The following is a 226,678-nucleotide window of genomic DNA, read 5'->3' as shown; positions in this document are numbered from 1 at the left end:
CATGCCCAGACTAGGCCCTGCGCACTGCAGTCAGAGCCGCGGGTTTTCGCACTCACGCGGCTACACTGAAATGGCCGCAGTGGAAACTGTCCTGGGCTGGCTGCTCATCTCTCACTTCTCGCTGCTTTGTCATCATGCGACTCCTGGGCCCAGCCTGTGGCCAGGTGACATCACTTCCCCCCAGTGCCCAAGCCGCTCACACGTTGGGATGGGACACAGGGCATCCTGCCTGCGCGCCCCGGGGCCAACTAGCCCAGCTGCTGCAGCCTCTGCCAAAACCCTCCTGGAAGGGGAGGGGAGCACGGTCCCTGGGGGTTTCCTCGGTGGTCATGGAGGCTTTGCTCACTGCCAGATGGGTTTTTCCCTTGGGGATGTCACACCAGTGATGAGAAATCGCCCTGTGCCCACCTCTGGCTTAATATGCACGACCATTGTCTTACATTCTCACCCCTTTGGTGCCACGCTTACCGCACACACTATGGCCTTTAGGGGGCGCTCCTGAGTCACACAGGTGGGCAGCACCCTCATTCCAGACGCCATTCTGAGTGCCAGGTGGAGCAATGGGTTCTGTGGTAAGGGTTGGCTTGGCGAGCGAGATCCTTGGGGGCTAGCGTGATCCTTGGGGGCTAGCGCAGCACGTGGGTGCAGGGACAGAGGCACCAGCCCATCCAGGCGAGACGCCGCCCTGGCAGGTCCATGGGAACGACAGAGCTCTGAGCATCAACTGAGGGAATCTCCCACGTAGCAGGACAGCCATCGTTCGCCCAGTTCCGCTGACCCGGAGTTGCTTTGCCATCCCCCTGCATGCAGCCGTCCGAGACCTGCACCAACCCGGAAAACGGACCCCTGACCAAGTCAGTGCTGGAACTCAGCCAGCAGCATTTGGGAAGGGAACGTCCTGTTTGCACCATACCTCACTGCCAGCAGCAGCAGTGGGCACCCAGCCCTGGCACTGCATTCAGGGACCGAGTAACCCCATCACTTTGGGTTCTTCATGCCAATGGCCAGGCTGGCTAAGCCACCTACCCAGGCCCTCAGCACAAGGGCACTGCCAGCCAGCCCAAAGCAGTGCAGTGTCCTGCCCTGCCTCTCCGCCTTCCCCTCCCTCCTGCCTGCTAGCTCCCCCAGAAAGACCGGCTGAGTGGGTGGCGGCAGAGGGCACCATACACTAGCGGCGACTGCAAGCAGCCTATTGGCAGGGGCCCAAGAGAAGCGCAGTGGCTGGGGTTCACGCTGCTTTGTCCTTTCCCCCTCTCCCCTCGCAGGACAGCTGCAGCTGCCCCCTTCCGCCTTGCACAGCAGAATATCCCAACGGGGCCATGCAGCAGGTGGGCCCATTGCTAGAGCGCTGGCTTACAAGGGCTTGTTCAAACCTGAGGCCATGCAGGGCTCTGACAGAGGGTAGCTGACCCTCGGAAAGGGGCAGGGGCCCAGCCTACCTCAGACAGGCTCCACAAGGGGAAAGGAGGCAGCTCAGGTTCACCAGGGACTCGTTAACTCACTGAGTTACTGGGGGGCACCTAATTAAACAGGGAGGCACCTGGTCAGGATCAAAAGGAAGCTACGCCTTGGGGGACATGGATCTAAGAGGACAGAGGCTCCTGGGGCAAGGAACAGTCCCCAGGCCACAAAAAGAGAAAGCTCCCAAGGGGAGGGTGTCTCAAGGGGGCTCCCCAGGAAAAGTCCCCAAGGAAGAATGCTGCTGGGGGAGACGAGGGCTCTGAACAGGTGACACTATGAATAGCAAGTCTCAGCGGAGCCTGGCCCCCCTGGAAGGCCTTCACCAGGTAGCAGCAAAAGCCCCAGAGCACAGGAATCAGGGGCTGTCTGGAAGGTCATTGCACTTTAACCTCCGTAGGGACTCTGACCCAAGAGAAGACCCCTCCCCCTCTGATGACAAGAGGGGCCTGCTGGTAAGGGACCTGGACTAAGGTTAACTCAGCCCCCCACCCCTTCCAGCTGGAGCTGCTGTGGGGATGCCTATTTGTACAATGCTCCACCTGGGGGTTAAACAAAGCAGAGCCCCCAAGGGGCACGGTTCAATATAAATAAGCCTCATTGGACTTACTGAGGCCCATAGGGGAAACTGAGGCAGAGATGCAAAGGTGGCACTGCAGTGAGCCATGAGGGGGCACCCCAGGACTGAGGGTCCCCATTAGAGGTTCCCATAGCTGCAGACCCTGCAGCAGCTACCACTGCTACCCCGCAAACAGTATTTTTATTTACAGTAGAGCTTATGGTTAAGACATCTGGAGCAACTTCCTCTTTTGGTGTATTCCCTGCCTGCGCTCCCTCTGCCGGCAGGTCTTTGAATCCCACTGCAGAGAGCAGCATGGGTGTAACGCGTTCAAAGTGCCAGGGAAGCGATTAGACACATGACCTAACAGCACTCGGGGCCCTTTCCCACCTTGGGTCTGAGCAGTGTCATTCTCCTGGCATGCTCCGCGTCCATTCCCACCACAGAGGGAGAAGCCAAGACAGGGAAGCAAGGGGCTGCCTGCCAGACGTGCTGAGGCAGCCGCAATGGGAAGGACAGGCCCCCAGGGACTGCCCATGGAGGGAGGCCCCAGCACTGGGGCTCAGAACCAAGCAGGGGTGAAAGCAAGGTGGCACGGCGGACTGGTAAAAGTGGCCGCCTGTGGCAGCGCTTTAATGTCGTTGCCCCTTTTGCGCTGGGGGAGCCAAAAAAAAAGAGCAGCTGCCGCCAGGGCCAGTGATTTTAAAGGGCCAGGATCTCTGGCCATCACTGCTGCTACTACCATGGAGCCCCGGGCCCTTTTAAATCACCGCTGGAGCCCCAGGCGGTGCGGGCCAGGTAGCACGGATGGGCGATGCTAACCCCACCCTGCCCCCTTCCGCCTGATACCAGACCCCTTCCCGGGGGTGGAGGCAAGCCAGCCCCCATACCGGTAAGAGTTCAATTTTACTTTCACCCCTGGAACCAAGTCCCTCTTTCCGCGACTGCACTCAGTCCATGCTGCTTGCTTGAGGCCCAGCAGCCCGGACCCCAGCGTGGAGAGCGATCACTCCTGTTCACCGAGTGGCCTTCAGCCAGCTGCACCAAAGAACAAATCACATCTCATCAGGATCAGTACTTGCCCATGTAAGGAAACTCTGCAGGCTACATTAGCAGGGGGAGAACTGTAACCACACACAAGTCTGAAATGCAGCCAACGCTGGGAGGAAGAAAGCCACCCTTCTGGGCCAGTTATAGTAGGGCAGGAAGCTGTCCAGAGTGGTGATGGGGAAAGACTTTGGGAGAGCAGGTAGAGAACAAGAAGTGCATTAGCCCATGGCGTGTTACTAAAGCAGCCGGGGACGATGCCACGGCCCATTCCTTGCAGAGCACCCCACAAAGGGAACCGAGAACATCCACTGACTGAGCCCTTCAGGGCTGGAGCTCTGCTCTCAGGAGCACTAAACCTGAATCCCAGTACTCCCTGCTGAGTCAGTGCAGGAAGGTAACTTCCCAGCAGGTGGGCAAGGCGTATCAGATCAGCGGGTGGAGCCCCCACAGTGAAACATCCCTCGGCCCTCCACAGCACAGCAGAACCAGAGGAAATACTTGTAAGACAAACAAGCTCTTTGTGTATCCCCCTCATCTGAGTGCTGAATCCCAGGGCCAGGCACCGCCTCAACGCAGCAGGGCACAGTGGGAGTGGGACCCCAGCACAGTAGCATCGTCTAGAGAGACTGTGGGGCGCTGGTTTTCAGAGCTGCTGAGCACCCACAGCTCCCCTTGGGGTCGTGGATGGTCAGCTATTGGACCCCTCTCTCCAGACCAGCTACCAGGGAGCATTCGCTGATGGCAGCAGGAAAACCCTCCCCGCCTTGGCACAGTTCTGGGGATACTGACTCAGGAAATCAAGAGGGCGGCTGCTAATCCAGGATCACTTTTGTTTATTGAGGTTTGTACAGGGGGTGGGAGGAAAGGGGGTAAGGCAAGGCTGTAGATGCCGCTGCCAAGACCAAAGCTACAGCCCACCTCCCTCCCCACAGGACTCAGCCCCCTTCAATACCCTCCCCCAGGCAGAACAAACTCCCCATGGAGCCACCTTGCAGCGGACCCTGAAGGCTGACACACACACAGGCCACCCTGGATGGGGACAGTTATCGCAGCGCGAAGAGCCCCCTCACGGAAAACGCTGTTGCCGGCCCTCTCAAACTGAGGAGAATCCAGCTCAGGCCCCGCGGCCACTGGCAACCCAGCACAAGGTGCCCTCCCATACAGGAAGCGCCCAGACTGTTGTGGGCTCCATCGGTCACCCCAACCCCTTAACTATCACCGATCAACTCAGCAGGAGGCCAGGCCGGGGAACACTGCAGCTACTAAAGCTTATGCTCAAATAAATTGGTTAGTCTCTAAGGTGTCACAAGTCCTCCTTTTCTTTTTGCCCTCCACCAGCCCCTCTTGCCTATTTTAAGGACAGCAGCAGGTGGCATAGGCTAAGGGCCCTCCTGGAAAGGCTCTGAATGGGAGGGGGGGGGTGGTCTAACCCCAGAGGGGCAGCGTCACAGTAGACCCTCACCGAGAAGAGGCTCAAAGGCGGCCACTCACCATGTGCAAAGGGCTTTAAGAACCACAGATGCTGGCCATGCCCTCCAGAAAGAGCAAGGGCCTTCCCCAATTCTCATCCAACACTATGGAGAAGGTTATGACTAAGCCAGGTGCTTTAAGCAGGGACCTCCCACACCTCAGAGGATCCCCTGGCTGAGGTCACTCCTCCTGGCATCTCACTCACTAGACAGATCCAGGGCCAGCCTGACTGCCAAGGAGAGAGCAGGAACCGTCATCAGACATCTGCAGCTTTGACCAGCATCAGGGTGATCTTAACTCACTGAACAGGAAAGACCAACTCTCCCCCGCTGCTCCAGGCGGCCACCACCAGGCAGGCCAGGACCAGCGCTCCCTCTCACTTTTTGTGTCCATGTGCAGAATTCATTTTGTTTTGTGCACCACTTCCTGTGGGGGGACCGGGACTGAGGGGTCTGGAGTGTGGGAGGGGGCTCAGGGCTGGGGCAGAGGGTTGGGGGCACAAGGGCTCTGGCTAGGGGTGCAGGAGGGGGCTCAGGGCTGGGGCCAGGAATGAGGGGTTTGGTGTGCAGGAGGGGGCTCAGGGCTGGAGCCAAGGATGAGAGGTTTGGGTGCAGGCTGTCCCAGGGCTGCGGCGGGGAAAGAGGATTCCCCACTCCCCTCACTGCAGCAGCTCAGGGACAGGGGACAGGCTGCTCTCCCCGATGGCAGCTCTGTCGGGGCTGGTGGGCAGGAGGGGGGCGGTGGCAGGGGGTGGCTCCTCTCCCTGGCAGCTCCAGTGGGCCTGGGTCAGGGTTTCTCTCCCCTGGCGGAGGCAAGTCCAGGGCAGGTCCACGCTGGAACCTGCAGGGAGGGGCACCTCTGCCCGCCGTGGCACGTCTGCGCTGGGGGAAAGAAAGAGACATCTCCCCGCCGCAGCCCTGAGCCCCTGCGCGGGGCTTAACTGGCAGCTGCGCAGCGGAAACGGAACTGAAGCCAGGATGCCACAGCCTCTCAACGCTGCTCTGGCAACAGGTCAGAGGGGCTGCTACAGCAGGAACAGCTGGTGCTCAGCGGGTGTTCCATCTTCCAGGGGTTGTAGATGACATCAGGTAATCCCCACAACTCCCCAGAAAGGCACTGTTATCCCCAGTGGTTCAGAAAGGGAAACTGAGGCACACTAAGAGGCCTGCCCACAGCCAGCCATGTAGGTGGGATTAAAATTCAGAGGTTCCTGGCGCCTCACCCCAGATCTATACCAGTGTGAGGGAGGGGCTGCCCCCACAACATCGCCCCCCTCAGGAAGCAAGAGACAGGTGATCAAAGGCAGATCTCCTGGACTGCAGGGCAGAGAGCTGGCACCAGCTCAAGCTTCTCAGCAAGCGGCCTGTCGAATTTCTTCCTCAAGGGAAGGGGCAAGCCTAATTACTTCAAGTGGAGGGAACAATTTCCCACTAGATCCCAACTAACCTAGGACCTGGGGCCCAACTGATCTTTGCCATCTCTAACCTGCCCCATCGCTGTCTGGAGCAGGGGTTCTCATAACAAATGCTCTGCGGGCCTCCGAGTGCAGCTCCGATTGCTCTTGCTGGTGGCCACTCTGACAATTTTTCCTAAAATACTTAATTAACTTTAGGAAAAACATGAACATACATACGTCCCAGTCATTGTACATTTATTTAAGAGCGGTTTTTTCCCCTCCTTCTTCAGACTGAATAATAAAAATAATGCAGAGCTGCCTCTATCCTTTACTGGAGCTGAACACAATAGACCACTGATAAGGTGCTTGGGGCGTTCTTTTCTTTTTTGTTGTTGGGACTGTGCTTTTTTGGTAAAAGGTGGATGTTGGTACAACAATTTGGAACCACATTTAAAAATGCTTTTACATAATAAACGACCAGATAATAATGAAAAAAAATCTGCAAGTGTGTCCAAAATTTCTCTTTCACGGACTGCCGCCCCCCAAAAAAGCAACTCAATCTAGCACTAATCATAGTAACAAATGATCCTGTTATATTATGCTTTACCAATATAGGGTGATAAACCCCAGAACTTTAATTTCATTAATACAGCCATTGTGTGGATCAGACTACCTGCAAAAGTTCAGGGGCTCTTGGAATGGAAAGTCTGCAGGATCTCGGGTCTCCTGTTAAACTAGAAGGGAAGCTTCCAGATTAGCATCAGTGAGGCCGTTTTGGTACTTGCTCTTCAGACAATGGAGTGCACTAAATGCCCTCTCACACAGCACAGTACTTGAAAACAGGGACAAGAAAAGCAAAGCAACTTTAGCTTGAGGCTTGTAGGCATCCTCAGACAGGTACACTTTGATCCAGAACTGCTGCACTGTAACACCGGGCTGACTGAAGTAGGTTTTCATTCTTGCATTATTACGCATGTGCACCATGAGATGCTGGAGATTCCTTAAATCCAAAGAGGCAAAGGAAGCTAATCTGTCTTGCAAGGCCGTTAGTTTGTCTGCAGCCAAAAACCCCAAACGGGAATTGCTGAATGGGTCTGTCACAAAAGTGTACTGATGGAAAAAGTTTCCCTCGCTGAAACAATTTTCAAGATCTTCCAAGATGATATGCAGGTATTTGGTTATAGCTAAGCCGACCTTTCGCTGCATGCTCTCATCCTGACAGCTGAGAAACCCACTAAGCTCAGAAAAACAGAAGAGTCCCGTTTCTCTTGTAGCTGCTGGATGATGTCAGTGACGGTCATTCGGAATGTATGAATTACTTCAATGCGGTCAAATATTGTTAGCTGAGGTACCTGAAGCTCCAGGTTCAAGGAAGCAAGCTTTGGTAAAAACTCCTTCAAAAAGAGCAAACAACCATGTACTCCTGGATGCTTTTGGGACAGTTGCGGCGAAACTGTGTTCAAAACCTCAATGAGCTCTCCCCGGAGCTCAAACAGCCACTGTACACTGCCATTCAAACTAAGCCAATGGACCAGGCTGTAATTCAGCAGCACCTTGTGCGTCTCAGAGTCTGTTTCACACAGCGTTGCGAATCTCTCTTTATGGACACGGCTGACGTTCACAGCACTGATACACTTTTCCACTACGGATTCAACCTCATCCATACTTTCCACTGAAGCCTTGCTGGCAAGTACTTCTTGGTGGGCAAACCAGGGAAACAGAAAAAGTTTCTGAGGGCAGCTTTCTTGGAAGTAGTTCAACACCTCTGCTTGAGCACCTTGCATAACTGCTGCCACGTCAGCTGCCAAGCCACACAGATTGTCGAATCTAACCCAGCACTCCTGCATTCTCCCCTGAACACACTGAAAAACCTGTTTGCCAGTTGGCCTATCAGTGAGGCTCACCTGACATAAAACGCCTTCGGTAAAACAGCGAGCACAGTCAAAAAAGTGAACGCATACGATTATCTTTGGATTCTTCACGACGTCAGGGGTCTCAACCAAGCACAGGCTGTAGAAAGGGCTCACTGAGACTTTCGCAGCTATTTCGTTTTGTAGAAAGTTCGCTAGATCTCTTGTGCTTCTCTGTAACATGTCGTTGCTCAGTGGTAGCTCTCTGAAAAGCGGATTTTCTGGTTGAACGGCCAGAACAATTTTCTTCACGAGTTCTCCGTTGTCGAAAGATTTCCTTGCTTGCCCCAAAAGTAGTGCCACTTTGAAAGTAGCCACGTCTATCTGATCCACTTTCTTCAGAAAATCTCTGGGCCGTCACTGTTGTCTTTCGAGCTCGGTTTTTGCATCATTTAACAGCTTGCGCCTCTGAAACTCACCATGATAATTCTGTTCAACTTCCCCTGCATGAGCGTTATAGTGACGTTGCATCGCGTACATTTTAATCTTTCTTACAAACAGCACACACTGCAACTTGCTCAGAAACGGAACTGGATGGCTTCAGAAACACAAGAAACCATGTTTCCCACTGCACCTGAAATTTTCAATTTTCTTCCTTCCACGTTCTGCTTTTCTTAGCAGCAGGTTGCGCCTCTGGGACCATCTCTGCATCACATTCAGGGGCATTTTCTGGCACTGATTGTTTTTGGATATCAGGAAGGTTTTCAATTTGCATTTTTAACTCTTTCGCCATTTGCCACAAACAACCTCAACCTACCCAAACACCTCGCAGTGATCTTGCCGACGAGGACGCTGGTCAATAGCTGCTGATGGAGCTACAGTACTGCGATGTAAACATAGTGATTAGCCAATAAATATGCTTTGTTACTTGAAAGAAAACCACCCCATGTAGTTCAGCGCTCCCTGCACTGTACTGTAATATTTAGAAGGGCATGAGTGTACTTTATGGCATTCACAAGGCAACTTTAATACTTAACATCTCAGTGATTGTTGGGGCTCTTTGGAGGCTGTCATGGCTGCAAAAAAATCCCTGGTGGCCACATTTGAGAAATGGTGTTTTAGAGGATCCTTTCACAAGGAGCCATCATCTAAGGGTTATAACTCCATCAGACAGACTCAATCTGCAGCTTTACAAGCACTCTAAAGAATATCACCCTCCCTTTGCTTTAGGATCTCCACGCTCCTGTGCGCCGGCCTAGGAGTGTCTGAAATTTCTATAACCTCACTCCGAAGGGGGAGCAGAACAAGGCCTCAAACCATCTCAGGTCTGCTCTTGCAAGCTCTACAGGAATGAGCAGGGTCACAATGCAGACCCAGCCATGCTGGAAGGCTTGCGGGAAAGAACTTAACCTGTCAGGCACACAATAGATCCTCTTATTCAAGGAAAACAGCACCATTTAACAATAGAAACAGATGCCGTGGCAAGTGGCATCAGCCAGCCAGACACTCTCACAAGCGGATATATTTATTCATATGGACATTGGTACAGATCAGTGCATACATAACTAAGGCTGCAGTCTTGTGATTCCTACTTCTATTGATCAACAGCATTTATGCTGCATCATCTGAACCCCAAAGACTCAAACATGGGTGTGAATTTTATACAGGGACTACGAGCAGCACTGACATGCAGCAGCTAATTTCCATCAGCAATACAACACTCTGGGGGAAGAATAACTTCATTGAAATTACAGGCAGAGTTACTTTGTGCCTTCCCAGAATTCCCCATGGTGGAATTTGGCCAGCACACTGGGGTTATCACGTACTCCTGAGGGGAGTGCCATAATGGAACCCGTTACTGTATTGTAACCGGTCAAAGCTTCAGATCCACATTTTATATGCAGCAAAGTATCACTCAGTCTGTGGGGCACTGTTCAAAACCAACTCAAGAGTTCTGACTGAGCTGACGCCATTCTGGGGTTTCTTTTGGACATCTCCCATCCAGCTACAGTCCAACCCAGCTATGCGTAACTTGTAAGATGCAGAGATCAGACTTTGACAGTCTGACCAAAGACAATGTGCTGAATAGAAATGCCAGCACCAAACACAATGGCTGGATTTTAGGCCTACTCCTTGCATGGCCTTGCCCTGTTTTCTGGCAGGTATCAACATGCAAGGCTCTGTTTTGTTCAGGGGAATCCAGCTCCCCCAGATGGCCCCATCTCTGCTCATCGAGCTCCAAGGGTTTCTTTTTGTTTTTTTAAAGTGGGGTGTTGGGTTTGGGACACTCTGGTTTCTCCAAGGCAGGTCTGGGAACAGGGTTGGGGTGTGGAGAAGAACAGACATTTCAGCCCAGAACTACTCTGGTTTTTAGCTTACCTAATAATTCCACTTTCCATAGCATGAGCACTTCCATGTGACCAGCACAGAGACAGGGAAGCCACAAGCTGCAGGCAGGAAGACAAGATATGGTAACACCGGAAATGCAGCTTTAGAAATGGAAATGTATTAAATGTGAATGTGGAGCAAAAAATAACCAGCGCAAGGTCCATCCTGTGAATCCTAACACAATAACCCAGAATGAAAGGGTTACGTGAGACTAAAGGAGGGCTTAAAACTATGGAATAAACATTGCTCATGCCTCACGGCTTTTCATACAACTTATGCTCACAGATCCTTAATGGGTGGGGAAGAAACCGGGAAGCCAGGTTAAGGGCTTGTTTTGCATATTTTAGGCAGAGGTAGTCAATAGGTGGACCACAGGTCAAATCTGGACCGCCAGACACTTTTGAACAGACCCAAATATTTCTATTTACTGGTGGTGGTGTGTAGTTGCTGCTGGGATTGTTTCGTTGTTTATTACTTTCCTCTGGAGTCTAGACCTTGACCAAGAATTTTGGACCTTGGCAAAAATAATTAGCTACCCCTGTTTTAGGCTCTGTGTGGTTCTGCCTTCATGCGATTTGGACTCCTGATTCAGCCTGTCTGAAATTTCTATAACCTCACTCTGAAAAGGAGCAGAGCGAAGCCTCAAACCATCTCAGGGCTGCTCTCGCAAGCACTACAGGAATGAACAGGGTCACCGCAGACCCAGCCATGCTGGAAGGCTTGCTCACGTGGGGCAGTCAAAGGAACTGGGGAAGACTGATCTGGGAGGTTTAATTTCTTTGATGCAGTTCAAACCCACAGAAATTTTTACCTTTCTAGCTCAGCAGCATTGTGCACTCCTCAGACCCAGCCACTCCAACCACGGACTGGAGACCATTTCTACAGGCAGGAAAATGAGAAGAGAAAAAAACCAATCAGATTATTTAGTGGAAGACGATGGAGAATCTACTTAACCAGGCAGGTCAGTCATAGGATGCTTCTGGGATATTTATACACATGTCATCTCAAAGTGTTTTATAAGCCACACATGCCTCCTAAGGCAGGCAGCCACCCTAAAGCGAGTGAGACTATGGAACAGGCAACAGTAGAATCAGAGCAGCCCCGACCTGTTACCAGGAGAGGGTTAGTTCTGTGGCACTGTCTGAAGGAGGCACACATTAACCTGCACAGAGATCAGCTGACCTGCGTGAGAGTAGGGAGCGGAACCCGCTCTGCTGGGATTTGCACGGTAACAGCTGAAGTCTGATGCTTAGAACATGATCCCACCCCTTGAGGACATGCCAAGCGGTCAAAGCCTCAGATCCATATTTTATATGCTGCAAAGCATCATTCTGTGGCACTGTTTAAAACCTACTCAAGAGTTCTGACTGAGCTGACACCATTCTGGGGTTTCTTTTGGACATCTCCCATCCAGCCACAGTCCAACCCAGCCATGTTAACTTGTAAGATGCAGAGATCAGACTTTGACAGCCTGGCCAAAGACAACGTGCTGAACAGAAATACCAGCACCAAACGACAGCTGGATTTTAGGCCCACTCCTTGCACTGCCTTGCCCTTTTTTTCTGGCAGGTATCAACGTGCAAGGCTCTGTTTTGTTCAGGGGAGTACAGCTCCATCTCTGCTCATCAAGCTCCAAGGGTTTGTTTAGGTTCTTTTAAAGTGGGTGTTGCGTTTGCGACACTCTGGTTTCTCCAAGACAGGTCTGGGAGTGGGGGTGAGGAGAGAAGATCAGACATTTCAGCCCAGAACTATTTTGGTTTTTAGCTTACCTACCAATTCCACTTTCCAAAGCATGAGCGGTTCCATGTGACCAGCGCAGAGACAGGGAAGCCACAAGCTGCAGGCAGGAAGACAAGATGTGGTAACACCATAAATGCAACTTTAGACATGGAAATTTATTACATGTTATTGTGCAGCAAAAAATTACGAGTGCAAGAATCTGTCCTACAAATCCTCACACAATAATCCAGATTGAAAGGGGCTGCAGGAGACTAAAGGAGGGCACAGAACAGGTTTTGCTATGGAATGTTGGGAATCATTAAGAAAAAGACAGATAATAAAACAGAAAATATCATACTGCTGCTTTATAAATCCATGGCCCGCCCACACCTGGAATACTGCGTGCTGACGCGGTTCCCCCAACTCAAACAAGTTATAGTGGACTCGGAAAAGGTCCAGAAAAGGGCAACAAAAATTATTAGGGGTCTGGAACGGCTGCCTTATGAGGAGAGATTAATAAAACTGGGACTTTTCAGCTTGGAAAAGAGACGACTAAGGGGGGATATGATAGAGGTCTATAAAATCATGACTGGTGTGAAGAAAGTAAAGAAGGAAGTGTTATTTACTCCTTCCCATACAACAAGAACTGGGGGCCACTGAATGAAATTAACAGGCAGCAGGTTTAGAACAAACAAAAGGAAGTATTTCTTCATACAATGCACAGTCAACCCATGGAACTCTTTGCCAGAGGACGTAGTGAAGGCTAAGACTATATCAGAGGGGTACTTGTGTTAGTCTGTATCCACAAAAACAATGAGGAGTCCAGTGGCACCTCAAAGACTAACAGATTTATTTGGGCATAACTTGTGGGTAAACCCCCCCCCCCACTTCTTCAGATGCATGGAGTGAAAATTACAGATACAGGCATAAATATACTGGCACACAAAGAGAATGGAGTTAAGTTGACAAGGTCAATTCAGTCAGGGTGGATGTGGTAGACTGAATTGGCCTTGTCAACACTGGTTCTCCGTTTGTAAGGTAACTCCCTTCTCTGACCTAAGTATGATCATCCTTATGCAATAAACATTGTTCATGCCTCACGGCTTTTCACACTACTTATGCTCACAGATCACCGGGTGGGGCAGACACTGGGAGGCCAGGTTAAGGGCTGGTCATGCATGTTTTAGGTTCTGTGTGGTTCTGCCTTCATGCGATTTGGCTTCCTGATTCGGCCTGTCTGAAATTTCTATAACCTCACTCTGAAAAGGAGCAGAGCGAGGCCTCAAACCATCTCAGGCTGCTCTCGCAAGCACTACAGGAATGAACAGGGTCACCGCAGACCCAGCCATGCTGGAAGGCTTGCTCACGTGGGGCAGTCAAAGGAACTGGGGAAGACTGATCTGGGAGGTTTAATTTCTTTGATGCAGTTCAAACCCAAAGAAATTTTTACCTTTCTAGCTCAGCAGCATTGTGCACTCCTCAGACCCAGCCACTCCAACCATGGACTGGAGATCATTTCTACAGGCAGGAAAATAAGAAGAGAAAAAAAACAATCAGATTATTTAGCGGAAGATGAAATAAATTTGTTAGTCTCTAAGATGCCACAAGTACTCCTTTTCTTTTAACCAGGCAGGTCGGTCATAGGATGCTTCTGAGATATTTATACCCGTGTCGACTCAAAGTGTTTTACAAACCACTCATGCATCACTCACTTCTAAGGCAGGCAGCCACCCTAAAGCGAGTGAGACTATGGAGCAGGCAACAGTGGAATCAGGGCAGCCCCAGCCTGTTACCAGGAGAGGGTTAGTTCTGTGGCACTGTCTGAAGGAGGCACACATTAACCTGCACAGAGATCAGCTGATCTGCCTGGAGAGTAGGGAGCGGAACCCGCTCTGCTGGGATTTGCATCGTGATCGCTGAAGCCTGATGCTTAGACCACGATCCCCCCAGGCTGGGCGATGCTCCCTTATACAGCAGCAAATAGGGCGTGAGGCCCATACAGCTCACGGGCCACGCTGCTCACGGCGGCTGGGGCACCGATCCCAACCACCCGCTGCCCCAGATCCCCCTGCGGGTCCCTCGCCAGCCCCGTGCCCGGGGCCCCCGGCGCAACAAGGCCCATGCTGCACAGCCCGGGGCGTGCCCACCCGGAAGGAAGAGTCAGACCCCACAGAGACGGGCGCGCTGCCCTGCCAGGGGTGCCCTCACCGGCAGCAGCACACGTGTAGCCGCCTCTCCAGGACTACAGCTCCCGACATGCACCGCGCCCCCAGCTGCAGCGACAGCAGGGCTCAGTACGGAACGCTGTCTCCTGGGACTTGTAGTCCCCATATAGCCCCGGGGGTGGGGGGGGGGGGGGTGGCACCGAATCTTCTCTCACCTCCACGTGGGGCTGAACCCCGGGCACAGCCCCCGACTTCCCCACCACCAACGCAGCACAGCGGGCGGCCACAGCCTGCGCCCGCCCGGGGCTCCCAGGGCAGCGCAGGCCCCGGATGGAGGCGGATTAGAAACTCACCAGCGCCGCCGCCGCAGCCGCGACGCCCGACCTCGGCCGCCATGTCTTCTACGTCTGCGCACTAGTCTCCCCGGCGCGTGTGTCGGGTCATCAGCGCGTCCCTCCCCCAACTCCGCCCCCCCGACTTCCTTTGCGGGGCGATGGTGTCACCTAGCGGCGGGGAGGAGGTAGGGCTCGGGCGAGCAGCGAGGCACATAATTGATGCACCTAGTAGACTGGGACTGGCTGGGTCACTACAAAAAATAATTTTCCCTCTGTTTCAGAGGAACAGCCGTGTTAGTCTGTATTTGCAAAAAGAAAAGGAGTACTTGTGGCACCTTAGAGACTAACCAATTTATTTGAGCATGAGCTTTCGTGAGCTACAGGATGAAGTGAGCTGTAGCTCACGAAAGCTCATGCTCAAATAAATTGGTTAGTCTCTAAGGTGCCACAAGTACTCCTTTTCTTTTTCCCTCTGTTGATACTCACCCCTTCTTGTCAACTGCTGGGAATGGGCCACATCCACCCTAACTGAATTGGCCTCGTTAGCACTGACATGAGAGGAAAGTGATCAGGAACAGCCAGCATGGATTCACCAAGGGAAGGTCATGCCTGACTAATCTAATCGCCTTCTATGATGAGATTACTGGTTCTGTGGATGAAGGGAAAGCAGTGGATGTATTGTTTCTTGACTTTAGCAAAGCTTTTGACACGGTCTCCCACAGTATTCTTGTCAGCAAGTTAAGGAAGTATGGGCTGGATGAATGCACTACAAGGTGGGTAGAAAGCTGGCTAGATTGTCGGGCTCAACGGGTAGTGATCAATGGCTCCATGTCTAGTTGGCAGCCGGTATCAAGTGGTGTGCCCCAAGGGTCGGTCCTGGGGCCGGTTTTGTTCAATATCTTCATAAATGATCTGGAGGATGGTGTGGATTGCACTCTCAGCAAATTTGCGGATGATACTAAACTGGGAGGAGTGGTAGATACGCTGGAGGGGAGGGATAGGATACAGAAGGACCTTGACAAATTGGAGGATTGGGCCAAAAGAAATCTGATGAGGTTCAATAAGGATAAGTGCAGGGTCCTGCACTTAGGACGGAAGAACCCAATGCACAGCTACAGACTAGGGACCGAATGGCTAGGCAGCAGTTCTGCGGAAAAGGACCTAGGGGTGACAGTGGACGAGAAGCTGGATATGAGTCAGCAGTGTGCCCTTGTTGCCAAGAAGGCCAATGGCATTTTGGGATGTATAAGTAGGGGCATAGCGAGCAGATCGAGGGACGTGATCGTTCCCCTCTATTCGACATTGGTGAGGCCTCATCTGGAGTACTGTGTCCAGTTTTGGGCCCCACACTTCAAGAAGGATGTGGATAAATTGGAGAGAGTCCAGCGAAGGGCAACAAAAATGATTAGGGGTCTGGAACATATGAGTTATGAGGAGAGGCTGAGGGAGCTGGGATTGTTTAGCCTGCAGAAGAGAAGAATGAGGGGGGATTTGATAGCTGTTTTCAACTACCTGAAAGGGGGTTCCAAAGAGGATGGCTCTAGACTGTTCTCAATGGTATCAGATGACAGAACGAGGAGTAATGGTCTCAAGTTACAGTGGGGGAGGTTTAGATTGGATATTAGGAAAAACTTTTTCACTAAGAGGGTAGTGAAACACTGGAATGCGTTACCTAGGGAGGTGGTAGAATCTCCTTCCTTAGAGGTTTTTAAGGTCAGGCTTGACAAAGCCCTGGCTGGGATGATTTAACTGGGAATTGGTCCTGCTTTGAGCAGGGGGTTGGACTAGATGACCTTCTGGGGTCCCTTCCAACCCTTATATTCTATGATTCTATGATTCTATGACACACCCCGCCCACCACGCACAGTGGTGAAGTTAGGCACCTGACCTGTGCAACTTTTTGCAGGTTTGTGGCTGAATCCTATAGGGTGGCTTGGGTTAAGAAAGAACTAGAAGTTAGGTTTTGAGGTCTAAGTTAGCCCAAGCGTACAGGGGTATGCGAAACTGAAGTTGCTAGTGTGAGAAAAGTTAAAGATAAATTGGGGACAGAGTGTTATGGGAAAGTAAGAGTTAGCAAAGCCATGATCCAGGGTTATGTTTCCACGGTACACATCTGATGAAGTGAGCTGTGGCTCACGAAAGCTCATGCTCAAATAAATTGGTTAGTCTCTAAGGTGCCACAAGTACTCCTTTTCATTTTGTTTTGGTTATAACTGAGTTAAACAAGGTATTTAATCAGTATTTTTGAGAATTGTGAATGTTTCATTAAAATATCTATATTGATAGTATGGGAAGGACATTGGTGCAGATGTTAATTTAAATAATGTGTAATGTAAAGAGCCAATAAGAAGGTGGCAGAAATATAATGATGGTAAAGGGCAGTTTAATGTTAATTAATATTATAATAAAGTATAAAAGGAGTAGTTTTGCTAAATTTCAGGAGAGCTTCAATGAACATGCAAAGGGTATTGTTAAGTTCCTGGATATGGCTGTACATCATTCTGTTGTCAGTGGACGGATCACTCATTGATACACCATTTCATCTTTGAGTGTGAGTATAATCATAGTACTGTGTAAGTAGTAATTGCGTGCTTAATTAATTATTTTTCTTTTTTATAAACTTTGATTGTATCATTCAAAGTGTCGCCTGGTGGTCCTCTATTAAATAAATGTTCTGTAACCAAACTAGAAGCTTAAACCTGAAAACTGTTAGGTTTTATTACACTCTTATCTTTATCAACTTAATCCAGCATTTCAATGTACAGGTTACAAGAGGTCTACAAACCACCTAAGATAGCAAACAGCTACAAAGCTCTGTTTTTTGCCCCTTATACAATATTGCCAAACTTAAGTGAACAAAAATCATGACACTGGTTTGCAAATCGTGAGATTGGCTTAAAATCATGATTTTTTTAACAATGAGGTGTCTTTGGTTTTTTGAGCTTTCAGGGTTCATAGTGGCAAGCTTTTATCTGCTAGACTTTTAAAAACAAAAGCTGAAATTCTCCCATAATCACATGCCATCGAATATCGTAAGACTTGTGATCAAAGTGTGCAAATTGGCAACAGTTCCTATGTGGCTTTGGCTTGGACAGTTGCTGGGCCATGCAACCCATCACATTTACTGAAGGCAAAGGGCAGTACTTCTGTAAACTAACTACCCGGGGTCACAGGGTGGCTGGCTCTGTAACAGGAGCTGGGCCCAGCCTCACCTTGAGAGACAAACTGCCTCTCAGCTGAGATTGAGATCAGTGAGAGAGCAGGTGATTCTAAAAGCCAGCAAGTGGCTCAGTTGGAGAAAGAGATGCAAGGAGGGGGAAGGCCCCTGCAGGAGACCATGGACAGGGAGGATGTGGGGATGTGGACAGCTGGAGCAGGGTGATCCAGGTGAGCAGCCAGTAAAGTAGCTGCCTGTAGGGAATTAATTTGCAAACTGGATACAATTAACTTAGGCTTGAATAAAGACTGGGAATGGATGTGTCATTACACAAAGTAAAACTATTTCTCCTTGTTTCTTTCCCCTCCTACTGTTCTGGTAAAGTGCTGGAAATGGCCCACCTTGATTATCACTAGGAAAGGTCCGTCCCCTCCTGCTGGTAATAGCTCACCTTAAGTGATCACTCTCGTTACAGTGTGTATGGTAACACCCATTGTTTCATGTTCTCTGTGTATTTAAATCTCCCCACTGTATTTCCCACGGCATGCATCCGATGAAGTGAGCTGTAGCTCACGAAAGCTATGCTCAAATAAATTGGTTAGTCTCCAAGGTGCCACAAATCTTCCTGTTCTTTTTTAGAGATCCTTGGGGCAGGGATGCAAGGGGGGGGACTGATGGGCTGCCCTAGTTTTCTGGGGCAGGTATAAAGCTGATGTGCTGAGCCAAGGGCCTGGCTCAGACTCTGGGTTGGCGTTGCGCTGGGCTAGGCCGGGGACCCACGCCCTGCTCTCTGGCTCCAGGCCACCGCACCAGCCCGCAGAGCCTGCGGCTTTACCCAGCCCCCTGGATTCTGTGGGGCCGGGCTAAGGGGCTGCAGTCAGGGGGGGCGGGGGGGCACTGAAGCAGCAGCTTGGGGGGTCTGGATGGGAGTCAGGGGAGAAGGGCCCAGCCCCCAGGTGGGGGGATGGGTGAAGGGCTACGCTGGGCATGGAGGAGGCAGGGCAGGGGTGTGTGTGTGTGTGTGTGCGTTGGGGGGGTGTCAGCCACAACAGCCGCCCCTGCGGGGGCGGGGAGGAGTGAGGATATAGCGCATGCGCATCTCTGTTGACTCCCTCCCTCTCGACGCTCCGCACATGCGCTGTCCCCCCCCTTCCTTTCTTGGAGGACTGACGTCAGCCCTCCGGCCGCAGGGAGGGGAGCGCCGGCCCCGCGCTGAGCACGCCGGGAAGTCGACGCCCAAGATGGCGGCAGGATTGAAAAGTTGTTGCCGCGGCTGCTGAGTCGGCGGCGGTGGCGGCCGGGGCTGGCGGGGCGCGGGCCGTCCATGGCCGCCCGGTGAGGGGGCGCTCGGCCGGCCGCCGACGGGGCGGGGATGCCCCCGGGGGGCCGGGGCCGCAGGAGGCAGCAGGAGCCCGGGGCCGCCCCCGCCCCCCGCCTGAGACATGGAGGATGAGGGCAAGAAGGGCAAGAAGGTGAGAGCGGGGCCGGGCCGCGACCCTCCCCCAGGCCGCTCTAGCCACCCGTCCCGGGCCGCGTCCCCTGCTCCCCGGGGGCTGTGCCCAGGTCCGGAGCCCCCAGGCTGCGCTGACGCTTCCTCCTGGGCTGTGGCTGGACCCGCCCTGGCCCTGTCGCCGGCCCCCGCGCAACCCAGAATGGAGGGGCCGACACTGCTGCCCCTCCCCCTAAGCTGTGATCTTCTCCACGGCGGCGCCCCCCCCCCCCCCACCCCCGGTGGCTCTGACTCGGCCGCCCTCTGCCCCATGGTGGCTGTATTCCCTCCTCTCCCCAGCCTTCCCCAGGCTGGCGCTGCTGAACCCTGGCGCTGCCCTCCCGTATCTCGGGTCTGCTAACCCTCCCCTGACGCTGCCCAACGTTATCCCAAGGCTGCTGTATCTTCCCTCTCCCTAGCCTGAGGCTGCCCCCGCCCCAGTGTTGCTAAACCCTCCCCCCCCCCACCCAGCCCTGCTCCTGTACCTTTCCCCTCCCCATCACTGCCCCTGAGGCAGCAGGGATTAGTGCCTCTTGTGGAGGGTGCACTTCCTTTCTCTCTCTTTCTCCCCCTTAGTCTCTCCAGGCTGTCCCCCCCTTTCTCCAGTGCATGAAGCCTATTTCTCACTGCCCTCATATGCCCCAGGCTGCTCTCAAGCCCGATCTGGCCCTGGCCAGGCTTGCTCCATGGCTGCACTCCCAGCTGGGGCCCTATGAATGACCCACTGGTGGGGATGAGTGACCTAAAGCCCCCCAAACCTGTTCTTGCAAAATGGAAAGAGCTAAAAATCTTCCTTTAAATGAACCTTGCTTGTGGGAGTCTGTCTCCCAGGTGAATGGGACTTGGACAGATGCTTGGACAGAACAAAGCAACAAGTGGATGCATAGCAAAATCACAGCTAAGAGCTGTCATGTGTCTGCAATGGAAGTAATCTGTGATGGCACAGGAGACTGCATGGGACCCTTACCTGTTTAGATTACAATACCTTATATGTTTCAGAGTAACAGCCGTGTTAGTCTGTATTCGCAAAAAGAATACAGTACTCCACAAGTACTCCTTTTCTTTTTGCGAATACCTTATATGTGGCTGAAATGCCATGTGAATGTTACACCTTTCTAATGGGGGGGGGGTGTGGTGTTTTTTTTTCTTTCCCTGTGAAGTGCCTTATGCTCTTGAGACTGGTACTTCCCAAGAGTATGGTGCTAGCTAACGCTTGCAATTAATAATTTTCCTAATTGGGTTTAATGAAAGAGCTGGAAACTATGCCACTATTCTTGCAAGTCTGTATGCTTGAGTTAATGAGGTAGATTGACCTAATTATTGTAAATACCCAATTCAGCATTTTCATAAAACCATGACTGCTCATAGAGGGGAGTGCCTTGTCTATGTAATAGTTTTAGAAGGGTCTTCTTTAGAATACAGCATTAGATTTGTACTATGACTTCCATTTTTCATGGTCTCTCTAGATAAACTCTAGACTCAGACTTGCAGTTCAGTTTCAGAAAAGACATGTTTTCTTTCTTTGTGTGGCTATAGTGCTCGTGAAAGGTGCCAACTTGACAGCCCTGGAGACTGCAATCCTCTAGACCAAGTACAGCAGCAGTACAAGTCTCCACACTGCTTCACCAATGTCACCAAACACCTAGAGACCACTTCTAAGGGTCAGAGGATAGCTTAGTCTTTGTGCCTCTTTGCTGAAACTGCCAACAGGACAGTCAATTAATGCCAAGATGTCTTAAAACTGTATAATCCTACAAGAACACTGTACTTCATCTGTGTTGTAACCTGTTACTGTAACTCCCCATGCCTTTAAAAAAAAAAAACAAACGGGGAAAAAAAACTAAGGGTGTAACTCCCACAAAGGTAGGGTGGCTGTTTAAGTGAAACCTTAAGCAAACCTAACTTAGCACTGACTTGGGATGGAAAGTCTTGGCTTTTAATGCTGTCAAATTAGCCCAGTGTTTTGGGGTGGGAGGGTGAAAGAGATCAAACTTTACTTGTATTTAGCTATGACACTCTTAGTACCTTTCCCAGACCTGAAGAAGAGCTCTGTGTAAGCTGGAACACTGGTCCAATAAAAGGTATTGCCTTACCCATCTTGTCTCTTTAATACTAGCATATGTGCTGTTCAGAGCAATAGTGAAGACCCTGTTGACCATGGCATCTAAGTGACCAGGAAGAGGGAAACAATTATGCCTCAGGCTTGTGATGTTTTTCCACAGTTATGACAAGTTATTGTGTAGATACCTGCAGTAACCATTATTTCAGAAGGTGGCAGCAGAGTTTCCCAATGAAATATGCAGATGCTCCTCATTAGTGACCAGGGTGTTAACGTGTCTAGAAACTAACGTTTCCTGCCAATCTGGAATTCTAAAGTCATTCCAAACTCAAATCAAGTAATATTTCACTTTACATTCTGCACTAATAGGTCATTTCATTCTAATCTAAAAGCATTTTACAAACAAACCTCATGACATCCCTGTAAAATAGAGAGATCTTCCTTTCAGATGGGGAAACTGAGAAACAGGTTAAGTGACTTGCCAAAGGTCCTACAGAAAGTAAGTGGCAGAGCTGGGAACAGAATCTGAGCCCTGTCTCCTATTTTTGTGCTCCTGCCACTTGATTGCTTTCCCTTCATAGTATTCTATATGTAACATTAATACTCAAAGGCTGAATATAAATTATTTTGAGCTTTTCTCCCCCCCCCCCCCCCCAAAAAAAAAAAAAAAAGCTGTTTAAAGCACAGAGAAAACACCTCAATCTGGTCACTTCTGCACTTGTTAAAACTCTTCTGGTGAAGAGGGAGAGTGAGGAAAACCTTTGCAGAAATAATCCTGGAAATGATCAGTGCTAGCGCAAGACTCTTAATGTTACAAGTCATGCTGTCCTTCTAAATGGGGGTACTTGTAGTGTCTGGAAATGCTCTTGAGCTGTATTCAGTATTTTAACCCCCCAAGGTAAGGTTATTTCTTTAGAGATCATAGTGTTGGTTAACAAAACTAGTGTTCTGGTCTATAGGGTGTTGTCCTATGACCATATTGTACCCTTCTGAAGCTACATTCTGTGTGCATTCCATTGCCTTTTATCAGCTTTACTATTGCAAGGTAGCCACTCAAGCCTAGATACAGTAGCGAGGAACTGAGTAGGATCTTAAGGACAAGAGAGGATGCACTATAAAATCTCATTACAGCATATGAAGCAGCTTTAAAATGCCATAAACTAGGGCCCCTGTAAAGTTGAAATGGTACTAGGTGCATATTTGGTTGCTAGAATGGCTTCCTTGACCAGCATAGACAGGCATCTTATGACCTACTACACATCTAGATGGGATTCTCCCCGACAAGAAATTTTAATGACCTTTGCTCAAACACATTATGTGGCAATCTGAATTTCTGGGTTTAAACCATTTAAAGTCTGGTTCGACTTTAAATGGTTTAAACCTAGACATTCAGATTGGTCATTAAAATTTCTTGTTGGGGAGAATCCCATCTGAGTGAAAACAGGCTGTCTTGTAAGCACACAGCATGCAGTTGAAACGTCATACTCATATTCATGGAACAAATGGTACATTTTCAAAATGGAAAGCTTGAAATGCTGTAGAAAAGCTAACACTCCCCAGTTTGACTGGCTAGACCTACAGCTTTTGTTGCTTATTTGCTTTTTTCAACACTTAATTTAATTCTGAATATCATCCACACCCATTTAAATATGATGGATGTTGAGTTGGTTGCATAAGGGTTCGAATCTTGTAAAAAGCTGACACTTGAATGCAACTATCTTGTCTTGAGTGACTTCACAATCTTCCACCATTTGGATGGCAACAAAATGTGACAACCTCCTTGGCGAACAGATTTGGGTAGATATCTGGATCTCCAGTTAAATGCTAGGAGAAGGGATGACCTCAGGCTTGGATTCCAGCAGCTATGTGTCAATGGCCTCTTCCTATTTTGGGCTCATCGGATTATCTTTGTGTTTAGGATCATAGGAGCAACTGGAAGAAAGGTTCTGTTGCTCCTCTCCTGTCCTTGTGGTGGTCCAGTTCTTACTAGGTCGATCTAGATTTTACCAATACCGCAGCAAGTGTTACCAGCCTGTACTCCATTAAGTCTGTTTGAAGCCTTCAGTTGCTTTTACAAACTTCTCTGCAGAGCCCCTCATGCTGAATGTGTGCTGTATTTTGATCAGTCCTCAGTGTAAATATTGATACTTATGGAAGCTTCGAGGATGGAAATGTAGATACTCTGAGAATTCTATAGTCCTTGGGAAGTTCAGGCATCAGTTCTCTTCAGTCCCACAGCAGGTAAGCTCCTGAACTTCCAAAACATGCATTAAAACTGTTCGGTGGTATTATTTAACCCTTCTTGGAAAAATGGCTGAGAACCTGTCTCATGCTCAGGATGATTTTGTTTGAGTAAATTTAAAGACCTTGTGATATGCTCACATCTTCAGAAACTGACACTTTGTAGTTTTGTTTGCTGCTGGAGAAGCAATAGTACAAAATGGGAATGTTTCCTCTCCCCATGTATGTGCTTGTAACATTAACTGTTTCTCATCTATGACCAACCATTTTGCATTAATGCCAGTGTTGATTCTTCTAGCTCTGACTTTTAATATTTCCTCTTTAGTCACTTGCAGCATCTGGTTTTAATAAACCTGCAGGTTGTTGTGTCTGAAGAAATTATATTCCGGAGAAAGTACTTCAATCTTTCCTTATTAAATAACCCATCTTGTGCACCATTTGAAGGTGAGGTTAGGTTAAAAAATTCCAAACTTTCAGTTCAGTTATTTGCCTTTCAGTTGTTCTTATGACACAGTCATTGATCTTTGCACATCTTTTTGACTCCCCAAAAATGCTCTTGATTAAAACTACTGTATAGTTGCAGGAAGGCCTGGGACAGGAGTTTGTTTTTGCAACAACACTGCCCTTGCAGTGATTGAAAAGACCTCTCACTTGCAGGATCAAATTCATGCTCTGATTTCCCACTTCAATAGACAGTATCATTCAATAGCATACGGTGACACTGTAGAATTTACACACATTTTCTGGAGCTGGAGAAGCAGGAATCCTTTTTATCTTGCTACCTAAGTCTTGACAATGTTTACAGTTTAAATGAACTGAAGTAATGAAATGCTTTCCCCTGACTACAACATGAGATGTGTTGATTCAGACATTCATCCTGTCTAATCACTCACTCCCGATATTGATCAGCAGCCTTCACATATATTACATTTTAGATGGAGAAACTAATGGATTCTACACTCCAAGGACTGAAAAATAAGCTAAGCTAATCATTTTTATGTAGAACTGTTTTATATAAATGTCTGTGTGACATGAAAGTTACAATGAAGGTGAAAGTTACTCTGTTTTTGCTAGGAGAAAAAACACATCTTGAAAATGCAACCCTGCTCAAGAAATCAAACCACCATCATGATCACCCTTAAGTACATATAGAAGCATCAGTTAAACTGCAATATGAAATGTATTGACAAGGAAGGAGATGCGAAAACAATTCTAGCAGGCAATCTAACTTAGTCACATGGAAAAATCTCCTGGCTGATATGCAATTTTGTTGTATCAACCAGGAAAGGTACTAACAAGCTTCACCAGGACTTTATTTTCAAAGTGGAAGCCTCTTTACCAAGCTGCTGCTGCACCCTCTGTAGCTCTCTCCCAGCCTCTCAACTCCCTCCCCCTTCCTTCCTGTTTCCTGTCCTTTCAGACTCCCAACAGCCAGTGCTCCCAATTCTAATAATTACAAGCAACATCTAAACACCACATTCCCTCCTCTCAAGAAACTCTCCCAAAATTAAAATAAACATTATTGTTCTAACCACAGGAACAAATATGAAACAAGACACTATACTGTTGGCAGAAATATTACACTGAAAACACTGTAGATACTACATAACAGTCTCTAGTCCAGACAGGTGGTCATCTGGGTCTGACAGGCTGTCTCGCAAGTCCCAGTTCCAGTGCAATGTCTTGTTGTGTTGGTACTATGGTGAAGTCATCCAGTGCAGACTGGGTGTTGGCATAATTTTCTCTTGGTGCATAGGCAGGTGCAAGATAAGAAGCATTCCATACCCACCTATCAGAAAGTTGATAGGTGTAAGGTCCCTTCTTCTCTATGATTTTAAGAGGAGCTGTGAATTTATGGTCCCCTTTGTGTAAAATTCCAGGTTTTTGTATCCTAACAAAGGAACCACACTCAAACTTTGGTTCCTTTGCACCCGCCGCTTGTCTGTGAAAGCCTTAGACTTTGCTTCGTTCTGTTCAACTTTTTTTCTCACATCATCCTTGTTTGGGGCATCAGATCGTGCCTTTGACAATCCAGCAATGTTCAGTTTAGTATTCATCTGTTGCCCATGAAGTAACTCTGTGGGTGATCTTTGTGTTGTGGCACGTCGTGTAGCCCGGTATGCTTGCAAGAAATCGGTAGAGAAGGCTATCCACAATCGCCCTTTCAGTTTAGCTGTTTGCAAACTTCTATTAAACCGTTCGATTTCCCCATTGGCTTGATGGTATTATAGGGATGACCTTCTGTGTAAAATGTTTCTCTGTGCTAGAAAAGTTTCAAACTCCAGGGAAGTAAATTGACTACCACTATCTGAAACCAGTTCTTTGGGGTTATCTTCCCTGCTAAAAACTGAAGAGAGGAACTTAATTACTGTAGCAGAAGAGATTTGCGATGTAAACTCCACCTCAGGCTATTTACTGAAATAGTCTATTAAAGTGATGGCATAATGGCAGTCAATTGGAGCAGTATCAAAGGGTCCTACAATGTCAATCGCCACTTTTTCCCATGCAGATTCAGGAAGAGGAACAGGCTGTAATGGAGGGGTACATGTCACTGCTGTCTTACCATGCATTTGGCAAGTGACGCAGGATTTTGAGTGCTTTGGTTTGAGAGTCCATCCCTGGTCACCAATACAGATCCCATAATCGTTTGGTTTGGACAATTCCTTGAATATCATGTGCCAGGTGTATGAGTTTTGACTGTAATTCTTCTGGCACAAGGAGCCGGTGTGTACCTCGTAGCACACAGCCAACAAACAAAGTTCATCCCAAACTCTAAATTAAGGCAGCAAAACTGGGTCAAGGTTTTTAGGGTGACTGGGCCATCTCTTTTTCATAAATTCCTGTAGTTTTTGTTGAATTGGACATACTGAACAAGCAGCTTGAAATCTGGTTTCTTGTAACTGCAGTGAGAGCGCTTGTAATAAGCGCAACCGCTACATGCTCATCCTCTGGTGGACCATCTGGTGAAGGCAAAGGCAGGCAAGAGGCAATCAGCGACCACGTTCTGGTTTCTAGGCTTATATTCCAGTTCATAACTGAAAGGGAGTAGTCTTGCAGACCATTGAGCAACATGGTATCCTGCTGTTCCCAGTCCTTTCGGGGTGAGCAACATCGTCAAAGGGCTGTGGTCTGTGCACAACTTGAACGTGCGGCCCCACAGGTAAGTGTGTTTTTTTTTTTTCAGTAGCCTAGAGACAAGCAGGTGCTTCTTTTTTGACTGTGTAATATTTTCTCTCAGCATTATTTAGTGTCCTTGAAGCAAATGCAACAGTCCTCTCTGTGTTGTCCTCATATAGTTATGTGAGAACAGCCCCAAGTCCATAATCAGAAGCATAAGTAGTTACACTATTCACTCCTGCATTGCCCACAATTGTAAGTACTGGACTATGTATAATCAAGTCTTTCACCGTTTTGAAACTAGCTTGTGCATCCGTTGTCCACACTAAGGTTGAACTTCTCTGTAGTAATTCCTGTAATGGTTCAATGACAGAAGCATAACTGGGAATGAACTTTGCATACCAGGAGGTAAGACCCAAGAAGGAACGCAAGGTTTGCAAATCTGTTGGAGGAGCATTTGAAATTGCCAAAATATGATCTGGATCAGGTTTTAGTCCAGCCTGTGAAATTGTATTCCCCAGAAAGGAGAGGTCAGTTTGTCTAAAATTGCATTTGCACCTATTGAGCTGGAGGCCTGCTGTGCTGATGCACTTTAGTACAGACTGCAGGTTATTGTCATGCTCCTCAGAAGTATTTCCAAACACGATAATATCATCCAGATAGCACTGAACTCCATGTTGATTCTTCAGAATCAATTACATCTTTTTTGAAAGGCACTTGGGGCAGATGCGAGACCGTATGGAACATGTTTAAAACGAAATAGTCCCTCATGTGTAGTAAATGCTGTGAGGTCTCTGCTATCTTCATGCAACATAACCTGGTAGTATGCGCTCTGCAAATCAAGAGTAGAAAACATCTTTGCTCCACGGTGTTCTGCAAATACTACTTCTATGTGAGGAAGAGGATGGCTGTCAATCACAATAGCTTTATTTGGCTCCCTTAAGTCCATACAAAGGCGAATGCTTCCACCCTTCTTCTGCGTCACTAATGTAGGTGAAACCCATTCTGAGGAGTCGATCTCTTCAATAATGTCCTTTTGAACAAGTTTTCTAAGTTCCTTTGAAACAGCTTCCCTGACTGAAAATGGAAAGCACCATAACTTCTGTTGTACAGGCATCACATTATTCCGCATTTTAACTTTATGCAGAAACCCATAAGCACAGCTGAGTTTCTCCTCAACCTGGTGTTGGGTCCCAGCTGAAAGTGGTGTGTGTACCACAAGAGTGCTTTGCTGAGGAAGAGCAATTCGTCCATTAACTATCCTGAGATTTAAAGCAGCCAATAAATCTCTGCCAAGTATAGGAGTGCCTTTGTGGACAATGTAGAACTCTGCAGTTACACAGCAATCACCAAAAGTAACTATTACTGGCAGGCGGCCATGTACTGGAATATAGTTTTGCAAATAGCACACCAAGTGAAGTTTGGATTCAGTAAGAGGCACATCTTTAAAGTAATGCAAATAGATGGAGTCAGGTAGTATAGCTACTGCTGAGCCAGTGTCTGACATTAGCTGAATAGAGTGTAGTCCGCCTGAGGATATGGCGGAAACATTTACAGTGCACTTTATCTGTTCTGGAATATACGCAGTAGTGATTTTTTTGTCCATGCTCAGCACAGTAACATCTGGTATTGTAACTGCATGCACCTGTTGATTGAACTGGCTGTTGTGACATACTTTAGCAAAATGTCCAATCTTTTTGCAATGATTGCACTGAGCTACTTTTGACGGACATCCTGTGTAGCTTGCAAGGTGTTATGGGGATCCACAGCAAAAGCATGCTTTTACTGTATTTTGAATTTGCTGATTTGGTGGTTTTTCATTAGTTTTCCTCTTGCAGTTGTATGTCTGCAGTGGTAGTGAACTTTTCTGCAAAGGAGTCACAGTCCGGACTGTGCCTCCTGTATCCATGCTCATTATTTTGGCTTCAGCTGTAGCTGACTCAATCTGAGTAGCAATGGTTATTGCTATTTCTAGTGTAAATTGTGGTTCTAGAAGTAAGTGTTCTCTTACATGAAACATGGTTGTTTTCTCAATGAGCTGGTCTCTAATCATCTCATCTGCCATATTCCCAAAGCCACAACTTACAATCAGACTCCTCAGGGAAGCAATATATTGCATTATAGTTTCCCCTGGTTTCTGCTCACACTGGCGAAATCTGTAGCGATTACCTACTACATTCACTTTTGGCACACAAATTCTTTAATGCAGTGATTGCAGTCTTATATTATCTGCAAGGGGAAAAGTGTAAAATATATGCTACCCTTCTGCTCCAAGGCAGTGGATTAGCAGAGTACGCTTTCTTACTTCAGAAATCTCTGTAGCAGTGATTGAGACTTATCTGCTTGCAAACATATGGATCCAGGTAGTAAAAGCAATTGGAGGCTTACCTGGGCTTTGCAGAAAGGGTGCAGGTGGGTTCAGAGGCAGAAGATCCATCCTTGTCGCCAAAATGTTGTATCAACCAGGCAAGGTACTAACAAGCTTCAACAGGGCTTTAATTTCAAAGTGGAAACCTCCTTTACCAAGCTGCTGCTGCACACTCTGTAGCTCTCTGCCAGCCTCTCAACTCCTCCCCCCTCCTTCCTGTTTCCTGTCCTTTCAAACTCCCAACAGCCAGTGCTCCCAATTCTAATAATTACAAGCAACATCTAAACGCCACAAATTTCTTCACTAGAGAACTTGGTTGCAACCTTCTGAACGGGGAAGGAAAAGAGAGGATGAAAATGACATGATTGTGGTACAGAATAATATATGGTATTTGGAAGTTATGTCGTGCACTTGTATGTATTTTCATAATATGTGATATTGAGAGGCATGAATTTTAAAACCAAGAAATGCAATGCATAACCACATGTGGAACTCATTACCACAAGACACTGAAGCTAAGAGTTTAAGGACTTTTTTAAAATTTGCTATTTTGACTACATTAGATTTCTTTGTGATTGGCAAAGATTAAGCTTTTAGGAGCCACTTTGGTTAGAGAACAAAAAATACTCAACTACAAAGTGGACACTAAGGGCAGGTCTACACTTAAAATGTTGCATTGGCTCAGCTGCACCGATGCAGCTGTAAAGCTTAAGTGAAGATGCTCTGACACCGATGGGGGAGAGCACTCCCGTCAGCATAATTAATCCACCTCCCTGAGAGTTGGCAGCTATCCTGACAGGAGAAGCTCTCTTGTCCGCATAGCACTGTCTACACGGAGTTAGGTCAATGTAACTGCAGGCAAATCTACGCTACAAAATTTAGTTGATGTAAGCTGCAGTCTGTACGTCTGTGCAATAATTAAATTGCTTTTGCATGTCCACATCACGCTCTGTGCCAGTGGTGCGCGTCTTCACCAGGAGTGCTTGCACTGATTTAACTGTCCTTGTGGGACGGCTTCTGAAAGGCGGTAACAGTCGATGTAAGCAATGCAGTGTCTACACTAACACTGCATTGACCTAATTGCTATGCATCTTGCAGAGCTGGAGTTAAGTCAGTGTAGTGGATGAGTTACATTGGTGGGAGCTACATTTGAGTGTACTCTTACAGAGTTAGGTCAACATAAGCTGTCTTTTGTTGACCTAATTCAGTAGTGTAGACCATGCCTCAGTTGCTCAGAGGTGTGGATTTTTCATACCCCTGAGCAATGGAGTTATATTATTTTGTCTGTAGCGTCGACCAGATCTAAGGCAGCTGAAACTTGTGTGCAATCTCTGTATGAAGTGTTGTAGCTATGTTGTCCTAGGATATTAGGAAGACAAAGTGGGTGAGGTAATATCTTCTATTGGACCAACTTCTTTTGGTGAGAGAGACAAGCTTTTGAGCTTACACAGAGCTCTTTTTCAGGTCTGGGAAATGGACTCTGTGTCACACAAGGTAGAACAGATTGTTTAGCGTAAGTAGTTAACGTGCATTTCAAGGGACCAATGAAGTTGAAGTAGCCCATTATTACCTCTCCAGTCATGGGTGGAAAGCTGAGGGAGTTTAAGTGGGTTATAGATTGTTGTAATAAACCATAAATCCAGGGTCTCCATTCAGTCCATGACTTTCAGTATCTAGCAAAATTATGAATTTAATCTCCCAGGCTCACCTTTAGAAGGTGTTTGTGAACGTTTCCTTTGAGGATGAGGACTGAGAGGTCGGATATAGAGTGATCGCTTTGAGAAAAGTGTTCACCCACTAGTGATATGGTGGTTTGTCTTTTTTATAATTTTTCTATGCGAGTTCATTTGACAGCATAGTGGTTCTCTGGTTTCACCTGCATAGTTGTTGTTGGGACACTTAGTGCACTGGATGAGGTGTACACTACATGTTGTGATAGACATGTGTAAGAGGATCTTGGAAAGGTGTATTGTGGGGGTGTTGATGACTTAAGAAGGAATAGTAAAATTGCACAAATACAAAATGGGAAATCGTTGCCGAGGAAGGAATATTTCAGAAAAAGATCTGTGGATTGTAGTGGATCACAAACTAAATATGAGTCAGCAATGTAATACTGTTGCAGAAAAGTGATCATCATTCTGGGATGCATTAGCAGGAGCGTTGTGAGACAGAAGAAGAAGAAATCTTCCACTCTGCTCAGCACTGATAAGGTCTCAACTGGAGTATAGTGTCCTGTTCTGGGCACCACATCTTAGGAAAGACATAGACAAATTGGAGAAAATCATTTTTGTTGCTCTCTTCTGGAGTAAAGGTCTAGAAAACATGACCTATGAGGAAGATTGGAAAAAACTGATTTATATAGTCTGGAGAAGACTGAGGGGGGACAAAACAGTCTTCAAGTATGTAAAAGGTTGTTAGAGAATTGTTTTCCGTATTCACTGAGGACAGGACAAGAAATAATCGGCTTAAATTGCAGTAAGGGAGGTTTGTTAGGAAGTTTTTCTAACTCTAAGGGCAATTAAGCACCAGAAAAAATTACTTGGGGAGGTTGTGAAGCCTCCATCACTGGAGGCTTTTAAGAACAGGTTACACACACCTGTCAGGGCTGGTCTAGAGATAATACTTAGCCCCTTGTCTAAGTGCAGGGGACTGGACTAGATGACATGTTGGCGTCCCTTCCAATCCTACATTTCTAGGATTCTGTGCTCCAGCCCAGGGCTGAACAGGACTTTCCCTGCAATTGCAATTCCTTGCTGTTCTGGACTGTGCTGGGTCTGTGCACCAGAACTAATATCTGGGAGCCTGTCTCTCCTGTCCTCTCATTCCCCACCCCCACTGGGCCCAGTTGGCATGGAGGAGGAAACTGCCTGAATCATGTGCAGAAGGGACAGGATCTGGGGAGTTGGGGCAGGAGTAATTTGAGGCAGAGTTGGGAGGGGAAGGGAGAAGAGGATTAGTTGGGCAAAGAATCTGGGATTAGGAGCCAGAGAGGGAAATGGTGGGTGTGGAGAGACCGAAATCCGATGGGGAGCCTGAGTGCAGGAGAGAACTGGGACTGGCTGGGCAAAGAGATTGGGACAAGAAGCTGGGGGAAGGGGAAATGCAGAGGCTATTTGATGGAGTTGGGCAGGGAGTGAGAAGACTGCCTGAGAACTGAGGAATGGGGAGACTGGGAGTCTAGGACTGGATGGACAAAGAGAGTGGGGCAAGAAGCCTGAGGAGTGGAGACTGGGACTGGCTAGGTGAGGGGATTGAGATGAGGAGCCATGGGTAGGGAAGAGGTGGTACAGATTTGTGGGGAAATGGGCAAAAGAATGTGTCCACTAAAGCAAGCACACTCCCCTCCAAAGCTTGGATTGGAACCCAAGAGTCCTGAGTTTCACCATTCCTCTGCTGTCAGGAAATAGCTGTGAAACCTTCTCTAACCCCTGTCCACATACAGGAAGACAATCTGTTACTGCTGTCAGCCACTCCATTAGTTCAAGTGGCAGAGGACTTAAGGGTGAATCTAAATGTTCAGCCCAGCTGATGGTGAAGCATGTGGGTTTTTTCCAGTTTGCTTTTTTTAAAAACCTAGGAAATCATAGACAAATCTACAAGAAGGTTGCTTGTACAACCTGAATTTGGCCCCTTTGTGTGAATGCATTATACTCTCTTTAATTACATGATCAGACTTTTTCCCACAGGATCCTGGGTTCATTCGGTGCACAAGCCTATTTATATCCTGGGAAGATGTGGATTTAGGCTCACCCAAACCCAAAGGCCTGCCTCCTTAACCAAGGAGAGGAACCACTAAGTCCAGAAAACAAGAGTATGTATGGGGTCAATGAATAATGAAAAAACAGGGATGGAAGTGAGACTAATAGGCTTATAAGAAAAATACTGCAGGGAGATACAGGATGAACCTGCTTTGGGGATGAATCAGGGTTGTGTAATGGAGAGAGTGTTGTCTGTAGGACTCCTGCCTCATTTGTTGCAGCAGTCAGAAGGTGTATAGCAAATGAGATGGGACTGCAGGAAGAGAGAAGATGATCTCATGGTTAAGGCTGTTGAATGCTGCCCTGGGGAACTCGATTCTATTCCTACTTCTGCCACTTAGTTCCTATGTGATGCTGGGTATATCACTGAAATCAAACTTTTCACAGCTGGTCACTAATTATTTCTCACTTTTTGGGTGCCTGAGTTGATACCTGGGGGTGTGATTTGCAGAAGTGGTGAGCACTCACAGGTGCAACTGAAGTCACTGGGAGCTGTGCTTTGAACCTGCAAAGTGTTGTATTACGCTAAGTACTCTGAAAAATCAGGTCTTGTGTGTCTCAAATTGGGCACCCAAAAAGCTGAAGAAGAGCTCTGTGTAGCTCAAAAGCATGTCTCTTTCACCAACAGAAGTTGGTCCAATAAAAGATATTACCTCCCCCACCATGACTCTAGTATCCTAGGACTAACATGACTACAGCAACACTGCAAACAAAAGATCACAGTATGTTAGTTGTGGGGCCTAGAAGTGTCTAGGGTATTTGCTCTGATGAAAGTGGGACTTTTCTGTCATTTTTATGAATGATACGCATGGCAGAATGCAGGGCTGAAGAGCTCTGTGTAAGCTTGAATCATAGAATCATAGAATATAAGGGTTGGAAGGGACCCCAGAAGGTCATCTAGTCCAACCCCCTGCTCGAAGCAGGACCAAATCCCAGTTAAATCATCCCAGCCAGGGCTTTGTCAAGCCTGACCTTAAAAACCTCTAAGGAAGGAGATTCTACCACCTCCCTAGGTAACGCATTCCAGTGTTTCACCACCCTCTTAGTGAAAAAGTTTTTCCTAATATCCAATCTAAACCTCCCCCACTGCAACTTGAGACCATTACTCCTCGTTCTGTCATCTGCTACCATTGAGAACAGTCTAGAGCCATCCTCTTTGGAACCCCCTTTCAGGTAGTTGAAAGCAGCTATCAAATCCCCCCTCATTCTTCTCTTCTGCAGGCTAAACAATCCCAGCTCCCTCAGCCTCTCCTCATAACTCATGTGTTCCAGTCCCCTAATCATTTTTGTTGCCCTTCGCTGGACTCTCTCCAATTTATCCACATCCTTCTTGAAGTGTGGGGCCCAAAACTGGACACAGTACTCCAGATGAGGCCTCACCAATGTCGAATAGAGGGGAACGATCACGTCCCTCGATCTGCTCGCTATGCCCCTACTTATACATCCCAAAATGCCATTGGCCTTCTTGGCAACAAGGGCACACTGCTGACTCATATCCAGCTTCTCGTCCACTGTCACCCCTAGGTCCTTTTCCGCAGAACTGCTGCCTAGCCATTCGGTCCCTCTCTTGAAAGCTTGTCTGTCTTGTGATCAGAAGTTGGTCCAATAAAAGATACTACCTCACCCACCTTTTCTCAAGCATGGCACAGACTTACTTGACTTAGGATTGCTACCTATTGAATATAGAAGGGTTAAAATGCTGTCCTGGAGCACAACTGGAGATAATGAAGGGTTTATGTCATGGAACTGTCTGGGGTGGTATAAATGGGTTTTCTAGGACTGGCTTAAACCAACCTGTATCAATGGAGGTTCTGGGAAGACAATTGGAACCCCAAGGTCTGAACAGTTGACACCTATCAACAGGAAACTTGGGCAGGTGGAACATGTGAACTCAGCATGAGCTTGCAGGAGGAAGACAATGGGCTGAGAGGTTACGGGAGGCTAGGGTAAGAGCAGAGCTTGGGAGAGATACAGTAGCTCTGACCTGGGTCTGACTGACGACCGAGGGGCAGAGAGAAAGGAAACCAAGTGATTCCTAGAGAAACGTGGCTCAAGGGGGCTTTAGCCAGCATGGACCATGTCTTTGTGCTAGCCTAAGGAATCCCCAGTATTACGTTCCAGTTGACTAATAAATCCTATGCTGTTTAGAAAAGGCTGCCTGGTGTCACTGCATCTACTTGCTGAGGTGCTTTGATCTCTGAAGAGGGCAAAAATTCTCTGAACAGGAGTCTTTCTCTGTCGGCCTTGCTGGGCAGAGTTCATGGTGTGGAGCCTAGATGCTAAGTCTTAGACGTTGCGGCTGGGTGGTCTCCCCTTGTAGAAGAGTGGGACCTTTTGTGGGTCTAGCACACTGAGGGGGCTCCTCCAAGAGACTGCTGAAAAGCTGGGACACGACACTGATCCTGTGGATGTGAGAGATACATTCACAGCTCTATACTGAAGCTTTCATGTATGTTTTTGGAAGGTATATTAAATCTCATTCTTCACAGCTTAACACAAACCAACCAATCTTCAACCAACCTGTTAAATTAGAATGAGAAGTGTGGTGGGGGTACAGATAATCCCACATCTGCCTACTGCAGGGTTCTTTCACCTTTTTCTGAAGCTTCTGGTTCTGGCCCAGTTAGATAGACCTTGGGTCTGACCAAGAAATGGTAATTCCTATGTTACGTGTATGGTCTTAGCCACATTGCAGCTGGAACTAAAATGACTACATCAGTTGTAATTCATACCTTCAGTTATTTCAGGGCCAGTCTATGTGAAGACACTTATTTCTAAATACAAGCATTCTGTTTTGGTAAATAGGACAATCATTCAAAAATGTGTCCTTGCAGAGATTTACAATCCTAATGGAAGATGTAAGTTAGTTTCCGTGTAGCCAAGCCATCAAACATGGCTGAAATTTTCTTATAGTGTGGACCCAAGAAGAGAGTTCATGCAGTAAAAAGCATCACCCTGACAGCTATGGGACAGTCACAGAAAACATTGTTGGACTTTATGTACTTGGGTACCTCTGAGTTTGGACGTGGCTGGTAGGATGGTGATCAGCTGTCGCTTGGAGCATTCCACAGATTTGCATGACTATTACTGGTGAGCTCTCAGGATTTGCTCCTTTGGAGGTACTCAGCATTTCTGCTGAGCCAGACTCTGTATTTACTGTAGGCAGAAAGCCGCAAAACTTCTGAAATAAATGTACTTTGGCTGTAAAACAGTGAAAGGATTCATGAAAACTAGTAAGAGTGCCAAGTATATTCCAGCAGTTAAAACATGTGAAGCACAAAGGTCAAAGTGTAATCGACCCATCCTTAGACAGTGTGTAATAAGGGAGATGGATTGTCTTTTGAATCCCCTCAGAATTGAATGAACTGGCACAGGAACACTGATAGAAAGATTTCCAAACAAACCAAAATAACTGGTTTCTCTAACTCAGGGAGAGGCTTTCAGTACAAAAATAAGCTCCAGTGGTTGGTTTATAACTCAGATTGACCTTGATGTTGCCTCCAAGTGGTGGCTGTCATAGGACCTCGACCTGACAGAAGAAGCTACTCCAGAAGTGCTGCATAGTACCTCTTATCATTAGTGTCAAGGGGCTTGAACCTCACAGTATCTGAGGTATAATACTTCATTTAAAGATCACATTAGCCACCTCTGCAATAACCGATAACTCTGGGATTCCAGGGTAGAACTAAACAGGCCGTGTCTACTCTTAAACTGCTACAGTGGCGCACCTGTGCCGCTGTAGCACTTCAGCATAGACATTACAGCAACAGGAGGGGCTCTCCCATCACTGTAGGTAATCCTGTGAGAGTTGGTAGATAGGTTGATGGAAGAAGTCTTCTGTTGACCTAGTGTTTATGCAGGAAGCATAGCTTGTCTCGGAGATGTGGCTATTTTGCACCCTGAGGCATGCTGGGTCGATCTTATGTTCTAGTGTAGACTAGCACCACAGTTAAGGACAGGAGGAGAATGCTGTATCCATTTGAAATGGTAAGTTTAACTCTAGGATGCAGAACAAAACTAGCAGAGTTGGAATTTGGCTAGCACATCAGACCTAATGTCCCATCTTTGGCAGAAGGTGCCTTGGAATATTAAACATTAAAACACTCTCCCCCTCCCATCCCTGCATTTGTAGAATGGACTGAATGATCTACTATACACGGAGACCTAATTTCTATGATTGTGATGATACCCTTGAGATGTAGCCTCTTGTGATAAGCACACAAACAGGACCCCTTTCCTCCCACTCATCTGAAAGCCGCTCCAATGGGCCAGTGCTGACTTACACAGAAGGGTTCAATCTACTGAATCACTAACATTGTTTGTGCATCACCAAGGTGTTCCTTGGAGATCTCCAAGGCTAGGTCAGAACTTTGACAGCCATAACAATATGCTATCTTTCTTCGGAAAGGTTAGGTGGGTTTGAAGTGTCTTTTGGAAAGCTGAAATGTGCAGATCTCAAACTTGGGTGATCCTTTAGTTTAAAAGATCCCTTTGGTGGCTCTGGGATTGTCTAGTAAAGAGAGACTGGCACAAGAAAACACATATCAGACTAAGCAAAGAATCTGAAGTATGTGCAGACATACAGTCAAAGCCTTTTTGTTTTTTATCTGCCAGAGTATTTTTAGCTTAACCATTATTTAGCCAACCACTAGCACAACAGCAAAATCTTCCAGATGTTCTTAACTAAAAATCCACCAAGCATATTTTCCCTTAACAAAATAGATCCAATAAATACACAAGTTCACTAATTAAGATGGTTTGCATAATGTCACTAATTGAGGTTAATCCTCTAAGTGATCTCCACAAAACAAGTGGAGAAGTGCTGTCAAAATACTAGGGTCAGCTGAATTTAAGGATTGTAGATTCTGGGTTTTTCCCCCCCTCTCTTTCCTTGGAAGTAGAGATGGGACACTGAATGGGGTTGGTTGGTTGGTGCTCTGAGGTGGTACTGAGAATTCTCAAGTGCTTGGCTGTTGTCTTGGTCGGGGTCTACCTGATCTAACCATATTCTGTGTTGCAAGAATTTTCCCCCAGGTGGGATTGGCAGGGATCTGTGGTAGGCGTAGGGAGATTTTCCACCTTCCTCTGCAGCATGGGGCATGGCCATGTGGGTCACTTGCTATGATCATCTTGTATCTCACTAATTAAATTTCCTGCCATTGCAAGGGCCTCAGGCTTTGTGCACTTTGATACCTCCTGTTCTCTGCCTGTGGTGCACACAATAATTTAGTCTGGAGGGCTGCGATACTTTGGTTTAATTCTGATAGTTGGTCTTGGTGTCGGGATGGCTGGATGATGATGATTAGTGGTCTGTGATATGCAGGAGGACAGAGTAGATCAGGGGTTCTCAAACTTCATTGCACCGCAACCCCCTTCTGACGACAAAAATTACTACACAGCCCCAGGAGAGGGGACTGAAGCCTGAGCCCTCCTGAGCCTCACTGCCCTGGGAGGGGGCAGGGCCAAAGCCTGGGGCCCATCACCCACAACTGAAACCCTCAGGCTTTGGCCCCGGGTGGTGGGGCTCAGGCTTTGGCCTGGGCCCCAGCAAGTTTAACACCAGCCCTGGCAAGCCCATTACAATGGGGTTGCAACCCACAGTTTGAGAACCGCTGGACTAGATTGGGTAGTCCCTTCTGGCCTTAAGCTATGAAACGACCATCTTGCTGGCTTTTGCACCAGTAACAGCAATGGGACATAGTGGCCATTTTGCATAAGCAAAACTTCATGACAGCAAGAGGCTGGAATAAGGAAAGTTTTATTGTTGTTTGTTTAAAAAAAAAAAAATCCCCAAATATTGCCAGTCTTGTAAGAGCAAGGAAATAAAGGCAGTGTTTTGCCATCACAAGCAGTTCAGACCCAGAAAGTTGAAGATAGTGGTCACATTGGGACACTGGTTTGAGACTGTGTCAGGTAAATGACACTTCTCCTTTTACAGATGCCTTTAAAGGAGCTTGGGAAAGGGAGGTGATGACCGTTGCTTTGGGGACATGTGTGATGGGAGTGGGAAAACACAGGTCATTAGGATGGTACTGCTTATGGAGATGTGCTTGGTGAGACAGGAAGAGCCTTTAACCCCTGAGTGTGTCAAGGCTGAGATTGGTTGTCAACTAGTTGATTGCCTTGCCTCCTTACCCACAGCAGCATGTTTTCCTCACCTGCTTCACTCCTATCTTCTAGCCGCATGCAGGGAACCTCTGGCGAAAATGAAGTTTGTCTGTCTGTGGGAGGATGCCTGCTAGCTGCCGGGTTTGTCCTAAACTACTCCCTTGGAGGAACCTCAACTCCTGCGATGTCCCAACATGGCCTCTCTCCGCTCCCTTAGACTGACCTAGTTGGAGGCACAACCCTGTCTTCGGTCACATAGCTTGATAAGAGGATGCAATCAACGTTAACTATAAACTCAAGCCCATTTGAACATTAAGACCTGGTCTATATTTATAGCTATGCCCATCTAAGTTTTGTCAGTTGGTGTGGAAAAAAACCATGCCCTCTAGTGACATGGCTATGCCGACAAAACCCCCTGTGTAGACACAGCTATGCTGACAGAAAAGGGCTTCTGCTGATGTAGCTAACGTTCTGGATGCAGAGTTCTTATACCAGCAGAACATCGGGCTGGCTGACCCTAGAAAGTTAGGTCAGTCTAACTACGATGCTCAGGAGTGTGAAAAATTCACAGCCTGAGAGACCAAGTTAAGCTGACCTAAGCCCCAGAGTAGATGGCACTCGGTTGATGGACAAATCCTTCTATCGACCTAGCTACCACCTCTCGGAAAGGAGGATTTACTACCCTTCCGCAGCTGCAGTAAGTGTCCGAACAGTGCTGCAGCGTTTCTACGGCAGACCCCTCCAGACGTGCGCATATCCCGTCATCGTGTGCTGCAGCTACGCTAGCAGGCTGTGGAGGCGTGGGCTCTGTAGTGTTGACATAACCGTAGAGCTTTGTGAACTGGATTTTGAGTGGATGCCATAAACAGCTAGTTACATCAGTATTTATTACTATGAGCAGTACAGATCCTACCACTGCTGAAGCAGGATTTACCTAAAGCAAGTGGCAAGTCTAACACCAGCCACTTCAAATATTGGTGTGCGAGAGACATCTGGCCTCACTCTGTCACCTTCTGCTTTATTGCTAAGACTTCCTGCCTGTAAGAAAGGAAAACCACACCCTGTCAGGGTGGAGTCAGTCCTTTTTTTAAAAAAAAATCTTTCTCTAAATCCTGTCTGAGATGGGGAATTTGAAACAGTGAATAGAATGGACAGTTCCTGGGAATGCCTTTTCCCGTTAAGCACTGGGAGGGTCTGATATTTCAAATGCTTGCTATAGGTTGTAGCAAACCAAGCCCTGGGTGTTTCACTGATTTGCAGATGATTAGGAGCATTGCAAAGGCTGAAGGCTGCTTTGGCATGGGAATGCTTTAGGAGTGTGTCATCTCTACCATGGTATGTATAGTTGTACTTAAGTTTGTTTCACTGCGTTCTGCCAGTGGAGTGGCTTAACGTGCTTTATGCTGGAAAACTTTTGATGTAACATTGCTTTATCGGTTCTTGCATTTTCTTGCGCAGAAGCAAAGAAATTGGCACTCGGTTAAATGTAGCTGTAGTGTGTAAAGCTCACAAGATTTTTTTGGGACTCAAGTTTGAGCTGCTTTCCTTAGATTGAAGTCTGTTCAGGTTTTGAATTTGTTAAATTTCAAAACAGATGAATAGCTTGAGTCTGACCTTCAGGGCACGGCAAGATTCTTCCACCTAGTAAATTTAAGGGAGAAGTGGAGCAGTCTTTCTTGCCAACTCTCATGTATGAGCGTCTTGCAATATTTGGTGTTTTTTCTCAAAGCTCCAGCGGCTGAAATCAAGAGATTGCACAAACATCTCCGCTTTCATTTTTGAAGAATACTGATAGTCTTTGGTTGTGGAGACAAGCTTTAAAAAAGTGAAGTGTCCCCTCCAAATTCAATGACAAACCCTCAAACTTAAAAATCAGAATTTCGGGGGGGCCTGACAATGATTTTTTTGAACACTTGAGGTTGGAAAGAATGTATTTGTGTACGCACTTTATAAATAAGACAATAAAGTGCTCCTTATAAATCCCCATGACAAGCATCAACTCCTTGGTGACTTACTTAATGCAGTGGTTCTCAAGCTTTTGTACTGGTGACTGCTTTCACATAGCAAGCCTCTGAGTGCAAACCCGACCCCCCCATTAAAACCACTTTTTTATATTTAACACCATTATAAATCCTGGAGGCAAAGCGGGGTTTTGGGTGGAGGCTGACAGCTCGTGACCCCCCCCCCCATGTAAGAGCCTTGTGATCCCCTGAGGGCTCCTGACCCCCAGTTTGAGTACCCCTGACTTAATATGTATCATTTGAATTGCTAATTTTGAGAAGAGTTTCTTAAAATTCAAATTTAGCTATTCCAGTGATAGGATGTTAGATCTCACACTACAGTTACTAATAAAACCCGTGTGGTGGTGCTGGTGGAAGAGGAAACTGTTTTCCACTTGCACTTGTCAGTTATTTGTGACAAGGACTGTGATGGAGATTGCAAGGACTCAAAACAGCTTGGCGTAGGGACTGCATTCTCATGGTATCCTACAGAGTTCTCTAGAGTTTGGAATCTGCAGTCAGAGTGAAGTTCAAGGAAAGAAATGTGTGTTGCTTGCCTTCCCCCCCCCCCAAACAGAAATGGAAAACACAGTTCTAGAAGATGCAATTGAATATTTTGTGTGACTAGTCTATTTTAGCACTTTCTAGTCTTGGTTTCAAGGACTCGTACTGTTAACCAGGGACCCTTGATTTCTAATAGCTGGCAACACCCACTGGCATTCCTGCAGAAACCTCAGTACACTTAGACTTTCAGGAATTGGCATTTGAGCACATTCTGGAGTTAGTAAGGCTCTAGTTTAGTAGCGCTGAAACTTTTCGGGAATAGCTGTAAAAGATAAAGATTAGGACCTTCAGCTGTTAGTTATATTACGGTAACACCTAGACAACCCTTTCTGGGATTGAGGCCCCTTTATGCTTGGTGCTTGTCTATACATGTAGAAGGACAGTTCCAGCTCCAGAGAGCTTACAATTTAGAGTTGATAGATAACAGATGGATGAAACAGGCAGCAGGGGAGGAGTGGTAAGAGGAAAATTAGCATGTTTTTTGCCTAATAAGAGAAGTCTGTTTACCAGTTGCTTAGCCATTGTCAGATGGCACTTTTTTAAATTCGACGTGAAATACAGGACACTTTGGAGGTAAATTTGGTAAACACATCTATGCAGTTTCTCAGTCTAAAATGTGGCTTATAGCTTGTTGGCTAACAGACTTCCTTCTGTCAGTGACTGATTCATGTTGAAATCCAACCTGATTTCTTAGGCCTGGCTTACACCTTCAGTACTGCATGCAGTTCTGGTCACTCAGATATATTAGACTTGGAAAAAGTATAGAGAAGGGTAACAGAAATGATTAGGTGTATGGGACAATTTGCATATGAGGAGAGATTAAAAGGATGAACTTTTCAGCTTGGAAAAGAGACGACAAAGCAGGGGATGTTACAGGTTTATAAAATCATGGGTGGCATGGACCATTAGTCTGACCCAGTGTGGCTATTCCTGTGTTCACTTAAAAATTACGTCAATGTTGCTCAGGGGTGTGACAAATCCATACTCTGGTGTGACACACTATGCTGACATAACCCCCAGTGTAGACGAGATGAACAGGTGGACAGAAGCATTCTTCTAGCAACGGTTGCTCGGGGAGGTGGTGGTCCAACAATGACTGGGAAAAAACCCCTTCTATCTCTGTTTGCTATGGGGTTGTGCTGGCATAGCTATGATGCCACAGCTGTTCCGCTATGCACCCTGTAGTGTAGACATGGCCTTAGGTTAATTGCTTTGTTGGCCTGATTTAGTCCCCCATAGAAATTCTCATTTCAAAACCACGATGCATAATTAGGCATGGATGTTCAGAGGGCCAGGACAAAGTTCATGATACATGCCAGTTCTTACTCCTAGGATGTGTAACTCCTATGGTATTTAGCTGTTTCCAGACCCAACCAGAGGCTGTAGTGCAGTTCTGTAGTCCTGTTAGAATGTTGTTTGGTCCCAGTTATTCAGGCGAGACCAAATAATGGGTTAACACCTGGACTGCTTGTGTTGCAATTGCAAGTATGTGATAGTACTCCAGAGTTCAGTAGAGGGAACCCAAATTCACTGGGTGGATTTTAGAAGGGAAGGCATTTTTTAAAGGTTGGTTAGAATATCTTTATTCCTCCCCTCTCCCTGCCACGCCCATTATGCAGCACCGGACAATTTTAACTTGTTTTGCAGTTCCTGTCTAAAGCCATTTCAGCAAACCTCATTCATGGGCAAACCTGACATCACAAATACTTTTGTTTCATAGTTTCTCTATGTATGAGTTCAGCCTCACTTCAGTATTCCACAGTCTAAAATAAAATGCTGTGGGTAGAGAGAGCTAAGTAGGGTTATATGAATCTTTAAGGCAGGGGGGATGGGGGGGAGAAGAGACTGTTCTAAAAGTAGTAGTCAGGGAAATTTCTTTTCCTTTTGCCTTAAAGGAAAATCCTGTTGGCTTTGCTGGAGCCCAGCTAGAGCTGGCAAAGCAGACTTCAACATGGAAATACAGGAGGGCTGGGCTTTGTCTTTCACTGCGCTTGGCTCTTCCATGTAGCTTTTTTGCTTTGTTAATCTTGGAATGTTTCTTTTGAGACCTGTGATTTGACCATAAGATCACTTTTAGGGAGCTGGCAAATGAAGCCTTTCTGCATCATTTACGTATTAATGAAGCTCTATTGTGTACAGAAATAGCTTTAAAATATAATGTAGCCTGCTTCTGGCAGTCACCTGTGAATAACTCAGGTTTTCAATCTGTTGGTATCTATATTAAACACCATAGACAACATGAATGTAGATTCTACAGACAGTCTGTTGGAAGCATGTTAAAGTGAGAAGGATGCAATTAATGGGCCACTACCTAGGCATATTTCAGAGGAACAGCCGTGTTAGTCTGTATTCGCAAAAAGAAAAGGAGTACTTGTGGCACCTTAGAGACTAACCAATTTATTTGAGCATGAGCTTTCGTGAGCCACAGCTTGAGCTGTGGCTCACGAAAGCTCATGCTCAAATAAATTGGTTAGTCTCTAAGGTGCCACAAGTACTCCTTTTTTTACCTAGGCATAAACTATTTCCCCATGTTTATTTCCCCCCCTACTGTTCCTCACACATTCTTGTCAACTGCTGGAAATGGCCCATCTTGATTATCACCACAAAAGGGTTTTTTTTTCTTCTCTCCTGCTGGTAATAGCTCACCTTACCTGATCACACTTGTTAGTGTGTATGGTAACACCCATTGTTTCATGTTCTCTGTGTATATAAAATCTCCCCACTGTATTTTCCACTGCATGCATCCGATGAAGTGAACTGGAGCTCACGAAAGCTTATGCTCAAATAAATTTGTTAGTCTCTAAGGTGCCACAAGTCCTCCTTTTCTTTTTACCTAGGCATAATGAGTAGCTGACTCAATTACAAATACTTAGGTTGCAGTACCCATCAAGGAAAGTCTTATGCAACCAGCAGCAGACTTGCAGGAGACGTTCCTACGTACAAAGAGGTGGACAGGATGACAAGGTCCCTTAGATTGATTTGAATTCTTCCAGCACCTGCAACCAAATCCTTTAGTGGGCTTTGTGGCTTATATACAGAGTTTCTCAAACTGGGGGGCACGGAATGTATTTTGGGTATGTGTGAGAAGCTTTTTGCGGGGGCGGGGGGGAAGAGACGTAGTGTGCACATTTTACCTACAGCACTATATAGTCCATGCCACCTTTACTTCTGTGCTGCCTTCAGAGCTGGGCACCCAGCCAGCAGCTGCCACACTCTGCTCTGCCTTCAGGTGAAAGGACAGACGCTGAAAGGCTTCAGCATAATCCTAAAATCACAGGAGCTTTAACAGCCTTCTTCTAGTAGGACTCCCTCAGCTTCTAATGCCAGGCCCAGCATCAACAGCCCTCTGATGCAAACAAAGGCACTCGTTTGGAAGGAGGCGATGATCCAGAGGCAGAAGTCTGTCCTCTGTTTCTACTGCAACCTCTTTTGTTTCATCTTCTAAACCAGTGGCTCTCACTTTTTTTTCCGCGGACAACTTAATATTCTTTCCAAATGTTTGTACTGTTAGCTAACTATTGTAAAGCGCTTTGGATAGAAGTGCTATACAAAAAAACCTTAATGTTTTTTGTTCTACAAATAAAAGCACACAACTCATATTTTAATATCAGTAGTCTTACCTTTCTAATGAGATGGATGTGCCCTCTCCCCCGCCGCAGCAGCCTCTGAGCTGGGAAGGAGTGTGTGTGGGGGTGTCTCTCCTCAGCCTCAGAGCTTGGGCTGGGAAGGAGGGCATTCTCTCCATGACAGCCACAGCCCTGGAGCTGGGAAAAGTCACCTCTTTCTCTGGCTGCTGCAGCCTTGCACATCCCAAATTCCTCCCACCTACCCCCTATTCCCCGCAAGGCCACCACCTCACTTTATTTGCCTGCATGGCTCCACTAATTAGGTGGGTGGCCACCCAGGCACACACCTTAGAGGAAACTATCTGCGGACCACCTGAATGGAGCTCGTGGACCACTGGTGATCCGTGGACCACCGTTTGAGAAGCTCTGTTCTAAACAGCATTTATTATTATACACACAAGGATTCTCATGGACACCACTCTCCCTTCCCCATTCCTTTTCCCTGCTGACATGAAGTCAGATTGCTTCAGACACATAAAGTTTGGAAAACTTGCCAGGAATACTGTTCCATAAAGTTCTTGTGGAGAACCTTCTGCAAATATGCAGTGGCATGAAGTCTTCTCCCTACTATGGCAGCGATAGAGGTTTTAAAGCTTATCTGGGAAGGAGGCTCTTATCAGTGCTATATGCTCCCCCCTATCACCAACAACTCAGGAGGGACTATCCCACTTCAGGTCTGAGATTACTCAAATTCATCTGTAGATTAAATTCAGAATGGTAATTTTTAGCCTCTAGTTCCCATTCTCCCCACCCCCACCTTCCAACAAAACAAAAACTCACCACACTTGGTTTGGAGCCATCTTTGATAGCCTCTATGCTAAGGAATCTTACAAAAGAATAGCTATTTCAGCTGAACCATCTTTGGCACCAGAGACAGACCACATATAGATAAGGCTGCTTGTCTGTCGCGGATTCTGTGACTTGTCACAGAGGTCATGAATTCTGCAGCAGCCGATGCTGGCTCGGGCTGCCTGAGCTGGGCAGCCCCGCCAGCAGCAGAAGTTTGGGTGTGTGGGAGAGGGTTCAGGGCTGGAGCAGACAGTTGGGATGCAGGGTGGCGCTTACCTCGGGGGGCTCCCCGGTTCTCATCGGCATGTCCCTGCAGCTCCTAGGCGGAGGGGCCAGGGGCCTTTGTGGGCTGCCCACAGGCACCACGCCCGCAGCTCCCATTGGCTGTGGTTCCTGGCAAATGGGAGCTGTGGAGCCAGCGCTTGTGGTGGGAACAGCATGCGGAGCCCATCTAACCGCCCCTCCCCCTAGGAGCTGCAGGGACATGCCAGTCCCAGCCGGGTAGAGAGCCAGCACCTGTGGTGCCCCAGACTGCCCCCCCAGCACCAGCGGGGGTCCCAGACTGCCCTCACCTGAGCGTGCGTGTACGCACGCACACACCCCAGAGTGCACACATGCACTCTGGCCCAAGTTTTAGTTAGGGATATATAGTAAAAGTCATGGACGGGTCACGGCCGTGAATTTTTGTTTACTGCCCATGAGCTGTCCATGACTTTTACTAAAAATATCCAGGACTAAAACAGCCTTAAATATTGACAGTTGTATCCTGTGTTTGCATTACTGTGTTTGTTACACCCCCCCCACCCCCCAAAAAGAGCCTCTGTACATCACCCAAATGCCAAGGAGGGGTTAACTACTGCTTGTTTTTAATGGATTAGCAGAAGGGCCAAACACTGGATATTCTCTTCCTGGCGTTTATCAAGAGCTTCAAAGCACTGAACTTAAACGTCACACATCTTTGGTGCGGTGCCTAGAGCTTTGTTCTTAATTACTTCAGAACTTTTGCGTGGCAACATCATTCTTTGGAACCATGCTCCTAAAACCTTTTATAGCATTTTTATCAACTTGATAAAACATGGTTGAGCATTTTTCACTCCTCTGGCTTAAAAAGGGAAAGAAATACAGGATTTATGCTTTTACTGACATACCCTTTTTTTTAAAAGGGAAAATTTTGGGGAAGGAGAGCAAGTTAACCACAAAAAAAACAACTCCCAGACTGAGATGTTAAGTGCCCAATTTCAGCCTTCAGCCGGAGCTAACTTAGTTATAAGTTTCTCAAACACATAGTTTGAAGCAAATGCTGACACACCCTTATCTAGAGCTGGCTGTATGCACTGGTATAAGTGAAAAAAGCAAACTGAAGGTAGAAATAGACACCTTTCAATCCAGGTTGTTCGCTGATTGCTGCCCGCTAGCCAGAATAGAAGGGGCTTTCCGAATAAACTGTCTTAAAGTTCAGTTCATGCAAAATTTTGTGTTCTGGTTTTGCTGTGACGTCTCTGCCACCGGCAAACTTTGGTGTGAAAATCAAGGCAGCCAATAGGGATGAAGGTACATGGCATTCTTGTAGTGGATGTAGTTTTCAGTTAAACGTATGTGCTGTGGGTTATAAGGTTTAAATATCTTTTTAGAGATCTTATAAAACTGCCTGGTTCTCCACCAGGGTTTCCAGATAGCTGTGATGTGTGAAAGAGATGATGTTCCCGAGTACAAGTAGGGTATGGGAAGGACTGCAAAGTTCTGTTCTTAAAGGTTGTTTCTGAATATGCTTTACTCTTCTCCTCCCACTACTAACAAGCCTTCCAGTGCCCAGTACTGCAGCAAATCGCACTTTTACAGTGAAGCGTCCACTACCTGAAACACCTATAATTAACCTAAACAAGGCTGTTCCTTACCTTACATCTCCAAATTATACTCATAATCCTCTGATCTGAAACTTTGTTAATCTGTGGTCCTCTCGCCCAGCCTGGGGAGTTTAAATACCTGGAGAATCAAAGGTGGTTCTGTATCTGCAGCTCACCAAAATAAACCGTAAATTTGAAGTCCCACTTCCATCTGAAAACTTTGAACCTGCTGTTACAGGTAACCATTAAAGTTGGAATTGTTCTTGTACATCTAACAGCATTTTGGGTAGGGTCAGCTTACTGTTCGTAAGTTGCATCGAGTGTCTCCTGCACTCATGGAGTACTCTGGGTTTATTAGTGACTGTGGCAGCAAAATTGAAGAGGCAACAGGGAGGTACATACGTGGAGGAATGAAAGAGGTAGGAGGGGGGAACCTGAGTTTCCTGTTGCGCCTTGATTGCCCAAAAGAAAAACTCCTTATACTAAGATTTTGAAAAACTTCTGGACGTACAATGCTATTTAAATACCACTCTTTCAAAAAAACCTGATTTTAATTTTGTTTCCAAAACAAATTGATGGAATCTCTGTAAAGAGCAACCTTTCTGTGCACCAAGTTCAGTATGGAAAAGGCCTCTGTTCTCCTAGGGAAAGACAAGTGAAATCCGTGGAAGTTGCAATGTGCTGTGATTTGAGAAGGATTGGTCTTGCTGGTGCAAGTCGCGGGTTGTGATAAGCAGAGCGAAGTCAGCTTTAGTGGTCAGGGTACAATCAAAACAAGCCGCAGCTCAGGTTCTGAATGTGCTCTGCAGGTTGCAGGCTGGCCTTACTGTACCTTTGATCTGCTGCTCAGTAGGCCTGAAGGAGGAAGCTGTGGGTGAAGTGGATTGTGAATGGCATGATAGCTTAGGATCCTGCAAATAGTAAGGCCACCCTACTTTGGCCATCCTTAGCTCAGTATACCCCAGGTGCCTGTACCATGCTCTGTTTACAGTATTTGTCTGTTTAAGGACATATGTTCAAACTATGCAAAAAGAAAAGGAGTACTTGTGGCACCTTAGAGACTAACCAATTTATTTGAGCATAAACTTTTGTGAGCTACAGCTCACTTCATCGGATGCATACTGTGGAAAGTGTAGAAATTTTTATACACACAAAGCATGAAAAAAATACCTCCCCCCACCCCACTCTCCTGCTGGCAATAGCTTCTCTAAAGTGATCACTCTCCTTACAATGTGTATGATAATCAAGGTGGGCCATTTCCAGCATAAATCCAGGGTTTAACAAGAACGTCTGGGGGAGGGGGGGTAGGAAAAAACAAGGGGAAATAGGTTACCTTGCATAATGACTTAGCCACTCCCAGTCTCTATTCAAGCCTAAGTTAATTGTATCCAATTTGCAAATTAATTCCAATTCAGCAGTCTCTTGCTGGAGTCTGGATTTGAAGTTTTTTGTTGTAATATAGCAACTTTCATGTCTGTGATTGCGTGACCAGAGAGATTGAAGTGTTCTCCGGCTGGTTTATGAAGGTTATAATTCTTGACATCTGATTTGTGTCCATTTAGTCTTTTACGTAGAGACTGTCCAGTTTGACCAATGTACATGGCAGAGGGGCATTGCTGGCACATAATGGCATATATCACATTGGTGGATGTGCAGGTGAACGAGCCTCTGATAGTGTGGCTGATGTTATTAGGCCCTATGATGGTGTCCCCTGAATAGATATGTGGGCACAGTTGGCAACGGGCTTTGTTGCAAGGATAGGTTCCTAGGTTAGTGGTTCTCTTGTGTGGTATGTGATTGCTGGTGAGTATTTGCTTCAGGTTGGGGGGTCTGTCTGTAGGCAAGGACTGGCCTGTCTCCCAAGATTTGTGAGAGTGTTGGGTCATCCTTCAGGATAGGTTGTAGATCCTTAATAATGCGTTGGAGGGGTTTTAGTTGGGGGCTGAAGGTGACGGCTAGTGGCGTTCTGTTGTTTTCTTTGTTAGGCCTGTCCTGTAGTAGGTGACTTCTGGGAACTCTTCTGGCTCTATCAATCTGTTTCTTCACTTCCGCAGGTGGGTATTGTAGTTGTAAGAATGCTTGATAGAGATCTTGTAGGTTTTTGTCTACAGCCAAGCTCTGCGATACAACCGCATTAGCTCCAACCCCTCAGACAGAGACAAACAAACACCTACAAGATCTCTATCAAGCATTCTTACAACTACAGTACCCACCTGCGGAAGTGAAGAAACCAGATTGATAGAGCCAGAAGAGTTCGCAGAAGTCACCTACTACAGGACAGGCCTAACAAAGAAAACAACAGAACGCCACTAGCCGTCACCTTCAGCCCCCAACTAAAACCCCTCCAACGCATTATTAAGGATCTACAACCTATCCTGAAGGATGACCCAACACTCTCACAAATCTTGGGAGACAGGCCAGTCCTTGCCTACAGACAGCCCCCCCCCCCCCCCCCCCGATGTTCTTGTTAAACCCTGGATTTGTGCTGGAAATGGCCCACCTTGATTATCATACACATTGTAAGGAGAGTGGGGTGGGGAGAGGTATTTTTTTCATGCTTTGTGTGTATAAAAAGATCTTCTACACTTTTCACAGTATGCATCCGATGAAGTGAGCTGTAGCTCACGAAAGCTTATGCTCAAATAAATTGGTTAGTCTCTAAGGTGCCACAAGTACTCCTTTTTGCGAATACAGACTAACGCGGCTGTTACTCTGAAACCGTTCAAACTACGGAGACTGAAAATGCCTGTTAATTTAGCCCTATATTTTGCTGGAGCCCGGCTTTTGGCTCCAGGAGACACCATCACATCTCATCAGGGTCATCCACTGAGTCTCCTGTTAGGGTCTCATACTCCCATTTTAGCGCTTCTCCCTACTTCAGCTCTGATTGGCTCAGTTCTCATTTTAGGAATAGTTATAACTCCACCCATCAGTCACCATTTTCTGACATACTACATATGCACAATTAATAAAAATCAGAAAATATGAAACTGGATAATTGCTTAAATAAATGTATATTATAGTGTACCCTCCTAGGTAGCAAAAAGATGTACCAAACGTACTGTAAAGGTTTTATTTAGTTTGTAAATCAAAATATTTTAGAGGTTATATCAACCAGTCAGAGTACACCTCTTTATTTAGAAAATAATTGAAGTGCAAATGGAAAAGTTGATGTAAATCAAGGCTTTCCACTTTGTTTAAATCAGTCCATCCTGCTCACAATGCTACTTCAAACACTGACTGATCACTCTCACCCCTGGGAGTTAGACAAGTAGCCTCATTTTACAGACAATCCCCCTGTGAAGGAGTTCTTAAGGGGTTTTAAATCTGTCAGAGTGTTAGAATTTGGGAGTGCCTTTAGCTTCCAGTGCTGGCCTTGGCTCACTACAGATGCATTACCTTTCATACTGCCAAAGCTACTTTTTACCATGTCTTCTGCCAGGTGGTATTGATTTCATTTGATTACTGTTAGTCACCCAGTGTACACTTGAGTCACAAAAAATAACCTCCTTACAGTTCTGATTTGCATAATCATATTAAAATTGATTGAAGATCCTCTGTATAGAGCTCAACAGAATTAGACATGGGCCTCCACTGGGAGAGTGACTGTCTCTGTCGCACAGTGCAGTGTTCAACACTTCTGGGAAAGGGGAAGGAAACATTCCTACCTTCAGAGCAGCATCTCCACCCATCTGCTTGTGATAACAGCACATTCTAACAGTAATGTGAAACATGCGGTAGGAGCTAATGATTGAGTGTCTCATTCCATTGCCTGTTAACTTTTACTGCTGCTTCACAAATATAACCACTAAAGGCTGGAGAGCTAGAAAATACAGCAGCTGCAAGTTGTAAAGGGGATTGCACTGCGGCATGTTCTGTGCTGAGCTAGGCTTTTGTGGGGTACATCTGGCTCTTTGATGATGCAGAGGTGTTTTTTAAACAGCCACCATCTGAATGAGGACATGTCTTAAAGCATCAGTTCTCCTTTCAGTTTTTTAATATTTTGAGACTAGTGAAAACTGCTGAAGAGACAACCGGAGAAACTGATCTTCTCTAACAGCAAAATACTTTACTAGATGGTGTGTAAGTTGTGACTGCTGGCAGCAAAACAAGACCATTTTGATTTCACTGTTTCAGCAGAGTATGTATAGGCAGTAACTGAAACGGACCTACATTTGGCATCAAATAGACACCACGATACATTCTGATGTTGTTTACCTCCTATGTTTACAATTTGATATGTGCATAAATCTGACAGAATCCAGTGCAAGGATTGGTGTAAAGCAAGTACATCCTTTTGACCTCCTTTTCTACGTGCGTTTCTCTGCAACTGAGCAATGAAACTGCTGCTCTGTGGTCCGAGAGTTTAGTGTTTGTTCCTGAGTCTGTGGAGCAAGCAGAAGAGAACAGTCAATTCCTGCGTCTGTCAAGTGATATACATTCACGCTAAGCTCCTTTGAGATACAAAATTGTCCCTATATGTACTGGCCATGCATGTCTAGAGTGAGACTAGCTTACTGTTTAACAGCCCCTTTTTCTAAGGGCTCTAAATTAGCACTAGTTGTCATAGGGTATGTCTATACTGGTATTATCCCATAGTATAGACGGAAGGTTTCTTCCATCACCTGAGGGACACCACCTCCCCGAGTAACAGTGGACTAGTTTGTTTGTTTGAAATGCTACAGTGGCACAACTGTAGTGCTAATCTGTGTAGCCATTCGCTACAACGATGGGAGGGTTCTCTTGTCACTGTAGTACAGGGGTTCTCAAACTGGGGGTCAGGATCCCTCAGGGGGTTGTGAGGTTATTACATGGGGGGGGGGGGTCACGAGCTGTCAGCCTCCACCCCAAACCCTGCTTTGCCTCCAGCATTTATAATGGTGTTAAATATATAAAAAAGTGTGTTTAAGTTAGATGGGGGGTCACACTCAGAGGCTTGCTATGTGAAAGGGGTCACCAGTACAAAAGTTTGAGAACCACTGCAGGGTCTACAGAAGAATTCTTCCGTCGATCTAGCACTGTGTACAGTGGAGGTTAGGCCAGATTAACTACATCATGCAGGAGTAGGGATTTTTCATCCCCTGAGCAATGTAGATGGGTTGGCTTAACTTTTCAGCATAAATCTGGCTGCCCTCTCTTGATAGCGTTTACCTTCATTTACCCGGTTCTCACATTGACCATAAGATGCTTGGAGCTACTTTAGCATTTGTTTTAGCTGCTGCACTGCTGCTGTCATGTACTTGGTAACTAATTCGAAAACTTTGCTACTGCAAATATTTGCATCCACCGGGCTAACGCATTACCCATTAAGTTACTTCAACGTAGTCAAGAATGAGTCTCTGCATCTGCCCAAAAATCCTGTCGGTATAGTCCAGAACTGTGGAGGCAACCTCCAAATAGCTAACGTAAGCATGCTAGTTTTAGGGCTAGTCTACGCTGGCAATGCTTTAACGTGGCTCTACAAAAACCACCTCCTCGGCGCTGAAACCTGCGCTCAGGTGTGTATTTTTTTCACACCCTCGAGCAAGATGGATAGCTCAGTGGTTTGAGCATTGGCCTGCTAAACCCAGGGTTGTGAGTTCAATCCTTGAGGGGGCCATTTAGGGATCTGCTTTGGGCAGATTGGGGATTGGTCCTGCTTTGAGCAGGGGGTTGGACTAGATGACCTCCTGAGGTCCCTTCCAACCCAGATATTCTATGATTCTAAGAAAGTTGCAGCACTGTAAATTGCCAGTGCAGACAGGCCCTTATACACTGGTAGTACGGGCACATCCTACCCTAAGAACCAGGATACTTGTACGTGAGACGTATGTTGTGACAAGAGGGGGAAAAAGCAGGTCGCTGGGTATCCATGGCATTGTATAGCCTAGATAATTCACATGCAAAACACTGCCTGGCCCATGCTTCATCATGCCGTAAATGAGAATTAGTCCCATTAGTCTGCATTAAAGTTAATCTACTTCTTGTTCATATACAAATCCAACCTGCATTGCTTTTAAACTGGGCTGCATTTTTTGCTACACTTCACTCAAAGGGCTGAATGGCCTTTAATCAGGCTGTCCAAAACAGCATTCGCTCTTGGACTGACAGGAATCACAAAGGAGTGTGTGAGAACAGGCTTACAATAGGCGGGGCAGTGAGCAACCATAACTACCATGTTCATAGCCCACAAATACCATAATAGAAATTGCATCGTCCACCATGGCTATGTAGTAAGTGTCGTGTAGTGTAGCTGTGCAATGGGTAGTTGGGCCAAGATGCTAGCAAAGCATCCTCTCCCCAAAATACACATACTGAGCACGTTGGTCAAGATCCAGGACTGAGGCTCTTAGACTCTACAGTAATACAAATAATAAATGATCAAGACTTTTGTGTAGCTCTTTCCAATGTAGGAAAGGATGGGTCTTATGATTAAGTATGGGGTTTGGGAGATCTGGGTTTAATTCCTGGTTCTGCCACAGATACACCGAGGCCACAGTCCCCCCGCACTACCTTATCCTGGAATAGAGGCGCAAGATCAGAAAAACAAACAACCCCTCTGACCTTGTTCATTCCTCTGGCTTTCCTGGAGGATCTTGTCTTATCTGTGTCTGCATCTTAAATCTTGTTTACACTGGCACTTTGCTAGCATGCTTTCCGGTGTTGGACTGGCACCAGTAACCTGGGGAAGTGCTAGTGGAGACAGGGCACAGGCATCTTCACCACAGTGCCTGACCCCACTCAGCATTAGCAACATGGTGGTAATGACACCTGCACCTTGTCAAGGGTTCATCTAAACATGTTGTACCTCAACCCTACCACCGGCCAGGTCTACACTACACGCTTCTGCCTGCATAACTTTGTCGGTCCAGGGTGTGATGGGGTGCAGTCTCAGGCTAGTTTGTGAGAGGTGTGACATTTATAACCAAAATAGTGATACTGGCACAAAAACTGTGTGGGGACCTGCCCCTCGCATTTGCACTGGTGCTAGACCAAAGGTGGGGCAAAGCACTGAAAAGTCTGTCCAGACTTCTCCTTTCTGAATACCCTGTCAGTGCTTTACAAATCACTTTCTGACCAAAAATCAAAGCTACCCCTTCTGCTTTGTTTATATTGTTAAACCTGCTGCAAACATTGAAGGCGAGGGACTGTCACTCTGGCCGATGCTTTTTAAAGCTTGGCATTACACTTGTTTGAATAAATAATAACTTAGCCCTGGTCTACACTAGGAGTTTAGGTTGAATTTAGCAGCGTTAGATCAATTTAACCCAGCAGCCGTCCACACAACAGAGCCATTTTTGTTGACTTAATGGGCTCTGAAAATCAATTTCTGTATTCCTCCCCGATGTGGGGATTAGTGCTGAAATTGACATCGCCAGGTCGAATTTGGGTTTGTGTGGACGCAATTCAATGGTATTGGCTTCCGGGAGCAATCCCACAGTGCTCCATTGTGACTGCTCTGGACAGCACTCGCAACTCGGATGCACTGGCCAGGTACATAGGAAAAGCCCCGCAAACTTTTGAATTTCATTTCCTGTTCTGCCACCGTGGCGTGACCACACGCAGCTCATCAGAGAGATGACCATGGAGTCCCAGAATCCCAAGAGAGCCCCAGCATGGACCGAACGGGAGGTACTGGATCGGATCACTGTATGGGGAGACAAATCCATGCTATCAGAACTCCGTTCCAAAAGACAAAATGCCAAAATATTTGTAAAAATCTCCAAGGGCATGAAGGACCGAGGCGATCACAGGGAGCTGCAGCAGTGCCGCGTGAAACTTAAGAAGCTCAGGCAAGCCTACCAAAAAACCCAAGAGGCAAAAGCCCGCTCAGGGTCAGAGCCCCAGACATGCCGCCTCTATGATGAGCTGCATGCAATTCTAGGGGGTGCCCCTACAACTACCCCACACCTGTATGTGGACTCCCGCAAGGGAGTCTCACGCAACAGGGATGAGGATTTTGGGGATGAGGAAGATCGCGCACACCAGGCAAGCAGAGAAACCGTTCTTCCCGACAGCCAGGAACTGTTTATCACCCTGGAGCCAATACCTTCCCAACCCGGGCTCCCAGACCTTGAAGGGAGAGAAGGCACCTCTGGTGAGTGTACATTTGTAAATATAATACATGGTTTAAAAGCAAGTGTGTTGAATGATTGATTTGCCCTGAAGACTTGGGATGCATTTGTGGCCAGTACAGCTACTGGAGAAGTCTGTTAACATGTCTGGGGATGGGGCGGAAATCCTCCAGGGACATCTTAATGAAGCTGTCCTGGAGGTACTCCCAAAGCCTTTGCAAAAGGTTTCTGGGGAGGGCAGCCTTATTGCATCCTCCATGGTAGGACACTTTGCACAGCAGGCCAGTAGCACGTAGTCTGGAATCATTGCATAAGAAAGCATGGCAGCATGTGGTCCCGGTGTTTGCTGGCATTCAAGCAACATCCGTTCTTTCTCTCTCTGTGTTATCCTCAGGAGAGTGATATCATTCATGGTCACCTGGTTGAAATAGGGGAATTTTATTAAGGGGACATCAGAGGTGGCCGTTCCTGCTGGGCTGTTTGCCTGTGGCTGAAAAGAAATCATCCCCGCTGTTAGCCACGCGGTGCGGGGAGGGGTGAAGCAATCAACTCAGATAATTGGGTGGTGTGTGTGTGTGTGTGTGTGGGGGGGGGGGGTTAGTTGGGTTTGTGCTGCACATTAACCCAAAAACATCAGCTTCTCCTTTTAAATGGCCAATGTGTCTTTTTCAATGTTAATCTCCCTTTTTTCCTCCCGCAGCTGCAAATGTTTCAACGCTGCCACTAGCATCTTCGTCCCAGAGGTTAGCGCAGATAAGAAAGCGACAAAAATGCACTTGCAATGAAATGTTCTGAGTTCATGCAGTCCACCCAAACTGAAAGAACCCAGCAGAATGCGTGGAGGCAGACAATGGCAGAGTCCAGGAAAGCACAAAATGAAAGTGAGGACAGATGGCTGGAGCAACAGGAGAGGTGGTGGGATCAAGAGGAAAGGTGGTGGCAGCATGATGAAAGGAGGCAGGATGCGATGCTGAGGCTACTGGAGGATCAAACTGATATGCTCCGGCGTATGGTTGAGGTGCAGGAAAGGCACAGACCGCCACTGCAGCCCCTGTGTAACCAACCGCCCTCCTCCCCAAGTTCCATAGCCTCCTCACCCAGATGCCCAAGAACATTGGTGGGGGTGGGGGAGGCCTCCAGGCATCCAACCACTCCACCCCAGAGGACTGCCCAAGCAACAGAAGGCTAGCATTCAATACATTTTGAAGTGCAGTGTGGCCTTGTCCTTCCCTCCTCCCCTCATCCACCACCCCACCCAGTGCTTCCTTCCTCCCCCACCCCTCCCAGGCTACCTTATAGAATCATAGAATATCAAAAGGGTTGGAAGGGACCTCAGGAGGTCATCTAGTCCAACCCCCTGCTCAAAGCAGGACCAATCCCCAACTAAATCATCCCAGCCAGGGCTTTGTCAAGCCTGACCTTAAAAATCTCCAAGGAAGGAGATTCCACCATCTCCCTAGGTAACGCATTCCAGTGTTTCACCATCTTCCTAGTGAAAAAGTTTTTCCTAATAGCCAACCTAAACCTCCCCCACTGCAACTTGAGACCATTACTCCTCGTTCTCTCATCTGTTACCACTGAGAACAATCTAGATCCATCCTCTTTGGAACCCCCTTTCAGGTAGTTGAAAGCAGCTATCAAATCCCCCCTCATTCTTCTCTTCTGCAGACTAAACAATCCCAGTTCCCTCAGCCTCTCCTCATAAGTCATGTGTTCCAGTCCCCTAATCATTTTTGTTGCCTTCCGCTGGACTCTTTCCAATTTTTCCACATCCTTCTTGTAGTGTGGGGCCCAAAACTGGACACAGTACTCCAGATGAGGCCTCACCAGTGCCCAATAGAGGGGGAACGATCACGTCCCTCGATCAGCTGGCAATGCCCCTACTTATACATCCCAAAATGCCATTGGCCTTCTTGGCAACAAGGGCACACGGACTCCTATCCAGCTTCTCGTCCACTGTAACCCCTAGGTCCTTTTCTGCAGAACTGCTGCCTAGCCATTCGGTCCCTAGTCTGTAGCTGTGCATGGGATTCTTCCGTCCTAAGTGCAGGACTCTGCACTTGTCCTTGTTGAACCTCATCAGATTTCTTTTGGCCCAGTCCTCCAATTTGTCTAGGGCCCTCTGTATCCTATCCCTACCTTCCAGAGTATCTACCTCTCCTCCCAGTTTAGTGTCATCTGCAAACTTGCTGAGAGTGCAATCCACACCATCCTCCAGATCATTTATGAAGATATTGAACAAAACCGGCCCCAGGACCGACCGTTGGGGGCACTCCACTTGATACTGGCTGCCAACTAGACATGGAGCCACTGAACACTACCTGTTGAGACTGACAATCTAGCCAGCTTTCTATCCACCTTATAGTCCATTCATCCAGCCCATACTTCTTTAACTTGCTGGCAAGAATACTGTGGGAGACAGTGTCAAAAGCTTTGCTAAAGTCAAGGAACAACATGTCCACTGCTTTCCCCTCATCCACAAAGCCAGTTATCTCATCACAGAAAGCAGTTAGATTAGTGAGGCATGTCTTGCTCTTGGTGAATCCATGCTGACTGTTCCTGATCACTTTCCTCTCCTTTAGCGCTTCAGAATTGATTCCTTGAGGACCTGCTCCATGATTTTTCCAGGGACTGAAGTGAGGCTGACTGGCCTGTAGTTCCCAGGATCCTCCTTCCATTTTTTAAAGATGGGCACTACATTAGCCTTTTTCCAGTCGTCTGGGACTTCCCCCGATTGCCATGAGTTTTCAAAGATAATGGCCAATGGCTGCAATCGCATCCACCAATTCCTTTAGCACTCTCGGATGCAGTGCATCTGGCCCCACGGACTTGTGCTCGTCCAGCTTTTCTGAATAGTCCCGAACCACTTCTTTCTCCACAGAGGGCTAGTCACCTCCGCCCCATGCTGTGCTGCCCCGTGCAGCAGTCTGGGAGCTGACCTTGTTTGTGAAGACAGAGGCAAAAAAAGCATTGAGTACATTAGCTTTTTCCACATCCTCTGTCACTAGGTTGCCTCCCTCATTCAGTAAGGGGCCCACACTTTCCTTGACTTTCTTCTTGTTGCTAACATACCTGAAGAAACCCTTCTTGTTACTCTTAACATCTCTTGCTAGCTGCAAGTCCAGGTGTGATTTGGCATTCCTGATTTCACTCTTGCATGCCCGAGCAATATTTTTATAGTCTTCCCTGGTCATTTGTCCAATGTTCCACTTCTTGTAAGCTTCTTTTTTGTGTTTAAGATCAGCAAGGATTTCACTGTTAAGCCAAGCTGGTTGCCTGCCATATTTACTATTTTCTACATATCAGGATGGTTTGTCCCTGTAACCTCAATAAAGATTCTTTAAAATACAGCCAACTCTCCTGGACTCCTTTCCCCCTCATGTTATTCTCTGAGGGGATCCTGCCCATCAGTTCCCTGAGGGAGTCAGTCTGCTTTTCTGAAGTCCAGGGTCTGTATTCTGCTGTTCTCCTTTCTTCCCTGTATGAGGATCCTGAACTTGACCATCTCATGGTCACTGCCTCCCAGGTTCCCGTCCACTTTTGCTTCCCCTACTAATTCTTTCCAGGTTTGTGAGCAGCAGGTCAAGAAGAGCTCTGTCCCTAGTTGGTTCCTCCAGCACTTGCACCAGGAAATTGTCCCCTACCCTTTCCAAAAACTTTCTGGATTGTCTGTGCACCACTGTATTGCTCTCCCAGCAGATATCAGGGTGATTTTGAAGTCTCCCATGAGAGCCAGGGCCTGCGATCTAGTAACTTCCATGAGTTGCCAGAAGAAAGCCTCATCCACCTCCATCCCCCTGGTCCGGTGGTCTATAGCAGACTCCCACCACGACATCACCCTTGTTGCTCACACTTCTAAACTTAATCCAGAGACTCTCAGGTTTTTCTGCAGTTTCATACTTGAGCTCTGAGCAGTCATGCTGCTCCCTTACATACAGTGCTACTCCCCCACCTTTTCTGCCCTGCCTGTCCTTCCTGAACAATTTATATCCATCCATGACAGTACTCCAGTCATAAAAGTTATTCCACGAAGTCTGTTATTCCAATCACATCATAATTCCTTGACTGTGCCAGGACTTCCAGTTCTCCCTGCTTGTTTCCGAGGCTTCTTGCATTTGTGTATAGACGCTTGGCAGTTATCCCCCTATTTGTGTGACGAATTAATAAAGAATGCATGAATTTGAAACAACAATGACTTTATTGCCTCTGCAAGCGGTGATCAAAGTGGGGAGGGGAGGGCAGTTGGCTTACAGGGAAGTAGAGTGAACCAAGAGGGCGGGTTTTCATCAAGGAGAAACAAACAGAACTGTCACACCGTAGCCTGGTCAGCCATGAAACTGATTTTCAAAGCTTCTCTGATGCGCAGCGTGTCCTGCTGTGCTCTTCTAACCGCCCTGGTGTCTTGCTGCGTGTAATCAGTGGCCGGGCAATTTGCCTCAACTTCCCACCCCACCATAAACGTCTTCCCCCTTACTCTCTCAGATGTTGTGGAGCGCACAGCAAGCAGTAATAACAATGGGAATATTGGTTTTGCTGAGGTCTGAGTCAGTGAACTGCACCAGCGCGCTTTTAAATGTCCAAATGCACATTCTACCACCATTCTGCACTTGCTCAGCCTGTAGTTGAACAGCTCCTGACTACTGTCCAGGCTGCCTGTGTACGGCTTCATGAGCAATGGCATGAAGGGGGAGGCTGGGTCCCCAAGGATAACTATAGGCATTTCAACATCCCCAACAGTTATTTTCTGGTCTGGAAGGTAAGTCCCTTGCTACAGCTGTTCATACAGACCAGAGTTCCTGAAGATGTGAGCATCGTGTGCCGTTCCTGGCCATCCCACGTTGATGTTGGTGAAACGTCCTTTGTGATCCACCAGTGCTTGCAGCACCATTGAAAAGTACTCCTTGCGGTTTACGTACTGGCTGCCTTGGTGCTCTGGTCCCAAGACAGGGATATGCGTTCCGTCTATTGCCCCACCACAGTTAGGGAATCCCATTACAGCAAAGCCATCTGCTATGATCTGCACATTTCCCAGAGTCACTACGCTTGATAGCAGCAGCTCAGTGATTGCGTTGGCTACTTGGATCACAGCAGCCCCCACAGTAGATTTGCGCACTCCAAATTGATTCCCGACTGACTGGTAGCTGTCTGGTGTTGCAAGCTTCAAGAGGGCTATCGCCACTTGCTTGTGAACCGTGAGGGCTGCTCTCATCTTGGTATTCTTGCGCTTCAGGGCAGGGGAAAGCAAGTCCCAAGATCCATGAAAGTGCCCTTACGCATGTGAATGTTTTGCAGCCACTGGGAATCATCCCAGACCCGCAATACTGTGCGGTCCCACCAGTCTGTGCTTGTTTCCCGGGGCCAGAATCGGCGTTCCATGGCATGAATCTGCCCCATTGCCACCAGGATGGCCAGGGCCTGTGCTTTGAGAGAAGTCTGTGTCCATGTCCTCATCACTCTCGTCACTGCGCTGCCATCGCCTCCTCACCTGCTTTTGCAGGTTCTGCATATTCCGCATGATATTGCGTGAGGTGTTTCCAATGCTTATAACTGCCTCGGTGACCTGAGCGGGCTCCATGCTTGCCGTGGTATGGCATCGGCAGGGGGACAGGGTTGCAGGGGAAGCGGTGGTTGGATGATCAGTTTTGCAGACCTACTGCACCATCTGCTGCCAGGACACAACAGCTGAGCGGGCTGCATGCTTGCCGTGGTATGGCGAGACAAGAGCAGCCGAGCAGAATTGCAGCAGAAGCAGCCCTGCAAGACCAGCAGGAGAGCAGAGTGCCAGAAGAAGCGGTGGATGACAACCATCATATTATAGAGGTCCTGCAAGGTGTATTCATAGCATCAGGAGAGCAGAGTTGCGGTAGATGACGGTTAGCAGTCCTACTGCACCGTCTGCTGAAAGCAGTATGGCACCCGCATGGAAAAAAGGCGTGAAACGATTGTCTGCTGTTGCTTTCGTGGAGGGAGGGGCAACTGACAACATGTACCCAAAACCACCATCAGGCATTGGGAGCTTAACCCAGAATTCCAATGGGTGGCGGAGACTGCGGGAACTGTGGGATAGCTACCCACAGCGCAACGCTCCGAAAATAGACGCTAGCCTCGGTACTGGGGATGCACTCCGCCGACTTAATGTGCTTAGTGTATTAGTGTGGGGGGACACACGGTCTACTGTATAAAATCGCTTCCTAAAAAATTGACTTCTATAAATTCAGCCTAATTTCGTAGTGTTCCAATGTAGTAATCACTAGAAAAGGGAGGGTTAATACCCTCTCTTACTATGGCTATTTTGTCTAGTATTTCCAGATAAAAGGCAGTGGAAGAGAGGGCATACAGACAGGGTGGGGTGGGAAGTGGAACAATGAAGCTAATAGGTGACATTAGCCAGAAGTTTGACTGGTGGAGGCTGGGAGTAGGGGAAGGCGTAAGGGAGGTCAGAGTGGGACAGTGTACAGATCCAGAGGCAGGATTATAGAACAGGGTCGGGGGTCTCTTGTTTGCTGTCACTTTGATGACAAAAGGAAGGCATATGTCTTCTGATTACACCTAGAGAGTAACTGAGTCTGCCTGGTATGGAATTAACAACTAAATAAGTGTAACTCTTTTGTGTAAGGAAACTGGATCACTTTTCTTATGCTATTAGGGCCTTGATCTTGCAACCAGAACACACAGACAGACCCTTACACCCATGAGGAAGCCACAGAAGTCATTGGGTTTTGGCCCCAGGTTCAAGAGTCCACCACACGGATCTGATTACCGGCTTGGGGCTAAGGTCTGTGGTGTGCAGGCTGTAATTGGCAGTCGCCTGCTCATCACAACACCAAACAATAAGCTCTTCATAAAACCCACAAATCCGGTCTGTAAAGCTTTTTCTTCTGTAACTCTAAGTCAAATCTCCCTAAAATAAACAGGGTGAAGGGTGGGGGACGCTTCCTATGGGACTGGAAATAAAAATCTGTGATCTGAAATGCTGGGAAAGCAGCAAAAGCTGTAAATACTTCTGAGTTCTGATGACGCTGCAAACCATGTTGGCTTAACTCCTGCAGTTATCATGTATCTCTGCAACCCATGGAGGGGAAGAAAGCACAGAACTTTCTGGCTCGGTTATCTGTTGAATTCTATGTAATTTTGTTCTAACTTGGAAAATAGTTTGATCAGTTTACTGCACGATCACATATTTGCTTAAACTCACCCTCCATCTCCTTCTCCACCTCTTGGGCCTTATCTATACTGAGGATTTTCAGCTGCTGTGGGGTGGGGTGGGGATGGCAGCCACTGGTGCAAGCCCCCTAGTGTAGACAAAGCCACAATTTGGCCCCATTGCAGCTTAACCCTGGCTTGAAACCAGCCTATCTGCACTGATGCAAACCATAATTTTGTACAGTTTTCCTTGTTTTCACCTGGAGTTTGCATCAGTACAGCTACACGAGTGGCTGGACACCAATGGCTGCAACCAGGGTAAATAGCCCAGTGTAGTAAAGGTCTGAACTGAATATTCATATACATCAGTGATGTTTGTTTTATTGCACTGTTTCTCAGATGGAAAGAGCATCAGATTTCTCCTCTGAGCCAGACGGATATGCAGTTCTATTACTAATAGAAAGAAATCAGTACAAAGAGTTGTTCATCATAAAAGTGTCTAGCACAGTTTCCCTCACTAGGGTGAACGTGGCTTTTTTGGAGGTCTGACAAGTCTGAGTAAGCCATGTGCACTGTATAGTCTATAGCCTCCTTTCCTTCCCGCCCCACAAGTGCTTAGCCTGATATGTATGTGGCAGCGGTGCTTCGCTTGAATCTGTTTCGGCTTCTAAGAGCAAAACTGCAATTGTGGTTGGTGCTCACAATTAAATGTGCGCACCCTGTCATAGCAAATGGATTAACGTACAGATGGCGGCGACTTTGTATAATACTATGCAGAAATCCATCAAAACGCTCAGCACCTTCTAGAGTCAAAGGCACAGCATCATCTGAGGGCCCGATGTGTCTGGAGGAATGAGCTTTGCTAGTTCATTGCTGTGGGTAAAATGTGTGCAGAGAGGTCCCCCTATCCATTCCACCCCACCCCAGTTTGAGAACCTCTGGTCTGTAGTAAAGTTGGGCTAGCACATCTCTGATCTTCCTGTAGTGGGACCTGTAGAAGTGATGCACACTGACGGAGTGAGGCTGTATAAGCAAACCACTAGCTGCTTTACAGTGCTGCGCTAGTATCTTTACCCTCGCGCATCAGGTATGCCAAAGGAGCTTATAGGTAACACATCCAAGAACAAGGTCCTGATTCTCTACCCAGCTCTTGCTGTTTTAATGGTCCATAGCGGATTCTTCCAGCAGAGGGCGCAGTGTTTGCTTAAATCACTTAAAGGGAAAAGTGTTTTTCTGGTAAGATTTTATTTCCGCTGCAAAGTGTAGAAGGTCATCACACAAGTCACCGCCCAATTTCTCATCAAAAGGAAACAGCTGGGAGGAGGGTTTAACTCAGTCGCTGTCATAAAAAACCAAACTGTACTAAGGATTTGTTTAAACACAAAAGTTATACCAGTATAGTGAACGTGGCACAGTTAAAGTGAGAGAACACTCCTAGTCTGGATGCAGTTACACTGATATTTAAAGGTGTCTTATACCAGTATTGCTTATTTCTGTATGGAGAGGGTATAACTATGCTGCCATAAGACACCTTTATATCAGTATGACTGTCAGTAAAAAAACAACAAAAAGCCAAAAAAATCACACCCATGACAGATTAGTTTTATGGGTACAAAAATCTGTGTGCATAGTAGGCATTAGAATTAACATCTGTGTTGAGCTTGTTGGATGGAGTAGAGGAGCTGCCACTCCCTATTACTGCTGTGGTGGTCTTGATGCTGGGTGTTGCATACTTGTCCTTCAGCTCTGGGGAGGTGTCACAGAGTAACATTCTTTTGTAGTTTTTATGTTGCATTTCTCCTCTAATCCGGGAGAACAATACTTTGGAAGTGTTGGGTGCAACTTTGGTTTTCAGTGACTGTAGTTCTGTCCTATGTAGATTGTGGCATGTCGAGGTTATACAGGTGTAACCCTTCTGCCCATCAGAGTTGGCAACAACAAGGGCCGGGTTCAGTATCTAGGGGTTCCATTCCAATAACACAATGTAAAACCAGCTCGAGCCCCCACCCACTGACCTGGGCGCCTCTAAGAGGCAATACTTCCCCTCTCGCAAGCACAGAGTCTGAGTGTAGCAAAAGCCTTTTAATAACAGAGAAAAAATGTGGCATTATGTTGGGGAAACACCACCAACAGGATTCATAACACAACCCATGAGCAAAAAAACCCACCCCCAAGCAAACTGGGGTGTGTCCTTTCCCTTTGGTTCTTGAGTCCAGGAACCTAAAGTCCTAAAAGTCCAACAACCCAAAAGTCTCTGCCCCGGTCAGTTTATCTGCAGAGTTTTACCTCCCAACCTGGGTGGAGATGGGGTGGGGGTTAAGGGGCACCTTACATGGTCCAAAGTCAATCGCCCCACCTCTCCATGGGGCTCCACTCTGCTCCACCAGCCGTCCCACAAATCGCTCCACTCTGCCAGCCGCCCCCATGAGCTGCTCCAGGCATTCCACAAACTGCTCCACTCCACCAGCCACTCTGCTCTGCCAGCCGTCCCACAAACTGCTCCGCACTATATCTTCAGGCTCCCCCACTACTTAACACAACACTCAGTGATTTCAGCTCTTAGTAAGTTTAGCTCTTTTGTGATTTCAGCTTGTAGTAGGGGAGCCTCAGTGCTGGTGTACCATTGGCCCAAAGTGAATTCAGCTCAGGAGCCTCTAATGCTAATGGAATCAAAATTAGCTTTGATATTCCACAGTGGAGAAAGGAGGAAGTGCAATTAACATGTAAGGCCCTCATCAGGGGACCCATACCACCAGGTATCAATAACTGTCCCCAGCCTCTCTCCATTCACTGGGTTTTGGAACCCATGACCCTTGTCTAGCGAGTGCTGCTTAGTTGATGGTGAGTCCCTCCATCATAACTAAAGGCCAAGTACAGTTCCACTGTCCTTGATTCACATAATCAGGATAATAACAGTTTATTCCTTCCCCAATAACAGAGAAACTGGGTCCTACAGCAGCCAAAGTGACCATCTAGGCAGGGTGGGTGTGTCTATGCAAATGAGACCAGCCCCTGAAGTTCTTTTCCACAACCCACCATAACTCGCCACCAGATGTCAGGGTAGAGCTCATCCTGACTCTGCTTCCACAGGCAACCATTTCTAAATGAGGATCCAGTGTTTCCATTCAGTCCCACATTCATGGTTTGCCAGTTCCTGGGCAAATATGCCATGGATAGTTCATTTAATGAGTTCCTGGGGTTTGTGGGCCCCCCACTCCCACCCCAATAGACCCATTCCAGTATTTTGGCTGGAGTGTCTTTCCTTGTTATCTAGATTCTATACTGAGTCACTTAAGGAGTTTATTGTTAGAAGTGTCTAACTTTTGTCTGTCTTGATGGTTTTGGCCTCTGATCAATCAGTAATGATTTTTAATGAGCCTTTCATAAGAGGCTCATAGATGAGTTTATATGCTGCTAATATTTTTGATAAGTACTTTGGGGTCAGCTTGACTGGAGACTGAACTCTCACCAAGTGCTGTGTCTGTCTTCTGTTTTTTAGATGAATATGGCAGTGTTACACTTGCTTGTAGGTAGTTTCTGTGCTCGACTGGAGAATCTAATTTAGTGAATGTAAACTCTTGTACTGATGGCTGCACTTAGTTTACTTAGTAGTCTACATGGGACTTTAATTGAAGATAAATTGCTGATTAGTGTACGAGGAGTGCTTTTCATAACAGATATCGCAGCTTAAAAATTCCCTGACCGATGGTACATGAGAAGCTTTCCTTCATGAGAGGGGATCCTACCCGCAGTTCTTGCAGAATGTCAGCTTGTATTTAATTGGGAGTGAAGAGAACCAACTATATGTGAAGCATTTCATTGCTGCCATCCTGAGTCTGCAGTCAGATGGCTCTAGTGCCTCAGCTGGTGTTTCCTGTTTTTCTCCAGCCACAGAGTGATTTTGACAAGACTTGGTTCACTTCACTGCTGCTAATTGGACCCTTGTGGGCAGCTGTGTGAAAGTGACTGCCATTATGTCCATGCTGCTGCCACTTGGTAAAGCCCTGCACAGTTAGGAGACTGTACTTGAAGCAAGTATATGAATGTTGCATTGTCTGTACCAAAATCTCCAGCACTCAAGGAATTGAAATCATGTTGGGTTCAGTACATTTTATGGGTTATTTCATATTGAATGGTTCTAGAGGGCAAATCCAAGACTTATTTCTGTATATTACCAGTGATGTTACTGTAGGCAGCTGAAGGATAATTTTCCTTCTCTAACCCAAACTGTTATTTTTCTTGTGTACAAAGTCACGAATTCCTCAATGAGAGCGTTCATCATAATGCAACTTAATATCTGCTTCAGTCCGCCCCCACCGTAAAATGGGAATGAAACATAACTACCTTTCGTAAAGTGCTTGGAGACTTTAAATGAGAGATGCTACAGAAGTATGTAGTCTGCTTAGTTTCTGAACTGACTGCCTTCCACTTAAGGGAGGGGAGAGGATATACAGGGCAGAAGAATGTGCTTCGTGTTTTTAAAATGGATGGTAAACTCATAGCGCAGGAGACTGTCTGTCTTCTTTTGTGTTCATATTATAGTGCCTAAGGGGGTCTTAATTCTACTGGGAGCTTCCTGGCACAGCTGCAGTACAAACAATAGGAAAGCTTTACTCCAGCAGCCTTTGAGGCTGCTCATAGAAATGTTCATCAGTTAGGAGTTTTATCTATAGCTGTATAGGACATTGACAAAAGAGCAATTTTCCTTAGATAGTTTGAGTTCTGTCTGTGCTAAATCAGCCAGACTGGATATCTTTCTGATGTTAGGTAATGTCAAGCAGTGCTCTCAAAATCAGTGTAGACTGTTTTTAATGTATTCCCAATGTTCACTAATACAAGCTATTTGTGATATACTCTGATTGCTCACCAATCTTCCGCTGTTTCCCTTGGCAAAACTTGTTTGCATATGTATATTATCCAGTGAGCTGACTGTTTGTTTTGTTTTTTAAATGCAAAAAACCCCACAACTACTTTAAAAGCAGATTTCAGAGTAACAGCCGTGTTAGTCTGTATTCGCAAAAAGAAAAGGAGTACTTGTGGCACCTTAGAGACTAACCAATTTATTTGAGCATCAGCTTTCGTGAGCTACAGCTCACTTCATCGGATGCATTCATTCATCCGATGAAGTGAGCTGTAGCTCACGAAAGCTCATGCTCAAATAAATTGGTTAGTCTCTAAGGTGCCACAAGTACTCCTTTTCTTTTTTTAAAAGCAGAATCGTTCTTCTGATTGGCTGCGTGCCCCATGAATTGTTTCTGAATGAATCTGGCTTAGTGTGCTAACTCCATAAATAAAATGTTCTCTTCTCTATCAATTAAAAGCAGATTGCGGTTTGAGTCTAAATGATCCATCTGGTAGATGGAATTACTGTTGCAAACCAACCAGATATAACAAACTGAATTGGAACATGCTAAAACTAGGGAGAAGGGGCCAAGTGTGCCAAATCCAGGAGGCTTGGCTAAACGGCCTAGACCTTTGGAAAGGGAGAAGTTTGTGTGGTGCCTTTCATCCCAGAATCCCTCCAGCTTTCCGCCTTTGGCTCCCTTCACCATCACTAAAGTGCAGCCCCATGTGGGGTGATGTCAGCCACTGTTTAACAGCACAACAATGGTAGACACAGCAGTTCAGGAAGTGAAAGAGGCTTTTCCACTTCAAGCTGCAGGGGGAATTCTAGATGGGTAGAATGCAAATATCTATTTAAAATTTTGCCGTGATCATTGATTTCATTGTGGTTGGGTGAGTTACTTTTTCCACTAGCAACTCTTCCATCACCCCTTTAACGGTGTCAGTGTTGCTGAGTGTGAAGAATTTGTCTGAAAACAATCATCAGATTGCTAGGGGGCAGCTCTAAATACAATCCATCCCGTCCTTTCATTACCAGTAGCTACAGATCTCTGCAGCATGCCGAGTCTGAAACGCACAGTGCCACTTGTCTGACTGCTTCCCTTTCTGTCATGCTCTTGGTTTAAAAAGTGAATGTGTTTTAAAACGGGAGCCATGGAATGGCTTGAACTCTCTGGAGACAAATACTCACTTTATCCAGCGTCTATGAAGCATTGGCTGCTGGCAGGGAGAACTTCCTTCCTGCCTACTTCCCCAAACATGCAAGCCCACGAATGGGCCACAGGTCACCAGGTGTGAGCTGGCAGGACAGTCCAAGGACAAGAGCATATATTGTTCAATCTCCCAAAGCTTCTCTACTGAAAGTGGCAACAATGATGTAAAGTGAAGGCCCAGATTCTCAAAGATATTGGGAGTTAGGTGCTTAAATACTTCTGAGGATCTGGTCTGAGATGTTTTCAGTGGGAATACCTGACTGTTGTTAGGAGTTGCACTAAGACAACCATCTCTTTCACACAAACCACCAGCTGGCCTTTGGAAGTTGCCATCTAACCTGGTTCCACATTAAAACTAATTACCTAGAAGTAAAATGCTCCATATTTTGTATTACTAATTGTCTGAACCTTAGACTCCTGGGGGGTGTGTGTGTGTTTTTCTTTGATTCTTATTAGTGCCGTTGCCAGTTTTAATTTTTCCAAGAGTAAACACAGCCTTTCAAAACTGTTGTCATCTCAATGATTGGGTATTCTCAGCAGATCTCTTGGTCCCAGTCCAATGCCTTTTGTAACTGACAATTGAATTCCTTTCTGTTGCTACACCCTGACTCATCTCGGGCTATGCCACAGCAATGATCAGGAAGGAACAAAGGGAGGAGGACTAGGAAATGACACCTCAGGAGATTCTAATGGCAGATGCGGAAAGAGTGTTCATTTTGTAATAAAGACTGGCCACATTGGCTGCTTTACAAATCTCAAGGAAAAATTATGTCCCACTGCCCCAAAGTGTGTGTGCTTCTGCTATATCAGTCTGACACACGAGGAGAAGTATTGCATCTAATACTTAGAAATTGCAAATTGTATCCTGCAGGAGTGGAAAATTGGCTTCATTCATGTCCTGTACTGGCTGCAAAAGGCAACTTGACCTGCTGAGTCCAAATGTAAAGGTAACCTCACTGGGATCATAATCCTCATCAGTTTCCCTGTGTACCTGGCTACACCTATCGAAGCACAGCTGCTGGCAGCCAGTTATCCGTCACCCCAAGATACACCCAGTTAGGAAGCCAGCACAAGGTGTTTTGTGTGAATGGTCAATGGTACATGACTACACATAAACACTTAAGGGAGTATAGTTTTCTGAAGCCTAACAAATTTGGCTGATTAAATAAATTGTAAAATACTTTTCCCTTAAATTATAAATTGTGTTGTCCCTGTTTAACAAGTCTATCACATTAGGGAATAATCGTGTTGGGCTTTTTAATTTGTTTATTGCTGCATGTGAAATTGCTTGCAGCTAATTCTAATTACTCTTCTGATACCATATTCTGCAATTTATGTCCAAGCCTTGCAAAGCTTATTTGAACACTCCTTTCATTGTCTTCTTTGCCGGCCTGTCTTCTGGAATGCCTTGTCAGGCACACTCTTCCTGACCTGGTTTTCAAGGGCTGGCAATTTTTTGTAACTTAGACCCAGGCCTTATTTAAAGTCCTCTTGCCACAAATTATGAATTAGTCCCTGTCAGAACTTTCCCGGTCTTGATTTTAAAAAGCTTGGTGTAGGGTCTAAAAGTATTAAGCGGCTGTAGCACAGCTGAAAGTGGGGAGGGGAGCTGGTGTTTAAACGTCTCACATTTTGGGGAGTATCTCCATTTACAACTCCTTGCATAAGTACCTATCTACAAATGTAGGGACTACTAGCAAGAGTTCCTCAGCTGATTTCCATTGTCTTGGTGGCACAGATCGAGGAAAGCCACAGGTGACTGATGGTCAAGGAGAGTTAGTGCTGGAAATGGATCCTGAACAGATAGTGCAGTGTGGTTTCTTTGCTGTTTCTAGTATTTCCTTACTCCATGCTAGACTTGGGAGTCCCTCAAACTATGAGTACCTGCTAAGTGGAAAGCACTGCTTTGCTGAGTCATAGATTTCCTAGATTCATAGATTCCAAGGCCAGAAGGGACCATTGTGATCATCCAGCCTGACCTCTAGAACATAGGCCATAGAATTTCCCCAAGAGAATTCCTTTTGAATGAAATAATTCCTTTTGATCAGTGGCAGCACTGAAGATGCTACTGTTAAATGTTCATCTGACTTTTTTTCACTGGGAGCTTTTTTGTTCACATCAGCTAGATTTTTTTTCATGGTTTTTCAGTACAAGTGTGCCTAGCAGGAGGAAACTGTGGTTACTCCACTTCCTGCTCATATTATTGTTGAAGAGTGAAAACTTAACAGTTATGCCTTGCTCCTCCACATGCTCCAACAGCAAGTTGAAAGCCTGTAAGTACAATAACTAGCTGCACAGCAGGTGAAACGGGACTTTTTTGGAGCTTCCAAAGTAGCTCCACAACACGTTTTCCTTCTGCTCTTCCTGGCTGGGCTCATAAATGGAGAACGAGGTAGGTGTAGGTTTTGTATTGACTCTTAACATAAATGGCCTTCAGAGTTCAGTAGTTCTCGGTTCTGCATTGTAGGACGCTGTCTTACTTCCGTTTCTCTAAGGCTTTCAGAAAGTAAAATCCAGACTCTCTCCGCTGGTAATGAATTTTGTAGAGCTCTGAACTGAAAAGAGAGGGGGATCAGTTCACTGCACTGGGATGTGCAGGTTCGTTGGGAACAAGCATGTTTCCTGCATGTCCTCATACCTTTCTGAAGCCTGAATGAAGTTGTGAAGATAGAACCAAAAATCTTTTCTGGGGTGTTAGACGTAGTTTGGGTCAAATGGCCATAAGTGTCACATAGGAGCTCTCATATTTTCAAAGCCACCAGAGCCCTGCATGTGGCAAGGGGGAGGCAGGGAAATCCATGTTAGTCTGAGAGATCGTTTTGGGTGCCATATTGAAACTGACTTGCGGATTTTTGTATCTCTTCCCTTAAGTTTACTTTCTACTGTTATTTCTAAAGATGCAGGTGTAGCTAGATCTCTATAGAGTAATCTTGGGGATTTTTTTCTCATTGCACCAAAAGTCAGCTGTGGAGACCAGCTACTCTATTTCTGGTGTCTTATGTAATTTAGTAGAATCGAAGTGCTAAATCCTGCAGTCCATACTCAGGCAAAACTGCTGACTTCAGGGCTCTAAACCTCTCAGACTCAGAAAGCATAGCTGGTTCCTTCTGATGGGCTCTGCTCTACTTCTTGCTGGCGAGGGTTGCTGTTCCCCTCTCTGAGTATAGTCAATAGAAAAGGGTGGGGGGGTAGTAGTTTTTTTTTTTTAAAGTCATGACTAGCTTGATCACATTGTGACATTAAACTCCATATTCTTTATGAAATATGCTTATGATATGGATATGACCTAACTAAGATGTACTTTATGCAAGATAGCTCATGTAAGATATAATTGGAAAGGTTATGATTTACTGAATGTGATTATCCAATTTGTATGCCTGTATCATTTCTGTATCTGGAGTTAGGAATATTGACTATTTATCTGTATTTCAAATATGTTACTTTGGGTGTCACCCCCAACTAGCCCTTCAGATACAACAATGGAGAAACCAGACAGGGCTAATGGCCCATTAGCAAAGATAATGGACTGTGAAAGAGCTTAGACTTCCCGTGGATGCTCCAGACAGCCTAGGAGTAATGGCTGCCACAGCCCTGCAGAGACATGGATCTGAGTCACCTGGTGCTGAACCTACCCCTTGGAATGCTAGTGTTCTTCCACTGGGAGATGAAGGGTTCTCACCAAACACAAGAGCGATATAAGGCAGGGGAGTGACATTCTCGTGGTTCTCCTCTGCCTCCCCACCCAAAGAGACACTGAAAAACACCTGGAAGTAAGAACTGAACTGAGGGGAGAGGGTTGAACCCAGACTGGGAGGGCATCCAGTCTGTGAGTGGAATTACCTGAAGTCTCAAGCTGCAGGCCAGGGCAGCTGCCTTTCAAGACTTTCTGTAATCTACCTGTGACAATAGTTAGGGTGAGAAGTTACATTTTGTAACCTGTTTCTTTAGTGAATCAAATTTAATCTGTTTTGTTCGGTTTGCTACCCCTTTAACCACTTAAAATCTGCCTTTTATAGTTGTTAAACTTATTTCTTGTTTATAATATAACCCAGTTTGTGCAATTCATAATTGGGGGGAGGGGGTGTAAGAGGCTGTGCATACCTTCCTCCACATTGAGGGAGCAGGTGGATTTCATAATATGCCTTCTAAGTCTGTACAGGAGATGGACACCTGAGTGCTGGAGCAAGTCCTCAGAGCTGATCTCAGTGTCTTTGTCGTTCTGCAGTTGAGTGCGGCCTGACTCTGTGTGTGCTGGAGGAGGCTTATTAGCCTGGCTCAGCCAGAGAGGTAAAAAGGGTGCGCAGGCTGGCAGAACAGGTGGGCTCAGTGATATCTCAACACATCAGGTGGCACCTTAAGAGGTCCAAACTGTCACACACATTCACCCCGTGTTTGCTACTGTTGGGAAGAAAGAACAGGTTTGTGTGAATCCATTGAAGCAGACACGGTCTTGTATTTGTAACCTTTGTCCCTATTTCTCCTATCCCCTCCCTTTATATTTATCTTTCCATGGCATGTCCATGGAGAATACAAGCCCTTCAGGTCAGGGACTATATCATATCTTATGTCTGGATAGCACAATTTGGAGGCTGGTAAATAATATAAAACATGGACTTTCTATAATTGATCTGGGGGATGTTCTTTTAAATGATTTTGGATCTCTGTGATTGTGTTAGGAAAGAGGTACTAAAACAAGTTAGTCTATCAGTCTAAAATGAAAAAAGAATATAATGAAGTCTACAGACGCTAACTTCCAGCACGGTTTGGTAATCTTAACCACAGACTGTGCACGTCAGAAAAACATGACAGACTGACTATATACGGTAAACATGACAAATTAGCGCAAGGCTCAAAGAAATAAGAGACAAAATCTGCAGCGTACAATCCTTAACAACCATGGCTTCTGAGAAAAGAGGCTATGAAGCTGGACACTGCTTGTGTCAGACAAGTGGAGGAATGAACGAGCTAATGTTGCTGTAGCAAGATGTAAAGTGCTGTATAATATTTTGCTCTATCTCTGGTGCTGGAAGTGCTTTGGAGCACTCCTGTGATGTAGCTAAGCATTGATATTTGAGCTAATAATTTCTACTTCCACCTAGGGGTGTGTAGTGCTTGGCAGAAAAATAAGGGGAAAACCCAAGCCCTCCCCCTGTTTGTTCTTCCCATTTTTCAAGGTGGAGAATCAGAAATTAAGTGACTTGCCCTAGGTATCCCAGGAAGGCCAAGCACTCAGAGGTCTACTGTTGGGAAACAAAGCTTCACTGCTGATTACCATACAACAAAACTGAAACCTCAGTTTGCTGAGCCAGTTGGAACTCATCTGACCTGCACTTTGAGGCAGAGGACAGAGGGAAGCCGGAGTGGAAAGCGTGTGCTGTTTCTGAGGCTTGGTCCACACTAGAGACACAAGACGGCTTATGTTGAGCTAACTACGTCAGTGTCTACACTACAGCCTTGCTCCCAGTAATGCAAGTGCTGTACTACGCCGACATCATAACTCCACCACCACGAGAGGCATAGGGCCTCTGTCAGTGTAGTTAAGTGTAGACACTGCCTTCCTTACTTTGGCTATTGGCTCTCACTCTTGTCAAGATAAGAAAGCCAGCTTGTGGCTCTTGGCTTCCAGCTGCCCAGTCTCCCCTCCAAGCCAAGCTGCCACCCAGGCTCCTGCCTTGGGCTGCTGCCTGGGCTCCCCACTTGGAGCCCTACAGTCCCCCCGGGGTTCTGGCTCTGTGCTGGGAGCATGGCAGCCAGACTCCAGGTGCAGATCTCCCCGCTGGAGGCAAGAAGCTCTGGCCAGCAGTCCCTCCACTCCTGGCAGGGAGCTGCACAGAGCTGAGAGCCATGGCTGTCAGCCCCCATGTTGCCCCTCTTCAGTCAGTGGAAGTGCTCTTGGTGAATACGCACGTCACTGATAGAAGGAGGGTAGTGTGGACATCAGCCAGCGCACTAATTACTGTGATGGCTGTAAGTTGACCTAACATAGGTTGATTTAAGATTGTAGTGTAGACATGCCCTGAACTGCAGACCTAACCAAATAACTTGTTGTTTGGTCTACACTAGGAACTTACCTTAGCATAGCTACATCCCTCAGGGATTTGGAAAATCCACATTCTGAGAACGTAGCTTTGCCAACCTAACCCCTGGTGTAGACAGTGCTAGGTCTACAGAAGAATTCTTCCCTCGATCTAGCTACTGCCTCTCAAGGAAGTGGATTGCCTACACCAGTGGAAGAACCCCTCCCATTGGCATAGGTAGCATCTACACTGAAGTGCCATAGCAGAGCAACTGCAGCTGTGCCGCTGTAAGGTTTCCAGTGTAGACGTACCCTGAGAGAGGTCGCAGATCAGAAGTTCTTCCCTTCTAATACAAACTACAGAAATGGACACTTGTGCTGGTGCAGACGCTAAGTGCTGCATTTATAAACTCCAGGACTGTTTGCTAAACATTTTAGTTAACAAGTTTTGTATATAAAGAAAAGGAGTACTTGTGGCACCTTAGAGACTAACCAATTTATTTGAGCATGAGCTTTCGTGGGCCACAGCTCACTTCATGGGATCTGTGTGCACCCAGTGCCTTGCTATCTGGCCTGTTGCGGTGTCGGTATTGAAAACTCAGCCATTGGACTGTATGTTCAGGGAGACTTTCAAAAGCACCTCAGTGACATAGGAACCCAAGTTCAATTTTCAAACATGAATTAAAGGTTCTATTTGACTCCTTAAATTGGGGCTGTATTTACTTTGAAGACGCTTCTGCTTCCCTTCCTTTTTTTGCTAGATTAAAGCCTTTGTCGGTAGTAACTGAGATTACTAAAATTGACATGTATGTGTGTGTATTTTGCTGCTGAGAAGATTACAATATGGGTGAAATTACGGAACATGGGGGTGAGACTGTCTGTTCCTAGCAGTATATTAACTATATTCATGTCCTGATGTGTTAGATTTTTTTTCTTTCCTAAAGCAGTAACTTTCACAGTTTTTGTGCAGTTTATTTTTCGACTGGGTTCCTTCTCAAACTATTCATCTGAATTATTGGCTGGCACATTCATATTTTAATAGTGGCAACTCAGCAGAGAACACAAGAAGGAAGAAAACTAAATTTGATCATAAAAGCGTGTTGCTAACAGATGGTAGGAAGTTAAAGTGCCATCAGAGTCTGCAAAGCTATTTTGTAAAATAGCGCTTCCTTACTTTGCATATCTGCTCACTGCATCTCTGAGGCAGAGCTGTTTACTTTATTGACAAAAACAACTCATGAGCCCTGCAGTGTGTTACAGCCTTGAAAGAACAAGCTGGTTTCTGTTCTGCCTTGCACATCTTCAGTGTAATTTAGGTAAGCTCTGATCACAGAGCCTCTGTTATCGTTAGTGACTTCAAAAAGCAGAAAGAACTCAGCTAGGTTGTTTTTTTCTTTCCAGACCCCAGATTGAACTTGCAGAACTACCTTCTGATATTTTCAAACCTCCAATTTCATAAGGAAACCGCTGAGAGCAGATAAATATTGAACCTCGTAATGTTAATTCTCTGATCTCATTAGGACCAATTCCTTACTGTCAATGTGAGTCATAAAGTTCCATACTTCCTCATACAAATTTGAAGGGACACATTTTTTTCAATTGGATAATTACTTCTATAATAATTTTAGTGTATATATTTAGATACTTGAAGGGGAAATGCATTAGTAATTTATCACTTTGAAGATAGGTGGTCAATCATGATAAAAAAAAATGCTGACATCTAGCACTGTAAATTTATATTGTACTTTACAAATGAAAGGCAAGACCAAAAAAAAAAAAAAAAAAGCTAGGATGGGAAGGACATGGGACAACAATATAAGGTGTGAAGATTGAGAAGTTTAAAGTAGGAAGGATTCCTGGAAGAAATGGGTTAGGAGGAAAGTATGTTCTGAGTCTGTCTATGACTTGCTTCAAAATGCATTAATGAAACAGTTTGGCTGTGAAAGCCAGACACTAATGAGGTTTTGGTTGTGTTTGAGAACACAACCCCTCTTTGGTTGTTCCATAAATGTTATATACCATTATATGTTACCATTTATAAAATATAAGGTTTATATTTGTCATATTGTATGTAGCTCCATTCAGAATGTTGGTATGAATGATTGACTGTGAGGTTGCCATCTGTTATTGGGAAGATAATTTCTCCCATATTTGACTCTGACAGGGTAACTGATTTGGTGGATGAGGGGAATGCAGTGGACATATATACCTGCACTTCAGGAAGGCTTTTGACATAGTCCCACATGACATTCTGATAAATAATCTGGAGAAATGCAACCTTGACAGAACTACCATTAAATGAATACATAATTGGTTAAACAACCACAAAGAAAGAGTAATTATTAATGGAATGTTGTCAGATTGGAGGGAAGTTTCAAATGGGGTTCCACAGGGATCTGTTCTGGGTTCGGTGTGGTTTAACATCTTTATTAATGACTTGGATGTAGGTATAGAGAGCATACTGATCAAGTTTGCAGATGACAAAGCTGGGGTGGTGGTGAGGGGTTTGCCAGTACTTTGGAGGATAGAGCTAAAATTCAGAGGGGGTTCACGGTGCAATGAAGTTTGAGAACCCCTGGACTAGGTGACCCTTGCAGTCCCTTCTAACCCTGTGGTTCTGTGATTGGCAATAAAGTCTTAGATCTGATCCAGAGCTTTAAAGCCACACCGTAATTTGCAACAAGGAGCTCTTGTGGCAATAGAGACTAACAAATTTATTTGGGCATAAGCTTTCGAGGGCTAGAGCCAACTTCATGGTCTGTCTTATATTCATTCAACAAAAATGATTAGGGGACTGGAACACATGAGTTATGAGGAGAGGCTGAGGGAGCTGGGATTGTTTAGTCTGCAGAAGAGAAGAATGAGGGGGGATTTGATAGCTGCTTTCAACTACCTGAAAGGGGGTTCCAAAGAGGATGGCTCTAGACTGTTCTCAATGGTAGCAGATGACAGAACGAGGAGTAATGGTCTCAAGTTGCAGTGGGGGAGGTTTAGATTGGATATTAGGAAAAACTTTTTCACTAAGAGGGTGGTGAAACACTGGAATGCGTTACCTAGGGAGGTGGTAGAATCTCCTTCCTTAGAGGTTTTTAAGGTCAGGCTTGATAAAGCCCTGGCTGGGATGATTTAACTGGGAATTGGTCCTGCTTTGAGCAGGGGGTTGGACTAGATGACCTTCTGGGGTCCCTTCCAACCCTGATATTCTATGATTCTATGATTCATTCTGCCAATGGTTACGTCCTCATCTTGTAAGAGGACTGTGGGCAGTTCAGTAAACATTTATCCTGATCCCTTTTTTTGACTGTTGTGGAGTTGATAGGTATCCCTGCACAGAACTGTAGTGGTCAGTAAGGGGTGGGAGTGGGGGTGTGTGTGTGTGTCTGTCTGAGGGAGAAAGAGGTGCCTCTTGTTGGATGGAAACATACTCTGCACACTTGGGAGCAGCTTTTTGCAAAAGTGGAACATAGCCTTGACATGAACCAGGCCCCTTGAGAAGTGTTCACGGTTTGATGGTGGAATTATCATGGATTTCATGCAACACTGTGAAGTCAGTGAAGTAACTATAGCTTTATGCGTAAGTAACTGAGGGCCGGAGCAAGCTATTTATTTACACAGAATAATCCCATGCAGCCCATCAGGTGAATAATGAGCCCTTTCAGGAGAGAGACAGTGGCACTAAGAGCTGCAATGCTCATAATCACTGCTCAACACACTGAAACAGAGCGCACACGTTCCACTCTTTTACTGCTCCTGAATTCTAACTCCTTTAATTGCACAGTAGTTGATTCACCTCAAACTCTCTGCCTTGCTTTTAACAAGACTCCTTCATGTGTGCATTGATGCTACATCATGCCGAACATAACCCTAACTCGCCACTCTTTCTGTTTTTGCCAGCAGCCTGGAATAGTGTCCCCTTTCAAACGTGTCTTCCTGAAAGGTGAAAAGGGTCGGGATAAAAAGGCCCAGGAAAAGGTTACGGAAAGACGACCTCTTCATACAGTATTGCTCTCCTTGCCTGATCGAGTTGAACCGGACATATTGTTGAATGACTACATTGAAAAGGAAGTCAAGGTAACTCTTTTTGGGCTGGAGGGGGAACCGTCTCTTTCATTCACCTTTAGTCTCCTCATCCTGTCCAATTCGTGGCCATGTTCAGTAAATGATTTGGTCAATTACGTTGCTGCAATGCACATTGCAGAATAGGATCCTCAGCGTTAAACTGCGTTTGACATCCTGCCTGAATTCACTCGCACAGCTCTCCGCTCTTTCTCTCTGCATCTCTTCAAGGGGGAAAGATGCTCACGTGTCCATAAATTGTGGTGTTCGATGTCTCTCTCAGCGATGAGTGCAGTGGACGCAGGAGCACAGCAGCCTCGTTCCAGTGGCTCCCCCTTCATTTTAGGGCGAAGTTCAATATTTCAAATCCCTAGGGAGATTCCTCTGGCTGACTTAATAGATTGTGTGTGCGTGTCCCTTTACGTGACCTCAGCACTCTTAATACAAGACTTTTCTCTGCAGCTCCTGCCATCTGGAACAGCCCTCTTGTGTATTTCCTCCTCATCAGCTGTCTGCTCTGACATTTCAGCTGAAAACGATCTATTTTTGGTCACTAGTTAATTCTGTAACTATATTTAACTCATGTAAAGCCTTTGGGATACAGCCTGTATGAAAGATGCTAAATAGAATATTGTATAATCTGATCATACAAAAATCTAGTTGGAAGGAAGTTGATGCTTTGCTGGAGAATGACAGCTGTCGGTAATGTTTTGCTAGATCAGTGGTTTTCAAATGGGGGTACATGAGTTCTCATTGAGGGGTATGTTAGAAAAATCCTATAATGGCAGACAACATATTTTATTTAGTAAGACTTGGCAATCTAATCATAGGGTCATACTATACCTATCTCATGTGGGGGTACGTGGCAGACTACATTATTCGGGAAGGGGTATGGAGTCTAAAAAGTTTGAAAACCTCTGTGCTAGATTATGCTCCACTAGACTTAGATGCTCTCCCTTTGACCAGGTGAAAGAGGCAGAATTTCAGCTCCTAGAAGACAGCCATATAAATAGCGACCACCCTGTGTAGCTTCATCAATTGCCTTCTGTCTTGAGTGGGTTTCAGGTGACTACTAAAGGTGGCATTGAGGCAACAGCCAGCCAGTATTTCTCTCCAGACCAGGCTCAAGAAGTTATTTCCAACTATGGATTTTTCTTTCAATTTACCCCAATTTCTGTGAGTACAGATGGAAGGATTTCAATGTGTAGGTTTATATATCACATGGTAATGGACCTTTTTTTTCCTTCCCAGTATTTAGGCCAACTAACATCCATCCCAGGGTACCTGAATCCCTCCAGTCGTACTGAAATATTGCATTTAATAGACAATGCAAAGGTGGGTACCAGTCCATTCCAGTGCTGTATCCCAAACCCTTGCTGAATGAACTATACAGTTGCTACTGTTCTTATTCCATATTTGCATGTAGGACCATCGATATGGATGGTGCTGGGCAGAGAGGTTAAAGTCTTGATCCTTGTTCTGAGAAGCCTTGCAGCCCAAGAACTAGGATGCGATGTAATGCAGGGGTAGATGTAGATGACTGAAGTCACAAGAGTGGAGGGAGAAGCTTAAGCAAAGAGGGTTATTGTGGGATTGTTTGAAATGCATAGTATGTATCATGTTGGCACCTATTCTCAAAGGATCTTAGTCCTTGTATTTTAATAGTGAAGGTGATTTGTACGTGACCAATTATTAGGAGCCCAGAAAATCTGAACTGGAGATGGGTGGTCTGTGGGTGTTCCCCTCCTCCTCGGGGAGATGTATTGCCATTGTGATCACCTGGGGATAATGAAACAGGAAATTATTCTACCTTTTTTTATGAAAGCTTTTTTGTTTGTAGAGGGCACATCAGCTCCCAGGGCAGCTGACCCAGGAACATGATGCTGTGATTAGTCTGTCTGCCTACAACGTCAAGCTGGTGTGGCGGGATGGAGAGGATATCATACTCAGGGTCCCCATCCATGACATCGCATCGGTGTCATACATCCGTGATGACTCCTCACACCTGGTAGTGCTGAAAACAGGTAGGTTGTGGCCAGAACAGGGATTGCAATGCAGGTTTCATCTGTTCTCCAATTTTGGAGTCTAAGGGCCTGAGTCTCATTTACACTAAGTTCTTTTTACACCACTCTGGCAACGTAAAGGGACCTTAAAGTGAACATACGTCATGCTTACACCCAATTTAAGGCTCTTAGGTCTCAGATCGGCTTAGTGAAGTGGGAACAGCCATTCATTTTCCCAGTGCATGTGAACAAGATATTTCATCAGTTTAGAAGTACCAGTAAGTTTGGCTAGAACTGGTGTTTTGTTTGTTTTTTTTCTTTAGCGTAGGAGCATAAGGCTGGAAGGGATTTCCTGCTGTCACAGTCAACCCTGTCATATAATCCCATTCATAAACTAGTTAAACTGTTTGCCTCCCACTACTCCTGTTAGAAGGCTGTTTTGAAAGGTTTCCGTTTGTATCAACTATAGCAGTGTGTCCGAACTTACTGCAGGTGTCACTCCCTAGAAGTGCTCACTTTGCGGATGTGGAAAACGTGCTCTATTTAGTGCACTTCAGTTAGAATCGACCTACCCATATCCCAGGTTTCATTTAGCATTAAGGAGAAATGCGCGCAATGCATGTCCATTCTGGATCTGCATGCGAGACTGCTGCAAAAGTCAGGAACTGCTCAGGAATCTCTCCATCAGGTCTGGTTAAGACATTTAAACCTGTCTTTTGGTATAATAATTTCTGGGAGCTGTTACTTTTTCTTCCTGGTGAATCTAATAGTAGTGATTTGTTGTTTGACAGTGATAGGCAATGTAGAGAATAAATGAATAACTCCACAATGAGGCTGTAACTCTACTGCTGGTTCTTGTAGCTGCCTAAACCACAACTTCACATACATGAAGTTGTCAGAACCCTTCATTGGAATAAGAGCCTCATAATTCAAACATTTTCTGTTTTATACAGTGCATGGATGTGAGGCTGGGATCCATGCTCAACACTGGCTACTGCTGCTCCACAAGAGGAAGCTTTCTTCTTCTTGCCATTGACTGTTGCCTTCCTTCTCTGGCCGCTTTGCAGTCCCCATAGCCTGACTGAGTTGGCTCCAGGTTTAATTCACTCAACCTTCCTTGCACTCTTACAAGACACTTTACTGTAAGCGCATGATATAAAGGGGCTTAGGAAGCTGTGGAATTATTCCTTCGTTCTCACAGTGTAATGGTCCAGTTAAGCTCAGCTGCAGCTGACATGAAAAATAGTTGAAGCAGCTTAGCCGCCCATCTACCATACTTGGCTGATCCAAATTGAAATTTCTTATGAAATACAGGAATGGGTAATACAGTGGCAAAACTTGAACGGTTTACACTTTTCAACAGTCAAAATCTGATTTGCTCTGAATGGACTGAATTGCCAAACTGACAAGTTGGTTGCCAGACTCTAGAATGAGAATGGGGAACTGATCTGTGTCGCCATCTCAGACCTATTCCTAAAGATGGAGGAAATACTGGCAAATCAAAGGCTGCACGCATGAGGGGATAGTGCATTTGAAAAGTAAACTCATTCTGTCCCAAACAATGGGAATCCAATCAGGATGGCAGCTGGCCACATGCAATGCATAGGTCTGCATCAGTGAGCTAATTACTTCCATATCCCTTCTTCTCCTTTCCTCTCACTATTCATTAATCGCTTCTCTGCTTCTCAGCTCAGGACCCTGGGATTTCCCCAAGCCAGAGTCTTTGTGCAGAAAGCTCCAAAGCACTTACTTCAGGATCGCTGTCCGAGAGTGGAGTTGTGCCTGTCGAAGCTTGTTGTTTGGTGGTCCTGGCTACAGAGAACAAAGTAAGACTTAATTACCTTGTAGATCGGGGTTTCAAACACGCGGCCCGTGAAGTTATTTCCTGAGGCCCACCATAGGCGCCGACTCCACCAACAGCCAAGCTCCCGTCCCTCCCAACCCTCCCTCCCCCAAGTGCACTGCGTCTCCACTCCTCTGCCTACCTCCAAGCGCTTTCTGCTGCCAAACAGCTGTTTGGCAGCACTTAGGACTTTCCAGGAGGGATGGGGGATGTGGTATGCTCAGGGGAGGAGGTGGAGAAGAGGCAGGGCTGGGGCGGGAATTTGGGGAAGGGGTTGGAATGAGGGTGGGAAGAGGCAGGGCGGGGCCTCATGGAACGGGTGGAGTGGGGGCGGGGCTGTGGGTAGAGGGGGGGCTTTAACTGAAGTAATTCTAAAAGTAAATGCGTGTTTTGTCATTTGAGTGAGGTGCATTATTGAGTGTTAATATTTTATTAAAACCCCTCTTCGCCTTACAGTTTTAAAAAAGTTAATACATTAACTTTTAATAGCTTGCTGTGTTACTCTTCATTTTCATTTTTGACTATACTTTTGTATCGTTGTCTGTAAAGGTTTCAGTGATGCGGCCCTCGGGCCAATGTACTAGTCCTCATGTGGCCCTTGTGGTGATTTGAGTTTGAGATCCCTGTTGTAGATCCAGATAGTCTTAATTTTGTGTCCTGATATTGTAACTTCAGTCAAGATCCTATGGAACAATAGCTCTTTGGTTTGCTTTGATGCTGCTACCTGTGAAATTGAGTAGCAGGAAGCTGATGGGCTGCATGGGATTATTCTCTGTAAATAAGTAGCTTGCTCCCGCCCTCAGTTACTTACACATAAAGCTATAGTTATTCCACGGACGTCACAGGGGTTGCTGCAGACTGCGCAGTATAACATAAGATCAGAATCCATCCCGATGTGAACCGTAAGGTGCTCCTGTAATAGCTTGAGATGGGTAAGCTTGGCACGCAAGAAGAGTAGTTTGTTGTTCAATGAATTATTAAGGCTTCATCAGTGTGTTAGGCACTGTACAAATAAGGAGATATGGTCCCCATCTCAAGCGTCACAATCTAACTCGAATGCACTAGAGAAGAGCTCTTTCTTGCGTATGCTGTCTGCTGCCCAGCTCACACTTCTGCAGTCAGGAATCTGGGAAAGCAGCTGCTTGGCTCCTGCATCCTTACAGTGCTGCTGAGCTTGCTGCTAAGGGGGTGTAATGATAAGCAGTCAGGTTGTTCTCTCTTAGTCTCCTCCTGCCCAGGAAAAAGAGAGGGTGAGCAACAGCCACAACATGAATCCACTACCTAAAGGGCCTCCTTTGTCTTAAACTCTGTTATTTGTACTGTTGCCAAAGGGATGCTAGTGCCTTGCAGAGGGGCACAGGTTGCTGCCCTCGAACATTTACGGTCTAAGGTGACATATGACAGATGTGGCAAGGTAGCTGCAAACCCAGTGGGCTGAGGGGGAGAGTAGGACAAGGTAATAGAAATAAGACCATGAGGTACTTAGTCAGGGGTACCTGAATATTCAGATTTTGTTTTCAATATACCCCACATTCCTATCATCAAATGGCCTCAGGTTAGATCTGTGAAACAAAGATGATGAGTGTATCTGGGTTGCAGGAAATCTGTCAGTCTTTATGGATTGGAGACAACCATGGGGTATAAAATAATAGAACTGGGCACACATGGCTGTGCTCACATTTGGGGGTTTCTTCTTTACCAAGCCTTTTTACTAGCATAGGTACTGAAATCCCCTGAACAGCCTCCTTGGGTCTGCAGTGTCTTGAGTAGTCAGTCCAGTGGCTGCGGTAGGAGGCACCCCCAGTTCTGGAACCATGGGGTTCTCTCTCTGTGATGTAGTGCCCTTATAAATACAGGTGATGCAGATAAATACACCTGTGCTCCCTGTGGTGCAGCTCTTTTGGGGGATGAAGAAGAGCAAGTGCTCTCTTTTGAAGGCATCTTGCACCGTAACCTCCCTGTCGGACCCTTCTTTCTCTCCCTCCCCAGGTAACTGCAGAGGAACTCTGCTCACTTCTCAGCCAGGTCTTCCAGATCGTTTACACGGAGTCCACAATAGACTTCTTAGATAGAGCAATATTTGATGGGGCCTCAACACCAACGCGCCATATGTCCCTACACAGTGGTATGTCAAGCACCATTTCCTTTCACCCTTAGGAAGAATCTTCCCCCCACTCCCCCCCCCACACACACACACACGCGCTCTCTCTCTCTCTCTCACAACCCAGGCTTGTTCTGCCTCAGGCTCTCACCCTAACCGCAGCACTTGGTGTAGCAATACCCTTTGCTTCCCTTCCCTGTTCATGCTCCAGGTTCTATGACAGAGAAACTGGATCCAAACAGAGGCCCAGGTCTTAATAATCGTAGGCCTCCCTGAGGCCCTGTCTTACCACGAAATGTATTGTGAACTGCGAGTGGGCGATGCATCTCAAATGCCACCAGCTTTGTGATAGCTGCGGCCCTGATCTAACCTTTGTGTGGAGTTGAATGGCCCAAAGAACCCTCCTCCCTAAAAAAACACAAACAAACAAACAAAAACGAGGAGTCCTTGTGGCACCTTAGAGACTAACATTTATTTGGGCATAAGCTTTTGTGGGCTAGAACCCACTTCATCAGATGCATGGAGTGGAAAATACAGGAGCAGGTATAAATACATGAAAAGATGGGAGTTGCCTTGCCAAGTGTTGCAGGGTTTGGTTCCTGGGTTGGAGTTTTTATTGCAACGCAACACAAAAAGTGGCAATTCTTCAACAGAAAAAACTACATTACAAAAGTTATTTTTCCTCCCTTGGTATCCTGCTGTTAATTGAATTGTCTCGTTAGACTGACCTCACACTTGGTAAGGCAACTCCCATCTTTTCATGTATTTATACCTGCTCCTGTATTTTCCACTCCATGCATCTGATGAAGTGGGTTCTAGCCCACAAAAGCTTATGCCCAAATAAATGTGTTAGTCTCTAAGGTGCCACAAGGACTCCTTGTTGTTTTTGCTGATACAGACTAACACGGCTACCACTCTGAAACCTGTCTCCTCCCTGATCATCATCATAATTTGGAGTTGTCACTTTCCCATAGCTAAGGGGCAAGGAAGGCTTTAGGAGATTGAAACACGGTAGCTGTCCTGCATCTTTCCACAGATGTTCTGTATTTTGTTTCCTTTTTAATCAGTGGAGGCAGTTTATTAAAGTGGTGCTTTGCAATTCTGCATTGTACAGCTCTTGACCTCCTGCTACTGTCTTAAGCGACAGAAGACTCCCCTCGCGACCCCTGTCCTGTATGTCTTATTTTTCATACTCTAGCCCTGGACGCTTAGATTGGAACTATACGTGTCCACGACCAACAGGTTAGGAAATAGGCAGCATTCGTGACTGTAAATCTCTTGACTGGATTATCTTCCTTGCAGATGACTCTTCAACAAAAGTGGACATTAAAGAATCTTACGAAACAGAAGCAAGCACTTTGTAAGTTGATAGTACTCACTGTGGAAGGGGGTGGTTTGGCTTAGATGGATGATGCCTTATTTAGATAGCCATGACATCGGGTTCACAGTCTAAAAGGGGGAACTTTTACAATACATACGCTGAATGTCTTTTGGTAATTACAGCTGGAATACTGAACAGTGATATCGCTGTCTATATAGCTCTCTGTCCCTGCCTGCTCAAATTCCCTTGCTTTGTAGCTACATTAGTACAGTATTCCAGAGAAGTCCATAGAATATGCTTCCCTCCCATGTAGCGGTTGAGTACAAGAGTTACGAGGCAACTCTTCCCTCTGAGCTGGCTAAATTTCGTGGCATCCTAACACCTTATCCAAGTCTCCAGGATCCTTCCAATACAAGAAGACAGCCTCAGCTAAAATGAAAAGGCGTACTTGTGGCACCTTAGAGACTAACAAATTTATTTGAGCATAAGCTTTTGTGAGCTACATCTCACTTCATTGGATGCATAAAATGAGTTTCCCCAGGATACCCTTCCAATGTGTCTCTTTGCTAGACATTAATGGAGCTCTCAAGATGGCTCACAGATCCACTTGCATTTCAGCTCCTTTCCGGAATCCTTGGATACAGGTGGCAACTCGCCTTCTTCCTTCTCCACGCCTCAGTCTCCACATGTTAAGACGGTCAGTGAAAGCGAGCTGAGCACCACGGCAACGGAGCTGCTGCAGGACTACATGATGACGGTAGGAATGTCTGCGCTGTCTGCTCGTAGCAAAGAGTGGCCATGCGTGCAAGGTGACGGGATCTCTTTACGGTAGTGTCAGCCAGGCCAGCATTCTTGGGAATGCAGCTATGCCCTTAGCGTGAAGTCAGAACCCCATGGCAAGCTCTGACCGCGGGTCAGAAACACAGCACCGGTCCTATAAATGACCTTGGTTTGTTTTCTCTCATACAACACTGCTTCATGGTCACTTAGGAACTGTAGGGATTCGGGTCAGATGCCATCAAGCTAATTTCCACTTGGAGCCTAAATGGGGTTTGAACATAAGCGGGCTCTGGAGGTAAATGGTTTGAGCACAGTTTCCCAGGGCTACTCCCTCCCTCCTTCTAGCAAAGGCTCTTGTGAATGGGAACAGTCTTAAATAAAAACTCTCTGATTCCTGTGATGCACAATGCTTAAGTGGTGATGCTGCCAGAATGGGTAGGACCTTAGAGCATGCTATTAAATTGACATTTGGAACACAATTGTAAGAGCAATCACTGAAGTTGGTCCCTGAATTAGTAGGGTTAGGAATAACCTAAGAAGGATTTAAACAAAGCGTATTAATCGGTTGCCTCCTTTCTGAGAGTCCCTGTGTGAGCAGTGGGGTTTTTCCCCTACAAACTAGGTACAGTTTGCAAAATATGAATCGCTGTTGCTGTTAGGACCTGTACACAGCAGGTGACTGACACTTGGAGCGCAGCTCCTGGCTGCGGTTGCCTGTGGTATTGCTCTCTGGCTGAGTCCTCTGGAGTGCATCTGGCTGTCGCCATGGCCTGCCACTGCCTCCTCCTTTCTGGGGGATACACTGAGCAGTCCTGAGTGGAGCCTGTAGGAGAACACTGCTGCCAGCCAGAGGACTTTGATGTTTGTTTGGGAAGGTGGGTGCACGAGAGCTGTTTCTGCTGGGTTTTGGTGAAGTCAGAGGGATATTGGTGGCTTTGCAAAGACAGATGGGCAAAGTCTCAAGACCCCCACCCTGCTACTTGGGCCTCAGCTCCTGTTTCTTAAACACCCACTTATAGTCAGCCTAAACACTCATTAGCTTGAGCTCATAAGAACGGCCATACTGGGTCAAACTATCTATCAAGCCCAGTAACCTGTCCTCTGACAATGGCAGGTGCCCCAAAGGGAATGAACAGACAGGTTATCATAAAGTGATCCATGCCCTGTCACCCAATCCCAGCTTCTGGCAAACAGAGGCTAGGGACATCATTCCCACCCATCCTGGCTAATAGCCATTGTTGGACCTATCTAGCTCCCTTTTGAACCCCGTTATAGTATTGGCCTTCACAACACCCTCTGGCAAGGAGTTTGAGAGGTTGACAGTGCATGGCATGAAAAAATACTTTCCTGTGTTTGTGTTAAACCTGCTTCCTATTAATTTCATTTGGTGGCCCCTTGTTCTTGTATTATCAAAAGGAGTAAATAAGACTTCCTTATTTACTTTCTCTATACCACTCGTGATTTTATAGACTTCTATCATATCCCCCCTTAGTCGCCTCTTTTCCAAGCTGAAAAGTCCCAGTCTCATTAATCTCCCATTTTAGGGAGCTCCATATGAGGAAACAGCATTTCTAGGTTAACCCGTGCCACTAGGGGGTGGATTTCTTACAATATTGTCTCCCTTTGCCAACGAGGACATGGGCTATGTCATTAATGTGATTAAACAGTCAGTTTATGTTAGGGGAGTGTCAGTCCCTGCTTTGTCCACCACTAAGTGACCCTTACTTGCTGTATTTAACAGAGCCCATTGAATGTTTTGTTCCTCACAAGCCATGGCTTCTCCACTATTAGAAATAAGGTTGAATCATGCCTTGTGCTTCTTCTCCTTAGCTAAGAACCAAACTCTCTTCCCAAGAGATCCAGCAGTTTGCAATGCTCCTGCACGAATATCGCAATGGGGCTTCAATACACGAATTCTGCATCAACCTGAGACAACTCTATGGGGACAGTAGGAAATTCCTGTTACTAGGTAAGTTTCAGCTGAGATGGAGTAACATAAAGATTACAGACCTGGGAGGGAGAAGAAAGATGGCCTGTGGGGATCAGACTCTCATCCTGAGCCCCTTGGGGCAAGTTGCTTCTGGGGTTGCTGTCAAGTCCAAGGGAATCATGCGCAGGCCTTTTCAGAAGTATGATCTGATGCAGGATCCTGGGGGTGGCGGAGGATTCTGGAAGATACAACCTTCCTTCCCCTCCCAAGACTTGGGTTTGATATGCTAGACTACTACAGTAAAGCTGCAAATGCTTTGTGGTTCTTGCTCACTTTGGTTTAGTAATGTTCACTGACATCAGTAGTCTTCAAAGTTCAATGTGAACTTGACTTTCTCGTGCTTTCCCCATTGACCAGAAGTGCAATGGGAGAAGTCTGTAGCCAGCTGGTGATGATCCTATGCTGTACACGCTGGCCCCCAGCAGTTCAGTGAAAAAGTGGTGATCAAGCTTAGTTCCTCCTGCTCCAAAGTACAGGTTTCTACCATGTGAACTATGGGTGGGATGTTTTGCTGGTAGCAGTACAGGGTCTATGACACACATTTGAACAGTTCTGATGTGATTCTGTCGAGGGCAGTGGGGCCATATGCAGATCAGCCTGTCCCTATTAAAATGATGCCTTGGGGATGGATCCAGAGCAATGTTTGTGAAACATTTTTAAAATTCCATCAGAAAGCTGGTTTACATTCAGATGTCCCCTTGCATTGTCTTCAACCGAAACACTGCACCATTGTTCACCGGACAGTGAACGGACTACTTAATTTTCATTATTCAAGCTAAAAGAAATGCAGACATAAATAATGAGTAGCAAACTGCATTGTCAAAATTATTTGAATTTTAATAATCCAAGCGTGGTGTTAATCAGACATTTAGTCCTTCCTCAGCTGCTGTAGACTGCCTTAGCATCATTAAAATCGGTGGAGTAAGGCTCCAGCGATATCAGCTGGAGATCTGACTTCTTGTTTTTAAAAAATGTGTGTTTTAACCTGACGGAGCCCTTGGAGACCGTCTGGGCCATGTCATGCACTTGTCACCTTAGTGTGCGTCGTTTTCATTAATGTCTGCGTAGCTCTAGGAATAACGTTGGTTCTGCTAATGAATAAACAGAGGAAGTAAAAGAGCATAACTTCCCTTCCGTTGGTCCAACAGAAATAGCATCTAAAAATGTCTTGGTAATGTGAAATCGGTATTTTTTTAAAGCTAGATATTTAGAATCCAAGGACTTTGCCCTCCCTCTGTGTTGGTCTACGCCTTTAAGTCAATCTGGAAACTGAAGCTGGTGCAGAGCTCAGCAGCAGCCATGTATCCTGGAGAGCCTATGACACCAGTGCTCTGGGACCCACACTGGCTGCCTGCCGAGTTCCAGGTGGAGGTTGCTGGGGAAAGAGTTTTTGACCCATAAAGCCTTGAGCAACGCCTCTCCCCGTGTGATACTGTCCCAGTTCCAGTCAGTGGAGGTGCAGGAGTGGGAGCCCCTCAGTATACAAGCAACAGCTGCTGGCAGAGAGTTGTGTGAGGGGCAGTCAATACAGGAAGTCAGGCTAGATGATCCAGCAGTGCCTTCTGGCTTTAAACTCTATGTAGCTGAATGCTCTCTTTTTCAAGTGCTGGTCCCTACACATATTCCATGGTGAGTACACATTTGCTCCATGCACCTGAGGCTGGAGAATTTTGAAAGCAGTGTCCTTTGGTCTGCACATTACACCCTGGCTCACCTCATGCCTCTGAGTGAGGAGGTAAAGGGCAGGGTGGACTTGACCACCTCTCCTCCAGTTCCTTCTCAATGCTGCTTGGCCCAGGTTGTAACCTCCAGTGTCCCAAGCTTCAGCTTTCTCCTTTACCTGAATATAGTTAATATTGGTAAATAGTTTTTATAATTCTAGAGCTTTACGTTTTTTATGTGATAGTGTTAGGAGTTTATAGATAGATAATTCCCCCAGCCGGTACCCTGTGTGTGGACTGAACTATGCCCAGGACCCCAGGCTTCAAAATTGGTGCTTCCTGCCTGGTCAGTGACCACCACCACCACTGCTTGTACTGCCTCAGGGAAGCCACATCGCAGCGAGGTGCGGTATCTGCCATTCGTTCCCCAGCCATACACGGGAAGGGCAGGAAGTTTACCTTAGGAAGCACGTAATGGAAAAGGCCATGAGGCCACAATCTGACTCAGACTGGGGGACCCCCCTATACATTGGCCTAACTCAGCAAGGAGCGCGCCTGGGGAGTCTGCCCCACAGATCCCTCGGTACGGTCTTGTCAGGAGACCAGGGAGCGTTCTCATAAGCTTCTGGTACCACTTCCCTCAAACCCCAGGATCCACCAATGAAGACCGATCGCTGAGAGCTTCGGTTAGCCATGGTTCTGTCTTTGTCTTCAACAGCAGTGACACATACTGTCTCTACTGCGGCTCTGGCCTATCTGGGCACATCAAACATGTATACCCCCTGAAGCTGCAGATATTTCTCTCATTCTAGACAATATTCTTTCCCTAAATACAGCTGGTTTGTCTCTCAGCTCCTTACAGGTCCACTTGGCAGCAGTAAGTGCACACCATCCACCTTCGCAGGGCTACTCGAGCTTCGCGAACCCACTCATCTGCAGATTCGGGAAAGGCCTAGTCAGAACCTTTCCGCCTGGACAAAAAAGTCTATTCCTCAGTGGGGCTTGAACCTTGTTCTCTCAGTACTCACTAAGCCTCCCTTTGAATCATTAGCTTCTTGATCCATGTCTCCCCTATCCATGAAGGTTGCATTGCTGGTAGCCATCACCTCACCCAGGAGGGTTGGTGAGCTTGGAGCACTGATGGCAGATCCTCCTTACACTATATTCCATAAGGACAAAGTTTCATCACTGTGGGGGTGAATTTAGGGTGTACATATAGTCTCAAGAGTTTCACCTGAACCAGTCTATCCACTTACCTGTGTTCTTCCCAAAATCACACGCGTCCTCTGAACAGAGGAGGCTCCGTTTTGATGTTCAGGGAGTCTTAGACTTTTACCTGTAGAGAACAAAACCAATCAGAAAGTCTCCTAGACAATTTGTTGCTGTGGTGGAAAGGTTCAGGGGTCAGGCTATAGCCTCTCAAAGAACCTTAAAGTGGATCTCCAGCTGCATCTTACTCTGCTATCAGAGTAAGTAGTTGTCTAATCTTCCCCCTCCTCTTGGGGTAAGAGTTCATTCCACAAGAGCGCAAGCAACATCTTGGCATCGTTTCAACAGTTGCCTTTACTTGATATCTGCAAGGCAGCTGTGTGGTGCTCAGTCCAGACGTTGGTGAGACACTATGCCTTGGCACACAACTCCTCTGCATCTTTTGGAGTGGCAGTCCTTCATTCAGGTCTGCCATCTACTACTTCGCATCTTCCACCAATTGAGTGCTGCTTTTTCATCACTCACAATGGAATACACATAAGGACCAGCACTTGAAGAAGAGAAAGTTACTTACTCACAGACTTTAAGGCCAGAAAGGATCATCGTGATTATCTAGTTTGACCTCTTGCACATTGCAGGCACAGAACCTCACCCACACCTGTAATAGAGCCCTAACCTCTGGCTGAGTTACTGAAGTCCTCAGATCATGGTTTAAAGACTTCAAGTGACAGAGAATTCACCATTTAAACTAGTTGAAACCTGCAATTGACCTTAGCTTACCTTATGGTAACTGGAAGTTCTTGAGATGTGTGGTCCCTGTGTGTATTCCACTACCCGCCCTGCTTCCCCTCTGTTTTGGATCTTCTCTGATTCATGGTAAAGAAGGAACTGGGGAGGCAGTCAGTCCACTCTGCCCTTTATCTCCTTGGTCAGAGTCTTGAGGTGAGCCAGGGCACGTATGTGAACCAATGGATGCTGCTTTCAAAATCCTCCAGGTCTGGGCACATGCGTACTCAATGCAATACAGATCGGAACCACACATTTTGAACCCCCAGTTACTATAAGGTAAGTAACTTTCTCTTCCCCCAACATCTGACATAGCCTTAATTTGTAGATTCTGCAAGGCCCATCTCTTTGCCCAGCTTTTGGGTTTGGAGGGGCATAAAAGGACGGGCGTTTGGGTCTCTAGTCCATCTCTGGGTAGCTATGTTCTGGGTCTGAGATGAGGAGCAGCTGTTGGTTCAATGTATTATGTGACCATGTTTTTAACCCTATGCAATGACCTTTATCCTAGGCTCCAGGGAACGTTAGAGCCCAAGGACCTTTTGAGGATCTGGGCCTATGGGCATTATAAATAAAAACAAATACATTTAAAATGGGTCAGATGTGGAGGATAAATTTACAGGAATGCAATGCTTAGTATACTCAAGAAAGAGCGGTGTGACATTTGTTCTCTCTTGCTGGGTTCCAACCTCAATTTCAAGTGGCTTCTGTTACCTTTTGTTCTTACTGTGCCCAGAAGTGAAGTCAATTAGAAAATTTAATGGTTTGACTCCTAATCCCCAGCACCTCTTGCCTGTTTAATCAATGTCTGCAACTCATTTGCATTTAAGTTGGATGTTAGCAAACCTATTGGCTGGAGAAAGTCCTTGTCCTTTAAAACGTTGGGAGTGATTTGATATTGTTTGGACAGCATCATTGAAGGCCAGATCCTGCTTGCCGTTACTATCCGAGTACTCCTGTGGTCTGTGAGTGTTAGAAAACATTTTCTAGTGCAAACAAGGAGTTGGAAAGAACAGTTTGGCCCCATAAAAATATGCTGGCAAGACACACAGCTACCACCAGCTGCGTACTTAGATCACTGAAGACTGTTCCTTCACCATAGCCTTTACTAGATACCCCATCGTTATGTGGCTACGCTCTCTTTAGTTTTGTGTTTTTGTGTATGTTTTAGGAGTGAATTTAGAGGTCATAAAAAGTATCTGATAGACCAAACCACAGAACCGGTACAGCACAGGAAGTGGCAGCTTCCCTCATGCTGCCTACCAAAGTGCCTCCATTCTGATCTCTAGAGACGGGGCAGTTCAGTCTCCAAAAGCCATTTTAACCTTTGGCTTCTCTGAAACCTGTCCTGCAAGAGGATGAAGGGAGGCCACTGGTGGTGTTTATGATATGGATGCCCATTTTCTGGACTGACACCCCTCACGCAGCCCACTGAACAGCCCTGGATGGTAATGACTTAAGCTGCCACTGATCTAGGTCATAGTCAAATTGGTGAAATGCTCTATAGCTCATTACCAGTCCAGTCCCCCGTGGCAGATATTCAACTGGAGATCTGTCTTTGTTTTCAAAGTCTGTCTTTTCTTTGCACCAAAAAAATGGCAAGAATTACTCTATCCACATGATTACAAATGACTAGAGCTGTTATGAATACCTGGCACCAATGAAAATGGAAGTGGGTGGGGACTGGCAGGCCACTATATATTCCACTCAGTTCCTTGAATGTTGCATAAAGATTCCTGAGGAGTTCCAGACAGTCTAGGAGCATATTGCCAGAGGTGGTCTGTGGGTTGGTTCAAAATAGCCCAGCTGCTGAAGAGGGTATAATATCCCCTTATGGGTTAATGAGTATCAGTGGGACTAAAATGAGAATGAACTGCAGGACTGAGCCCTGTGTTGAAAATGTAATGATCGATCTACCTGAGGTACTTGTATGGCCCGCATGACCATCGTATCTGGGCCTTGTAATGTTTAACATACTTACCCTCACATCCCTCTGTGAGGCAGGGCAGTGCTACTACCCCCTGTTGTTCAGGCGGGGAACTGAGAACAGAGATGCTAAAGGCCAGATCCTCACTGGTATTTAGGCCCCTGACTCATGTTGAAATCAATGGGAGTTTGGCATCTAAATACCTTTGAGGATCTGGGCCTAAGTGGCTTGCCCACAGTCACTGAAGAAGTGTGTGTCAGAGCAGGGAATAGAACCTACATCACCAAAGCCCTAGGCTACTGCCCCACCCACTGGATCATCCTTCCTATGGTATGACAGCAGGGTTGGGGGGGAAGAGCCTTGCAACAAGGTACAACACCAGTAGGATTGGAACTCAACAGGCCTGCTGCTGTACCCATTGACTTCAAAAGGATCAGGGCTGGGCCCTTTTGCTCAGAGCTAGGAGGCAGGACCTTTATCTGCTCTGTTAAACAGACTTAGTTTAAATGAACCCTTCAGCGTCAGAAGGTTCTAATCCCTACATCTAATTACTGTTAGAGGGCTTTCCCTTCACCCTCTCCCCTGGTTCTCCTCACACAGACAGAAAGATAAGGAGTTGAGGCAGTCTTTAAGTGTGTGCTCATATATTACATTCCCACCATGCCCAGTAACACTCTAGCTGTATCCCTTATCTTTTCCCATTGTACTCAAAGCCCCATCTGGTTGTGGGAAATGCAACACACCATCTTTGTCCATTGTTCTTCACACTTATTAGTGTAAGATACAAGAGTATCAAAACGTCAAACCCAAAATTCTATCTCAGGCAGGCAAACAAGCCTATATACTAGCACTTACAAAGAAGTGCTTTAAAGAATAATTAACAATCAGACAGGAAGCTGCCACCCTGCCATTTGAACAATGCACCATTGGACTCTGCTCCCACTGAACACTGGGAATTGTAAGGAAAGTTCTGTTTTTAGAACGAGTTTAATTTTACCTGGATTAAACGAGCTATTAAAAGAGAAACAACCCACATTCCTAACATATAGCATAGCACCTCTGAAAGTCTCGATTTCCATTGCTTTAAAATGACATCTGTGGCCTCAGTCTTACAGGCAGTGATGCTTTGGCTCCTGGTGGGAAGCCTGTCGCTTTATTGTAGCCCCACTGCAAGACCACAGCCCCACTCATGGAATAGGGAAGTGAATGGTGACAGATGTTCCTAGAAGCAGCTCTGAACCTTTTCCTCGATGTGCTTTAATCTGCATGTTGATGCTGTTAACGTATTAAGATCTGTAAAGCTGCACAATGTGTCTCAGTGCTGAGCAATCCTTTGGGCTTTTGGGCTTTATCTCCACTCTTTGTGTTCCTTCCACATCCATGGGAATGCACATGTGTTCTCCTGGCCACCAGAGGGAGCCCATGTTGTCTCCTGTGTGCAATACTGCCTCACTGAGAACTACAAGGAAAACATTACTAGTTTGGGAGAAGGGCACGTATTCCGTGGCAATGCATGCCAAGGCTGATGCAAAAACCATCCGGAAATCAGACAGCTCTACTGCGTGTTGCTGCTCTGCCAAAGTGAAGAAGAACAAAAAGCTTCCTACGGTTTGGATATAATTAGCTCCATAAATTAGATATTTATTAAAGATAGTTGAATAATAATTGATTGTTAATAGATGGAAGTAAGGTAGTTAAACCCTAAGCCTAACAAAGTGTTAAGGAGGAGATATTTTAGGTGAAGCCCTACCGTGTCGTGCCATATACCTGCTGCTATGGTGAGAAATGAGATATATTAGAATTGGACAAAGTGCAAAGAAGGGCAACAAAAATGATTTAGGGGTATGGAACAGCTTCCATCGGAGGAGAGATTAATAAGACTGGGACTGTTCAGCTTAGAAAAGAGATATGGGGGGGGTGTGGATATGATATCACAACTAGCGTGGAAAAGCGAATAGGGAAGTGTTATTTATCCCTTCAGGTAATACAAGAACGAAGGGTCACCCAATGAAATTAATGGGCAGCAGGTTGAAAACAAACAAAAGGAAGTACGTCACACAATGCACAGTCAACCTGTGGAACTCGTTGCCAGAGAATGTTGTGTACAAATGGGTTGAAAACAGAATTAGATAAGTTCATGGCAGATGGGTCCATCGGTGGCTATTAGCATGGCCAGGGATGTAACCCCATGCTCTGAATGTCCCTAAATCTCTGACTGCCAGAGGTTGGGACTGGATGACAGGGGATGGATCACTCGATAATTGCCTGTTCTGTTCATCCCCTCTGAAGCTTCTGATACTGGCCACTGTCAGAAGACAGGATACCGGGCTAGGTGGCCCATTGGTGTGTCCCAGTATGGCTCTTATGTTCTTAATTCTTCATGAGAAGTTTGGGTATGATTCTTGATCCTAGCCTTGACAGTCAGATTCTACCAAAAGGATCAATGCAGGATCATTAATAGATTCCAAGGCCAGAAGGGATCACTGTCATCATCTAGTCTGACGTTCTGTAGAACACAGGCCAGAGAACTTCCCCACAATAATTCCTAGAGCAGAGCTTTTAGAAATACATCCAGTCTGATCAGTGATGGTGAATCTACCATGACCTTTGGTAAAATGTTCCAATGGTTAATTACTCTTGCTGTGAAAAACTTATGCTTTATTTCTGGTGTGAATTTGACTAGCTTCAGTTTCCAGCCATTGGACTGTTATAACTTTCTCTGCTAGATTGAAGAGCCTATTATTAAATATTTGTTCCCCATGTAGATACTTACAGACTGTGATCAAGTCACCGCTCAACCTTCTCCTTGTGAAGCTAAATAGCTTGAGCTCTTTGAGTCTAACACTATAAGGCAAGTTTTCCAATCCTTTAATCATTCCCGTGTCTCTTCTCTGACCCCTCGCCAATTTATCAACATCCTTCTTGAATTGTGGACACCAGATCTGGACACTGTGTTCCAGCCGCAGTCGCGCCAGTGCCAAATACAGAGGTGGAATAACATCTCTGCTCCTAACCATAATCATCTAAAATGTGAAATCTCTTCCCTGTGAATAGTCTTCAGAAGCACGAACAGCCACTGAGGCTGCCAGAGCTGTTTGCTTTTAACTGTAAATTGCAGTTTTTTGGAGGGGTTAGGGAGGCTGCATGTGATGAGTAGGTCTGTCTCCCTCCTCCCACTGTTTTCTGTGTAACCTGCCAGATTCCCCTCCAACAGTGAGAGACCAAACTCAGAGAGACCTGTAATCATTCCACAGGATCCACAAGTAGTCTTGCAAATTACAGAGATGCCTTAAGGCCCTGAGTGTGCCCCTTGGGAGGTTTGCTGCAGGATCGTGACCCTGAGGTGAACAAAATGGGGTTTCTCCTGCCAGGACCCAGGAGTTCATCAATATGTTCCTCCTTGCAAGATTTGCTTTCACCAGTGCCTACAGCAGAGCATTCCCCACACTGATCAGGCTGTTGGTGATGCTGTTAACTCTTGTCCATAAAATAAACAACCCCAAACTCTGGTCCTGGCTGGGGAAACTGCTTTGGAAATAGTCTTAAAATGCATGGACCTGGTTCAGTGCTGACTTCTACCCCATTGCAGCTCCGCTGGAGCCACTGGGACTGTCTCTGAATCAGTGCTGAATTGGGCTGTTGGACTCGTGATTTGGGGGATCTTGGCTTTCTGTATCCTCTTTTAAACAGCCTTTTGGTTCCTGTTTGTCTCAGGACCTCTAGCTGTGGTTGTAGAAGTGCTCTTAGGATGGAGTCATGGTTGGACTCAATCCTGAACCCTGTCAAAGGGTGGGACCTTCTTTTATATAGAAGGAATATATTGCCATGAGCTCATGTTGGAAGACCCACCAAAAATCAGCTGTGATGGAGAGGCTGCATGGCAGTCACAAACCGTTGATTTTTGCTTTAAAACGATTAAGATGACCCTGAATGAGCCTACAGCATGTAACTTCATGATCTCATTAGTTTACAGTGTTGGTCCCAGGATATTAGACAGACCTGGTTGGTGGGGTAATATCTTTTTATCGGACCAACTTCTGTCTCTTTCACCAACAGAAGTCGGTCCAGTAAAAGATACCACCCCACTCACCTTGTCTGTCAACTCTCCTTAGCGTTCTCCTCCTCCCTCCTGTGTCTCGCATTTATTTGCTTGTGTCCGGTTTCAAACTAGATTGTAAGCTCTTTGGGGAGGGCACTCTACAGTCTCAACAATAAACAGGGGTATGCTGTTAAGCGTTCTTCAGCTGGCAAGGGGTCAGAGCTGCTCCCTTTTGGACTGGATACCCCAAATCCTGGAGGTCAGGCTGGGAGAGATGGTTAACAGCTCCCTGGGGGCAAAGGTGGAAGTAATGGGTGCTGGAGTACCTCTCTTTGAACCTGCTGGAGAGAGCAGCACTGAAAGGGGAGCCTTCTCCTGCAGACTGTGCCTGGGGAACGGAAGAGCGTGAGCTTGGGGGCACATTGTCTCATAGATAGAGCAGCTGCTCTTGACTTTTTTTTCACTCCGTAGTTCTCTACATTCCTCTGGTCCCTTGAGTCTGAGGATCTCCTTGTGCTTTACGAACATGAGCTAATTAAGTGTCGCCGCCTGTTTTGTGAAGTAAGGCAGCGATGGGGAAGCTGTAGCGCAGGAGGTGATGTGACACCGTCACACACACAGTCACTAGCAGTTTGGGTGACTTGAGTTTTAGTTAAAACAAAAAAACTCTGCTACTTGAGCCTCAGCTATTGGGGGAGAGGAGACGGGATGAGTTGAGTTGCTGCATCTTGACTTTCATGGTGTCCTACAAGCAAACCCTGAAGCCTTTACGTGGGCAAAGCGCTCACTGATAAGAACATCGCAAATATAGTCTTGATCAGTGTAACGTTGTCATTCTAAATGTATTGAATGACTAATTTTTCCTCCTTGTTTATTTTCTGGGGAAGGCCTTAGACCATTCATTCCTGAAAAGGACAGCCAACACTTTGAGAACTTCCTAGAAACCATCGGGGTGAAGGATGGCCGGGGAATTATCACAGACAGTTTCGGGAGGTACAGACGGACTCTGAGCACTACCTCCAATTCAACGACCAACGGGAATGGAGCTGCAGGGAGTTCGGATGACCAGTCTGCCCCTTCCGAGGGAGATGAGTGGGACCGAATGATCTCTGACATAAGCAACGACATTGAAGCTCTTGGATGCAGCATGGATCAGGATTCGTCATGAGACACAGCTGCGGGAGGGAGGATGAGAAGACAGCTCCTTTCAAAAGGGCTTTATTGTTCTCTTTCACCCCCATGTAGCGAGTGCAGCAACATTTGCTGCTGTCTCCCTGACCTTCCAGTCTGAAAGAGGCTCCAAGGATGAATCGGGATTTGATTATTTTTCCCCCAATGTCAGTGGCTTCACTGGTGCCCATTTTGTGATGTCGGCTGGTGCCCTCTTACTGTGAAGGCATGTGTGTGTCTTCGTGCAGGTGAGCGTGCTGTGAAAGAGGATCCCGGGTTGGGTGATGGAACCAGAGTCCCTTCCTCTGACTTCATAGAACTCTTTGGTTTTGTGTTTTCTTTGCTGTCGTCGCTCTGGAGCGATGCAACGAAGCTGGGGCAAGAAACTTGCATTGAGCAGTAACAGCTCACTGGGACCCGATGGCGGGTTTACAGTTTTGCACATGATATTCCTATTGTAACTCAGACTTTTTTTAAAAAAAAAAATGAAGTTTACCACAATGTGAATAATTTAAACCTATTGTTGGTGTTGTCGAAACATTTCTAATCCGAACCTGAAGGCTGTCTGCTGCGATACTGACATGATTGTTTTGTAGTGAAGTCCAGTGTGGGCTCTTCTTCATTGGTCACAGAGGGAACTCTGCCAATGTGACCTCTGGGCTGTCCCCTTGCAGGAGGGGAGTTGGTTGGCGTGGGTAACCTTGGCCTTTCGCCTCTAGCACTCTGGTTCAAATTCAGCCCATAGTGCAGGGTGGGGCATGAGTGTTGGCACATTTAGTGCTGTCCTGGTGGACAGTCTAGGTCTAAAACCAACCCTGCCATTCAGCGTGGCTGGCAGTCTTTGCTCAGGAAAAGCCTAGGGCCTGAGGGAAATAGGAGATGGCACCACATTTTTACCTCTAGCAAAGTCATCGGTTGGGCTACTGTGCGTGTGTGTGTCTGTGTGTGTGTGTGTGTGTGTGTGTGTGTGGTGAGAGCTCCTGTTGTGGCTCTGTGAGCTCTCTGGCCTGGGGCTAGGTGGATTCACGTTTCCAGTGCTGCTAGCTCCTTAATCTTCACAAGCACAACTGTTCACTCAGTAAAACCCGATCTCAATTCCAGTCCAGCACAAGTAGACGTGACAAGTTTCCTGCTCCTCCCCAGAGGGTGCCATGGTGCATATATACCTCCCCAGCACCCGTAGCATCTGACCCCGCAAGGTGCGTGGGCACCTCCTGCAGGACGGACACTTTAGGGAGTTCAGGGCTCTGAGCATCTAGCAGGATTGTCCCCAAAAGATGGCGGTGAATTCAGACAGGAAGTGACAGTAAATTTATTCTATTGCTTAGAATTTCCCCTTTAAGGTTACAATAACCAGGAAATTCTCAGCCAGGCTGAGTTTAACATCCATAGCTATTTGCGTGGGGAGTGGATTTTGGTCACCCTTGAAGGGTGAGATGGTAACAAGTTAAACTGATACAGTAAACTTTCTATGAAATTAGCAGGGGATGGATGTATAGATATATAATGTACAGGTTGTATATATTATACAGGCAATTATAAATACACTTATTTTTTGTATCTGTATTCCATGCCATAATATCTATACTGGCCGCTATAACTGACCTTCAAAGGAACATATTGGTTGATACTTCAGCCCTTTCAGTAGCAAAACCCTATTTGTTCATGGACTCCAGGGGTTTCTTTCTTCACTCTTTTGATATAATTTAAAGTAAATTAAAATTCTGTACTGGTGGCTGGGCATGTTCGTTTGTCAAGTATAGGACATCAATCAGAGCTGGCATTCTGTTCCCTCGTGTTCTTCCCCTGAAACAAGAGAGATCCAAAGTCTATTTTTCTGTGTTCAATACAGGACCCTGTGGCACAGTCATAAATTGACCTGGCTGAGGGATCTTCTCCTCTTCAAGACATCAGTTAATTTCACCTGGTTGCAGTGTGCAGTCCTCCTTACCTACAGTGCTGTAGGCCAGAAACATCACTGGAATTCTTTACATTTTCAGTAACAGCCACTGCCTGGTATAAGGAAAAATGCCCATAGATGATAGTTCATTTTTATTCTTAGATAATATTCTTAGTCATTCCTTTTACCTCAATGTTGGTGAAATCAAAAGATAGGACCCTAGGATGACCATTTTAAAACCAAAAACCCAAAGGAAAAGCCATCCATGGTTCACATTGAAATATGGATGGTTCAAAATTTCATTTTTTCTGAGATAGAATAGTACTGTCCAGTGAAGCCAGACCTAAGTGACTAATAGGGAATCGACAAAAAGCAGTGGCTGAATGAAGGGAACTTTTGGTAAGAACAGAATTGTGCTTGGAGAATATGAGCAGCTTCCTCTCCTAGGAGACCACGCCAAAGTATCCTCAAGGATGGTATCTTGTAGGGATTCCTTACATACCTTATGCTTGCTTACTCTTTTAAAAAACCCCTTCGGCAGTGCATAAACCACGAATGCGTTGGTGGGAGTTTTTTGCTACTGAAGTTCCCCAGATGTCTGGCCTCAGCATGGAAAGAGACAGTCAAGCACCACCGAGGTTATTTTGCTTTCTGCCCCTGTGATAAATACATGCAGCTCTTCCTGCAAAACAAGCCTTTGGCTCTAAAAGGTCATGACCCTAGAAACTAGATGGAAACCTTTCTCAATCAGCATGCCCATCCAATGTAGTGTTGTTCTCTAAAGTACATTTTGATGATTTTGTCTAGTCCAGTTTTCAGTGATCTCCCCAGTGATATCAGTTATTGTTCCAGCACTCCCAAGACACTTCTCCCCACCATTAGAAAGTGTTCCCTGGTTCAGCTAATTTCTCCCCCTTCCCCCATTTGGTTCCCATTACTCCTTCCAAAAACACCTTAAACTATTCCTCCAACTCCATGTTTCTGTCTCTCCATTACTCGTAGACAGTTATCACACCTGCCTTCCCCAAGCGCTATTCATCTAGCCAAGCTAGTTACTCTTATTTTTCCCCCTGTATACCAGTCACTCCAGCACTGGAATCATTTCTCTGCTCTTCTCTCACTTCTGTCCTACTTGTTGACCATGTTTCTGGCTCTGCAGTGCCCCAGAACTGGATGCAGTCTCTCAAGGCCGCCCGGAGGATTCAGGGGGCCTGGGGTCTTCAGCGGCGGGGGTTCTTCCGCTCTGGGTCTTCGGGGCACTTCGCCGAAGACATGGAGCGCAAGGACCCCTGCCGCAGAATTGCCACCGAAGACCCGGAGCGGAAGAAGCAGCGGCGGGTCCTTCACTCCGGGTGTGTTCAGCAGCAATGAAGAACCCCCCGCCCCCGAAGTGTGGTCAAACTCTCGTTGGGGCCTGGGGCAAATTGCCCCATCTACAGCCCCCCCCCCCCCCACCCCACCCTCCGTGTGGCTCTGCAGTCTCTTACGGACAGCCTTCCCAGAGCCTGCTGGCAGGGGCACTAAGATCTCCCTGCTCAGGGGCATTCTGCACATTGCCTAACTTTTGCCTCCATATCACACTGCAAGTTCCTATCTAAATTGCTGTCCACTAGCAGCCCCATGTCTCTGGGCATTACTGCTTTCTAGTGCATCTCCAGTGGGGTTTCCCCCGCTCCCCACATGTTAGCTTTGCATTTGAGCAGATTCAATCACCTGCCTCCTGCAAACACTCCCACTATGCCTATGCTGCAATTAGACACCCATGGCTGCCCCATGCTGCCTGACTTGGGCTCGTGGGTCTCGGGCTGCGGGGCTGTTTAGTTGCAGTGCAGATGGTCAGGCTCAGAGAGCTCTGGGACACTTCCCCCTCACAGGGTCCTAGAGCCCAGGCTCCAGCCCAAGCCCAGATGTCTACGCTGCAGTTAATAGCCCTGCAGCCTGAGTCAGCTGGCACGGGCCAGCTCTGCGGGTTTTTAAGCGCAGTGTAGACATCCCCTCACAAAGCACAGCCTGTTTTAAATAGGGGAGTTGGAGCAGGAAGCACATTGCCGCTCCCTAAGCTGGCTGCCTTCAATTACTTGGTTTCTGCTGCCCTTGGCACTCGGAATACATTACCGCATGGGTGCCCTGGAGCCCTGTGACCGACAAGGGGAGGACTGAACTCCTCAACAGCCGGTTTGTATTGCTGGGGAGTGTCTAACCAACAGGAACATTAGTCACCGAAGAACATGTCGGATCCATTGTGTGCACTTTTTTATTTGGCTACAAAAATGATGGAAATCTTGTGTGCGGCAGCTGCAGCTCTTGGGCTCCTGGTTCATGAGCAGTGCTGCCCGCCAGCCTCTCAAAGCTTGGCTGTCCTTGGAATACGACCACCGCTTGTCTGTCAGCCCCGCTCTCCCCAGCACACACGCACATACACACACGGATGCCGAGGAGAAAGGCGTGTTGGAAAGAGCTGTTTGCGTAGCACCACGCTGTCTTCCCGGTGTTGGTGCGCCTTCCCCTCAGGCCGCGCTCCTTCTCTTTTATGCTGAAAGCCTTTATTCTGGTGCTTCCGCCCCCTCTTTTACGATTGTGTTTTTCTGGGAAAGAAATGGGTAGGAAATTGCAATTTCTGGCTGAACTGTCTGTCCAAGAACTGAGTTCAAATACAGTATTGACGCCGTGTATAACTTTGAGAGGCAGACGATGTCAAGAAAACATGCTACACCTAGGCTGCTTAGTATGGTTGTACCCTTGAGTTTAGGTGCGGGGAAGAAATTGTCTTGTTGCTACACCCTTAAAGCCCTGCTTGTTTTATCTTACAGAACAGTATTAAGTCTAAAACACTCTCTCACCTCTGTCTTCTCTCTGTTTCCAAGGCTGCTCTTATGCAATTGGGACTAAGTAGAAGCCATTGCTGGCTTACCTCAGGCTAGTTTTCTGTACAGAAGAAGAGAACCTTTCTATTCTTTCTATTCTAGTTTTCTGTACAGAAGCCCTAAGATGACCGTGACGTGATTACTTTCTACATGGATCATTCTTACAGTTGCCACCAACTTAAGAGTCAGACTTTCAAACCCAGGAGCCTAAAGTTAAATCCATATCTTCGGTAGGCACCGAACAAGGGGGCTGCACTTTCAGGAATACTGGGCACCAAAATTTCCCATTGACCCCCTCTGGGACTGCGGCGTGCACAGCTCTCTTGAAAATCTTGCCACTTCTTCAGGAGTCAAACTTCCAATTTTTGGAAATGTTGAAAATCATCGGAAAGGTACTGCCCTAAAGGGGAATTGACATGAGATCTTGCAGCAGAGAGATGCTTCCTCTGCAGACGGTAAAACAGTCAGGTGACCGAGACTGCAGTGATATCTATCCGGCACGATAAAATTGCAGCATGACATTTGTGGCTTGACGCGTAGTTACATCAGTCCATGACCATCATCAGGCCACGACGCGGAAGCTTTGCGTATTGAAGTGAAGCCAGGACAGCATGTTGGGATGCCCCAAATTTTGGACAGTTAAAGTAGCATCCTGCAAATTTAAATGCATAGGACAGATGAATGGAAGCCGGAGGCTGCTGTGTCCTGTTAGATGAATTCCTGGACATCTGGCAAGTCCCACAGCGTGCTCCCAAACTACCGGAAAGCAGGCTTCTCTTGCTCTGCGCAGCCTATGTCTTGGTGTTGGATTTTCCAAACTGTTCTATTGGGGAAACATTTTAACTGGGCCAATCTTATCCCTGGTGTAACTTTATTGTCCAGTGGAGTTACTCCATGGATTCATAATTCCCCTCAGTTTTTGTACTAGTTTCCAAGATTTAGGATATTTCATTCAAATGTGATGCTTTTACATTCTAAGCTAACTGAAATATCAAGAAATGTGTATAGCTTTGTCACAGGCTCAAGAGCCAGGCCTCAGTTTCCCCTTTTGGCTATATCAATCAGTCCTGACTCACTTTGCCGTCAATAACCCCTTATTCAGGGGTAGCTTTATTCATTAATAACCAATAACTTATGTCAAGAAATAGTCCCAGGTCTCCATTTCCTCCTTACCAGAATTGCCATTGTCTTTTTGCCTCTGCTCATCAGCAAACTGCCAGCAGCCCCCCTGGCCTTCCCTGACTCAGCTGCTTCACCCTGTCCATGCTGGGCTTCAGTCTCTGCTTGCTCCCTCTGTGGGGTGTATGTCTCCTGGTCAACATGCTCTTCCCCTTACTACTCCCTTCCCAGGAGCCAGGCTCAAACTGCAGGCCTCTCTGCTCTTGAGGCAAACACCAGCTCTCTTCTGGGAGCTTCCTGACAGGAGCTCCCCATGGTGTCCCTTCTCCTGGGACTCTGACAGTTCTCTTGGGACTCTCGCTGTCAACTCTAAGTGCTTGTTCAGGGCTTATTCCCAGGGAGGCCTAGTCTGCCTCTTGTGGGTTCATCCAGACTGTATCAGCTGCAGGTCTTCTCTAGAGAGAGCATTTCCCCTCCCTGGGTGACTTCCTGTTCTAGTAGTCTCCTCCTAAGACAGCTGCTCCATTTCTAATTAGCTAAAGGGGCCCACCTGGATCACCTCAGGCTCCCAGGTGTTTCCCACAGGGTCATCATGGGTAAGTTAGGCCCTGATACTTCCTGAAGAGCCTCTGGCCCCATGACAGGCTTCTAATGTGACCTCTATGAAGTGTGGGGGAGAGATTTTTATATCCCATGCAGGCTGCTCTGTGCCTAGCACATTCTCCTGCGTCAATACTGTCTTGCTTGCCACCATCTTCTGACTAGGCAGGACATCCTCCAGGCATTGTTGACTTTGGTTCTTGATCGAGAGACACTGCTCTATCCAATTTCAGCTGTTGCTGGCCTGGTGGAAGCTCTCCTGTGGAGCAGATGGAGTTACATGGGATTAAATTCTTCCCCGGTGTGTCTATAATGCCACGTAAGTTCTCACTGAAGGTCTCTTTGGAGTGGCTTAGTCCTCTCTGCTGTGGCACTGACATGCTACCCTGTGGAGGGGGGTGGGGGAGCCTTGCATCATTGACTGGCTTCCTGTAGAGGCTTTCTGTGATGTGGGGCCTCATGAGGAGAGTTGCACTAAATGGGGCACGTCTGTCTGGGGTTCATTTTGGGGCACAGTGAGTGTGATGTGCCCCAGGGAGGGAGCAGGTGGGAGACCGTTTGCCTGAGCTGAATGACTGACTGCATTTCTCCATTAATCCGCCTACAGTGCATTTATTTTAGTTCAATACCATGATGCCGTAAGTTGGGATTTCCCCAGTGCTCACCTGTTGATGCTTCCTGTGTTGGCACCTTAACGGCAGAGCCTCCAGACCTGCTGACGCCAAAGACGTGTTAACTGAAAAAAATATGCATGTTCTGAATGAGTTCTTAAATTGATCAGGCAGCTTTGTTTCCCCCGTTTGGCTAGTAACTAGCCGGCAGGCCCATGGCCGGGTGGAACAATACAGCAGCCCATATGTAAAGCCACCAAGTTCTATGCATGACTCTCCGAATGTCTGAGATGATCAACTGGGCAAAACAAAAATTCATATCCTTGCAATTAAAGAAGTAAGATGCCAGAAGGTGCATGAACTTGGAGGTTGAAATTAAATGTTCTGGTTTCTTTTCAGGTTAACAAATTCACCTTTTGCCTTTCTTCTGGTTAAATTGGCATCATTGCGAGTTTCAGCTATGTGTAACCCAATCTTTCCTATGCCATGGGGGAGCGAGGGGTTGTAGCTTCTTAGTTAGTGTTGTGTTGGAGAGCACTGCTGTTAAAGGGGACACAGTTGGTCTTACTCAATGGATAGGCGTGGGGCAGGAAACCCATGCTAACAACATGCTTTTAACCGTTCCATTGGATGCAGGCCTCTTGTGGATGCCTGTTAAATATTCCTGCAGGATTTGTGCTTTGGAGTCCAGATTTTTTTTAACAGCACAAAACAGCGGTACAATGCTAAATCCATCAGTTCTTCAGAAACGGGGGGATGAGAGCATTTATCCAGAGTCTTTATGTAGTTTGAGTTCTTAGTGCCTTTTTATATATTCACTGTTTGGAAAGAAATGAAGTTTAACAGTCATTGAAGATTTGTGAAAATAAAACCGTATTTTTGAAACAATTGTATAATGAAATCTATAAAAGACAGATCAGCTGCAGTATTTTTTTATACTTTATTCATTGGGAGGCTTGACTTAATTCTGGTATTAACTGTGTTAATTGTAGCTTTCAGTTTAGCCAGTGAGTGAGCTATTGGTGCTTCGTCCCAGACAGGCCCAGAGTGATTCTTAAGCACATCAGACCCTCAGTCTACCAGTAAAAGACATGTCTCTTTCCCTTTTCATTCAAAGCTTTTGGCTGGACTATGAAGCCAACCAAGCTACCAAAGATCCAGTTGTTTCATAAATGAAAACGGGGACTTTGCATGTTTGAAGTGTCTGTTTTACGTTGTGATGATCTTTGCCTTGCTTTTTATGCTGGTGGTTTTGTATGTATGCTTTATGTAAGGAGTATTTGTTACAGGTAAATATAATTCTGCACCTGATGTTTATTCTGGTCTTTCATGCAGTGTGCACTGTCCTCTGTCTGAATTCAGTGTTTGTCCTGGAGGATGATACACTTCGGCGAAATGTTGTTTCTCTTTGGCTTCCTGGGTTTAGTAGAAAGCACCTTTGTCCAACTTCTGCCCAAAGAGTCACAGCCCTGGTCCGATCCAAAGCTCCTAGAAAGCTGCTGTCCTATTGACAGAAGTGAGCTTTGGAAAAGACCCTGAGAGAATGAGCTGTTTTACCTGGATGGCCGCAGTAGACAAGCGCAAATGACTGGTCCTCGTGGGGAAGAGAAGAACAGCTCGCTGTTACTAATCTAGTCCCAAAGCTAAACACTCTGCACCTAGCTCCTCATGCTATGCAGATATCACCACACACAGCATCAGTGACCTAGTGGCCTCTTCCCTACCGCCTGCCTTTTACTAATATAATAGATAAGAACTTGTATAGAATGGAACGAATAAAATACAGATTCCAGGTGCTCCTGGGTGATAGCTGCCTGTCCTGCCCTGTGGGTTCCAGAAACCTCTGTGAGTCTGGCAACATTCTCCTCCTTTCCCCCAGGGCTGCTGCCGCTGCTCTCTCTGGTGAGCTGCGGAAGCCCTTCAGTCACGGAAGTCTGAGAAAGAAACATGAGCCCATCCAGTCAGTCTCTGCCAAAGAAAGCTAGTTCTTCGAGTGCTTGGTCTAATCTTAACACTCAAGCCATTGAGCTTCTCCTGATGCCTGTAATAGACTATTGCCCAGACTGGTGTGTGGTGGCGTTGTAGTTTCCCCAAGATAATCTGCCTACATTTTCATTCCTATGTATCCCAGTATGCATACTTGTTCCATTAGTGAAATCCTCTTCCCCTTTTGGTGTCCACACCTCTCAAGTAGTTGCAAACTACCCTCAGATTGCCACTCTCTACAGGCTTAGCTCTTCGTCTTTCTTCAGAACTCAGTCCCCTGAGCCTCGTTGATGCTGTTCTCTGTCCAGCTTGTCAGTGCCTTTCTGCTAATGTAGGGCCAGAGCTGAATACAACATTCCCCCCAGGGGCTGCTGCAATGCAGCAGAGAGAGGGTCAAGTCCCTGTCACCTCTGTGCTACAATGATTTTACCTCCACGCCGCACTGGCTCCTCCTGGAGCTGTTTGCAAACTCCAGTCCACCTGCTATTGGGTCTAGCTCTATCCCTCCTGTTGGGCAGGGTTCTGCTGATTTCCCCTGCTGTGCATTTTCTTCCACGCTGGATTCCATTTTTATTTTGTGCCCCCTGCTTTGAAATCCTGATGAATCCGTCCTCACTACCAGCTGCACCTCTTCTCGCTGTAGTATTGACTCTGGGGTCTAATGGGCTGCGTTGTTCCTTTTCTAAATCAGTAGTGCAGATCTAAAAGAAGGGTCTCATCACCCAGCTGTGGTACCCAGCATTAGCCACTGTCTCGCTTCCACTTGCCACAAGCCATTAATTTTCAGTGTCAGCCAGTTTTTTGGTCTAACTGTTTCTACCAAGCCACTGGATTAAGATTGTCAGAACCTGTGGCAGAGTTTGAGTAAACCTACGTATTACCTGCCCAGTGTCCCCCTTGTCCACTAACTCTAATTGTGTCCAAGCAAGCGAGATGTAGCCGTTATCCACCCATTCTGCCTGCTGCTCGCCCTCCAGACGTCCAGTGAATTGTGACCTAGTGAACAGAGCCATGCACTGAGATTCAGGAGACTTGGCTTCAGTTCCTAGCTCTGCTGCTGACCTGGGGCAAGTCACTGTCCTGACCTGTGCCTTGGTTTCCCCATCTGTGAAATGGGGATAAAGGAGGAGGTATTCTTGAAGTGCTTTGAGCTCTGCTGATAAGAGCTAGGGGTTGTTGTTTATTCCTCTGCCTTTCCAAAGTATTCATGTGTTCCGTTATTTTACTAGCAATAGAAATGTCAGAAGCCCAGCACCAAGAAGCCTAAGTCCCAGCTCCTTCTGATGTTAGAGCAGTTATGTGATAGTCAGTGAAAGCTGGCAACCTAATTCACTTAGGCTGGATTGTCAAAGCAGCCTTGAGCCTTCCAGGCCCTCTAGTGCCAGGATCATACTTCTGATCTCGGTGAAATTTACTCTTTTCAGTGGCTTTTGTGAAAGTGTTTCCTAATATCCAACCTAGACCTCCCCCATGGCAACTTGAGATCATTGCTCCTTGTTCTGACATCTGCCACCAGTGAGAACAGCTGAGCTCCATCCTCTTTGGAACACCCCCCCCCCCTTTCAAGTAATTGAAGGCTGCTATCAAATCCCCACCCCCACCCCCCACTCTTCTGCAGACTAAATAACCCCAGATCCCTCAGCCTGTCTTTCCTGTGGCGCTGTCCAATCACTGCGGGGACATGTGTATGGATAAAGGGCACTAGCTTCACCATGGCAGCTGTTTTCCGGGAAGGGGAGAGAAGAGGCTTGCTTCAAACATGGGCGATTTCTCAGCCTGAGCTGCATCGTGCAAGGCTGAGGACCCAGAGTTGCAGCTTCTGGGAAGAGTACAGAGCCAAGTGCAAGCTTTGAGCAAAGGAGCTAGTGACTGGTCCATATTATACACTGATTCCAGGATAGGTCTGTCCTGGCGGCTAGTAGCAAGGCTAGTGTAAATGCTCAGTGAGCTCCTAGCCTTGCTCACCCTCTGGCTGGCCCAATCCTAATGCCCACTTCTGGACTTCAGCATTTGCACTGCAAGTTCCTCAGGGTGGGGGCCTTGCCTTGCTGCAGTGGGTACCCGCTCCGGGAGTCATGTTCACTGCTTTACTGCAGGACCCTAGGGCTCAAGGTGGCTGTGACCAGGGTGCCCTTGGTCAGGAAGTGCCTGGGCACAGGGAAGGGTAAGGATGCTCTGCCTTTCTGGTCCTTTCCCCTGAACACTAGGGCTGCAGTGGGGATACACTATGAACTGACCCAAATCTTCAACCAGATCTTTAATAGTCAAAGAAGTTTCTCCAGCCTAGACTGAGTTAGATCTATTCTAGCACCAACCTTTCTTCAGTGCACTCATGGCTACTTAACCCCTCTAGGTACCACCGTTCACATGCTAGAACTAACCTTTTAAGGCTAATGTGTGTCCTATACCCAAAAGCAGCACTAGAGGCCACCACGCATCTGCCAAACAGGCAGGCATGAGAGGGGTGATTTCTTTTAAAGGGAGAAGTCACAGGTGAGGGGGGAGAGGGGTATGATCTGGAAGAAGCTGGGTCTGCTGCTGAATATGGAGAATCCTAAGTCTTGCAACTTAAATGCAGAAACCTGGAGCATGGATGTGGCCGGTTAAATTGCTGCTCTTCTCACTAGCAGCATAAGAATGGATCAGACCAAAGGTCCATCTAGCCCAGTGTCCTGTCTTCTGTCAGTAGCCAAAGCCAGGTGCTTCAGAGGGAATGAACAGAACAGGTAATCATCAGGTGATCCCTCCGCTGTTGTCCACTCCCAGCTTCTGGCAGTCAGAGTCCAGGGATGCCCAAAGCATGTAGCTGCATCCCTCACCATCTGGGCTAATAGTCATTGATACTCCTGTCCTCCATGAACTTATCTAGTTCTTTTTTGATCCCTGTTATACTTTTGGCCTTCATAACGTCCCCTGGCACCGCGTTCCCATAGGCTGACTCTACATTCTGTGAAGAAGTGCCCATCGCTGCCTTCCGTGTGTGTTAAACCTGCTGCCGACTAATTTCACCAGGTGCCCCCTGGTTCTTGTGTTTTGTGAAGGGGGTAAATAACACTTCCTTATGTACTTTCCCCTCAGACTTCAATCATGGCCCCCTTTATTTGTCTCTTTTCCAACCTGAAAAGTCCTAGTCTTATTAATCTCTCTTCCTAACTTGTATGCAACTTTGCTAGCATGTTTGGCAAGGCGGAGGGGTGGGACATAGTTAACTCCTGTGGGTAGCAACAAAATTAACCTGTTGTTCTACTTCCAGGAGAGGCTGTGCCATATTTCCCAGTAAGGGAGACAATGTTAGGGGGGTCCAGCAGCCAGGACCCTGGCCTGGGCAGCGGCAGTTGGTTCTAGTCCCGCCTGTGTCTCTTGTGTGGCTCTGGAAGTCACCGCGTAAGGCAGCACTAGATGGAGGTGAGGATCAGCTCTTCTTGCTGTCCGGGCAGAGGGGGTGGATTATCAATAAATACAGTTGCCTTCCCCCACCCCTGTGGGCCACACCATTGTCACACTGGCTAGCGATCAGTCAGGTGCACAGAGCCACAACTTGCTTCTCAAGAGCCCGCCCTAGTGCCTGTGAAAGGTGCTGCCCGGCTCTCTCGTATTTCCAAGGTTCCTAGCTCTCTTCTTTGGGACTGACTTAACCCTACAACAGGTGCCGCTGAACAGCAAGGCCCAGCCTCTTGCTATGTTTCACTTTGAGCATGACAGAAGCAGGTGGAGTCCAAACCCCTTCAGGCCTGGGTCCTACTGCATGAGGGCCAGTTGTGGGGATGGACTGGGACATTGGTTCCCTGTGAAATGCATTTGAAAATCATTCTAATATCTAAAGGACAGGGCCAGAGTCTAGCCAGTAACTTGCTGCTTGTGTGGACTGGACTTAGTGACAGGGCCTCTTTCATGGCCCCTGGCTCATGTAGCATCCAGCAACCACCCTCCTCACTGATCCCCACACCAGCAACTGGGGGCTGCCCTGAGTTCTTCTCAGGATGATCACTGATCACCTGCACTGCTAGAGACTGCTTTCCCAGCCTGCAAAAATTCAAGCGTAGGACACATTTTCCCATCCCAAATTGGGATGAAGTGCAAGGAACATTTTCATGAGCTGAAATCCAAAAAAAGTTAAAATGGTTTTGATTTTAACTATTACTTTTAAAAAGGGGCGGGGGGGGGGGAGAATTACCATAATTAGCTTTAATTTTGAAGCAAAAAGTTCTCAAGTCAGGAAAAAAAACCCCAAGATTTAATTTTGAAGGTCAAAAATCCCCTTTCTATTTTTATACTATCTCAAAACTTTGTCACAAAATTCTTCAGAACCAACCCTTTTAGTTTCAACAGGTTAGAAAATTATTTTTGTTTTTAAAAAATGCCCAACTCTTGTCTGCAATGTGGTGGAGAAGACGGCGGCGGGGGAAGAACCTAGAGCAGGCACGTTCCCCCTGCCCCTGGCGTGGCCTCTACTGGCAATGGCAGGCTCAGCAGTTCTGAGGAGTGTGGAGTCAGCACCCACCCACCCCAAAAAGCCTTTCATCTCTCTGAGCTGCAGAAAAAGCTGTTTTTGCAACTAAACAAACTTTCAGGCCTTCAAAAAACCACAGCCAGCCTGATCCAGGGGGCAGGGGGCTGAGCGCAGCCACAAACCCATGGGAGAGCAGATTGCCAGTTTACTTACTTGGGGCTCGAGATGGGAACTGGCACATGAGGCAGTGTGGCCTGGGGGATAGAGCACTAGACTGGGACTCAGACCTGGGTTCACTCACAGCTCTACCACTGGCCTGGGGGGTAGCTTTGGGTAAGGCACCCCTGTGCCTCAGTTTCCCCACCTATAACTGGGGATAATGATCCTGACCCTGGGAGCAGAAAACTGCTACAGCAGAGCTACTTCCTACAGTGCTCTGGAGGTACAAGCCCCTAGGGGCTGGTATGGGGTAGGGGGGCAATGCCAGGTGAGGGGTAGAAGAACTCAGCTAGTTAAGCATGGGTGTGAGTGGGGTGAAATTAGAAACAAGCCTCAACTGCAGAGGGCAGCTCTGGGCTGCCCCAAAGCACGAGCACCATGGGCTAGTGTCCTTCATGTACCCCTGTAGCTCTACTGGGCTCTTGGGACCCAGTGTCAGCAGGGGAAGGTGGGGGGTGGCATCTGCCACACCGCATAGGGCTGCCTCCTCCCTAGTTGTTGCCTGAGGCAGGGGGTGAGCCTGCCAGCTCTCTTTTTGTGAAGAAGTCCTCCTTGCACCATGGAGCAGCTCCTGAGCCAGGGGAGGGGAAGAATTCTGGAGTCAGCTGCTGGGTTCCATGAGCCCCAGCTAGCAGGCAGTGGAGATAGAGCAAGCCCAGCTACTGCCCCCATGTCTGTTCAGTTCTCACTTGCACCCCCTTCCCTGGAGGAAGATTTATACTAGAACTCTGGCAAGGAGGCAGGGGGGAGGACACAACTCTAGGTGTGAGGGCCCCGCAGCTGGGAGCTTCAACCAGGTTACAGCTCATTGACGTCCCTGTACAGCTCTACTGGGCCTGCATCCAGCTACTAGGCCTGCAGGCCCCTGTGTAGAGGACCCAGCTCACTGCAGGGGCCATGGGGGAGAGGAGAAGTCCCTGTGACTGTGGAGAGGGGAAGCTGTCCTAGTCGCTGTGGCCTTTAAACCGGATCCCACCCTGGCCTGGGGCCCTGTGCTCAGCCTTGTCATCATTGCTGAGGGCTGGCTCCACCTTGCTACTGACCTGTGGGGTTGCCAACTGTCTAATATCATAACTCCAAACACCCTTGCCCTGCCCCCACCCCTTCTCCAAGGCCCTGTCCCCCTCACGCCATCCCCTCCCCTCACTCACTCTCACCCGGCTCTTGGCTGACCTTGGGGCAGGGGGTACAGGAGAGGGTGTGGGGTGCAAGCTCTGGGAGGGAGTTTGGGTGTGGGAGGGGGCTCAGGGCTGGGGTTTGGGGTGCTGGCTTTAGGAGGGGGCTCAGAGCTGGGGCAGGGGGTGAGTGGTGCAGGCTCTGGCCAGGCAGCGCTTACCTTTGGCAGCTCCCAGTCAGTGGTGCAGGGGGGCTAAGGCAGGCTCCCTGCCTGCCCTGGCCCTGCACTGCTTGCAGAAGTAGCCAGCACATCCCTGGCAGTTCCTGGCCAATGGGAACTGCAAGGGTGGTGCTTGCTGGCAGGGACAGCATGTGAAGACCCCTCTGCCCCTCTCCCCAGGGGCCGCAGGCCACTTCCCCAGATGGCATGAAGGCAGGGAGCCTGCCTCAGCCCTGCTGCGCCTGGATTGGCTTCTGTAGCCTCCAGGAGATAAAGCCCCATTCTGGGAGACTCTTTGCAAAACCAGGAGGATTGGCAACCCTACTGAACTGGGGATGAGGGCCCAGCATCATGAAGAGACCCCCTTCTCTGTAGGGCAGCGATATCCCTAGATTAGCCCCGTGGAGTTAGGGTATTGTGATTTCCCCACGCTGCCCCTGGGTTAGTCCCTCCCCGTCATCTGCAGACACTGAGTTGTCTTAAGTGCTCTATGGCTGAAGCCCCCCCTGCACACACTCTACCCACCCTAGGGTTGCCAGGCATCTGGAACACCTAGCCTAAAAGGGACCCTGGTGGGTCCAGTCGGCACTGCCAACTGGGCCATTAAAAGTGTGGTTGGCGGTGTAGTAGGGGCCTGGGGCTAAGGCAGGCTCCCAGAAACTGCTGCCAGGTCCCTGCAGCCCCCTAGGCAGCCAGGGAGGCTCCATGCCCTGGCCCTGCCCCTGCCCCAGGGGCTGGCTCTGCTGCTCACATTGGCCAGGAACTTTGAGCAATGGGAGCTGCAGGGGCAGCACCTAGAGCCTCCCTGGCCCCCCATGTGCCATGGGGCTGCAGGGACCTTGTGGCTGCTTTGCAGGAGCTGCAGTAAGTGCTGCTGCAACCCCATACTCCAACCCCCCTGCAACTCCCTGCCCCAGCCCAGAGTCCTCTCCCACACCCAAAAGCCTCATCCCCAACTGGAGCCCTCATCTCTTCCTGCACCCCAACCCTGAGCCCCCTCCTGCACCCCAAACCCCTCATCCCTGGCCCCACCCCAAAGTCTGCACCCCACCCACCCTGCCTCAGCTTGCTAAAAGCAAGTGAGGGCAGGGCCTTGGAGAAGGGGCAGGGCAGGGGCATTTGGTTTTGTGATTAGAAAGTTGGCAACCCTACCCCACCCATGGGCACTGGCTGAGGCCAAGGGGGTGAAGCCTCTCCCTTAGCTGGGAAGGGAAGGTGGCTGATGTGATTGCAGAGCCATTGGCCATTATCTTTGTAAACTCGTGATCGGGGAAGCCCTGGACAATTGGAAAAAGGCAAATATAGTGCCCATCTTTTAAAAAAAAAAGAAAAAGAAAATCTGGGAAGCTACAGACCTGCCAGCCTCACCTCAGTCCCTGGAAAAGCCATGGAGCAGGTCCTAAAGGAATCCATTTTGAAGCACTTGGAGGAGAGGAAGGTGCTCAGAAATAGTCAATCGATTCACTAAGCGCAAGTCATGCCTGACCAACCTGATTGAGATAACTGGCTCTAGATATGGGGAAAGCAGTGGACATGATATATCTTGACTTAAGCAAAGCTTTTCATACAGTCTCCCACAGTATTCTTGCCAGCAAGTTAAAAGAAGTATGGATTGGATGAATGGACTACAAGGTGAATAGAAAGCTGGCTAGATTGTCAGGCTCAACAGGTAGTGATCAACGGCTTGATGGCTAGTTGGCAGCTGGCATCAAGCAGAGTGCCCCAGGGGTTGGTCCTGGGACCGGTTTTGTTCAACATCTTCATTATGATCTGGATGATGGGATGGACTGCACCCTCAGCAAGTTTGTGGATGACACCAAGATGTGTGTGGGGGAGGTAGATATGCTGGAGGGTAGGGCTAGGATCCAGCGTGACCTAGACAAATTGGACCAAAAGAAATCTGATGGGGTTCAACAAGGACAAGTGCAGAGTCCTGCACTTAAGATGGAAGAATCCCATGCACCGCTACAGACTGGGGCCCGACTGGCTAAGCAGCAGTTCTGCAGAAAAGGACCTGGGGATTACAGTGGACGAGAAGCTGGATATGAGTCAGCAGTGTGCCCCTTGTTGCCAAGAAGGCTAACAGCATAGTGGGCTGCATTAGTAGGAGCGTTGCCAGCAGATTGTGGAAAGTGATTATTCCCCTCTATTAGGCACTGGTGAGGCCACATCTGGAGTATGTGATAACCAGTTTTGGCCCCCCCACTCCAGAAAGGATGTGGACAAATCAGAGAGTCCAGTGAAGGACAACAAAAATGATTAGGGGGCTGGGGCACATGACTTTTGAGTAGAGGCTGAGGGAACTGGACTTAGTCTGCAGAAGAGAAGAGTGAGGGGGAGATTTGATAACAGCCTTAACTACCTGAAGGGGGGTTCCCCAATGAGGATGGAGCTTGGCTCTTCTCAGGGGTAGCAGAAGACAGAACAAGGAGTAATGGTCTCAAGTTGCAGTGAGGAGAGGTCTAGGTTGGATATTAGGAAACACTATTTCACTAGGAGGGTGGGGAAGCACTGGAATGGGTTCCCTAGGGAGGTGGTGGAATCTCCTTCCTTAGAGGTTTAAGGCCCGGCTTGACAAAGCCCTGGCTGGGATGATTTAGTTGGGGATTGGCCCTGCTTTGAGCAGGGGGTTGGACTAGATGACCTCCTGAGGTCCCTTCCAACTCGGATATTCTAGAAGCTCAGCCCAGTTCTATCAGCACTCAGCAGAGCTAGCCAGGGATATCCACCCTGCAGCCCAGGGAGAGACATGCCAGTGCCTCAAACCCGCGTGGCCATGGCAGAAGGGGGGCTTAGCCCCCCGACTACAAGCCTCCCCAAGCCCCTGGGTCTGAGCTCAGGGGGCTAGGCCAGGCCACAGCATCCACTCTGCCATTCTAGCTTGAGAAGAATTAGCACCTGCCCCTCTTGCCAGATTGGGAGGACTGGTCCCAGCTGCAGTGTAGACAGGCCCTGCCCTCCTTTTCAGCTTCCACCAAGCTGAACTGGAGCGTCAGACACAGGGGCCCTGCAGCCCTGCCCCTACCCTGTCTGAACCAGGAGCTGCCTGCTCCTGGGTGACCTAGATTGAAGGAGAAGGAAGGAGACCAAACCAGTGTGCGTTTCAAGTGAATACATGAGGCCATTTTATTGAGCAGCATTAGAGATGCAGACTAGTAGGAATATTTGCAGTTCTAGAGAGTATTTAATACCAGCTGTACTGTATAGGAGTAACTGTGCATCTATACAGAGGGGTGGGTCTGTTTGCACATCCGGGCCAGCAGCTACATGGTCAGCTCCTGTAGGAGAGAGCAGAGGGTTGGATGGGGACTGCAGAGTACAAGGAGTGGAGCGCAAGGGGTTTTCCCTTGCATTGCTACAGGAAGGCCCTTGCTTAGTGCTTTTATGCTTTAAGTCACCTGTTTTCAGTATTGTTGCGCAGGACAAAGCCTGGCTGGGAGGTGAAAGGGCCCCTGGTGCAGCTGTATCCATCAGATCTTGGCCTTGCCTTGGAAGTACCTCCCCCTACAAGCCTTCTGCTCAGGAGCAGAGCTTCTCCAGGCAGGGGAGGTCTAGTAGCTCAAGCACAGCACTGAGAGCCAAGAGGTGTCAAGTTCTAATCCTGGCTTGGCCAGCTACTCCCTCCTTGGAGCATGTGCTGCTCTCAGCCTCAGTTTCCCCCACTGAAGTTAGGGCATCACTTCCCCTGATGGAGACTAGTCTGCGACCGTGTCCCCACCAGCAGGGCAGGATCTCATGGCGGGCGGCCAGGCACAGCCTGGGCCCTGGGCTCTTACCATGATGGCGTTGACGATATCATTGTTGTTGTGCCTGAGTGCCCGCACGGCTTTGGGACGCGACACGTTGGCCTGGGCCATCACCAGCTCAATATCTCTCACCTCCAGGCCGGTCTCATCAACCTGGGGAGGGGAGGAGGAAATAGTCACGCTCCAGACAGGGAGGGGGCACTGCTGGGAGTCTATCTTATAGCAGTGCCCCCTTGCCCAGGGCCACCCCCAGACCCTGCTCACACACCCCCAGCACTGGAATGCATTGGGAAGGGGAGCTGAGGAATTTCTCCGAAGGCAGGATTATTACCACTTCATCCTGCTGGTCACTTGTACAGATCTGCCCTGGACAAGGGTTGGCCATTGCCCAGGTCTGTATCCTCAAGCCGGACCAAGCCAGCTGAGCCCACTCCTCGGCCACCTTTCTGCCTCCAGTCCTGTCCTGAGGCACAGCTACGCAGCTGTCTTGGAGGCAGCAGGCAGACTTGGGCTAACGGATGCGAGTTCTCCGGTAGCTCAGTAGGGGAGAGATCTTCTCTCAAGAGAAGAGAATCTGGTCTTTATACCCTGGGGTCCACTATGGCACTCAGTGCTGCTCTCTAGTGGCTGGTGTGGCATCCTGCCTGCTTCCCTTTGACCCCTGACAATGCATCTGTCTGCGCTGACCAGTTAGGTCTGTTCCCCCCCAGGCAGAGACTGGACTATTTTCTCCCCCTGCTGTTCTAAAGAAGTGGTCCTCACCCCAGCTGGCTACCTAGTAAACTTGGGTAGCTTCCAGCACCCAGGCAGGGCGAAGGATAGACCGTAGTGCACAGACAGCATCTGGCTGGCCGAACGAGTCTCCAGGCCTGGCCTAGCCACCCGAGCTCAGACCCGGGGGCTAGGCACCCCTGAATACAACCAAGAGATGGACAGAGTTCTCTGCCTTGGGGCTGGTTCACATCTCCTCCTAACCTCAGCCTCCCAGCACAGGGCCAGCTCAGCAGCTCACCACAGGCCACTAGGGATGGGGGCGGAGTCCAGGACCAGACAGCAGACTGACAGTGAGCAGCGCTGCAGCAGTCTCCTTCCCAAGGGAAGGCCCAGGAGCTCCGCTGTACGGGCTACGCTGGAGGGCCTTGGGCCCTGGAGAGGGGTGAGGTATCAGCGAAATCTCTTCTGCCCTCCACCCCCAACCTGACTCGCAGCACTGAAGCCAGTGCCCAGGTCGTGTGGAACCAGACTGCTACTGCCCCCAGCTTCCTTCCTCCAGGCCTTACCTCCTCCTCTTCCTCACTCTCCTCCTTGATAGTGAGGGCCGGGGCTGTTTCCGTGATCAAAGGAGAGTGCTCCATCGGCACCTTGAACTTCTCCGCAGCTGCCTTGTGCACCTGCTGCGACAGGTCTTCGATCTGCCGGGACAGACCCGAGACGGGGGGCAGTGGTTAGCGTGGGAGGCCGGTGGAGATGCTGCCCACTGGGGAGTCCCTGCTGTGACTCCAGGGAGCAGGCTTGTGATTTGCCAGCCACACCAGGGGCTGGGTGGAGAGAGCAGGGGAACCTGTCTGAAATAGATGAGACGGCCCTCCTGCCTCCAGCTCCAAGGACACGGAGGAGGGTATGTCACAGGGAACGGTGCCCCCAGGAGCAAGGGTGGGCAGGAACCCCATGGTGCAGATCAGGCAAGGAGAGAAGAGTTGTTCAGGATGGGGGGGGGAAGAGGGGGTCACAGCAGGAAGACACTCCTGTGTCCAGACTTGTCTCCTAGAGGAGGGGGAGTCCCTGCCCCATGGGTGGTCTAAGCAATGCACTGTTCTAGTGAGCGACCCTGCTGACCCAGTTTCCCTTCTTTACAACTCTGAGTTCAGCCTCGGTCCCCCCTGGAGAACAGCCCCATCGGGGATGGGGCATGGGAGTGAGCAACTGATGGCCAGGCTAGTGCCAAGCCCTGAACAGAGGCTAGTGGGGCTCCCATTTACGCCAGGCACTAGACTCTGGCCAGCAAGAGCTAGTCAGATTCCAGGCCTCGCCGCAGGACCTGAGCAGCAGCTCATGGGGGTCACTCACCAGCTGGAATCCAGGATTTGCCTGCCTAGGTAAGTGACTAGCTCTGGGCCATGGTGTGCGGGGAGCAGGTGAAATACAGCAGGGCATCTAGGACACATACAGTAGAGGGGTCGGGGTGCCCCCAGCTCTGCAGAGCCCCACCTTGGCCTCTCCAAACACGATGTAGATGTCAGAAGCTGGGCTCTTGAACACATCTGGCTTGGTGATCACAAACAGGATGTTCTTGGACTTCCGGATCGTGATCCTGGTGACGCCGTGAATCTGACGCAGCCCCAGCTTGGACATGGCCTACAGGGAAGACGGATGGACATGTTACAGCGGCCTCAGGCAGCACCAGCCACTGCAGCTGGAGCGATGGAACGGGGACCCTGGAACAAAGCCTCACGGACAAAGGCACGGGATTGGCCTTTGGCCTTTGTGCGGTGACCTGTCGGAGGTCTTTGGCTGGCGCAGTGGAAGTGCTGATGCCAGGACAATCACCACGGCTGACTGGCCATTAGTTTGTCTCTGATCAGCTGGGTCTCCAGGGATGCTGGATGGCCTCCATCTCAGAGTGTGGGCTGTGTTGCCTGGAACAGCACAGGCCTGGGGCATCCATGGGCAGCGCCTGCTGGCCCATTCCTGGTTCTGCTCCTTGGAGACTCGAAGGAGCCAGACTCGAATCTCACACAGACCAGGAGCAGGGGATGTTGTGCTGGAATGGGCTGTTGATGGGTGGCAGGAGACACCCACTGCTAACAGTCACAGGGTGTTTCTCCATTTCCCATGCAAGCTCTGCCCTTCCAGAGAACCCACCCTCTGAGACTTGCATTACATCTGGTGCCACTTCCTTGCACCACCAGGGATTTTACAAGCCAGTGTTTGGAAGCAGAGGCTGGGGAGAAGTAGGTGTGACCCTGCCCTGGCCAGGAGAAGGGCTGGGCAGCCTGGTGAGCGTTCCCTATCCCTAGTTGCTGTGATGTGGCATTGGGAAGCTCCCTGTCCAGCAAGACCAACCATCCAGACTGTCAAGGGCCTTTCTGTGCACAGTGGTAGGTTAGCCCTGACTCCCACCCAGCCCCAAGGAGTCTGGGGACAGCAGGACAGGGCTAATTGGGCAGCTTCTCTGATGGGGCTCTGTGCGGACAGGACACACAAGCGGTTGTACCAGGTGTTACACTGGAGCCACCCCCAGACACATGCTCCACCCCCCAGATCCTCCCTGGGATTGGCCCAGGGTCTGATGCAAGTAGGCACTGCCAGAGGGGACCTGGGTTTGGGCTGTGAGCCCAGCCTCTGCATGGACGGGGCAGGGGGCTGCAGAGATGACAGGCCTGGCCTTGCATCACAAGCCAGAGCTCTGGGAGTCCACAGGCTCCTTGGGAACACAGCCCACCCCTCACTGCCTCCACCCTGACCCCTGTGCGCTCTCCAGCTGTGGGTAGCTCCAGGGGCATCCTGAGCTGTCCTGTCCCTGGGGAATGGTGCCAGAGGCAACCCAGACAATCCTGGGCAGACCCAGCAAAGCCCCATGCCGCAGAGACCTGTGAGCTGCCTGGAGACCTGCCCCAGGTCAGAGGTGCTTTAATCAAGGCTAATCTCCAGAGCCAGTGACGAACACAGATAGGCTTATCCAGCCCCTAATCCCCCCTTACACCTGTGGTGAGTCAGCCAGCCTGGGTCTCATCTCAGCCACAAGGGGCTCCCTGTTTCTGCAGCCCCTTGTGCCATCACACAGCTGAAGGGGTGGGACAGTGTTCCCACTCCAAGAGGCCCCTGCTCGCCATCCGGCTCCAGGGCCCGGCCTTGTGTTCAAAGGCTCCCCACATGCGTGCTCCCCATCACTCTCCACCCAGCCTCAGCCTTCCCCTTGGCAGCTGGCGTCCCCGCTGAGCCGCCTTCTGTCCCTCCAGTGTTGCCCCGCAGATGGAGTGGGACTAGCTGTGCCCCGAGGGGCTCTTGCGCGCTGGGCGGTTTGAGGATTAAGGTGTCACTCGAAGCCAGGGTCACACAGTTTGTGTTTTGATCATTCTTTGGCCCATTCAGCAGCCCCCTGCAGGAGCTGCTGCACTGGACGCAGCATTGGCTGCTCCAAGCCCGAGTCACTGCCCAGGCAGATGGAAACAGGTGTTGGATGCAGGCCTGGCCTGGGTCAGACCTTCCACCTTCTCTTCCAGCCCCCAGCAGGGCCCTGTCCCCGTTAGCAGGCTGGTAAAGCCACCAACTCCCAGCCCCTGCCACTAGAGACCCCGCCCTGGCGCAGAGCGGGTGAGTCCTGCCCAGAGACCTGACGTGGCATTGCCAGGAGCCTGCAGTCCGAGGCCTCCCTCTCCCACTCCAGCACCAGACGGCTGCTCTGAGCACCGCAGCAGGAGCTCACCCAGGGAGCCAGACCAGCTCTCTGTGGTCCTGGGGGCAAGGGGCTGGCTCACCTGGCCCCTTCCCTCGAGCAAGGGGTGGCACCCCCATGTTCCCCTCATGCCACACTGACCTTTCTGGCTTTCTTCTCACTCCGGCTCTGCTTGGCTTTGCTGATGGTTTCCTCCCCGGTGCTCAGCGAGTGCGTTAGCTGCGCCTGCAAGACACAAGTGCCCTGTAATGTGGCTCCCCGACATCCTGGTGTCTGGAGGGAAGACTGGAGCCACACGCAGGGGCAGGACAGCTGTGCATCCAGCCACAGCCTGACTGGCATGGGGGAGGCCTGAGTGGTGCCAGAATATGGCCCCTTCAGCAGAGCGCCAGGCTGGTTAGGCCCGAACGGTTGCCCCCTGGATGGTGTGTCCAGCAGGGGAAACAGGCACAAATTAATTCATTTACCCCACAGCCAGAGACTCAGACTAGACCTGGATTGTCTGGGTGTGTGTCGCAGTCCCCATGGGATCTGAGTGCCATACAAACGTACCAGACACCTGTGCCAGCATCCCAAGTTCTCCCCCGTCTCAGGGTGGGTAGGAATGGCCTCAAATGTCATTTGCCTTCTTACACCCCTCCCCAGAGACAGGCGCAGTAACCCCAGTGTGTCTCGTGCATTCCGGGAAGGCTCTTGCCGAGAGGTAGGTCTAAAGCCACCATGGGAAGAAAGCTACAGCAGCTTATCCCTGCCCTGCCCCCATTGCTGTTAGCTGGGAGTTGGGTGCCGGGTTTGCAGAGTGCCTGATGCCGCTGCAAATCACTCTAAAGCACTAAGCATGTGCCTGGTGCCTTAGGCTGGTTGCTTGGCTGGTCCTCAGTCTGAGCCTCCAGCTGTGAATTTCACCAGGAGAGCATTCTTCAGGTGCTTTCCTCCTGGCAGCCAGCCCTGAACCCAGACTAGTCTGGAGCCCCACCCTGAGGTGGCATCTGCCCGGGGGGGTAGAGACCGTTCAGCTGCGTCACACACAAGGGGGCAGATGCTGCTCCTGCTGCAGGATGGCCATTAGGTCTGCATGTAGTGCTAGGAGAGAAGCTGCAGCCCCGTTCTCTAGCTGAATCAGAGTGAGCCTGTGTCTCCTTCATGGAGAGACCACCCTGCCGGGCTCCAGCTGAGCCTGCCCCACTCGCAGATCCTGCCTCACTTCACTGTTTCTGCCTGCACCCCTGGCCCCACTCCATGGAGACAGGGCACAGTCTGCAGAGCAGGATCTCCCCAGTCCAGCTGATCCAAGCCGGACCCCTAAGGAGTGATTCACAAGGGAGGACACTGCCCGCTGGACATACTCCTCTCCTGGAACAGGACAGCATTGGAGGGAGAGGGGAGGAAGCTGGCTGTGGCTCATTGTCCTTCTGCATTGCCATGGGTGGGGACACTGCAGCACTGTCAGACACTGCTCCTGCCCCAAAGGCCAGAGACAAGGATTGGGAGATGGGCATACTGCAGCCAGGTCACCACAGGGCACAGCTAGGGACAGCTCCCAGTCCAGGGACACCTGGCAACTCCAGGAGCTGTAGGAGGAGTTCCAGGGCTACAGAGGCCATCTTCCAAGGTCTCTTTGCTCCAGAAGGGTGCTGAGATACCAATGGGTGGTGAAAACACCCATTGGTAAGCCCTGGCACACACACACACCCCTCACCTGCCAGATTTACCCAGGCAGAGGGAGCCATACAACACTCTCCCTCCCATTTAGTTCTATAGCTGGGGTGGGCCTGATGTGGAGATCTGTTCACAACCCCTTGCCATGGACTGGGGGTTGTCTTTCTTGGATGCCAGGTACTTGGGCTTCACCACCATCTCCCGGGGCCTGTTGTTTCTAGAGCTCGGCCTGTCTGCAGCCCTGTACCACAGGCCTCCCCTTTCCCGGCAGGGGGCTGGGAAAGCAAAGGGCCCCCCAGGGAGCTGATTATTCAGGCATTTACTGTGCCCAGCCCGTGCACTGGGACCTGCAGGCCATGTGGGCTTCTCCCTGGGCAGCCCTGTACCTGAGTCTGAGCTGTCCGGGGTTCTGAGACATCCGGCTCCTCCAGCTCCGGAATAGACTCGTCGTTGCTCTCCGAGTCGTTACAAGAGCCTGGAAGAGAGGAGATGACCATCAGTGCCAGGACTTGGGCGCCTCAACTGTCTAACCTGGCCTATCAACTGGCGTGAGGACACTCAATCCCTTCCCCTCTCAGCACTGAGGCACAGTCCTGATGTCTGTGGAAAGGCCACTTGCACATGCAAGTTGTTTCCCAGGTTGAGGCCACAGCATGGCTTCCCTTTCGATAGCAGCCCTGAAACCATCTCTCGGCAGGAGGGGCATGGGCATCCGAGGGACAGGAATGCAGGACAGTGGGTGGGACGCACCTGGCTCTGTTCCAGGAGGGACTCATCCCTAGGTGCTGGAGATATGTAGCCCTGGAGCTTATGGCCAAGCCAGACAAGTGGTGAAGGGGAAGGGACACACCCAAGGTCACTCAGTGGGTCAGTGGCAGAGCCAGGAGACTTGTGCCCTGTTCATGGGCTGTGCTGTGTCTTGCATTTACACAGCCCTTTCCATCTCCGATGGATCCTGACTACTTTAGAAGTGAAGTGCAGCAACCTCTGGGGTGGAAGGGGAAAGTTATTTACCAGCAACATTAGCTCATTGTCACCCGTCTTCAACTGAGACATTCCACTTCCCTCAAGTCCTGGGACACCTCAGATTGGAGTTTGGCCAAGATGACTGAGAAATAACCCTGCCCCTGGGATCTTTGCTACCCAGAGTGCTTTGCACCTCAGTTGTAAGCCTCATTGAGGGAGGCCATGTGACTTCCTGGCTCCACCAGCGACCTTGGGCTGCTCTCTTCCCCTCCCATCCTTTGTCTCATCTGTTTAGACCCAGTCCCTTGGGGTCAGGAGTAAGACCCAGCCTTCCCTTACAATGCAAGATCTGGCACTCCTAGTGTGGAAAATCCCACTTCCGAGTGTCGTGCCAACCTAACCCCAGGTCGGGACCTGGGTAGGCGGAGGAAGGAATGTCCCTCTTGACCCAGCTACCATCACTCTGGGAAGATGGTTCCTAGCCCAATGGCAAACCCTTTGGTCACTGTGGTCTGCATCTCCACTAGGGTACCTGTAACGCCTGGCACTAGGGCCCCTAAGTTGTTGGGCCAGACATACTATGGCCATGTTGCTAAGCCGGGGCCCAGCCAGCAGAATAGCACTTCAAGGCCTTGGTTTACCAACCCAGAGGTAAGAGCACCCTGCCCCCACGAGTCACTGACAACGTTGGGGGACAGATGGATTCCTGGATGTGCCCAAGTGCCGAGAGCTGCTCTGGGCAAGACCTAAGCCTAGAACCTGGGAGGATTCTAGAGGCTCCGTCCTGGCCAGGGAGGGCCCAAGGGTCTCCTGCCACACTTGGGCTCACCACATTTGACACCCAAGGCACCATCTCAATTCTTGCATGTCCCAGAGGGCTCATGCCACAGCTGCCAGCCTCTTCACTGAGGGGGACGGGATGGGAGCCACTGCTCAGAGTTGCAGCCTCCCACCCACACTGGCCTCTGCCCCAGCTTTTGGTTACAGGCACTTACTGCCCTGGTCGTGTCCTTCGTGGGGCTGCAGGCTTCCACCCCCCAGCATGGAGTGGGATGGGCACATGCCCCATGCTAGGTAGGGACACAGGCAGTCCCATCCACCCTTGTTTGCTTTATATTGCACCATCCTAAATCGAGCCCGCCAGCCTAGAACCCCACCCACCGCCAGGTATTTAGTGGTTAACAGCACCACGGTCCGAGCAGAGAGATTGGATCCTCGGCACAGGCACCAGGCCCAGGGAGCCCTTGGTGACCAGACACAGCAAGCCCGTGGTTTGGGACTAGGGAGGGCTAGCAATGCAAGGCTAAGGCAGACCTGGGTTTTCACTGGGCCTCGGAGGCAGTGCCGGGAATTGCCTGGCGAGGAGCTCTGAATCCAGCAATGGTTCCCTCCCCCGGTTGTGTTTTGGTTCCCACTGGAAATGGGACGGGCCTGTTTGCGTAAGAGGGGAAACGGAAAGCTCTGAAAGCCCTGCCGCGCAGCTGGTCCGTAGGGCAGCGCAGCCAGCCAAGCTGCTCTCCTTTGTTAGCTGCACTCAAAAGGGTTTGCTCTGCAACAGCTCCAGCTGGAGACTGCCTCCCCCGCCCCACGCTGAGCTGTGCAACGCAGGAGGCCGCGCTGGGCAGGCAGACCCATTAGAGCTCTGTCAGATGCTATCCAGCAGCTATTACAGGAGCCCACTGCAGCTCTGCCACTTGGCCTGGTGACAAGGATTGTATCAGCCTTCCTGCTTTGTGGGCATCCACAAGCCAGCTCCTAGGGCAAGCGCCATTCCCAGCAATAGTCCACTGCCCCCTTCCTCCCCCGCCCCAATCCCTGGGCCGTAGCCTGGCAGTTAGTCCTGGAGGCTGGCTCAGGTACACAGTAGTCCCGAGTGCCAGGGGCTGGAGTAGGGTAGGAGAGCTCCACTGAGACCAGCATAGGCTCTGCCCCAGGATTTGTAGGGTGCTTTCCCCAGAGGTTCTGCTGAGACACCTGCCTCTCTGAAGCGGGCCTGCTGCAGAAGAGCAGTCAGGCTCAGGCAAACTAGCAGAGGGAAGGCCAGGCCAGGCGAGGATTGCCTGGAGCTCAGTAGGGTTGGGGAGGAGGCCTTTCCCCTTCCTCCCACCCACAGCACGTGTACCTTTATGGTTAACTTCACAGCTTCTCTGCCCCACTGGCAGCTTGTCCTCCAGCAGTGTCATGCCAGCTGCCTCCCGCAGGCTCTCAATCTCTGGGCAGTGGTAGGGCAGCTCACTCTCACTGGAAGAGCTTGACTCTGACTGGATGGAGCCGCGGTGGGCTCGCCTCTCTTCTGCGGATGCGGAACCCCTCCCTCTGGCATCTTTGTTCCCCGGGAGCTGGGGTCTCCCTCGGGAATCTTGGCCGCTGGGGAAGGGGTCTCTGCATGGGACTGGGGATGTGGAGCTCTCCAGAGCTGCAGTGGAAGGAGGAATTTCATTAGGCTGGGTTCTTGCCACCCCCAACATAGATTAGTGTTTCCAGAGCAGGGCCCAGTGGAACCCACTGCTGGGCCAGCTGCATAGGGACATGTTTCTCCCATCAGTGGCAGCACTGGGACCGGAACCCAGGGGTCCTATTCCCAGTCTCCTGCTCCACCCAGCCTTCCAGCTCATTACAAAGAGAATCCAGGCCAGAGCCCTCTGGATGTGTCCACTCTTCAAGCAGGTGGTGTGAATTCCTGCTCAAGGAGATCTACCCATGGTGCTCTCATTGAGCTAGTATGTAGCCATGGGGGCTAGCCAGCTCAAGGATGATCCATCCAAGACACTAGGTATGTACTTGGGCTGACTAACCCCTCATGTAAGGTCCAAAGCCTTTTAGTAAGGCAGCGGCAGCCACATTAGGACAGCAGCAGCCCTGGGCTAAGAAGCAGAGAGTCACATCCTCACATTCCATCTAAATTGCATCAAAACAATGAAATATTGGGCTGTTAAGGAGATCCTGTCCTAATAGACCCCAGCATCACCAAATTAAAGAAAAGTTTCTTTAAACATTTTAAGATCTTTGTTTGACAGTATTCTGTCAGGCAAGGAATCACTTAACAGCTGTGTGTGGGAAATTTACTTCCATTGTTTTGCTTTTTTGGGCCCCACTTCTCTATTGTTTATCTGGTTCTTGAATTGTTTCGGTCTATGGCATAACTAATTTTGCAAGATTTAAGTCAGCTAAGGTGGTGGGATCTGATTGGGTAAAGAATTGCTTTGTAATGGGCTGTGATTGGTGAAAGATACTGTTTGGTAGGACTTTGGTTAAGGTAGAGCTAAGCAGGACTCAAGTTAACTATATCTACTGGGGTCCAAAAGGAAGTTTTTTGGAACCTAACTCCAGGACACAACCCAAGGTCAGAGCTGCCAGACCTCAACACCCTGCCAACCATATTGTGCAAGAAGCTGGAGGAACTCCCTCCCGCCTCACTCCTGACTGGCCACCAAAACGCATCTGCTTTATTGGGAGTGGGAAGCATTGTGCGCTTAGCATGGGCACTCTGTTTGGTAGCTGTTAATAGAGGTAAAGGAGATTACTGTGTAAGGCCACTTCACTGATAAGAAGCCCTGTAAACTCCCAGCCCTAGGAACTACGTCAGGGGGCGGGCCTAAATTAACCGGGTTCCACTTGAGCCCATGGAAAGGTAAAGGTGAGGTGTCCTAGAGCAGGGGTTCTCAACTGCTCCTTGAGGGCCCCCCCACTGCTAACATGCTATAAAAAACTGCATGGCCCGTGTGTGCTGTAACAACTGGTTTTCTGCATATAAAAGCCAGGGCCAGTGTTAGGGGGTAGCAAGCAGGACAACTGCCTGGGACCCCATGCCACAGGGCCCCCTGTAAAGCTACATTGCTCAGGCTTTGGCTTCAGCCCCAGGTGGCGGGGCTGAGGACCCCTGACTTCAGCCCCATGCAGCGAGGCTTCAGCTTTCTGCCCTGGGCTGCAGTGAGTCTAATGCTGGCCCTGCTTGATGGGCCTCCTGAAATCTGCTCGCAGCTCCCCAAGGGGCCCCAGACCCACAGTTGAGAACCACTGCCCTAGAGTGTGGGCAAGACTCGCACTGCCGTAGCTACACTTGTTAAGCCCACTAGCACTGCTCAGGCTAGCGAGGGTATGGCCCCTCAAGCTGGGACTTGCACGGACAGTTTGAAGAGTAGACAAGGTGGCAAAGCTCCACGGAGATCAGACAGGACAGTTAACAGCAACTGGAGATCTGGCCCTTTGTCCAGAGACTAAGTGTAACTTTTCCTGCAACGCATGGCATGGTCATCCAGCTGGGAGGACAGCCAGATCTGCCCCCTTGGGAAGGCTTCAAGAGCAGTGATTAACTAGCTAATAATTCCAGCTGTTCCACCATGCAGTGGCCTAGTTAATTTTTAGCAGAGCAGGGCTGCCTGCCAAGAGGCTAAGCTGAAAGGGCTGCCACCTTTGGGAGATGCCGGCATCACCCAGCACTTTAACAGAGTTCAGAGATTTGCAGAGGTCACCGACATGGCAGAGGGGACATGGTCGGGGCAGGAGATAAGAGCCTCAGGGTCTGGGACTCCCTGGATGAGGAATGCAGCTGTTTCTGTTTGAGAGAAGCTTCCTCCCAGTCCAAGAGCCAGTGACCTTTGCAACGCATACTTGAGACTGTTCCCTCACCATAGCCAGAAATGCAGTTCTCTGGGGTGGAATGAGGTGTCTACTAGCACCAGTATGAGAGTGTGTCAAGGACACTCTCCCAACTGAAGCTGCAGATTAATTCAATTGGAGCTTGGCTAACCCATCACCTACTCTTGCAAGGAGCGTCATGAGATCCTTCGTGGCCCAAAGAAGTCAGGACATTGAGGTCTTGAGGAGCATCAGTTAGGGGCAACCAACAGCAGGGCAAGCCCCTTCCCCTGTGCTTTGGATGGATGCTGATTCAGTACCAACTTGGAGGGAAGGATGCTATCTGCTGAGCCGTCTGTGTGTGAGACATTTGAGGTAGTAGTGTGCTAACCATTCCCACCACTGCATCATGCCTACTTTGGGGTAGGTGGTTCCTGGCTCACATGAAGTTTACAGGATGCAAGTCTAGCCTGCTCAAGAGAGGAATGGGAATCCCAAGTCCAAAACACAGGACTTGGGCAAGAACCTGAGAGGCATTGCATGAGCCACACCCAAGCAGAACTGGGGGCCTTCACACTTGCCCCATGGCCAGGGTTTGGGTTTAGGCATGTTGAGGAATGGGTGAAGGTTAAGGGCTGGCAACAAGGGAAGCTGGAAAGCTCTTGTTCAGCCCCCAGGAGCTGTACGTTTGGTCAAATGCACTGCAAGCTTCTCCCTGCTCTTCTGACTCAGTGATGCTTTCCCAAGGGAGCAGGTCTGATGCCATGTGCTTTAGAGAAACATCTCCATAGGAAAGGAGTACTTGTGGCACCTTAGAGACTAACAAATTTGAGCATAAGCTTTTGTGAGCTACAGCTCACTTCATCGGAAGAGTACTTTTCCTTTTTGCAAATACAGACTAAGCGTATTCTGAAATCTCCATAGGACTAGGCCAGATATGCTGGAGTATGTTCATGTTGGAGAAGCCTATCCTCGGAGTGCCCACCAAGACCACTGGCACTAGGTCCACTAAGCCTATGCGGATATTAGCCTGTTCTATAAGGGAGAGGGTTAGAGAAGCACCTGCCTTCTACCCTCCCTGACCTGGGCACCACGTCATTCCTGGCAGATGTTCCATCCCCTAATACAGGGAGCAGGAGGGGGAAGAAGGGATATTACCTTCTAAGTATTTCCTGGAATCCAGCAGGAGAGATGGCTGGTCTTCAGCCTGAGCGTCCTCGGCAACGGAGAGCGCTTCAGATGCGGGGAGTCCTGAGGTGTCTTTTTGGCCTTGGACAGGATCCTCTGAGCAAGGTGGTGGGAAGGATAAAGCAGGAGGCACTTCTATGAAGTCAGAGCAAGGAGGAGGGGAAGGCGCAGCCTCCACAGCTGCTTCAGGAGAGGCAGGCCAACCTGGCTGGAGGGGAGCTGCCAGAGGGATGGGGCAAGGCTCCGGTGGAGACGACTTGGGAGGCTGGGAATCACTAGCCAGGGAAGCTGCTGAGGACTCAGGAGAAGGAGAAGAACTGAGTATCAATGGACTGGTTGCTTCTGTAGTTGGAAGTGTCTCATTCTCTCTGCTGCTTTCGGTATCTTCCAGTGGGATTTGGCTTTGCCGATTACCCTCGTCTGCTGGATGCTGTGGACTCTGCAGGTGTCCTGCTTGGCTGGCCTCTGGCATGGCAACATCTACACCTGCCTCCCTGGGGCTCTCCCAGGGCTCTTCCTCCCTGGGCAAGATCCCCAGCTCTGCAGGCTCCTCCAGGCTCAGTGACCTCTGGTCCTGGTCTTTGGCATGAGTTCCAGAGGAAGCCTGGACTGCCTCTTCCTCCAAGGGCCCTTCACTATGCAGGCCGGAGTCTTCCTCTGCTGAGAGCTCCTGTTCCTCTAGCACAGGGGTCACTGACTCGCTGCTGCCCACAGAGGAAGCGAGTCGTACAGGGCTGGGCATCACCTCCGCGGCAAGCAGCATCTCACAGATGCTCTCCAGTTGCGCTTGTTCTGAAGCGCTCTCTGCCTCAGAGGGCTGCTGAGCACCCTGGTCCTCACTGGGCTGAGGAGAGGTGGTGGCAGTGGTGAGTTCGAGAGTGGGCATTTCAGGTTCAGGCCGAGCTTCGGCCACCCCCTCTTGTGCTTCGCTGGCCTCCAAGGAGTCTGGGGTGGCCTCTCCCGAGGGGCACTCCAAGACCCTCTCCTTGAGGCTGGCAAGGACACTTTGTGCTTCTGTCACCATCTGGCTGCTTGCAGGACAAAGAGGCCCCACTTTGAGCTGGGAGGCCTGGAGGTTCCCGAAGGAGCCTTGTAACATGGCGGTGATTTGCTGCCGTTCGAGAGATGCTGCTGGTGGGTCAGCAGGGTTCTCCACCAAGGCACCAGATGGCTCAAGCAATTCAAGGCTGACCGACAGGCTCTCTGCAACAATGGCTTTGGATTCCATCGAGTCAGGGCCTGTTTTTGTTGGCCCTGAATATTCAGCAGGACCCTCCGCTTCCAGGCTTGCGCTGGGACAGCTGTCCCCAGCCTCTGCGGGGGGCTGGCCAGGAACAGCAGGCTCGCCTATGTAGATCTCCTCCTCAGAAGCAATGAAGAGCAGCAGCTGATTGCTAGGCACCAGCATGTCGGCTCTTAGTCTGGTGCGCTCTGAGCGAGTGGAATGTGGAGCTTCTTGCAGGGAGGAATAGTGCAAACACAGAGCCAGACTGTGCTCAGGGGACTCTGGGGCCAGGCTGTGCTCAGCTGAAGAGACCCCTGAGGGGCTGTGCACAAGCAGTGATGGAGAGTCTCTGCTGCAGATGCCCATGTGGCGATATTCTGGTTGTAGGACTGCTTCCTTCAGCTCCGTTGGAATGTCACCCTCTTGCTGCTCTGTCAACTGGCTCGCCGCTTGGTCGGGAGCATCCAGTTCTCTCTGTGCCCCAGAGGATTTTGGCTCAACCAGCCTGGTGATCTCTCCTGTGCTCTCCTCAGAGAGCATGAAGAAGCTGGAATCCGTGTGCATGAAGGACTGTGCAGTGTCCGGTGGCTCTGGGGAGGATCCTCTGGAGGAAGCGGCCTTGTCGAGTTCCTCCCATGTAGAGTCTGCAGTGGTTGTCTTGTCATCAAGACCAATTGCTGCACAGCTTGGTGTTCGTCTGCCTTCCAGCGAGTCTCCACTGGGCAGGTCATCGCTGACTGCGGAAGAGCTGCCTTCGGAAGTTGCCTCCACACTCTCTGCCAGCTCCACCTCCCTCTCTCCTTTGGGCGGGGGAGTTTCTGGCCAACTCTCTTCGGGCTGAGCCTCGGCCTCCCTCTCCTCGTCGTTGAGGCAGACCCCTTCTTCGGATGTAGCCTCAGAGCCAAGTGCTTCCTCTTCCGGCATGTTGCCGAGTCTCTCGCTCTGCTGCGGAGTGGCTGGCTCATCTTTTGCAGCAGCCTTTGCTTCCTGAGAAAGCTGGGTGCTATCCACCCACTCCTCTTGGTTAGAGGTCCCCTTCCCACCAGGCAGCTTGTTGTGGCTGGGCTGGTCTCCAGTTTTCTTGGTTGTTTCTTCTGCATCAGTGTTCTCCATTCCCCCCTTGAGCACGACATTCTCGCTGCAGCTTGTTGACACAGACCAGTCTTGATCCTCTTCAGCACCACACTCAGGCTCCCAGGGAGACTCTGAGCCAGCTGTTTTCAGTAGATTCATGTTGCTGTCCCTCAACTCAGGCACATCTGGATCCAAGCTGCAGACATGTGGGGCCTGGAACACTTGAGCCCCTGGTTTGGGCAGGGTTTGGCCCGGAGCAGCTACAGTGGGAGATACCATTTCAAGTTGGTCTCCTAGGGGGCAAACCAGAGCCGAGACAGAATCTGTTTGGCTGTATGCCTCACTTCCTGATACAGATGCATCGGTGGCTTCCTCAGCAGCTCTGGTCTGCAAGTCATGGTTGACTGTGCCTGAATGGGGAGTTGGAGTTACCATTTCCACAGGTTCTCCCAGGCTCTCCAGTGCCTGAGCAGCCGCCTTTGGCTGGGTCTCTTCCATCGCAGTGACAGGCAAGGCACCAAACTTGGATTCCAAGTCAGATTCTGCAGCCTCAGTGGTGAGCCGCTTCTCTGTGCTTGCCCCGAGCTCCTCTTGATTCTGGTCTGTTCTGCTGTTCATTTCTGCTGGCATCCAGCTGCCAGGAGAGGCAGGGGTGCTCTTGTCCAGTTGAGGTTCTCTTGAGTTGGAGTCTTTGGTCTCTCCTGTCCCTGAGCATAGCCAGGCTGGCTCCGGGATGCTGCTGTTTGCCAGGGCCAGCTCCTTGCCTAGGGCTTCTTGCCCCCCGGTTGGTTCAGTGCTCTCTGGAGCTGCTATGGCCTGAGGGAGCAGTGAGAACTCTGTTGTGCTGAAGTACCTTTTCACATAGGTCTCTATCTCAGACTCTGAGCTCATGTCCAGCTCCCCACACTCCTGCTGCCTGAAGAGCTGGCTGCTCCCATCCAGCCTCCTCTGGAGTTCCTGCAGGCCTTTCTGCATTGCGTGGAGGTCCAGGCTCCGGGACTCAGCATCCCCAGGCGGGAGAGGGGGCTCCTGTTGCTGATCCGCCACCACAGCCAACATGGGCTCGTTGTGGCTGGCTGTTTCCGTGAGCACGTTTGGCTGCATGTCATTTTGTCCCAGAGGTGGCAGGGAATCCAGGTTGGCTTCCAAGAACAGCTCCCCTTGTTCCTCATTGTTATTGACTTGATCGAGAGAGGAGGCTTCCTCCAGATCCTCCTCAGAGGAGGAGAAGCAGGCAATCAAGCACTCTCCTGCTGGCTCACTGTCAGCTCTGGCCACTTCAGGCTGTTCCAAGCTGGTGTCAGAGGCTCCCAGTTGGGCCTCAAAGTGACCTTCCATCCTCCCTCCCAGAGGAGGGCTGTCCTGGTCTAGGAGCTCCAGGAGATGTGCTTCAGACTCCTTCAGCTTGGTGCCTATCTCAAACATAGAGGCATCACTGGCTTTCCTGGCAGTAGGCTCAGCGAGCTCGGTGGGAGCTGGCTTCTGTTTCCATGGCAAGGGTATCACGGATCCCCTTCCATCCCCGCCTCTCCATGGTGCCCCACACACTTCAGCAGTAGCCGACTGGCTTATTGGCTCTGTGTTCTCCAAGACTACCTCCAGCCCAGGGAAGGCCTCAGTCTCCTCGTCTGTATCAAAGCAGGCAATCAGGCACTCTCCTGAACTGGGGAGCCCTTTCTCCAGGGCCTCCTGCATGTCTGACAGTGAGGACTGGTGCTCTAGGGAGCTCTCCGAGGAGGAGCCAGTATTCCCCGGAGAGTCATCTGCCTGGTCAGATTCGGCTTGTGGAGCAGATTCCCCGGATGATGTTGTGCTGTCTGGTTTCAGAGAGGGGCTCCAGCTGTGGCCTGCGGCCGAGACACTGCTGCTTCCTGGACTGTCTTCAGAGTCGCTGTGTTCATCCACCGGCACTGCCTTGGGTTCGGCGAGTGCCTCCGATTTCGGCATCCCCTCGCTTTGGGCTGGTGGCTGCTGCTCTTCTGCCTCCCCTTCTTCCTCCTCCATGGTTCCCTCCAGCTCATCCTGGTGATCCACGTTGCCCTCTGGCTCAAACCCGACCTCCACCTCTGTGTGGGGGACTGCGCCCAGCTCCATGTCCAGAGCCGAGAAAGCCGCGTATTCCTCATCGGTGTCAGAGGCATCTGATGACGTCTCCATCTCGCTCTCACTGCCTGAGCGGGAGGCCCCAGGCTCAGAGTCCTCCACAGCTGGCTTCTCCCCTTCCTGAGCTGAGGGGGTCACCACGGCATATTGCTCGGTGCTGTACAGCCGCTCATCTGCCTCGCCATTGTAGGAGGCAGAGTCGGAGGACTGGGAAGTGTCGTCTTGGTAGGCAAAGGACTCATCCACGCCCTCATTGATGGAGTTCTCCGACAGAGAGTGCAGGAAGGAGGCGGAGGTGCTGTCGTCTTCCTCTGCCCCGTAGACGACATTGTTCTCCACGGACTCCCCCTGGGGGAAGAGTGTTATCTCCAGTGACTCGGCCTCAAAGATCAGGCTCCCCTGAAAGGGCAGCAGTGTGGCAGGGATCATCTGGTCATTGTCTGTGAAGTCTGACGGGAGCTCTGCCGAGGAGCCGGTGGTCTCAGCCTGCAGGCTGCTGGGTGTCTCTGCATCCGATGAGCAGCTCGCCCCAGACACGCTGCTGGACTCTGACTGGAGGCCTGGCAAGGGGATGGGGGAAAAGGACAACAGGCTGGACTCCAGAGGCTCTTTTGCTGCATCCATGGGCCCCAGGTTGGCACCAGCTGGGTTAGAGGTGAAGACATCCACCTTAAGGAGCTGCCTGGCCACAGTGCTTTGCAGTGGCTCGGTTTCATCCCCAGAGTCTCCTCCTGGCTGGGGCAGGTCCTTCTCATGACCTGGCAGCAGCTCACCTGGATCCTCCAGTTCTGTGGTGTGAGGGACCCATGCAACAGAGGTAGCAATTTCAGAGTCCCACTCTTCTGGTGTGGTCTGACCATCCCCTTCCTCCTCTGCCGGCACTGAAGGCAGAGCTGTGTTTCCAGAGGAGAGTCTGTCCAAAGACAGGTCATCTTCCTCCTCCTCCAGCTGCTCAGGAGACAGACAGGAGCTCCTGGCATATCGAGCCGGCTCCTCAGAAAGCTCCAGCTCTGACAGGGATTCCCCATAAGCAGTTGGGGCGTCTGTGGTCTCCGACTCAGCGATCAGGTTGGGAGAACAAGACGGGGATGTGCTGGAGGTGCCTGAGGAGGCCCAGCTGCCTCCCTCGGCGGTGATGTAGGATCCCGATGGAGAGGTGGGCGGGGAGCACAGCCCTTCGTTGTCCATATCGCTCTGCTCCTCGCTCAGGCTGTCCTTGGTGTAGGGGAGGTGCTTGAGGTGGGAGTAGACTGTTTTGATGGGTGTTGACGGGGCTGTGAAGTACAGGTCTGGATCCAGGACTGGTTTGACCTGTGGGGGTTGCAAGTGCCCTGCCTCGGCCAGCTCATCAGGGGGGTCTTTGGCAGGTACAGGAGATGGGGAAGGCACATCAGCCATGGTTTCACCCTGAGAAAATAACTTCTCCTTTAGCGTCACGCTCGGCTCTTCGGGCTCCCAAGGTAGCGGACAAGGAGGACTATAGAGAGACACTTGCCTGTTGTCTCTGGGTTTCGGGCAGGGAGATTCCCCTGGTGTGGCCTGGGCAGAGAGTTTCCCAGCAGCCTCGGAGCTGCTCTCTAGGATCTGATTTTCCTCCTCACTCGACTTCTCTCCAGCATCGGCCACGAGGCTTTCAGCGCCGGCTGCCTCAGACACAGGAGCCTTGGTGTCCAGCAGAGAGCTGTGCGGCTCCACCCCTGCGTCCGTCTCGTCACGGCTGCATTGGGTCTCCTCCCCCATCACGATCCTGGTGTCCAGCATATCCACACTCAGTGCTTCCTGGAAGCCTTTGGGGGCTGCACAAGCTTTGGGAGGAGTTTCCAGCAGGACCTGGCCACACTCGCTCAGTGCAGCCAGGCCAGCGGGGGAGCTTCCAACAGCCGTGTCGCAGCTGGCTCCTTCTGGCTGGGGCCTGTCCTCTTTCTTGGCTGGCAGGAAGGCCAGGGCTCCTGGGCTGCAGAGGGTGGGGTCCATGGCAGCAGGGCTTGTACAATCGGGGGCTGCTGTCGGGGAGACCTGCAGCGGAGTCAGGGCGGAGAGGGGTGAAGAGGCACCACTAGGGGTGGAAGTGCTGGAGGCATTCCGAGAACCATCTGGGGAGAGATCAGAAGGAGAGACATTGAGTCTCACACTTGCTCCAGGACTCCCCTACTCCACCCAATGACACAGCAGGGTTAAGCCTGCGGAGCCGGCAGGGAGGTAAGGACTTGGAGCTATAGCCTTGGATTAAAGCGTTACAACCCAGATTTACTTTTCACTAGTCATGGGGGTCTGCACGTCACTGTAGCCTTTGAGTGGCAGTTTTGTTTTCTGGTTCCCATGCACCAGCTCCAGGGAGGTGGGGGAGACTGAAGTCTAGCTAACGGACACCTCCTCCCACCCCAAAAGCCTGTCTCAAGTGCTATTCTACTCTGGAGAGTGACTATGCCAAGCTGTCCCCTTCTCATTCAAGAGATCCAGCCCCATTCATATCCAGTCACAGCCAATCCCTTTAGCAATAAGGCATGGATAATGTTTCACAACCCTCTGCAGAACCTGCCCAGCTAAGGAACAGCAAGCCAACTTGATTCTATTCTCCCTTGTGCATGAGCATCGTTCACCGAGTTCCAATCAGTTACACTCGTGCAACCTCTGCCTTCAGCAGGCTTGCACAGGTGTCCCCAGGAGCAGGACTTCCAGAACATTTGTGACGGTGCATGAGAGGCAAATGCCAGCTGGATGGTTAGATCCCACAAGGGTTTGCAACACTGGCAATTCAAAAAGCACCATCTCCCTCTTGTGCAGTCACCCATGATCTGGAACTCTAGAGTAAACAATGCCATTTACAGAGTCACTTTTTGAAGTAGAGAGTCACAAATGCTGAAGTACAACCCCATTCAGCTGTGCAGAGGGTAGATAGCATCTTCTACTAGCTAGAAGTACCATTTCATTAATTTCCTTGCTGTATAGACTATACAAATAGTGCATGAGCCTGAAGTTTAGTGTTTCCTTTAGAAAAGTTTAGCCTATGGTTTCAGTTTGATTAGTTCTAGTGTCTGATTTTAACCAGGTTTCTGTTGATCAGAAATCAGTTAGACTTGACTGTGGACAGTTTTGACATAAGCACCCGCTTAGTGACCAAACCAAGCTAAAACATGGCTACCATTTAAAACGTCTGAAGTTCTATGTGAACACAAGACAGCATCTCTCAGCAGCGTGTGATAATGTAAGTGTAAGACAGTCAGATACATGAGTATGTAAGTACTGGGCAAGGAGTGCTTAATTTGATTGTTGGGCAAGCCATGAGTGGCAGACCCATGCTAAAGAAACTAAGTCAATTGTGTGTTGTTGAAAGGAACCAACAGAGCCTTGGAGACCCAGATGTTCTTTCTATGGAGCAAGCTTTTCCCAGCTATTTGATTAGCATGTTGGTCAAATTATTTGTTGTTTACAGTGTTAACTGGGAGTTTAGCTCTTTATGTTGTTCATGGATTGATCCCAGTTTGCATAAACCACTGGCAAATACTCTACAAATATTTCAGAAAGCTGTTCACTTCAGACCTTTGCACCTAGCTCTTCATGGTGTCTGTCATTGGCAGGGAGATAAATCATGAACATGTTTCCTGGACACCTTTGGGCAAATACAGTCATTGTGAAACCTCAGGCTTAGACGTTTTCACCCACTTCCAGCACCCAGCCAGGCTAGGGGAACAGATCAGGACCTATAAGTAGCAGGATGGATTCCCTGCTTCTGTTCACTTCTTTATGCAGCTGTAGTCTCTGCCCTCACTGGCACCCATAGTTTAGGTCTATGGAATCTGTCAACCAACCCCACCACTGCTGTCTCCTGTATTGGCAGGCTAGGAACAGAGTGGAGATCAGCAGTGTGCCTCACGCTGACAACCAAACAGCCATCGGATGGTGAATAGCTTTAAGTCATAAGAACGGCCACACTGGGTCAGACCAAAGGTCCAGCCAGCCCAGTATCTGGTCTGCCAACAGTGGCCAATGCCAGGTGCCCCAGAGGGAGTGAACCTAACAGGTAATGATCTAGTGATCTCTCTCCTGCCATCCACCTCCACCCTCTGACAAACAAACAGAGGCGAGGGACACCATTCCTTACCCATCCTGGCTAATAGCCATTAATGGATTTATCCATGAATTCATCCAGTTCTCTTTTAAACCCTGTTATAGTGCTAGCCTTCACAACCTCCTCAGGCAAGGAGTTCCACAGGTTGACTGTGTGTAGTCACTACATCTAGCCCAGATGCCAAAGCAGCTGTTGGGTGAATGGCTCTAGATCCCATTTCCAGTCCCTCCCCCTGCCCCCCTCAACTCCCCATCCCCTCAGATGGGCTTCCATTACATCCCCCCCACCCCAACCCAGTTTTGCAGTTAGAGATGGCGCGTCAGGTCTCAGCAGCTCCCTGGGCAAGGTAGGAAGAGGAGCAGAGAAAGAGTTACCCGTAAGCGTCCAGAGAGGCTAATGCAGTTTCCTTGTTTGACTGGAGAGCTGCAGCAATTAGCTACAAGAGAGATTTCTCAGTGCTACAGCACTTGGTGCCCTCACATTAAACTCACCAATTCCTTCTCTTTATAGTCAGTCACTTTCCCCAGCACTGGCGTGCGGCAGCTGTGCCAGGATGCCATGCACTGCAGGACAGATTGGACCAGGACACAAAGGCTTCCTGACCCACCCAAAGCAGTGCCATCCCCCGGTGTGCAGTCATTCAGCTATAAACCAGTGTCCTGGCTCAATTTTAACGCCTCAGAATAGCCTGGACGAAGCCAGCAGACTCTAGTTTCAGTCTCACCCGAAGAGCACAGCCCATGGAGCAGCTCGTGGCATGGTGCCAGGGCACTGACGGTACCAGTGCAGAAAAAACACTGCCACTTTCTGGAGTCAGAGCCTGGCCTGCAGCATCCTAGAGGTTTCCTATTAAAATGGTGACTCACCCCCATGCCCGCTTAGCTGATGCCTGGAAAAGAATCCCCCTGGAGATGGCCAGGCCTGCAGCCAGAGCGCACACAGTGCACACTGAAGGGGCTGCAGAGTGGCATTTCCTTAACTCCATAAGGCAGTTACTTCTCCAGGGGGAGAAGGGGGCCGGATGGACTGTTGACCCCACCCAACTGAACCTTCAGGCATAGCCATCAGGTCAAGTAGCACTAAGGAATGCAGCTTCCCCTTGAATGCACGAGACCAGGAAACTTTCCAGGGTGCTGGGAAGTAGTGTGGCCTAATGGGGAGGGCTCTGGACTGGGGCTCCCTTCCTAACTCTGCTACTAATCTGCTGGAGAACTTTAAGCCAGAGAAAGGTGACGTGATCTCCCATTTTCCTCCCCCCACATTGTTTAGACTAAGTTCGTTGGGGGCAGGGACTGTATGTCCAATGCCTGGTCTGTTGGGGTCTATAGGGTCCTGCAGTGCACAAGAGAGGCTGCTGTGGAATAGATAGTAAAATGGGAATGGCCTTCCAAGGCCTGCTGCATCCTAGACTCCGGATAACAGCTTCCCATTCAACCACCATCTCCCCATGGCTTGACTTAGTCACAGAGCGACCGAGCGGAGAAGCCACAGACCTGGAAAGCCAGGTTACCTCTTCCAAGGTTCTCCCCAAAGCCACCATCCTCCTTCCCCCTTTACCTGCACCCCACACGGGCCTTTACAGAGCTCTTTTCCTCTCCAAGTACTGCACATCTACATGTGTGCAGCCTCAGTTGCATGCAGCCATCTCTGGGGTGGGGGGTAAGAGGGAAGTACAACTAACTGATGAGACAGGGTTAGCCAATGACATCAGGAGAAGCTACTCCTGATAAAGTGCCAGGGGCATTAGGAAGCTCAGACAGGACTTGATTAATCCTCATCCTGTCAGCTCCATTTAGCCAAATCAGAAGGATTAAGGTCTGGAGATGACCCTGGGGGGTTGGAACTGGTGGTTCCAAGAATCCAAGTGTTTCCAGCCTGGGTCCTGGCCTAATTCATCCCTTCTGATTACCTAGCACATTTAAGGGAGCAAAAGACAATTTGTAAGAAGGCAAAATAAGGGGTTTATTCCTCCGTACTCAGGCTTGAGGTTAAGGCCTGGGACATGGCAGACCTGTAGCCTGAGAGACCTTGGGCAAATTGGCCACTCTATGCCTCAGTTCACCCCCTCCACAATGAGGGCAATGCTTCCATGTCTCAGCGGTGCCGTGAGGCTGTAGCTGTGATGTACGCATAGTTCTGCCCATCCCAAGAGCTCCATTACCACCGCAGAGCATTCTGGTTAAAAGACGGGCCCTGGGGTTCTGTGGCCAGGACTGCCGCAGACTCACTCGATCTGTTCCTCCAATCACCTGTCTAGAGCGGGGGCTCATACACCCTGACAGTCTGAGCTGGACTGATGTGTCCCAAGCGCACACAGCTGGGGGGTGGGGTGGGGTGGGGGGACAGGAAGTGGAATGGCACAGGCTCCATTCCAGCTACGCCCTGGAAGTTAAGTGAGAGGGAGGCAGGCAGCTCAGATGGGACATTCCCCTAGTTGGGGACTGCCACAAGCCCCCCTCCTTTTCAAACTCCAAAACAATGGAGTTGCTGGGTGGATTAGTGCGTCAGAAGGTGAGACACAAACTAAACCCAGGGATTACAAGGTAATTGGCAGGACCATGAAGCATGCAGACTGCAGGAGCTACCTGCAGCTAAGCCCACTTAAGCCCCTGCCTCAGTATTTGGAAGGTATTAAAGTTAGATGAACAAGAGAGGGAGGTGGCAGGGAGGTCACTATTTATACACAGCCCCTTTCATCCAGGAGTCTGCTATATTAATCAGACATCTTAGTTCACGGAGAGGCAGCGACCTCTGGGGTGGAGTAAACACCCTGATCCACCTCTAGCTTCCATTAAGGGAGCTCAGCCCCACGAGCCCCGGACTGGATTGCTACTCACAATAGAGTCTGCTCAAGGCCTTCTGGTCTAGCTGGCATCTCTTATTCTAGTCCCACCAGCAAAATATCAGACTGTCATTCAGCCAATAGTCAAACCTAGATGTTCTTTTGCTTAATCCCTGCAGGCACAGTGATATGCTGCTAAGAACCAGCGGGCTTCCACGAGTACCGCGCCCCTTCGCCTGATCCACAGCCAGGAGCAGCGCTGGGGCCATCTAGCTACGGGCCTCCCCAGAAAGCCAGCGAGGGAAGGAGGCTGGGTCACTCTGAAGACCGCTCCAGCGGAAAGCTTTTACCCTTCACTCCTGGGAGCGACAAAGTGCCTGTCCACGTTCAGCCCACGTCACTGGAAAGGGAGGGACTTCGGGGGCCAGGTCTCCTCTCTGGAGGATCTCTTTGGGAAAACCCCTGGTCAGGTCCACCTTAAAACTAACTTGGTTGCCTTTATATAGATTTTTAAAGCCCTGTTAGTGATGGATAGTAGCACAGAGGCCCTCCTCCTCCCCATTGTGCCTGGCATACGTCCAGCGAGGGTCTGCCCCCAAAGTGGCTCTTTTGATTGCGACACAAAGGATGATCCTCCCCCACCCCAAAGGGTGAGGGGTGAGCCACTGAGATTCAGTAGCTTGCTCAGGAAAGCTGTGGCAGGCCTGAGACCAGAACCCTGATCCAATAGGCACCTGGACAGCCAAGGAGAAAGCCACTTCTGGGCACTCCAGCCCCAAATGGTGAGCGGCTTTGCAGCCCCTTCCAATCCCCCAGCCAAGCAAGAAACACCACTGGTGGTGTCCGTCCTGTAGCACGGACTCGGCTTTGGGCAGTTCTCCTGCCTGCCCTGTCCCAGCGGGATGATGGGAGAGTTTGGTTTGACTCACCATGTCTAGGTATCACTAGTGCCTGGTGTTAGTGACACAGGACCTTTGTTGGGTTCCACTGGCAGATGTCCAGTAATGTAACTGTCAGGTATTTACACATTGGAAGGCTAGAAGCTACCTAGGGAGCCTGCTCTCCTGCCTGTATCCTGTTGTCCTGTAATAGTGTAGTTATTACCAAGATTTTGCTGCTTACATTCAGCTGCTCTTCCATGCAAGGTGAGATGCATTTGGCATAACTAATATCTATCAGGGAGGAGAGGACAGACTATTATTTTCTCTACCACCATTCCCTAAGCTCTCTGGGCAGGCAATACTGAGCCATGAAGTCCTGCTTACCTCCAAGCTTAGCTTCCGAGCAGCCCAAGTTACAGAACTCAGCGTTTCCCTCGAGGGAGGATGCAAAGGGAGTTTAAATCTATGCCCAAATCAGCACTGACCAGACTCCGAGTTCATGCCAAGCACTGATGGGAGCAGCTGCTGGAACTTCCCCTGCCACATTCGGCTTTGCCCCACACCCAGCGTTACTCCGACTCCAGCTCCATTTTGCTGAGCAGGGCTTGACGTCTGCTCTAGATTCCTGAGCAGGATGTTGTGCTACGAAAGCCTCCCCAGAGAGCCTGCACTGAACCTGGCAGATGCCAAGCATGACCTTGGGAGCGTGATCAGCATTACAGGAAAACTTTGACCCCAGAGACAAATGATCATTTCGGTCTTCGCTATGGAGACCACGCCCTGACGTAAAAGGTATTCAGCTTTTTGTGTTTTAAATGGACTTATAAAAAGCTTGCACTGGGGAGTTGCCAGGTCTTTCCCCATCTAGCACTGCAGTAAAGTGCCCATAAGGAGCTTTCCTGCTCCCCAGCTGAGATATCAAGGTCTTTTCAGAGAGGGAGAGCGAGTCCAGGAGCAGCACCCAGCTCACAAGACTGGTGTGCAACAGACCAGAGACAGCTACCATTACCAGAGCAGAGACACTCGGCAGGATCAGGAGCTGCATGGAAGGTAGGGCTGGAGGCAGCCAAAGTGACAAGTGACCCCATTAGAGGAAACAGGGAACCACTCTTCCCCCCCACCCCTGCCCCAAACTTCACTCAAAGGTAGCTCTCCAGAGCCTTTTGCTGGGGAGTGACCAGTTTGAACTGGTTTGGTGGCCTCTGGCAGGAAGGAATGGTCTTCCAGCAAGATAGTTATTTGCCACCAACTGTCAGTGGCCAATTAGAGCCAGCTCCTGCTGTCAGGCCTTTAGTCATTAATTTAATCCAGGGTACTTCTCTGCCTGCTCCCCCCCTCCATTTCTGTAACATCCAAGCACCTCACAGTCCAGTGTATTTATCCTCAACCCACTGTGGAGCAGGGCAAGGCTGTTCTCCCCATTGCACAGATGGGAAACTGAGGCACAGACTAAGGGACTTGCCCAAGGTCACAGGCACAGCAAGGACTTGAAGTCTGTTTTAAGTCCTAGGCTAGGGCCCTGACTATTGCTGGATCACTGGCTTCAGCCTCCTGGGGGCGGGAGGAGAACAGATTTACTTGGGTACCTTTGAGAAGCCAGGTTGGTTTCTTTCACTTGAGTCACTTCTGCAGCTAAACTGCATGACCTGCTGCCTGTTTATTGCTTGGCTGGCATCTCCCCAGAGCCCCACAGCTGTGATTCGGCCACAGCAATGCAGCCAAGAGCGTACAGCAGGAGCGAGAAACCCAGTCTGTGCACACATCCCTTCCTGGGCTTCGAGCATGCCCACGGGGGCTAGGCCTTGCACCGGTCCCTCTCCTGGGGTGAGGGTCTGCAATTCTACCATGTGGACCAGGCCTCCAGCCCCCTCTGTATCGATCTCAGTCACCCAGGGGGCTCACCTGCGTTCTGGTGCCAGCAGTTCTCCTGTGGGAGCCTGACCAGCCACAACGACCAGCTGGCCTTCTGAAACCAGACTGGCTCTTCCCACAGGAAGAACAAAGCATATGAGAAAGTGGATTGTAAGGCAGCTTGAGAAACTTGTGTTTAGAGTAACCCTAGGCTTCCTAGGCCTGATGGTAGCAGAGGCAGGTCTAGCCTCTTCCAACCTTCCCCCAAATGCAGGTACCTGGAACAGGGGGGCTGGGGAGGGGGTGTCAGTCTGAGTTCCTGGACCGCCTGCGTTAAGCTGCGGTGGTCTTTTTGATTGTGAGTTGCCAGGTCTTTGCCCATCCAGCACCGTCTCCTCACAACTCCAGTGTTTGAGGTGTGGGGGATCCCGAGCCATTGTTCTCCTTCCGGTTTGGTTCTCATAACAACCCCTTATTCCTAAAGGGGCATATTCCAGCAGTACCATCCCCAGGTCAATACACAGCATCTGCAGGTTAGTGTAGAGCAGCTCCGCATCCAGCCCAAGCAATCAGGGAGACACTGGGCTAAACGCCTGCACGTCATTGCAAAGTTCTCACTGCAACAAGTGGATATTCACATATATCCTTTCCCCGGCAACTAACGGGTCATGAGTAAGATCTTAGTCTTTTCAGCATCCTAGCAGACTGGATAAGCTGATACTAACTCAGAGAGACAGCTTTTAGGACAGTTTGCAATGCTGATGCTTGTCCCATTCAGCACCATCTCGTGTCTATTTAGGTAGCAGGACACAGGAATCACCACTTTGTATTGGACTTATGGCCCCTCTAGTCCAGTATCTCATCTCTGACAGGAGTCAGTACCAGGTGCTCCAAAAGGCACAAGAAACAGCATATGGGACTACTGTGTATTCCACAGTAGTTTTCCTAATCCCCATCCATTAGTAGCTGTTTTATGCCCCAAAGTAGAAGGTCGTAACCTCTCCCCTGAGTGGTCCATCTCCGTGTAAATGTCTAGTCTCTTTTGACACTAACTTCAGTTGTAAGCCTGCCAGGGCAGGGGCCATGGCATCTCGCCTGTCTGTAAAACTCCAAAATGCATTAGATCGCTGCATGTTTAGAGAGCGGGGTGCACCCCGAGAACACTTCACCGCTGAAGGAACAATCAATCAGCGGCCCAACTAACCAATGGGGAATACTGGGCTAGGCAGTAGTACTGCTTAAAAAGAATCTGGGGATACAGTGGATCACAAATTGAATGAGTCAATGCAGAATATTAATCTTTTTGCAACTGCATCACAGTGTGTTAACAGGAATGTCACAGGCAAGACTCAGGAGGTAGTTGTCCCATGCTACTCTGCACTGGCAAGTCCTCAGCTGGTGTAGGGTGTCCACACCAGAGAGAGAGGGACAAATTGGAGAGACTCCAGAAGAGAGCAACAAAACGAAAGGTCAGGTTTTCTAAGCTTTCTATGAGGAAAGGTTAAAACAAATGGGCATGTTTGGTCTTGTGAAAAGATGATGGAGCAGGGGGACCAGATAACAGTCTTCAAATATATTAAGGACTGTCATAAAGGACAGTGATCTATTGTTCTCCATGTCTATATAATCCCTAGTCCTGCCATGAGTGCAGGGGACTAGATGACCTCTCAAGGTCCCTTCCAGTCCTACAATTTACTTCTAGTGGACATGCAGACAAGGGAGATTTAGGTCAGACATCAGGAAAAATTTAACTCTCAGGGTAGTTAAACCCTGGAACAGGCTTCCAAGGGAGGTTGTGAAATCTCCGTCACTGGAGGTTTTTAAGAACAGGTCAGACTAACTTGTCAGGCATGGTCTAGGTTTACTTGGTCCTGCCTCAGCACAGGGGGCTGCATTAGACCCCTCAAGGTCCTTTCCAGTTTAAATTTTTAGAAGGAAAAATCCCAAAAGCACTTCAGAGTTACACAGATAGAACCACCCCCCCCCCCATGCAGCCACATCTGGGGTGGAGCACAGCAATCACCCCGCACTAGCAGCCCTTCAGCCTGTGGAGAGGTGGTGACAGGTGCCTTACTCAGCTGAAGCCCCAGACAAATCTAGCTGGACAATTATTGCACAGTCTGCCCAAGATACTGGGGACAAACCCCATTGTGTTAAGTACCATGAGCTGTCAGAGACTCGTGGCAGTCATCACCGCAGGCTCACACAGCAGCTCTGACTTGACCCAGAAAGAGAAGGCGACCTACCGAGTCATTAGCCTCACTCCCTGCAGAGCCTGCATGGAGGGTTCCCACCCCAGTGCCAGACCAATCCCTGCTTCACTCCAGAGTCTCTACCCTCGCAGCAGGACAGCCCCAGGATACTACAGTGCACCTACAGTGCTTTGAGGTATATAGGGGGGTAGGAAGGCCAGGGACAGGCAGGGCTGAGATGGTGCTATGCTGCTCCCAGTAGCCCTGGCCTAGCTTCACACCCCCTGGATGGCAAGGGCTGTGGGGAGGAGTTTCCTCCCACATAGCAGCTCAGAGCTCCAGCCTCGAGGCTGCCAGGCCAAGTCACAGCCAGCCTGGGAGGTTTATTAAGGGAGCCCCACTTCTGATGTCTCCTTGGGCTGTTTGTGCCACTCTCCAGCACCTCAGCTTCCTGCCCAGACAGGCTGCAGCGAGCACGGGCCAGCCAGCTCCTGACCAACAACAGAGCAACATGTGTAACAGCGTCAGACTCTGGTGGTCGGGATCGAACCTGGGACCTCTGGAGCTGAGTGCATGAGCCTCTACTGCATGAGCTAGAAGCCAGCTGGTTGTTAGCAATTAATGAGTCTGCTACAGCCTTAGCTAAGTGGTGCCAGTAGATGGGACAGAGCACCACACCCAGGAGGTGTGGGTTACACATGCAGTGCACAGCGCCGGGACATGCAGGAGTCAGCCATCGAGCATCGCCCCATACAGACCCCCCCCCCCAGGGCTCCGAAGCAGCTGGGCCACCTAGGACAGGCAAAGCGGGAAACGGACATGGCTCAGAGAAGGAGCTTAGAGAACCAGGGATGCCCTCCGGAAAGCAAGGGAGTCTAATCCTCTGCTTGCGGCATCACCACAGGAAGGTCACCAACAAGGATCACGCCTTGGACGGGGCAGTGGGAGCTGCAGGTGTGAACTCCTGATAGGCAGGCAGCCTACGTACTGGAGCACTGGCGGCCATTGGGGCTGCGGAGACACCTTGGTTCCCAGACACCACAGGGCAGATGGAGGGCCCTTCCGACAGGCTCAGGGGCTCTTGCAGCGACAGCTGATCCTTACCCTGAATTCCCCACCCCACTGGCTGAGGAGCTGCCAGTCACTCTTAGCAACACCCCTAGCTCCAGCGGAGTACAGCTGGATTGTCACAGGTGCAGAGACTCTCCAGCTCCCAGCACAGCCCCAGGGGTAGCAGCACCAGGGCATCACCCCATTAGCACCTGCAGCAAGGACAGGGCTGGGAAAAGAGCATTGGAAGCCTCTGGCCCCAGTTCAGGGCTGGGCTCAACAGCCAGCAGCAGAGACCACTAGGTAGGCATCCCCCACCCCAACCCCTCCAATGCAGGGTCCGCTGCCAAGTTCCTATAGGGCAAGGCCAACCCCCAAGACTCCTAGAGAAACAGTGAGCAACACACTTCCACTGAGCAAGAACTGGGACCAGCCACTCATTCCAGAGCCCATTCAACAGCCACAAATTGTGGCATCTGCCCAGCTGACCCCCCCAGCCCCATAGGGGAGAAAGGCAAGACTGCATAGCATAGCCCATTAACTAAAACCAGTTAACTCCCAGCACCCACCTCACCCCAGTGCTTTGGAATTACCTGTGACTGGCTGCAGCGGATTCACTCCTGAATACATTGGGGAACCAAGCCCAGTACCCTTGGAAACTCAGAGAGCCTTTGTCTTCACCAGTCTGGAAGAAAAGAGCCCCCTCCAGCCAGAGCTGGGCTAAAGCAGTGAAGTCCCCCTCCCTCTAACAGGAAGGGTAGGGCCCCACAGTAGCCTCAGCACGGAATTGGGCTGTGGATCCCCTTTATCTCTCTAAATCAATAGCCACTAAGAGGAGTCTATCATCCCCTAGAAACCTACAGGGCCAGCCAGGACACCAGCTTTTATCAGGTAGGAGAAGGGGTGGAGCCTGAGGGCTGCAATGACTTCTGGGAGGCAGGGGGCGTGGTTTAAAAATCCTGCCTTATGTAAACCATGTTGGTAGCTTTAAGAGGGAATTTTTTTTATCCCTTCCTGCTGCTTTTAGGTCCTTTCAGGCCTGGCTATGCTGCCTTTCTCTCTATTGCTAGGCTAGTTCCAGTGTTGTGGGATGTAACCACAGCTTATTGTAGAGCAGTAAGGGGAAGAAGAGGGGGGCTGCAGGGGCACAGTGCAATGGAGGGAGGTGGCTAGCTGGTTTGGTGAGAGTCACCTCGCTTGGGGGAACTGGGCACCAGCACAGGCGTAGAAGGGAGTGAGGATGTTGAGTTACTGAGGGGAACAGATAAGTGGGAGCAGGCAATTGCCCTTTTCCCCAGGAGTTGAATCCTTGCTGTATTTCCTTCATGCATGGCTCCCCCAGCACGTGCCTTTTGGTCAGAGGTGGTTCCAGAGACATGCTCTGAGGAAGGAGAGTTAGGCTCCGGACCCCTGCAGAGGGCAATGGGGCTCCTCTAGCTCGGCCTCCCCAGGCAGTCTGAGCCGTGTGAGGGTGGGGTTGCTGGAGCCCTGGCCCTGTTCCAACACTCAGCAAGCTTGGGCTGGGGGAGGTGATGGATGGGCCACCAGCAGCAACACCTGAGAATGGCTTTGTTGCTCTTCTCTCTCTCTGAGGCTGCACTGCACTGAGCCACCAGCCCAGCGCAGGGTGGTGCCATGGCTAACCTGGTGGGTTTTTTGGGGAGGGGTCTTGAAATAAGGTTCTGACCACCTGTGGTATTGAAAATCCCATGAGACTCCTTGTAAGCATTGCTTCAGTGTCTTGCCTAAACTTAATGTAGGTAATTCCATTCTCCCTTGTGAAGTCCCCGCTCCCCATTTCACCATTACATCAAGTGGGCTGTTAGACAGCTGCCCTGTTCCACCCAGAGGTGGCTGCATTTCAGTGATGACTGGACTAATCTTTCCCTATATAAAACCAAATAACGGTGAGGCTCTACCTACATAGCTAGCTATCCCTGTGAGGCTGAATTAAGCCTTATTTCTGGGGCCTGTTTAATTGATAAAGCGCTCTGAGATCCTTGGATGAAAGGCGCCATAGAAAAGCTAAGTCACATGGGTCACTTCCATAGAGTATTACAGTGCATGCTGCTGAACATCCCATCCCCGTGGCTTGGGGCTTGGAATGTGGTGACTCTTGCATTGCATCCTGGGAAGAGGTGTGTTGGGCACAAACCCCTGTCACACCTGGGAAGCGGAGCTGCGGGGTGAGTGCAGATCCATGGGAACAGCCAGAGACCTAACCTGGCAAGGAAGACTTTGGGCTGCCCCATTGCCAAGCCTGGCTCTTTAAGAGGTGGGCGTTGCCCAGAGCACTTGGGAGAGGGGGTACGGGTGTCCCCTCCAAACCAGAGAGAATGGACAGCTCTGGAACCGGCTCTGACAGGTAGGTTTCCCTGGGTCGCTGTGGTGAATCTGTCTTGTTCGCTCAGCAATGCTCCCTGAGGCCCAGGGGGTGTCCACGGGGGTGCCTGCTATAAACAGCCTGCTCAGGTTTTCGGAACCATGCACTAGTAAATGCAGCCAGCGCTGTGATTATGGCTCAGATTCAACCCTGCTGTAGCTCCGTCTATGAGCCAAAGTCAGCGGTGGTGGAGGTGAGACAAAAAATGGGTGTGAGCAGCAAAGGGACCTCCCTTTGCACCGGTGGGTTTGCAAAAGAGTCGCAGCTCATGCCGACGGGTTTAGCCCGGAGCCTGCCCCTGCTTACCTTGGGCTGCAATTTGGCCCATTGCCGCATGAGCTTCCAGCTAAGTTCTGCCCACCTCCCCAAGCTGCTTGTCAGTGCAATAGGCTGAGCTAAGGGATCGGTGAATCTATACACCTGGCCTCAAACTAGGCAAACAGGAGAAACAGCCCCTTTCCAACCAGCATCATCCACCTGGTTGGCTGAGGATTTTAACCTACAGCTGGGCCCAGTCCTAACCTCCCTTTGTCCTGGCAAGATTGGCCCCAGCTCAAGGCTTTACTTAAACTCTGGGTTATCTGATGCAGGTGGGAGAAGAATGAAGCTGTACCACCTTAGCCAATGACCTGGCTCTGTACTTATTGGAAAACCTACGGAGACACCCCTCACCTGCCTTTATCCTGGTTAGCTTTGTGCATTCAGAGCTCCGTCATGTCTTTCTAGCCAGTATTTGGGCTGATGTGTTTATGTCAACCTTAACAGTTGCAAGGGTCAGGTTTTCACCTGCCGTTCAGATTTCCCATACCAATGCCACAGATTTTACAGAGGGAACTAGTTAAAGGGCATCCTGCCAAGTTATTTTCTCTGTTCCAACTTGGGTAACTACATTCTGCCTCCCAAAATTCCCCTGTGGTTTTTATTGACTCAATTATTCTGACCGAAATTGTCATAGGACGTGGCTGCGTGTTGTCATTCAGCTACTGCCTTTCTCGTCAGAGGTGGCTGCCCTGCAGTGGGGACTGAAGTGACTCTTGAGCATAATTTCGATGGAGTTCCCTTGTGCTGAAAGATGTTGGCAGAAAAAATAATACCCAGCCCTTCTATAGCGCTTTTCATCTGTAGATCTCAAAGTGCTTTACAAAGGAAGGCAGTATCATTATCCCCATTATACAGATGGGGAAACCAAGGCACAGGGAGGGGACATGACCTGTCCAAGGTCACCCCGTAATGGGTCTTGGGAGCATGGCACATTTCAAAAAGCAAACTCCAGTTCTGTTCTACCTAGATTTTTTTTGTACCGTTCCTATCGCTGAAATATCTGCTGGGGCTGTAGCCCAGGGTTCGCTTTGGATCAGGTGTATACAGCACTTTATGTCATATACATTGCTAGGCAAAACACAGGGGCGGGGGTGAAGGCAGTCAATATAGTGCAGGGACTTACAGGGAAAATATGAATGTAGTTTAAAGAAACACAAGCTGAAAACTGGCTCATTCAAAGTGAGGTTCACAATTTAAAAAAGAACATCTGTGAATGCAGGGTAAGGTACCCAAATCAACTTAACTCTGACCTCGTACCCCTGGCATCCTCCACGAGACGGAGAGATGTGCCTTTGACAAGCATGTCGGCTAGCTGACAGCCGCAGCACTGGTACGTACCTGGGCTGCTAAGGGTTTCTCAGAATCTGTTGCTATGGCATTGCGCCTGGTGATGCAACATTTCAAACCACCTGGCCTCTGGTTTCCACAGCAGCGTGTATGCAGCCTGAGCTATGGGGTATGGGGGGGCTTAAGAGGTTTTCAGCACTAGCAAGCCTGGCTGCTGGGGAAGGGGAAGGGTTACAATGGCTGCAATCTTTCCAGCCCAGAATAAATACTAGGAAGGTGGCAGCGGGGATGGCCAGGCCTTGGCTTTGTATTTCTAAAACACCTTCCATTCACAGGTCTCACCATAGCAACTGTCGCCAGAGAACCGGAGCAGGTGAGACACGTTAGTTAGCTCAGCCTCTCGAACGCCAGTGAGGTCGGCCAGTATCATTATCCCCATTTTGCAGATGGGGAAACTGAGGCAGAGAGGGGTAGTGAGTCGCTCAAGGTCACCTAGTGAGTCAGTGGCAGAGTCAGGAATAGATTCCAAAGCTCTGGATTCCTCGTCCTTTTCTGTAACCACAAAACCCTGCTTCCTCTCACACACAAGAGGGGCCCTGCCAATCTCCTGCCTGGGGCTGTGCACAGGCTCCATCAGTGAATGGTAACGTCACCTCCCTGAATCACACCTGACCCCAGTGTAGCTAAATCCTGGCACAGCCCCAGTCACTGCGCTGCTGCCCTTCGTCGGGGGTCAGAATTAAATGCTGTTGTGGTCTAGCAATTCAAGGTATTAAGTGACAGCAGTGGGACTAGTCCTTGGGGATTGCTAGCTCCCAGCCACATGCTCATTTCCCAAGGCCGGGGAGTGGCCAGCCAAACCCCACCTCCTCTCCTGGTACTACAGGGCCGAGCCAAGGGCTTCCCTGTCCTCCCTCTGGCCTCCTGGGGCAGGGCAGTCACCTTGACTTTGCCGTTAACCAAGCAGCCTGGAGCCTGTCACAGGATCCCAGCTGCGCAGGTCTATGCCAGAGCTGCTGCACCTGCTGCTGGGGTCCTGTCTGCCCAGCCGTGGCTGCCCACTCAGACACTCTATACCTTGCCCAGGAACCGAGGAATAAGCAGGAGCAGAGCTAGGCCAGATATGGCCGGCCTGGAGCCGGGCAGTGGAGCCTGAAGATCCCGAGCCTATTTCTGGGCGAAGCAGGGAAAATGATGCCGGAAAATGGGGGCCTGTTCAGAGATGGGGGCTCTCCCAGCTGCTGGGGGTGAGACAATCAGGGCAGCAGATCCTAGCTCTGCTCTAGGAGTTATTTGGGGCCAGTTCTGTGGCCTGGGCTGTGCTCGGGGTCAGACCACATGATCACAATGGTCCTTTCTGGCCTTGGAATCTAGGAAACCCTGGGGTCAGAGGCACAGAACAGGGGGTTGTCTTCGGGCCCTAAAGCCATGGATGGCTTGGGGGGGGCAGGGTTATGACATGAGGGGGCCCCTCTGGAGAACCCAAACTGGCTGGGCTAGGCAGGTGGGCTTGCCACAATCCCATGGGGCCCCAGAATGTAGAACCAAGTTGATCCTGCTTTTCTCTTCCCACAACTAGCTAGAGAACCGGGAACAAACGGGTCAGCCGAAAGAAAGACGGGGCTGGTGCAGCGGCCCAGGAATATCCGTAATCCCAGCTTGCGCCATCCTGTTTATTTGTATTGCCAGTTCTCAAAGCGCTTTACAAAGGTGTCATGCTCCCCATTCGACAGATGGGGAAACTGAGGCAGAGAACGGGGAAGTGACTGGCAGTACTAAGGCTAGAGTTCATGTCGTAGTCCAGTGCATTACTCACTGCACCAGGTCTAAAACAAGCAATGAGCCAGCTAATCCACCACCCCGCCTGAGAGAAGACCATCTCTAGGGCTGAGCTAACCCATGCTCTGCTGCTGGGCCCACGTTCTATGAGCCACTCAAGGCAGCAGCCTGCCCTGGGGACCAGCTGCCGTCAATTTAAGCAATTAGGTCTCAGCTAAATCTGGCCTGGCTATCAGGGTTTTCCCCGTAGTGGCATTAGTGTGATCTAGCATGGAGCAGCCACTCGAAGAGCTGCCCAGCAGCCTGCCCAGCACAGAGCAGGGAGAGGCTGGGATGCGTTTGTAAGGCGTACAGCGCCGTGCACATTGCAGGAGTGTGCTCAGAGCAATGGCTGCAGCAGAGCAATGCCCAGTGGTGCCCTCCCCTCGCACTCGTAACCATGGCTCTGTGTCCTTGGGAATCCACCAGGCCAGCAGTTCGCTTTCTCCCCAAGGAAGGAGCCAGTAAATTAGCCCCCTCCGTAGCCAGACGCTCACCTGCTCTCAGGACCGCGGTCTCCCCCATCCATTCAGGGAGGAGGTGGATAATCCAAAGCAGGCAGGGCGGGAGGATTAATTAGCTAATGTTCCCAAAGCGCTTGGGAGACGTTACCTGCTAATTATTATTATCGAGGGCAGGCTGCTGGGTTCGCTTCCCCATGGCTTGGGGGGTTGTTCCTCAGCCATGTGGGGACTCGGGGATGTCGCTTTCTGCCCACGCCTCAGTCAGGGAGCGCAAACCCCCTCTGTTCTGCCTGGACCTTGTGTTTCGCTGGCCAGTAAAATACCCTCTTCTGCTCTGCTCCAGAGGAACAGAGGCTGCTAAAAGGATTAGGTTACAGTACCCCCTCCCCACAAGACAAGCTGCGAAGCCATATGGGCCCTGCTAGGTCAGTTGCCATGGGGAGCTGCCAGGTCGGAGGACACCTGAGCCTGGCTATGGACTGCGAAGGTTCACCCCGACTGCCTCTGTCGTTCCTGTCTCGAGGTGGGCGTCGGGAAAAGGCTGGATGGGCCAAGGCAGCTGATTAGCCTCCGGGGCCCCATGTCAGCTGGCCCACGGGGATGGGGGGGCTGAGGACACGCAGCCTGGCTGGGGCTGCAGGATGAGGGCCAGGGGAAGGAGAGATGTTAGGGCTGATGGGGTGCGTTAGCTTGTACTGTTATGTCTGTTACATGCCAACCTCCGCGTGCACCCAAGGCCAAGGCCCCCATGGTGCTGGGCACAAATACACAGCGAGAGACATGCCCTGGCCCGCCAAGCCTACAGCCCAAATTGATTAGCTCTGCATGTCTCCCAGCCACTGTGCAGGGCAGCTGGCTGGGTGGAGACACACCGGTGCAAGGTGAGGCTCAGCAGTGAGGTGAGTGGGGGTGCAAGGGGCCAAGCCTGGAAAGCAGAGGGGGCTGCGGGTCAGAACTGAAGGGCATCAGCAGAGTTATATGGAGAAACTTTCCCACCCAACTTCTTATGCTGCTCCAGGCCTCTAAAGCAAAAGCAGATGGAGAGGAGAACTAGCTTATGCTGCTGTGAGCAAGCAGCGCAGCCAGGCTCCTTTGCACCCAACTAGCTCGGTGGGCGGCTAGCTCTGAGCCCTGCTAACCCAGCAGGACTCCCTGCCCCAAGCTAGCCGGCCACTGGGTCTCCCTATGCTCACCCCATCAGCAAGGCCATTCCTTTCCACTGCTGACATGGCCCCTGGGAAGATGGGGAGAGACAAGGCCAGGAGCAGTGGCAGAACCCTAAAAGTGGGGGGCCACAGGTGCCCAAACCATGGTCTCGCCCCTGCGCTGCCCCTCCCCCTGAGGCACTGCCCCCCATGCCGCTTCCCCCCAAGCCCTCGCACCGCCCCTTCCCCCAAGACCCCATTCCCATGCCACCTCTCTCCCCTAAGACCCCGCCCTCCACTTGCTCCTCTCCGCCCCCTCCTGCTGTGGCTCGCCCTTACAGCCAGTAAACAGCGTGAGGGCCTAGCCCTCCCACTTTTAAAAGTAATGGGGCCATGGCCCCCCTGTTCCAGCACCCCTGGAAAGGGCAGCCTGGATGTGACCCCCAGTTGCCTGTGTCCCAGCCTGGTGTCATAACCACACAACTAGCTTGCCTTTGGACCCATCAGCCTGCTTTGTTAGAGGGATCACACCCTAACCTGTCTGCAGCTGCTTATCTCATGAGTCGGTCTGTGGGTCAAATCCCCCTCTGGTGTAACTCTGCAGCCTTCAGTGATGTAAAAGCTGGAGGAGCCTGGCCTTACTCCCATTCACCATCCCTGAGGCCCCCTGTGCAACTATAATCTGGGGTACCAGCATGACATCTTCTTGCTCCCTTCCCCTAGGGTGCGAGGGCTCTGTGGGACCAGTTGCCTTGACTTTAGGAACCAAGGGCCAGCAGCAGGGATGGAGGGTGTGGGGAGCCCCGTCAGGTTCACCAATGCGCTCAGCTTTTGAGGGGGCATGAACCCTGCAGACACTGGGGTAACCTGGCAGAGGGGCTGCTGTGGGGGGCTTGCCACCCCTGTCCTCCAGCCCAATGCAGGAGTTAACGCTGCTTGGAACTCTACTGACCTCACCAAAGGCTGTGTCCCCAGCTGGGTCACTGGGGCTCGAAGCTGGGGCCTCTGGATCTTGACGAGTGAGCCGCTGGTGCCTGAGCTCCAAGGCCCATCCTCTGTCTGCGAACCAGCCACCCACAGAGGAGGACAGAGCTCCTCGCGGAGTGAGTGGGGCGTACGGCTGCCCACTGCACTTATCAGCTTGCATAGCCGAAGCCTGGCTGGTAGGAGGGGAGCGTGCCCTGGTCCTAGACTCTGGGCCCATCCACAACTGGCTCAGCCCCTCTGCTGTGCCGGGAGAGGTTTCCAGGGAACCAGGGCGACATGCTCGGGAGGTGCGGCTCCTGCCTGTGCTCCCCACCCAGCTCCTGCCGGGTTTGGGTTCCCTTCACTCGAGTTGCTGGGGGGAACAACCAGGCCCATCCCAGACGGCACCCTGCAGAATCAGTGCAGCGATGGCAGACCTAGCTGGGCTCTGGGCTGGCTCCTCGTTAAAGGGACTGCCCATCTCTCTCCTCTGGGCTGCTCGCCACTTTCCTGTGCCGGGGCATAGATCTGGTGATCTCCTCCCACACTCCATGGCCCCTCTCCCCAGCCTCCATCCTGCGCCCCACATTCCCCGGTGCCCTCTCTGTCTCCCGTCTCCTCGCCGCACTCCCCTGCCCCTCAGTTGTCTTTCTTCAGTGCCCCCATTTCCCTCACTCAGTTCCTGCACCTCCACATTGCTGTGGCCCCTCACTGCCTCCTGCTTCCCACACAAGGCCATGGGCAGTGGCCATCTCCTCTGAGGGCAGCTTGGCTTTCTGCCCACTGAGGACAACAGGAGATGGCAGCCATCTTTACATGGGGGGAGGGGGAGAGGAAAGAATGGTGGCCATCTTGGCTGAGGGCAATATGTGGCTTCAGTCCTGTTGAGAACAGTGGGAAATGGAGGCCATTTTTAATAAGGGCAAAACCATGACAGGGAAAGGCCTCAACCTGGCTTTACATTGTGAGCTGCTTTAGAAAAACCTCCCTATTTGACTGAGCCCTTGTGATACCCCCAAACCGGCCCCTTTGCTGGCAGAGAGGCCACGGACTGGCTGGGCCATGGAGACTGAACCCCACTCTCCCTGGAGACGGGCCCCTGGATTGAGACCCCTTGAGCAGGGGCGGCGTGTGGGGGAAGCAAGCCCGGCTGCTGTCTCTGCTGCCCCAGCTCTGGGGCTAATGAGAGCTCCAGGCCAGGCAGCCAGGCACCTCCACCCACCCTGAATTCACCCCCCGGGGATGTTAGGGAAAAAGGGAGGGTATCTCGAAAAGAGGCCAAGGCTCAGCGGAGCCCGGGCCCCCTTCAAGCTGCCCCCAGTTGCAAAGCGAAAAGTCTGGAGCGGAACAGAAGAAGAGCTGCTCCTTCAGCCTTTTCCCATCTCCTGGCTGCTCGCCGGGGAAGACGCGGTGAAACCCAGCTGTGGACTAGCCGGGGGGCTGCCAGTCAGACACTGCTGCATTGGCCGAGCGGGTGGGAAGCCCAGGTAGGTTCATTACTGATCTGAGCTCTCTGGAAGACGCCGAGGTGATATTTCCAATGCCTGGCTCCCGCAGTAAGAATCCCACAGTAAGCTTTTGGGGAGGGCGGAGGAGATTTTGCCCCCCCCCCCCAAAATTGCCCCTCCCCTCAGCACTTCCCCTGCCCTTCCCATCTGCGGTGAAAAGCAGCCCCTGACTAATGAATGCGCCTAGCTCTGGGCAGAACTGGAGCACTCTCTCCTTGCTCCCGCCCAGCCGTTCCCCTGCTGCATAGGCACCGTCGGGCCTGCTCGGGATCCTCTCCCTGCCGCTGGCAGCCAGGAGCAATGGGCCTGCGCTGCAAATTGGGGGCCAGCTCTGAATTCCCCCAAGGGGGGCTCCGATCCAGAGGCCTGCTTTGTGCCATCCCGAGCACCATCTGGGGCGTAAATGAGGATTCGCCCAGCGCAAGGCCGGGCGGAAAGCGACTCCCTCCCAGGAGAGCGCGCAGGAGACGCAAATCCTGGGAGGACGCACTCGCGCCTTCGCCCCTCTGGCCGAGAGAGAGGTGGGTGTTCCCGCTGGGTGTCAGCGTACCAGTGCCCTCTCTCCTAGCTGGAGAGGCAGGCTCACTCGCGGGCCAGTGAGCAGGCAGCCCTCCCGCGAGCTCACCTGCAGCCCCACCCAACAGCTGTGGCTGGTGGGTGCTGAGCACCCACTATTTTTTTTCTGGAGCCCCAGAGCACCCACGGAATCGGTGCCTATGCCTGTGGGTCTGGAGCAGAAGGTCCTGAGTTCTGCTCCTGATCACGGCCATAAACTCTTCTCCAGCCATGGAATGGTTACTAGATCTTTCAGCTGAGACCTTACAACCACGATCCCCATGCTATGCTTGGTCATTGCCAAGCCCTCAAGGCCTGTCACAACACAACAGGGATTTGACGTCCTTCTATAAATATTGTGGATCCTACTTCAGCCATCAGAGGGCCTGGAAGCTGGGCTTGTCAAGGCTGAACAGGTGAGCAGCTACTGCCTGAGCAAAGGAAGTAATTCCCTGGCCGGTTAGCTCCCTCTCTAGTCTCCCACGTCCTGTTGGAATGGTGTCCTCCACCTTAGAGGTGGCTGCATCTCAGTGGGGAGTGAAACAATTGCAGCCTATTGTATATGCAATATGTGGGAATGAAGAGCGATACGTGTATCTATTTTGAGTGCCCCAGGACCTTCGAGCATCCTCCGCCAAGGGGAAAACAACCAACAATATCACAGAAGATTTTAGAGGCCATTTGTTTTGCAAATTCTTCCGTGGATTTTTGTCCAACTTATCGACAACCTTAACCATGCTGATTTTAGAGGCAGGCCACCACTGGGGGTTGAAATGGGATCCTGCTGCAAAGCTAGGGACCATGGGTTGCTTGCTAAAGAACTGAACTCTCCGGCTGAGAGATAAAACAGCCTCACATTCTGTGTGGCTCTGGCACACTCAGGCCAGTGGGTTATGCTTTATTCTTGGGCAAACTCGGGGTTTTTTACCTATGAGGCTGGAAAGCGGATGGGACAAAGATCACTCCTGGTTTGAGATCATTTAACATAGAACACAGCTGTTGGGGTTTAACAACATTTCCCCCTTCAATGGCATCTTGGCATGCATTAAGGTTTGGGGATGGGGTCTTTAAATCAAGAGTGGGTATCTTTAAAAGACAAGCTCTAATTCAACCCCAAGGGATTGGGCTCGATGCAGGAGTGACACGGTGAAGGTCTGTGGCCTGTGGGATACAGAAAATCAGGCTAGATTATCAGAATCAGCCCCGCTGGCCTTAAAATCTGTGACTCTATGCAATGGCCCCTCTTTGTCTATGCAGCACCAGCCATATCGCCTGATGTTGGAGTCAGCACTGCTCTGGGATGGGGCTTGTGATTTTAGTTAGTTGCTTTTGTTGCAAATCCAGCAAAGAAAACACTTTTTTTTTTTTTTTTTTAGGATCCACAAAAAATACAAGCTATTATGTTGCTGGTTGTTTAAAATGATGATTGTTTTTCAGCAGAAAAAGTGGCAGGTTTGTTTTTTCTCTTTTAAAGAGGCACTGTCAGGTTAAAACTCTGGGCCCTGCAAACCCTTTCTCTTGCAAGTAATCCTTATGTGCGTGGCCCTGCTGAGGCCAGGGCGGTATTTGCGTGGGTATTAATCTGGTGAGAAAAGGTTGCAGCATTGGGCTCCACATAGTTAAAAGCCCATTTCCTTATCTATGTTGCAAATAACATGAGATTGTTGAAGCAAAAAGGAATTTCTCCCAGCTGGGACAATGAAACTAGGCTAGTCAGTTTCATGTTTGTTTCTTGTCAGTTTCACATCCAGGCTCTGGTGCCTTGTCCCAGTTAAGAGGAGGTTTGTTATGTAATTATAGCTCTTCCCTTTATCACTTTGTTACAAATCAGGACCTTTCTCCAGCTCGGAAACTGTCCCCAGATCTACACTGTGAGCCTAGGCAAACCTGACAACGTCCCCTTCAACTAGATGTATCAAATCCAGCGAACCCCCCTCACATACCTCTGGTTAGAATCATTTTAGAGCAGGACAAGTTATCTCCAGAGTCCTTTTCAGGATGTATTTCAAATTAACCCCTTCAGTGCTGAACAACGCTCTTGCACACATTCATCGACACACGTTACTGATGAACTCACTAAGGGCCTGATCCAAAGCCCACTGAAGTCTAAGCCAGCCTTTCTGTTGATTTCATTGGGTTTTGGCTCAGGGCTTAAACCCTTACAGGCCCTGTCTGTGACCAATACACAGAGCCAGGCTGCCCCCACAGTACACTGGGGAAAGGTTTCCAGGAGAGGAAAAGGACACTGCCTCAGTTCTAAGCTAGCTTACTTCAAGGCCTAGTGGGGAGTTAAAGCCTGAAGTCCTCTGGTCCACCTGACGGGCCCTCTCTGCCTTATGTTCCACCATGGCAGGTGTGAGGGGACGTAGAAGCTGCTGTCCCAGAGGATGGGAGATGGGGCTTCTCAGTCCAGAGCCCCTGGCTTTTTAATGTTCTCTTCTCTTAGCTGCTTTTGTTGCAAGACGGCTGCTTGCCTTTCTCGCCAGGAGCGGGTTTCCTCCATCTCTCTCTCCCGCCCCGTGCCCACCCTGGCAATAATTGGGCTGTCAGGCTTTTTTCAGTGGTGGGTATGTAGACATTTTAAATGCTGTGTCAGATACCCAGATAACCCAGACAACTGAAATAAACACACAGGTGCCTCCAAACCATCCCCTGCCGATGCACACACGCACACACTCCTCCCCGGCAAGAACACACACACAGACACAGAGATCTGTGCACACCTACCACACCAGCAGAGACAAACACACACATACGCATCAGACAGGCAGAGACAAACGCGCACAGACACACAGACACAGACACACACCTGTACATACCCATCAGACAGGCAGAGACAAACGCACACAGACACACACACACACCTGTACATACCCATCAGACAGGCAGAGACAAACACACACACACACAGATCTATACATACCCATCAGACAGGCAGAGAGACACACACACACCACACACACACAGAGGTGTACACACCCACCATACACACACACACACTTCTATACACACCTACCACAAGGGCAGAGAAATACATGCACACACAGATCTATACACACCGACCACACAACCAGAGACAAACACACACACACACACAGAGATCTGTGTACACACCCACCACAAGGGCAGAGAAACAGGCACACACAGATACATGCACATCTGTACACACTCACTACACAGCAGGAGACGTACATCCTGGTGTGTACACACACACACACACACTTTACTAATAATAACCCACTGCCTGTCTCTAGTCCCTTTCTGCCAGGGGTTTACAAACATACATTAGTTAACTCTCACTCCTCCCCCGACTCCCCCATGTCGCAGGTCAGTGCTGTCCCTTTTACAGATGGGGAAACTGAGGCACAGAGAGGGCTGTGTCTATAGTCCCACAGAGCCTTGGTGATAGAGCTGGGGATAGAAAGTCCAGGTCTGTGCTGGGTTTTGGGTTCTGCCTGTCCAGTTTAGACCTGGAGCTCCTCGGGGCAGGGATCATATGGCCCTTTGTGTTCCACACAGTGCTGTACACACCAAACACACAATACGTAGCCTCAGGCCAGAGCCCCTGCTTTCACCAGTAGATGACACTCCCCTGAGCCATCCCATCAGGGAGCGGTGAGCACAGCTCCACACGGAAACATACAAAGCTATGCCCAGTGGTTTGACCTTTGCCTGCCTGCTAATGGGGAAAAATCCCCCCTCACATACAGCGGGTATGTAGCCCTTACGGTACTGGACAGGCCGATCTGGTGGGTCCCGACCTCCCTGTCACTGGATGAGTTGTCCTGGCAGCCCAGACACGGCTGGGACATGCGTGTGTGTGTGCGCCATTCAGGGCAAGGCCCAGAGCAAACACATCATGGTGTTGGGTCCCCGGAGGAAGGGGAGGGAGCTGCCAGGTCCAGGTACAACTGCACTGCTCAGGCATCCGGGGCTGCCCCTGCCCAGCCCTGCTCAGCGAGGACGTGGGGGGGGGGTGAGGAAACGCCCCCCCAGGCCCACATACAGGGCAGGAGAGAGATCCGGTGCCGCTGGCCTTTCCAAGAAGACCAGAGAGAGCTGAGGAGCAGGCGCTGCTGGAGACTCTTATCCGAGCCTCTGACAAGAGGCGACGCGTCTGGGAAGGGAATCCCCTTGTGTCAGCTCTGCATGGGGCTGTGGCTTCGGGAGGCCCCTGGCACAGTTTTGTAGCACCTCTCCCCTGTCCTCAGCTCTGTCACGCAGCCCCGGACCCTCCCCTCCCCACCCGCTTCTGGCCCCTTGCTGCTCTAGGATGTGGGCCAGGCCTGGCAGCGGTGACCTGTGTGCTTTGCGTGAGTGAGAGCTCAGTGGCTACAGGTCCATGATGGGGCGGGTACTGTTAGCACCGGGATCAGGGCAGGGAAAGGCGTAGGGAGGGATCACAGTGCACAGCTTGTCCCAGGGCCACAACTGCCCTATCACGAGGGAGCGTGGTCTAGCGGTTCAAGCCCTGGCCTCAGACTAAGCCAGAGCTCCTGGGTTCTTGTCCTGTCCCTTTTCACTGACTGTGGGCATGTCACTGCACTGCCTGGTGCCTCTGTTTTCCCATCTATAAAATGGGGCTAGTGATCTTGACTGAGCACCCAGGATGGAGCTGGGTGCCTGGGTCCACTACAGGGTTCTGAGATCAGTGGGTGGAAGGTGCCCTGGAAATACCAGCTGAGTCAGCGGGGCTGGGAATGACTTTCAGGCTCACTGGACTGAGAAGGGCTCAGACAGGAAAACCCACTGACTGACCCCATTCAGCGGCTGTCATGAACACTTGGATGCAGCAGGAAGCTGGGCCTGGGCGCTAGTGAACAAGATGGAAATGGGTGGGAAGGGCAAGAGGGAACCCAGGGGTCTGGCATATTCCTTTGGTGTAGTCCAAGGGCCGGACACTGGCTCCTGGGAAGCATCTGACGGAGGCTGAATTCCCCCCCCTCCCCTGCAGGATAGGGAAAAGCCCTCCAGCCCCACCCCATGTTCCCTTCAAATACTGACCTCAGGCCTACACTGTGCTGGGGAGGCAGGGGAGTGTAGTGGGCAGGTGCTGGCCTGGGAGTCAGGCGAGACCCAGCCCTGTCGCCGATCAGACTTTGCCGTCTCCCTGTGCCTCAGTTTCCCTCTTTGCACAATGAGGATAGGCATACTGAGGGCCTGGAGATCTAAGGAGGGAGCATGGGTGCGGAGGGCTGCCCTGTGAGACATCTGCCCCCATGTTCTCAGCCCAGCAGGAAGGTCAGTGCAGCCGACAGCTCGGCCGTGCTTGGGTCGGGAGGGGGGAGCATCACGTCAAACAGCTGAGCAGTGTGTTCTGCTCTAAGTTCACAGGGTGCTTTGGGTCCCTGGTGAGCTCCCCCAGCAGACGGGGAAGGGGCTGGGCCCCGATTGTCACCCGTGTCCCCAGAAAGGACGTGTATGACAGCCACCTCCCCTGCCTCATAACTGGGCTCAGCAGAGACCCCCAGAACACAAACTCTGCTGGCCCCCCATCCCCAAGCCGGCTGCTAATGTCGGTGTTAAGGCCCCAGGTCCCCGCCACATTAAAGCCCCTCTGATCTCCCCCAAGACAAACACAAGCCCCTCTGTTATCATCCTGCTAGGTAGGTTCTCTCCTCTGCCACTCTCCAGTTTGCTCACTGCCTTCTCCCAGCTCCTCACCGCTGGGTTACAGCCCCACATCATCTTCCCCCCTCCACCCAGCCCCTTCTCCTCCGCCCTTTCTACACCCAAACCGTCCTCCCTCCTTCCCACCCCCCTTTTCTCTTGGCCATTCTGTCTGCTCTGGGTATTAAGGGTGGGGAGCTGCTTCCACACCCAGGTCAGGGACCCCCCGGCCCCCAGACCTCTTGGCTGTTCCCCAATGGGGCGCGCGTTCACTTCGCCAACTCCCGGCACCAGGAGAGATGCCCGGGCTTCCCTCCGCACTCACCTGCCTCTGCCGGGCGCAGGCCGCCGGGGTCCGTCTGCAGCAGAGCCCCTTCAGCCTTGGCGGATTCTCCAGGCATGATCTGTCATCCAGAGGGAAGGCCCCGTGCGCGTCTCCGGCTGCAGCCAGCGCTCTCGCTCTCCGGGCCAGGCAGGAATCCCACGGCTAATCAGCGAGGACAGTGCGTCGGTCGCTCGGCAGCCCAGAATGGGCTCTGTGACCTGCCCCCCTCCTCCCCCCCCAGCCCCAAGATGTGGCTGGAGGCTGCGCTGTAGCGGTCCTCGAGAGCCAGTGCATTAGTGCAGCGCGAGGGGGGGGGGACGGGGCTGCTGCTGCTCGAAGAGCCCTGTCATGCTGGATGATGTCAGCAGGATTTTTTCTCTCTCTTCCCCTCTCCTCTCTGTAGAGAGGCAGGGTGTGTGCCAGGCACTGCAGAGCTGGGCGGGGGGAAGGAGGGAGAGACGGAGGAGAAAGCGACTGAGCGCGCTGGCTGCACCGTGCAGAGCCGCGGCCTCCCTCCAGGGTAATTGCATCAGCCGGGGCCAACAGCAGCTCCCTGACGCTGCCCCCTCCTCGGAGCGCAGGAGGGCTCGGTGGCCGGCTGGGGCCTGGTGGCTGCCCTAGGTCTGGGCACGTGGCCTGGCGGAGGCGAGAGGGCTGTGCGGCAAGGAGCCGTGGAAAGGTGACGCGCCAGCCCCGAGGCTCACACCTGCGTGGGCCCGCGCTGGCCACCCCGTCACACCGCTGGGGACACGCTCAGACACACGCACGCAGTCACAGGGCCACGGGCCTAGGCCCACTCCAGGAGAAGGGCAATGGCGGACCAAGTGCGGGAGGTTCCTCCAGCAAGGCCTGGAGCAGTAGCCCTATTCCCTGGGGCACTCCGAGGGGGCCTGGCCATTACAAACGCCAGGCCAGTGGTAGCAGCAGAGAGGCCCTCCCTGGGGCCAATCATCCTGCCTGGGTCCCATCCTCTGTGAAACTCCTCCCATTGCTGACCCCTCCATATACTGTGGGGAATGGAGTGGGAATCCCTGCCTGGCTCCAGGGTTAGCTAATGTTGTGGGGAGGGGCGTTGGCTGTGTACAGGCCTGGGCATCACCAACACCCATGTTCTGACCCTGGGTATTGCACTATGCGACACTGGGGAAGTTGGGGACCACCATGCCTCAGTTTCCCCATCCGTGTGATGGGAATAATAACACCGGCTTATTTAACACAGTGGCTGTGAGGCCAAATCAATGCCTGGGGAGTGCTAAGTACACATGGGTGAACTTGGCAGAGGAGGGTCACTGTAAGGGCCAGGAGCAGGTGAACTCCAGGGGAAGGCAGTGGGAAGCCACCCACAGATTTCAGATCTGGCCCACAGAGAAGAAGTGGGGACCTAGTCAAAGCCCTTGGTTACACAGTATTGCCCGGTAGTTTGTTCATGACCAGAGGAGTCTGTCTCCGCACTGGAGTAACTCAGCTAGATGCTCAAGATGGGCCCTTCTGCCCGATGAGTCGATGAGTCTATGACCCACACTGTGCTGAGGCTAAACTCTCTGATAGACCCGTCTTCAATCCACTCACAGCGACATTCATATCAAACAGTGGTCCCCAAACTTTTCAGGATCACACCCCACCCCTTACCCCTGTTCTTGCCTCCCCTGCCTCCCTGGAGCCAGGGCCAGGAGTGGGGCCATGGCTCCCGGGGGGAGGGGGTTACATGGACAGGGGAAAGGGGGCCGAAACTGGGGCCGCAGCTGGGGGCAGGGCCAGGAGCCGGCGCCAGGGCTGGGGGTGGGGCCAGAGCAGAGCTGAGAGCGGAGTGGGGCTGGGTGGCACTCCCTTCCTGCCCCTGTGGGGGCTGGCCCAGGCCCCATTGCGCCCCCGCAAATGTTCCTCCATGCCCCCTTAGGAGGGCGCGCCCCACAGTTTGGAGACATCGGATATAAAACTAAAAGCCACAGACAAAACGCACTGGAGCTGACAGCAAACAGTCCAGACAACGTTATTATCGCAATCACAAGGAAACAGTCAACAGGGCCAGATCCTCCGCTGGTGTCAGTCAGCAAGGCTCCAGTGGGGCCAGATCCTCCGCTGGTGTCAATCAATGTAATATTATTGACTGCAATGGTGCTACCCCAGTTTACACCAGTCTGAACCCATCTCACAGGTGCAGTTCAGGTGTGGTCGGAAATGCGTCTGGAAGCTCACTTGGGCTCCAGGCTCTGCTGCGTCCAGCTTCCTTGAGCAGGAAACGCGAATGGCCAAGAACCCGCCCAAAGCCGTCCCTTCGCTGTAAAGGGCGCGATGGTGGAGCCCTCACACTGCTTACAGGAGACTTTGTTTTGGTACCAACTTGTACACGTCACAACCCGGTATTTGGTGGCTGACTTTAACCCAGCGCTCTGATCCCCAGCTACCTCCTGCTCTGATACACCCAAAGGCTCTTCATGAGAAAAAACTCTCCCCGGATCTGCTCCCCAGCATGGTTTATGGTATTTTCCACTGACTCGGGCCCACTGAGGTGTCCTTTGGCTGCTTGCAGCTCCCAGTACAAGTGGGATGGGCCATCTGAGCTGAGCAGGACTTAAGAGGTGAGCTCTTAGACTTCTCCAGGCTCCTCTAGTAGATTTTAGTTGCTTCAGAGAGGTTCCTTTCTGGTCAGAAGCCCATAGTGTCACTAAACGGTGGCCAGCTTGATGACCAAGAGCCTTGTCCTCCAACCAGGAGGTTGGTCTTTCTTAGCCTCAGCACCCTGCAATACTTCTCACCACGGTGTGTGGCTTCCCTTTCATATGTCAATCGCTATGGTTACTAGCTTCATGTAGCTATGCCAGAAAAACTTTAAACACCTATGGTAGAGCGAGACCCTTCTTGTTATGTTCACGGCATGTTCACACTCAGAGACATTAGGTAAAAACATAAAATACTCTTGCTGGAAGGTTGCAACATAGCATGACTTTATTTCTTAGAATCCAGAACTCTAACACACAAGATCCCAAACCAGAGAGAGACAAAGCAGGCTGCTCCCTAAAGCAGCAAGGAACAACTCACCCCTTCTTACTCTAGGCTGGCTCTGCAAGCTGCTTGCAGATGACCCAGATCTCAAGCTTCCCTACAGAGCCCTGTAGCCTTCAAGCAGGACCAGGAAACAAAGTAATACAATACAATAGCTTGTAATTTTAACATAGTTTTCGGTACACTACACTTGTCACCAGCATGTCTGTGTTCCTGGACAGGGATGATTTTCTAGACCATTGGGTATGTTTCTTCTTTGTTGGAGGACGTGGAAACCTTCCACTTCTAGAGAAACTGGTTAGTGGCTAGAAGAGCCAACGACCATTGGATGGGAACGTGATGCCACAGGCCATTGTAGGTCCACAAGAACCAAAGCACCGTTCAGTTCTTGAACCCACCTTGGTGAGGTGGGAAACTCACTGATACAGCTCTTTGGTGACACTTTGATCAGAGACGGGAATCTTGCATCTAGCCTTGGCTACGTTGTTCAGGACAAGACAATTCCTGTTGGTTTGCCGAAGGCTGGGCAGCTCACAAGAGCGGAGAGCCATCCTGATGGTGCGTTCACTGGTGCACTCACTCGCACCAGCCCTTCAAGGAGTCCTCTTCCAATTCTCATTGACCCTGCACAGCTACACTAGAACAGAATGGGTGCCTTCATCCCCTGAAGGAGGCGTCACCTGCATGTGGAAGGGTGCTCTTGGGGTAAAGCACTGGGCTAGACCTCAGGGGCCCTGGGTTCAATTCCTGATTCCGCCACAGAGTTTCCACCAAGTCAGTCAGCCCCAGATCCAAAGGTATTTAGGTGCCTAACTCCCAATTATTTCAATGAGAGTTAGGCACCTAGATCCCTCCTCACTTTCCCACCTGTAAAATGGGGCTAATAAATCTTCCTTTGAAGGTCTTTGTCTATTCCACGCATCAGGGTGGAGGCAGACCCTTGCTATATATCTGTACGCTGTGTTGTCACTGTCCCATGTGCATGATGTTCTCCTAGTATAATGCACCTCTAGATGCTACTGGACTACATGCAATAATCCCTTATTGTTAAAGGGAATGATTCTCCATTTCCCTGGTTTCACACCTCACTTGTCACTGAAAATGCCTTATTACTCCATAGCTTTTCCAAGACCGTATCAGTGATGTCTTTCCCACAATCCTCTCTCACTTTGTGTGTTCGCAGTGGCTTTTCTACATTGTAGGAGAGCGTCTCCCACTCCCCTTGGTGGGCAGAGACATATAATCCCCAGAGAGACTTGTCTAAGGTCACACAGGAGAACTGGTGGCCAAGACAGGAACTGAACCCAGATTTTGTGCATTCCAGTCCAGCTCCTTACCCATAAGCTTACCCCTGGCATAGGCTTTGCCACCCCGGTGAACTCATCATGTTATTTGAAAAAAGCAAAGGAGGACTTGTGGCACCTTAGAGACTAACCAATTTATTTGAGCATGAGCTTTCGTGAGCTACAGCTCACTTCATTGGAATCTTCAACAGTGCAAATCCTCATTGGCTTCTTCAGTGGGCACTGGACCCACTTCCAGCCACCCGTTGTGGAAAAGCCCCATAGAACTGAATTGAGAAGGGACAAACCAGCGAACAGAACTTGAGAGCGAGGAGATCGCTGGCTGCTAAACACCGCAGGTGGAAATCAATGGCAAAAGTCCCACTGACTTCAACAGGAACCTTCACCCGCTAGGTTTGTACAGAGGTGAATTAAGATTTATTGGGGTCCTGGGCACAAAGCACATTTCGGCCTCCCACACCCCAGGGAGGGCGGCCAGATTGGCCGGGGCCCGTGGGCCCGTGAGTTAATCTGCCACTGTGCAGAGCACGTTCTTTAGCTTTGACGGGGCCCTGCTGGGGTTCATCCCTGTTCAACTCCATTGGACTTTCTGACAAGGGATGGTGAGTGATCCCAGGTTCAATCTCCTCTGCCGACAGCCCACCCAGGCGGACAGGGTCCCACGCTGCCTGTAGGCTGGATGCATTCAATAAAGCTGTAAACGCTGTAATTTCCACTGCGCTAGGCTCTGCCTTGCTCTGGCTTCTGCCGCCCAGCTAGCCGCCTCTGCAGCAGCCGCTCCTGCAATCCAGAGCTGGAAGCCAGACATTCGAAGGGGCGGTGTGATAGTTATGACCCAGTTCTGGTGGCTCAGCTGTACCTTGGTTCGGCTTTTTCCTTCGGCAGCTCACCCAGAGGTTGCAATGCAACAGCCGCCCCCGTACAGAACAGTGATGCTGGCGGCTGAAATAACAAGGACACGGCCTCCACTTCACAGCGACAGTTTGGGCTCCTTCGCACCGCGATCGTGTCATGTCCAGTGTGAGCCGCTCCTCACCAAACCGCACCCGCTCGGTCGCCAAACTGCTACCTGCCGTCACAGCGTTCCTAAGGGTCATGACTGAATGATTAATAATGAAACTTGGCACTTACACCATACGGCGCCGTTCAAGATGCTTCCCAAAAGTGGGTCAGTATTCTCATTTTACTGGGGGGGGAGGGAAACTGAGGCACACAGCGTCGAAGAGACGTGGCCACGGTCACACAGCAGGTCAGTGGCACAACTGGAAAGAGACCTCAGACCTCCTGCAGGAGTGGCAGAAGTGCTCCCAAAGTTGGGGGGGGGGGGGCACAGGTGTCTGAACTGTGGCCCCACCCTCTGTGCTGCCCCCCCCAGACCTTGCCCCTGTACCGCTTCTTCCCTCGAGGCCCTGCTCCTTCGCTGCCTCTTCCCCCCAAGACCCTGCCCCATGCTTGCTCCTCTCTGCCCCCTCCCCGTCGCTCGCCCTTACATCTGGTAAAAGAGGCGGTCTGTTCCCCCCTTGTTCCGGCGCCCCAGCCTCCCGGCTCCCCGTGCCATGCTCTGACTGCTAAACAGCGCTTGCCTCCTTTCATAGCGCGTCGGGGCAAATTCCCAGCGGGCGTAAATTGATGTGACTTCACTGACTTCTGTGCTGATTGACACCAGTTAAGGAGCTGGCCTGCGCCACTAACAAGGGTGGGGGTGGATTTTCCATCGCTGGCCATTTTTAAATCAAGACTGGACGATTTTCTGTGAGATCGGCTGTAGGAATTATTGTGGGGGCCTGTGTGACACCGGGGGTCAGACCTTGGGATCTGTGAACTCAAAATCTAGTCACTTTCAAGCACAAGTTTATTGCTAGCATTTCTCTGGCAAGGGCGCCCTGCAATCAGGACTGGGGCTGCGGTAGCGTGGTCATTGTGGGGTTAGCTGGGTTGCCACAGTATTAGAGGATGGAGCCACGTGCCAACCCTCCCCACTGCCTGTGGGTCAGTTGTTGGGATGCCATTGACCACAGCAGCAAGGCCGAGCTCCTCAAAGGGAGTCAGGCCCCAGGCTCCCCTTGAAGCTAGCGGAGGATCTGGGCCCTGGTTCCCCAGTCCTGTGAGCAAAGGGTGATTTTTGTTGTGCTGAGCGGCCCCTTTACAAACGGAGCCCTGCAGCACGCGGGGAGTTGCCCATACCCAGGAAATCACAGTCCTTGCCCCACGGAATTTAGGGCTACTACAGCCCTGAGCCTGGAACGAGCTTAGCCCAGATGGAAGCCAATTCAAGGCAAGGGCTCACAGATCTCATTCTAGGCCAAGAAGCAAGGAGTGCATATGGCAACAACAGGGGGTCGTAGAGGAGGGAGGCTGAGGGTAAGAGCAATACAAGAGTGTAGTTACATAATAATACGTGGCTTTTACCCCCTGCTTTCCATCAGCAGCTCTCCAAGTGTCATTATCCCCATTTTTCAGGTGGGGAAACTGAGGCACAGAGCTTTGCCATCACTCAGAAGGCTAGAAGCGGAGCTAGGAACGGCCTGCAGCTTTCCTGGGTCCCATTCCAGTGTGCTTCCCAGTAGGCTACATTGCTGCCCTGCTGGGTAGTGCTTACTGGCCCAACTTCAGAGCCCTGGATCATTTACCATTCCCCCTCTTCATTAAAAATGAATAAACATTAGCCACGCCCCTGCCCCGCTCTAGCCCAGGTGCCACGCCTCCCCTGGCTGCTCAGGGCCAATTTTTGTGGCTTTCTAGTCGCCTTTGGCAATACTTTCCCCTCTCCCCTCTTGCTGTGCGAAAGACGGTCAAAGACCCACCCAACCCACAGGATTGGGCAGGGGAAACAAAACCACCAACTGCTGCTACATGTACAGAGTAAAGAAACAACTGAAAAAAATGCATCCCCCCATCCCCCGTCTCTTTCAGCTCTTGGCCTCTCCGGCGCTGCCGGGCACACTGGGCGGTAACCAGAGAGGAGGGGGATATTCGATGTTGATGGAGTCCCTTTAAAAAACATGCCGCGCGAGGAGGAGATGCAGAGGCAAGGGCAGCGTTCGGGCTGGGAGAAAGCTGGGGAGCTGACGGAGCAGAGAGCGAGGGAGGCCGTGCTAGGTGCCATGGGCTGCAGAGGAGCAGGACCTTGCGCCAGCCGTGGGCAAGGAGAGGCAGCTGATTCTTGATAGACCGAGGGAGTTGGTGGGGGCCTGGTTCGCAGTTACACCAAGGCCCATTTATAGTTCTCTGGCTGTGCAGAAGGAGCCTTCAAACGGCCCCCGATAACGCCCCCTGTGCAGGTGGTTTCTCAGCCCGTGGGAGGGCTCTTTTCTGGCCGTGCTGCCAGTCCCCGGGTTGAGGGGGGCCTCAGGAGGTGGGGCGAGAGCACATTGCCCTGCAGCTGTGCTGTGAGGACGGCACCGTTAAGCTGCACAAAGGACGCTGCCGTCCCACTAGAGATCTCACGATGCACTCCGGCGGGCGGGGTCCACCCCCAGTGCTCTGCCAGCAGGGAGAGGATTGGTTCTGCCTCTTTGCTCCCCCCAGTGGAGTCTGCTGCAGTTGAGGGGCTGATGCCACCATGGGGGTCACCGGGGGCCTGCCCTGCCCTGATGTCAGGAAACCCAGGTGGGGAGAGTTGGACGGGGCAGATTCTCACCAGACAATCACACCGGAGCTGTTTCCGTATGGGGCCTGGAACCTTCTCTCCCCCCATCTGCCCAGCTTGTGGTACATATCTTAATGTCAGGGCTGAAAGGGGGTGCAGGGCTCTGGAGACTGGTCGTGGTACCTCCAGGACTGTGAGTCTTCACCATTTCCAGACTGTGGCCTCCTTTTCCTTACTGGGACCCCACCCTGCTGCTCCCTTCCATCTAGCCCGGCCCTCCTCCGAGTTCATGCCCCCTGGGGTGCGAGCCCTGCTCTAGGGCATTGGGTCCAGCCCAGCCCTGGCGAGGTTGTTCCCATGTGACCGGCTGTGCCAGAGCCGTTATTAAACGAGTGGGTGGGTCTCCATCCAGGCCCAAAGGCCTGATCCAAAGGCGGGTGCCCACTGGATCAGTCCTGGCCTGAGCAGGTACTCACAGCTCCAGCCCATGCTCACCGCAGCACTGCAGCAGCCTCGGGATGGGTCTGGCTTGGGGTCGGAGCTTTGCTCTAGAAAGGGGTCCCTCTGTCACAGCGGCTGTGTCTGTGTCTAGGGCTTTATTCTCCAGGGCTGTTAACCTGGTGGAGTTCACCAAGACTCGCTGCATCTGCCCCCGCTCTGGTCCCACGCTGCCGCCCCAGCTCAGCGACTGGGGGATTGCTCTCCCCCGGCGTTCACCAGCTCACTCATCTTTTGCATCATCCAGGGCCTGCAGCTGATGTCAGCTCTCTTGCTCAGCTTGGGTTTCTCTGCACTCTGTTCCCCAGAGCGTAGGGCCTGTCTTTTCCCTTTGCCTCTGGCTGATGCCGTCCTATTGCACGGCAGTGTTTTTTACCCTGGCTGGCTCGGCAATGGGGCGCCTCCCCTGCCACAGCCGAGAGGGAAAATAGCTTTAGGAAGACTGTGGAGGAAACATTTCCCTTGGGTGGAGGAGGGGCAGGCTCGGTGCCCAGCAGCTCCCTGAGGCTGGTCTCTCTCCTTTATACAGAAAGGTACAGTCTTTGGGCAAGTGAAATAGATGGAAACGCAGCCTTAAAGGGACAGTGTCAGGTGAAAAATGAATGTCTTTTACAAACCCCAACTCCCTAGCCTGTGTCACTAACACCCTCGGGCTAGCCCTGCGTAAAGGGTTGGAGGGATCTGATCTGATTGTCACTGTTTTTTGCTGCAGCTTAACTCTGAGTGTCAGCCAGTTTGGGATCCAGTGAAGAGACTGGCCAGTTTCCCTTTTCTGAGGGGTTACCTTCCCTTTCCTTCCGGGTCAGTTTCACCTGCCAGTTCACTCCCATTGGCAGGAGGCTGCAAGCAGAAAATGCAGGGGAAAGTTATTCCTTACCGAGGGCCAGAGCCTGCTTCCAGTGACATCAATGGGACAACAGAAGGCCTGGTATATGGAGCCTGAGATCTCTAGTTCCACCGAAGGCAAGCCCACCACCTCCCCCGGCAGTACGCGCCATGGCCAAACTGGCCCGGGAGTTGTTACAGGGCTACGCTGCACCCCACTAGAAGGGTTACACAAGTTCTGCTATCGAGGCCCAACTGCATCGGATAACTTATCGCTGGTTGACGAGCTTAATTCTTGCATTGGAAGGGCAGCTACCACATTCGGCCAACTGACCAAGCGTGAGTGGGATAACAGGATGAATGCCGCGATACGGGTCTACCAGACGTGCATTTTGAGCTCACAGCTCTATGGTGGCGACAGCTGATCCATCTATGGCACCATGACAGATGGCGAATCATAGAATCATAGGACTGGAAGGGGTCATCTAGTCCAGTCCCCTGCACTCCTGGCAGGACTAAGTATTATCTAGACCTGGCCCGTGAGCCAGATCTGGCCCATCTAACATTTCTGTCCAGCCTCCTCTGCCCCCTTGCGATCTCCGAGTCCAGGTCACTAAAAGTCCCGTGGTGCAGCAGGGCTCAGAGAGGCTGCCTGCCCGCTGTGGCCCCATGCCACTCCCAGAAGTGGCCGGCCCTGGCGGGGGGGAAGGCGGGTCTGTGCACTGCCCCCGCCCACAGCACATCCTCACAGCTCCCATTGGCCGGAAACCAGCCCATGGGAGCTGCAGGGGCTGTGCTTGCGGGTGCGGGCAGCTCACGGAGACCCACTGCCCCCTGTCCCCCCAGGGGGCACGCAGAGACATGCCAGCAGCAGCCAGCCACAGCCACTTCCAGGAATGATGTGGGGCCACGGCATGCAGGCAGCCTGCCTGAGCCCTGCTGCACTGCCGGCCTGGAGCCGCCTGTGGTAAGCACCTCCCAGCCAGAGCCTGTACCTTGCACCCCCTCCTGCACCCCAACCCCCTGCCCCAGGTCAGAACCCCCTCTTGCACACAAACTCCCTCCCAGAGCGCACACCCCTCACTCTCTCCTGCACCCCAACACTTGGCACCAGCCCGGAGCTCCCTCCTGCACCCAAACTCCCTCCCACCCCCTCCATTAACATAGTAGAAATGTGCGGCCTGTGACGACTTACCAAAATTCGTGGAGTGACCCCCCTGCAAAAATTATTGCCCACCCCTGATCTAGACCATCCCTGACAGATGTTTGTCCAACCTGCTCTTAAAAATTTCCAATGAGGGAGATTCCACCACCTCCCTGGGCAATTTATTCCAGTGCTTAACCACCCTGACAGGAAGTTTTTCCTGATGTCCAACCTAAACTGCCCTTGCTGCAATTTAAGCCTATTGCTTCTTGTCCTCTCCTCAGAGGTTAAGAACAACAATTCTTCTCCCTCCTCCTTGTAACAACTTTTTATGTACTTGAAAACTGTTATCATGTCCCCCTCAGTCATCTCTTCTCCAGACTAAACAAATCCAATTTTTTCAATCTTCCCTCATAGGTCATGTTTTCTAGACCTCTAATTATTTTAGTTACTCTTCACTGGAGTTTCTCCAATTTGTCCACAACATTCCTGAAATGTGGCACCCAGAACTGGACACAATACTCCAGTTGAGGCCTAATCAGCGCAGAGTAGACTGGTAGAATTCCTTCTTGTGTCTTGTTTACAACACTCCTGCTAATACATCCCAGAATGATGTTTGGTTTTTTTGCAACAGTGTTACACTGTTGACTCATATTTAGCTTGTGATCCACTGTGACCCCCAGATCTCTTTCGGCAGTACTCCTTCCTAGGCAGTCATTTCCCAATTTGTATGTGTGCAACTGATTGTTCCTTCCTAAATGGAGTACTTTGCATTTGTCCTTATTGAATTTCATCCTTTTTACTTCAGACCATTTCTCCAGCTTGTCCAGATCTTTTTGAATTTTAATCCTATTCTCCAAAGCACTGCAACCCCTCCCAGCTTGGTATCGTCCACAAACTTTATAAGTGTACTCTCTGTGCCATTATCTCAATCATTGATGAAGATATTAAACAAAATTGGACCCAGAACCGATCCCTGTGGGACCCCACTTGTTATGTCCTTCCAGCATGACTGTGAACCACTGATAACTACTCTCTGGGAACAGTTTTCCAACCAGTTATGCACCAACCTTATAGTAGCTCCATCTAGGTTGTATTTCCCTAGTTTGTTTATGAGAAGGTCATGAGAGAGAGTATCAAAAGCTTTACTAAAGGCAAAATATACCACATCTACTGCTTCCCCCCATCCACAAGGCTTCAAAGAAAGCTATCAAGTTGGTTTGACACGATTTGTTCTTGACAAATCCATACTGACTTTACTTATCACCTCATTACCTTCTAGGTGTTTGCAAATTGATTCCTTAATTATTTGTTCCATTATCTTTCTGGGTACAGAAGTTAAGCTGACTGGTCTGTAATTCCCTGGGTTGTCCTTATTTCCCTAGTTATAAATGGGCACTATATTTGCCCTTTTCCAGTCCTCTGGAGTCTCTTCCATCTTCCATGACTTTTCAAAGATAATCGCTAATGGCTCAGATATCTCCTCAGTCAGCTCTGTGAGGATATCTTCCATACCCCTTGTCTTCACCTTATTCTAAATATCAAGTGGGAAGACAAAGTTCTTGAGACAACAGAATTGCTTATTCACTATTCTCCAAAACTGAGGTCACCATTGGCTCAGTTGTCGGCATTGGACGGAGGGTGGCTACATTCCAAAGCATCTCCTGTATGGAGACCTTATGGGTGCTCCAAGGCCACTGGGTGAGGTTCAAGGCTATTTGCAAGAGGTATCTGAAAACTGTCAACATCAGCACAGCAAGCTGGGAAGAGGCATCTGGCAATGGGCCACAATGGAGGGAATCCAAGAGGCTGAAGAGAGGTGGTTGAGAAAGGGAAGTGACGGGGAAAGCGCAGCGGCCCTCAAGCACCGGTGCTGTGCTGGTTTCATCTTCTGGCCCTGCGCCGTCCTCCCGCACCATTGGAAGCAAGGACGGCTGCTCAAGAATTGGACATTTTAGCCACTTGTGGTGCTGCCGCGTGACCCACAGTAACTGACCCACTTTGGCGCTTACCCCATGGTCTATCAAGATGGACGGTTGCCATCTAATGATATGCACCCAATGTGAAACGTGCATCTGAGCCTGCAAATCAGATTAGAACATATTTGAAGTAACCGGCTCCCATCAGTTAAGAGCAGCTTGCTGTAGTGGGAGTCCATGGGGCCTTGACTAGGGTGCAGTGGTGTTAGAGTAGCACCCACAGCCCTCCAATGAGAGAGGGGCCCCATGGTGCTAGGCGCTGCACATTCTCGTAGTAAGAGACCGTTCCTGCTGCAACGAGCTTACAGTCTGAACAGATGAGCCAGACAAAGGAAGTAGCATCCCTATTTACAGATGGGCAGCAGAGGCCCAGAGAGAGTAAGGGCTTGTCTACACAGTGCCATAGTCTGCATCGAGGCAGCGTAAAATCTAGTGCGCACCAACCGGGCCATGTGGACCCTGCTGGCGGGCACTAAAAGTCCCTAGTTCCACATTAACATGCACTAGGGACCTTTTAATGCACATCAGTGGGATTCACATGGGCCCCAGTTAGTGCAATACACTAGTGCACCCTAGAATTCATGTCCCTCTGATGTGAACTAAGGTACCACAGGGACCAGACCTTAGGCCCAGAACCCCAAAGGTATTCAGGCTTCTAAGGGACTTGCCCGAGGCCCACCAGAGTTGGGATTTGAACCTAGTTCTCCAGAGAGCCCGGCTCTTCCATCCCCACAATAATCACCTGCCTCTTCTTTAGCACTTGCCAACAGGAGTTCCCCAAGGAGGGCAATATCATCAGCTCCATTTTACAGCTGGGAAAACAAGACCAGTGCAGTTGCACAGTTAATGAACCGTATTTTGTGTGCATTAACATGGCCCCATTGTTCGACGTTCCGGCCCACACGGTTTCCCATAATCTCTACCCTGTGGCCCAAGCCAAGCCTGTTACTTCTCATTTCGCCTCCTCTCATGGGGATACCTGGTCCCGTCCCCCTTCATAACATCCTTCCACAGCTCGTTAGCCTCTTGGGTGTCTCCTCCCCACACTGCATTAGGTTTGCCTCCAGAGCCGTAGGTTCAGCTCCTCCTCTTAGCCTTTCCTCCTGGGGAGGCTGAGCGAGGTGAGCGTCCTTCAAGCCCTGAAATCCACGTGGCCTAGGGAATGTAAGCATTCTTCAAATTAAACCTGAAACCTCTGGGTTCTATGTATTCTGCACAGCCATGAAAGTCTCCATCACAGCCGATGAAAGACCAGCCATTGGCCCTGGTGTAGCTGACTAAAGTGTCTGACACTGACCGGTCTGCTCTTGAGCTATGCTGTGCAGACAGTCGCATTTCACTGGTGTGACATATATACACACACACACGTGCAGTTTGTTGGACAGATGGACTCAGGCAGAAGCCTCAGATCTGAGGCCCTTTTTGGAGTGAATCCTAGATCTGAAGCTGGCTTTGGCTCTGGGTCCGGTGAGGGGGCTCAGTTTCTTGCCAGCTCAGCTGATTTTGCAGACTGAATCACCGGGCCCAAAACCTGCTAGATCAGCTGCTGAAACTGAACCTGTCCCTCATCACAGATCCAGAAGCCTGCGTCACCCCCCTGAGCCAGATCCTGATGTCAGCCCTGCCTTTGTGGCCCCTCCTGGAAGGTGTGGCCTGTGCCCTGAGAAGCAACGCGTATCCTTGCTCAGCTCCCACTGATTTCATTGGGCCCTGGCAGAGATGCTCCTGTACTGCTCGGTCTCGTCCGGGAGATCTCTGCGGTTGGTTCTCAGTTTAAGCAGGAGCAGGCCAGGATCTGAACAGGAGTGGGAAATGTAACGATTCTCTTAACACAGCCCGGTTCCTGCGCATGGGCCACTTAGAATCATAGACTATCAGGGCTGGAAGGGACCTCAGGGGGTCATCTAGTCCAACCCCCTGCTCAAAGCAGGACCAACCCCAATTAAATCATCCCAGCCAGGGCTTTGTCAAGCCAGGCCTTAAAAACCTCTAAGGAAGGAGATTCCACCACCTCCCTAGGGAACCCATTCCAGTGCTTCACCATCCTCCTAGTGAAAAAGTTTTTCCTAATATCCAACCTAGACCTCCCCCACTGCAACTTGAGACTATTACTCCTTGTTCTCTGGTTTATGTTCCACGAGGCGTTTCCATTTCTTTCTCCCATCCGAATCTGGCTTCTGTTGAAGTGATTGGCCAAATCCCATGGACAGTGGGTGGGTGCAGCATCAGACCCTGGGTCTAGCCTGCCCTTTGCTTGGGTTGTTCCCTGGGGCGCTGTGTGTACCCATCTCCAGGGCAGCCTCACGGTAATAATGCTGGTTCATAACAATGGAGGCCAGGGTGATGAGTCAGCAGCTGCAGCCAGTGGGGGATGATGTTCATAACAAGGAAGCAAATCAGTTAAAGTACACAGGAAAGGAAAGAGAAACTACCCAGCCTGGGGTTCACCCGGGCCCTATGATCCTTTCCAAAGGCACCTTCCCCTCACCCCCCCCACTCCTAAACCCTTTGATCACTGGGGTCTGGATAGTGCCCATGCCCAGATAATCAATGTAGGGTGTAACACCCCCCTCCCGCCCAACCTGGAGTCTCGTGGGTTGTGCTACATGCCTGGTGTGCAGGATTTGTAATGATCGGTTTGGCACCCACAAGCTGAGGTGGGCTCCACGTGTGATTAGAAGTGGATTCCTTCCTCGGCGGGCGGGGCTGGGGGCACCGGGGGCTGTGTTATCGGGGCGAGAGAAGCCCAGCGTGGCATTTTCTGCCCTATATGGCAGCACAAGCCCTTCTCATTTATTTATAGATCAGCCTCCAGCTGCGCGCTTGAGCATTCTTGAGTGCTTGGGCGGCTGAGGCACTCACCACCTCGCCCAGGGCTGGAGACTGCCACCTCCCCGCCGTGGCAAGTCTCCGATCCCCTGGGGCCTGCTGGATGCTTGGCATTTTCCACCTCCCTGGGAGGCCCTTATCAGTTCGCCCGAGTGCCACCAGCCCCTGCTGTCCTGGGAGCGGCTCCGAGCAGGGGGAGCGGCTGGGATCAGTAGAGGCGTCAGGGCTGAGCGCCTGGAGTGCTTCCCAAAGCACCTGCTGGCTACGAACGGGGACGTGCTCCAGTGATCGATAGACAGGGATGGCCCCCGGGGTTGTGCTGGGCAATGCAGAGCCCTGGCTGCCAGCTCCCCCACCAGCCCTGCACCCGGCCCCGAGGACGCAGGGAGCGCGCAGCCTTTCAGCGCTAGGCCGCTGGGTCAAACCTACCTGCATCCCCCTCGGTCCTGGGGATGGCAAACGGGTGTCAGGGGCAGCCACTCTGCCCGTCCCATATTGCCAGTAGGGAGGGGCTCTGGCGAGGCTGAGAACCGCTGCTCTAGCTATTGGTACCAGGCCCGGCCCCTTAGCCTCCGAGCCCCGGGCCCCCAGCGCATGGCGGGAGCTGCTGTCTGACAGCAGCTTGGTGGCCCTTGTGGACCATGCGTCTGGTGGCTGTCAGTCCAGTGCCTGTTGCACAGGTGGCTACATCACAACCCTTCCCCCCGGCCCCCAGTCGCCTTCCTTGCTGGCTGCCTCCACAGAGAGGCCCTGCCGGGCTAGCGGAGCTCCCCCTTTAGCTCAAGGGGCTGGGCCCCGAGCTTTGGGAGCACAGGGACAGGAGTTCAAGCCCTGGTGCCGCCACGAAGCCCTCGCTGGCCCTGGACTGCTTAGGGGCCTTGCACGACCTGCCTGTGGGGTGGTGAATTTTGACAGGCCGACCCCAGTCCGAGGCGTCCATCGCAGCCGGGAGTGGGCATGTAACACGAGCAGGGAAAAGAAACAACAGGCCCTTCCCAGTGTCAACCCAGCCTGTAACCATAGAAACCTTCCTTTCCTGGTCTCCATGGCGACAGCAAGTGAAATCAGGCTTCCAACAGGCCGATTACATAGCAACGAGGGGAAGATGGGAAATCTTTATGATTTTCTCCCCCGCCCCCCGCCCTTCCTCCCATCAAAAGGGGCTCTGGGGGGGGGGGGGGGCGGGGGGTGGAGGTCCGAACCATGTGGCTGGCACCAGGGGACACGCATACGTATAGGTAGGCGTGTCCTCTGGAGCCCACAGGAGGCTGTTGCACCAGCCGGGGGTTTCCCCACCACTTGGAAACCAGCTGGTCTGTCTCAGGGGTGCCTGTCCCAGCACCTGTCAACCGCTCCCGCTCTGCAAAGGGCCAGGGCGAGGCTGGGGGTAGCCCCTGTGCACAGTTATGCTCTGTCTCGGGTCCCGTCCCTCGCCCGGCCCAAAGCTCAGCAGAGGGGAGGCAAATGGGCTGGATTTCTCCTCTGCAGCCTGGAAAGGAAAGGCCCTCGGCGCTGTCCAGCCTGGGAGCTTTCCCTGGGCCGTGTGAGGTCACGACTGCTCCAGCCGCGTGGGTTCCGGTCCCTCCCCAGCATGGCTCCCTGCCGAGGACTGTGCTTTTGGGGTCCCTGGCTATGACCTGGCTCGTGGTGACTAGCGGACTGAGCACGGGACTGGGAGCCAGGAGGTCCTGGTGTCGAATGCCAGCTCTGAGAGCGAGCCCCATGTGGCTATGGCAAGTCACCTCACTGCTCTGCGACTCGGTTTCCCTGTCTGCGTGCTGGGCATCCTGACCCAGTTGGGGCTCATGAGGGGGGAGGTAAGCCTTCCCCCAGACAAGCCCTCTGAAGATAGCAAGCACTAGGTAAGTTAGAGGGTGCGCTCTTTGGGGAGCCATCCACATCCCAACAGGGCCCCTCACTCCCCCAGCCAATTCCCTACCAAGCTGGCCCCTTGCCCTCCTCACTCCAGCTAGACCCTCTCAGATGGGCCACTTGCCCCCCAACTCCAGACAGCTCCCTCCCCAGCAGGGCCCCTGACCCCCCAGCTCCAGCCAGCCCCTCCCAAGTTGGGCCCCTGGCCCCCCAACTCCAACCAGCCTGCTCCCAGCCGGGCCCCTGACAACCCAACTCCAGCCACCCCCCCTCCCCCCGCTGGGCCCCTGGCCCCCGCCCCAACTCCAGCCAGCCCCACAGCTTGGCCTCTATTTGCACGGAAAAAGTTGGATGCCACAGAGCTCAGCCATCCTATCTACACATGAGGGCCCTGAGGAACCTGACTCACCTCAGCTCAGTCAGTCCAGTGTGGACATAGAGAGGAGGAGAGTGGCTCGAGCCAGAGCTTGGAGCTATGCTCATTTACGCCAGCTGAGCATCTGGCCGGGTGCATTAGAAATTAAGATGCAGCAAAGGCCTGTGGATTATCCCGTTGCACAAGAACAAGAGGGCATGTGACTAAATTCATCTTGTGTCATGGAAAGGGCTTTGTCTCTCTGTGTTCTTCTGTGGAACTCACTGCAGCAAGCTGTTACTGAGGCAAGTGAGGAGTCTAAGATCCCACAGAAGCCCCCAGCTCAGGATTGCAACCCAGCTGTCTCAGAGCTGGGGCCCCATCTCGCCCTCATTTATTTTCCAGTTGACTAGGTTTGTAGAATTGTCTGTGTCCCCATCCCCAAGAGCCTCATGGGGCCCCCCCAACCTTTCTCATTATGCCATCCCGTGCCTCGGTTTCCCCATCTGCAATCTGACTACACTGAAGGCTAGGCCTGGTCCAGATCCCCCAGGCACCACATGGCTGGCCTCTTTGCATACAGAGAGTGGCTGTTTATTCATCGCTGTCCCAGATCCTATAGCCAGGTTTAATCCACGGCTGGGCATCTTTGCCCCATCATTACTACGGGGATATACAGAAAGTGGCCACCGAAAAATGTCTTCCATGCGCAGAGCGGCCCCGTGGGCGCACTCAGTCCCATCTACTGAGTGTTGGGCAGAGATATATGGTGGGTCTCCTGTGGGGGGTCTCTGGCCCCCTCATCTGCTGTAGCCCTCGGGATCATTGCAGGTGCACCATGGCTGAGGCATACACAGCTGGCCCTCGGGACTAGCGCTGGTGAGTGGCAGCATGCACTCCCCAACTGGTTTCAGTGCTGTGCATCTCCTCCCATGGTAACCCGGCCACCCAGCCCTTGTGGCTCCCTGCTGGCTACGGCTCGTCCCCCTGAGCAGCCATAGTCACCCTGCTGCCCCCTCCCTGCTCAGCAGATTTGCCTCACCCTGCAGAGCCGCCCAGCTAGGTGACAGGGGGCCGGACTCTGTTCTGGCTCAGGCATCATCCACAGGGCATTCGAGCGAACATAAGGACGGCCGGAGTGGGTCAGACCTACGGTCCACCTAGCCCAGCATCCTGTCTTCCGACAGTGGCCAATGCCGTCTGCTTCAGAGGGAACGAACTGAACAGGGCAATTATTGAGTGGTCCATTCCCTGTTGTCCCAGCCCAGCTTCTGGCAGTGGGAGGGAGGGCCAGCTGCACGGCTGAGTAGCTTCCTCAGTCATCCCCTTATACTGAAAGCAAGGGGCAGAATCCCAAGACAATGGGGCTGAACAGGTGTGACGGGGTGGAATTGATGCTGCAGAATTTTTACTGCCAGCCACGAGACAGGCTGAGCCCAGCTCGAGCCTCCAGGACTGGCCCAGTTTTTCCTTTGGAAGTGCCTGGCTTTTTGGATGGGTTGTCAGAGAAGAAAAGCATGTGAACTGCCTCTGGGGAAGGGCTGCATCGAAAGCCTTAATAAACAGGAGCTACGTGTTTCCCCTTGTGCACTCTCTCGTGAAAGGTGAGCTGGACAGGAAGAGACGCAGGTCTGGGCCCTTGATAGTGTCTTTAGGATATAGACAGGTGGCACGAAAGGGTTGGTTTTTAACTGAATTTCTGCCTCCCGCCCTCTTTCAAAGACAATTTGTGCTGGGAATGAGCAGCCACCAGCTCCCTCCTCCTTCTAGCAGGGCTTTCATTTGAGAAAGAGCAGGGCCAGCTGCTACGAACGCAAGCGGGAGACTCAGTTGCAAGGAAAGGGGGCAACTTTACCAGGCACGTGGCCCCACTGCACTTGGCTGGCTGCCTCCTCTGTGTAAGCATTGGCAGGGAGCACAGATGGCGAGTCTATTTTACACCGTTGTATCCAGTTAAGGATCGAGGCTCCTGACTCCCACTGGGGCTAGCGGCCTCGGTCATTTTTGAAGTGCTGTGAATTTTACCGACGCTGGAACTGCAGGAAATGGAGCTCTGTTGTCCAGCACTCGCCTGCTTCCCTGGAGTGAGGCTGGCGGGACCCAAAGCTCCAGCCATCGTTCTTAGGCCCTTTCACAACACCCCTCTTAACAGGGCCCCTGCAATGCAGGATTGGCGCCAAATAGCCGCAGGGTGTTGTCGCTTCCATGCCAGACCTGCAGCATCCAGGCCAGCGGTTGGTGCCACTTAGTAGCACAGGCTGTTGGACCCTCCTCTGTGACTCCTAGCTGAGCAATTAGGGTATTTCTGTTTGTAACGGGCTCTTGTGAGAAGGGTCCCTGAAGAGGGATGGGGCCGAGGCCTGGGTGGTGGGCACAGAGTGGAATTGGATGGTGGGGAGCGCCATGGATGATGATCTTTAGCACTCCAGTGGAACGCGGTGACCAGATCGGAGGTGGTTCCCATTTGCTGGTGTTGTGTAGGTGCGATTGTGCATTGGGGAAGAAGGCTAGCACCCTCTGCTGTATCTTGGCCTGGTGTTCACCTCCCATGCTGTGGTATTTGGGGGGCAAAAGGGTCAGTGACTTGTTTGCTTGCTTTAATTTAAAAAAGCCCCATTTCCTGTGGGCTTTCAAAAGAAACCCAGGGTGAGATTTCTACTGAGCAGAGGGGTCATTTACAAGTGGGAAGTTCTGGGCCAAATCTAACTGGACCAACGTCCCTTTAATTGATCTCAGCGGGTGTCAATTCCCCCTGAGCTCAGCAGGCTGGCCTGAAGCCTAGACCCACAGAGACCCATATAAGCCTATAGGGAAATGGGTGGCCAGTCTGGTTTGAATTGCTAGGTAGATTCCTTGTCTGGGCTCACCCCTTCCTTAGCTGCAATTGTGCCTGGATCCCTGTGTTCAAAAACTCGCTCATTCTAGTGTCTCTCGTCTCTTCCCTTCTGCGTTCTTAAATGAGGTCACCCCTTAGTGAGCCAGCCAGCCTGGAGCAGCGCTGCAGCTCCCCATGTCCCTGAATCACACCAGCCCCTTGGGGCCTGCTGTGCCCATCTCCTCCCTGTGGTTTCTCCATCTTTCCGCTTATTGCCTCAGAGCAACCCCCCACCCCCTGCTTGCTGCCCTACCCCCCAAACAAGAGGCCCCGCTACTCCCCCAGTAGCTACCAGGGTGCTATGGCAGGCTAAGCACTTTCCTTCTGGAATGCAGCGCTGGGGGGCACTGGCCTTTAACGGTCTCTCCTCGTTGAATCCACTTTCCAACCCCAGGGCAGGCACATCCCAACAGCCTCGCTGCCTGAGGCATTTTGGAGGAAGCCTGGAGGGGTAGATTGCTGGGGACAGCCCTGCACTGACCCCTGAGGGAGGGACATCACCCACCTCCAAAGCCCAGGCTGCCACCACCACACCAGTTTGTGCATCACTCCTCAGCCCCGCTGCCTCCACATTAGCAGCTTTTGGACCACGTTTGTGCATCCGCACCTACCATGTGGCGTATCTGTGGCAGTGGGAAAACCTGGGTGCCCCAGAGGGCCTCAGCAGGGGATGTAGTGTGTGACTGACAGACAGACAGAGCAATGCACACAGCAGAGAGCCGGAAGCCAGGAGGCCCCGTGTCCACTGCGAATTACAATGTGTTGGACTGGTCTCAGAGAGACATCCATGGGGCAGCCCGGCACAGCGGCAGGCATGGAGCACGGTCTGCAGCTGGGGTTACTATCAGCAATGCTGCGACTGGACACGAAGGATGTTTAGAGCCATCCATGCCACTAACTGGCTCCCAACTCACGGTAGTGGGGTCAGATGTCTATAGCGATTCAAAGGCGATTGTTTCTTGATTGTTTAGCGATTGTTTCTTGACTTTAGCAAAGCTTTTGACACGGTCTCCCACAGTATTCTTGTCAGCAAGTTAAGGAAGTATGGGCTGGATGAATGCACTACAAGGTGGGTAGAAAGCTGGCTAGATTGTCGGGCTCAACGGGTAGTGATCAATGGCTCCATGTCTAGTTGGCAGCCGGTATCAAGTGGTGTGCCCCAAGGGTCGGTCCTGGGGCCGGTTTTGTTCAATATCTTCATAAATGATCTGGAGGATGGTGTGGATTGCACTCTCAGCAAATTTGCGGATGATACTAAACTGGGAGGAGTGGTAGATACGCTGGAGGGGAGGGATAGGATACAGAAGGACCTAGACAAATTGGAGGATTGGGCCAAAAGAAATCTGATGAGGTTCAATAAGGATAAGTGCAGGGTCCTGCACTTAGGACGGAAGAACCCAATGCACAGCTACAGACTAGGGACCGAATGTCTAGGCAGCAGTTCTGCGGAAAAGGACCTAGGGGTGACAGTGGACGAGAAGCTGGATATGAGTCAGCAGTGTGCCCTTGTTGCCAAGAAGGCCAATGGCATTTTGGGATGTATAAGTAGGGGCATAGCGAGCAGATCGAGGGACGTGATCGTTCCCCTCTATTCGACATTGGTGAGGCCTCATCTGGAGTACTGTGTCCAGTTTTGGGCCCCACACTTCAAGAAGGATGTGGATAAATTGGAGAGAGTCCAGCGAAGGGCAACAAAAATGATTAGGGGTCTGGAACACATGAGTTATGAGGAGAGGCTGAGGGAGCTGGGATTGTTTAGCCTGCAGAAGAGAAGAATGAGGGGGGATTTGATAGCTGTTTTCAACTACCTGAAAGGGGGTTCCAAAGAGGATGGCTCTAGACGGTTCTCAATGGTATCAGATGACAGAACGAGGAGTAATGGTCTCAAGTTACAGTGGGGGAGGTTTAGATTGGATATTAGGAAAAACTTTTTCACTAAGAGGGTGGTGAAACACTGGAATGCGTTACCTAGGGAGGTGGTAGAATCTCCTTCCTTAGAGGTTTTTAAGGTCAGGCTTGACAAAGCCCTGGCTGGGATGATTTAACTGGGAATTGGTCCTGCTTTGAGCAGGGGGTTGGACTAGATGACCTTCTGGGGTCCCTTCCAACCCTTATATTCTATGATTCTATGAAAGGGTGAAATGCTCAGACAGAACCTATTAGCTCGTCCAAGTCCAGACAGACAACTCCCTCTCGGCTCAGCTGATCTGAGCACATTGGAAAGGTTTCCAACCCAGGCCTCCACGGAGCCCAGGGTCCCTGCAAACTCTCCCCTGTCACTGCGGCCTGTTAAACTGGGCTCCTCTCATGGCACCGACAGCTCCCCAGGGATACGAGGCGGTTCCTGCTGCAGGCTGGCAGTGGGATATTGGTGCGGAGCTCTGCATTCAGCACCGAGGCCCCTTTGCGAAAGCATGGGGGTTTATTGTGCTCCAGGCACACAGGAGCAAACATGCACCCTGCACTCGGCGCTGATCCAACCCAAAACCAACACTGCAGCAAGGAAAGGATTCTGGATCTGAACGCAGGGGAGGGGGGATAGAGATGTGCTGCTGGGCAGTCAGCTGGAAAGTGACAGCAATGGGCAGTGATGCTCAGCAGCCCACAGGAAGCATGCTAGGTTATATAAGCCCTTACAAAGAGAGCAGCTGGTTTGGTATTTCTTGGGAGCATGAGGATTCAGAAGAGCCGGCAGCTCAGGACACAATCCACAGCAACTGTAATGCGTGACACTGGGGAGAAACCACCACCCTGGCTGCTGCTCCATACCTCCTACACTAAAGTGTAACCCCTTTTCCCCCCTCACAATCACACACAACTCCACTGGCTCCCTGGTTCATTTTCAGATCCAGCTCAGATTTATTGTTACACATATCCCCCAAGGCTCCTGGGAGCACAGGATTTGGCCAGGTCACTGTGGGCCACAGCTCTCATCTGGTGGAAAGGGCCAGGGGATCTGAGTGACCACCTGAGCTTGGTTTTGCACTTAATCCACAAGATAGAACCTGCCTCTGGATGCAGCTCAGAGGGATGAATGCCACATGTGTCGGGCTACTGCTGGAAACAGGCAAGGATCCTCCTTAGAGGTCTGATCTCCCACTAATAACGAGCCCAGACCCTGCTCAGTGCATGAGATCTGCCAGCCCACGATACACATTCCTGCAGGCATTATCAAAGGCGCACTGATTCTTCTGAGGCACACTGGTTCAGTGAAAGCTACTGACCCTCAGATTGATGAGAACACCACCTCTCTCCCCTTTGGTGGACTGGGTTAGGCCATGCGGACGCCGAGTGTAGATAGCTCTATCCCCGCTGCAATGCTCACAAACACATGGCTGCTGCTGCTGTGGTAGGTAGAGACCTTGTCCCAGCTGTGTTAAGATGACCCAAGTCAGCCTGATACCACAGTCTTGGCTGAAGAGAGATTCCAAGGAGAGAAAATACCACCTGGAAGCCCGCCCTGCTCAGTTCATGATCTTCAGGGCCTTCCCCTGCTCGTGAGCGGGAGGAGGAGAGCACTGGTTAGCAACTAGAGCAGCTAATGGGCTAGGAATCCTGGGTTTTAATCCTAGCTCCTGCCCATGACTTGCTGTGACCCATGGCAAGTCACTTCACTGCTCTGCAGTTTACCTCAGAGAGATGAGGCTCAGTTAATGTACATAAAGCTGTGAGATTGTAACATGAAAAGTGCCATAGAGCTGTAGGGCGCCAATCCAGCCAGGGGCTTCTAGGTCTCCTTGTAATATACTCAGTGTCTGGGATAAGCCACTAACAGCAGCCCAGGAGATAAATTCACTTCTTCTGAGAGCCTGCGTAGGACCTCATGTTCCCTCCTCTTCCCCCAAACCCTCCCACACTGGAGAGAAGCAAGGGAGAAAGCCCAACTGTAGAAGGAAGCTACCCGTGGAACTGCTCTCAGGCCACAAGCAGCTTCTGCTTCCATTCTGCACCGTCGCCAGACAGCGCGGAGAGGGCGGATAGTTCCGGGCAGCCTCCTCCAGCCAGCCGAACAGGAATAAACAAACAAGCTTCCAGGCAGAAGGTAAAGAGAGGAGCTCTTCAATGTCCACATGCCCCTCCCCCTGGCCTCTGCTGACACCAGCCCCGTTCACCTCCTCCTGCCAGGGACGAGCACCCACACCAGCCTTGGTGAGCACACTGCATGCACGGGGAGCAACCCGAGGGCTAGCCGGGCATGCAGGCTGTTACACGGGCCCCCCTCACTGGTTGAATGTGCAGTGGGGCAGCGGTGCCCCATGCAAGTTGGCCTGTACAAGAGAGAATTTATTCCAATACATATTTATATACACAACGCTACCCACACCTCTGCCTTCCTCCTCCCCACTCCTGGGGAGCACAAGGCCCGTTCACAGCAGCTGCACTCCAGTCGATTGAGGCAATCCTCTCTCTGTCTCACGCTGGATGCAAAGACTAGAGTCCGTCCGTCGTCAGGTTCGGGGTTCATTTAGCCATCTCTACCCCCACGGCTTTGTTCATTTTGTCCTTGAGGTAGGCTTCCTTCTGCCACTCCGATTTCAGCTCCAGAAACTCATAGTAGGGAACCTGCAGCAGAAGAGGGCAGGGAGCGGGGTCAGGACTGACAATGGGGCGGCCGTGCTGATCTCTCTTGGGGCTGGGCAGTGCTGTGGAGCCAGCTTGCTTGGCCCCGGTGGAGAGAGGCAGGAGTGATCAGCAATCAGCCAGGTGACATTGACCAGCCCCCAAAAGAGAGGTGGTCCCTGCGGTGAGGTGTCTAAGGGATCACAGCCCCAAGCCTGCCGGGGACGCAGAGCGACCCTTTGGACAACACTTCCATCATGCCCAATCCCACTGGCATGAGACTGCCTGGCTCTCCTCTGGGAGCGTGGTATTAGCACAGACCACGGGGGCGGGGGGGGGGGGGGGGCGTGTGTGTGCGTGCGTGCTACAGGAGGCAGCCTCAGCTTGAAAACAGATTCCCTCTCCCTAGCTGCCTCAGGAACCACGTGGAGCAAAGATACAGCCCTTGAGAGTCTCAGCATGAGACTCCAGCAGAACCTAACCTGCCTGGAGAGGCAGTTACAATCAGCCGGCGTCTCCAGCCCACTCCAGGGAGGGAGAGCTCTCTGGCCACCTCGCTGCAAAATGCCCGATGGGACCCAGCTTGTGTGTGGCTGGCCTGGGCTAACGGCGGACAGTATCTAGAGCACTCAGCACCCCGCAGCTCTGCAAAATCTCCGATCCCAAAAGCAGTCATGCAACTAGACAGTGCATGGAGGACTAGTGACCCCACATCTCACCCCTCCAAGGGGTGGCAGCCGCACCAGCTAAAGTCATGCCCCATGACTGCAACACAGGCAGCTCAGCACATGCTTTTAAAAATGCTTAGAAATAAATAAGGGTAGTTGTGGACGGAGACGCTGGAACCCTGGTGCATATGCGGAGCCGCTCCGCTCTGCGCCAGCCAGCAGGGAGCAGCCTGCAGGCAGTCCTTGGCCCTTCTGCCAAGACCGCCACCGAGGGAGCTGCTGTCGCGAGGAGTTTCTACAACGCAGACGTGGGTTTGCTCGGAAAGGGGCTCAGACACCCAATCTCCTTTCATGCAGGCCACCACACAGCCGTCACAGCTGCCATGTGACGCAGTCCTCCGCCATTCTGGCAGCTGAAGGAACATTTCCTTATTTCAAAGCAAGATCAGTACGGTCTCCTAGCCCGCACTGGGTGGCTGTAGTGTATTTTTATTCCCAGCACACAGTGATAGAGATGTGGGGCCCAAGAACTACAGATGTTGCTGTGGCAGCTGACTGGGTCGGTACCCACCAGGACAGAGGCGAGTACTGAATTTGACAGGGCTGCAGGAAAGTGACATTTCCTGGCTAGCCCTGTGTAGGTACTATGTTACTGTTCACTGTAGCATGGGCGCATCGCCTACTGCTGAGGGGGGGGTCCACGCCACAAAGGTGGAAGAGCAGCTTGGGAAGCGTGCAGAGCAAGCAGGCAGTTCACTGGCAGCTCCACCAGTGTTGCTGGCAGCTGGCCGCCCGCTATTATTAACGGAGTACTTGGGTAGCAGGGCCTCTGGGGTTGCCGGTGGCTCTGACGCACATTAAAAAGCTGCCAGCCTCCGCCAAATCAGACACGCTGGAGCCTTTCATATACCTCTCCAAGCCAGGTGGGGGCAGCGTCTTACACGGATGTTTGAAGGTTGTGTCTATTCAAGGCTCTGAAGTAGTTTGTATAAATGGTAACTTGCAGGAGGCCTTTATAAATCTTCAGCGCTTTAGAGGCACAAAGTGCTACAACCAAATACCAACTATTATTATTAAATGGATAGGCAAACTCACTGCAGCCACTTCTGGGGTGGAGCACAGCAGCTATTCAATGGAGCACAGCAACAGTACAAAGCTAGTAGCGATGAATACAACACCCCACCCAAATTAACATCAGAGAGGCAACTATCTAAAGCAGAGGAGCTAAGATGCTGACTCTCCAGGAAGAATCAGGGGAGCTTTAATGAGCACAGGTTTAGCTTCTGATTATTTTTTTATTGGACACACAGCATTTCAAATGTTACATGGTCTAGTTCCTTCTCTTCACCCACCCACTTTATTATCACTTCCCACTACCAGGGTGTGGAAGGCAGACAAAGCACTGATTTAGAAATGAGGAATAAGGAGATGCTTGGCAACAAGGGATACTTAAGCTTGCAGCCGCGTGGAGAGGGTGCGATGTGTAGCCCATGGAGAAGGCAGCTGGGCCAGGTGGGGAAGACCCACACTAGGCAGAATGTAAGTCACTGGTCTATAGATCCCACAAGGAAGCCAGGGCCCCAAGGCAGCACCGCGAGAGGCAGTGGGAATTCTGGCACTAGTTTCAGATCAGGTCCTGCCTCAGGCTGTCAATATCGGCCACAAACTGGAAGGAAGCCGACTCTGCACTTGCTTGCTCTGGGATACGGTCTACTCAGCTGGCTTTAGTAACAAGTGAAGGTGGCTGGCGGGCCCAGGGAGGGTGGACGAGGGGAGCTCCGCGTCTTGCTTTCCTGAGCCAGCGTCGCTGCAGTTACCAACAAGCCTCAGAGCGCAGGCTTCCGCAGAGCCTACTGCTTTCTCAAGTGTGGGCTGCGGATTGCGGTCCATGGAGCAGTGGTGGGGAAAGGCACTGGGCTGGGACTCCAGTTCCTGGTTCTGCCACAGACTTTTTGAGAGCCCTGGGCAAGTCCCTTAGTCCATGTGCCTCAGATGCCCACTGGGGCGAGACTCCCTGGCCTGGGTTCTGCAGCAGCTCAGACTCCACGATCAGTATGGTTCCTTCTGGCCTTAAATCACAGTCTCTCTAAGATGCGGGATGATGCTTTGCTGCCCCCCCGGGGGCTGAGAGAATAAAGAATGACTGAGGAGAACCAGCACACCAGGGCCAGACAGGCACCTAGATAGAAAGGTACTGAAAAAACAGAATCCTATCGTCTCTGCCTTTGGATCAGCAGCTTTCCCTCCAGCTGCACTGGAAGTGTGGGACTAGAGCCGTCCCTGGGAAAGAGATCTAGTCATTTACACCAGGAGAAATCATTACAGCTTGGTAGGATTCCCCCTCTATATATAGCTCAGGGGAGCCAGAAGCTGCAAGGACCCGAAAAGCCCTCCAAGGACCCACAGTGACAGCGCGTGGGCAGGGCGAAGAGAACAGGACAGGCTGTGGAGAAATAGCTAGAGGGGGAGTTCCGTTGTGAGCGTCGTCTTGCTCCTCAGATACTTAGCGTAAGCGTTGCACCGAACGCAGGTGCTGATGCAGTGCCTAGAAACTGGGGAGCTTTGACAAACGCGAGGAAGGGGGAAAGGAGAGGAGGTGTTGGGCAGGAATGAATCTGCAGAGAAAGAGGGAACAGGCTAATGTCTGGTCCACAGAAACAGTAACACCTTGTATTGAGATAGCACTGGAGGATGGTCAACCCCGCGCTAACTAAGTCACACAACAGCCCAGGGAGCCAGGAGCAGTCCCACTGATTCCCAGGGGTTATCAGCCACCATTGTGGGTAAGAGGCACAGGCCCCTTGAGCAGATGCAGCGTCCTGGATCAGGCCATGGCTGACAGCCGCATGGTGTGTCTGCACTAGGGCTTTGCACTAGTAGTGCAGTTGCACGGGAGGCTGAAAACGCCCGTGGAAACAAGGCCCAAAGCAGAGAGCCAGCGACTCGCCCAGTAGCACCGAGGGAGAGAAGGTCAGATCCAGGGTTAGACCCTTGGCGTTTCTGGCTCCCAGACAAGGCTGATCAATGGCCAGATACTTTGATGGGCTCTCAGGTAAGTGCGGTTTATAGACTAGATTTTCTAGACAAGGACCAGGACCCCATTTCTACGGCACCTGGCACCTCTGCTGTGCCCAATCAATAAACAAATCCCCTAATAGCTTCCTCACGCACAGGCCCATAGGTGATGCCCAGCAACCTCTGCTGGCCAGAGTTAAAAAGGCAACGCCCCAGCATTCAGCCTCATTCAAACATGGCATATAGTGTCGCCCCTCTGCTTCCAACCTCTTTGCTGGGACATTTACACCTGCCTCTCCAGAGAGGGGTGCTACCAACCACCTTCCTTCAGTACAAGCCTGAGCTATTACCCACAGGATGTGAAATAATGAATGACTGGTCCGCAGGCAGGCCTCCTGCCGGATGGATCAATGGGCAGGAAGAGGCAGGGCTGACATTTCACTTCACTGTCATCCCCCCAACTCCCCCATCTTTGGAGTCTAGATCAACGGGTGGCCAGGAGAAGATTGTTTGCTGATCCCAGGGGGTTTGAACCCAGGTGACCTACAGACCATCTCTCTGGACACGCAGGGACGGAGACAACACTGGGTGCCCCACCCATCCCTCCGGTTGCCTTGACAGGCTATGCTTAGGCTGTATGCTCAGAGCTCTGCCCCTCCTCCGTACTCTCTCGCCACACTGAAATGTACGGGAGTCCCAGCCGCTGGGGCCGGAGGCAGCCCTTGATTATGGCTATTAAAGTGTCTTCAAACCAACAGCAGCTGCAGAACACACAGCAGCTAAGACGCACGCTGGACCTGCACAGCAGTCTTCTCGTCACAATGCAAGACCCTTTAACAACCGGCCCCCAAGCTGAGCCAAAGCACCTCCTTGAACCTGCTCAGAACAGGGGGTCCCCAAGATCCACGACCATTGGAAGTGGGGGTGGGGGGTAACTTTCAAGCGACGGTGATTTTTGGGTGCCCAACTGGAGACTCCCTGCAGGGACTTCATTCTTCAAGGGCGGGTGCTCAGCACTTCCTGGGAAAAGGCCCCTTAAATTGGACATTTGAAAAAAACCTGGCCAATCACCTTGGCAAAGCGTTAGACTGAGCTAGGGACAGTCACATATCCCTAGAGATGCAGAAGAGACAACCAACAGGGCTGCTCTCCTTTGGATGTCAGCCCCTACTGCTGATCTGGGGACCACTTTAATATCAGTTACAGGAAGAGACCCAGTAGGCCCCTTCCTTAGTCACCATGTGCAGGACGACTCCCTACAGCCCAGTCACTGGGCTCTGGCTACTCCAGTTTGCGGCTCCTCCCTGTTTGCCTGGGAAAACTAGTCCCCAGCTCTCCCTGGCAGGAAGTTCTCTCCTTCATCTCATCTCATCTCACTGCATTAGACCGACCCCCTCTCCTGCACCAACCTAAATAATCCCCCCCCCCCGCCATGCTCATTCTGCCAACCTTTGTCCCCGTAGTCAGCTCTGAGGCCAGGTCTCTTCTGTTTCCAGCTCATAGTCCCCTTTCAGATCAGTCCCTCAGTCCCAGTGATGGTTTTGGCTGCTGCCTTTCAGGTAACTCATGCAATGAATTTGGATCACTGAGCGAGGCCACATTCCTCCCAAGGGGAGAGGGAGACTGGAAGGGCTCTTGGCCATGTTTATTGGGCTACCTTACACCACTAAGGTGCATGCTGTGCTGTTCGTCAGCTGTCGGGTAACGGAGGTCGAGCCCCAATTCATTCTAGTATTGGGAGCAGGGGGAGAAGGCCATGGCCCTCGCTGGCTACTCACATCCACGATCAAGAACCCAGCGGCTTGCAAGTGTCGTCGGGCCATGGCGAAGCGGCCCAGCAGGTCCTTGCTTCTGCTGCTGAAGTTTGGGAACTCCCACCTCAGGAAAGCGATCCTGTGAGGGAGACGCACACAGAGGGAAGGGGCAGAATGACTCAGGAGCAGGCGCACGCTCAAACCTATCACAATCGAGAGCGCTGTGTACCCTGGGCTCTGCAGGCAGGACGCTTTGCTGGCTCTGAGCAGCTGCCAAAGCTCCACAGGAATAAGCACTTCGCAATGCTACGAGGAGCCGCTCTACCCAGCTGCGATTGCTGCCTGCTCTGGATCGGACAGGGCACGAGCGCTGGCATGCTGGATCAGACCCCCGGCCCACTGACTGGCGTCCATTATCCTGCATGCAGCAGTCACCAATATCTAATGCTTCAGAGGACAGTAACAGGAGCATCGCAGCCTTTCAGTTGTGCAGGGCTACACGTTTGGGGTCAGGAGCAGCAATGCCAGGGGCCAGGGTCCGGGAGATTAGTTCAGGTCCTGAGGCAAGAGATCAGAGGGCCCCTGTCTGAGCATTTACAGGCACAAGTACTATGCCCAGGAGATTACTCAGCCCTGCGATTTGTTTGGTGTGTGTGTGTGAATATGAATGCTGGGGAAAGATGCTAGAACAATTTAACCACAGAATAAGTCCAGCAACAATGTGAGAGGGCAGTTTAGTCCCCACGGCCTCTGATGAGGGGCCAGTTACAGTGGCAGATTGATGTGGACACTGCTCCACCCGGCACTAGACCAAGATCGAGCCAGCCACTACTGACTGGAGTAGTGCTTCGTAGGTTTCAGTCTCAGCATCCATGCCGTTGCCGAGCAATGGGGCGCTAAACCTTGAAGGCCCAAGCAGGTTAATAAGGAGAAAGAAAGGGGCCTTGCTGGCTAGGGAGCCTGCACTGCCCAATTAGCATCAGCATCTTCCCATACACCCCCTCCCCCTTCCCTAACTAGTGGTTCTACTCACAGCTGCTTGGGCTGAGTGTGGACATGAGCTGGGGGCTCACTCATTCCAGCCTGAGCAGGGGAAAGGGGTATGGGTCCCCCCATGATCCCCAGCTGAACTTCTTTCCCAGTGGCTGGCTAAGGGAACTTTTAGATGAAGATGCTGGTTATCCCGATCAGCTTGTATCCTGTGTGTCTGTGGGGACTTCTAGGGAGGTGGGAGAGGTAGGGAGGGGACTCTCAGGAGCTAGGCAGCTTGTGGTTACCATTCCCCAGAGTCTGCTCACAGCGCCCATCTTCCTTTGCCCGAGTTTCAGCGGTCATGATGCAGCCGTGGCACAGCTGGCAGCGGGTCTGTGCCATGAGCTGCCAGGCCTGGCTGCCAGGGAGTTAATGCACTTGTTCTGCTTTCACTACTGCAAGTGCAGAAACATCTCACCTCATCCTGAGCACTTACACACACGGCAGCCTTCCTCCCCTCACTCCCACAGGGCTGGGGCGGACTTAGACCCTTCATCCTGGCCTACATAGCGCAGCAGGGCCTGATCTCTGGTGTGGCTAGGCACTCACCTCCTGGTGCCGCAGGGTGGGGGTTTTGTCCCTTCTGACTGGAGCAGGTAGGGGGCAGCAAAGTCCTTTATGGGGAGAGGTTGGTTGTCGCTGTTCAGCATCATCTCTGCATCTACACAGGAGAGAGGGGAAACCACAGGGACTCCTGAGGTCTGGCTGGCTCCTGATTAACATCAGTTGTTCTACTGGGCCACATCCCCAGGGAGATCTGATGATGCACAAAGACTTGCCTAGGCCCACCGGCTCACCCGTGAGAGGGTGACACTAACTGGCCAGGTGGGGTAGTGCCCGCCATCGAGCACCTGCCCTGCTACCAACCTACCCCCTGGACAGAGTTGCATTTTGGCTTTGATTTGCTAGCCAATGGCAGTGGGTCCAGCAGGGCCATTCCACTGTGTCTTATGCTCTGTGTGGATGGTGGGGAGCTGCAGTCACACACAGCAGCCACCTCTCCTAGCTCATGGCGGGTGTCTGTAGCATGTTTTTATCCCCAGGGTCCAATTAGAGGGACATGGGGCCCATGAACTACAGGTCTTGCTGTGGCAGCCAGCTGGGCCAGTACCCACCACGGAGAAGACAAGTACTGAATTTGACATGGCTGCAGGGGGAGGGGGAAGCTGCAGAGTTCTTGGGTGGACCTGACAGCTGCTGTTCACACAATGGTACGGGAGGACAGGGCGTTTCCTCCCCGAGGTCTGCCTAGCAGCTCTGCAGGCTGGGACATAGGGACTGGTCTAGCCAACCCAGAGGGGAGACAATTTTCCATCTGCCTTGTCGCTTCCCTGAGACAGTCAGGCATATGTCTGAGAAACAGTGTGTTCCACCCTGTGCTAACTAACCACCAGTGATCCAGAGCCCTGGAGCTGGGGAGCACGGCAGGACAGAGCCTGTCACCCTTGGAGCCAGGGGGTAGAAAGGTCAGGTGCACGGGGTTCACAAAGCCAAAACCATCTGGCCCCATGAGCTGTCTCTGCTCAGGACTGGAATAGCAGAGGGGTCAGGAGGGAGGTGCACTGGCAGGGCGAGGAGGCACCTCAGACTGATGCACACGTCAGGAGGGAGGTGCCCTGGCACAGCTGCAGTGGGAGCCAGGTGATGGATCAGTGGGTGAACAGGAGGGCTGCATCAGGACTGCCACGCAAGTGGGTGAATGTCAGGAGGGAGGAGTTTACACGCCATGTGCTCTCTGGACAACGCAGGAGCTCCCCAGTTCATTCACATTGAAGTCACTGCAGCCCTGGGCTCGGGTCCCCAAGAACACACTCACCAAGCTGCCAGCCATAAATGGTGTGCACGTTGAACCGCCTGTTAACCTCGTCTTTGGCCACCCTGTTCAGCACCTCCTGCAGGCTGCTCTGTAGCGGAGAGGCCTTCGTGTCCCTGGTTGGCTCCGTGGCACTCAGGGCCTCTGGCGGAAGGAAGGGCCCCTGGTAGCCCGGGCACTCCAGCCTGGCAGCAGCATTGATATGCATCAGTTTGAGCCTGTAGTTCTGTCCTCTGGGCGTCTGGTCGGCTGTTGGGTAAAAAGGGCAGCAATGAAGACCTGGCCCAAGGGAGGGGCCTGGACCGAGGGCTCAGCCACTCAGATCTCCTAAAAGTTCAACTCAGTCCACTTCATAGCAGGACTCGGGGCTTGTGGGCTCTAGCCCCACATCTGCCACTCAGAACCTGGTCCTGCAGGGCCCACAGTGACAAGTGGGATTATACGCTGGGGCTTGCCCATGACAGCAGGGACTGCACTCAGTGACCCAGCAGGTCCCATCCAACGCTATGTCCCGTTAGACATAGGTGCTGAACAACCTCCCACTGATTGCAATGCACGCTCAGTACCTTGAGGGGGGCACCTACCCCCTGCTGCATCTAGCGCCTGATCTCCAGGGACTGGGCAGTTGCAGCTTTGGCAGCACCAAGCCTGTGAGGCGGGCTTTGAGGGAGAACGCCCAGGAGCACGGGGAAGGGACATGCGCTCTGCCCAGCACAGGGTCCTTGAGGTGTGTGGGGTAAGATCCCTGTGCCCAGCTGCGATTCAGTGGCACTGGCATGGAACAAGCGTTATCACTACCCCGTGGGTCTCCACGTCAGGAGAAGCTCTGTGCTACAGAGACGTGAGCACACAGACCCAAGCGTACCCGGCCATAGTCACTCCAGGAAGGAGCGTGCCCAGTGTTTCACGTCATCACTAACAGCAGAGCCAGCACCATACGGGAACCCCCACGGGCAGCACCACCCAAAGGATGTCACTCGGCTAGACAGATGCCCCCTGTGGCAGACTCCGGAATTGGCTGTTCTAACCAGAGGCCGTTGCCAACCCCCTCTGTGGTATACTCATGCTGAGAAGGGCTCACGGCCTTTCAGATTGCTGAGCTGGCAGAACAAATCTCATTCCCTGCCAACTACAGCAGCTTTGCAAACCTCACAGAGGCTGGGTGTCTGTAGCACGGTTTTATCCCCAGGGTCCATGAGTGGGACGTGGGGCCCATGAACTACAGGTGTTGCTGTGGCAGCTGGATGGGCCAGTACCCACCAGGGAGAAGACAAGTACTGAATTTGACATGGCTGCAGGGGGAGGGGGAAGGGGAAGCTGCAGAGTTCTTGGGTGGACCTGACAGCTGCTGTTCACATACGCACTCCCAGACTTTAGAATTCAGCAGGAATGGGTGGGTGAGTGAGGAACAGAGCAGCAAACTAGCCTTTTCACATTACTGAGCTGTGCTCAGACTCCAGCTTCCAGGACAAATCAAAAATCCAAGGCTAGTGGCATCAAACCACTCCTTGGTGAAGAGTTACCCACATAAAGAAATACACAGCGCCAGCGTGCCCAGGGCTGGGAGAGCAACGGGGGGCAGTTAAAGTGCATCAGAAGGGCTATGTGGGGCCAGGACTGGAGTAGCTCAGGGCGGTAGATGAGCAGGGATGCCCTCTGGAAGAACACTGTGGGGGAGGACACACTCAAGTCAATGCTATTGGCACTTCATTTTCATGAGCATTACACTCACTTCCATCCGGGGCCCTCTCCATCACACCCACAAACCCAAACGCGAATGCCCAGCAGAGATTGGGAGCTAGTGCTGCTGGGTTAGCCACAGCCCCCATGCCCCACGGCCTGGCTGCTGAATTATTGCTGTGCTTCCCACTTCCAGCCACTTCAGGACTGTCCTGGGGGTTATAACAGACAGCAGCGAGGCCAGCTCCCCATACGTGACCCAGCCTGTGTGCCTCACCCGGGGCCTGGACAGACTGATACCATCACTCATTCGATCCTTCACCTCTCTGCTGCAACTGTTACAACAGGGCCACCTGGTGGTGGATTTGTGACATGACATCTGTCGGCAATGGAACTGAGACTACATTCATCTCACCCATCATGGGATAGGCAACGACCGACCGACCGTCACTGTCACCTGGGCCAGACAGGAACTGACAACCTGGAGGACAAAGGTGCAATACTCCCATTCCCAATCCCTTGAGCTGTCAGGTTCCCCATGGTCTTAAAAGGCTCCCGCTCTCTCCATCTCCACTGGCAGATACAGGCACATCCCAAGTCCTTGATACATCTACATTTACCCAGAAGCTGGCTATACAACTGTGGGGCCAGCACCCTTTGCAGGTAGGGAGTCTTTGCCTGTTGCAGCACGCACAGTGACCACACCAGATCTGTCAGCAGGTGCGGGTCCAGACTGTCCAGCTGGTCACCAAGCTTCTCATGGACCTGGGGAAGGAAAGTCACAAGCTGTCAGATGGGTTTCCTGGGCTGGGTCTTCCTAGCTCTGCTAGGAATTCAGAGGCCACTGGACCGATACCTGGGTGGCTTGGCCTGAGCATACCTAGTGTGAGACATCTTAGCTAGAGAAACGCTTCTCCCAGCAGAGGGGGTATTTGCAGTCAAGGGATTTTTCTCATTTTGGTTCTTCGGAAATGTGAAAGTGGGTTGCCCAGCAAGACTCTCTCTGAATGGTACGTTCTCTCTAGGGTTTGTTATTGCAGGGTTGCTACTACAGAGGCAGCACACACCGTGCTCATTGTACGCTTGCTGCTCTCTGAAGGGCCAAGAACTCACTAACAACCGGATCACTGCGTTTTTCGTGGGCCAGAGAGCAGCGAGGGCTGTGAGATTGCTTCAAAGCCACACGTGTAAAGAACACGGCCTTTGCCCAGGAATGAACGGGATGAGAAGCCTTGCATGCCCTCCCTGACCACAGTGGGATGCCAAGCGTCATTATCATCCTGAGAACACCTGGATCAGTGTGTGCTGGCAGGATGTCCCTCTGGGTCCGCAGCAAGCAGCTGGGCAGCTTCACCATAGAATCATAGAATATAAGGGTTGGAAGGGACCCCAGAAGGTCATCTAGTCCAACCCCCTGCTCGAAGCAGGACCAATTCCCAGTTAAATCATCCCAGCCAGGGCTTTGTCAAGCCTGACCTTAAAAACCTCTAAGGAAGGAGATTCTACCAGCTCCCTAGGTAACGCATTCCAGTGTTTCACCACCCTCTTAGTGAAAAAGTTTTTCCTAATATCCAATCTAAACCTCCCCCACTGCAGCTTGAGACCATTACTCCTCGTTCTGTCATCTGCTATCATTGAGAACAGACTAGAGCCATCCTCTTTGGAACCCCCTTTCAGGTAGTTGAAAGCAGCTATCAAATCCCCCCTCATTCTTCTCTTCTGCAGGCTAAACAATCCCAGCTCCCTCAGCCTCTCCTCATAACTCATGTGTTCCAGACCCCTAATCATTTTTGTTGCCCTTCGCTGGACTCTCTCCAATTTATCCACATCCTTCTTGAAGTGTGGGGCCCAAAACTGGACACAGTACTCCAGATGAGGCCTCACCAATGTGGGGCCTCACCACTGCAGGGCCTCTTACCATTATACAGAGGATTTGTAGGCAGAGGCTTTCATGGACTCACAGAAATGTGGGGCTGGAAGGGGCCTCGAGAGGTTGTCTAGTCCAGCCCTCTGCACTGAGGCAGGACCAAATAAACCTAGACCACCCTTGACAGGCGTTTGTTCAGCCTGTTCTCAAAACCTCTAGTGACAGGGATTCCACAACCTCTCTTGGAAACCTGGTCCAGAGCTGAAGTACCTTTAGAGCTAGAAAGTATCTGCCTTGCTGCAGATTAAGCCCATTTACGTCTTTTCCTGCCTTTGGTGGTCAGCATCCTCTTTATAACAGACCTTAACATATTTTTAATAAGCCAAAGTTGGTAGTTTATGGCTTAACAAACCCCCGCTTTAGAGAGAGCTTCTAATTCTGGTGTCTGTGACAACCCTGCAGACCAGGGCCCTCGATGAATGCATACAACAGGCATGGGGCGGCAAGGCAAGGTGCTCCAGGCACTGCCCAGCCACTGTGCCTCCCCCTTGCCCTGGAGAGAGACCCCATAAGGGTGAGTGGCCCCATGGAGACCAGGCAGAGGCCCCAGAGGCTGGTAAGTGAATATGGAAGTGGGGAGTGGAACAGACCAGAGGAGGACTCCTGGAACTACGGACCTCAGACCATCCCTGCACTTTGGCTCCAGGGAGCTGGTCACTTTGGTATGCATCCGATGAAGTGAGCTGTAGCTCACGAAAGCTCATGCTCAAATAAATTGGTTAGTCTCTAAGGTGCCACAAGTACTCCTTTTCTTTTTGCGAATACAGACTAACACGGCTGCTACTCTGAAACTTTGGTATCTGACAGCTCAGCAGATGGTACAGAGCAGGCCAAAGGACAGTGGGGGAAACTGAGGTGACGGTGCTGCAATGCCACATCCAGCCAGGAGGGGCTGTGTTGAGGCAGCAGCTTTGCTACAGGGTGGCTTAATGAACTAAGCATCAGGTCAGAAAGGCCAAGACGCACTGAAGCCTCTGGCTCAAGCCCCAGCAGAGCCATCTCAGCTCTGCACCCCCTGGGATGAGGAACTACACATCAGGCCGGTTGCTGCAGAGGTGATGGGACTATGAGGTAGCTGAGCTCCTGCCTGCTCTGTGTGAACAGGTAGAGAACACGTTGCCTAAAATCTATACTTCTGCCTGCATCTAACCAGCTCTCATGGTGCACCTGGGAGATGGGCTAGATTAGCCAGAGAGCTGGGTTAGATTAGCTCTGGGCTAGATTAGCCAGAGAGCTGGGCTAGATTAGCTCTTGCTCAGAATGCTACTATGATCATCCATGCCTACCTAGCAAATGAATTGCGAGCACCGTGCGGCCCTCGCTGCCTGGCTTGAGGTGTGCGGCTGCCCCAGCTCTGAAGGGCACAAGCAGGCATAACAGGCAAAGCACGGCATGCCAGAGACTGGCAGGTGAGTGCACAGGCACTGAGGCCTGGTCTAAAAGCTCCAGTCCCCCCAACCCAGATGTGCCCCTCTGGAGGGCTGTCATAGCCCCATTGTATTAAGTGATTATATGCTTATTGTCTCTGGGTGTATTACATACACTGGTCACCAGTACAGGCAGCAAGGAGAGCCATTCTCCTTCCCAGCCACCTGTGTCAGGATGACATAGCCAGGAGAGGGTTACGGCCTACCTGCCTGTCACGTCTCAGCAGGCAATTTAAGGGAAGGGGGAGTCTTTCTGGGGGGGCTTTTCCTTGCCTCAGTCCCCAGACACACCTTTCCTTTAAATCCCTGGCCCAGTCCTGACAGGCAGGTTTGCCCATAACCCTTTCCTGATAATTGTTTTACCCTATCACATCATCCATAGTGTAGGGCCTCCAAGTCAATGCTTGACTGAAAACACTGAGCCTGGCACTTTGCCACATGCAGCAGGATGGAGCGAGTGCCGGGGCCCTGCTGGGATGCCCTGCTTCCTGTTCTCAAGAGCTCAAATCCAAGGACTTCACTGAGCAAACATGAGCACTTACTCGAGATGAGCTGCGGTGCCCCCCAGGTTTGAACAGACTGTAGATCATGCATGTGTTCTGGGAGATGGGTGTGTAACTGCGGGGCTATGGCATGGCTGTCCTTTTCCTACAGAAGTCAGAGCTGGAGATATTCTGGACACCCCTAAGTCTGCAAGCTCAGATGTCTTCAGGAGATCTGCAGCCTTGGCAGACCTCGCTTTGGTTCTGATGTAGCCCGAGGGCATGACGGGGGACGGGATGGGCAAGGAACGTTACCATGTTAAAGTAGTTCTCGCTTCTGCTGGGCTGGAAGTTCAGGCGGGCGAAAGACAGGATGACGTTCCACAGCTGCAGCATGGTGAATCTGTCAGCATTGTCCAAGGTGTACTGGAAACCAGAGAGGGAAAGCATAAGTGTAGACCCGAACTGCTCCAAAGCAAACACTGACGCTTACAAAATCCAACCCACGGACAGCGCTGCCCCGATGACACAGGGCGGAAATAAGCCAAATGGCCCCTATGGACCTGTTAAGGATTTTGTATTAGCATCCAGCACTATATTCAAGGAGCACAAAGATATGGGTGTGTAAGTATAAACTGAGATAGGCAGAATACCCCAGCTGCCCGATGAGAAACGGAAGCACAGACAGGATAGTCGGGGATGAGCTGGGATTAGTTGCCAAGCAGTCCGGGGCTCCCCTCAATGATCCCCTCTCAGTGTAAGCTGCTACCACACCAGGCAGCCATCTGCAGCAAGCCAGCTATGATGTGCCCCATACTGTAACCCCCAGCATAGAAGAGACATTGAAGCCATTTTTACTGACACATGCTGTCTTGCACTTAGCCAAGTCAAAGAGCTGTATGTGCTACCACTGAGCAAGGTATCAGCTTGGTATCATAGTGTTTAGACTTTTTAGACTTTACAAATACATCTCAGCATCATTACCCCATCTTACAGCTTGGGAAACTGAAGCAGAGGGGCCCAACAATGGCTGTTTCCCCCTTTCCTTCCCCACTCAAGTCTCCTCACCTGAGCAAAGGCCTCAAAGAGGGGCAGGTTGAGCCACTTGAGGTAAGCAAAGGACTTGATGCAGCGCCCCACGTCACCATGAGCCATCTCGGGCACGCGGGCGTGCAGGTCTGATGCCATCTTCTGGAAGACCTGGGTCTGGTGGAAATTCAGCTTTCCTTAAAGAGGCAGAAGAAATCAGCACCTGCTTAAGAGGAGTCAGCCGGGAGCTCCGAAGCACCAGTGGGAGCAGTGCAAGGGGGGAGCGGGACGTCTGGGGGGGGTAAGGCACAGGGGGAGACAAGCAAAAGCATCAAGCTGTATTCCTGGAGAGGAAGAGGCTCTGGGTGAATGCTGTTCCCTCCCCACCTCGAAATCAGATCTTAGCCACAACCATACTCTTGCAACTACAGAGAACCAGGCCAGGCCTCTGCCCCAAGCCCATCAGCCTCTCTCGATCACCAGGCGGTGCTGAGAAGGGATTCAGACTAATGATGCTGGCCTGTGCTGGGTGCCTGTGGAAGATTTTTATCCCCTCTCTAGATAGACATGGCATGAACTACAGGTGCTTCTGTGGCAGCTATTTGGGTCAGTACCCATCACTGAGGAAGAGAGCACTGCATTTGACAAGGCTGCAGAGTGCTTCACACCTGATGCTAGCCTGACTGTAGGCTCATTAACTAATACCAAGGGGCAGCCTAAATCCCATAGGAGTACTCATGGTATCCACATTAACGCTGAGCCAGCCACCAGGTGAAACTTCCAAGGGGAAAGTCAAACACACAGCCCAAGATAGGCGCATGGGGCCCTTGTGTTTGAAATGATCAAGCAGCACCGTTACACTGATGTTGACGTAATCAAATCAAAGTACTAGTGGGAAGAGGTGTAATGACAAGGGCCAGGAGGCAGGAACTTTGCAGTTGCTAGCTCAGCTTTCTCTGACTCCCTCTCTGGCATGTCACTTAACCTTTTGGGGCCTCAGTTGCACCAACTGCGTAATGGAGATAATATTCTATTTCCCCAGGGCTGTTGTCAATGTACTTAAAGTGTCTGCAAGATGAAAATAATTTGAGAGCAAAGCGCTAGCATGTTCATTTGCCTTCCTAATCGTATAAACAAACCCACGTGCACCATTTCAGAATGCAGAGCTCCAGATATTCCCATTCCACTGGGTGCATGTCCCCGCAGCTCTACACCTAGGGATGGTACTTATTTTAAAATCTTCATTAAATCCGAATAACTTTCTTCAACACACAAAGGAGCTTGTCTTGGCTGAGGAATAAATTCGCTACAAGCTTGAAGTTAATACTAAGCTGTATCCAAAAACAAAATTAGGATTTAGGGTGATGGATGCTACAGAAAACAGGGAACTAAAGAACCATCATCATAGGTGAGGAGTGTTGTGGGCAAAAATCCCCAGAAACAGACAATACCAAGGGAAGTGAAACAGTGTCAGATGGGCCAGGAGAGCTCTCCAGAAGACAGGGAGGGGAGAAGAAAAACCTGTGAAAGTCCATCGGAGTAATACTGAACTACCGAATTCTGCCGAGTTTAGAAGTTTGGAAAAGAACTTAAGTTCAGTTATGGTCAGGGTAACAAACCTGTGGCCAGCTGGTACCTAATTACTGAACAGATCTGCTCCAGGAGTTCAAGTTGTACGTAAGCTACATTTGTTATCGCTGCAGAACCACCGCAGCTCTGGGAGGGCGAGCAGGACTCTCTTCTGGCTCACGCCAGCAGAACCTTTATCTCAATACATTCTAATGGCAGAATTCCTGTGGCGATGCACGAACCAGCAAGAGCCCAGTAAGACTCTAAGACTATAGGAGTCCTGGGGCTGGCAGTCAATAGATTGTTCAATTCCTCATAGATGTTAAGGTCAGAAGGGGCTAATCAATCACCCAGTCTGACCTCCAGTATAACACAGGCCAGAGAATTTCAACCCATTCCCCCTGTACTGAGCCCAGTAACTTGTATTGGACTAAAGCATCTTCCAGAAATGCATCCAATGTAGCTCTGAAGACATCAAGAGATAGCGGCTCCACCACTTCCCTTGGTAGTTTGTTCCAGTGGTTCATCACCCAAATTACAGGAGAGATGATCTAGTCTAGACTCACTGAGAGAAGCAGGGAATGCTCTGAATGCCATTTCTACTGTCGCTTTTTAGAGTATAACCACCCCATCTAGGTAGTCGTAGTTCAGCCAGTTGGTCACGTGCAAGACAGACAATGAAGTGGACTGCTCAGCTGGAATCAGCCAGTTTAACAGAGGGGCTCATGTCACTGTTCTACCTGGTAGGAGGATACACTGCCCATTTGTCTGGACTGTTGCTAACAAGAAAGCAGTGTTTGTGATGTCCTGCAGAGGATGAGAGGCAAAATGTCTGCAGAAACCAGCAAGGAGGGGTCAGAGAACTAAGAAACCCATTATTATACCAATGGGTGTGTTACTTTCTGCTCAAATTAATGTTGTTTATACCTAAGCATGCTATGACTAGGTTCATTATTGTGATGGATCAGAAAACTCTGATCTATGCTGTAGCTTGCAAACAGAGATATCTCCGAGTTAAGACTGAAATACATTGGCCCGCCACACCCAAGAGCACAGGCAGAGACCTACTGTACTATGTAGTATATTAGTCACTGGATAAAATAATATCACTTTACAAATATTCCTCAACTAATACTCTGATGGAGAGAGATCAAATAATTTTGTAACATCACCCCTTTACGCCTAATTCCATCTGGGCAATCCAGTTCATTGCCAATCCCACAACCACAGCACTTCTGGCCTGCTGAAACAGGCAGGTAGTAACACCTACCTTTTGCAGGTGGGGAAACTGAGGCACATAGGTTAAATGACTTGCCTTTGGTGACAGAGGGAATCCACTGCAGAGCTGGGATTAGAATTTGGGAATTTCTGCCACTCTGCTGTGTGCTCAAAGAAGGTCTCTTTCAAACTGTGCAGGTTTAAGTAGTTTTCTTTGAAAGCCTTTGCTGCTAGAAGTCCGTGGTAGATGTGGATGGTGACACTTAATGCACTATTGGAAGGTGCTTTGATATGAGGCTGATGAGCATGGTAAGAAACTAAATAGAATAGAATGCAAAAGCTGAGGGCACTGTAAGGTCTGCATTGTAACTGAGAAAATCAATTCCATTTTGGGTGTGTATTAGAGGTACCAAATAACTCGACAGTTAACTCTCCAAAGCAGGGTCAAGAGAGATTTCAACCCGCTGGGTAAAGTTATTTGTACTTGAATGTACGAGCTTAGGACTCAAGGTGGTCCTCCTCTTCCTCAGCCAGGACTGCATCATCATGGTACTGATGCTCTGAAGTCCTAGTTCAATGCAAAGACTGTGCTGCACTGGACTCTGCTGGTGTGATACTTGACTGAGTAGTTCAGGGGACGGCTGGACTCACTTACCATATGCAAAGGCCAAGTCCACAAGAACACTAGTGCTGAGGGTAAAGTGCTTCTGAACCAGATGGTAGGAAATGGCCCGGAGCAGGGGGACAGAGCGCCGGTTCTGGAGAGCTAAAACCAACGCCACTTTCCGAATGTCCTCAGCAGTGAATTGCTCGGCTAATTCCAAAGCCTGCCAACAGACATTAAGCACAGAGAGTAAAGGTGGGATAAAGCAATTTACACGATTATCTGCTTACATATCTCACATTTCAAAGTATCTTACAAAACATACCCTCTCAAAGATCATCCAGCGCTGAAATGCTGGAGCAGAACATAGCAGATCACAGTAATAAACAGTATAAGAAATGATGTCAAAACCATTGTATCCAGAGGGGAGAATTAATGGAGGCAGGGCGTAATTACTTCTGACTGAATTTGGTCAGGATATCAGTGCTACATTGAATACTATTGCAAAAAATACTGTGGGATCTATTACAACCACAAGTGGCCAGTATGGGCTCAATACAGGAGTAACTGGGTGAAATTTAAGAACATAAGAATGGCCATTCTGGATCAGACGAATGGCCCCTTCAGCCTGGTGTCCTCTCTTCCGACAGTGGCCAATGCCAGATGACTCAGACGGAATGAACAGAACAAGTCAATTATCTAATGATCTGTCCCATTGCCCAGCCCCAGCATCTAGCAGTCACAGGCTTAGGGACACCCACGGCATGGGGTTGCATCCCTGACCATCTTGGCTAATTCCTCGGAGACACTGACCATTTATTCCTACTCTTTGTTTTCTGTCTTTTAACCAGTTAGTGACCCATGAGAAGACCTTCCCTCTTACCCCAGGACTACTTAGTTTGCTTAAGAGCCTTTTGTGAGGGACCTTGTCAAAGGCTTTCTGAAAGTCTAAGTAAACTATATCCATTGGATCCCCTTGTCCATGTTTGTTGATCCCCCTCAAACAATTCTAATAGATGGGAAATCATGCCTCGCCCTTTACAAAAGCCATTTTGACTCCTCTCCAACAAATCGTGTTCATCTATGTGTCTGATAATTCTGTTCTTTAGAACAGTTTCAACCAATTTGCCTGGTACTGAGGTTAGGCTTATGGGCCTGTAGTTACTCGGACTGCCTCTGGAGCCTTTTTTAAAAAAATAAATGACCTGTCCTATGCAGGAGAGGAGACTAGGTGATCAAACGGTTCCTTTTGGCCTTAAACTCTGAGCATCTCAGTTTACATTTCATCCAAAAGATTACAGCGCTCTAACATTAAGGGTTTATGTCGGGCTCAGCCCCATGGGATCTGAGCTTCTAAACCAATGCACCAGCAAGGTGAGTACTGACAGAGGGGAAAGAGTAACCCCTACTGAATCATTAACACCATTTCCTGGTGTTTCCCTTGGCATCTCACCTATTACTAACCTTACCCCACTGTGTTTAATTTGCTACCTGGCAAAATCCCAAGCCAACCAGTCTAAACTGTGGTATTTTTATTAGCATGTACCAATGTCTGCAGCAAATATTTATCCCCAGGATCCAGAGAGAGAGACGTGGGGCCCATGAACTACAGATGTTTCTATGGCAGCTTTTGGGCTAGTACTCACCATGGAAAAGGTGAGTACTGAATTTGACATAGCTGCAGTCAAACAACCACTTAGAGACCTCACTGGTGGTTTCAATCTGGGGAGCGTTTCCTCAGCCCAGATCACATGCCTGAAGGACATCTAGTAAGCAATGAGCTAATCCACGGGCACAGGCCTGCAGAGCTGTGATTCACAAGCCATCTGATTCAGAACCAGGCTGAACTGGAAGGAGAAAGGAATGGAAAGAGAACTAAGGTAACATTCCTTTTCTCCCCATCTGTGATGACTTAAATGGGGGAGTCTCAAGGCAGCGTGCCCCCACAATGAGCAGATTCTGCAACTCTGTGCTCAGATCTCAGTGGAGCTTGGCCCTGGGGGTGAGGCAGGCTCTTTACAGAGTCTCACTATGGAGCCATTTCAGTAAAGTGTAAAGTAAACCACAACAGTTCTCTCCTTAACCTCAGACCAGATCTGTGGGTTGTTTGGCTTGTCAGATTCAGGATCACTGCTTTAAAAAAAAACAAACAACATTCTTGGGGTGGTGGTGGGAAAACATTCCAGATCAGAAAAGACCCAGGAGGCCCCTGAGGGAACATGCTGCCATGCATGCCTGACGTGCTGTATAAATGCCTACGAGCCCTTATTTGTGAATAGATTTTTTTAATCACTTGACAGCCCTAATTTTGCTGAACTTTTTTCCCTTATGTATCCAGCATATTTAAGGTACTTTATTTAAATAAAACATGTAAAGTTCTGTTTTTGTGCATTTGCAATTAAATGTGAATTTCCATCCAAATACAGCTTGACACAAACTGCAAGTAAAAAATTGATCATCTAGGAAGTGAGAAATGCATCATTCATCATTCTCTTGTAATAAATGTAAAAATTAAGAATCTAAATAAATGTAAGTTAAGCTATATCACTGGTTCAATATCTGTGTATAGATACAGTTTATCCTCCTGGTTAGCAAAAAGAAGCACCAAATTTGACGTAGAGGCCGTATTTAGTTGCAAATCAACATGTTTCAATAATTACTAGCCAAAGAAAATAAGTAGAAAGTACAAATGGAAAGCACAATTAAAATTACTGATTTAAATCAAGGCTACCTGCTTGCTGATTTAAATCATGATTCAAATGGGAGATTTAAAAGGATTTATTTAAATCAATCCACCCTGCAGGAGACTCACGCATGTCCTAGCTGCTGCCTATACCTTGTCCTCCAGCCGGTCCATCAGGGTCTGCGAGAGGTGCCCGACCTTCATCATCAGTGCCACCACAGCTCTGGTGTCCCCAATCTCCGTCCAGCGCAGCTCCAGGTGCTTCACCACGTCGCTCAGCAGCTCACTCTGATCCTCCGTGTGCTCGCTGGCTGCTATGTACTCTGCCAGGGAAGCAATCTGCCTGAAGTTCAAGCGTCTTAACCGCCAGCGTACCTCCTGCTTCACCGATCTCAGCTCCCTTTTATTCCTCTCCAGCCCCAGATGGTAGAGGCTCTTCAAGAGGGGCAACAAAGAGCTATTCCAGACCTGGGAAAGCTAGGCAGCAAAGAGGAAATATGGGAATGTTGTTAGGCACAAAGGAGGCTGTAACAGAGCAAGAAGTGGAGTTAGAGACTAGAGGATTTATCAGATGGGATCAGTCATCCAGCATTGGCAAATGCCAGACGCTCCAGAAGGCACCCCCGAAAGAGTGGTTTTAGTGCTCCCGTGTCTACACTCCACATTCACTGCCCCTTTAACTTCACTCACAACCTGCAGCTTTCCCAGCAGCATGAGCAGCTGCTATGTCCAGCCCTGGTCTGGAGACAGAGCAGTGGTGCTCTAGTTTTCCCAGGGCTGAGCTTTCATTGCCTTTAGTGTCAGTCAACATTTCTCTCTCTTTTTCCTCTATGTTCAGACCAAACTCCCCTCCCGCCCCCGTGTACATTCCACAACTGCCTCATGAAGGCACAGTGCACTTGCGGCTCTTCTCCAAGGAGAAACTGATGATGAAGCTGAAAGGCCATCATTCTTATGCTTCCAGATCTTGACTATATGTGCAAGATCCAGTGACCCAGGTCACCCACAGGGCAGCGTAGGGCTATCGCTGCTGGGCAATGGGGTCAACTTGGCAGTTCCAGTGAGAAAAGCTAATATGCAGCTGGAAAAAAAAAAACAACAGAAGCCCAAAGTTGCACAGATGATAGTCTAGCTTCTAAAGCACCTTTCATGCTGAAGAATCCCCACGGGTTGTGCAGAAAACAAAGAAAATATCACCAAATTGCAGCCACCTCTGGGGTGGAACATGACAGCTATCTAACAACATGACAAAACAGTTTAAGGAAATGGAAGAATCACTTCTCAGCTTGAAGCTGCAGAAGGTATCAAGGGAAGTAGACTGTAACGGCTCAGATAGAATGTGGCCAGGGTGCTCTACTAGTGCTCTGGCAAATGGTACCACAGGCACCATAATAACCAAGACTTCGGTCTTAAGACTTGTCAGAAACTTGGCGCTTCAAGGAGCACAGCAGCCTCTCAGAGCCAGGCTTGGACACTGACTCAGGCTGATGATCACCACTGTAGAACAGTAATTCTTAGAGATCTCAGAGTGGATTGCAAAGGGTCTGTAAACAAGTATCACCCATTAGGCAGCTGAAGAAACATATCATGACCTACCAAAGATCACACAGGTCACTGGCAAGCCAGGAACAGAACCTCAGTATTCCCACTCTCAGTCTTGTGCCCCATTCAGTCTTTCAATACAAATCACCAACACTATTTCCTGCAGCACTTTGATACCAAATTCCATTGAGAGACTTCTGTCCAATTGCTGGCCTGGTCCACCCCTACCTGTCTTTTGATATCTCAGAGCTTGTCTACACGGGGTCTTATATCAGCTTAACTTTAGTTTGTTTGAATTAGAGTGTCTTGTGCCCACACTCAACTTCTTTTTAAAATCAAGTTATTTAGTAACTTAGATGGCAGCAATTAATCCTCTTTGGAAGAGAAGTAACTCCTCATTGCAGTGAGTTTATTTGCTTTAAGGTTCATGTGGACAAATCCTTAACTATTCTGCTTCTGGCAATCCTCCCACTGCCATCCCACAGTGCACTGCTTCACACCTGGATCATCCTGTCTATGGATCTGTCTGTGCACCTTCACTGCTCCATGGTCATCTCAACCAGATCCCCATTTAAATGCTAGCACACAGCTAGGTGTGGCTCTTTCTGATAGCAGTATTGAGTAGCACAGAGCAGCGTGGCATAACAAAGTAGTGTGAATGCCACTCAGTTAATTTACATAAGAATAGCCAGACTGGGTCAGACCAAAGGTCCATTTAGCCCAGTATCCAGTCTTCCAACAGTGGCCAATGCCACATGCTCCACAGGAAACGAACAGAAGAGGTAATCATCAAGTGATCCATCCCGTCACCCATTCCCAGCTTCTGGCAAACAGAGGCTAGGGACACCATCCCTGCCCATCCTGGCTAATAGCCATTGATGGACGTATCCTCCATGAATTTATCTAGTTCTTTTTTGAACCCTGTTATAGTTTTGCCCTTCACAACATCCTCTGGCAAGGAATTCCACAGATTGACTGTGCGTTGTGTGAAAAAATACTTCCTTTTGTTTTAAACCTGCTGCCTATTAATGTCATTTGGTGACCCCTAGTTCTTGTGTTATGCGAAGGAGTAAATAACACTTCCATATTTACTTCCTCCACACCAGTCATGATTTTATAGATCTCTATCCTATTCCTCCTTAGTCGTCTCTTTTCCAAGCTGAAAAGTCCCAGTCTTATTAATCTCTCCTCATATGGCAGCCGTTCCATACCCCTAATCATTTCTGTTGCCCGTTTCTCAACCTTTCCCAATTCCAGTATATCTTTTTTGAGATGGGACGACCACATCTGCACGCAGTATTCAGAATATGGGTGCATCATGGATTTATACAGAGGCAATATATTTTCTGTCTTATTATCTATCCCTTTCTTAATGATTCCCAACATTCTGTTAACTTTTTTGATTGTTGCTGCACATTGAATGGATGTTTTCAGAGAACTAACCAGAATGACTCCATGATCTCTTTCTTGAGTGGTAACAACTAATTTAGACCCCACCATTTTATACATATAGTTGGGATTATCTTTTCCAATGTGCATTACTTTGCATTTATCAACACTGAATTTCTTCTGCCATTTTGTTGCCCAGTCACCCAGTTTTGAGAGACCCTTTTGTAGTTCTTCGCAGTCTGCCTGGGACTTAACTATCTTGAGTAGTTTTGTATTGTCTGCAAATTTTGCCATCTCACTGTTTACCCCTTTTTCCAGATCTAAGTGCACCAAATTGGTGCACTCAGAGCAAACAAACGAATCCAATTTAACATCCCCGTGTATGCATGCTCTTAGGGTGAGATGCTTCAGTATTTCTACTGATCTATACAAGGTGTCTGTAGCATTCTTTTATCCCCAGGGTCCAGTAATAGAGACATGGGGCCCATGAACTACAGATATTGCTGTGGCAGCCAGCTGGGCCAGTACCAACCACAGACAAGGACAGTACTGAATTTGACATGGCTGCTGTAGTTTAAGAATAGATAGTGGAGAACATAATGTAACATGTGAAACCCACTCTCATTCTTATCATTTTACTGAGATTTCATTGGGCTAATCCAGGGTTCCATGTGGCTGTTGAGAGCTGGGTGTGGATTCAGTGATATGCCCAAAGGGGGAAACTAAAGTTCTTAACATGGGTACAACACTGCTGCTGGCAGAATTCACCAACGCTCAGTCCAATTCAAACTTTATTAGTCCTTGTGCTGCTGTTCACCGCAGCCCCTGTGAAGACAACAGAACTTAGCAGGGCTCTCTGAAGCACCATTGCCTCGTGTCACCGATAGGGGAGGCGCAGCAGCATAATCTCAAAAAAGAGACTGCAAATTGGGAAGGCAATGTTGTGTGTGCTAGGCTATCACCTCAATCCCTGCCCGTGCGCATCCACTGGGACGCATAGCACCCACAGCCACTACAGCCATTGAACACACAGAAATGGAATAGCCAAGTAATGTTGCGTTTTTAGTTGTTTCCAGTGCAGCAAGTATTCTGCCTTTTGTGAAAGCAGTCGGTCACTCTATCTCTCCCTTCCATGGGCTCTGTCTCTCTCAGCTGGAAGTTAGGAGAACCAACATCATGTGACCAGCCAACTCTGCACAGGCCACCAGCTAAAAGCAGCTGGGAAAGGGGACTTTATCTGCTTGTTCTCCCGTCACACTCCTCCCTCCAAGAGCGCCCATCCGTGGCATCATGGGAACATACCTGGCTATTTAGAATGTTGAGCACTTGCTGGAAGCGACTGTCCTGCAAGATGCTCTCTGTTTCTAGTTTCTTGTCCACCACGAGTCGGGAGAGTTGGATGACTACTGCGGAGGCCTGGTTCCCATTTAGAGAGTGATGTTCACCCACGTTCAAGAGATCTTCAGGGCTAGAAGCTGAGTCAATGAGTTCATCAATCTCTCTATGCTCTGGATGTCGGCTGTACACTTGCTCCTTGACTGAGAGTTTGTCTGTTTGCCTGGAGAGGCTTGAAGTGTGTAATGAAGCAAGAGCTGCCTGAGGTAGAGCTCTTGCTACCACTGTCTTGGATGCTGGTGCTAACAGAGAAGTTGGGGTCGCCAGGGGTGCGAAGATGGAGCCACAAAAGAGCCGACGACAACAGCGTTGCACCAGTCTGGCTGCCATGACACAGCTAGAGCTATTGGGAGGGAAGAGGAGGGGCACAAAACTGAACTGGGGTCAACTCCACATTTCAGAGGCCCTACAAAAGGAAAAAAAACAAAACACTTTAACAAAAGCATATTTGAAAGTTAAAAAAGAAGAGGGAACTGGATGACTCTAGGGCATAGAGTTTTCCATCAATAGCCTGGTTTGAATCTAGCCCAGGCTGGTAGTGACTGAAAATCATGTGTCACATAGGCTATGCCTACATTTGTAGTGGTGGGTATAAACCACTAGCATGGGTATAAACAGCAATGTAGACAGCGAGGCACTGCTTAGGTAAGTAGAGTACAGACAAGCCAGAACCTTGGCGTCTGTACCTACATGGCACTCTACACACCCAAGCAGTGCCTCCCACCTCTACTCGGCTCTTTTTAGCAGTGTAGCATCCTTGCTGCCAGAGCATTTCCCTGCTGCCTCCCCTTGGCCAAAGCCTTTCACAGCCACGTGTAGCTACACACCACAGTGGGGAAGCAGCCCGTTTTTCACTCTGGCCCATAGCTACGTCTACCCCACGTGCTGCCACAAGCGTAGACAAGGCCTTACGGACACTCAACTGCTCTAGAAGATAAAGTGTAGTCTCATGTTGGGAACTGTCAATGAATTTCAGCCCTGTTTGTTTTACATTCATTCATGATATTTATATAGCATCACTAAGGTCTGGGCCCGCAAGAAACACTTCCTTCCACTTTCACTCATTTATTCACAACAATCAGCCTAAGTCTTAGGCACATTATCAGTAACTTAGTTGTGTGGGGGGGTGGAGGGTGAGAAAACCTGGATTTGTGCTGGAAATGGCCCACCTGTTGATCACTTTAGATAAGCTATTACCAGCAGGACAGTGGGGTGGGAGGAGGTATTGTTTCATATTCTCTGTGTGTATATAAAGTCTGCTGCAGTTTCCACGGTATACATCTGATGAAGTGAGCTGTAGCTCACGAAAGCTCATGCTCAAATAAATTGGTTAGTCTCTAAGGTGCCACAAGTACTCCTTTTCTTTTTGCGAATACAGACTAACACGGCTGTTCCTCTGAAACCTGTCATTAGTTGAAATCGAGAGCAATTGTGGGGAGGGGGAACCCATGAAAATTTAAAACTCCCGCTTAGAAGTTACAGTGAAAACTGAAGGTTGGTATTAACTCCCATTTGCGACCACTGACATCCATCATAGGATTGTATCTACTTCCTACCAATCCCGGCAATACCTGAACACTGCCACAGCACTGCTGTACGGTTTGGCTCTGAGCCCGCTCATGTAAGTACCCTGCTCCGTCACATGCACCCTGCAGGCACAAAACGCGGATGGGACTTCTGGGTAGCCTGTCCTAGTCCTGCCGAAGCCAGTTGTGAAATCACCGAGAACGGGCCTCTTCTCCCCTGACCCACAGGCCAGCTCCTCTGGGGCAGCAGCAGCACATGGAGGGACACGAGGCCCAGCTCTGATGGACCCCCCCCCCACCACCACCACCACCACCCCACGCCCCTTGTCTGCACTGGATCGCCCGCTTCCCGGCTCCTACCGACAAGCGTCCCGCCGAGGCCACCTCTGCGCGAGGGGCACTTTGCCAGCGTAGGGAGCCCTAGACGTTATTTACCCACAAATCAGCCCCAGCTCCAGGGGGGAAGGTGCCCGCCCTCGGGGCTTCTCCCGCCGCAGCGGTGTGGGGGCGCAGACCGCACCCCCGAGCGGCCCAGCGGCGCGATGGGGAGGCAGCCGGGGAGGCCCAGCCCGCGAGGAGCCGCTCAGGCCGAGACAGGGAGGGAGCCGGGGGCAGGTCAATGTCACCAGGGCGAGGCCCAGGGCCCGGCACGCAGGGCGGGCGCGGGGCGTTGAACGGCCGCCCGCCCCCCCCGCCGGGCGGAGAGGGGAACCGGCTCGGCCACAGCCCGGGGCCCCCCGATTTCTAGGCCAGGCCCCCCCGCGGCCCGGATACACCCGCGGCCGGGAGCCGGAACAGCCCCAGGCGCGGCGGGACACGGATCCGGGCCGGCACGCGGGGGAAGGGAGGGGGCGGGGGACCACCCCTCTTCCCGGCGCCGTGACTGGCCCAGCCCGGTCCGGTCCGGTCCGCCGCCCCTCCCCCAGAGCCAGGGAGGCCTCCGGGGCCTGGCCGCGAGCCACTCACCGCCCCGCCTCAGCAACCGCCGGCCCCGCCGAGCTGACCTCGCCCGCCCGCGCCCGGAGAGAGGGACAGAGCGCGCGTGAGGGGCGCGGGCCGGCCGCGTCACTACCCCCGCGACGCTCCTCCGCCGCGCCCATTGGCTGCCGCTGGGGGGAGAGACACGCCACGGGCGCCATCTTCACTGAGGGCGGCGGCGGGCGAGGGTATTTCCGGGCACCGCCTGGGCGCGGAGGGATTCGGGGGCCGGGCCGCTCTGCGCCGGCGCCATTTTGGGCGGGGTGGAGGCAGGGAGGGGCTCGGCCGGGGTAGCAGCAGCAGCAGCCCCCTCAGATGGCGCCTTGGGGAGGGCGGGAGACAGCCCCCCTCGCGGGCAGCGGGAGCGGGAGCGGGAGCGGCAGCGGCAGCGGCAGCGGCGCCCGGCATCTTCTGCTGAGGGGGTTGCCAGGGCTGCTTCCGCGTGGCCGGGCTGCTGGGGGCCTACGTGGCCGGGGGGCGGGGTCGCTCCCGCCCCTCTCTTGGGCAGGGCGGGGGGCGAGTGTCCAGTTCGGCCTGCCCCAAAGCTCTGGCACGCCGCAGGCCCGATGCAGGGCCCGTGCAACCCCCCTGGCCGAGGGGAGGCGCGTCAGTGAAGGCTGTATGGAAGGCCTGGCCGCCTGTCCCTGTGTGTCTGAACGGCCGCTCCGGTTGTAGGTGTTCCAGGCCTGGGGATAGGCCCCTCCACCTTCTGCTGAAATAGGGGGGATTTGGGGTGGAACACTAGGGGAAGCTAAAAGAAAAGGAGGACTTGTGGCACCTTAGAGACTAACCAATTTATTTGAGCATGAGCGTTCCTGAGTTACAGCTCACTTCATCGGAAGCTAGTGATTTTACTGTCTAGGTGGAGGCCCATTTTTCTTAAGTGGGCGCTGTCTCGTGTGCGGAAAGGAACGGTTCCCAGGGTTGCCAACCCCAAATGTTCAATCCTCATGTCAGGCTCAGGATCATAAGATTAATGCAAGGAGTACTTGTGGCACCTTAGAGACCTCCTCCTCATTCTTTTTGCTGCTACAGACTAACATGGCTACCTCTCTGAAACCAGTCATAAGACTGGCTTTTAAGGCATGAGATTATATTTGAAAAATAGATTTGGTGTGCTTTTAATTTGCTTTCTGCTTTTTGAGCCTCTAGGATGTATTGGGATCATATTTTGAAGTTTTTCTCAACAGCCATGAGGGTTAGATATATATATATATATTATTTAAGAAGGAAGGTTGAAATTATCACATCCTACTTGACTCTAGGAGCTGGGGCTTAAAGGAAAATAATTATTGAGACTCATGACAAAATCAGAGAGTGGGCAACAGTAAGAGCCTTTCATCTATAACTTCTATTATCCTGTGTTCATTACTAGCTGTTAGGAGTAATAGAATTTAATAGGCTTCTGTCAAGGAACATGTCTGATAAATGTTGAGTGTGGCTGATTCCAACCCATAGACAGCAGTAGTGCATATAAGTACCAGCTGCTATGTTACAAGTATTTTACACACTGCTTGCCTGCTGCTGGTCTGCTATCATTTGCAAATTTGATTATGTAGCAGTAGCAACCAATGGTGCAAATCCACATTGGGGCCTCTTTGTGCTGACAAACAATTAGGATAACATTTTTCTTACTCAGAAGAGTTTACAATCTAAAGATTCAAAATAGATGAAGGGTGGTCAGAGGGTACAACGTTCAAGCAAACCAATTAGTACCACTTGCTATTTCCATTTTGTTTTTAAAGTTCTTGTTTGTTTTCCATTTAGGGGTGTTAATTTTATACCTTTTCCTGGTGCTAGAAAATCCTGCCAACTGGGCTTAATAAACAGAATAACTACTGTTCTGCACAGACACCTCCCATTTAATCAACCAACTAGCAAATTTGTGCTTTAAGCAAATTCCATTGACTACCCACTGTGCACCTCAACTGAATGTGTTCCCATCCCATCTCTCATTCTGGAACAGTGTCCGATTATTCTTTCCTCTAGGAAAGCATGTAACATTTGTTTTTATTGATACTTACATAATTAATTTGTAGTAGCACTTTAAAGTGAAGCAGTTTCTCATGTGCCCCCACCCCATTTTTGTACTTGGCCTGATGATCGTTAGATCTGCAAATTCTTAGTGGGAGGCTAATTCCCTCACTTGACATTAATTAGAATGTGACTTTTAAGGTAATTCTCTATTACAAAAGATTTTTTTTTGGTATTGATTCTATGGGAAACTTAATCTCATTCTTCACTGAAATCTCCCTCACTAGTTTTAGTTTGATAGGTCTGGATCAGTTCAGTGGAGAGGCAACCTATGCAGTGGTAAAGGACTTTCATGTCAGACCATCAGGAAATTATCTATCTTTAAAATATCCACCAAATCATTAATACATAAATTAAAAAGACATACTAGAAAAGTAGGGGAAAATGTTACTACAGTCTCCATTGACTTTAGTTCTTACATTTGTCATATTGCTCTGATGTAGAGCCTCTAGAATATACAAAAGTCTTAGATCAATACGCATCATTCTTAGTTCTGCCCAAAGTTTCTTGGTTAATAGCATCAAATGCCATCTTTAGATCTATGAGAACAGCATACGCTGTATACTGTGGTTAAGAGCACTAGATGATATTTATAAATCATGTAGATAAAACTCTTGTCAATTGTGGCTCTACCAGCCCTAAAGCCAGACTGCTCTAATGTGGTAAATTAGTGTCCAAAATTCATATTTAAAGTTTAGATAGTAAAAATCTGGAATAAATTTTCTGTGCCACATCTACCAGACTCGTAGGTCTCTATGAAGCAGGATTCTTTCTGTGCCCCCTTTTAAAAATAGGAACTATGATACTAGACTTCCAGCCAGATAGAATCCATCCAGCGTGATTCATGACAGTCAATAATTTAGCCAGGAATGTGGACCACCAATCAAGATTCTTCCAAAAAACTTCAGAAAGAAGAAATCCTCCCTTGGAGCTTTTTTCTGCTGTTGGGCTAAAATAACTGACTGATTTTTTTGTACATTACTGGAAGACAGAGTGGTAAATCAAAGAGAGGATTCCTCATTACATCAAGTATAGTAGAATTAGATTTAAAGAATTGGGCAGGGAGAATCATTAAAGACCTGGCCAAAATGTGCTCAGTCATTAGTATGGGGATCCTCAGTTGGATCTACCAGAGCTCGAGGCTATCATCTTCCAAAATGTGGAAAAATGTTTTACTTTAGCTGCTGCTTCAAAATCCTTCCACTAGGATCTGAAATATTCTTGATCTTTTGATATAATTTTTTATATCCTCTTCTGGTGGCTACTAAATTAGGAAGTAAGTTAGGAGAGGGACTGCATCTTACCCTATTAGCTTTATGTGCTAGAGTAAACTTTTCCTTCACACAGTCCTCATCAAACCAAGTACGCTTATCTTTGAAAGCATTTTTGGGATAATTAAAACCAAAATCAATTTGTTTAGAGACAAGCAATTGTAAGGACTTTACCAGCAACTTATATCATTCGCAAATTTGAGAGGAATTCTCGGACATAATTATTACATCTCTGAAAAATCTAAGAGTCTTCCAATCTCCTAGATAATGTGTCACGAATGTCTGGGGTCCATTTTAGTCTTACAACCATGTTGTTCCAAACACGTAATCCTCACCCATCAGAAATAAAATTCTCTCTCAAAAAGGGAGATTATCATTCATTAGGGAGAGAAGTTGGTGGTCGCTATCTGTACAAGAAAGTAAAGCAAAATCTCTTTAGAAGGGTGTGATGTTCTTCTGGTGTTATCTGGACCAGTGATCTGCTAGGTCACTCCAGTCCTCGACTCTGGGAGCCAGCCTTACCCTGCTCTGCTGTGAGAACCCCCACTACCGGGCTGTTCACGCACAGCCTCTAGCATGTAAGCTGCTCCCAACTCCGTGAGTGAGCACTTTTGGCCAGCCGCTGCTTGGATTGTGCAACTGAATGACACTAGCCAATATGTCTGGTCCCAAACACAACCCTTGGAACCTCCGTCTTGCAGTGTCCAGTTATGCCCGCTGGACGCTGCAAGCTTATATGAGTTTGTCAATTTAACAAAGAAATTGATATGTACCAGGGTTGTTATCCCAAGGGGAGAGTCTGACATGCTTCAAGCCAAATGCACTGCTTCAGGTAGAATAAACAAACAAATGTATTAACTACAAAAGATAGATTTTAAGTGATTATAAGTCAAAGCACAACAAGTTGGATTTGGTCAAATGAAATAAAAACATATATAAAGCCTTAACACAATGTTACAATATAGTACCAAACCTGTTACAATATAACATACAGAACCCTTATATATATATGTATAAGACAGCATTAAAATATTGCATATTAAAATACATGACTAAACATTCTATGAGTGGTGATCAGGCAATCATAGAATGGGTCGGGTAAAAATCCATTCAGATGCAGACATCCAACTTTATTTACAATCCTACACAGACATCCTCTGGATTTTAAAATGGTTATATTTACTCTCCTTAAAAGCTCCTGCTGGTCCTTTGCTGTTCTCCTGCTTCGCTCACACACCCACACCCAAGCCTGTTAGTTCTCTGCCTTATATAAGATTTTTGATCCTTTCTGATCAGTTAAGGTTACCATATTTGAACATTCAAAAAAGAGGACACTCCGGGGATGGGGGGTGGTATTTGCATGATTATCTACCAACTTGCGTTGTATGAATGTGTTATTATACTGCTATATATGCTGTGCGCTACATTTCGTCTATATTGAGTATATATAAGAAAAAGTGATATGGCCTACAAAGTGAAGTTTAATTATTTAGAGTTTACTGTACTTCTTTATATGTAGTGAGTCCTTTCCTTTCACCAGTTCTTCAGTTTTCTTTCTCCTCGTGTGCCAACACATACTTCTCTGTAGATCGCATTTTTCTCAGCAGTGGTTGATTGCTCTTTAAGAAGGCATGAAAGTCTTTACAAGAAGTTGTCTGAAGTTGTACTGTACAAGTAGAATTCCTTTCAGCGACTCAACATCCAAGTTGTTCCTTTCCTTTGTCCATTGGCTTTGCATCAGTGAAAAAATTCACTCTACATGCATTGTGAGAAGGAATAGCAAAGAAGAACTGTGCAATCTTTAACAGTTCTGAATGACACTCAATGTTTTTGGATTTCTCAAAATATTTGGTCCACTTCTGGTGTGCTAGCACATTATCGAACTCTTCATCACTGTTGCAACTTTCCGTAAACTTCTTCAGGTTGCTGACCTGATCCAAACACTTCACGTCATCAATTTGCACCCTCTTATCGATCAGGTACTTGATACAAGGTTCCACATCACTCCAATTCGGTGTCTCAGGGTAATCCACCTGAAACAAGATAAGTCTTCCAGGGGTCTAAGCCACTTCTCCAAATATTCTAAGCATCTGCTGTATATATTATCTACTTCAGCACAGATTTGTCACACTCTTCATCAATTTCTTCCATGCACTTTTGTGCCAGTAGTCCTTTAACTTTCAGGGACATAAAGTTGTGAGTCTTGCATTCAAGAAAGATACTGTGAACCGAGTTCAAACTTTTCAGCACTTCCATGACAGAATTGCTTTCCCTTTTGATTTCTTGGATGTAAGTTTGGAATACACTCATGAGTGAATGCATGTGCCAGAGGTAAATCTCACTTAATTCATGCTCAGAAAATGTCTTAAGCACTGTGGGTGGTTTGTTCTGTGACAGAAAGAATTATTTCAAGGCCGGAAACGTCTGTATTAGCCTTGTAATGCCTGGAAATAATGACACCCATCGTGTCTTGCTATGAGAAAGCAGCTTTCTGTATTCAGCATCAACAAACTCACAGTACTCCTTCAGCCGCTCAGTTCGGACGGTGTAGCTATGAAAGTACTGGTACATTTTAAAAATAATGTTCTCAATGTCAACGTTCATTCTTTTTGCTGCATGGTGAACACAGTTGTTCAAAATGTGTGCTGGGCAACCAACACCAATTAATGTTCTCTTCTGCAACAACTTCTTTAAGTTTGCAAACACATTCTTTCCATCTTTATCACGCCGGAGTCCTCCAAACACTGTATTGCAGTTGTCACCTGTAAAAGCAATACAGTTCTCAAACAAACAATTTTTCTTTTACGTAATGAGCAATTGTGTCGGCAGTCTCATTAGATGTGTTCTGGACCTCAATCAATTTTGACTGCAAACCGCCATTCTTTCCGTCGAAATACTGAATAATTACTGGAAATATTTTCACTGAACCATGATTGCTTCCATCTGTAGCAACTCCACAGTAAGCTATGTCATTTTCGTCAAACGTTTTCAGAACACCATCAACAGAATGCGATGCAAGCACAGAGCTTCTGTCTTGGTTCTGGCATTTGAAAATTTCCGTGCTACTTCAGAATCAGGGAATGTCTTCTTCAACAAGACAGATGTGCAATCCATTGACTTAAAGCGATCATGACGCTGAATGGTGTGAAATACAAAAGCACCCTCTGCTGCAGTAACAGCATCCTCTGGTTCGCTGCCTGGTTTTACAAACTAATCTGTCAATTTTGTTGACGAGCTCTCTCCTCGAACTGCTTTTTTGTGCTTGTCTGAGTCCACCTGAGTTTGTAAATCATTAGTGCCTTTATTTTTCACAGAGACGTAAGTACCAGGTCTACATACCAAGAACTCAGCTTCCCATTCTTCTCCACCACTTTGAAAACACGGGAATTTCGTCTTTAGTTCTGCAGTGAATTTACACTACCGTTTTCGCATTGGGCTTGGGGGTAGTAAAATAAAATATCGAGTAAAGAGCTCTTAAGGAAGCACTACCACGCACGGTATGAACTCAGAAAAGACACTGAAATTGTTGACGTTGCACTATTAGCACTATGGAAAAATGATCAGACCTATCTGGAACCATAGGGCTAGGCGCCAAATTTCCCCGGCGCCGGTGGCTGCTCGCGCCCCCCCGCCTCCGGCCGCGCTCCAACTCCGCTTCCTCACTGCCCCATTGGACCGCTTCCCCAAATCCCGGCCCTGCCTCCTCCCCTGAGTGTGCCGCGTTTCCCCTCCTCCCCTCTCCCTCCCAGCTGCTTCGCGGCGCAAGCGCTGGGAGCTAGGGGGGAAAAGCGGGCACTCTCTCGAGTGATCAACATTCACTCTCTTTCTCGAATGATCAACTCTTCTTTGGGGAAAAATAATAATGGCAATAATGGGTTTTAGATATTTAAAAATTCCTCCCAGACGGCGATTTAAGAACCAAAAAGCCTGAGGTGAAAATACGGACGTATGGTAACCCTATGATCAGTTGCTTTCTCAATGCTAGTTCCTCCCTGTGTGGTACCTATTCAGCCAAGCAGCTTTACCTGTCATTTGAGCCGGACCTGACTGAGAACCTCCTCCTCACGTGATTGACCCCTCTCTTCAGGTATTTGGGAGTGAACTTAGCCTCACCTTGCTGAACTTTATTTCACTCCAGGTACCTTTCTGCTATTGATCAGTTCAGCCTGAGTCCTCCATTTTAATTTTTCTGATATAAAATTGTGGCCACCATTTTGGAAAACCAGCTCTAAACTATCACTATTTATTACTTATCAAAAGCCTTAAAACTGCATGTTTAGACATTATGATACTATCACCACTTTTGTTATGCTAACTGGGGTAGGTGAATTTTATGTTTTCTGTCCCTCTCTGTGTGCTTTCAGCTGCATGGCTGGGTGCTGTTCTTGGTGCTGCTTTTCTTACAGAGCATAGAGCAGCTAAACACCTATTGTATCAACAAGGGCCTTGCAGTTTGGAGAGTTCAGTCAAGGCAAGACAGAGGCAATTGCATAGATGATTATCAGTCAAAACTGAGTGATTATGCAATGTAATGCTCATTTATGAGAATGCTGACTCACACGTTTGTCGAGCCAAACATAGTCAAGATGTTAAATGCCACCTTCCTCAAGTGTGAATACTTCGAGTCCAGCACAAGGGTTGTCAAGAAAGTTTCAGATGTGGCTTCAGTGTGCTGCATCTTAAGCACTTCATCCACTTGTAAATCAGTAAGCTCCAGCTGTAGTTTTGCTTTTTCAGCATCGGGAAAGGATGCTTTTGCTTGATCGCACCAAGTGCCATTTGCTTGTACCATGAATGGGTTTCTTACAAACAGGAAGATGTCTTTAACACTTTTAAATTTTTGGAACCTCTGCTGGAAGTTTTGAAGAAGCCTGTTCAGAGATGATGCCATCTGATTCACGTCTGCAGTGTCCCGGCAGCTTAGTCGCATCGGGAAATGGATGGACCGTAGCTTTCAACAGTGTATCATAGAATCATAGAATACCAGGGTTGGAAGGGACCTCAGGAGATCATCTAGTCCAGTCCCCTTCTCAAAGCAGGACCAATCCCCAACTAAATCATCCCAGCCAGAGCTTTGTCAAGCCTGACCTTAAAAACCACAAAGGAAGGAGATTCCACCACCTCCCTAGGTAACGCATTCCAGTGCTTCACCACACTCCTAGTCAAAAAGTTTTTCCTAATATCCAACCTAAACCTCCATCACTGCAACTTGAGACCATTACTCCTTGTTCTGTCATCTGCTACCACTGAGAACAGTCTAGATCCATCCTCTTTGGAACCCCCTTTCAGATAGTTGAAAGCAGCTATCAAATCCCTCCTCATTCTTCTCTTCTGCAGACTAAACAAACCCAGTTCCCTCAGCTTCTCCTCATAAGTCATGTGTTCCAGTCCCCTAATAATTTCTGTTGCCCTCCGCTGGATGCTTTCCAATTTTTCCACATCCTCCTTGTAGTGTGGGGCCCAAAACTGGACACAGTACACAGATTTCTTTTGGCCCAATCTTCTAATTTGTCTAGGTCCCTCTGTATCCTATCCCTCCAGATGAGGCCTCACCAATGTCGAATAGAGGGGAATGATCATGTCCCTTGGTCTGCTGGCAGTGCCCCTACTTATACAGCCCAAAGTGCTGTTAGCCGTCTTCGCAACAAGGGCACACTGTTGACTCATATCCAGCTTCTCTTCCACTGTAACCCCTAGGTCCTTTTCTGGAGAACTGCTGCCTAGCCATTCGGTCCCTAGTCTGCAGCAGTGCATGGGATTCTTCCGTCCTCAGTGCAGGACTTTGCACTTGTCCTTGTTGAACTTCATCAAATTTCTTTTGGCTCAATCTTCTAAGTTGTCTAGGTCCCTCTGTATCCTATCCCTACCCTCCAGTGTATCTACCACTCCTCCCAGTTTAGTGTCATCTGCAAACTTGCTG

At 50.0% G+C, this 226,678-nt stretch overlaps 3 protein-coding genes and 10 non-coding genes across 20 annotated transcripts; 1 reads left to right on the top strand and 12 right to left on the bottom strand.

The window, feature by feature from the left end:
- Window positions 1-6,171: 6,171 nt before the first annotated feature.
- LOC125631111 (uncharacterized) lies at window positions 6,172-14,492 on the bottom strand. Of its 3 annotated transcripts, none has more exons than XR_012667326.1 (6): window positions 14,409-14,492; window positions 13,341-13,408; window positions 11,941-12,008; window positions 10,983-11,050; window positions 10,163-10,230; window positions 6,172-8,666 (listed from the first exon to the last, which is right to left on the bottom strand). It is a non-coding gene; the product is annotated as an uncharacterized LOC125631111 (transcript). The 3 variants fall into 3 exon arrangements; XR_012667324.1 differs by having other exon boundaries at window positions 11,945-12,008; XR_012667325.1 differs by lacking the exon at window positions 14,409-14,492 and adding an exon at window positions 14,271-14,400 and having other exon boundaries at window positions 11,945-12,008.
- Window positions 9,043-9,180, bottom strand: LOC125633117 (small nucleolar RNA SNORA9). Its single transcript, XR_007355504.1, has one exon. It is a non-coding gene; the product is annotated as a small nucleolar RNA SNORA9 (small nucleolar RNA).
- LOC125633115 (small nucleolar RNA SNORA9) lies at window positions 10,763-10,897 on the bottom strand. Its single transcript, XR_007355502.1, has one exon. It is a non-coding gene; the product is annotated as a small nucleolar RNA SNORA9 (small nucleolar RNA).
- On the bottom strand, window positions 13,122-13,255 carry LOC125633116 (small nucleolar RNA SNORA9). The gene has a single exon (XR_007355503.1). It is a non-coding gene; the product is annotated as a small nucleolar RNA SNORA9 (small nucleolar RNA).
- Window positions 14,493-18,868: 4,376 nt separating the features above from the next.
- Window positions 18,869-144,548, top strand: CCM2 (CCM2 scaffold protein). 5 transcript variants are annotated; one of them, XM_048837326.2, is made up of 10 exons: window positions 18,869-19,019; window positions 78,674-78,850; window positions 80,087-80,170; window positions 80,676-80,859; window positions 82,528-82,664; window positions 84,671-84,806; window positions 86,085-86,142; window positions 86,722-86,860; window positions 88,714-88,852; window positions 142,713-144,548. In XM_048837326.2, exons 1-10 carry the CDS (start codon window positions 18,990-18,992, stop codon window positions 142,730-142,732), a joined length of 1,104 nt encoding a protein of 367 aa, XP_048693283.1. In that variant the 5' UTR covers window positions 18,869-18,989; the 3' UTR covers window positions 142,733-144,548. The 5 variants fall into 5 exon arrangements, with proteins under 5 accessions (XP_048693283.1, XP_048693279.1, XP_048693280.1 ...); XM_048837322.2 differs by lacking the exon at window positions 142,713-144,548 and adding an exon at window positions 99,380-108,067 and having other exon boundaries at window positions 18,872-19,019; XM_048837323.2 differs by lacking the exon at window positions 142,713-144,548 and adding an exon at window positions 99,380-108,067 and having other exon boundaries at window positions 18,873-19,019; window positions 78,677-78,850.
- Window positions 117,845-165,285, bottom strand: LOC125631112 (uncharacterized). The gene is made up of 9 exons (XM_048837321.2): window positions 164,890-165,285; window positions 131,251-137,775; window positions 127,637-127,930; window positions 124,935-125,023; window positions 123,031-123,114; window positions 120,702-120,848; window positions 119,774-119,905; window positions 118,524-118,646; window positions 117,845-118,025 (listed from the first exon to the last, which is right to left on the bottom strand). Exons 1-9 carry the CDS (start codon window positions 164,963-164,965, stop codon window positions 118,011-118,013), a joined length of 7,485 nt encoding a protein of 2,494 aa, XP_048693278.2. The 5' UTR covers window positions 164,966-165,285; the 3' UTR covers window positions 117,845-118,010.
- Window positions 165,286-187,997: 22,712 nt separating this feature from the next.
- Window positions 187,998-217,582, bottom strand: TBRG4 (transforming growth factor beta regulator 4). 2 transcript variants are annotated; one of them, XM_048837329.2, is made up of 11 exons: window positions 217,442-217,582; window positions 214,857-215,355; window positions 210,777-211,100; window positions 207,992-208,163; window positions 204,589-204,746; window positions 203,836-203,946; window positions 200,305-200,449; window positions 198,008-198,253; window positions 196,741-196,852; window positions 195,184-195,298; window positions 187,998-189,725 (listed from the first exon to the last, which is right to left on the bottom strand). In XM_048837329.2, exons 2-11 carry the CDS (start codon window positions 215,277-215,279, stop codon window positions 189,624-189,626), a joined length of 1,908 nt encoding a protein of 635 aa, XP_048693286.1. In that variant the 5' UTR covers window positions 215,280-215,355; window positions 217,442-217,582; the 3' UTR covers window positions 187,998-189,623. The 2 variants fall into 2 exon arrangements, with proteins under 2 accessions (XP_048693286.1, XP_048693288.1); XM_048837331.2 differs by lacking the exon at window positions 217,442-217,582 and adding an exon at window positions 216,911-216,930.
- Window positions 190,861-190,998, bottom strand: LOC125633112 (small nucleolar RNA SNORA5). The gene has a single exon (XR_007355499.1). It is a non-coding gene; the product is annotated as a small nucleolar RNA SNORA5 (small nucleolar RNA).
- Window positions 197,206-197,343, bottom strand: LOC125633108 (small nucleolar RNA SNORA5). Its single transcript, XR_007355495.1, has one exon. It is a non-coding gene; the product is annotated as a small nucleolar RNA SNORA5 (small nucleolar RNA).
- LOC125633111 (small nucleolar RNA SNORA5) lies at window positions 199,165-199,301 on the bottom strand. Its single transcript, XR_007355498.1, has one exon. It is a non-coding gene; the product is annotated as a small nucleolar RNA SNORA5 (small nucleolar RNA).
- Window positions 205,077-205,204, bottom strand: LOC125633113 (small nucleolar RNA SNORA5). Its single transcript, XR_007355500.1, has one exon. It is a non-coding gene; the product is annotated as a small nucleolar RNA SNORA5 (small nucleolar RNA).
- Window positions 209,487-209,623, bottom strand: LOC125633110 (small nucleolar RNA SNORA5). The gene has a single exon (XR_007355497.2). It is a non-coding gene; the product is annotated as a small nucleolar RNA SNORA5 (small nucleolar RNA).
- On the bottom strand, window positions 213,986-214,123 carry LOC125633109 (small nucleolar RNA SNORA5). The gene has a single exon (XR_007355496.1). It is a non-coding gene; the product is annotated as a small nucleolar RNA SNORA5 (small nucleolar RNA).
- Window positions 217,583-226,678: the final 9,096 nt, after the last annotated feature.

Source organism: Caretta caretta, chromosome 2 (genome assembly GCF_965140235.1).
Source record: "Caretta caretta isolate rCarCar2 chromosome 2, rCarCar1.hap1, whole genome shotgun sequence".
Taxonomy (NCBI): Eukaryota; Metazoa; Chordata; order Testudines; family Cheloniidae; genus Caretta; species Caretta caretta.
Note: the sequence above shows the minus strand (reverse complement) of the source record. Positions and strands in the feature narration are given on the sequence as shown.

Coding starts and splice junctions, on each gene's coding strand:
- CCM2 (XM_048837322.2), top strand. CDS start 18,990: ATGGAGGATGAGGGCAAGAAGGGCAAGAAG. Junction 80,171..80,675: donor ATTTAATAGACAATGCAAAG/GTGGGTACCAGT, acceptor TTTTGTTTGTAG/AGGGCACATCAGCTCCCAGG. Junction 86,143..86,721: donor GAAACAGAAGCAAGCACTTT/GTAAGTTGATAG, acceptor CTTGCATTTCAG/CTCCTTTCCGGAATCCTTGG.
- LOC125631112 (XM_048837321.2), bottom strand. CDS start 164,965: ATGCCTGGAGAATCCGCCAAGGCTGAAGGGGCTCTGCTGCAGACGGAC. Junction 120,849..123,030: donor GTGAGAAGAAAGCCAGAAAG/GTCAGTGTGGCA, acceptor TCTTCCCTGTAG/GCCATGTCCAAGCTGGGGCT. Junction 119,906..120,701: donor TCGTGTTTGGAGAGGCCAAG/GTGGGGCTCTGC, acceptor CTGTCCCGGCAG/ATCGAAGACCTGTCGCAGCA.
- TBRG4 (XM_048837329.2), bottom strand. CDS start 215,279: ATGGCAGCCAGACTGGTGCAACGCTGTTGTCGTCGGCTCTTTTGTGGC. Junction 208,164..210,776: donor TGGACCGGCTGGAGGACAAG/GTATAGGCAGCA, acceptor GTCTGTTGGCAG/GCTTTGGAATTAGCCGAGCA. Junction 195,299..196,740: donor CCACCCTGCGGCACCAGGAG/GTGAGTGCCTAG, acceptor TCTCCCTCACAG/GATCGCTTTCCTGAGGTGGG.